This window comes from Melozone crissalis, unplaced genomic scaffold (genome assembly GCF_028551555.1).
Source record: "Melozone crissalis strain CALT ecotype California unplaced genomic scaffold, PUWL_Pcris_2 ptg000004l_1, whole genome shotgun sequence".
NCBI classification, from domain to species: domain Eukaryota; kingdom Metazoa; phylum Chordata; class Aves; order Passeriformes; family Passerellidae; genus Melozone; species Melozone crissalis.
The window spans coordinates 20,282,859-20,552,958 of NW_026535782.1; the positions used below are offsets into that span (position 1 = coordinate 20,282,859).

Here is a 270,100-nt window from a genome sequence, read left to right on the forward strand (position 1 = left end):
AAATGATGCCCCTAGAGTGAAAGTAAATCCAACTGGCCATCATGTTTTAATCTCTGGCTGCTCTTTGTACATGAGAAGTGGAAACTTTAGATCAAACTGTCAAGATAAATACATGTCAGCAGGACTATGATCGACAGTAGATGTGATCTGTTGTGACTATAAGCAAGGAGAAAAATGGTCATCCCAGTGTTCTCATGAGTTTTGGCAGCAAAAATACCCACAACATTCCTTACTGTGCTCACATGTAAATGAGCTGATAAAAAATTGGGATCATGTTCAATACCTGAAGGATGATTCTTCATTTGGGTTTGGAGAACTTTGTGCTATTTTGTATTTGGCAGCACTGGCTTTGTCCCTCCAGATAAATCTGAAGCCAGCTGGCAAGTAATAGGTTTGCACATGTTTAAATTGGAGAGAGGCAGGGCAGGAGACAGCTCCTGTCACCTGGACCCAGCCAGCCTTTTGACCTGTTTTGTCTTGCCCTAAGGTGCTCAACTAAAATAAAGAAGTTTAAGAGGTACTGTGGTTTCCCTGCCAGCTGAAAAAAACCCATGGCATCATGTCAGAAATCTAAGCCACTGCTTAGATTTAATTCTGCCTGGCTTTCTGTCACATTTTGGATATAAGCGCTGAGGAGGAAACATACCTTGTCCATGCTGTACAAATATGGATTTCAGACCAGACCTGAGCTTTCTAACAGGGAAAGTTTAGTCAGTCCAGTTCTGGTGCCAAACTTTTTAAAAATTACCAGGTCTTGCACTACATTGAGGAATGAATTACATTGACCTTTGACAGTAAACTGTACTTGATATTTATCTTCCAAAGGGTGCTGCTACATTTCCCATGTTCCCAAGACTTCAGAAGAGAGATGCTTTGGTTTTGAAACCCAACATCTTACCTGAGAAAGGATAGCAGCCAACTCCTCTGCCCTGCATTTGCAAAGATCTAAAGGGTTTCAAGACTTCACAGGAATAAGGGAAAAATGAAGTTTTCCAAATGGCAGTGTTCAGAATATATTTCAAATAGACATTCTACAATATGTGTACTGTAATGAAAGAGAGTTATGGCATGAAAAGTTTGCCTTCTGGTGCGGCAAGAAGAGGTAGTGAAAATGAAACTACTGGGACAGAGAAAAAGCAAGAACAAAAGTATAATATCTGAGGTTTCTTGGAAAGATTTGACAAACAGCCAGTAGGATAGCTGGCCTGAATAGTGAAAAGAGAAAAACAGACAAATGCAGAGGCAGCAGGAGCCCTTGCTAGTGTGGAGCAGCACAGCCTGCTGGATGCTGCTCCACACTACCTGTTGGTGACAAACAGCATAAAATAGATCAACAGGACATTACTCTCCTTCCTGATTTTTTAAATTATTATTTATTTATAATAAGTAGTAGGGGGAAGTAGTAACCAGCTGGACAATCAAACACACAAGGCCATTGCTTTAATTTCCTTACTTTTTGAAGTAAGCTAAAACTATCTCCTGGAAAGCACCCGCTTTCTGCAGGTATAGGACAAGGCAATCTGAAGAGATACTTTTCCCTGTTCTTAGGAATTTGACTAGTAGTGTTCCAGTAATAGGAGCAAAGTGGGCATTCGCCTAGCTGTTGAGATAAAGAAGATACAAGGGAGCCATACAAACTGTTTGATAGATGAAGAACCTACACAATGCGGTCTCCAAACATGGAATACCAGAATTAATGTTTTTAAAGAGATTATCAAGAATAAAACTGAAGAGAGGGGGAAAAAAAGACAGCTAGTTGCAAGTTTCTGGACAAGTCAGAGGACAGATGAATGTAAAAGAATTCTGGCATGTACAGGAAGAGTTTGATTTCCAATAAGAAGAGGGAAAATTGCCTTTGCTAGGCTATATGATGGCCTGTAGGCACAAATACCACATGAAGAGCACAAGAAAACTGGTTACTCTGCCTATAAGCAAATACTATAGCTTTTATTTTCTAGCAGTATAAACCACATTTTTTTTGTATACTTACATCACATGAACAATTATCCAGCAAGAATTTTTATTTGACTGAGATTGTTTTTCCTTCCTGTCCTTTTCACTACAGGTGCTTGGTTCCAAAGTTTTGCTCGAATAAGGAAACAGCCTGTGCTGTTCTACTACAATTAGGCAATGACCATAAACTTTACCAAAAGGGGAACTCAGATATATTTTTCTAAAATAAGCTGATTATCTTTTTTATAATGAGAGGCAGATGAGTCTTCAGTCACTAGCATTTAAGCAACAATTGGCCACTAGAGGGAAGCTACAATTGTTGGTTAGCAGAAGGCCAAAGCGTCTGAAGTTCACATCCTGTGCTAATGGATAAAAATGTGTGTTTGTGTGTGTGTGTGTGTATCTATAGATATAAAGGCACTATAAAATAGTGGTTAAAAAGAATAAGACACAAGTTCATAATAATTTGCTTGTTTTACATAACACATTAATTCTGGTTTTCTATGCAACAATAACCTTATTCTAATTCAACCATTTGTTATCATGATTTTAAATTGCAGGGACATTTGGGGCAGAAGTGCTGTTTGAGAAATAAACTGGCAAGAACTATGGGACAGAGATGCTTGAGATTTGGCAGATAGCTGTGTCCCAAAGGCTTTTTCGAGGCAGAATCAGAAGCCAGACAAATGTCTTGTTAGGCCATCAGTTCCCAGATATGTGTCTGTAGGTATGTGTGCCTGGAAGCTGAACAATAATAAAGATTTTTTAAATGCTGTTGACCTGGTTGGTGTGTAGCCAACTAGCTCAGCTGTTGCAATTCATGTGAAGCCTACACTACCAGAATGGGTTTGGAAAAGGTGCTGCCTGGGGCTGCTGAACCTGTGCAACTGGAGGGGACAGGTTCCCATGAGAAGTCCAGGAGTGCAGCCCCGCTGGGCAATTTGTAGGACAGCAGTTCAACTCACTGAGGTACCATACTTGATCCGGTTTTGAATTTGCCAGGATTGCCCTTAATCTCTGTGTCAAAGAAGAAAAGCTTAAGGTTTTGATGCAGGGGATGGGAGCATCTCTCTCGTCAGGCAGCAGATTGCTCTCCGGCGGGAGCGAGGCTCGGCATGGCGCCCCTGGCTCTGACAGTCCTTGGGCCGCCCCTGTTTGAGCGTGCCCAGGGCAGTGACCACCGTCAAGTGTTTTGATCAGGATGGGAAACACACGGCACATTTTCAGTGTCGCAGCCCCAGGAGTCCTGCTGCTCTGAAATGAGATAAAGAAATGCTGGATTGATTCACGTTGTCAGGCAGCATCATCTTCAGAGGGACTCTGCCTGCGGGAACCGGCTCAGCCCGTCAGGGCCCATTCGTGTAAGGAGGACAGAAGCTCTGCCCTCTGGGACTGGCATCACATCAGCCTTGTGGTGGCAATGAGGGTGGAAGGGGGAGGCATCTGCAGGGTGTGCAGGCTGTGAATGGTTTTGTATCAGAAGACTTGTTGCACGGATTGAGGCAGCAGAATAAAATAAGAAAGCCTGAGGTATTAAGAAAATAACAGAAGCTTTCAAAACACTACTGTAGAAAAATCATCATATGTCAGCATCATACCAAACAAATAGGTGCATGCTTCTTTAGAGATGGGAATGCAGCCAGAGGTTAATGATTAACAATGAAGAAAATTTAGCAAGTTTTTTCTTTTTGCTGGTGGTGAGAGCAGACATGCTGAAAATGGGAACCCAGGACAGATGTTTTAGATGGAGCAGGCAGTCTCCACCCTGACAAAGCCACTGAAGCTGCTTTCATTTACACCAGCTGAGACTAGTGCTTGTGGCATTTTAGGCAGGTCTTCAGGCAGAGTTTTGAATATAATGAATATTTTTTAGTGAGTAACTGTCTAATAGAGTGTCAAGGTCTCTCCACTAATGACAGCAGCCTCACCCTCCAGGGGGGACATCACAGCCACAGCCAGCTTATGTGTTGGAGATAGTCATCTATCAGAACTGTGATCTGTTTTTCTAAATCAATTTTCTAAATTCAGCTTGCAACTGAAAAACATTCTACTAAAAAAGCAAAACATTAATTATGTACCTAATTTTGGTGAAATTATTACTCATCACTTTTTCACTAACAATTTGTAATAATGAAAATAATGCAACACGCCCATTGCAGAAGCTTAGTCCATTTTTATGGACTTAGTCTATTTTTATGAGGCTTGCTCTCAGGGTGTACATTTTAATTCTACACATAAAAGCTTTGAGAGAATCACTGCAATATCCTTTTTACTTGTAGATAAAACTTTCTATTTTAATGGCTGGCATTTGATGTTCCATGTAAAAAATAGAAGAAACAGGATAAATTTCACTATCACTCATAAGCTTTTCTGCAAGTTTAGTTCTGGCTTTTGTTGTGTGTCAGGCTTTTTTTTTTAAATATGTCTAGTAGAATAGATTTCAAGAGTGATTTGCATCTATTCATCACTGGTTGATGAGGTTTTCAGTAAGATGTTTGGAGAAAGATTGTTGTATACCATAATGTCTATCAAAAATCTGATGTGACAATCAGTGCAACCTAGTCCTGCATTTAGCAAGTCTTTCCCTGTAACTCAGATTTTAATGTCAAAGCAGCTTTACATGTCAGACTTGAATTGGTATAAAAATACACAGATACTGAATTTGAAATGTTCAGCTACCTCAAGGGACAAAATAAAAGCTAATGTATGAAACACATGGATTGCTCTAGTTCAAGACAAATTATAAACCAGTAAATTAAGGGGGGGTTAGGGGATTGATTCCTATTGAAGGTAACATAAAATGAAGCATATAGGAGCAGAAATTATAGCCTTGCTAAAAGTCTTGCCATTAGTTTATGTTCTGGTCTCACATCAAGAGCTACAATTCCTCCACCCCACATGCAGCTTTAAGGAGTCAGGTCTGCTCTGAGGCAGGGCTCTCACCCAGGGCCAAATCCTACCACCATCACAGAGGGGAAGAGTTATGGGGCAGAAAGATCACTTAAGGAAGGCTAATCCTTGGAGAACATTTGATTTTTCCCTCCTTCAAAGTGCTAGGTGAATGTCTCGCACAGTAACCAGGCATGCACTGGAAACAGTTCCTGCAAACAGGGTGGCTGTGGCCACTTGGTTTAACTTTGTCTTAACAAGTGTTTCATTATGTATTTTGAATTTAACTTTTTAAAGAACTGACACATCTGGAGTTATTTATACAAAAAAAAAGGAAAGGAATTTAGAGTAAACCAAGGCTTTGTGCACCTTTAATTCAGTCCAGCAAATACAAATAGACCAGTGTGTTACCATGTAGAAGATCAAAGACACATGAAGATGCCCAGCTGAGTTGACCAAATCAGTTGCCTTTTCCTTACACAGGGCAGAGACTTGCACTGGCGCAGAGATGAACATTTACCAAGGTTAGGAGAGACCAGCCTACCAGTGTCATGAGGTTCCTCGTCATGGGAATGGCCCTGAGCTACTTTTGCACGCTCAAAGAAAGTGTGCAGAAAGCATTATTTCCAAAGAATAAGTTAATGTGTTTCCTTTGCCAGCATGGGAAGAGTCTGCCTGTGTGGTGGTGTTTGCAGGGGTCCCAGGATAAGGGAAGAGATGAGAATCTCGACTCCATGTTTCAGAAGACTGATTTATTATTTTATTATATATATTACATTAAAAGAAAATGATATATTAAAACTATACTAAACGAATAGAAGAATGGATTTCATCAGAAGGGTAGCAAGGAGAGGTATGGAATGATAATAACATCTTGTGACTGACCAGAGTCCCAACACAGCTGGACCCGTGATTGGTTATCAAGTAGAAACAACGCACATGGACCAATCAAAGATGCATCTGTTACATTCCACAGCAGCAGATAATTATTGTTTACATTTTGTTTCTGAGGCCTCTCAGGAGAAAAAATCCTGGCAAAAGGATTTTTCATAAAATATATCTGTGACATGCCTGGTCAGAGAAAAAGGGCAAACCAGTGTACAGGTCTTTCTGAGCCAGTGTGATGTTGGTGCTGTCAGTCAAGCTATCTCCACAGCAAGCATCTACTAACCCTGCTGCGTGGGAAAAACAGAGACAGAGCAGGACTTGGAGCTATGTGCCTGAACCCTTCCTGAATTACTCTGCCTGGAATTACTGATCACAAGTAAACTGTGCTAATGCCCAAACAAGGTATCATGGTTGCTGAGGAAGGACATGCTTTGGTGTGGAGAGCCATGTGTCATTCTCAGGTTCTCATCTTGCTGTAGTGGTTGACTCCCAAGATAAGCTGTGACTTATGTAAAATCAAGTGGCTAGATATTGTGCTTTTCTGTTAATTCACATTGTTATGTGTAATAAGTGTTGATGCAGCAGCTGTGCATAGGACAGACAAACTAAGTACTGAAAATGAACTCCTGAATATACCGTGAATAGACCACCCATTAGTGCTCTTTATTGACCTCATGATAAACAAGATATTTACTCCATGTTACGCTGTTGTGCTCTTACCTTGCGTGCTGGTCAACAGAACACTCAGAACTATTTTGTTGACTTTTGACTTCTTAGTTTTGATAGAGATACTTGAGACCCATGTAAAGGAGCAGGAATTTAGAATCAGCATGGATTTCCTAAGCACATTAATTTTACAATAGATCTTCACCTCCAAAAAACCCTTCAGAAATGAGTACACACACACACACACACGCACACCATTTTACTGTATGAAACAAAAAAAATTTGTCCTCTGTAGGGGGATACAATATAAGAAAATAAAGGTAGTATAGAAAGTAATCATACTCCAGTAAGGAGTTGCAGCTGAGCCAAATATTAGAGATTGGGAACAGGCCTGATGGTAACAGGCCACAGCTGTAGCCAATAAGAAGAGTGCTATAAAAGAGTAGATTGGTTGGTTGAGGAGGATTGGAGCCAGTTGGCCGATGTGAGGAACAGTCAGTGCCTAGAGGAGATGCCTACAAGAAACATCAAGGAGGTATGAAACCCTAGCAATATGGAACCCTTGCAATATAATGACAACAGTCTTCGCTGCATGAAACACTCAGAGAGTAAATCTGGAGACAGCTTGCATCATGCAAAATGAGTATAATTCTGTGATGCTGCAGGTTGGTGGCCATGAATCACAGTGCTGTTCATGAGATCTGCAAGTCTCTCCAGGTTTGACTGCTCCTAAAGCAACAGGTAACAAGCTAAAAATGCTTTCAACTCTTCAAAAACTGAATGTCTTTGGATTTAACCCCGGCTGGCAACTAAGTACCACACAGCTGCTTGCTCCAAATGGTTTAGATAAATATGTTTGTTGAAAGGTTACTGGCCAGATTGAATAGTCCCAGGCATCCTACTTCAGTTTTGGCATGGGTCCATGCACTGCCCTTGCAAGAAAGGTTGTCAACTTCATTAATCTATCCACTAATATTTTTTTCCACCTTCTAACATAATAATAAGCTGAAAACATGCCTCACCTTGAAGTGATGAAATTAAAATATATACTGATTACAATAAATTGTGCATACCTGAGCTGCATGTGGCCAAGTGTTAGGAATGTGATATTATAATTACCAATTGCACCCCTACATTTTCAACAGGTATGCTTAAACCGCATTCAGCATATATACATATTTCTACTGAAATATATACATCTCCAGGTGTTTTCAGTAATAATTTCTTAGAACATTTTTAGAACCAGTGCTGAAGCCTCCCCTTGTTCCTAAGGTTCAGTGTAGCTTTGGAACATGTTAGTTTGCATCATTCTGCATCAAAGCAAACAACTGAAGTTAGGCCCTAATGAAAACATGTTTTTGGAGTTTTGTTGACTCTGCACTGGCCTCAGTGGATTTGTCTCCACTGTTAATAAGAAGCATCCCTGGTCCAGGCTCTGTTCTGGGGCCCCAACCAGCCCCACAGCACTGCTGTCAGCTCATTACCAGGCTGTCTTGAAGGGCTCTGCAAGTGCTCTGTGGGGTCTCAGAGGTACCTGCTCCCAGCTGGCAATGGAGACAGGACTGTGTGAGCTCTGGCTCCCTTCAGTGCTGTCTCAGCATGTTCCATATGCCAAACAGTTAGGATGTACTACAGCCATGCTGCAGGAATAACATGATCCTGCACCCCTATCACAGCTTTAGGCTTGGGGAGGGGGAAGGAGGGTCAGGCTGAGCCTCAGTGGGGGAAGCTCATCCCCTGCAAAGTGGAGTCTACACAGGGTTATCAAGACCAGGTCTGTGTTCCTTGGTCTTGTGGCTACTACCTCATCCTGCACCTTCTTTTTGAGAACACACACATAGCTGCACTTCTCTGGCCCTGAGACAAATGTGCCACCCTGAAAAGGGAGAGAGGGAAGGGATCCTTGAACTTCAAATAACACTCCCTAAAACTACCCAATTGTACTTGGGTAATTCAAATAACACTCCCTAAAATTACCCAATCGTACAAAACTCAATTCTGCATGTGTACTTTTGCAGCAGAGATGTGACCATGCCTACCAGAAATCAAAATCCCACTGAGTTCACTGCACTGTGAAATAAAATCCAAAGTGGCTAGTAGGGAGAATATTCCACTCTTCTGTGAGGTTGAAGACTCTCCCCAACTAATGACAGTATAGAGTAATTGATCTTGTGTGGCTGCTGTATTTTATTGCAGTGCTCAGTTTTTGCTCTTTGATCACAGATGAGGTTTATTACAGGTTTCCAAGGCAGCTTTCTTTTCTCTCTAATATGGCATGATCTATTTCTTAAGATAATAGAATTAAATTAATTAAATTCTATATCTTGCTTGAGACACAAGAAATCATCACTATTCAAGATGTCTATTTAAAATGTTTTTTAAAAAATATTTGAGTTTTAAGGATATGACTAACAACAAAAATGAACAGAACAAAGTGCAGAGGCCAAAAGACATGCATGTATGATGTAGGTGTACCCAGTTGAAGGTACATTTCACATATACACTGATTCAAGCATTAACACCCCAACAGAATTCAGGGGTAAGTGCCAAAGAAGAGAGCATAGGAGGGGTGAGGATGGTGAGGAAATAGGTAAACAACAGACCAGAGAAAAAAAGGCAGAGATAAAAGCAGTGCAAGTGACCAAAACATGACTTTTCTGCCACAGATGTATTTACTTCTGCAGCTTTGAAAGAAATTAATCTCTAGGATCTTCACATTGTTTTTCCATAAATAGGCAAGAATAAATCCACTTAGAAACACTTTATTGCCACTATGACATGAAGGAAGCATTAACCTTGAAACAAAAAGCAAGAGATGAATGGCTGACTACCCAAGCCTAAAAGGAAACTGCCTGCCCATTGCTGCATGCATATTTGTGTGATGCCTTAAAGTGGTTTTTTTAAGGGAAAAGAGTGGCTATTACCCAAGTAATAGCCACTCTTCTACCAAATAGTAGTTAATAAGACATCCATGGAGAATTGAGTTGATTTAAATACTTTATTCTAAAGGGTATTTAGCAATCATGTTCCCACTAAATGGATAATTAAATAATTCACACTCTCCATTTAGAAATGCAGTTCATTGTTAATGACCTAATATCTGGGTGCACAGTTTTTTTTTCTCAGAATCCAGACCCCTTTGGGGCCTTACACTACACTAAAACCTCTGAGCTGAGAAAACACTGCTTTATGTTTTGGATAGTCAAACCACAAGTGATAGACTACAGACATGTATGTTATCATCTTCAAAATTAGTAACTTCCTGTGGGTAATTGCCTTAAGGGCAAATTGAAATTTATGTGGTGAAGTTAATGGAAATAGGATCAGTTTTCACTGTTCATACCATATACTTTTCCAGTGGGTTCAGCTCGCTGTTGTGCTGCCCTGACCACCATGTGTCCTTCTAGTAGTGAAAGAATAGAGTTGTTCCTCAGTCCATGTCAAACTGCTCCCACTGAGTAGGACTGAACAGGTTGGAAACAGGCAGGTTTTTCTTTATGAAAATTAAAAACTGGGACTGTCAGAATTCAGTCAACGTGGAAAAGAGATCTGAATTAAATAAGTCTCTTTTTTCTACTCTCATGTCTGTGATTTTCCTCCATGAGACCAGATCCATTACCAGAAGGAATCTGTTATGGTTGTTATTATTTATGTTACAAAGGCACAGTGAGGCTTTTAGAAATCCCAATATGTTAAGTGATACTAAAAATGTGATTGGGCCCTTTGCATCCAATTTAAGTTGCTTAAAAAAACAACTTAGCTTTTGACTTTAAATTCATCTTTATCCTCTCACAAGACACACTGATATTTCTCTATTTTGTGAATTCTCTTAAATAGCAGCCAACTGTAAGTCTCAGGTCCAAGTCTTAAATCCTTCTGCTAAGAGTAAAAATGCACATTATGTACTGGGAGAGGAAATGGAGACGCAGCAGGACACATGAGACTTGCCCCTATCCACTTACTTCTCTAAGATATTTATTTGGATCAGTTCCTCATAGCAGAAGGAACCACCTTAACTTTTCTCTTCTCCAAGAACTGAAAGGGTGTTGCTTAAGGGACAGATTCTTATAAAAAAATATACTCACCTCCAGCTAAAAGCAGAAGTTGAGGCACACGAATTTATTCAGTAGTACTGCTTAGAGATTCCTGAGCAAGCTGACATAGAATGTATTTGTCCCTCCAGGAACTATGTGAGGGCTGGTGGAGAAGGCGAATGATGGGGGTGGGGGGTGCTTTTGGTGGTCAAGGGAAAGGCTCCTGTTTTCTTCTTCCACCATCCTCAGATCTCTTCTCCTTCCCCAGACCCAGGGGAACCCTGTTGTAGGCATTCTATTCAATGTGAAAGCTGAAAGGTTTTGAATAGAAGTTCATTGCTGCATATTTACTGCCTAATCTCAAGGGAATTTAATTTGCTAGTTTAAAAATGGGAGTGTCCTTTCAGTGTATTTTGAGGATACAGCCAAAGCATTACCTTGGTGAAGGCTGGGTATGATATGGATTTGTCCAGTGACTGCTCATAAGTTCTTGGCCCTAGACCTTACTTTGTACCATCAATAAAGTTTGGGAATCTGAATATTAAACATAAGCAGATGATTTAGCAGTTCAGGTTAGCAAACTAAAATGTTAGTCTGGTAAATTAATGCAGGAAAACAGGAACAACAAATTCTAGGTAATTTACATTTTCAATATGGACAGAAATCATAGAACTTACAGGTTGTAAATCTTTATAGAGTCTTGCTGTAAGTGCAATTAATTATCAATTTGGAATCAGAAAAATATAGGCAAGTTCATTAAAACAGGAGAATAAATGGGGAACTGTGCAAAAACCCCACTTGTCTTTAAATTACAGATTCTTTAGGAAATCAAATCTCTGCCCTTGAAGAAAGATATCTCAGTCTGTTAAATGCTGGCATGGGTGATTTGAATCCATCATGTCAGAAGTATGGTCCTTCTACTGGAAGAACTCCAGAAATGAGATTAGCAGTTGTTCAAGCAGGAAGTAATAAAAGCAATTTAGCCTCCTCTGGGGAAAGGTAACACCACAACAATGTGATTTTCCTGGGATAAAGCATCATGAGGCTGGTGAATGAGTTGATGTCATTGATAAAAGGTAGACTGGAAACTGTGATTACCCCAGTGAAATAAGTTTCACTCTAAGAGAAAGGGCATAAATCATGATATGTACCTGAAAAATAGCCTGACATTATGCCCAAGAAGATAAAATGGCTACAAACACACATGGGTATCATACAAAAATTTTCAAGATTATATTGATGGCAATAATCCATCACCCAGCATTTTAGTTATCATTTGTGAATGTCTAGATACCATCCAAAACCCAAAAAAGGACAAAATAATACTTCCTGAAGTTTCTAGTTTTGCCCACACAGCTGCAGAAAGAAAAGCTGAACCCTGACAGTTTGGAGCCCTTGGAGCCTGATTCTGTTTTGAATTGACATGGCAAAGAGGTGACGTCCCCCAGCCCACTCCTGTGGTGGGTCCACAGCTACCAGTGATGGGATTTCACAGGCTTGAGCTGCAGTGAATGGCTGTAGGAGATGATGTGCAAGTCAGCACCCTAGCCAGCAGCTGGAGAAAATACCTTTTCTCAGCCACTGAGAAAAGGTATTATTTCAAACAAATGCATGGTATCTTTTTTAATTATCATTCCTGAAAGAACACAGAACACAAGAAGAAGCTGAGCCAGTGGGACAGGAAGATACACACAAACTGAGAGTAAAAGCACTGATGGCAATTTGGCAGCCTAAGGAGTACTAGAGGGATGATAATGAATAGGAACTGTTTTTCAGGCACTGAATACAGCTACTGTGATTCAGATTTGGAAGCTGTATAAAGGTCTGTAAAGAGTAGTAAAAAACCATTATTGAGACTCCAGTTCTGAGCAGATCCTATGTAACCCCAGGGGTCAGAGCTTGGTGCTATGATAACACATCTGACTGCTTAACTAGAATGTTTTCATAGCTATGTATAAAATGATTTCTGGGAAGACAGACCTGCAGCTGAACCATTTATCATTGTTTATGGGCTGGCTGGGTACAGACCATGTCTCAGGAGCAAAGATGCTTCCTGTGGCTCTACCTTAAGTGTACATATCAGAGTAGACATCCTTTACTCCATGACTGGCACTCTTTCTCTGCATTAGAAAATAAACACATCTAGACTCTGCAGTGTCAAAGGAGCCCTTAAACACTCTTACTGGTCCAAAATAGTCCCTTTCCAATTTCATGAGCTGTACATTAGCAAGTGCAGAAAATGTATGGGTCTCAAAAAGACTCCCTTTCTACTGTAACAAAGACCACTTTCCTTTTCCAAGAAACAGAGAGATGGACAGAGATTTGACAGAACTACTAATATTTGGAGAGAGAAAAAAATAGGAAGTAGAGGAGTGCAGAAACTATCTGGAGCTGTTACTCTGATCCAGACAAGGGTGAGACAAGATGAGACCCAAGTCTGAACAGAAAGAGGCACAAAAACTCACACAGGATGGGATACCAAGAAAATGTATAATGGTTGACTTGCTGAAAGAAAAGAGAAAATGAGTTGGATGACACAATATTTCTTCTTCCGTAAATGTTGTAAAATCTCTGTGCAGTGAAGTTTCACAAAGCAAGGAAAAATGTGGGCAGAGGGGCTTTTGGAGGCAGTCACAGGCAGCTCACTTGAGAGAAGTGCAGAGGTAAGGATGGAAAGGGGAGCTACATGGAACAGGCTGAGAACTCTCTTTTGGAAAGCAGACATTAGATACCAAAATGGTAAGTAGACCTTGGTATTTAAGTTCCATATATACACGATGAAAATTATTTGTGAGTTTATGTGATAAGAGTGGCAAAATCCCATTTATTTCTGAATTATTCACTTAATAGGAGTTTCTGCATTTTGCCAGTATGAAAATGGCAATGTAAATGGGTGTCTAAACTGAGTAGATATCATGGTCAAGCAGACATAACCTATTGCAGTGAAATGCCATTGAACTTGCCCCATGTAATTAACAAACAATCATCAGCTTGATCAGGCCCTGCAGAGATGTGCTTTCATTAGTCTGAGCTGGCTATTGATAGCTTCCTGCATTTCCATCACCCCCTGGAGCACGAGGCAGCACTTCACATGTGTCTGTATTCAGGACTGGTTGGTCAGACATGGGGAAAGACTGCTCGGGGCCAGCTGGGATAACGATTTTTAACAGCTGAACTACAGGGTCCTAGGCAATTATATAAAGTTAATTCAGTTTGTAAATCCAATTAAAAATAAGTTTTAGCACCATGAAAAGCAAAGCTTTTTACTGTAATTATAGAAATATGCTTAGGCTAATTATTTTTCTTATCAGAATGCAAAACAATGTTTGATGAGTATAGTTCTGTATTATCAGCAGTTTACAAATATCACAGAAATTGGGCAGGTTTGAAAGCTTGGCTCTGGTTAAGTGAGAAATGAAGCAAGTCTAAGCAAGTTCCCACACAGAATCAGTAATTGTGTCAGGCTTTTGATTTAGTGGCATCAGAAGTTACCGAAGGTCTGCAGCCTGCAAGATTCTCACAACTGAAGAAGCAGCTCCTTGTTTGATAAGTTTAGGCTGCCCATGTCCACTGGCTCACAGCCACAAGTTTGAAAGTAAATGAGTGAAGCTTTTGTGGGAGTGCAGGAGAAGCTCCTAGTGACTGTGTGGTTACTGGGTTTTGGCATTCATCTGATATACATGATCATGTATTCTAATGAGCATGTTAATGTTATAAAAATGTGATAAAATAAGCCTTCAGTAGGCCACCTGTGTAATAATGGCTTCTGTTGTTATTGTATGTAATATTGCATATCTTTCAGGTTATAAACTTGGCAGCAAAAAAAACCTCCTAAAACATTTAAAATGATATAATTCGAAATTGCAATGAAACATCCCATTACCCAAATTTTACAGGTATAAATACAAATTTATCATCCAAATCCATAGACAATCTTGGCAATCTCAATTTACATATCTTTTTCTTCAAGTGTAAGTATAAGGATTTCAAAAAGAGGGATGCTCCTGAAATAGGATATATTTTATTTTCAGGTAGCATGAGCAATATACACTGACACTGACTTGCCTTTCTTGAGGACCTCTCCACCTAGATAGAAAAGATATAATAAATGAAGTACAGTTTTGAACTTTTCAGTGTTGTGACTACAAGATAAATACATTTAAAATAAGATCCAGGTACTCTCTCTGGCATTTAATTCCCCATCTTTATTCATCTGGGGAGATTTATGGCTCTTTCTTTCTGCCTTTCTCAACATGGCCACAGTTGCTATACTCAAGATACCAATCAGGTGGAAGACCCAGGTAGCCTTGGCTCCTCATCTTTACTGACTTTTTTCTTCTTCTACATGTCTTTTTATTATTGGCCTTTTCCACAATCACCAAACATTTTTTATAACAACCCATTATCCTCCAAGTGTTCTCAATGTATCTTCACAGTCCTTACTAACCTTCACAGCCTCATCCCAGTACTTAACCTACAGGATTCAAACAGCTTCTATCCAAGCAAATAGAGAAAATGTTTGACAATACAGAAAAAGTGCTGCCAAGCACTTGGTAGCTGAAAACCTGCAAGGACTCACAGGAGGGTTTGAGGAATGTGACACCTCTTGGGATGATCATTACATAGGTTGTGTGCTAATTCTGAAAACTGAAGTAGTCAAGCCTGTGGGGTGTTTTTTATGCAGCTGTCTAAAGTGGAATTTGAGGTCAGCAGAGAGGCTTACTTTTCTCTTGAGTGTTTTCGGAGCTCATTGTTCCCTCCTGTGCCCAGGAGCCATTTGGGAGTTTTGCCTCTGGGACTCCTGGAAGGACAGAGATGGGAAGACTCTAGCATCCGCATGTGGGCTGCCTTCAGCTTTGTAAGATTTGCTGAAAATGTTGGTGGAATCTCAACCCTTCCAGATCTGGCCAATTTCAGCCCTACTCTTCTTTCAGTGTGCTGCAGTAAGTATCAGATGATGAGAAACTCTCCACAGCCTGTCTCCCCCGGCAGCAAGGCTGCCAGCTTCAGACAAATCTTGGCTGTCTCCCAGAGCAGGGCAGTGAGCCCAGACACTCTGAATGACCCTCTTCTGCCATATAGACACAGGACACGCACTCCTTTTGAAGGAAACTGCTGTGAGGTGAGTTGTTCAGCTGTCCTTGCATTTAGTATGCTAAAATAATCTCCTTGTGTTTTAAGGAGGATGTGTTATGAAGACAGTAGATTTGTTCAAAATAGGTTCAAAGAAGCCAGGAATTTTGGGAACTCAAGGAAAGCAGGGCTGCATATCTCTCTCATCTAAGAAGAAAGTTGATGAGGAAGAAATGAGTTGATAAAAACCCCAAAACTCACAGTTATTTCACTTTTCTACCTATTCACTCATAAAAACACTTTGCAGCTCCTTGACAAGCATTGTGTTAATGAGAACAAGGTGACTATGAGGCATAAGGGGTGCTCAAATAGTTCTGAAATATCTCCTTCCAAATTGTGGACAATACCCCTCTTACTCCATTAATTTAAATCACACTGAATTCTCAGTAGAGGTAACTGAGAGAGGGATAAATGTATCCAAAAAAATAATCTGCTTGGTTTGCATTTTCTAACCCTCTTTCCTCTAAATGGAATGTATATCAATATATGTTTGAAATATCAAACATACAGCCATCTATGGCTTTTACTTTGGCTGACAGAGGGGGAAGTGCCAATTTTTTAAAATCCTGGTGTAGAGCCTCACTCATGTTTGGATGGTACTTTGTGGGCATCCAATACTGTCAGTTCTGACTCTGGATCCTGGCATCTAAGGACTGTAGCTCTGCTTGCCCCTGTGTCCTCCTCTGACTTTACTAAGTGTAAGGCTTGGGCTAGGTCAGCCTGCTGAGATGAGGGAATACCTAGTTTTATGTGTCACTGACATTTATGGGTTACTGGGATGGCAAAGAAGCTCATTTATGTAATACAGCCTGCACATTGCTATGTGCCCCAAGGGGAGATATTTGCTGCAAAGCACTGCCAAAAATACATGCTTAAAAAATTAGTGGCTTTGGGGGATAAAAATTGAACTTGAGCAGCTATAAGGATGATTAGCTCCTTAAATCTCTTCTGTGAATCCTATTAAATTCAACTTCTACTGCCTGAAGAGCTTCTGTCCTCTTCCCCTGCCAGCTCCCTAGATAAAGGGAATATGTAATGCTGGACAAAATATTATTCTAACAGAAGGCTTCCCTCAGAATTAAAAATGAAGAAACACTCATCAATTCTCAAATTACATGGGATTTAGCTCTATGTAGAGACACCATTTCTGACCAGTTTTGCATTCTCTTTACTCACCTGCAGAATTGTTCATGAATACTTGAAATCTATTAATCTCCTAAACAACCTCAGAAGCAACCAAGGAAAATATTTAGAACCACTGCATTTCCAGAGAGTGCTTTGTTGTTGTGTCTTTGTGTAGAAACAACAAAAAATAGTCTAAAATTATTTCCTGTTTTGGGCTTTAAGACATTGCAATACTATACAATGGTGCAGATGGTGAGAAAAGGGGTCTGTTGCTGAGAATATCTGCTCCCTTTCACAAAAGTTTAAATTCACTGCGACCCCATCATCTCTTCTATGTCTAACTGAGCTATCTAGAACCTGGACAGAACCTGGAATCTGGACTGCCTCCAAGATGCTCCCATGCACACTCAGGTTGTCCTTGTATGCAACCTGAAATCTAAGATGCAGTTTCTCCCCATGTTGTACAACCCTGAACACACAGTATGTATCAACCCTCTGACTTCCCGCTGGCACATCTGGAGGCTTTCCACATTCATTTTGAAAAAAAACAATAGTCACTCAAGTGCTTAAGGCACAGATTTTAAGAGGCACAGAAATCCTTAGTGGTGCACATAAATAGCTGTGTGGAGTTCAGGCTGCATAAAAGATGATAAAAAGCTGGGACACGAAGCTGGTGAAAAGCACCTGGATAAAGATCTTGTGGAGATGAAAAATGAATCCTGGAAAAAAAATGGCAATCACATGAGAGAAAAGAAATTTCTAGTTTTAATGTGGGACAGACATTTTGAAAAAGTTTGTTTGAATAGTTATGAGTTGTATTGTTAATCTCTGGTATTTATTGGGAGCATTTCTCACAAATACAGCCCTGCAAAAACATGCAGTTTGTCTAGTTGGTCCCTTCATGAGCATGTAGCCCAAATTCATTAGAATTTTAATCTTAACTGTGACCATTTTTTCCCCTGTCTTGAATCCAGTGTACTTCCCCAAGCCCTGTAGTGGCACTGTGTGAACCCCAGGAACACAGGCTGCTTGAGTGCCAGCCAAATCCTCATTAACCCGCTGACTATTCCAATCACATACTGACCAACATGTCCGAAAGGGTCAAGGAAAATAAAGGTCAGGAGAGGGTGGTGATGTCTGCTGGTGATGTAAACCTGAGTCCACACAGTGGTGCTGCAATGTCATCGCTGCACCTGATTCAAAAATACACCAACAGGTATGTGGAATCTTGGAGAATCTACAGTGTATTCTTGGGAGTTAAGGGAACATTTTTTTAATATGAGGAGAGAGTCTGGGTTTGCCTCATGATATGTGTATGGATAATCCATTTCTTATGGAATTGGTCTCTTGCATTGTAAGACTGAAATAATCACCAAATGCCAGATGTGACCAAAAATGTAATCACCCTGGTTTTGACCCCATTTTTAATCTTGTGTTAGCTTTTTGTTTCATACACACACTTACAACCGAGCCCAAACAATAAGGATGTTTTATGCCATCATGACAGAATGAGTACATATTGTGCCTCCAAATCTCATAATTCCAATAAGGGATCTGATGAATAAATAAAAGTTAATGTAAGCTCTGTATTAAAAGGTTGCCTCCTTTTAAGTCTCTTTCTCTGACTTATTATCTCAATTATATCCTATATTGCTACTGCAAAGCAAAGGCTCAATTATATTCATTAGTTTATAGTCCATCTGATGTAATATTTAAAAGAGATCCAAATCTCGTTTGTATTTTGTCAGGTCATCACTTTTATTTCCATGTCTAAAGCTTGGTGAAGTTTTGAAATAGCTTGACACAGCTTCCCTATCAGAAAAGGCTGCTGGAGGATGGTGTATGTGGATAAAACCAACACTGAATTCCTCGGGTTTGATTTTGCACAGATGCTGGTACAAAACACAAGAGTTCAAGTAATCTATCTGAAGGCAATTCTTTCCAACTCCAAGCACCCCAGAGAGTCAATGAGTTCTTAATTTTACCATAAGACAGATGGCTTGTCAATTTCCTTTACTATGTCTCATACCAAATACAGAATATCTGCTCTCATTATGACTGAAGAACTCTCAGATGTGAGCATTGTGTTTGTAATTAACTACAGCCTGTCTTTATTCTAAACTCATTTTTCCACTAGTAAAGCAACATGTTCTTCAGCAGCTTATAACTACAGCTTATTATTACAGTTACGTAAGTTGGTAACGTTTGCAGGGGCAAACAGAGCACTTCAACTGTACATGTGCCATCCCTCCTGAGTTCAGCCTGAAGGATGGCCTATGGCCCTTGTGTCTGAAACAAACCAGTAAAAATGCTTAAAATATTTAAACTAAAATATTGTTGCCTATATTTTTTCACATTGCATTTTCAAGAGTGTTTTGACTTATCCATAGTACCAGAATGTTCACAGCATCTCTGTAGAGAAAGGATAAATACATATTCATGCATTTTATCTTAAATGTCAAAACAGGAAATTGTTTCAAAATCTCATTATTGAAGTGGGAAAGACAAACACTAAAAAGTTACAAAGTGCTAAAATGAAACTTTTCTGCTCAAGCTTAATTTGTTTTTTTGACATATGGATTATAGTAATTTTTAACAAAATAGGCATAGACTATTTTCTCCACCAAGATGTTGTCTCAGTGAGCATATGCGAAGTAGTATGCACATTAGCACTGTGAATATACCCTGGAAATGGCTCGGCATTATTTAACAGGAAACGTTACTCACAGTTCTTCAACCAATTTTGTCCACCTGATGCTGTTTCCCCTGCCCAGGCACTCCTTGTCTCTCCAGCAGCTCTAACTGATAACTCTCCAATGCTCCCCTGTGACCTGTCTGGTCCAGTAACACCTTGGTAAGGACATCAAACCTAGCAGGGACTGGGTCAGGCTGCTTCTAGCACAATACCAGGACCCCAAAGTGAGAAAAAGGGTGTCCTAAAGTTGGGCAAAAAAAACAGTTTCAAGGAAAGTTTGGCTTGCTACAGGTAATTCTGGGCTAACACAGATTTCCTCTTTGTTCCTCATGCAACTCAAGCTTGCTGCAGAACAGGGAGTATGAAGCATGTTTGTATGTGAGGATGACACATAAGAGCTCTGAGATCAAAGCTGTACCAGTAAATTAAACAGTCTTGGGGTACTGACACCCACCTGTCTGCACTCTTAAGTGATGGTGCCAGTGACAGTTTTGATCTGGACCAATGAGCACTCTGAGAAACAGTTCACTGGCACCATTTGGAAACTAGCACAGCCAGAGACCTTTCCCAGCAGGCAGCAGCAATGAGGCCCCCCTGCTGTACAGAGAGAGATTATAATGATGCCATGGGCAATGTCAGGCCAGCTGGTCTCTGTACCAGACATGGCACATTTAGTTTTTTTGCCTGAATGTATTTTGACTCAGTCGTGCTTATTGTGCCCTGACACATTACACCTTTAACCTGTAAAACAGTGGCAGTCTTTACTCCCTTGAGCAGTCATTTGCCTGAATTTGACCAAAATTACAGAAGTAACAGCACAAAAACTACATCCCCATCTAATGACAAGACCATTTCCAAAGGATAAAGTTCTAGGGTTCCCTGAAGAGAAACATCAGCATTTTAGAAATCTGTTAAAGACTATATTTGGGCATGGAAAATGACAAGTAAAACATCCTAGTTTGTCAATGATAAAGGCAAGCTGAACAAAATGTTCTAATGCAAATATAAGGTGACATTGAAACTAGTTACTCCAATAATGACACCTGTAGGAAACTCTTTAACAATAGGAACAGTGAAGCTGTAGAGATTACACTTACTTTTCTTAGTTCCACCAGCACAGCAGCAGAGAGCTCATCAGCCTCAGGTGTGTTGAACCTGTGATGTGTGTGAGCAGCCCCTCTGTTCTCTCCAGTGCACTGCTGGCTAGTAATTATATCTGGGATACATTAAAGCTTTAATTTTCAGCAAATTTGCCTTCGTTTTGGTCAGGCAGAAAACACTGTATTCCTTCTCCAGAATCTCTCTAAAAGGTCAGCTCACCAAGGGGGGCTTTAGAAAGCTGCAGGAATAGCATGTGGTCTGCCACATAAGGTGCACACAGCTGGTGTTCAGCAGCTGTGAGCTGAAAACCAGTATAGAGCTCCAAAGAGACTGCTGCCAGGCTGCAAGCTTGTTTTGTATTTGGATTTTGTGTTTGAATTTTTTTTTTATCTTATTTTGCTACCTCACAGTGACTTTCTGGTCTTGATTTTTTGCTTTCTGTATATATGGCTTTGAAATTCTTGTTTCCTATGGGATCATTACTGGTAATTTCCTCTTTCATGCTTTACTGATATCAGGTTTGTACACAGAAGGAGCCTTTCTGGCATGTGGCTGCAGCATTTTGTGGAGATGCCTGGATCTGTTGGAAAGTATCACCTAACAGCATGACAGTGTCACTGCTGATGCCTGAAACGTGTCCTCATGTCCTTAATGCAGCTGAACTTAACTGGACACAGCTGATTTTCAGATTCTGTTTGAAAAACAGAAACTGAATGGACAAAAACCACATGATCTCCCACTACACAATGACCCTGGATCTGTGGGTGCTTTTGGGCCCATTACAGGGTGTGTCTGTGCTCTCCACTGGCACTGCAGACTAAGGCCAGATCAGAAGCAGCCTGGCCACAGCCCAAGTGTTCATCTGCATCTGCTTCCATGGCAGTCCTTGCTTACCCACACAGGAACAATCTGCATCTTGTGTCAACCTTAGCCAAACACTGAGGGAATAAGCAGAGACTTTTGCACTCTATTCTGATTTGCACTCAGTCTGTTCTCTGATCTTTTGTTTGTTTTATATTCCTACTGCGTTACAGAATGTCTCACAGCTATTTGGGTCTCTTGCTTGGAGCACCTGCTTCTTTTGAGGAGACAATTTAAATCATAGTAAGGGGATATATTGTTGTTCTCAGTGTTAACTCCAGAGAGCAATAACCCTGTGGCATTCTGGGATCTGTTCATTTACCCACCTGTGCATTTGGCTTTTTGTGTCTATATTGTTTATTTATAATGCAATTTCAGTGACTGCAGTCTGGAACATGTCAGTTATCTGGAGGTCACTGGAAAATAAGTAAATATGCACATTAAACATTGATGAATCGTTTTCCTACTGTATTTTAAATGCTAAGCTGGAAATTAGGATCTTGATCCAGGAAATGTCACCATTTTATTAACCTAATCAGAAATGGGAAGCCTTTGTGTGTAAGGGCTTTTTCAATCCTTGCGGGAGACAGTGACAAGAAAGTCAATAAATTTCTCTAACAATGTCTGAATTTCAGCACTTAGCAGTTATGGGGAACACAACAGCTTTATCTGTGATACATTTTAGCAAAGCCAAAGTCAGTGTATTTCTTTTTAAAAATATGCTGAGATTTAGGAAATGCAGGCATGTGCTGGCTGAGTAGTTAAAATGCAATTTGGTGTGCAATTTTAAAATGCACACCAAATTTACAAATACTCCACACTTCAAAAAACATTAATACTTTTTTACAAGGTATAGTATCTTTACGTTTTCCCCCCTTTAGCAAAATTATGGGATTTTGCCTTGGAAAATCCATGGAAACTTGCTGGGGAGTCAAAATTTCATGGTAAAGAACAGGAAAGTATTGTAGCTGTTACAAAAGTGGAATTAACTAGTATCTCTTTCTACACATAGTCTTCTTTCATCTCAACATGAGTTTGAAGTAGCTATCTAAAAATGTGTTTATAATGAAGCTCCAGGGACTGCTTCATAACACCCTCTTGTGCAGAGAAAGGTTCTTCAACCTCCTATTTCAGGACTCTAATGCATCTGGGTAATATACATTGAACTCTCAGAAATCTTCCAGAGATCCCTAATTATCCCATTAACTGAACTTATTCTGTGTTATATACAAACTATTTATTTCCTGTCAGATTGATGGGGGTTTTCAAAATGGCAAAAAGAAATACAGTCTGATGCTGTGTATATATATTCAGGGTCTGTGTGCAGGGCAAATTTCTAGAGGGTGATCTTTGCTCATCGTGATTGGCTTCTGTATTCTGGATCCTCAAGCAATAAAAAAACAATTAAAAAATGTATGCACTTGAGGAAACATTGTCTCTAGTAGCCCCAGAGCTGAGAGTTTTCTTCTATTTTTCTCCTTCCTGCAAGTGACTGACTGAGAATGATTCCAGCACTGTGCAAGGTAATATTCAGAATGGAACCTGGTAACAACTGGCTCCTGCTAAGTGGGTACATATACTGCAACCATTAGCATGGCATCTGACTGTCTTGCAACCCAAGAACAGAACATTGTAATAAAGAGAGAGAATTATACTGGGAGAAAATGCTGAAGAGGGAGAAGAGGAGAAGAAGAAGGATGAGTTGGAATAGCCAGGAATCATAGAACCAGTCACAATCTTCAAGGGAAGTTCTGGTAAAACCCTGTATATCTGGTGAAGTTTCAGTGCTATATTGTTTAATTTAACATAGTTGTTGAGTCCAGAGCAAAAGAGAACTGGGGGATCTAGGAAGAAATTTGATATTGTAGAGGAAGCTGGGGTTAAGTACTCAACACCGAGGGTAAAGAGTGCATTCTGTTCTTTTCTCAACTAAAAATAGTGTTTTACAGAAAATCCTAACATAGAAAAGGGAGACATTTTCAAGAAAAAAATCTTAGGCTAGAAGTGACATGCTCCTTCCTTTTAGATTATTTTTTAATGATTGAAAATACAATAATCTGATCATGAATATGTAACACTATACATAGCATGAACCTTACCTCCACACTTCATCTGGAGTGCCCAAGGGAAGGGATATTATGCTTTTCAATCTACACAGTCATTCTAATTCAAAATAAACACCAGTGCACAGCAGTTTCAATCAACAGACTCTTAAGCTGAAAGATATCTGCCCTGATTTTACATATTAATTCTCTGTTTTTAACATCACTTACATGATACTTCCTTCTTACAGGTCAGTCATTTCATCTTCATAATTTCTACCTCTTATCTGCAGCTGATTGTAAGAGTTAACTGAGAGATGGAGTGAGGTCTCCCTTTTCCTTCAAACAGCTGCTTGTCATCACAGTTGTTTATCTAATTCTGCTAGGTCAATACTGTTGTACTCTGAATAGAGACACACCAGATACATTTCTTCTTAGAGAATAAGGATATTAACCACGGAGAATTCTCCATCTGAGCTATACATCAAGTCTCCCTCTAGTCAATGGAGAATAATAAGCATTTCTGTTCATCTCACCCTGAGACCGACAGCTACACTAAGTTCAATGAATTACATCCTAAAATTGCCTGGTTTCTCTGTTCACCATGAACGGAGGTCAGCATGAGTTGTGTGGTTGTAGGCATTTGTACAGTAGACACAGGAAGGTAGGAGTGATTAATCCAGGCACTGCCTTGGTATTTCCAGCAGATTTCTCTGTTTTGAAATTGACATATTATGGTACAGCTGAGCAGGTTCCAGGCAGAGCAATAAATGAAGTAGCCACTGTGTTGCACTATCTTCTTATAGAAACTAGCAGGTGTTTCCATCATCATTCAGTTAATGCAAAGTAATACGGGCAAAATACACTTTTACAGCTTCAGAACACAATATTGCTATGGCATGGATAACCTAAAATTGGCACTGAAAATACCCAGGAATTGGTTTTGCTATTGCCTGTGGCTTTTGAGACACAAAAAACAGTCTAGTTGAGATTTAGAGATCAATAAGACAATCACAAGGCTGAAGTAGCTTTAAAGAGATCACCTGCTACAGACAATCTCCTGAGGCCAGGTCATCTTTAGTGAGATTATTTTTGTCTTTACAAAGCTCCTAAGTTGGAGACTTCAAACCACTGGTATTTAAGCTGATGCTTCCTAGTTGTAATTTATAGCCATCTCTTCTTGTTTTCTCTGCTAGGGCTTGAACAACAGGTGAACCTCTTCCACCTTTTCTGTAACAGACTGCTGTTCCCTGTTCTCTAAGCTAAACAATCCCATTTTGTCTGATTTTCTCATACAACACAGTGACTCTTCTCAGCATGTCTCAGCTCTGTCCAACTGCTCCACATGATTTGTTGTCATGTCCAAAAATAAACATGGCACTGGTATAGAACCTTGCCAGACCTGTGGTGGGTGGAAGGACTGGCTCACAAATTTTGCATGTTGCTGTTTCGAAGTCCCAGTACAATGTGTGATTTTTCTTGCAGCACTATGACAGTGTTTGCCTGTGCTTCGGAATCATCTCAAATAACCCATGGATCCTCTCCTACAGTACGCTGGCTTTCCTCAGTTGGATTCTCCACATGTGCACTCTACTTTGAAGCAACTCGTCCTCTATCAGGCTGACTCACTGCTGTCTTTGAATTTAGTAAGTGTGATGGATCTTTGCATGCATTGCTCCCCTGTCCCCCTTCTCCATCTCTGATGGCCAGTGTGGTTTGTCCAAAGATGCAAACACCGGGTGGGTACTGCAGGAGGAGCCATCTAAGTGCTTGCACAATTAATGTGCCCCAGCGATGGGGAGATGAAGAGTTTGCCATTTACTTTGGAGCTCATCAGCCTGCCTATGGGTATAAAATGCTGCTGGAAACTGGGCCACTTGGGTAAACTGGTCTCCTAAGGTTACAAGCAGCTTCTGTGTGGACTGCTATCTCTACACACAGCCCAGCAGGGACTCCTGTGGGGTGTGTTCAGCCCAAAGACAGGAAACACTCCCTGTTGTATGCACCAATGAAAAGCACCAAGATCCAGTCAAACAGGGACACAAAATCCTGAAGTAGCTACATAGATGCTATGTGGCTTTTAAATTATGAATTCTAAAAGACTTTGAACCTGTATGTTTCTAGCTTAACCAGCTTATATTATAACCATTTAGAAATAAACTGTTGAGCAAATCTGAGACTAAGTGGACTGAACCGCACCTGGAATTTTAGAAAGCAAGTGGGTCTCACTGAAATGCTTCACTCAATAGGAGGGACCACAACCTCAGTGCACTATAATCCATGTAATAGATGATAGAATTGTTATTTAAGTACTGCACTGGCAATATTTAGATATTGTATTAGCAAAAAATCTAATCACAATCATCCACATAATCACTGTGTCCTATTTCCTGTGTCTGGCCAAGAGCCTTCTTTCTCTCCACTGTTCTGCCACTGTAAGCCATGTAGTATTCTCAACTGCTCCTGTCAACAATGCAAGTACACCATGCCAAGGCAGGCCCTTGTCACATCTCTCAGACACCTTCCCATTTTGACTCCGAGTTACTGCTAATTACCCTGAGTATTCTTTTCCAACTACTTTTGCAGGCAGGCAACAGTATTTTTATCTAAATCATCCTCCCCAGTTTTCTCAGTATCTCTTATGAGGAAACTTAAAAAACTCTCAGTATTTAACATCAGCTGCCTTTTATCTTTCCTCAGTAGAGGTTAGGCTTCTATATGAGGAGGTTAGACCAGTCGGTTACAACTTGGTCTTGACATATCTGCAGAGCAGCAGACAGGCAGATTAACAAAAGGACCTAAGTGACATCTAACAGTAATTTCAGATCTCTAAGACTTGTATCATACAAACTTATAACTTCTAATAACTTAAATTCCCTGGATGTTATATTTTCTTGTAGGAAGTGTATATTTTCCCAAATACAGTCTGCACCTCAGTAAGAGTTAGCTCCTAAATCCCAGCAGGATTAAGAGTGTCCAACTGAAGCTTTGTAGAAAATAAGTGAAGATTTAATGGGAGAGAAATTAAGAAGAAGAAATTATGTCATTTATCCAGGATAGAGACCTTCAAGTTCCGGTTGCTGTTCAGAACAGTTTCTACATGTTCCATTAGAATGTCACTGGATGGAAAAAAACCCCAAACCAGATGGATAATAGGCTGAATTTAAATTTTTCTTTCTAAAGCACCCTTTGAACAGAGGAATTGTGTGCATTGCAGTGTAACGATGCAGTTTGTTGTGATTAGTCACACAAATGTTAGAGAGGCATTAATTGTCAACTGTAATTGTTGGGGGTTTTTGTCCCCTGAAATATTGTATCTGCTAAGCACAAATTGCACCAAAGCACCAATGAATTCATTGGAGACTATTATTACCTCTCCCTTCATTTCTCTACTTTTGTGTCCTTTTAGCAGAAAAATACCTTGCTTGAAAAAACATTAGTGAAAAAATTATAATCTTTTGAAGTGGAAGTTTCTGGTCGAGTTTAAAGATTAGCCTTTTATTAGAAAATCTCAACTACTGAGCAGCCAATTTGCACCAGTCCCATGAGAATTCTTTACATTAAGTTTTGTCATTTTTAGTTGAAAAGATTAAAGACTTTTTTGGACCTCAAAAAGAGAAGATTTTTATTGGATGAAAATTAGGACATAGTCCTTTTTATTATTTTCTTCCAGATGAAAATTGTTCTAAATCCATTTGTGCACAGGAACATGCATGCATGCCTGTATCTATCCCAATATCATCTCTCTCTATCTCTATCATCTATCTGTATCTTTACCTACATGAACCTGCAGTCAAGATAAGGCGACCAAACAGATTTCAGATATGAATGGAGATTTCAGGGTTGGAGTCTTTTCATTAGCACTAGCAGGTATGTGACAGATTTCTATGTCCCTCATGCTGTAGCTGTAGGGCTACAGCATGCTTTTCAGCCTCTACATTGTCACATAAAAGCTCAGGACACTAGGAAAGAAAAGCTGAAGTACAACTTTTGAACCTGATAAAGAAGAGGTTACGCTACCTAAGACAGGATATCAGGAAAACAAAAATACAAAACGTAATATTTAAGCAGGGCTGTTCTGCTAAATAAGAATTAAAACTAAGTGAAGATGATGGTAGTCTTTGGTGATGTATTTTGATGCTGTTCCAGTACATCATTTTGATTCACCTTATGTCCTGTACTAGTGATCATCAAGCAAATATGTCAGCAAGCAGTAAACTTGGCTGTGTCATTACCACCGAGCTGATATTTTGGTTGTTTTGTTTCAGACATTTGAATGGCAAGATCTTCTCAGAGTAGTTTTGCAAGCAATGCAGCATTCTAGCCTTGACAGACATGCCCATGCCCATATTCCCCAGCTGAAGACAATGGAAGTAACAAAGAAGCCACCCACTACTAACCTTGGTGGCAACCAACAGCAGAGATAATAGTGGACATACAATTTTTAGCACTAATCTTTCTCCCATTTCCTCCACAGGCAGGGCTGTATTGGCTTCTGTAACTTGTCCTGTCAGGCGGATTTCAGATAAGATTTAGGAAAAGGAGGTTAAATGCCACATTGCTAATAAGCAATGACTAGCAGGCTAGTGCAAATACACATGTCCTAGAAGTCCAAGGCATCTGCCACACCTTAGGAGAAGGCATCTGGTATTAATGCTAAGTATATAATACACAAGTACCTTCTGTGACTGAGAGTCCTCCATTAGAAATACTCCTTCTGCTCCTTCTAAAAGAACTTCTTAAAATATCATCAAAGAATTGTTTAATGCTGTTCAGAAAACTGGAGCATGCTGTAGCCTCTACAGATATGCTGAATCCTACTGCACAGAAATTATTTTTCTTTGAAGTAAATGAATTCTTTCTTTTTGTATGGCTGATGAATATTTTATTTTAAAAAGCAAATAAAAAGTGACATAGAAATATGCATTATATATTACCCACACAAAATGATGTTGAAAGAACACAAAAATTCAGAGTCCAAAGTACAGATTATGTTTGCATTGTTACTGAGGTTTGAATGAAGTGACTTTCTTTGAAATAGGTGTATTTTCTTTTGAAAGCCTTACACTGCAGCATGATTTCAATAGCAGAAAGTGCTTAAAAGAACTTATCAAGACAGGAGAACTAAGCTCCATATCTTTCACAGTGTATGTGTTACTGCACAAGCCACTTCAGACATTTTTATTTTCCCAACAGTAGATGCGCTCTTTATTCTCCATTCAACCAGCTTGAAGTGCCAGTCTCAGCCCTGACTTTAGGTAATCTTATCTACCTTCTCCCTCGCCTATAAAGAATATGGAGAATGTTTAGCATTTCTGATAAAAAAGGGCATCTAATTGCTGAGATATTTGCAATTTATTTAGTAATTTCCGCATGTCATTTTGTATCTTATATGCATATACTGAAACGAAGATACTAAAATCTTGTCATACCTGTATTTTTGGAAGAAAGGTTTTGAAGACAGGAACCTTGGAGAACATCAGGAAATGCACTCATGGCTGCAATGAAAAAAGAAGAGGAATTTTTACTTAGCACCACTTAGCTGTAAATTATGCCTGAATCAGTTGATTGTTTCAGACATAAAGAAATATTATGGAGATGCTGTATCACATATATTCACTTTTTATGGTGAATGAGACAGGGATTCTTAAAGGAAAACCCACGAAGCCCTTGTAAAACTCTAATGCATAAGATTAGAGTAAGAAAAATTATTAGGGTGAGAAAACAAAGGTAACACAGTCTCTCTTAATGACTTGAAACAGCAGTAAGTACTAGTACTCTTTTCCCAAAATGTTTATGCAGATTTTCACATATACTTAAAGAAAACTGAAATATTTTCCCTATATATGACACTGTCAGTAAACTGCAGAATTTTGTGTTCATGAGATGATGGTCTGTCACCTGGGCTAAATGAGTTACTGTGGGCATCAACAGTAATCAACAGAATCAACATCACATGAGAGAAATGGCTGATACAGGGCCACACAAGCCACTTCCTAAAAATGTTTGGCTTGGTTTTGTCCTTTGTTTTGCAGTGAGAGCCCTGTCTGCGCCACTGGCTATATGCATCCATGGAATATGGACTGGACTGGTGAGAGATTGTACTTTTGACTCAGGAGAGAATCTGGGCAATTTCTGCTTCTCTGAAGTTGCACTTGAGTTGCCTGTGCTGTGGTATCCTAGTAATAGCTCATAGAGAAAAGAATTTAAAGCAAAAGTTAAATATTTTCATTTGTGGGTAGGTTCACAGGAAAATTGAGATCTGCCTGCTGAGAGGAAAACCTAATTTTATATTCACCCAACCCATGACACGATGTGACTGCCTCTTAAACAACCTCTAGTACAACTTATAGCAACCTAATGACCAAAGTTGGACTGGTATCCAGAGCATATGGCACCAGTCAGTGATCAACAGATTGTAAATATATTATCATGTCATCCTCTTAATTTCTCTCCTGCTCCAGTTCTTTGTCAGATATTAATATTTTTGTTTTTACAAAAAAACCTGTCTGAGCTCTAAGCTACTTTTTTTTTGCCAGACCTCAAGTTCTTAATCCCTTCTGAAGAGGGATATAGGGACAATATTCCCATTGCAAGAATGGTTGAAAAAGTTGTTTCTCATTACAAGTATCTAATTTTATCCTTTAGCATCCTCAAAAATTTCTGAATCATTTTCCAGAAACATTTGATTCATAAAAGAGATCAAGCATAGGAAATAACAGCCTCTATGATTAAACTTCAAGCTATTGAGAATAAACTCATATGATACAGAATTTAATTTTAACCTTGAGTCTTGCCGTATGTTCTATTTTAAGCTCTATAATTAAAATTACCTTCCTGATGTGTTTCATTCAATGTGGAAAAGCTTGGAATTCAACAAGAATACTGTTCAGCTCGGTTAAGTCTGACTCTAAAACTTCCTTTCATCTGAAAATATTTAATATCATGGGAAATATTTTGCAACATTTGGGAGCAATGAAAAGGAACTTGCATGTGTCAATTTCATGGATGATAGGCTTGGATATAGCCAGAGTTCAAATTATCTCTGCAAATATACATGTGGAATTCAAATAACCATGGATTTTAAAATGGATTGTTAGCATTGTTAGCCTTCCTTCAGCAGCATAAGCTGCAGCACAATTCTTCAAAGGGATAGTCTTAATCTATTTTTATGCATTACCCTCAACCAGGTAAGACTCTATAGACAAAGAGTTGAAGGACAAATTATTCTTTTTTTGTAAAATTTGCAGTTGGAACATGATATTAATTCTTTGCTTTTAGCAGTATCCCAAGGCAGCACTGAGTATGGAGTAACATATGGTCATTTCTGTGTGTTTACAAGAAAAGGCATTTTTCAAATAAACAGCCATTAGCAAAAGAATAGGGGCTTCTAATCTCATTAATCCTCTAAAAGATTGCTGGTACGGGGTAGGGGTATATAAAGCTTATGCTGGCCTCTGTCTCCATTTTATTACAATAACAGAAAGCTGTTGTCCCTGTTTCATACTCCCTTCCCCCCCTGCCTCCCATGGTGGATCCTAAGAGTATTGTAAAAATTATGAAGTGAGGTCAGTGGTTGCTGTCCCTCCATAAGTGCTGCAGGCTGAAGCTATGTCTGTTTCATCCTTATGTTTGGATCCCAAAAGTCCTTTGGGATCCAAACAAAAGGATGAAATAGACATAGCTAGGGAGCAAATCCCTGACAGGAATCAAGCACCCAGGGATGTAGGTATGCATATGAACTAAAATACACATAGATTGTAAGCAGCTGATGATTACAAATGCACAGGATGCTGAAAGCACTCTGTTTCTGCCTTTAGCATGAATTCTGTTGTGCTCTACTGACTCCCTGACTCTAGCGAAGGGTGTTTGAATCAAGCAAAGGGGGAGACAGAGACGTTCTGTGCAGTGCAGAGACACCCACTGGTATACTTAAGTAAAAAAATACCCTGCATCAAAATGTGTGAGACAGCCATCTTAACTTCTGGCAAGGAAATCATAAACTGAGATCACTGAATATTAGGGAGGAACATCCTTCAGAGAGCACTGTAAGTGTTCAATGCACAGTGGCAGAGTATACAGCAGAGGGGACACGCTGTACATCAGAGGGGACACACCACAGCCCTTCTGCACAACTCATCCTAGAGCTGACTTTGTGTTTTACAGCTCCTAGCAGCAAATGCAGCCTGAGGCAATGAACAATGCCATTCAGAGCAGTTGTAAGGCTGCTCTAAATCCTAGCAAGGGCTGAAATTGTTATAGTCCTCACCATAAGAAAGCAGTTAAGGTGTCTAAAAACTGACGTTCATGTGAGGTCTGTGCCAGAGATGCAAAGCTCACTAATACTTCAAATGCCTTCTGTTTAGTGACTACATACTGTGCCAATATGCATAATCTAACCTGTTTACCTTAATATGCTGTTCAATCTTTATTTCTCATTTTTTTCCGTGCATTTGCAGCCACCCAATTTTCTAGCATGTAATTTCTGCCCTTGCTGCTTTGAGAGCACACCAACAGTGACAGCTCTTCTCCTCTTCTGAATGTTTGTGTACACATACAATGGTCAGTATTGGATTAAGACACAGGAATTAAAGACCCAAGTCTAAACCTCCAACTCTGGAGTGACTAAATGAAAATATATTGGTTGAGGTTTTTTATGAACCATCTTTTTTATTCTTGAACAAGCTTCTGATCCATATGGTCGTGAGAGTACGAGCTCACTGAACTTGACATAACCGTATTTGGTGCAATCAGCAAACAGTGAAGCCACAAAGTCAGTGCTGTCTTGTGCTTTAGAGTTCAAATCCTTTCAGACATGTGAGAACTACCCAAGATGACAGCTGTGAGTGAAGTAGTCCTCCCCTCCTTACTTCAAGTGTCAGGGGAAAAAAGGAACTGCAGGAACCTGATTTTTCATAAGGGGAAATGTTGCTTTGTTGTTACTCCCACCATAAGGATTGATCATAAACAAGGAGTCTCAGGGCCTTGGACTAGCTGAAGTTTTTCACTCTCTGCTCATTACTGTCATGCAGGTGGTGCAACCTAGTCAAGTGTTATTTCTGCTGTGCCTGCTAGTAACTGTGTCTTATCTGTCACTCTCTGTAAATATAAAGTGTCATGGTTGCAGCCCCTGCTGCCATCAAAAATTGCATTTCATATACAGGGTGAACTCGTATCCCAAAATTTCTTAGGTTCCATGTTCCGTCCCTCATGACTCCTTCCTGCAGCAGTTGTCACAAATTTGGCAGCTCATGAATTTTCAGTGGATCAGGTCTCCACTTTTCTGGACCTGTTTGCTTTCTACAAAGGGGTATGCAGCAAGCCCCATATTTGTCTTTTCTTTTTCCTCTGGGAGTTTTGATTTCTGCAACTTATAATGTGGAAAATACCATAGTACCATAGGACTTGGGCTCAAGGTACAATGCTTTGATGCTTTAAAAATAGCTAATCTTTGTGGTAATGAAAAATAATTAAGTAATATGGTCCTACATAAAAGACGCAAAGTTCAGAAAAAAAAATTGAGGCTGAAGACAAATCGTGTCATTTCAAAATCATTCTCCTAGTTTGTGAGGAGGGTATGGATTGAAAGTTTGAACCTGGCCGTGCCGAGCACATCCCTCGGGGGTCCCGAGCATCACGACTCTTCCCCAGCTGCATCCTTGCGGTCTGTCCCGCCTCCCGCCTCTTGTTGGATGCGGTCCGTGGATGCCGGCGCGGCTGAGAGCCACGCTCGGGGTAGGGGCAGCAGCTTAACCGGGGCTTCGCCCGCCCTTTGGGCATGTGCAGGGCACAGGCCTGTGCCCGTGTGGCTGTGCCCGTATCCATCTGTGCCCGTGGCTGTGTGTCTATCACTACGTGTGAGCGTGTCTCTGTGAGAGCAGCAGCCGGTGCCGTACACGCTCCCTGCAGAGCGCGGGGAGCTGTTCCACTGCAGGCATGTGTCAGGGCCGGCGGGACGGGCGCGGACGGAGGGATGCTGAGCCCCCTTCGCCCCCGGCTCTGCTCACCTCCGCCCCTCCCGCTCTGCAGAGGCCCCTTTCCTCCCGCCCACCGCAGCCAGGGCTGCCGGCCGGTGCGCGCCTCCGCCCGCGGCACTCCTCACGCCGCTCTCAGCACACCGCTTCCAGCGCGGCTCTCCTGCCGCGCCGGGGGCACCGGGCACCGCGCCCCCGCTCCCGCTCGCTCCCCGCTCCGCCTCACGGCCCCGCTCCCGCGCGCTCCCGCTCGCTCGCGCGCGCACGAGTGACATCACCCCCGTCCAATCAGCCGCCACCCCTCCCCGCGCCCGCTCGGCCCCGCTCGGCCCCGGCGGCCCCGCGCGCGGCCGGGGCGGGGGCGCGCGGGCGGCTGTCAGCCCTGCCGAGCGGGTAGGGACGCGCCGAGCCGAGCCGAGCCGAGCCAGGCGCGCCGGCCGGGCAGCGCCGTCCGAGACGTGCCCGGTGCGCAGCGGAGGTGCGGGCGGCGCGGGGTGACAGCCCGGCCGTGCGGCGGCACTGCGCAGGTAGGGCAGGGCTCACACCGCAGCGGGCGCCCCCCGCCCGCGCAGCGCAGCGGGGTCCCGCGTTCGAGCGGCGCTGGCAGAGCGGCCCTGGGGAGCGGGCACCGCCCCGGCTGGGTCCCCTCAGCGGCGGCGAGTCACAACTTTGCCGGTGCGGCCGGGGGAAGGCGGGGAGCTGGGGCAGGTGCGGGGCGGCGGGGCAGCCCAGAGCCCCGCCACGGCCCAGGGTGGAACCCCTCCTTGGCGGCGGCCGGGGGCGGCGGCCCTTTCCCGGAGCGGGGAGCCGAGCGGGCAGGGGGAAGCCGCCCCCTCCCAGGGAGCCTGCCCGCTGGGCACGGGATTACTCGGCACCCCGGGCTGCCGAAAGTGGGCCGCCTGCCCCGGGTAATCCCCCGGCGAGGGCTGTCCTCGCCGGTCGGGGGCTCGGGGGGGGGGGGGGTGCCGGCTGCCGAGGGACCGGGATGCTGCCGCAGGGGACGCCTCGTGCGCGGTTCCTCCCCGTTTCCCACGGCGCACGGATGGATTTTGGCAGCGTGTGTAAAAACGCGTCCGTACCGTGGTCCTGCAGCGCATCATTTCAGCACCACGGTCTGTGTGCCGGAGCAGCCGCAGCCTTGCGCCGTACGCTGCATTTTGGGTGTGCTTAGTGGTAACGGGCGAAAAAGGGTGTTGGTTTTTGGTTTGGCTTTTTTTTTTTTTTCAGTGCACCTTCTTGCAGTAAAAATGATAGCGTTTTCTCTTTCTCTTTCTCTGTTTTCTCCTTGTAAAATGTTAATAATGCCTTTTTTCATTGCCGCGTGTCCGTAAATGTCAGTAATTGGGGGCGGCTGTAGTAACCTGCCGGTGAGGGCAGAAATGCCATTGCTGAGCTCCGCCAAAGGCACCTGGCAGGGCTGAGCCTGCACCTCGGTGAGCGGCTCTTCAGGAATTGCAGCTGCTCTGTGAAGCGCTGTTTAATTCTGCTTATGAAATCTACGGGAGATTATCTATGCAGTTAATCAACTATGCTCCATTTAGTAATGAAAGTAAAGTGTGACCTCGTAGCCGCGAATGTTTTCGAGTGTTACATTCTAGCATGGTCATAGTTATGTAACAATATTATAATAGAATTGTATTAAAACACATTAAAAAGGGTTTGTTAACGTTTTGAAAAATAAGCCATTATGTAATTACTAGGCTGTACGACTTAGGGAAAAATACGCCTTTAAAATGCAGCCACCTGTGCAGAGGTGGCTGTATCTAAGAAGGAATTAACAATATGTTACTTAGTTTCACGCTTTTGTATAGAATTGTAAACCACTAAAAATTATCAGCACAGGCCTTGAAATTACATAAGACAGGGGAAAGCTTTCTGAAATAACTTGAAGTTATAAAAATTCTCAGTTTTTTTTCATCTACCATTAGTAACTTCTAAATGTCCTTGTAGTGCAAATACTGTACACATCTCTGTGAAAATATGATCTTTGGTCCATGTTCTTCTATAAATGATAATGCACCAAAATTTCTTTAATAAGAACTCGCCCTAACATTTATGAAAACTTTTGGTAGTATGAATCTTTTGTTTGGTCGTTTGCATTCAAATATATGTTATATGTTATCAGATGCTTAGGTTTTGTCTTTAGCAATAGTTGACATTATAAAAAAAATAGATCTTTTCTATCTCTAAATTTTGGAAAAATTAAAATAACCTAAACAAAACACTTCTGTCCTGGTACATATTTGTATTATCCACAATGCTGTTCTAAACTAGTAAGAGATTTCCAGTTTCACTTTTAAGTGGTGCTAAGATATAATGCAACCTCAGCACAGCTTCATGGTAATGCAAGAACCTACTTGATTTTATGGAATTTTAAATTGAGTGTCTGTCTTAAACACCTTTTGTAGAGAAATCTCACATTATTAAGGTATGGAATCAAGAGGTTTTAAGTGCTTTTTTGAGCATGTACTTCTGGTACAGTCTTAATTACATGATCACATACTATTTTTTTTTCCACAGGAATCCTGTCTTTCACTGCATGGGATAGATTGAGATCACTTGAGAGAATTCAGTATTTTTCATTGATCATTGTGTGAGCCCATGATTTATTTATTCAGTGTTACTCAGCTCTGCTTTGAAGACAGAACTGATAACATCTGTGTGAGCTTTGCTAAAGTGCTTATCAGTGTGTGATCAGAATGCCCTACAAAGCACTAGTAGTTTATCAAACACTACCTAAGGTGAGACAACACTTCTACAGATGGTGAAGAAAGGCACAAAGAGCATTAGGTGAAAAGTATTCGCTCAGTTTTGGTGTCCAGTCTGGAATTTCTACAGTTCTTGTAAATATGTTTGCTCAAGTTATACTTGCTACTGCTTTTTGTAACAGTCCTGGCTGCTCCACATCTGTGAGTGTGTCTGCAGAGTGAATGGGGAAAAAGAGGAATTTACTGTCAATTACAAACTATGGAAGTTTTAGGTTAAATGGTTTGCTGTATGAGAGGAAGAGGAATGAAGGAAACTACAATAGAGAGAGTGTTAGCCATTAAAGTCTTTGTGGCATATGACAGAGCCCCTGTCCCTTTTTCTTTCTGCAAGCTCAGTTCTTCAGCAGATAAAACGAGTCCTACCTGCCTTCAGTTCTGTATCATCTTCAGTGGCAAGGTAACTGAATAAGAAGCACATGTCTACTTAAGTTTATTGTAAAAAACCAAAAACACTCAAGGGAAGTTAATTATGGTTGCATAGGCAGCAGTTTGTCATTTTACACCTTCTGAGTGCTTTATTTAGTAACCTTAATATTGTTCTTTTGTGTTGTTTGTGAAGTAAAATATGCATACATGTCTCATAAATGTCCTTAAAACCTAGAAAATTAAATTGTAGGGAATTAAAAACAAACAAACAATCAAAGAAGCCAACAAACAACAAACCAAGAAAATGCAGAAAAAATTCAATTCTCCAAGTAAATTTCTTATTGTTTTACTGTATTGGACCTACAGTGGTTACAAAGACAACAGGAAAATTTATTTCTTTGCAAAAAGCTCCTGAACTTTTACCACCATGAGTGATACTATAGGAGTGCAGTCCCTTTCATGTAGAGCAGTGGTAAAACAGAATGGTGTCACTTGTAGTGCATTTGCTTGGGTAGTGGAAAAGTGGTGCAAGACTGAAGTCCTTTGTACTGTAGGCTTTAGAATGTGTTGAGGTGCATGAGGGCTCTTTTGCACGACTTCTGCAAGCATGGTCCTTTTCACTTCATCATTTATATGTATCCTAATGACAGCACCTTTATTGTCCTGTAGCTGGTCTCAGTGTTTTAGGTATTCCTGGTCTTGACCATTCCAAGTTTTGTTTTTGTATCTCACCCAGTCCTGGCTCCTTGCTTTTTTCCTGTCAGCTTTTCTTCAGTTTACTTTCCTTTATTCCTTGGAGCCTCTTCATCCTGATTTGCTATGTCAGCCCAGTCTAGTCTCCTTTCTGCAGTCTCCAGTCACTTTTTCTGTGCTTTTAGCAGACATTTGTCTCAATTTTTATTCTTCTTCAGAGACCGTAAGGTGGCTTTTGCTCTTCTCCACCGAAACAACACAGTACTTTCTTCTTGGAAGTTGGTTGGTCTTTGTTACATTTTCAGAGATAAATGAAAGAACGTAGAATAACTCAAAGCCTGTCTATGATGATGGCTTCAAGCCATAATCAAAAACATTTTTTGAAGAAGACTTACTGAGGTTTTCCTTTTTAAAAATTGAAATCTTAAATTTTTTGATGTGAAATGTAAGTATATGTATTATATGCATTGGCAGAAAGCAAGGACCCACAGGACACTTGGACAAAGTTGTAAGTAGTAGTGAACTATAGAAATGCCAAGCAACCTCAATAGTCCTATTTATGCAGAGAAATCAGCCATTCTGACTGTAGCATTTCCTGTATTCTTGCTTAACTCAGCTAAGTTTTGCAGGGTTCTGTGCTGGCACATAAAATAACGGATGATTTGGGTTTTGTTTGTATTCATACTAATTTCTTTCATTTTATCTCAAGGATTTGCTACAACCTCTTGAGACAAATACTTTCAAAAAGATGATGTAAGCATCTCACTGAATTGAGATCTGGATAAAACTATTGGAGTTACCACTGCTCCATGGTAGTTTTGTTTACATAAGGTAGTCTTTTGGATGTGGTAAAGTAGTATTTGCAATAACTTAGTGGCTTTTGTGCCTGAAATAAGGGATGTGGTTGAGCTATGGTTAGCACTACAGACAGAATAATTAAAGTGATAGAGTATTTTAAAATGAAGAAATATAAATAAACATATTTGACAAGTTCTTTGCCTTTATTTGCCTAATGTTTTTTATAATTGATATATAGTGGACAGATGATATGTTGGTGCCATGCAAATGAGTTAGCTTGGAGCACAGAGATCAGGATTTAGTCATGAGATGTGATCTTTTTTATAGCTTTATTGGAAACATCATGTTTTACTATAGACAATTCAATTTTCTCCAGTTCAGCAGGAGTTGAGTAGAAGCATTACTATTAGTTATTCCTAGTCAAGCCAATACACAGAGTTGTTAGACATGGACTTGAATTTACTGCTGCATTAGATTTGCATGAAATTGGTTTTCTTTTCCATAAAATATGAGTAATACACTTCAGCTTACTAGCTGCTAAATTTAATTTGTTTGTAAAAATCAAAGAGAGATGTTTATATGTTCAGTCGAGCATTGGAACAGGTTACTCAGAGAAGTTGTGCACTTTCTCTTCTTGAAAGATTTCAAGACTAAAAAATAAAGCCCCCAGTAACCTGACCAAATGTCTTAGCTTTCAGCAGGAGATTGGGCTGCAAACCTCCTGACATCCCTAACAATATGAATTATCCTTTGACATCCCTTTTTCTGACTTGTCTTACAGCATGAAATATCCTATGAGGTTATTCTGTAATTCTCAGGGAGTGAGGGGAGAAAGTCAATATACAGTCTCAGTTAACACGTTGTAACAAGTTGTAGTTCTTCATCTTTAAGTTCATGGGAAAAAATATTTTGGTCTATTAATACAACTGTTCATTATAAAATTTATATTTTTTATACAAAATCTCATACTCAAAAAATGAATGTAAATATTTAAAACGAACACTGCTGCTGCTAAGTGGAACAGGCTGTTCATGTTGTCTCAATGTTGTTCCTAGTTGTGGTGTTAATCGTTTAATTGTTCTGGGAAGGATCGGTGCTTACTCAATGAGGAGATAACGAGGTGCCTTGTCTTAACCAGAGGGATGGGACAACAAAACAGTGACGGGCTTTAACACATCAGCTTCAGTGAGATGGGAAGTTTTGTGTTTTCCACCATCAGGACAGAAATCCATGTAATTTGAAGGTTTTGTGTACTGTAAAAACATTGATTTTTTTTTTTTTTTTTTAGGCCCTGCTTATAATTCAGTTAATGTGTGGTGCAGTGGTGAATATGTAACTTTTTGAGAACTGTCTTGATTTTATGAATACCACAAATTAACCTTTCACATATAGTTTTGTTTTTCACTATGTCTTTTCTTGAGGTTTTCATGTTTAGGATTCATCAGAGCTTAGGAGAAATAAGCCAGCTTTTTATTTCTTCAGTGAGAAAAGAGAAGCAGTCATATACCTCAGATATTTTTTCATGAAGACTTCCTTCTAGATATCTGTTTTTCCAGCTAGAATGCTTTCTTTGAAACTTGGAATAATGCTGACTTTATTTTGATAAAGACAATCAGTTGTCCTGCCGACTACTCACTGATAAGATCTTAAATAAAGTTAAAAAGACATTATGTGTGTCTGAGTTGTAGAGCAAGACTGTATTTTTCTTTACCAAGTATTATAAGCAAACTTGTAAAAGTGCCTAGAAGGATAACATAGCAGTTGATAAGGCCTCCTTTTTCTAGAAGTGTGAGCTCCCTGCTGTTACTAGTAGTACTTTAGAGAAAGCATTGGATTTTTCCACTATGATCATTTTTGAGCAAAGCAAAGAGAAAATAATTAAGATAAATGAGAAAGAGCTGCTAGAAATAACACTTTTTTTTTGTTTTCTGAATGTCTTTTTCTGAAGATTAAGGTCATCTCTCCTTTGTTTATTGCCAGAAACCCAGCTCCCCTTTCATCAGCAGTCTACAGTTTACTTCTTTTATAGAAATGAACTTTGGAATATTGAACAGTTTCCACTTCAGATTTTCATTATAAAGGAGCTCCCAGGGAGGCCAGCTGCTGTTGAAATAGATCTTGGGAAGCCAGGCATTCTGTTATGCTCCTTTTTATGCCTTCTTGTTGTCACTTCCTGAACTCTCTTTACTCTGTACTTTTATTATATCTTGTCCTTCTGACTTTTCCTAACCCTCAAATTTTTCAAAAAATTTTAACGTGTTTTGAAGAAGTATTCAGTTCTGCCACTTAGACTAGGTGTAACCATGAGATCCCTGAAAAATGCATAGACAGGCCATTCCAATGGCAGAATTAGTCTGCAACTTGACTGTAATAGGTTGTTTTTGAACTAAAGGTAAAAGTTCAAGACTTACTGCACTTAAAAGTTATATATGATTTTTGTTTTGATTGCTTTAATTTCTTTCTTGACATGAGTACTCTGCAAGTTTTGTAAAGCAAGCAAATAAAACCCAAACAAAACCATTGAAAGATAATTATTGGAATGGTGCCAATGCTGACTTCCATTCCAAACATCTGGGGTGATACTTACACTTTGTTGTTTAAACATTTCCTGTTTCAGTTTTGCATTAGGCCTTGTTAGATGGATTCTTTGGCTCCCTTGGTTGTGGGTTCTTTATTTAGTTGGGGTCTCTTTTTGGTCAGTGTAGGAATAAAGGTTTCTTGTCAGAGTTTTAAGGGAATGCTGTATGAGATCTTAATTCCTTTACCTCATCATAGTAGTTCATTGCCTATTTCATTTCTTGGTGTTGATCTGCCCCATTCAAAAGAAGAGTTTTGCAAACTTTATTAATGCATTAACTGAAAAATGCATGTATGAGGTAAGTCCTATAACAACCAATTTACCTGATAATTCTTGTCTTTTTATAAAGAGGTTATATGTGTAAGTATATAGGCATTTACATATTTCATTTTAAGTAGCTGGTATTTATAAAATAAGAGTCTGGAAAGCACTGGCAAAACCTAATTAAAATTACTAAAAAAATTCTTAATGGAAAAAATACTTGACTGTCTTATTTGACACATTGACCTCATCCAGTCACTATTACTTTAACCTATATTCATATAGTCAAATATATCTGTATCTGTATACAAGATTTTTTCCCCCATGTACTCCTATTTATTTGAAGATAGTGAACTGAAGAAGAAAGTTAAATACTTTAACATTAATATTTTATTAAATACTCCCAAAAAGAGAAGTAGATAATTTCAAGTAGGATGATTTTGAAGAACTGAGTTTAGAAGTTACTAATTCCATTATTAAAATGTCAGTGTAAAAACTACTTTTACTTAATTCCATTGTATTATTGAAATGAACAAGTACATTTACTTGGTAGAGGATGCTTTTTATTCTTCTGGGGATCTTCCTTCTATCAATATGTGCAAAAAATGAGTCATTACTTAAGGAATTTCTTGGACTGAAGTATTTCTCCCTGTTTCTTCTCGGAAATTTCGCATTGACTATGGAACAGGACCAAGAACAATATAAATTCTCCCTCTGGGATAGTAGAGCAGATATGTGGTTTTAAAATTTTGAACAGCTTTTTGTTTTTAAAGTGATGGTGATCTGTGTTTTATTAGCTAAGAATACTTGAGATAACTAAAGGGGTTTGAATGAAAAAGACATGATTGCAATTTTATTACCAGCAATTTTTGGTTCATTTATTATTAGGCTAGGTGATTCCAAAATATGATTTTGGGGCATAAAGGAAAGTGGTATATGTGAGAAATGGGGTTAATTTGTGCTTAACTTTTAGGTTAAGCACAGAAAAAGACAAATTTGATTAAACCAAGTATTTTGTTGATGTGAAAATGGGAGTTTACTTATCTGCTGCACAGAATGGCAGAGATTGCTACAGAAACCTAAAGGCATAAAGAAAGTTTTGTATTTAAACAGCCTCAGGTTTGTAATAAAGCACAGCTGTTGCCACTTCCGCTCACATTCTTTTATAGAAATACATTCTGTGGGTTCTCTACAGACCAGCTGACCCAGTCTTAAATGTGGCTGAACCATAAAACCTGTTTTGTCTCATTTCTATGAGATCTTATTTGAAGTGTTCAAAAGATAAAAAGGCTTTTTTTTTTTTTTTTTTTTTCCAGAAGGTTTAAGTCCAGTCAAATGTGATGTTTGTATCTGAAGTTACAGCATCTTCATATAATCCAGACTTTGCCTATGCATATACTGGAAGGAAGCACAGAGTAGCTGCATAGGATTTAATTTTTTTATAAACTAGGACAACTCTGAAAGAAATATACTTCAGTGCATTACCATATTCTTATGTATTACCTCAGTTTTATTTACATTCATGTAGCAGGCTTTTGTGACCTACTAAATATTTTTAGCTGATCTTATCCTTGGCAGTGTTGTTAACATAGTATTTAAACTGACAGTGATTAGATAAAGCCTGCAAATAGTCACTAAGGTTTTCCATGTGTGTGTTGTGTGTTTTTTGTTTTTAAAAAGCATCAACAAACCCCCAAAACCCAACAAATATCAAGCACTCTGGTATGGCACTTGTACCACATGAGAAGAAAGGAGAGTGTGGGAGGGATGTATGTGGTTTTTTGGCCACTGTCAAAAAATTTCTAGAATATCACATAAACCAATGAATACAGGTCAGAATTTACTGTTCTGTCATTATTTAATACTACCAAAGCACCTACATATTTTATCTAACAGATTTAATCAGTTTTCAGATATTCTTTCCAGATCAGCTTGAAAGAAAACTGGATTAATATAAGGACAGTGAAGCATACAGAGCACCTTGCAATGCAATTTCTTTTCCAGCAGTTTAGTACCTGTCTCTAGACAGACGTTGTTAAGGTTAGCAGGCTTATATGTAGAACAGTTTTCATACTTGTGGCTGTCTAAACTAAAGCACTCCAAACATTTAGGATATTCTTGGCCTATTTTTCAAGGACTGTCATGTTTACTGAGATATTAAACTTTTTTTTTATAAGTACTAAGTGCCTTTCTAAAAGGGTAAAGCATTTATTGTGTGGGTACTGGCTAGATACTGTGTTATTTAATGTGGTGTGCAAGCAGCCAAGGGGCAGTTATTTGGCATTTGTCTTGGATCCATTGTAATCTAAGATAATAAAATAATTTAAAAGGAAATATGGTTATATGTTTAGCTACTAAATTAAATTTTTGAAATTTTGGTGTGCCAGCAAGGAAATTTCAGTTCTGCTTCATAAAACATAGGCAATCATTCCAAAGAGGCCAGGACCTAATTCTTGCCTGTTCTGGGAGAATCTATTGTTAAATATACATTTTCAGTATTTTTTTGCTTGTCAGTTATCTTCCTCATCTGAAAGCTTTGTCAGAACACAAAATTCAGAGTTAAAAATAGGTGAATTTAAATGAGAGGACTTTTTGTTAACATTATTCTGTTAACCTTTATCATCCAGATCATCCAAGTTTGGGATTGGACTGAGCTCTCTGTTGAAGATGTTTACCATAGTATAGAATATCAATATTTAGGTGCTGAGAGTAACTTCACAGAACATGTGAAGTCTGTGCTGCCTCTAAACAATCCTTCAGGATGTAGCTAAGAACTTATGTAAAAAGTGTATTTATTTTTATTTTTTAATCTGCAGGGTAATTTTATTGTTTCTAACTTCATTATTCCTGTTCTATGGGATCTTTACCTGGCAGTTTTTTAGTACATATAAAATAATGCCAGTGTGGGCATTAGGATGACATTTGAAAACTTACTCTTCCTGAAAAATAGCAAAATTTTTTGTTGCTGGATTTATGAATTTCATACATTGTTTGTACCCATGCTTGTCTCCAAATTCGTAGCTCATTAAAACTTGAAAACCAGGCTTTCATCCTGGATTGTTCTTTCAACTTCCCTGGAAGTTCTCTTGATGGGCTGAGAACTTCAGTAGACGTAACTCACATCTCAGGATCGGGAGTGATGAGAAGCTGGGTCAGAGGAGGCAGTAGCTAACAAGGGCAAACACACATTTCTTAATTTGCCTAGCTGTTCTGTTTTCAGTCTGAAGTTGTTTGCATGAGTTTAAATTCACAACAACAATTTAAAACAAATAGTCTGATTTTGCTCTGCTCTAGATTAGGACTGCTTATAAATTTGCTGACCATGTTTTCTCAGTACAGTGAGATATAAAAGCAGAAATATTTGTTGCAGACTTTTAGAAATACTCTCTTACCTTTTACAGACATTTGCAAGTGGTGTTTTGGTTAGATTTTTTTAACATGATTTAATTTGATTTTGTTAATTCTGACTGCAGAAGTGTATGAAAACATTACTGAGTCTCTTTTCTCTCTGTTGGTCTAGTGACAGTTGGCAGGTGCTGGCTCCTAGTGAGAGCTGTGAGTTGCACAGCTTGGTAATTGGCATTGAATTTGAGTAAGGAAATTGCTTCCTTCTCTTATGCTACAATACAGGCTTTCTAAGACAAGTTCTTTCTCTTTTCCTTTTCCTGAGAAAATCAGCCATTATTAAATTTTCTCAAAGAAAAAGGGCTTATATGTGGGCAGCATGAGGAAGAAGTACTTGCTCTCTGAATGACTTGTGTCACTAAGAGCCGGCAGCTCAGTCTCACCTATATCTCTGAAAACCAGTCTAAGAATGTTTGGAAATTGAAGAGGGTGCTGATTGGGAAAAACTTCAGGGGTACTTGTGTGAAATTAGTGGCAAAAGATATTGCTGTACAAGGAAGAAAACTGTTTGTCAGTCCGCAGTTATAGAAAAAACGTCTCCTTTCCCTTTCATTAAAAATCAGATTTCTATACTGTGCATCTGAGAATATAATTCTTTACTCCTTCATTTTTCTTTTCTTTAATTTTTTTGTTAGTTTGGATTTTTTTTCTTTTTGTGTTGTTTTATTTTTTAATGGAGCAACAGTGAGTTGTTTTGTGGGATATTACTGTTGAGAGATACTTAAAAGTGTATTTTGCTTTGAACAGCTATTGGAGATTGTGTCAGCATGTATAGGTACAAATCACAGTTTACTTAAAGCCAGAATTAGAGAATTCAGAGAAATTTGTCCTCCTGAGGAGCTAGTGGAGTCTCTTCATGCATCAAACAGGACATCTGAGCTGATCATGTCTTGGAGTTTGTAGTACCTTTTCGTCATAGTGAAAGTGTGCAAAACCCATTTATTTGAGTTCATTTCCAGAGACAAGTTGTATAAAGAACAGAATTACATGTTGACAAAATACTTTGTTCTGCAGGTGTTGTATTGCGTGTCAGGGTATACAGGAGATTAAGTCCTGATGTCATTTAGAGCATCCAGACATGCTTGTAAATTCTGTTTAAACATGCTTGTAAATTCTTTTTTCCCTGATAAGGGAGTGAATAAGAGAGAGAGATTCCAGTGAAAATGTATTAGAACAACTTTTGTCAATTAAGGTTTTACTGTGACTAGAGTAAGGCTATTATTAAAAGCAGATAGTTGCATGGTATATTGCTTGTCTTGTGCCACTGTTCCCACACCTGCAGGTGCACACTGTCACAGACGCCTGTCACACACAGACACTGTCACACGCACCCTGTGGCACACACAGACCCTGTCACACACACACACTCTGTCACAGTCACACACACACCCTGTCACACACACACACACACACACACACACGCTGCCACACACACACACACACACCCTGTCACACACACACACACACCCTGTCACACGCACTGTCACTCCCAGTGACCCGTGTGCAGCCCAGCCCGGCCGTTGGCTCCCAGGGAGCCTCTCTGGTGTGGCAGTGGCCCTGGGCAGGTGTCACAGGGTCCCTGAGCTCCCCCAGCAGCAGCGGCAGTCCCGGTGTCCCTGCGGGCGCGCAGCTGCCACGGGCACCTGGGATGGGGACGGAGCTGCACAGCCCTGGCTGGCACTGACCCGGCCTGGGGGCCTCACACACCTGCCACAGGCTCTGGGGCACCTTTCATGTCATGAGAAGGCAACAGGACAATAAATCTCTATCGCCTCTTGGTGTTTGCTAGACACCTTCTCAGCACACATGGTTCTCTTGCTAGTTTGCTCTTTTCTACTGACTTCATGTAGCGAAATTCCCAGCAGCGGGATTTTTATGACAACACAACCCTTGTAAAGCTGCTACTGAATTGAAAAACTGCAATGGGATGTCACTCACCCGTGAAATACTTTTCTCAATTTTCTTTCAATCTTCTTGCTATATTTGGAATTGAACTGTAATCAGTTTGAATTTTGAATTTTCATTTTGTATACTAATTTACTTCTGTGGAGGTTTTGTTATTTATTCCACTGCAACCAAGTTCAATTCCATTTTCCAGTTGTTATGAAAATACTAACAAAAAAGTGTCACATCAAATGCATTTCATGACGATTTTATCTAACCTTTTAATGCAATTCCAACACAAATATATTTATTATAACTGAGTGAACTATTTCTGCAGAAGCAGACATCTTTATTTTAAGATTGTTCTAACTATACTGATCATGTAAGTTTCAGTATTTAGATTCAGTGTTTTTTGTTAGCCCAGCATACACTCTGCATTTGTAATGAGGGCAATATGCCACATTCAAGCCATAAGGAAAAAGGAATGGCCCCCTTCTGATCTGTATGGACCACATCTCTATTTTAAGCAGAGTCTGAGAGACTGCATCAAGCATCCTTAATATTCTCCAGCTCGAATTTCAAATCGAATTTTTTGCATGTATTGGGAGGAGATATTGAGCTAGTTGCATTTGTCATTATATAAGATATATATATAATATTTGTCATTATATATATTTGTCATTATATATATTATATAATTTGTCATTATGTCCCTGCTTTTTGGTGTTCCTGGATACTTAGTATTTAATATATCCTTAGATATATGCTGAATCATAGTGGGATGTTTTAATTTAATTTCTAGATTTTTAATTACCTGAATATTTTATTTGGATCTGAAATGTCCCTTTGAGCATATTGGCTGCAGAGTGTTCACTTGATGGTTTCACTATATGGGGTTGTCAGTTTAAAATGATGAATAGCTCAGTAAATCTGGAGTCATTCCATACTTCGTAACTTTACAGTGAAGTGGGAATCCCATTAATTCATACAAAAATCTAGCTTAGTGATTCTTTTGGAATCACTAGAATGTATTTTTAAATGGCATATTAATATCTCTGAATCTAGCATTAATTTTTTTAAGAACCTGCAAGTAAATTAGACAACTAGATTTAATGAAAATTAAATAAAGCTGTATTCTCTCAGGGATATAATATTTGTGTCTTATTTTGTGGTTTTTTGGTTTTTTTTTTTGTTTTTTTTTGGTTTTTTTTCTGAGTGATTATGTTAATGTAACTAAATAATTTGAATTTGTCACCACTCTTAATATGCACATGTTATAAATACGTATTTGAAAACTTTGGGAAGAACACCCTGACCCCGCAACTACTGTCTGAACAGTGCAAATCTCAATGGTCCTTTAATAGCAAGTTCCCTTAAACTATATGCCAGTGTCATTTATCTCCTTTCAGCTGCCTCTGTAGCTGAGTTTAGCTCACAGACATGCAGAGTCTCAGCACATAATCCCCTAAAGACAGTGCTTGTATTTGTTATCTTTCTAGGCACAGTGTTTTATCTCCTGTGAACCCATTTGATACGGGTTTCTGGTCCTTGTATGAGTGATATACCAAGTAATGCCCTTGTAGATGTTGGCATGGAGAATTGTGAGCATGCTGTTTTTGTTGATGTCCTGCATTTTAGACCAATTTTTTCCCTTTTTCTCCCCAGTACTTAAAGCTATGAAAAGGTGTAAACACAGCAAAAAGTAGAGCAAAGTTTGAATAATTATCATAGATGCAAAGGAGGACGAAATATACTGAATTTCATTGCCTGATGATAGGAAGATCTATTTCAGTGTAATTAATAGGTAATGCTGCAGGGGATTTTTGTTTTGTTTTGGGGTGGGATTTTTTGCATAGTGGTAGGTTTAGAATGCTTATTATGTTTAATTTGGAGCAAGTTTTATGTTCCTTTTGGGGATTTTGATAGCTGTTCAGACAGCTATCAAAAATACTCTCTGTTGATGTATTCAGACAGATGGTTGTCCCGTACAGTATGTGCAAGGATGTTCTTTTCTCAGGGACTGAACTTCAGCTTTGACTGTTAAGAATTTGGGATTATGTTCATTTTCCCTCTCGGATTCAGATGCTCACATAGTCCCTGGAGAGAAGTCTTCTGGTTATCGCTAGAGGCAGTAGATGAAATCTGTAAAATGGAAGAAGTAGGTCATGGTTTATCTTCTGGTTTTGGGTTTATCACCAAGTGGAGCCATAGAATATTCAATGCATATTGAAACCTCAGGGCATCATTTTTTTGATACTGATACTGTCATGAGGAGGAGTTTGACAGGTCACTGATTAAGTATTTGCATGATTGGATTTCATGGGAAAAGAGAAGATGGTGTTTCAACTTGAATTTCTAGTCAAATAGAAGTGAGGATTGCCTTTGACTTTTCTCCTACTATGTAGATGTGAAACTGATTTCAGTTTATTTGTCTGTGAAGAATTTGCTTTTTATTAAAGATCACCTTTTTAATGAGTTGGTAAATTCTAGGAAAAATACATTAGAAATCACTTAAGAAAGCTGTCACTTTTTACAAATTATTACAGCTTAAGAGACCTCATTTAGAGATCTCTTACAGGAGAGAAAAACCATCCTCAGACTGCTGAAATGATCCCCTCGTAGAGATTTTTTGTTTATTTGTTGATACAAATAAATGTGAGTGAGCCATCTGAACAACCAGCAGTCTAGAAGTCCTGAGGCACAAAGCATGAGTCAAAGCAGATGCATTGTAGAATTAATAAAATATTTTATTTAAATTTTACGTTCCTTTTAAGTATTTGTGTGGAAGATGTGGAAATGTTTTCAAACTTTTTTTTTATAAATGCGAAGGTAATAGGTTTATTATTTCAGCTCCCTAGAAATATATTTCTGTTCTACTGAGAAACTAAATTCTGTTTACAGACTGTGTTTGTGACTTCCTGTAGAATTTAGTAAGAAGTATTATAAAATTGTCTAGAAAAACATTAATAAAAACTAGTTGACCAAAAAAAAATTATAATGAGTTATTCCCATCTTTGTCATAGTGACAGTTTAATGTTTGTTTTTAATTTAGGAAGACAAAAGTGTAAGGAAAAGATGATCAGAGTAGTGTTTTAGAAATATGCTTTCACATACTAAAATTTTTAGGTATATAAAAGGTAGTAGTTATATGTTTGCTCATTTTAAATAAATTTGAATATATATTATTAATGACTCCAAAATTTAAGCCATTCCAGGTATTATAATTTAGAACTTTTAAGTATTTTGATTTGGTGTTCACTTGCTAATGCAGATAACAGTCATACATAAATAGATGTATTTTCAACAGATTATATTTTCATTGAACAGTGAGAGAATTTACTAATATGCACTGGATTTACATGGCCAGGTTTTAGCAGTGGGGGGCCACAGGGGTGGTTCCTGCGAGAAGCTACCAGAAGCTTTCTCTGTGTCTACAGAGCCAGTGCCAAGTGGCTCCAAAACAGACCTGCCAGTGGCCATGACCAAGCCCATCAACGTCTCTTCATTACCCATCTCTGATTTGACTGGTAATAAATTAAGCTGATTCCCCTAAGCTGAGCCTGTTTTTCCTGTGATAGTAACTAGTGAATGATTGCTCCCTTACGTTTTTCCATGAGCCTTACATTCTATTTTCTCACCTCTGTCCAGCTGAGGAGGGGACAGGGTCAACCCACCACATAAACTAACTTCAACCAGCTAATTTTCTGTCTAAACATCCAAAGTGATCTTAGAATTAAAAGACAATAATGTAAGGTAAGCTTGTTTGAGTTGAAAAAAAAAAAGTGTTTGGTTCTTGTGGGAGATTTTTTGGTTTTGTTTTGGAGATTTGTTTGGTTTTGTTTCATTGGGGTTTATTGTGATTTTTTTTGTTGTGGTGTTTGTTTGTTTTTAAAAAGACTTCTGCATACTTCTTATCCTGTATTCCAGCAGACATAGCAAGCACACACAGATAACTCCTGTATTCGATACCATAAGACAGTGGGTTCAGTATTCTTGTTGTTGGTTTTCTTCATTTACATTATTTGGATATTTGTATCTGAGTTACCACTTTATACTTGTTATGAAAGTATTATTTTGTCATGCTTTTAAGCCGGAAGTTATTTTAGTTACTAGAATTCACATATTGCAGTATTAGTGTACTGGTTACAGCAGACAAATGGACAGAAATTTAGTATTTTTATCAGACATAAATGGCAAGAGTTAAAAATGCACGTGCTTCCTGATAAAACTCTGAGTATGTCAGTATGATAGCATGCTTTGCTTTGAAGTGACCTGCTGTTTTGAATAGTTGGGGAAAATGATCCCTTAATATCATTTGCTTTTTTAAAAATAAAAATTGGATTATGGGGTAAAATCTCATGTTACTGACATTTTCATTTCCTCTTTGGTCTAAGAGTATTTATGATTTGTACTTATATGATTTCTGTTTCATAATGTAAGCTGTTGATCTGCCTCAAAAAATGGAAGAGTGCAGACTCTGCAGTGGTTTGTTAAATGCTGTTCTGCCACAGACAACTGTCACACTTGGCTTTAAAATATAACCCTGTTTTCTGGCCTTTCTTGTAGTGTATTTGATGAATCAGTTTTTCCATGTTTTCTTCAGGAAGCTTTTAACCTGAGAATCAGCCTGTCTTTTTTTGATCTGCTCTAAGGCACCAGTAAATAGCTTGGACCTGCCTCTTGCCCTGTTGGTAATTCAGGCTATGGGAGGCTAAGAGAAAGCTTTCAAGAGATGAGATGAAATCTGAGAGGTGTTTCAGGAGAGGGCACTCCAGGGGCTTTGTTCTTGAGGAAGATGCCTGTGGGATCTACATTTTGCTGTAGGAGAGCATAGGGCATATTCCTGGGAAGCTGCTTTAATCTAACATTAAATGAAAGTTTTCCATCTTCAAAGTACAGTTCTTTAATATTTATGGAAGTCTCAACTCCTTCAAATGCACCATAAAGCATGTCCTTATAAAATTGGTTGTGTTTTGGTTTTATTAAATATCTTATGTGAGCATAGCATGCTGTTTGTTTCATTCCTGAGTTGTGGTATGTAAACTTTATGCCTTGGCTCCTTCCAGCCGTTCCCTCTGTATGCAGGCTGGCTGGCTGGACTGCAGGGAAGAGGCACCCAAGCAGGGTGGCCAGGCTGCCAGAGAAACACCAACTACATCTGGAGGAGGGGCTGGACTCTGCTCCTATGTGCTGCCAAGTGTTTGTTACATGGAATTGCTTCTCTTCTTTCAAATTTGTTTCCCTTTCATTATGATGGTCTCGTTCAGGTGAAATGAATCTTAACTTGCATGCACCTATTTCCAGTTATGGGGTTTTGAGAGGAAATTGAGTGAAAGGGGGTGCAAAGTTAGATAGTCAGGCCATGTGGATTTGCCTGACTTTTCCCCTCTGGTCTCAGTGGGCTCAGCCTCTCTCAAGGTTAGAGCATACACATCCTTGAATTTTCTGTGCTGTGAGCAACAGATAACCAACACTCTTCCAATGGCAGCTTTCCAGTAGTACCATGGAAGAAAAAGTCCTTCAGGGTGAAAACTCTTCTCTAATGGTTGCCATGGAAACAGAGAACTGCAAGATTATATGGATTAATATCTCAGCTACGTGTAAATGTTCTGCAACCTTCTCTGCCTTATCATTTAGGAGAAACATTACTTCTCTAAGCATTAGTGCTTTAAGCTCCATCATTGCTTAGATTTGGGCCAACCTTTAATGCAGAAAAATAGCTATCTATTTAAATAAATGGTTTGATGTTAGTCCTGCTGGCTGTTCATGAATTTAGTAGACAGCATTGTGTTTCTGTTGTTGTTGCATAAGGTGCATTTTGTAGTTTAATTTAATACAATCAATGCTTCAAATACTGCACTAATATTCAGGGGATATTTCTACTTTTCCCCCTGTCATTGCCCCTGTGACATTCCTGGTAAAAAACATTCCTCAAGAATATTCCAGAGGATCTGTAAAGCAGGAGTTACAGACAAATTGATCATAATTGCCTCTGTGTGCTGCTTGTTGTTACTGGAGGCAAATTATTCCAGTGCATTCTGGTCAGGTAGATGAGTCACCCTGCCATGTTGGAATGTCAAATTCTTCTATCCAAGAGAGAATTAATTTTTGTTTTTAAATGTCATGTTAAACTTGACTTAATGACTACTGGTTTATCTTTAATAAAAGTAGCAACAATTTCAATTTTTAATTACACCAAATTTAATTTTTTTTAAATGCCGTATAACTTCATGACCACTAGCAGCATAGTTACTGATCTTTTAAATGTCTTCATTTCTGTGAAAGCACTAACATGAATGTAACCTTCTAAAGGTAATTTTAGTCTGATCAATTTCTGTGTGGAACAAGATTCTAACATTATATTTTTATTTCATTCTGATGGAGGAATTTTCACTTTGCTCAATAGCAGTGTAAAGGTACTCTTATCCTGAAAGAAAAAAATTCATAAAAAGATCACCTCTATTCTTAATTTTCCTATATAAATTTTGCTTTATAATTGGATTTATTTATTTATGTGCTGTCTGGATTTACACTGAAGATTGCAGCGTTTCCATTGGCTATGCCGGCTCTTGGCCTGCGCACACCTCTCCAACAAGATCCTAGTGAGTGAGTCTTTGTGGTTTGGTGCATAATTTGGGTTAAAATTGAAAGAAATTACTTCAAGAATCATATCAATTTATTAGTTTATTTTGCTTTGCTAGTAACTGAAAACATATCTGAAGTCCTCTTATACTTATTAGTTCTAATATTCTTCCTGGTTTTGGGTTTTACTGTGGAAAGACCAAAAGGACTGTCTGTTGTGTTTGAAGTGACATATTTTAATTAGAAATTTATTCTCTTGTAACGATGTGACTGTGGATGGAAGTTAATGTTTACAGAGGAGGTAGTCTGGGCCAGACAACAAGCTCCTTTTTATTTTGAGAACAATACATATAGCAGTGGAGTGTACACAGAGCACAGTGACTTCAGTGTGGGGTCCAGATGTGTTGATATGTCTCTAGATATCTCTATACATGTGGAGATGAACTAGAGATATATATTTCTTAATTGACAACATTCATTATTTGTAATGACACTGTAGTCAGTAATTAAGTGTTAGCTGCTTTTTCATATGAGCTAAGAATTCATGTTGCCACTGGTATTTGTGTGTTCATGTATGCATGTTGTATAAAAATTGCATGCTTATTGTTTCCAGATGCTGTCTAGCTTTAAGGCAATCTCAGCACTGTCAGCCAGAGCATCTCCATTTTCAAGTGTGGTGACTCTACTGAGGCAAGGTGGATGCCAAACAAAGTCAGCGTCAATATGCTGAGACCACACTGAGATACTTTTCAAAATTTTAATGGGCTTTATAGGTAAAGAACATCTTAAATTCTGTGTGGTTAGACTTGCTGCAAATCTGAAATTGTGTGTGCAGCTCCTCTAATGAACACAAAAAGGTGAGCCTTTGAATATTACCAATGAGAGTAGACAAAAGTCTGAGACCAAAGAAAAATATGAGTTTTTAAATGGAAGAAAAAATTAAGTTTCACAAATTGCATCTAGACATTTAGACTCAAGGTGCTATCAATGCTCAGTTAGAATCACAAACTGTTAACTGCAGGATTTTTGGAATACTGGTTCTGCCTAATGTGTAAATGTGTAGAAGTAATATTCAGTCTTCATACCTCTTGCTGGAAATTATCTTAGGAACACTTGATTTGTAACTGTACAATGTTAGTCAAGAGGGCTATGTTTAGCTGCTTTTCCTGCTAACTTGTTGGAAGGGTTTCTTGCTGAGACATGCAGAAACAATCCTGAGCATAGTTCAGGAGTTAATATGGTCCCAAACCATTTCCCAGGAGAGTTTGTGTCTGCTTGGCTCTATTGTATAAGGTGGCAATAGTGTGGAAATGGCAGTGGAACTCTATGTCAGGTAATATGGTTTAGAGCATCTTTAATTTCTAGACTAGACACAGCTGTATAATACAGATTAACTTGAAGACCATACAAAATTTTTAAAAATTCCAAGTATTGCATGCATTGACCAGATATTTAGCAGAAGTGACATGTTTATGAAGGTCTTTAAAATCTGATTTTGTAGCTATTTTTTTTTCCCATCCCTCAGAACAGTATGTTTAATTTTCTCTTCTTTCAGTCTGAAAAACTTCTATTGGTAACTAGACTCTATATTATTCTACAGAAGACTTTTCTCTGGGTTTGTTGCCTTATAAATGTGTATGTAATATAATGGGCCATCTGTGATTGCTTCAAGTTAATGCCTGAGACAGAGAAATATTTTCTCTATTTCCAGACAAAATGCCTGAGCCTGGTACTGTGGATTCATCTGTGCCAACAACCTGCTAATCACATTTTTCTTTGGTATTTTGTTCTGAAGCTGTAGAAAGTTGTAGTGACTCACTATGGATTGACAGATGACACTAGCAGTTAATCTTTCCCAAGGTAGATCTTCCTGTGAATAGGATAATTTGTTTTCTGATTCAAGAGGAAGAAGTGGTTTTGAGAAAGAAAGTTTCTGAGTTGTACTTGTGCTTCTGACCTAATCACCACTTTAATTACTCAGTGACACTGCTGAAGTGATTTAGAGGCTCATGGCGAATAATAGAAAGCATGTGACAAACTCAAATCCATATCACACAAACAGTCATGTCAACAACTTGAGCTGAGTAGTAGAGTTCCAGCACCAGGAGAACTGCAGTGCATACAAGGAATCACTTCAAGAGTAGTCCTTCATGAAAAGAAGATGTGATAGTTGATTTAAGAGATGCTATCCAAGGATGAACAGGGTAGCACAGTGGTTCTAACTACGCTGATCATGTCCCTTTCAGTATGTAGATTCAGTGTGTTTCTTGGCCAAGCATACACTCTGCATTTGTAATGAGGGCAAAATGGCACATCCCCAGCTATGATGAAAGAGGAATGGCCACCTTCTGATCTGCACAGACCACATCTCTATTTTCAGCACAGTCTGAGAGATTGCATCAAGCATCCTTAATATTCTCCAGTTCCACTGAACACATGCTGGTCATAAGATTTGTTTGTGGATAAAAGAGGGTTGCTCTTAGTAGTTCAATTCCACTTCAACTTCTTGTTCTTCCCTCCATGCCCCCACTGCCCCCTTCCCTCAATTTTCTAATTCAATAATTCAGTTAGTTATTTCAAGGTCTGTTATTTATTCTGCTTACTATGTATGGCTCCTAGAGAACTACAGGTGATGATCCTTTTGATTTAGGAAGTTGTCATCCTTGTTTTGGGAAAAAAATTCAATAAAAACTCACTCCCATGGAAACTCAGGACAATACAGTGCATAACAACAGGTGCGTTTTCTACTGTCAGAAACATTACTGTTAGCACTCATAAACCTGCATGACCTAAGTTTAAATTCACTTAATTGGGTTAATTGCTAAGGAGACAGTCTAGGAGAATGGGGCTCAACAATAGCTGCAAAATATGCCTGTGCTTCTGAAAAAATTCTTGAGCAATTAACTAGCAATTTCTTCCATGTTACCACACTGATGTAGCTGTCAACAAGTTAGTATGCTGCAATTATGATTTTGCCCAGATAATGTAAATAGTTTTATAAATGGTACCATAAAATTAAAACATTAGTTTGTTATGAAAGAATGTCTTTTAGCCAAAGCAGATTGGCACTGGTTTTGCCATGAACTAACACTTCTGTTTTGTCTTAATCTCCAGCATAGTAACTGCAGTAACTGGGACAGAGCCACACAGAGGTCTTGGTGGCATACTCTCATATTAAGGAGGAGACAAGCACTGTTAAGTCGTCAGAATTTTGCCTAAGAAAAATTATGGGGAAGCTACAAATTAACATTTTTGGATAACAAGGTTCCAGGCTTTGTTGTTAGTTCATGCAATCCTCACCCACTAACAGACACCTCTCCATTGTGTATCTGTGGAGTGATTTTATTCTTTTTTCCTGTTCAGTTCAGGGTGAATAATTCCCATATCCCATTAAACTGTTCACCTGTGTTGTGAATTGTACAAATTAGATGTTCATTTGAAAGCAGTGTCAGCATACAACCACCATAAAGTAGGTCACACTAACTTTTACACTTTTTTAAGGTAAAATTATATTTTAAGGCAATGACCTTGAAGCATATGTTTGAGCAAAAACTACTCAGAAAGGCCTAATGTAACTGGTACTAAAGAAAAAAAAATGTATTTTAGTCTTGGGGAAATTGTTTCAGAATGTAACATTTATTTTAAGTGAATGCACTATCATTTAAAACAGGTAAAAGACTAGGTGTGCTCATGGAGAATCCCTCAAGGTCCTTAAAATAAGCCATTTGCTAACAACAGATGAAGAATTAAAAATGATGGGAAATGCAAAGAGGATAAAAACCAACACAGGCAGCAATGATGGATGTTCTTAGTGTATTAGTTCCTGTTAATTTCATCACCAATTGTACTAGATACCCTGCTTTATTGGTGAAGTCTCAATATTTGATTATTTTGTGAACTGGTTGATGTTTATTGTGCCTTCTGAATTAGGAAGAGGTGTCATAAAAAACCTTAGCCTTGCTATGCATTTAATTTGTGTACCATTTATTGGTGTTCCTGCAGAGCTAAATGTCATAGTAAAGTGGAACATTACATTACCTAATTAAGTATTTCAGAGGGATATGTGCTAAAAATGAAACTTATAAGTGCCAGTAGTTTGCTTTTCTTAGTAGTTCTAAATGTGTAGAATATAGAAGACAACTTCAAGCCTGTACTTGAATAGGATTTATTTTAGTAGTGTTACTTACAGTCTGCATCATCAGGGGCACTCTTTCAGTTATTTCTTTCAGAACTGGATCAAGCCCAATAATGACTGAACCACTTACAATCTCCCAACACTTTAATTGTCAATTATCCCATTCTTTATGTGGCCTTCAGTCTCTACTGGCAGGGGAGTAGTGGTTAATCCTTCCAGAGACAGGATTTTCCAGTGTGTTGCATGCAGCAGTCATGGCACAGCATGGCTCTCAGAGGACTCTGTGACATTTGTTTGCCAGCAGTAATAAAACTGTCCATTGTAGTTTTGCTGACAATCAGCAGCGTGATTATGGATTTATCTGGTACTGTAGAAATGTGTGGCACATTGACAGCTGCAAAAATGATTTAATTTTGGTTCCATACAAGTATGCGGCTAAGTGCTTAGTAATAAAGCAACATTTATAAAGTAAATATTACAATGACTTAATCCACACACAAAAGTGTAATTCATGTTTCTTGGAAATGAATGATGAGGCAGGAATTCTATCACATGAGAAAAAACATTAAAAAATTATAAGATACAGGTACATGAGTATGACTAATGCTTTTCTTGATTGAATACAATTTGAAGTTTGCTAATCCTGTGAAAATGTGGTTGTTTCCTTCAACAAAATAAAGTTTCATTAATTGCATTTAATACTCCATAAATCCATTAAATGAAAGAGCCTTAGGATTTCCTTAACAGAGAGGAAATACAATGTGTTGTGTTGAAATGTTACGATTACTTTAAAAGCAGTAATCCTAAAGTTGTTGTGAAAGTAAGTAATTGAATCAGCACAGTTAACACAAAAACTGTGTGTACATGTACAGAAGTATGTTCATGTGAACATGTAAAATCATGGATTAGAAAAAGGAGACCTTTTAGCTCCACAGAATCACAGAATATTCTGAGTTGGAAGGGAACCACAAGGATCATTGAGTCCAGCTCTCTCTACAAGTGTCTGTGAAAGCCTATATTGTGAAAACATATGAGAAGTCTCCAAATTAATTTGTTAATCATAATTAATAAAATGCTAATTTTATTAAGAAATTATGTTAGTGCTTTGTTTAGTTCTTGCACATACATTCCAAAGCAAAATGAATTTTTTTATTACTGTGAAAGAGCTGAAGGCATACAGCTCATACAAAAATACTTTGTGGTCTAGCAAAAACACCTTCCATTGACTGACTTAAGATCAATTTATTTGGTTTATAAAGAGGACTTGATCAAAGATTGTGAGTACCTGCACTAGGAAGAGAAAGCTAGTGTTAGAGAGCCCTTTATTTGAAAAAATGCAGCAGGGCTGTAAAGCTCGAATTTGAAAATGCAAGAAACGCCAGTAAAGTACAGTAAATTTTTTTTTTTTTTTAAGAGAAGGGTTATTTACTCTTATATTAACCTTAACCAAGATGGACTATTTAATAAAATCTGTGTGTTAGTGTTTTCAAAAGTCAGGAGACCTTGATGCAAGAATTACTGTTGGTGGTGGGCGGTATGCATTATACATGTATATACTAAACTCTTACTATGGCCATTTTGGTCATAGAGACTTTTTCTAGTGCATGTCCTAGTGGTCCTGTCATTGCTTAGTTTTGCTGTTATAGAAAGCTAAAAGTATTTTTTGTGGCTTAGTATCTTTAAGTTTTAACTACATTGTGTATCAGCAAGAATCCCTCTCTCTGGCATATATGGCTTTTCATAATATATTATGGGAGCTTATTGGCAAAGAAAATTACAGTAGTAGTATGTTGCTTTGTAGCTGAGATATACAGGCAAAAGAACTAAACTTGGATTTTTGGTAATGTTAGTCCAAACAGAAAACCAGTTTTGGAAAAACTAATTTCTCAAAAGCATAAAGTGTATGTAAAACATTTCATGTAATCAATGTAATTAATTTAATCTATACTATATGAAAACAAACCTAATACCTAACAGCCTAGGTTTTTTTTAAGTGAAGTAGTTTCAAATTCATGATAATGTTGTCTTACTTTACAACATTTTCATTGTTTATTTGTCATAAAGTGATGTGATCAGTTTCTTTCCGTATAAGATTGCTGTGAAGTGTAATAAATATTGGCAAAATCTCTAAGATCCTTAGATGATAGACACTACGGAAGTATAGAGATGAAGAGTGAGATAGAGGTACAGCTCAAAAGTTGCATGGAGAGAGATTTTATATCCAAGATTGTTCAGGAAACCACTTCATTAAAACAATTTCTCAATTTTCTTTCTATTGGAAATTTTCCAGTAGTTAAACAGTGACAGAGTATGCAACATCCTCAGCATAGTACCATTTGTGTGACACAGCAAATACCAGAATAAAAGTAGATTCTTTCAGAGTAGCCAGACAAAGCCTCTAACCCATATTATTTAGTGTTTTTCTTGGTGTGATGTTACAATTAACAATGAATTGTAGCAGTTCATGAGAAGTTTTCAAAATAGAATCAGGTGAATTAATGAATTTCACCCAAGTTCTTGGAAGAACATTAGAGTGCTTTAGACTTCAACCACCTAATTCAGTAATCTAATAAGCAGGAAAAGCCTTTATACTGAAAAATTACTAAGCTACATGAATTCCAATCACGTTACTCTTATTTGCAGTTATGAATTTACTTGACTGATTAAAAATGCCTTCTCCAGTGTTCATTTATCTCCTGTTTTCCATGCCTATTAAATATTTTCATATGCTTGATTGCTTGAGAGTTTCAGTCAAGTACCTTCAGATCTGTATTCCCTTTCCTTTTAGACATACCCTTGTTCATTAAATTTGATCTCTTCAGAATGATATTCCAGAAACAGGTTGGAAACAAATTATGTTAACTCCCTGGAAATGTTGTGAAGTATTTTTACCCCATCTAACTGGGGAAATGAGAAAAGATTACTCCCATAGTTATACACAGATTCCTTTCCATAATTAGTTCCCTCAGATAATTTTATTTTCCTCTTAAAGGCAAAAGAGTTGTGTCAGCTGAGTCTCAAATGCAAAGAATTTTCTTTTAGGTAGAAGCTGAGAAAATCTGGACAGTGTCCGCAGCATGGAGCCATTGCTGCTGTCTTTCTGTTGCTTGTGGCAGCCCCGCTCCTCTGCAGCTCTGTCTTCAGGTCTTGGGAAGTGTGGGGAAGTCTGGGATGTTTTCGTGATCCCTCAGAATGCTTCCTTAAATAATTTGCTGATGCTTATCTAACCCAGTTGAGGCATCTGAAAGGTAGATATTTATGTCTGAGTTAATCACTCAGGAGTAGACATATTCTTCACTTCTCTGAACATGATGTGAATGTTAGTGCTTCTGACCCATGTATTTAAAAAAAAAAAAAAGGAAGACTAGGTCAGAGAAATTAAAGTCTTTTTTTCACCATTTTATTTCGAAATAATCTCTCTGAAACTGCCCAATCTGGAGATGCCTAATAACAACATGTGCATTACCTGAGTTTAGCCAGGTTTGCCATCAAAGTGGGCTGGGTGATCCTCTTCCCTTCTCACTCACCATGGAAGGGAGAGGGACTATGCCAGAGTGTGATTTAGCATAAGAAACTGAGTAGGAAACACCCTTTCTCTGGAAGAGGGATTCTGAAGGAAATAAATTGGTGATAGAAGGTGATAAATGTGCTTAAAGAGTCTGGTGCATTACTTAAATAATCCAGCTTATTCAGACAGTTTATCAGACTGAAAGTATGCAGAAAGTCCTGTGGAGTGACAGTTCTGCAATGCTAAGTGAGGCCTGAAGCAGGAATGCCTGGAAAGCTGAAAACATTCTTTTGCTAATGTTTGAGTGCATCTGTACATATCTGAAAGACCATAACTGTGCCTGTCTTGAAGGAACTTGTAGATGGATTTGGTTGTGCTCTTAATTCTGGAATTGGAATGTAGTAGATTTTCACTCAAAAAAGAATTGCTCCATTTTTTTCCCATCTCACTAAAAAAACCCCAACCAACCAACCAAGTTATTTTTTAAAAATACCTGCTGCAGTAAAATGAAATTTACAATTTCATTGAAAAGTAAGTATACAAAAATGAGCTAGAAAAAGAAATATGTTTAATACACTCTGAACATTCAGGAACAATTCAATATGAATGTTCATCGAATGAAGAACAGATATTAATATTGTGGCTATTTGGAAAAATGTTTCTGAAATGGTGTGCTGAAAGTAAACACAAATAGACTAGACATTTGTGCATACCAATCTTGTATACCAGATATGTTTCAGCATTAAAATTTTGATGTAGGCTGTCTTTTGGTTTTCCCCAGTCAAAATTATGTGAATTCTTTTGAAAATAGTAACATTTAATTCCTAGGGCACAAACAGGATGTGAAATGTTCTGCAGGTCCAAGTATTAGATGCACTCTTTATGTTTAATATTTAAAACTGTTTCTATTCTGAAAAATGAATCTGAGGCTAATTTTATAACAATGAGGCATAAAAACCAAAGATCATATCCTCAAATGTCTTCAGTTTTTATTTGACACAAAACAATATGTTGGCAGAAATATTTTTAGAAATTGCTGAGAGCATAAGGGACAGAAAAAGATCTCAGAAGAGATTATATTTCCCACTCCTTTTTGTTTTATTATTAATGTTGGTCCTCTTTTAGGTAACTTACTTATTTGATAAGCACTCTAGCATACATGTCAATCTGTGTAGCCTGATACTACTTTTTGATCAACTCTTGAGACTTTTAGTCCAGATCAGCAGGTAGATGTGGCAAACCTGGGTTCACCTTTCATCACATACAAGAATGATCTTAGCAGGTCAAGAGAGCCCTTTCTGTAGAGGGTGGTGTAACTATCTCATGTTCCACACTCTGAAGGCTGGAGGAGGACAACTTCATTTGGATTGGATGGATCATTCACACTGCCTCTGGATGTGTGAAGAACTGCTTTCACCAGACCACTGAAGTACTCTGACTTCTGAAATAAAGAGCTGACTACAAATGATTATGCTTGCTTTGTAGGTGAGCATTGGAAATTAGTGAAGCAGCAGAGTGACTTATTATTTTGATACTGTGATGTCATAAATCAGCTTCTGCTGCTATTTTAATTTCAAATTTTAAACCAATTTTCCAAATAAAAGCCAGTTTTTAAATTTTCTTCCTGAAATACTTAACCTCATAATGGTCTAAGTGTGCAGCCACAGTTTTCCTATATAGATATTATTATAAAAGTCAAGTAAATATATAATTCTAGTTTAAACCTTTCAAAGCAAGTTCATTATCATTCTGTGAATTCAGAAAAATGAAGCAGCTTGAACTTTATTTTTTTTCAATATGAAGTCCTTAAATGAGAAACTCTAGTCTTTGAAGCCTGTCTTCAGATAAATCGCGTGAAGTTTCCTACTTGCACATGCCTTTATGTCAGTTCTCCACATTGAATCTCGATAATTGCTTCAGAATGAGAACAAAGATCCCACTATGTTCATGTTAGTCACATGTCTGTAAATGATGAGCTGCTGGTGCCAGTGCTGGCTCTGTTCCATGTGCAGAGGCCGTGTCACTGTGCAGTGCGGCCTGCCCTGGGTGTGCTCCGGTGGTTCGGAGCAGCGCGGAGCCAAGGGCGGCTCCTGCCCACACAGCACAGCCAACCTCGCTGCCTGTGGCCTGCTGCGCAGGCAGCTCTGCAGGAAAATGCAGCTTTTGGTCTTTAAGCTCGAGTGTGCTAAATGTTTGATTTTTAGCCTGCTTTGCATGGTGTTTCCAATCGCCTTGCTGTGCTATTTCAGGACTATTCACCAAGTCAGTTTGGGAGATCCGGGCGTTGGGAGTCTGGAGTGTTCTTCCACCACAGTCGGCAGCTTCACTGCTGTCCATCTCTTCTCACTGCCTTTCCTTCTCTGCTTTTTTGATTGAAGATTTCACTTAATGCAAAAGGACATATGACTAGTGGTGTTAGCAGTAAGAACTACTTCCACTCTACCAATCTTTGCTGGCTGGCTTTCTTTTACATTGTGTGGTTATTGAGGTTTAAAACGTGATTTGACTAAGAAAGATGATTGGAATTTTTTCTGTGTGACCTGGTAAAACATTTCCTTACTGCTTTTCTGTGTGTATAAAAGGCTGCTGTACTTGTACTGAAGTTACCATTTTGGATGTACTCTTTTTTTTTTTTTTAAATTTCAAGTATAATGTGATCAGAGATCTCCTGTGTGATAAAATCTTTTAGTAATATTTACATAGGACAAAACTTTTCATGTGAGAGGTCGAAACTATTTATTTATGGAATGCTTTGAAATTGTACTGAGAATGCAGTAATGTAAGTACGTAAACATGCTTACATATTACAAAAAATACTCTCTGCATGAAAATACTGCTTTATTAGAAATACTTTGTCAGCAAATTAACTGGCATTTTAGAGGAAAAAATTAGGAAGAAATAGCTACGAAGCACTGAGTCTTTTCAGAGCTCTGCAGTCTGCTTTTTATCTGGATGTTTTTATGTGATTTTATTAGCATGTAAATTCTAGTCTTACAACACTGATGATTCCGAGTTTCAGGACAATGAAGACCCAGTTTTAAAATAAACTTAGTTAATTCACAGAATTTAAAGTTCTTTGAAATTTTAATTGAATTTTGATTGATATAGAGTAGTGTTTTACTATGAAAAGAGAAAAATTAAAATATTATTTTTGTGGAAGCATTTTCTATTTTTTTTCCTTACTGTGCTTTTTTTGAGTTTTCCTCTTGAAATCTGAAATAAAATAAGTTAGATAGCAATGGTTGAGGGTTTATTTGGCTAAGAAAGTAAATATTGTGGGCTATCTGTTAAAACTGTTCAAGAGTAGCAGTTAAAAATAATCTGCAATGCTGTAAAAAGTTTCTTATAACAGAGTAATACATTTTTCCTCATCAGCAGTTTCTTGTGTAGAATAAATAAAAGGCTCCCATTTTACCAAGATAGGTGTCAGTTACTTCAGAGTAAATATTATGTACAAATGTACAGAATAAAGACTTAAAAACCTGTTAGCATTTCTGTTTACTAACAGAAGCTAAAACACTGTGCTAACAATTAGAGCATCTGGTTTTGCTCTTTTTGTTCATGAGCTGCTGTGATCTACTTTTGGTCATATAATAAAAATTAATGGTAGAATAATGTTCTCTCTGATATGTGTTGTCTTTGCTCAAAGAATTTATTAGGTAACATCAATTCAATTTGTGCTCTGAAGGGATAATGTCATTACTTTATGTTCAGTAAGGCTGTTGGGTTTCATATAGAACTAATTACTGTCTAAAACCAGCCTAGTATAATTTAAAAATATGGCGTCACCAAGTATGAAGTCATAATAAATTGAAAAAAAAATTTAAAAAAAATTAACCCTGGTTATATTTAGCATGTGCCTCAGGGATTGGTAAGGGATATGAAAAGGATGCAGACTTTCCCAGACTGTATTCACTGTCTTTTTGAGTGGCATGCACAGTATGCACATTATTGGAAAAAAAAATTTCATATTTATCTTATCTCTTCTGAAAGTAAGTGCTAAAACTTACCATTTAACTAATTAAACTTTCAGCTGGTGTTAGGGAAACATACTCCATTGCTATTTTTAAAGTATGACAGTTGCTGCAGAGATTGCGTACTCAATCACATTGAAACATCCTTGTAATTAATCAATTGCTATGAAAATTAGTCAATATTTTTTAATATATAATCAATTGAATTAATTTTAAATATTACTAAATGAAGCAAACAAATTACTATTTTTTTTAGTGGTACAAGGGCTTGGTACAATGATGTTTCTCCCCAGCAAATAGATTATGTACAACCAAATTTGTTACTACATATTTGCCCACTCACATGGTGGCATGAAAATTAGCCTAGTCTGTGAATTTAAGGAAAACATTAAGGGGAACTTCAGAATGAAATTGAGAAAATTAAATTCACTAATGGGAATAAAAGGTAGCATCTTCTCTGTGGGATGATCAACCCTGCATGTGTGGTTGCTTGCTAAGACAGGAGATGCGGGCATGCTGAGCCTGCTGCCTGGGCATTCCTGGTTATCCCTTGGCACGCTGGAGTAGGGTGAATATAGTCTTTAACTGTTGATGCAGAAAGCATCAGGAAATCCTTTTGTGGATTTGAATAGATAAACTCAGGCACTAACAATGGAATGTGGCATGGGGTTTATGGGGCAGGGCTGATACATGACTTTTTTGGTCACTTAAGTTAAGGTCCTTAGTTGTGTTTCTGTGTGAATGAAACTGAGAGTTGAAGAGGAAACTACACTCATGGGAAGAGGGGGAGTTGTTGTCTTTGGTCTCTCACCTGTGAAGCTTTTGAATCAAATAGAGATTAAAAAGGCAGATTTACAGTAAGTGAGAAGCTGGAGGTTTGTGCCAGTGGCAAACATACATGCTTGTTTCACTGAGCTTTCTCATCAGGCTGAGGAAACCACCCTGTGTTTTACTGCTTCCTGTCGCTTGCTTAAGGGTCAGGATACTGAGACTAGAGTATCTTTTTTGGGATCTTCCTTGAAGAAAGCAGTTCCTTGAAGAAATTGTCTTGCTGCCCAGTGTATTACGTAGAATACCATTCCCCCACTGGTACTTGTTCTGTCAGCACTCAGTATTTTAAAATGTGAATTAGGTGTAACTGATGCCATTACGCTTGCTAAGCAGCTGAAGCTAGATCTGCAAAGCTGCCTCGACAGCTGTTCTGCAATATTGACTCCATTGCTGGGTTTGTAATTCTTTCTATTTTCCTGCTTCTTTAAGTGTTTATTGTGCAGATCCAGCAAAGTGTTCATCATCTGTTCCCTCATTTTACTCCATGGAGTGTGTGGATTTTGGATGACGCTGTGTTTCCCAAATTTTAAATACTAACAATGGAGTCTGCCCGAACTGTTTAGAGGGAGTCAGCTACATCTACCACCTACAGCTGGCATCTCGTTTTGGCAATGGCCATTGCTGGAGATGAGCTTGTTTGCAGAGTTTAGAGTACTCTTGTTCTGACTGTGTCTTCCTGTGCCTGTATTTCCAGGTGGTCCTGCTGGACCCTGTGTGCTGTGCCAGGGCCACTTTCCCCTGCTGGTGCTCTGGTCTGCTATGAGTTTACAAGGTAGCGCCAGAATGTTCTTGCTTTGTGTGTAGTCCTCTGTCTTATTGGGACTAGGTGTACTCAGTTTTGGCTGGAAATGGTCCAGGGATTTGTCACAAAAACTTCTTTATCTGAGACAGGTTGATAGCTGAATACTATCTCCCCCAGCTGAAGAGCTGCTCTGTGGGGTCTGGCTGCCTACACCTGAGCTACATTTCTCCTCTCTGTATGTTTGGATTGGTTTTTATTTTCCAGGTCATGCACCATCTACCAGCTGGTGTCCTGAGTACGGTGCTTTTAAAACTGGCTAACTGTTTCTCCCAAAATAAAGAGATGTAGGTTTTTTACTGCCTTGAAGAAATTGCAGTTGTACAGCTCCTTCACAGCATTGCTTGACCCGCTGCCAGCTTCCCCTGCCACCTCTCCTTTCTCCACTCCCTACGAAGTGTCAGCACTGGGGTGCTGGTAGAAGCCCTGTCTCAGGGCAGGAATAGGAATTGCACTTCCAGCTGTTTAACACATACGTGGGATGTTGCCAGTTCCTGTTCATTGTGAGTAATCTTACTGTTGCCACCTTTCCTATCTGCTGGGCTACTTTTAGTCCTGTGCCAGCTATTGTTTTGACCACTAGTTATGTTGCTAACACTAGTTGTGTTGCTATTCACAAGCACTTCAGATTTTGTAATTTCCTTGGCTTATAATGAAATATTTAAAATCATATCTTTATTTCTGAAACTAGAGAGACAACCTTGCAGAATTTTGTTATACCTGTTGTAGCTGATAGACTGTGACTGTATAAGGCTATATATCCACCAGAACAATTTCTTCAGTGACCTAAACTCCTTTCCATTCTGCAGTGTCATTTTAGTCTATTCACCTGCTTAAAACTCCAAGATCTAGCTTCCCATATCTGATAGTGCTGATTCCTGTATCTGATATTGATGCTTTTTAAAACTGTCAAGGTTGTTTTCTAGAACTGTAAAGCCGAGATAAGTGAAATCGTGATAAAGAGTGTAATTATTTATAGATCACTGATCACAATCAAATAAATAATGGGATTTGGTTGACTTTAATTTTGGCATGAAATATTATTTCATAATATTAATTAGCTAAAATAAACATCAGAAAACTTAATTATTAGAAATCACGAAGAAGCAGAATTTTCTACTTATCAGTGGAAACTACTACTCCATGAATTCTCTGCTTGTGCAGGCAGAAAGAATCTCTGCTCCAAAAACACTGAGAAAATAATGGCATTCTTTGTACTGTGGAAAGCAATTTTCTTTATTCTTCTATAAATCTGCTCTGCCATCAATAGAGAAGGTCTGGCATCCTCCTTGGTTTAAGCTGGATCTTCTTGTCCTCTGGCTTATATTGGTGTTAGTACTTGGAAGCCCTCACAATGATCTGGATCATTGAAACTGTTGCAGTTAAAAAGAAAAATGGTTTAGAAAAAGTCCATGGTGCTGATGGCAACCAGTGACTCATCTAGACATTTAAGCAAATCTCAGTCATCTTTAAAAGCTTAACACACTGTTATGAATTGAGTCAAGAACAGGGTACTTACTGCATCCTTATCTGCAAATCCAGGTAATAAATGGGTTAATTCTAATGTTACTTTATTTCTTGAAATTTTGATTTGCTTTAAGAAATAGGCAAAAGAACAGATTTAAGTGAGAGCTCTGCCTAATAATGGGCTTGGTGCCCAAAGCCTAATCCCCACTTTAATAGGAGGTTTCTAATACAGTGGATATCTTCTCTGACTGATAATTCCCCAGGTTCCTACACTGATTTTGTTCCATCTTCAAACATTGCTATTCTTTGCAGCCAATACATATCTAACACATGAATCACAGCCTGCCTCTCTCCACTCTTTACATAATGAGCCTACACGGCATGGTGGCTTTTGTAACTTGGACCTCTCTGTGCTGCAATGAGATGGGATGAATCTTGATTTAAGTACTGCTTTACCTAAATCCTCTGAAGAGGCCAGTGTCCTGCATGTGTTCAAAGAAAGAAGACCTGACTTTCAGCCCAATGCAGCTGAGGTTTTTCTGCCTCAGATTAATTCCTTACATGCTAAGCTAAACTATGGGAATGTGCTTGTGGGGTGACTCTCAGTTTTGAAGACATGTAACTGTGTCAAAAATAGTCCTGTGAAAAGAATGTGTGAGGTTCTCCTCTGTCTTCTCCAATGATGAGTGTCTGCATTTCTTGTCTGGGAATATGCAGTGCTGAAACATGGCAGCACAAGTGAATTTCCATTCTCTCATGCACAGTTATCCAAATGTCCATTAGAGAGAAAAGCTATTGCTTTTGCCTCACCTCTGCTTGCCTCTGCTTCTTAAAACTAGGTCCAAGTCATTTTGGTCTCTTTCTGTACCCCTTTGTAAATTTTTTTGCTGCCTTAGGCAGAGAAAATATTTTCTCAGGAGCACAGGGACAGTATTACTCTCCTGTTATGTGTTTGAAGGTGCTAGTTCACAGCAGAGTCAAAGTTGTTTTGAATAAGAAGAGAAACAGGTGAGTTTTACAGTCATTGAAAGTGTCAGAGAGGAAGGAACCTCCTCATGACAGTGTTGCTGTAGTGTTCCCTTGTATAAAATAAATGGGTAAGAAAGATTACTGCCCATTTTACCATCTCTTAAGACAAAAGCAATTATCAACTTCTGATCTTAAAGAGATGAGAAAGTAAATGGGGAGGAAACAGTGTGGGATGGGTCTCTGTAGACTGATGTCTTTTGATAGTAATTTCTGAAAGATGTAGACTGCTGGAAGGAAAGGGATTGTTTACATGACCCATGTTCCAGTCTGTTGTGTGAATGAATTTGGATGACATTTTAAGATCTTATTCAAGGGAGGAAATCTCATTCTGATCACATGAAAACTCGAAATGACATTTTCCTCAAGGTGCTTTTGTCTTACTTTACTTTTAGGTGAAAACAGGTCTCTGCACTCCACTGCATCTGCCCTTTCTGTTACTGTAAAATTGGCCAAGCCAGAGAGTTTCAGCCAAATGCAGCTCATGGGATGGTTCAAATGTGTCTCCATGGCTAAGCCCAAAACTGCTGAGTGGGGTGGGGGGAGAAAGCCAGCAGGGCTCCAGCAGCAATGTTCCACATCATCCTAGAAATCCTAGAAACATGTTAAACACCCATCTTGATGCTTGCAAAATGTAAATCTTCTACCTAGAAAACAGTTTTCACCTACCTATTGTGCAGTGTGTCTTGTAGCTTTCTGTTTTTCATGTGCAGAAAGGTTTACTGACTCTCTGTTGATGCTTTGACAGTTGCCCATGAATAATGTAAAAAGAGCATTTAGTAAATATCAAAGCCCTTGGTTCAATACCTCTTCAGACCATTTAGGCAAGACAGAGCGCTAATATAAAGCTGATGTAAAGTTATGAAGATAACAAATGGCAGCAGAAAGGTAGTGCTTTTACCTTTTTCCTGCTTATAACTGTAATGGAAGAAAACATAATAGGAAGCTACAAATCATACAACTAAACATGATGATTAAAAATTGCCACTTTTGAAGCTAATGCACAGTAAACTGGTGGAATCAAGTGACACAAATATCACTGAGGGAAAAAATAATGACGGATAAATAATGACAAGTAATGCTGCCTTGACATTTATGATCATCAGGCCAAAAACAGGGAAGATGGATTTGTTGAAGAACTCTGCCATCAGTTAGCTAGTAATAATCTTGGATTGGAAAGTAGTTCCTGGGAATCAGGAAGCAGCTGTTCACTTGAGAGGTTTTAAAGGCTTTATCAAATGGTTATTGTGATACAGAATGTGAACTTGGACCACAGTCCATTCACTTATGGTTGTTGTTTGTAGAATGACAGAGCATCAGAACAGTTTGGAGAAACACCTTCTAGAAATGTAGGAGCAGACCGGTACCATGTGACATGGCAGGATGCCTCAAGGTAGGGAATCTGTCCTGGAAAACCACAAGAGAAGCATTATGTTCTCTCCCTGTCAGAGAAGCATTTTGGGGGACAATTAGCAGCTGTTGCTGGATGAGTTGTTTCAATATTTTTCTCATCCCTATAGCAGCTCCAAGAGCTGTGTGCCCTGAGAAAAGGATGCAAAGTACAACTGAGCCATGGAGTTAACCACCTGGCTATTAGAGGGGTTGACAGACTCCTAAACAGTATTAGACACCTTATTTCTGAGACTTTAAGAAGAACTGTGTATTTTCTGGGGTTTTGTTTAATGCATTTAAAAAGAATGTGAACTCTGCAAGTTTTCCAAGTTCTTTGCTATAGGTAGTAAGACTTCATTAATTTTTTTTGAACTGCTGTATCTACACAATATATATTATTTTCAGTTCTGCCCTTGCAGTATGTCTTATGCGAGGCTGGTAACCTGTGGTTTTTTCTTGTCAGATATTTAAATTACTTTAGCAATTTTAGATATTAAAAACTTGTGCCTTCTAATGGAATTGTCACAGTAGTGTCCTGGTTTAAGATTCAGGTCTCAGTAGGGCTAGGGAATTACTGTAAGTTTAAAATTCATTAAGACTACTGCTCAGGAAAAAAAAATTTAGTACTAATGAGTTAAGTGCATTCATGGTAGTATAAGCTACTTACTGTACATCACTCTGGTTTTCTGCCGGTAGAAATTTAGAAATCTCAGGTAATTTCTCCACTTTTACATTTTGTCACCTTAAGGTTTTTATTACTTCTTAGTATTTTGATTAATTTTCTGACTTTGATTCATTCATGCATCTTTGATAGACTGGGGCTGAGCCTCATTTTTTTCATTTGAGTTGTCTTCATGCTTTTGTATGTTTGATACTTAAATTCTATAAAACTCCACCTGGTTGACAAGGACAGTAAGTTCACAACTTCAGTATATGTAGTTTTTGCAAAACTGTAGCTTAAATCTCTTTTCCAGGTTTTTTAAGCATTTGCTAGATCTCAGTAACAGGTAAGTTTTTTAAAAAAAAGCATCAGATTCCTATTGCTTATTTTTTGTATCTTTTGCCTTATATAGATAAATTACGCTGATTTAATAATTAAAAAATCTACAGTAAAAACCCTGCCAGTGAAAGTCACTGAATAAGCACTGAATAAAGTCACTTCGTTCACTACTAATAGTAAACATTAAGGGTAAGACTGGTTGCTTTTTTTAGTTCACCTTTTTGTTAAAACATATAAAGGTTATTTTCATTTCTAGCATTTGCTGGCTGGTCACTGTGTTCCATGTCAGAGGGAGCCTTGAATAATCTCTTTGAAGGCAGTATTGAGGCAGAGAATTAGCATTCTCTCCAGCCAGACTCCACTGCACACAGGTTGGTTTCTCATTTGTCATGGCAGTGTTTTCATTAGGTCAGCTTAAAAACTGCCCTTCTCTCCTTCAGAATGCAAAATGAGCAGGGAATACAGCAAAATGAAATTACAGAAATAAGCGTTAGATAATGTATGTCAATTAACCATGAAAGCATTGACATTTAATCTTACACAAATTCTAATAATTTGCTTGAGCATACAAAAAGCACAAACCCGCAGATGTCTTGCGCTGGAGTTAGAATTTCCCTTCTTTTTTTGAACTGTAGAAAACAAGGTTGAGTTCTCTATCTGAGAGAGACTCTCAGTGAGACTGAGCAGCAAAATAGATGAGGAAGTGATTTTTCACCTCTCTTGACTCTCTCCATCCCTCCAAAGTTGCTACTGACACTCAGATTTGGAAACAGGGTCACATTTGGAAACAGGGAGGATTGACAGAAACTTGATAGGATCACACAGAAAACTAAATAATAAAGCTGCAGTAATTCCTGGCACAACAGTAGTTGAAACTTTCATTGCAAAAAACTGGCTTGACCCTTATATTTTCTATAAAACAGGAATGGTACAACTCTGTGGGGTTTTTTTGTAACAAAAAACCCCCAGTAAAATATGGAAAATGTTTCAAAAATGTGTCCCTCCTCTAATATCCTTATTTAGTCAATCTACACTTAAAGAGTTCATTTAAAATTGCTGTTTCATTAATTTTGTTAATAGTATTTTGGTTTGAAAAGAAATACTGTGCATGCAGGAAAAAAGTACACAGAAACAAGAATAATAAGAATAACAGATAACTAAGGAAGATGAGATAAAATAAGAAATTAGCAGTACGTTCTAATTCACATAGGAAGAATTCTCTTAAATTTAATTTGTCTTATTAGAAAACTGGTCCTTCCAATACTACCTGAGTTATTATTTTAAATAAAGCAATTACTTGCTAGAAATTTAGTAAAGTAATATTTTCCAATTTTTGTCAGAAAAAAATTCATCTTAATATAGCCTATGCCTTGGACCTGTTGAAACAAAACAAGATCTCTACCACATGCTGGATTTTAATAGTATAAGTACTTCAGACTTGTAAATTACATAAATAGAGCAGGCATTTGTCAGCCTTGAAAATAACTCTTACATTCAGCTGGTGGATAGGAAGATGTTTATTTTGGGTTGTACAAGTCCCATAATGGAGAAGAAATTACTGTTTTGCTGTCCTATTTTTATATTGCTGATCAATTCTCTTTGCACAGGAAAGATACAGTTCTGATTCAGATTTATGATAGGATTTGATCAGTCTCTTCAAGACCAAAGAGAAAATTCTCCTACTTTACTATTTAATTCCTGGGAGTCAGTTGCATGGTTTACTATTCTTGCCCTTTATTTAGTCACAGATTTTGGTTTGGTATCAAAACCAAACAGCTGCCCCAGAAGTGTGAGAGTCATTGTTTGAGACTGGAAATACACCTGGCTGCAAAACTCTTGGCCATTGCTGCCAGCTACATCTGCCCCAGCTGTTATAGCAGCACTGGGAATGGGGGCCTGGAGCTGCCTGGGGAAAATTCAAACCCTGCCTTCTTCCCTGCCTCATAAGAGAAACAGCATTGGCAGAAATAGTCCACTTTCATTGAGAAAAAGCTGCCTCAGGGAGCTGTAGAGTGTGCTGGTGTGGTGCTGCTCTGGAGTAAAACTCAAGCATGCTCTGCTCTCATTGGCAAGGCTCTGTGTGTGCCTAAGTATTTGCTTGCCTTATTTCTGCTCTCTGGGGAAGTAATCTGCCCCCTGTGTACAAAAGTGTGAGGAATTCCCAATTTTATAATAATAAAATATGTCTGATGCTATATTTTAAATACAGTGCTCCTAAGACACCAGAGGCTTTGCATTTAAGAACAGTATATTTTAAAGTCTGCTGGCTTCCCCAGGTCATTTCTCTCTCAGGCAAGAAATGCCAGCCCTGGCTGTGGGGGAAGCAGCCTCCATCAGCAGTTGGTTTTGACACTCTGTTATCTACAGCCTGGTAATCCCTGAATCCCTGCACTGGTTGCAAGTGAGTTGTCACCAAAGAAATGATTGCACCCTCAGTTACAAGGGAAAACCTTCTGAATGAAAGGCTCTGGAAAAACAGAAATTTCTGGTCACTGTACCTTTTCATCAGAAATTACTAATTACACCTCCCTGAGGTCTCCAGTGGATAGGTTATTGTGAAGAACTGTTGCACTGTATTAATACTGAAGAGTATCCCTTTTTCCCCCAAGCCAAGTCATTGAGCTTTAACCTCAAAGTAGGTTTTCTTTTTTATTTAACTTAACAGGTGTTGTCAAAGAGTATGTTTGGCTGCAAGTCATGTTCCAGACTCTGGCATTTGTGACTGCTAAGACCAGTAAACAATCAAATACTCCAGCCAAGTAGGGAAGATTGAAACAGGACTGAAAAAAAGGTGTGAGATATGAATTCCCAAGGAGCTTAAGGAATGCTTCACTTGTTTTTCTTCTGGTAGCCAATAACCAAATACTTCTTTTAAAGCCCTATATAAAAAAAAAAATCTTCTTCTGTTTGTTATGTAGACTATGGAAATATCATGTGAATGCTGTGTGAAATTCAAACACTACAGGACTACATTCACAAGATTCATACAGCTGTTTGGGTTGCTATGTATAATTTGACTAATTTTTCTTCTAATTTCTTATATTTCTCTTTTAATTTTTGTTTCATATGTTAAAGTCTTGTGAGATAGCTTGGTGTCATTTGTATTTGCAGTCTGCATAGTACAATTTTTTCTTGCCTATTTTGAATCTTTGTGTGTGTTTGTGTTAGCCATATTTAAGGACCCAACATCTAGTTGCTTTCAAAGGAAGAGGACAATTTACAGAAATGCACAACAACATGTTTGTGTGCCCTTTTTTTGGTTGCTCGTGCTTCCAACATATTCTCCAGTACACTCAGGAAGAGTGAAGCACCCAATATAGGCCAAAGTTTCTGTATGGAAAATGTTGCCTGTCTTACAGTGAAATTGCAGTGGATTTAATTTTTATGTATGCATTCATTTGTGGTGACAACAAGAAACTGAGCATTATTTTCATCATATAATTTTGAAGTATTTTATATCAATGGAGGAAAAATAAATCTTGTTCACATTTTCATTTCTGTAGGCTCCTTGCGGTTGTGCAGTAATAGAACTGTCATACAACTGCCAGAACCCAGAAATTCTGCCTATTGGTGTGTATAATGGATATTTTGTCAGAGCTAATTTGAACAATGTTGTCAACAGCATGCTATAAAAAAGCTTGTGGTAGCTGAAGCACAGGATAACTGTAGGAGGGCTGGAGTAGCACTTGCTGCTCTAAAGATCAATCAGAAATAGTTCAGAAACCAAAGAAATTGACCCCACTTTGATGTGAAAAGGGAGTGGAGAAAGAAGGACTGTAATCCCTCACGTGTGATTCAGCATCCCCGTGTCTATGTTTAGCATAATTTGGGACTTGGCACCCTGTATATTTCTCTCTCTGTTGCATAACTGGCTGGCTGCCAATGTCACAAAAGTCAGTGTAATCCTCCCACTGAGGAGGCACCTGCAGAGGGTCTGGGGCAGAGGGTCCTGTACAGCCCCTGCTGCACCTCCTGGTGCCAGCAACCCTTCTTCCTCTCCACGTGCTAGAAGGGATTCAGAAATGTGATAACTGCCCAGAGGCCTTATAAGCCATTCCTGCCATGTCCTAAGTTCATTTGTATTAGTTCATTTACTGCATAGTCAAGTTTTTATTGAATTATTGAGCTTCTATGCGAATAAAAGTCTGTGTGTGAAGGGAGATGCTGTGCTGTCAACATCTGCTGAAAGCTGGGATTCGTGATGTATGCCAGAGTCCTGGGAGTTCTTCAACTGGGGATGCTTTGGAAAAGCAGCTGTTGAACAAAAAACAAAATGAAACTTCAGCATTTGTCAACTCTTGTCTGTCAGAATTCAGAGATAGATAGTGCATTATTATTTAGAACATCAAGAGTTCCTTTTAGCAATTAATATTGTTCTGTGCTGACTGTATTCTTGTTACTATATATTCTCTGCATTCATAGGGCTTTTTTGCAAGGTAGTGTGTGGCCTAAAATAGGAAGCTTTTCTTCAGCAATCTGCAAACTGATGAAGCGGTCAAAGAAGATGTAGAGCAATCATTTTTGTAGAAAATACATCTTCAGTCTCTAGTGACAAGTAAGCATCTGTTTTTTTCTTTACATTAAAAGACATTACAAGGTGATAGGAGACATTACTGCTCCCTTAATAAAAATGCTGTTGAAAAGTACTGGTGAGCAACCTCCTAGGATCTGCTTTCTCCGCTTGGCCAGGGATGCTACACCAACCAGTTTATTTCAAAGGCCTGCACAACACAAAACATACAGCCAAACATACCACTAATTGATATGAAAGTGTGGATTTGTAGAGTAGAAGTTACTGTTACAGGCAGTTTTTACTGATTTTATATTGGCATTTTTTCTGCTTAACTTCAGAAAGAAATAGCTTCTCATTTCTGGAGAATATTTAGGGAAAGGTGCAGGGCTAGTAACTGAGAAAAATATAATAGTTTCCTGTTCTTCTGTTGGAAAATACAGTAATATATTTTTGTTGCCCATAGTGGAAATTGTTTCTTGCAAAGCAAATAGCATAAGTAAAACAAAAAAAAACATGGAAAGGGATGGTTTTCCAATAGGTTTTCAGGGTGAACAATGGAAATAAATACTGAAATATTTATAACCAAGACTTATCTGCCTTACCTTCTGATTCTCTTTTCACTGAGGAAAAGTAGGTTTTCTTTTTTATTTAACTCAAATTCTGAGGGTTTCAATTAAAATTCTTTGATCAGAAACAGTTCTATATGTATATATTTAAACAGTGGGAGGAGCTAAAATGCAGACTGTTGGGCATCTCTTGGATGGCCAAGAAATCCAATTAAAAGGTATGAGAAATAATTTAGCATGTATTGGGGAAGTCTGTAAGAGCAGTTTTTATAAATTCCTATAGGAGACTTTATATAAAATTTTATGAAGGTTCAAATTGGCAGCTAAACTAGTTAAATACTCTGCACTTAGAGCATCCAAAAAGACACTGCTGTAAAGCTTTTTATTATTCCTTAGTGTTAATGGATGCTTTCAGATGTTTGGTTGGATCTGTCAAAAGTGCAGTACAGTTCAGCTCCCATCTACAGTTACAATCCCAAGAGAGATTTTCAAGACAGTCCTTGGTATAAGCAGTGACATGAAGGAGTTTAAAGAATTTTTTGAGAGTAAAGCAACTTTATAAGAATCTTCAGATATTTTTCTTTATCAATTCCAAATCACTCATGACAAGCATAAGAAATTCTCTTTTGGGATAGAACGAGTTCTGGATCAAGAAGCCAAAAGTGATGGCTTTAGTCAATAGTTGAATTGAACTATTCAAAAGCAGCTCTGTTTTACAGTTTTAGGCAGTTGACTACCTGGAATATCTTCTACTAGAGCTCACCTATTACCAAACCAAAGCTAAAATATCTATGTTTCGAGTATCGGTTTCCTACCCAGGTAACAGGTTACTTAGTAGACTTTTTTATCTGAAAGTAAAACCATAATTTTGAAATATCTTGGGTTTTGAAAGATGAAATTTAAGGATGCTGAAGTTGCTGGGCCAGTGACAACAGGATTCTAACTGTAAGAGAGTGAGAGTTCATAAAATGTTGATACTTTTCTTGGATGACATTGCATATACAGAACTGAGCTCCAGATTTTGTGATATGTCAGTTAAACTGAATTTTAGTCCCTTGCCATATTTTTTGCTGGTTCCCAGCTGTCCTAAAACCTTATTTATTCAAATAGATTTAACTGTGGAAAAAAATCTAATAAAATGCATCTCAGTTTGATTATGCCATACTTTTAGCAATTAATCTGTCACTGTGTCTATCTAAATTGTGGCAAGATTTTTCTCCTATTTGTTTTCTGCTAGACATAGCTTTCTCAGCAGTTATTTATGTGAATTTTAGAAATGTAGTTTACTGGCTACAGGACACCATGGCCTACCAAACAATTTTCTGGTCAGGACTCTCTTGAAACCATACTGGATAAACATACAGGACTTTGGCAGTTATTTCCCTCCCTCATTCTGCAAGCTATGAAAAAGAAAAAGCACAGCAGAAATCAGATTTAAGAAAAATATGGTCCACTTAGTTTGATTCCTTATGACTTCCTTAATAAAAGTTTAAAAAGCAATAAAAGAATAAGAGATTGGACCACTCAGGCAAACAAGCTTTTTTCAGGGGTTTTAAATCAAAAATATATAATTATGCGAGGTAGACTAGGAAAGAAAACTAAAAGCATTTCTTAAATAACTAGTCATAAAAATAAGTAAAGACTATTAACTGTCTGTACAGATCTTGCAGTGTTTTTCCTGTAGCAGGAACTTCCTTAATATTTTGTAAATCATTTTGATCTTCCAGAAATTCCCATCCACATAAAGTCCTCCTTATCTTCATTTGTGGCTTATCTTTCACTATCCTTCCTCCATTCTCCTCCTAGTGCATGTATAACATACAGGAAAAATCCCCTTGAAAAAGCTTTCATTTACTAACTCAAAAAGCTTTCATTTACTGACTCATTTACTGATCTCAAAATCCCTTCTCCACCTGGAAACCATTTCAAAATCTGTGCCTTTTTTTTCCCATCATGTCAGTTATTTTTGAGAATTACTATGTAAACATGTGAAACTAATTTCTAGCCCAGTAATGAGAGAACTGAAATAGAATGGAGGAAACAGTTCCCATAGCAATAAAAAATGCTATCTTGGAAAAAGATTTCTTCCAGCATATCAGTTGCGTAAAGCAGTCCCAGTGTGAATAATATTTCATAACACATTGAAGAAATCCACTTAGTTTTTTTGGGGAAAAAAGCATGTTTCAAAGTCCATTATTTGCCAGAACACAGGACATTTATAATGTTCTTTTCTAATGCTGTTTTTGGCTTTTAGCCTTCTAACTGGTGTAGTATAGCCATATTTCCTAAGCCATCCAGTCAGACCAGGCCAGGGCTTATGGGAGGTATGGAAGCTCACCAGGTATGGTTCATCCAGTTGGGAGGCACAGCTTAGCATTGACACAAACAGAATGTAAGTTTGATAGGGGTGTAAACAGAGATAAGTTTGTCTTTTGGTAGTCTTTAAAGGCATATTATAACTTCCTTTGAAGTTGTTTTGTTTTATATAAACCTTTGATTTTGAATCTTAGCCAATGGATATTGTAAATATCCATCTAATATACAATATCCATCTATATGCATCTAATGTATGTGTGCTCCTGGAAGAAAAAAAGCAAACAATAAATCAAATCTTGATTTTGCACATCATATAATCCATCATCTTTGGTTTTTACAAACATATGCTCCCTGCTTTTAAGGGACCACGTTGGGGAGGGCAAGGTTCAAAGCACCATGCTTGAGAGAGAACGATGTGTCTTCCTAAGCAGTGCACATCTGTTCTTGAAGTACTTTGGTAATATGCAACCATGAATGACCTTCTCTAAGTTTGTATTTTAAAGGGAAACCTCGGACAATGTAGAAACTGTTAGGATCATACATTTATTATAGGGTGTTGTATCCAGTTTGATCAGTGGAAATTTTAACAATGATTTCAGTCAGAGCAGAATTTGGCTATTATTTTATGAAGTTGTATCAAAGCCCAGACAGAAGTGATTTATTTATTAGCAAAGGCTTTCTAGAAATAACTATAAAAGAGAGAACCTTGTAACATAAACGCAGCATCACATAATGAAACCAACATTTTTTTCCCTAATTCTTACTCTTTGTGAGATACAAGCTCTAGAAGACTTTTCAAGACTTGTTAGAGCCATAAAATATCTGTAGTAGAGGCTGGAGTACGGGCAAAGGATTTAGTTTTCTCTTTGTCAAGAAGAATCAGTAAGATTTGATCTCCTAAGAGGTAGGAGGGAGTTGGTGCAATGAGAGGAATTGCCTTAATGTCTCTTCTGCAGAAGAGGAGATGCATTTACTCAGTCTGATATTCTCCTGAGGTGGAGGTGAAGGATAGTCTGGGAGAGCTCCTTGGCAGATGATGCAGAAGCCATTCAGTCCATGGTGACAGTGAATAGCATGGCTCCAAGGATGGGCCAAAACAGCAAACGTGTCGTCTATTAAATGGGGGCCACAGTCCACTGCTGACTTGTCTGTTTCCCCTCCATTCTTCTGACATAAGGGTAAGGTTTGTTTGGGAAGTGTGTCCTTTTTTTATTAGCAATTAATACTCAGTAGTGATTTATTGCTTGTTCCTTGTATTTTTTAATTCCCTTATCCTTACAAAGAGAAGAAGGGATGGAAAGCAAAGCAAAGGTAAATATTATTTTCTTAACCTGGTAAAGATCAGGGAGTTCTCTGTGGTTCAGAGAGGTTTTCTTCCCTTGAGTGGGCGTTCATGGTACTGTGAGCAAAGTAACGGCTGTCAATGGCTGTCAACAAAACAGATGAGACAGAGGACAAAACCAGACTGGTAATTAACTGTGGTTAATTGGTATCATTCATGAACTTGTTTCTGAAAGCAGTCACAGAATATGTCCCTTGTGAGGAATGAGAGCAAACTAGAAGCTAAATATTCTTTCATTGTAATTATTTTTAAGAATTTTCTTAATGTTTCATAATACATTGACTAGAAAATATCCGCTTATTATCAGAAGTAGTAGACATTTTATGTGTACACACAAAAAAAGGTTACTGCACTACTCTGTCTTCATTCCTGCCCACGTGTCATTTGCCTGGCTTGGTTTCCTCTCACTATTAAATCTGAGGGGACTGAACACTGCATGTTGAAATGGCTCAGGTTATGTTGGATCCATTTCATGACTCACTGGCAGCTGCAGCAAGGGAGTTTTAGCAGTCCATGTGTGGATAGAAGGAAATATCTCACCTCCTGTCATGTACTGGCAGAGCACACAGCAGCCACACAGTGTGGCCCAATTTGCAAGCACAGGAGAAGCATGACTGTTGGAGATGTGTTTACTCTTCAAACAGCTGATCTGCATCTTCTAGATCAGGTGAAAAAACCCCACAGGCTGGGTGGAAGCATCCTAGAGGCTGAGCTGTGTTGTTCTACTGTGTGATATGATAGAGATAACAGCCCCAGTCTCTCTGAACTCTGTGATCTGACCTAATATACATAATGTTAATCAAGAAAGTTTTCATAGTACTTTCCTAACAGTCTTAATCTCATTTTTCGTTACGTGGGCCCATTTATATCCCTAAGAACTTATCTTAGTTCTCTTCCCTGTCGGTGATGTCATCCAAAATCCTAAAATTCAGTGCATTATTTATCTTTGCCAGTGAAGAAATGTTTTCTATGAATTGTAGAAATGGAAAACAGATGATCAGCACAGTTATTCTCCCAGGTTAATTGTCCTATATTTAAGGTAATAGCTTATGTTGTCATCCTTCTCACTCTCCTCCAGTTTGGGGAAATTGTAACTGTGGCTGAAAGCTCTGCAGAAAAAAGATAATGGGTGTTCCATCCACTTTTCCTTTCCACCTATACTCACTCAAAAATTGTCTTCCTTTGAAGTAGTCAGGTGTAGAAGTGTAGAGTTCTGTTTAGTTTGTACTGGGGCAAAGCTGAGTCTTTTCAGCAGAAACTTATGCAAGACCTTACATTTTTATGATGAAGCTAATTGTAAGTCCAAATCTCTATACCATTACAGTAAGATACATGCTTGGATGCTTTTACTGTATTGGTTCAGGAGGGAGATGACTCCCTGGTAGTGCAATACATTCTCTAATGGGTTCAAGAAGTCCTGTGAGGCTTTGATCTGTCTGCATGCCTAATAGGTAGGTTTCTAACTTTCAGCTTTTAAGCCCAGCAGGCTGGCTTAATAGAAAAATTAGTAGATAGACTTTTAGGCATGCACGTGGTAAACAGCATTAGCATTTTCTGTGTCTAGAATGCCAATTCTGCCAAACCATGAAATTATACCTACTGATTTTACTGAGGGGAAACTGGGCACCAAGATAAAATCATTAAATTATTCAACATGGAATATGAGCTGGCCTTTCAGAAATTGGGCAGTAAGGAAAAAAAAAGATATATTTACTACTGATGACATTTTTAGACTTAAAGGAAACATTTTTAAAGTTTATTTTTAACAAAACATTTATCAAAAAATGCCTCTATGGAAAGCTAGTTTGATCAGGGAGCACATGATAGAAGAGAAATTATTTAAATTTTAATTCAGATTGAATCCAATCCAAGTGATCAGTATCTCACTAGAAGGAATATCTGACATTTAGAGATGGTAACTCATGTGACAGGGATTGATAATACAGTTCATTTTTCAGTGAAGTAATTTTACATGAAGTAATACTTTCATTAATTCATTAATTTCAGAGAAGTTACAAACAGGGAAAAATTTTTGCTTGTTAGCCCTAGAAAAGCTGGTTTTCTCTGGCTTATATATATATAAATGTGAGGTTTACATCAGTGGAATGGCAGAAAAGCCCATGACATGCTAAAGGTTTCATCAATATTTAGTTTTCCAGAGAAACATTTAATGAAAAACAAGGGTCTGCATATTCTTTAGCCAGTTTTTAAGGAAATGAGACATAGATACTGTGTACTGAGTCCTGTGCACTCACAGGTGTTTTCTGGTAACTTTTGTACCTGTTGTGCTGTTTCTAATTCAAGCTTGAGAACGAATGCAATTTCCCAAAATAACTGCAGCTGACCCCAGTAAGCAGGAGTGTTAGCTCACAGTTACCTGTTGTGCTCAAGCACACACACCTGCAGAACTGGCTGCACCTCGCTGAGTTTTTCAGTGAGATATATGGCAGCTTGTGGGGACACCTGGAGGGCGATTTACAGAGTGTGGACATCAGTAGTAGGTGCCATGGGACAGTGGGTATTTCTGAAGGGCAAGGGAAGGAGCTGGAATTCTTACTGAAGCAGGGCACACAGGAGAAGCTGCAGGATTCACGTATCTAAGGCTTCTTCAGTCATCCGCTCATGCAGCAACTTACATTGCTCTATGAGTATTTAAATAAATGCAAAGAAAATTTGCTAAGTATTTTCTGGTTTAGTATGCATAGGTGAATTGTTAAGCAAGATGGAAGTACAAGCCAGATATAAAAGGAGTTTTGCTTGCTAGTACAGCTAGATGTATATATTCTTGTGTCTTGTAGACAGGTACCTTAATGAAAATATCTTAACAGTATTTCACAAATAAAAATGTAGTGCTTTTAATGTATCATGCTTGTAGCAGCTCTGTTCAGTGCCATGTGCAAAAAATAAAAAACTAATACTCAAATACTTTATTTCCTTTTTTCAGGTTATTTTATTGCATACCATTCAAGCACTGGTATGTTTATTCCTGAGGCTTGATACTTGTGGTAGTAGTATTTTGAAAATCACATCTGATTTTGTCAGAGAAACATAATAGTACCTTAAGGACTGCAGAATTATTAGTGCTTTTGTTTTCTAATTGGAGTTCTTAGACTAAGTTACTTAGTATCCTGCTACCTGACAGAAATTTTAAGGCAATCATTCTCCAAATCCTACAAAAATGTTTTGCTTTTTCCCAAGGAGCTGATACAATGTCCTTTCTCTTTTCATAAGTAGAGCTAAATCCAGATCTGTTTTTAGTTCTTGGGCATGCATTCACCAGCTGGAAAGCCTGTAATGAGAATTGGATCATTTGTTTAATGGGTGTTCTGCATGATAGAAACAAGGGCAGATGCAGCTTCTTGCTCTTCCCAGTAAATCCAGGCCTGTGGAACATACTTTGAAGTGGTGACAGTTTTATGTTCTTTGGAGTAGAAATTAATTACTCTTTATAAACCAGATGAATTAGGGTTTAGAAGGTAATGCAGACTACCTCTGTAAGCCCAGAAGTAAGGAATCAGAAAACTTAAATGATGTAGAACATGTAATTTTCTGCAATATTTCATTCTGTTGATTCCAGTGGTAATTAAATATGAACCTTTTGGCAGTTCCTGGAACATTTTTATCAAATTTTACAGTGATGGATTGAAGGTCTCCATGTCCAGAGGTGAACAGGGTTGTTAGCATAATTCAGCCTGAATTGGTTGAATGATCTTTGCTAACATTATTCTTGAGGGTAAAAGATCATTTTCCTTTCGTGTACTAGGAGAAATATGTTACAGGTCTTTGACAACCCTAAATTTGGAGGCCCTTGATAAATTGTTTGAGCTTGGTTCACTCTGGCAAACCTTCTTAATTTGATGTTTTTGGTTTCAGTAAATGCTTTTATTGCAGCTCTTTTTTCAAAGTGTCCCATTATCTTTCAGAGCAAATACAGTAGTGAAATAATATATGAAAATGAGGGAGTCAGAAAATATGTGATTTTTTCCACTTCCTAATACGTTTTGTGTGAAATAGGAAGGCACTTTTCAAATCTAGCCTTAACTGGACTGGTAATTACTCTGGTCAATGGTGAAAAACATCTTTAGTATTAAATACTGGATATACCACCCTAAACTGAAATTCTCTTTGAAATACCTAATTCTTTATAGATGTACACTTATAATGACCTAGTGCACAGAGTGATCTCACTTGTGTGGCTCTATGTGAATGAAACTTGTTCACAGGAGGGATTCTGAGTCATTTGTTCTTGTGACCAAACCCAGAGAAGAGCTATATTGTGGGTTAACCCCTGCAGGCCACTAAGCACCAGCAGCCTGGTGGGGTGGGGGGTAGAATCAGAAGAGTAAAAGTGAAAAAACTAGTGAGCTGAGATCAAAGCAATTAATAGGTAAAGCAGAAGCTGTGCATGAAAGCAAAGCAACACAAGGGATTCATTCACCACTTCCCAGGGGCAGGCAGGTGTTCAGCCATCCCCAGGAAAGCCGAGCTCCATCACAGGTAATGGTGACTGGAGCAGACAAACACCATCCCTCCAAACATTCTCCTCTCCCTTCTCCTTCCCCAGCTCTATGTGCTGAGCACAGCCCCACATGGTCTGGGGCATCCCTGTGTCAGCTGGGCTCAGCTCTCCGGGCTGTGTCCCCTCAGAGCTCCTTGGGCACCCCCAGCCTCCTGACTGGTGGGGTGAGAGCTGGAAAAGGCCTTGACTCTGGGTGAGCTCTGCTCAGCTACAGCTGAAACACCCCTGTGTTATCAGCACTGTTTTTGTCACAAATCCTAAACACAGCTCCACACCAGCTACTGTGAAAATTAACTATCCCAGTCATAATCAGCACATGCTAGAAACAGGGACACCTCACAAAATCTTATGCATTTAATGCTCAAAGTATAATGTACAAGCAAAATCTATGGCTGTCCAAACATGCTCACTGGATCACTGAAATCCAATAACTAATAATCTAGTTTTGTCCTTCAATGAATTGGCAATTTAAAGGTACATGAATGTCACCAAAGTCAGAGCTTAAAAATACCACTTAACAATAAATAGCACAAAGTGAACTTCTTTGTGCTGAGTGTAGAATAAAATTTACTAATTCATGCAACATATTTGTTACCATTTAAATATTCTCATATTTTTACAAAAAATTATTTAATTGCCCAACTGTCAATAAATGGTATGTACGTAGTGAGGGTAGCAATGAAATAGAGGATTTTCTTGGTTTTCTGGTGTTTCTTCAGCCTTAAAATAGTAAAGAAATGAGGAGGCTTGCAGTTTAGAGTGATTCTAACTTGTTCCCAGCAAAGGCATTTGGAATACTACATCTTACACCCAGAGGGTGTTACAAAGAGACTTTTAAAGTTTTCTAGTGCTTTAGTATGTGGTAGGATGGTAACTTACATAACTCAGGTTTATGTTATCACATGGTTTCTGGAACAATACGAACAAAACAAGCTTGAAGATTGTCTAGAACAAAGGGTAGTTTAATCAAAAAGAAGAAACTTAATGTCTTTGTCAAAAAGCAAGTACCTTTGGTTTTTGGTTTGTTTATACCTCATTTTTTATTTATAGCAACAGAAATTCATACTAACACTTAGCTTGTCACAGGCAGATCTTTTTTGCTTTGCCAGAAGCCATTCCAGTCTTGCATGAAGAATGGCTTATGAAGGAGGTTTTGAATAGAATTTCATATTCTCCAATGGGTAACATCATTGCCTTAAAGTGATTAGTTAGAGATTTCTTAATATATGGAGCGGGGTCTCTTGCTGTATTGTTTGGAATACACAATATACTCTTCAAATGCAAATAGTTATATTATTTCAATAATACTTTAATATGTTGGAAATCCTCTTAGCAATACTACAGCTAAATTACTGGTAGAATGATAACATAAAATGAATGATTTGCTTTTCAAAGTAGAGGCAGCATTGGTGTGCTGTTTCTATAGGCTCAGTTTCTGAAGAAAGATTAAATAAGATCCTGGTCCTGCATGATTACTTACATGAATAAAGTTTCTGATATGTAAATTTTTTCAGGATAAGAGCCTTTGTAATTTCCCAGGCAGGAGCTGCATCTGTCTCTTTGCTTTGTGATACACCTCCAGTATGAACCGACTTATAATACTCAATTTTAATTCCTTGCAAAAGCAGTGACTTAAGCTTCAGCCCTAAGTTAAAATGAGAATAAACAGGGACCAAACATTGCAGAGGCTCTTAGCACACTGGCAGTTGTTCTGTTTTGCACTGTTGAGTTGACTTGTTTATAGCCTGGGTTTGCAATGAGCTCATATGTAGAAGGGCGAGATCTTGGATGTCCACTGCTCACCAACCTATTAGGTCTGTTTGCAGACCTAAATAGCTAATGGAACAGCCTGCAGCCAGTAGAAGATGATGAGATGTTGCTGTGATTAATTTTAAAAATTAATTGTTTAAAAATTGTTTAATCTCATTCTAACTTGATGGTGGCAGCTGGAAGTGTGGGTTTTGATGCCTTTGGCAGCAACTTTGCTGAAGGCAGGCAGGGCTCTGGTGCTCAGCCTGGGACTGCACCTCTGTTATAGAGACAGAGAAATGATGAGTGATGTGAGGAACTGTGGTTTATCTTTAGCTATAGTCCTAACTTTCTAATCAAAATACAGCTGTTATTTCAGTCCAGCTCCTTACAGTTATTGATACAGTTAATACACAGACTTTAGTGTATGTTCCATTCTCTGGTGCACATTCACCCTTTCAGCATCCTTTGAGCCTGCAGCCTGGTGGTGTCAATACTTCTCAAGAATAATTGGAGGGCAGATGAGTGAGGTTACAATGAATCAGCAGCACATTGGTGCAAAGACGAGTGGTATGCTAATCCTGGGAGTCCCTTACTGCCTTCTCATAAATCCACTAAGAGACATTTTTACTTGTTCTCTAGCAAGGTTGATTACTTGCACTTTGTAGGCACACAGTTTGTGGTAGTTGGGAGTAGGGCTGTGGCTGACCCTCAATCCCCAATGGGCTACAGCTGTGAAAAGCAGGTGGGCAGCATTGAAGGTAATGAGACATGGAGTGCCGACCAATCAGGAACTGACCAATCAGCACTGACCAATCAGTGCCGACCAATCAGGAACTGACCAATCAGCACTGACCAATCAGTGCTGACCAATCAGGAAGGGGACCAGAGGGCACACAGGTGCAATGCATTGGCAGTCAGGGGTATAAAAGGTTGGGCTGATGCACAAGATGGGTATATGCCCATCTGATGGGGTAAGATGTTGCTCTGCTGGGCAGATGCCTGAAGCCTGATGAGGTATGGTGTGACTCTGTAGGGGAGAATGCTTAAAGCCTTCTGAAATTGTGTGGTGATGCTCTGTATTGTGGCCCTCTGAGCTCTGGCATGGGCTGTGGCATTTGCTGTGATAGTACTTTTGTAATTGATTCATGGTTCCCCAACATAATCTTTCTTCCTTTCTTCTCTTTACTACTGTTAAAACTGATTTTACCTGACTCACTCCTGTATACTGGGACTTGTATTTTCCTGTGTCAGTGCTGCACTACACTCTGGGGTTTTTTCTAGGGTTGTAGATAATTCTGTGATTCCCTTCCCCCCCATTTCCATTTAATAGCTCATGAAGGAGCTTTCTCAATATTTGGCTTCTGATGATTGGAATTTTTTTTCTGCTAGTGCATACCTTCCTGTTTTTCTGCTCTAAGCCTGGCCTTCAGCATGTGAGATGCGTTAATGTCTGAGCTTAGAAGACTGATATGACTTCCATGCAATAGTGTCAGAAAGAGCTAAGCTGTGTAAGTTTTCTTCACAGTTTTCAAGCTTTTTTTTTGGTATAGGAAAGGCCATATGTGTGGGATGAAGAAAAAAGACACTTAAAGTGGTTAGGTGGAACTGCAGAGGAGGGCTTTATAGAAGGATGGGAAATTACTGCCAACAGTTTGACTAAAGCTACTAGAGAAATGTCTGAAGTCCTTACTGTCCTGAGTCAGAACTGAAATTTTAATGTAATTTATACCTTTAGCACTGCTTTGTCGAATGACTTGTACCAGGATCCTTTTTTTTAGTGTAACAAACTAGCATATTGAGTTTTCAATTGAACCTTAATATCTCTAGGAAGGCAACAGCTTTGTGTGTCTTTCAAACTTGGAATATCTAAGCTCCTGACATGCACAAAAAACAATGCATGTTTTTTATTAATGCAGGATTGTGTATACTGTATTCCCAGCCAGAAGCCATTCCTAAGTAGGTCATGGAGATACAAGTATCTTTCTTATGTAAACCAAGTAATCATCTTTTAGCTTGGTCAAGTTCTTACTTTCCCTGTTTCTTGTCCATGGGTGATCTTCTGCATGACGTACTCCTCCTACAGTGTCATCCACAATGTATTTGTATATGGGACAAGTAGTACAAAAGGGCTTTTCTCTGAGTGGAGGTTAATTTATAATGGCCTTTTTTTACCACTGCTGTGCACAGCCAGTGCCTGGTGCTGAACTGATGGGCTCCTCTGATTAGCAAAGTCTGAAAGTGGTGTTTTCAAGGTCTCCTTATGATTGCTTTGGCATTACTGAGTTCAGCAGTAAACTTTATCCATCACAGCTCTCTTGCTTCACAATGTGATTAAGGCTGGAGAAGTGAAGATGTTCTAAAATTCTGGCTGTTTTTCTATAAATTTTCATGCATGGAGATTCATGCAAATCACTTCATTATCTTTTACAGCCCACTGTGAATGGGAAAAGTGGGGTAAAACTGAAGAAAAAAGTACCCTGCCTGTCTTCATTATGTTATGAGCTAAAATTATCAAATCCTATTTTCATGATGCCTGTTGCAGTATTGTGAATTCTTGTAAAATGAACACCATTGCTTTCCCAGGTAACTCAGTGACTCGATTCAGGTACCTGTAGATAGAAATACTTTGAGTTCAGTGCTGTTCCTCAGATATGAAAGAGAAATATAGTTTGATGGCTTCCAGAGTTGCCTGTGAAAGATGCTTATTTAGTCACTAGGAGTGAGTTTTGCTGGAGCATCTCCTTCCCTTGGTGTGTGGGCAGGGGAGCTGCTGACCTGGCCTAAATTTGCTGGTGATTTCTTTAACTTTTTCTTTTTTCTTCTTACATTGTACAGCAGTCATAAGCTTTAGGTGAAATGAATAAATGTAAATCTTGTAACAAGTACAAGGTTTGGTGTACAATAAAGGGATGATAGAAAATAACATGGAGAGAGTTACAGAAAGACTATTGTTTAGTAGTGCTAGGGAGCTTCACTGAACATGATAGTAAATAGTTCTCATGCCTTTGCTTTAGAAAAATGTGATTAGTTTAGAGAACTCTAATAAGAAATTGGCATTCTTAAAATGCTGCCATTTCAGAAAACCATTCAGAACCTTGATGCTGGATTTTTTCGTTATTTTCCAACCCAGCTAATCAATTTTGTAGCAAGTATGTAAACATTTCTATTTAGAGCTGAAAGAATGACAGAATATATTACATTATTCTGAGAGTGTACTCAATGACTTGTTACTTCAAGAACTTCATGCTCAAGATAAATGTCTTTCTTGAAAGCCAGTTTTATGGGTTACTAAGATTTCTGACCATGCAAACACGTACTCAGCAAGGAAGTGAATAGGGAATGAAACTTAGGTATGGCAAAGTGAGTCTTTTTCTGTCTGGGTCTGTAAGAGTAGTTAAAATTACATATTCTCAGTAGTAGTTTACAAGGAGGTAGAAAGTTTTATAGATGGGAAATACCATGATATTCTGTCCATGTCAGCAGCAGAAGGATTAGGCACATGTACAGTAACTGACCTATAAACAGGGAGAAGGGATGAGCCTGAAAGTACAGTCATCGTTTCTCTCAGCGCAGTGAAAAGTAGTACAGTAAGTCAGAGTACAAGAGAAACACAGTAACAAGCACACCTTGACTAAGCTACCTATGGAGCAATACAACTTTGGAGCCTGAGTCCCTGGATTTTTACAGCACTTGTAGAAGTAGCAATAGGACTTTATGTATCTAAAATAATTCCATATCTCACATACTTAAATCATTGAGCTTTTGGCCATGAACACAAATTAAAAATTCTGTTTATATAATATGAATGAACTACAGTTACAAAGGAAATAGAGAGGTGGGAGTGAGCTGCAAATCTTTTCCTTTTATGTAGCAAACTTCTGAAGTGAGTTCTCTGTATTATGCAGTGGTTGGAGCTGCTGTAGATCTTTGAAGCATTTGAAAGTTGCAACTCGTGCCACTGTAATGTAGTTCCTACCTTGATCCACTGATCAAGATGTTCTGTGGATGTAACTCCCAAACTCCTAAGGGAGGCAATTGAGATTTGGAGGTACTTTGGCAGCATCTGTAACTGTGAATCAGAAAAGAGTTGGGACAAAGAAGTCACACCCAAAGTTGTGTACTTTTTTTTCTGGAAGGGCATGCCAAAATTTGATGGATGGAGACAATATAAGGAGGGGTCAGAAGAGATACCACAGAGGGAAGAATTGTGTTAGAGAAAGCAGGAGTTTTGTGATAGTATGCGTCTGAGCAGGCATCTCAGTGTAATTTACTTCAGGAGAGAGCTCTAGGATCAAGTGGTTCTGATGTTAAAAATGTTTGTGCTCAAGCGTTAATAATTTGAAAAAGTAGTGAAATCTTCACCAAGCCAGCTTCTAAAGGAAGCCTGTAATAGCTTATTGTGAAGTTACCAGGAAAAATAAAACCACATGGGTTTACTCTGCTTTTAATTTTAGTAGAATGTTATGGGTTTGTCCTATTTTTATACAAAAAAGTGACTTACTGGAAACACACATATTTATGAATGCTGGAAACATCTGTTAAAAGCTGATTGTATGACAGTGTTCTGAAAATATGCGTAACAAATTCTGACACTTGATAACTGAAAAGCTGAGGATTGAGCAAACCAAGTGAACCTTCTTTTTATTCATTTCTAGATACTAGCTCTGGATCTGCAGTGAAACAGTCTACCTTAGTAGAGGTTGGTGAGTTTTATTTTTTCAGCTCTTACATACAATTTTAAAGTAATCTTTCTGAGAGGCAGAACCTCAGTGCCTTTGACATATTGACAAGCTGTTGTGTTCAATGTTTCTGTAGCAATAGACCCAAGTGATCTGTGTAATAGAAACAAATGACAGTAATTTTTCATATTGTGATTTGGGGGTTCATTTTGTGAAATTCCTCCTTGCATTTCTGTTTCATATACTGCTTTAGTTAATTGTAACTTAATAAACAAATCAGTAGATCAGACTTAAGTTTTTAGTCATCCTAAGCTAACCTGTCTGGCAAACAGCCCAAAAATCCCCAGTTTTACTGTTTAATTCATTCTTCTAGAGTCAAATATTTGTCTGGTTCTTTCATCCATTTCCAAAGTACTAAGACATGACTTGTTGTATATGTGACAGTATGTGGATTATATCCTGGTTCATTAATATATTTATATATTGTATGACATGAGTGTTCAATGCTAATGAGACTGCATACATTTTAGGAATTATTTTGTTCTTTGGACCTTGATTTATGGTATAATTTCTGGAGAGAGCAAACTCATCTGTTAAGCTATTTTTATTTATGTTCTATAAAACTGGTTTCTTCACTAACAAAGATGAAAGTGCAGCTTATTAATAGTTATTTGTGATTGCAGTTGTCTGATCAGAGTTCTGGAAGTTTGGCAATGCATTTCTGTTTGGATTGAGTATGATATCATGGCTCACTGTATTAGTTCCTGTCCTTACACAGCTGTGCTTAGGCTCTTAGTGTGATTCACCTTTAAGTGAAGCTTCTTATCAGCCAGATCTGCTGGAGCCATTAGCATTTCTCAAACTTGCAGCACATGCACACTGCTGCAAGGAGATGTTTGTAGGGTTTCTACCCTCTGTGCTTGCAAGGGCATAATTTTTTGCTGTAGGACAGGTATTTGAGATAGATCTTTCTTTCCTGAAACCTGTTCCCTATCTGAGATCAGATTCGTGAAATTGTTTACACACTGCTTTTCTCTTTGAGAACGAGTTTATGTACCCTAATTGCATTGCTCCTTACACTCAATTTTCCAAGTATATGTTATACTTTCCTTACCAATAAGGTCATAACTGGGTATGGCATGTGCTGTTGCTGTCTTTAATAAAAGAACTGCTTTCTTTTATTGTATAAATGAGTTAATGATCCCAGAAGCAGCTGGATATACCTGATGCTTTTTGTCTTCATTCAAAATGGCCACAATATCCTGCTGTTTCTAATTTATTCATGCCATCAGTAAAGATGAATAGTTCTTTTATTGTTTGCCTGGGAAAATGAAGAACAAAGATCCTTACAGAGGTGTGGAAGGTGTTAGTGCAAGAGTGTGCACTTCCCTGTAGTGGCAGACAGCATTGCTGATCTCTGCTGGGAGAGGGCACCTCCCTGCAAGCTCATCAGGTGGTGCTGGGGATCTGTGCAGCTGCACTGAGAGGCAGGTCAGGTGTAATGTAATTCAGTGCTTTTCCCCAGGGAAGGAAGCAGCTGGGAGTAAGTCACTGGTGTCCTGCACAGCTCTCTCCTGAGCTCCTGGAGTGCAGAGAGGGAGCAGGTCACATGGTGAGCATACAGCTCTGATCACCATCTTTAGATAGTGCCTGTCATGTGAAATGACAGAGGCTGGAGGTAGGGCAGTGCAGCTGGAATGCAACACTGCAGCCTCCCTGTTACTCTCTGACCTTATGGGATTAGCCAGTGTTTGCAGGATCTGCCAGTCATTCATGTTTTGTTCAGGTCTGGGAGAGATGCTGAGCTGCCATAGAGGAGCACTCTCTGGCAGAGCTCAGCACTAGGGCCAAGGCTGCAGGCAAGTGGCACAAAGTGCCTGTTGTGTCCCTCTCTTGGTGTCTGACTCAGAAACATGGTTCTGTGATAAGACCAAGCACGATGGCTCTCATGTATTTGAAGAGAAGGTTGAGAGGCAAGTATATCATTCTTCAGGTATTCAGCAGAAGTAATGCTGGTGTGTTAATTATTGCATAAACTGTAGCATCTCATCTAGAAGTCTCTTTGAGGTATGCTGTGAGCTAATTAAATATCCAAGCATTCAAAACTAGTGCTTTTCATATATAGATGTATTTCTGTGCAGCAACGGAGTCTCTTCCTCACTGCAATGCCTCTAAGCATGAAAAATTCTGTCTGGTTATAACTGTTACTTCAGACTAAATACTTCTCAACAGTCTTGCAGAATTCCTTTTGGATATTTTTTAATGACAAGAAACAGGTCCAATAAGCCTTTACCTGGAAAGGCCTTCATAGGATAGATTCTGCTTATTATGCATTACTTTCTAGAACTATATATCTGCCTTTTATATTGGAGGCATTATTTTGAAATTACTCAAGTGTTTTAAGATGCTTTTGGTAAAGGCCTAAGCAAAGTATAAAGGGCAATCTGTTTTCCACATAGTAGATTGTTGTTCAGCAGTTTGTGCCAGCCAGTACAGAGTGCAATCATTCCTCTCAAGAGAGATGAATTACTCAACTGCCTCAGCTTCTGCTGCTCCACATTCTTATCCTTGGACTGTTGGAGTGGTCTGCTCCTCTTGTGGAGCAGACTGGCAGAAATGTAAATGTCTACCATTGTCTCCTTGATAAAGGATCTTCACCTGTGAGCTGTTTTGGGTATGTACCAGTTTTCACAACAATGCAGTTAATTGTGCTTTTGAGATTTTTTTTTTTTTGTGTTTGAAAGAAAACCAACAGATTTTTTTTTTTCCAATAGCACTGTGTACAGCAGTATTTTACAAAACTGCTGCAAATTTGCAGAAATTGAGTTATTGAGTGGTAACTGATACATTGCAACAGGCCAGGTAATTTATCTTGCCATTTTCTGTTGAGAAAATTTTGTTTAAGATTATAATTTACTCAGGTGTTTGACAGAGTAGGGACTGTGAAAAGATTAATTATGTCCAGCTAAGATTGCCTGAATCAACTATATTTGTGTCTTTGACTAATTTTCTTGTGAAATAGGTAGGACCATGTGCCTTCGTTTAATTTTTTAAAAGTTTGTATTTACTACATGAATACTTCAGTATAGTTACTGCTGCAGTTTCTCAACATGCCTGAGTATTTTCCAACCTTGCTTGGGGTTAAAATGTGACTGGTATGTTACTGAAAGGCCCCTCCAGAGTGTGGTTCCCCCTGGCAGCAAAATCCTTTGACTTTGGCAGGACAGTATGGAAGCACACATGTAGCCGTGAGTCCAATCATTATCAAACCAGCAGCAAATGCTGAGTGTCAGGCATGGATACTTATACCTGGGGGTGTCCAGAGAAGTCTTTGCGAGAGTGGACCACAAAAGCCAGTGGCCTTGGAGGAAACACAGTAACTGATGTAACAGAGGTGATGTATGCCAGTTCCCTAAATAACCCACAAGCCCTTCATTTGCAAAAGAAAATTAAACTATATTTTGCCCAGAGGAAGCACTGTTTGCATAAACAACATAATTTATTGTAGATTAGGAGCAGAGCACTTGCAGCTGTTCAAAACATTTCTTTTGTTAATGTGTCAACACTGCACTCCTTAGGCAGAGCCTGTAGAAGGAAGATTATCCAGATATTTGTCTAACCAACCTCTGGAATTGATGCTGGTGTCAAACACCAACTCCTATTCTTGAGGAAGGAAGCATCTGTGTTAGGCACTTAGCTCACGGGTGTGGTGAAATCTATTTGAATCAAGGCAAGACATTAATGCAGTTTTGTGTGTTGTCAGTTTTCCCAAATAAATAAAAAGTAGTTCATGTGGATAGAAATTGAGTGTGTCAAATGGCCTTGCAGACTTTGACATCTTTGCTATACTTCACTTTCCATCAAGAACAGTGTGTGTTTTCATTGTAAAGAGACTAAGTCTGCAAAATAGTGCGTACTTGACCTTCCAATAATTATGCAATATAGTTGTTACTTGTAGATTTTAAGACCCAAAAAACAATTACTAGATAGCTGCAGACCACAGAACCTTTTCTTGATATGGACATTAATTTGAAAGACATGGGTTTTATTTTTTTAAAGATGTCTCAGTAAGGTATTAAATTTGTTGATAGTTGCATTATTAAAAATGTTTATTCACTAAAAAGCAAATCAAGGGATCACAGATGAATGTTTACGCTAAGGACTTTTTAAACAATAGGCTGTATAAATCCCACTCAAAACCACTGCAGATAGTATGAAATCTGTTGCTGTCTGCTGGTATTTGTGGAGTATACAATTTCATCTTATCTTTGTTTTGAATAACCCAATAGGTTAAAGTTCTTTAGGTCCTGTCGAAGGCAAGTTTGACAACTGTGACAAAATAGAAACTTTAAATTTGATCTTAAATATTCTTTTAAGGTGCTGATTCAAGGACTAAATGCAGAATACTAGTAATGACTTCACTAACATCCTGTACTGTCCTAATTATGCCAAATACAAAAGCAGAAATTACATGTTCATTCTAAGAATATTTATGTATTAGTGTATAATTCTCCCATTTATCACTTCAAGGATGACTGAAACTGCACACTAGAAGTGCGCCTTCAGCTGATTTCCTGGTCCTTGCTGAGTTTGCTTGAGAGCCTTTTGGGATATAGCTCTCCATTTTAAAGATAAGATTTCATGCTTATTCTTCAAAATTAATACCATTATAAAATTGAGAAATAGCAGAAGCCTAGTACTTTGTAACTGAGAACTGGACAACAATCTGATCCAAACATGAATTATAAATGACTGAGTAGTGCATACCTGATTTTGCACATGAGGTATAGCAAACTGCTGAGTTACATGTGCTCTGCTAATCCTGCATCATGGCAATTTAAACAGCAGTGCTGCTAACAGCTCATTATGTCTTTTTAATGTCTTTTGCATGCACCTACATGTCTATATGTGCATAAATGCATACACACAAACAAGAGGTTTAAATGGAATTGCTCTGGATGACACCTGTTTTAGTCACTCCCATGGATGCAGTAGGATGGGATATTTGATTGCTCGCACTGAATAAGCTTCAGAGAATCTCAATAATCTTCTTTGAAGTATTTGTTTAATAGAGAGTGTGTCTTGGCTTCTGATGTTAATACTAGTGTATCCTTGCTTTGAAAGTGTCTCCAAAACTTATGAGCATTGAAAGTGTCAGAACAACATCAAGATTTAAGCAATCACTTCTGCAAATTAGATTATTACTCACTGTGAAACTGCTGAAGTAACATAGAAAAAATCTCATATTACTGGAAATAATGGTGTGAAGAGTTCAGCTTTTGGGTGTGTATCACATGTGGAGAGGAGAGAGACCATCTGCTGTCTATTCAGTGCTGCTCTGGTGAGGAGAGCTGTGTGGGGAGCTGATGGGAAAGCAGTGAGTCTGTTTTGGCAGCAGCCAGGTGGGCTGTTCTCCCAGGAGATAAGCTGTGGGACAGATAATGGATCAGAAAAGTGGCTTCCACAGCTGGAGGTGATACTGGTGTTAGATGGATTGGCTGATGTTCTTGATAGACTTGAGTCTGCATCACTGCAGAGTGCTTCTGGAGAGGTGGTCACGTTTTTCATCTGAGTAGTGGCAAAGGAAATCTGCTTTGCCAAAAAAAATATTGCTAGAGGTGATCTTCTATGCAGAAACAAGAGGGGTGGTGGCCTACAGAGACTTGTTTTTTACTAGGGGTAACTTCATTTAGAAAATTGAGTTTGTTTCTAGAACTCTGTTAAAAATAGGCATTTGAAGTATGAAATTGTACGAGGAGGGGTATGTATACTGCTGAGGTATGCAAACTGATCTAGATGGCCCAAATGCTTCCCATCTCTAGTTTTCTGATGAGGTCTCTTTGTTTCCTTCTCCTCCTTTCCATTTTACCCCATTTTTCTTAGCTCAGTTTTCTCTTTCTGTCACTGTTTCAATCCTTCTGGAATAATTGCTTCCAGTGAAATCCAGTTCTCAACTATTTGACATTAGGAAAAAGAATTTTAGGCCACTAAACTCCCATCAGCTATTATTCCCTTCCCTTAGGCTTGCCTAAAGAAGGCAAAGACTGTCAGTATGGCCTCTTTACCCCCATGTATTCCTTACAGATCTTACAGATTCCTACCAGCCTGTTCATAACCATAACAAAAAATTACCTAATACAGTAATCTTAGAAGCAGTGAGTAATTTTCTTCCATAAAAAATCACAGGTGTGGAGCACTGAGGGTGACAAACTCACCAGCTACCATCTCTCTACCAGGTCTGCACAGGGAAAAGCAAAAATGGCCTGCACATTGCTTTATGGCCACAGACTTGATTGCATCTTGAAAATGTTCCTTCTTCTGCTTCACAACAGAGTTTGAAGATGAAAATATTCTTCAAAATTAAAATGTTCTTCTATATCCACAACATACATTGGAGCTAATAAAGGATTTAAATTAAACAGTAATAGAAACCAAGAACAATGGTCCATGTTTCATTTCATGGTGGATAAAGAAAATCAGCCTTATTTCTATTTCATTTATATTTTGAAGTTCAAACTCAGGTGAGAGCTGTGACTTATGATTGAAGTCTCCCTCTTGCTGCTGAGCCCTGTTCACTGTTGTGGCTGCATGCATATCTTAGGTATGTTCCAGTTTTGTCTGTGTGTGTGTTTTTGTGCCTGCAACATGACTCTACAAAATTCCCATTATTGGTTTTTGCAGTGAAATTCAGTTGAGCAATACTGAACCAACTGGTCACATTCTTGTGTGGAGAAGTCCAGGAAGAGTGAAATTTATGGGATGGATATTTCAGGCCTATTGTTTAGGAAGCTTAAGTATTAAATTAGGTGCTTCAGCAGACCATGTGAGTTATTGGAGTACATTCCTGAGCTGCATTAACTTGCTATCAGTTACTTGGCTCCTGATAACCAATTCTTAGAGAAGTTGTCTTGAAGGTAATATTTAAGGTGGGAGATGCAACCTGTGTGTTTCTGATCTCTCTTCCCCTTGTTTGATAGCAAATGAATAACAATACTTTTCAAAGTGAGTGATGTTTGTGCAGGCTGGGAATATGTCTGTGTGAATTTGGTGTTGGTTCTGTGAGCAACATCTTTATCACGATCTCGGTTTTGACAGGAGGCTTTCATTTAGCTTTTTATAGTCATTTCATAAGAGGCATTTGCATGTAATAGCCAAACTGCATCTGGGAAATTGTGACAGGAGCAATCAGACTGTGGATGTTTTTAAAGGTCAAACAAGCAGCTGATTGCTGGCAACATGGCTCAGCCTTGCAGGGTAGGGCTGGGAAGAGGAACCTGGAAATTCCTCATGAGAAGTGCAGAAACCAGGAGGTGTCAGAGGGTTTTTCAGAGGCTTTCCCTGAATGAAAACCACCTGAAGCACCCAAGGAGCATTATTATTTATCCAAAGTGCTCAAACCAACCTGGATTAGTTGTTTCTCAGGGGTGTAACTAAGAAAGGAATGAACAGTCATGTAGGTTGTAGGAAGGAAATACTTAAGCTCTGCGTCTTAATAAGGAGCAAAATTTCAGAGACTTGAGGTTCTGGTGAAAGTCAGTCCACCCTTGGGGAAGGCATGGAAAAGACAGCAGTAGGGTGGGCAAGACATGAATCCTATTTGACCTTTACTTTCAATACAGAGTAAAACTAAAGCATCTTTATATTAATCATAAATTTTAAGCAAGAAGTAGAAGCTGTGACGACTCATAAGTGAGTAGCTAACAGAACAGCTCTTGGAGCTGGCTCATGAATGGCTCCAGCTCCTTGCTCTGCCTGGTTCAGGCACAGCCCTGGGGCTGTGCTTCCAACCACTGTCACTTTGTGTTCCAGCTGCTCAGCCTTGGAGGTGTGCAAGGATCAGAGTATCTCATCACTCAGATTGGTTTCTATTTTGATGAGAACCTACAGCTGGAAAAAAATATCATGAATACAATTAAATACTTTTGGGGACTCACTTCACACAAGGACACATCATATATATATAAATTATGGGGTGCCGGGTACATATAAAATTCAAAATAAACATTTTAGGATATACTTTCAGTGTATATTTAACTCCATTATGACAGTCTTATGTTACATAACTCAAATTTAATAAGCTGATGAAATTTTCATAGAGCTTGTGCTGCCAGCACTGCTAATGTAATGGAACTTTAATTTGGCATAACATTTTACTGTTTCTTAAGGAAATGAGGTTTGTGCAACTGCTTTTTGCCTGTCAGTTCTCTACATGAAATTCTGACCTTCTGTACTAGCTCCCATTAAAATGAGTGAGGTTTTCTGCAAGCCTTGAAGAGCATTAGGTTCTTACAAGTTTCATGGTGTCCATGGTTGAGTAAAGAGGAAAAAACCCAAATCAGTGCCCTCCTGAGTGGAAAGCTGTTACATATTTCCCTTGGCAGCATCAACATGTGCACACTCTGGGCTAAGCATAGCAGGCGGTGTCTCCTGCCCAGAGGAGATGTCAGGAAGTACATGTGCTGGGAAAGAAACTGAAATTATTTTAAGAAGCATGAGAGAAAGTAGGACTTCAGTTTGTAGAAAGGCTTGTTTCGTTATATCTGTTGACCACAGAACAAATGATTACATTTTTTTTCATGTTTTAGATTTCAAGTACATAATTACTGAATTCACCAACCATGCAGTTTTAGACATAAGATGCCTCAGAGATGAGAACAAGTGGAAAATTGAGTCTATGTACATTTATGCTTAATGCAGCTAAAGCTATTTTGCTTTATATTTTATCTTTAACCAAACCATTTTTTGGTTTTGTTCTCTGGCAACAGTCTGAGATACAGCTCAGCTGTCTGATGTACAGCTTCAGAAATACTTTTGTTGGGTCTTTCAACAGATTAACATTAGTTTTCATTAAATGTCTCTCCAGAAGAAAGACTATTAAAAAAAATAGACTTCTGTATGGAGTCACAATTAATTTAAATACTTTGCCACTGGTGATATTTTGAGAGCTAGTAATGTATGTTCTTATTTTTGCTAGTATCAATATTTCTTCTTTTACTGTACTGTGACTCAAAAGGATTTGAGTCTTATGAATAATTTCTAAAAATAAAGCATAACATTAGTTCAGAAGTTTTGCTTTTATAAAAGCTACAGTGGCCTTTGTCATCAAGCCAGAATGAAGAGAAGAAAATCAAATAATGATAATGCACCTTATCCAGTCTGAGTGAAGAAAAAACCTTTGAATGCTGTAAAGTTTGTTAAATTTGACATCTGACTGACAGTCAGAGATGTAGATTCCCAGAGTGGAGAGATGTGACTGCCACTGACCTGCCCTTGTCCTCCCTGAGTCACCAGTGTGCCAGATAGCTCATCAGAAAGCCTGTGGAAAGACAAGGGACACAGAAAAACTGATATTGCACCTAGAGGAGATCTGTTTTAATAAAAATGAAATACTTTGAATAAAATGTGCAGAAATAGTGCAAAGAGGACCTAGGATCAAAACTGAAGGTAAATGATCTGTCAGCATAAAGGCATAAAAGCATCTGGAAGAGGTTAGAAAATACCTTCAAAAATATGAATAGGTAGAAATTTTAGAAAAATGCTTTGATGCACAGGTGAATGATTTTGCAAAGTAATTGCTTAGGACAGTTCATTTTGTGGATGAAAAACTTCCATTGAAGGTATAATTGGAGAACTACAATTAGATCAACAGAAGTTGATCATCTGTATATGATTATACAGGTAATATAATAGTTCCACCTATTTTTTGACGTAATATTAATAAGGAAGTGACATAGTAATCCAATTATTTTAAAATTATTTTTAAATTAATAAAAGGAACCATATTGCAAAATTATGCGTTGATGTTATCATGACGGTTTATTATCTCAAAACAAGTTAACAAAATTCCAAAGGACAGCCAAAGTTTATTGATAGTTCTGATAGAGGGTAAGAGAAATAAATTTCTTTGTGTTCAAAGGCATAAGGTTAGAAAAGGTTAAGGACAAAGGTGTTCATTGAAGAAATGCAAGCACTTCTTTATTTAGGCTCCTAGTTGCTGTTTTAAGATGTTGGAGTACATTAAGCTAAGCTTTGGATACCTGCAGCATTTATGTATGCTGCAGGTATCAAAAAGTTAGCTTAATCAGTATGGCCTGAAATCCTGATCTTGGGGACATATGGACACTTCAGCAGTCCTCACCTGTCAGACTTTGAATTTAGAGGATCTCCTTAAATACAACATGGATTCTTTCCAGCCTTGATATGTTAGGAAACTGATGCACCTTGAGAGAAGGGGAGAGAAGAAAAGGCAGTAAAGTGGAGTTACCTTCTCAAATTAGGACATAGCTGGAGTATGGCATACAATGTCAACAGAGTCATAAAACAGGGAATATAGTTTGTTTTGTATGAGCCAGCCTAAGCAATGCCATGGCATATTCAAGATGTTTAATATGTTTGTGCCATCAGTGCAGGTGTGGGAAGGACTGTTAGGTAAACTCGTAGGGCAACAACCGCATCAGGTACTGGGCTCTACCTGTCCTGCGTCACCTGCTGCTGCTTCCAGATAGCTGAGTACATGGCATACAGATAAACTTCATAGCCTAGGCTGTCACCCTGTTTTTCTTTGTGAAGTTTTCTTTATGTCAAGTCTGGGAGCTGTATAGAAGTGCATATAATCAGTGAAATGTCCTTCACTGGTGGTATGGGGATTTTTTGCCTTTCCTCCATTTGGTTTCTGAAGCCTCTAGGATTAACCTTCAGCCTGAATGAGTCAGGCAATCCACTTATGTTCCACTAGCAGTGCACTGTATTTTCAGCAACTCAAATGTAATTTGTTTTAGTACAGTTAATGATATATGTAATCATATTTTCTGGTACTGAGTTATGTTTAATAGAGTTGAAACATCATGCAACATATAAACCTTAAAATGGCCTTTTTACGTCTTCTCCTAGTTTCCTGCCTCCCCAGGATGATGTCCTTTTGTTCTGGCTGTTTTTTATGCTCTGGGTAGGCAGAGGGAGGTGGTATGACTTGAAATTAAAAGTTCCAAGTATGTAATGTTTGAAACTCATCAACATTACTTTAGGAGCATCAATAATCTAAGCATAAAGGTAGGTATGAGGGCAAATTGAAGATGTATGTTACATACATGGGAAATAGATGGGAGATAGGTGTCTCCGAATGCTGGACACTGGGATAGAACCTAGGTCTCTAGCTACTCAGGGAGAAGAGAGGCAGGAACCAGCACTTAAAATTTGGTAGGTTACATTATAAAATTGTCTGGAGCGTGGACAGAGCATAGAGCCAAGAGGTGTAGGTAGGGGTTTTACTATCTGATACTGCTGATGAATTCACTGGACTCTATACGTAAAGTTAAATGTTTAAGCATATAACCAGAGAATACAACTGGTCTGAAATAAGAGTAAAAGGGAAAAATTAAAGGAGAGCATGATCAAATGTTGTAGAATAAAAAGGCAGCAAGTTCATGTTGTTTTCAAAAACTCCTGACAATTTATTTGGATTCTTCAAAATTCATTCTGCTGCAGCTAAATGCAGATAAAATTTTATTACAGAAATTCAGAGATACTCTTCCTTGACCACTACTCTTTTCCTGGTTGGTGGGGGAAAAAAAAGTAAGGTCTGTGTTTCCAAAAAGCCTTGTCTAAATATAAGACTGAACACTATGACTGGTGATGTTTTGTAAATGTTTAGTGTACTGAAGAAAGACTTTGGTGAAAAAGAATGCATTTCCATAGGGGACTAGGAAGAGGTGCACTGCCTCCTCTGGACTCCTTCTGACAGGTCCTTGTTGTGTTGGGGACCCAGAGGTGGACACAGGGCTCCAGGTGGGGTCTTAGCAGAGCAGAGGGGTGGAATCACCTCACGTGGCCTGCTCTCATGCCTGTTTTGGATGCAGTCCAGGATATGCTTCACTTTCTGGGCTGCAGGTACACATTGCTGGGTTATATTGAGCTTTTTGTTCAAAAACATTCCTAGATCATTCTCCCCATGGCTAGTCTTGATCTAGTCTCCAGAAAGATTGCAGAGGTTTGGCCATTTGTTCGTAACTACTGTGATCAGCTCTTATCCAGTCCAAATGTCACCAAGATGTTAAATAAAACAACACACAAATAAAATGTGTTCCAGTGTTTCTTCCTTTTCTTCCATAAATTGCAACTGAATACCCAGTTACCTACCCCAACTCTTTGTTTCTGAAGGAGTTTTTGCAACTACCCATTGGAGAATGTGAATAAAGGAAAAGACAACACATTTCAAAATCAGATGTGGAAGATCTTGTTCAGGGTTTGGCTTCAGGTCAGACACATAAATCTTAAGTACCAGATATAGATCTTGTGATCATCTGGCTCTTTGCTGTATGTTTGTTTTGAGTCCTTGGCTCCATAACAGTTTTCTTCTAAATTAGCTTCTATAAAAGTTCTTCATTTTACTTGGTAGTCTCCCAGCAGAAAGCAGCTCCTTGGGGAATGTATGATAATGGTGTAATATTGAGGCAAAGTTCTGGCAGGATTTCATGGACTACTTTTATAATGTTTCTACTTGACTTTCCCATTATAGGCTTACAAAGCCAAGATTATCTTAAGCATGTCAGTCCTGTTTAAATCCAGTTGGTTATTTTTATTATGAAAATTAACATTTTTTAAGTGCTTTGCTGGACTGGGGCCCAGATGATTGTTACATTTTCCAAATTAAAGCTTCCTTGATGATCATAATAAGGGAATTATAGCAATAATTATTAATGAATAGTATTACTGTGTAAATTCCCCTGTGAATCTAACTGCATATAGGAATTAGAGCATTGGCTCCAATAGTTTATTAATGTGCCTTAGCAGTCTTACTGCAATTTATTTACTTTCTTGCTTACTGATAACTATTTCTAATTCTGATAAAAATAAATCCTTTGTGATTTGGAGGTAGGCTGTTTGGATCACATGGGTAGATAATAAATCTTCAAAATTCTCCCTGTTGAGGAAAGCAAAAAAGTCCAAACAGTCTGAGTTGACCTTTAAAAGGTAAAAATATTTCTTTTCACATCTAGGAAGAAAAGCACCAGAGAAGTTAGGAACCTCCAAATGTATCTTGGATCTAAGTCATTGTGTCAGTGAAAAGGAGAATTTGAGAATGAAAATGACTTTACATAGGCTGGGTCATTTTGACAAGCTGTTCCTACTTTTGAGTGAGCATTTCTACAGCTCATAGAGGTGAACATAGAAATGGTAGCACTAACACACTTGATCTTTCCTGCTGGTTTATTCATTATTGATTCTTGACTCTCCATTGTGATAAACATGCAGGGAAGAGTCTTTACTGCATTGCTGTCAGTGGCAGTCTAGAATGCTGAAGCAGTTCAGGGTGGGTCTCATTTTGCTGGCATGGAGCAGTATTTAGGAGTCTTCTTTAACTTTCATTTCAATAAGCCTAGGATAATTGCAAGGAAACTTCTGGATGTCAGCAGCCAGGAGAACGCACATATTTCCTTCATCCAGTAGGATGATGGGGAGCTGCTTCTCCTAGCAGCAGCAACTTCTGATAAAGGTCAAGGTTTGGGTGCCAAAGTTATGATCACAAGTCCTACACCTCAGCTTGCTGTGCCATCAGTGCTCCCAGTCTGGGGCATGATTGATGTCCAAGACAAGCTTAATGCTGTGGTGGAAGGAAAGCTGGAAAGGGTGTAGAGAATGTGGCTGTCTGGAGTCGCTTGTGAAGTAAATGTCATGTGTTGTAGTACCACACAGAGACAGAAGTGGGAGAAATTGAGAACCACAAAAGCTGAGTTGCAACTAGGTTTTGGTTGGGCTTTTGTTTGTTGGGTGTGTGCTGTGTTGTTTTAGAGTTTTTTTTTCCTTAAAAATGGTCAGAGTCTGAATCTTTAAAGGAAAACCCAGAAAAGTGAGCTGGTTTGGTAAGAAGGGCAAAGGCTGTCGCAGGGCAGTGGTACAACTACTTGTACTGCCCTATGTCTAGATGTGTTTTTGAGGAATTATTTTATGATGAACACTGTAGGTATTTTCCAGACGCATTGCAGAACTACAGAGAGAGTTGTACAAGACACATTTTCTTTAGTTTATCTCAGATGGCTTTGTTGTCTGTTCTTAGTGTCATGACAACTAAAGTCTTGTATGTTTCCTTTTAAAGCAACAGGGGTTTTCATTGGTATCTCAGCTTGTTTTTATGAAGATAGCAGATAAACATAACTACTTTTGTGAGAAGCATAACTAAATACTATGAAGCAAACATTTCCCAGACTACAACAACCCTGCAGTCCTGCTAAAGTTAATAGAAACTGCCAGTAGCTCTATAGCAAAATTGGAGCCTGTAGGCTAGAAAACAATTCTTCAAACCCTAGCCACAGTTTTAAGCTTGTATGGTCGTTTAAATTTGTCACTAATTTGTGCTCTGTGTTTTGTACAGTGCAGCAGCAGTTTTGTTTTATATTAGGAAATAAGAGGAAGATACTGGTAAGAGGCATCTATCAGATTCAGTGCTTCTACTACAAAAGATTACTAGCTTTTTAAGATGTGATAACATATCAGTAGTCTGGAAATACACTGGTAAGATCAAAATTGAATTCGTTAGAGGATTCCTGTCCTTCATTGTCCGGTTATCTTAGAATATTAATCTGATAGGAACAAAACCTTTTATGTGCTTTATGGCAGAAAATGAACTGAAAACAAGAGGAAGCGATGGAATATGGCCAATATCACTTTTAAGTTCAAGACTAACTTAATTTGCTCTTTAGAAGTCAATGAATAGATTTATATTTAATTTTCTAATGGGTAAATTCTGTTACTTACTTTTAAAGTTGTATGCCTGCAGTTGTTTTATTTTAGACCATCATCATGCTTGAAAGAAATGAATAATTTCTGTGAGAAATTGGGTGCAACTTCAGTATAATGAAACTTCTCAGAACAGGTGGGCTGTATCAGTGACATTTAACTAAATCTTAAGTGCCAGATGGTATATTTGCAATTTATTTCAGGATTTGGCCATAGATTCATTGTTTGTCAGTACCCATATACTGCTGTTATAAATAAAAGCTTTATATACAGAATGGAGTCCACCACTTTCTGTAAATCCTAAAAAATGCAGCCCTCAAACACACAATTAGGCTAACACAAAAGGATAGTACCTTTTGAACTTCTTCAGAAGTTAGTTTTCATGTGGGGTAGCTAGAAGACTTGCATATTTGTACTTTTTCTTGATGTTGCTACTTTCCTACGTGGACAGTTACAGTGGGATACACAGTACGTGTCCATTAAGCTGCAGTTTCCTTTCCTTTGAAACATGCTGTGCATTTTTCTTTTGAAAATACAGTCTCTGTATGCCTGTTAATATCTCAAGCAAAAAATAACTAAAAAATTAACAGGCAGCTTATATCAACTCAGAGGCCCAAATAGTTACATTGACATTATTCATCTCACTAGTCAGATGGAGAAGTGTAAGATGGACAACTACAAAAAGGCAGTAATTTAACTGTTTTGGTGGATTTTTTGTTTGGGGGGGTGGGGGGATAGGAAAGGAGGTTGACTGTTTCTTAACTTCTGCATCCCATAAGGCACAGTATTTAGTTTTATATGGTGATTTGACTCCTATGGAACATTTCCTGTATTTGTCAAGGAGCTGCTGTTAGTTTTTGCAGACTTTAGTAATTGAAAGAACACTTGGAAAGTTTTCTTTAATTTATCTTCATAGGACCGTCCATGCTTCAATGCAGACATGTGTCTGCAAACAGTGGGAGAATGTTGCAGTCCTTCAGCCATCCCATCATTTGCCATGTAAATGAAAATGTTTGGTCTTGGAACTATATCAGTAAAAAACACTGGCCAATGACTAGAAATACTTACTTTGCATTAAATTGCTTACTTTTTGTTTTATCTGTGAAATGTTTAGCTTAATTTGTCTGTATTAAAAGAAGTGGTGAACATTTAAATGTGTACAAAAGATGTGTTTCTGATACTGTGTCATCACTCTTCATTTTGATTTTTGCTGTTAAAATCAGAAACTGCAATGCTACAGTCATTGGACCAAAAATATTTTTCTTTCAGAAACAGACCACACCCATTCAAAAGTATCCTTTATTTGTTTTTTACATACTTATTGTTTGCTCATTCAAAACCAATATTCCCACAGTATATCTCATGGTAGCATTTCACTTTGGGACTAGAAATCGAGCTCATACTTCCTCAAAACAATTCCCAACTTTGCTTTAGTACCATTCCTTTAGCTTCTTCTAAAACAAGCAAAAGAGATTGCATACCCTGTGTTGTGGTTGCAACCCCTTATGTTTTGTAGTTCATATCATATGTTGTGCTTCTCACAAAGTGCTGTCTGTTATTCCTTTGTCTGTTCAGACAAAGTTTTAGACATTAGTCTCTTCATTCAGACATCAGCATCACCCCATGGAAATAGCCTATTCTGTATGTGCTGGTGAAAACTCCTTTTTGTTGGAAAAAAATAAAAATCACATAAGACCCCAAAAAGTTTATGCAGCATGGGGAGAAGGAAGTAAAAAGTTACATAAACCAGTTGCACTGATACAGGTTAGAAAATAAGGCTTAAAGGAAAGAAAGCTTCTCATTCCCATTTTTTATAGAATTTGTAGTTGTGGTCTGGCTTAATTTTGTGTTTTCCCCCAAAGGTGAAAAATTACATATTTAATTGATTTTCCACTAAATTCTCACTGATAGAGTTTTCTGCTTCTGCTAATTGCTAGGCTCTTCCCCCTGCAATCTGTGATGCATATTTAGAACTCCTCATTTCATTTCATGTTGTCTCTTCATTTGCAGTTAGCAATTCCTCACAGTGCATTTCTAAGGTGGAAAATTAAAAACATGATTGTTCCTGGATTTGAGAATGCATATTATTGCAGGGGAAATTCCTTCCTAGGAGAATCCAAATGTCTGATTCAGTTTTTATTTGGAGGAACACAGTTGTTCCCAAGCAGAAAAGAACCTTTTTTCTCTATTTGTATTTTTATGTTTATTTTCTCTGGTCAGACAGAGCAAACACTGTGTGTTGTGTGATGGAAGTGTTGATTCAGAGAACTGTGAACAAATATAGATGAGAAATTCAAAAGCCATGCTCTGGCAGAGAGGAGAAGGGGCTGGTGGTAAACAGCAGAGAATGATTGTCACTGAAAATACAGGCTGTTGGTAGCTGAGAAGTGGGAAGCTTTCTGCCTATTTTGTGTCACTTTTTGCTTCTTTACTGGCAAGCTACTGATCTAGATTGACCTGCATTTGAAAACACTTGGTGGTACTGACTGAGAAGTATGTTTGACATGAGGATAAAAATTTAATACTGGCCTCCCACTTCAGTTTTCCTGTGATTTTTATACACCCAAATGCTATCTCATGTTGCTTATTAGGAAGCACAGGGACATTTTTGTCATTCAAAAGTGTAGTATGACATGCAAAATTAGTAAAGAATTAAATAAAATTAAGGTGAGCAAATAATGTATTTCTTCTAGTGGCTCATTGTGGGAAAAGACATGCTCATTTCCTCCATCATTGCAAAGGCAACGACAGCAGCCCACTCTGAAAAGCTATAATATGCTTTCTCTGAGTTTGGCTTTCTGAGTTTGCAGACTGAGTAGAAAACAGATAAAAATCTAAATGTGCAGATTACAAAGTGAGCAGGAGAATATGCCTTCTGACTATCATGTACTTTGTCACTAGTATTAATCTGCAGAGAGACTATAAGTTGGTATTTCTGTGGTTTGGCATCTGAAACGCTTTTTCAGGGCATCAGAGTCCTGTGGCCACAAGATCTCTGAATTGGGAACATGCTGTTCCCCAGATTTCTGGAGTTGGCAGGGTGTGTTCAGCAGAGCACTCTGCTGCAGCACGCAGAGGCAGAGTGGGACAGTGGGCACTGTCATGATTTCAGTCTGGCCCTTCTGACACGTGCTGTGCTCTGGGGAGGACCTCAGGCCTGCCCTGTTGCAATGGTCTTGTCCAGTGATCCGGATCTGTGGCTGCCCTGGCTCCCATCAGCCCAGCCCCAAACTGCTTGTTCAGGGGCTGTGGACTTGTGCCCCTAAAGCAAGGGCTGCCTGTGGCCCCTGGCTACCCAGGTCCCTGCCCTCACCCTGTGGCCCCCTCCCACCCAACTCCAGCAAGATGTTTGGATGCAGCAGTTTGTCTCTTGTTTGTATGGTAAAAGGCTTGTCATTAAAGCATTTCAGTCAGCTGGAAACATTTATTGGCTTGAGCTTCATGCTTAAAAAGAGCTGGCAGCCCTGAACTTGTTGCTATGCTCTGCACAGGCTGTGGCCCTGAATTTCTGCTCACATGGATACTTGGATTTTTCTACTCTTTGGCAAAACATGTAATTCAGTTGATTCCTGTGGTGTACCCTGAATTTTTGTAGGTCTTTGGATGATGATATGGGAAGGAGTCTGGCTTTAATAGCAGGCAGCCCAACACTGAATTGCTGTTGGGTGAAGCATAGGCTTGCTTTGTCTATCCTGTGATGTAAATTGGTACTGTGATGACCAATAAAGAAAATAGAGGGAGTTCTTAACTAATGATGGCTAGAACAATCAATCCAGAGGTGAGGAAAGTCATAGAGGAAGCATGCATAGTAGAGTGCAAAACCAGCAGTATCAAAGATGCAGGAAAAAAACATATCAAGCAGACTGTTTGCTAAGCTCAAAACATATGAAGAGGTTCAATTGCTCTAAGGGCTGTCCAGCTGGCCTGAGGACAAGGATGTGGCCAAAAAACCATGTGAAGAGAAGACGTGAAGAAGAGAATTTTCCCATCAGTATTACAGATAGTCTGTGGAAGCATATGCTGCAGCAAGTCGTGCTGCACTTGGTGCTAGCTTTGGATCAGCAGTGATTTGAAGTAGATCGCTTTGTAAACCACTTGGAGGGAAGTTTTCTGTGTTATCTTGGATACAGCCTTTGTTGCTGTTTGAGTGCAAAGGCCTAGGAGAACATGAAAGTAGTACTCTCTACAGCTCTATATCTGTAACTGGCTCTTGGGACATTTGGAGTGGCATTTTTCTCAGTATATATGGAATCTCTTTTACACTTGAAATATGGCTGATACATATAGTAGTCTGTTGTACCAATGACTATGGTTACTATATTTTCTTTTATTCTTCTTTTGTTTTATAATATAACTGTAAATAAATAGTATGATTTTTTTAAAGCCTGTGCTATATTACAGAATACAGTATAATATAAGTAGTAGGGAGAATCATATTGGCATGCAATTTATATAATTGTATTAAATGTCATGATTGTTTTTGAATAATGTTTAAAGAAGGAATTTTCATATAATTAGTATCTTTGACATCTTGGAACACTGGCTTAAACAGTAAAGCAGAACAAGCAGCTGTTTTGTTGTGGTACATGTTTAGGTATTGGTAGCAATGTGGTCCACAGAAGATCAAAGTCACATTTTCAGCTTAAATGACTGATCTGGCAGTCTTGATTTTGTTCAGCCTTATATGACTTCTCTGTAGGAATTGAGAGCCAGCTCAAATTCTATGTCTGACTCCATAGGTTCTGTGAGATAGTTCTGGTTAAATTCCTATTGTTCTGTGCCCTCTGGTACTTTCCATTACTGTAGTGCTGAAAAGTCAGTGTCATCAAACAGAGATCACTTTAAACAAACAAAAGAAGTCTGTCCCTCTCCCAGTGAGAATTACTCATAGTAGTTATGAGTGGAAATATAACATAAAAGGCAAAGACAGATGGGGAATTGCAAAGAAACAGTGAAAGAAAATCATCCATTGAGGATAGTGATCTCAGCTTTCCAGAGGAGCCAACGTGCTGTCAATTTAATTTGCAATTATCATAGCAAACAAGATTTAAGAAAGGGTTTGAAGGAGGGCAATGCAGTAACTTTGCAGGTGTTGCAGAGTTCTTCCAAAGTGTGAAGTGTAATAGGAGGAAGCACAGAAGTGGTTCACTGAGAATTTAACAAGGACATAATGAAAAATAACTTGCAGACTAATTGTAAGTTGGCTGTTCAGTACCAAGTGAGAATAATAATGAGAATAGTCCATGGAACCAGTATGAACTTGCTTTTATTTGACATACCAAAGAAAGAAGTGGAGGCAAGGAGAGAAGTCACATGCTCAGAGTAGCAGTGCTCTGATAAGGTGCTGTCTTTGTCCAGGCTAGAGGAAAATATTTTGTATTAATTTGTTTCTAAAATTATGATAAACTGGACAAGGGTATTAAGTGTATATTAAAAGATTTTATATGAGCAATATTATGCAGAAAGATTTTGCAAGTGAACTTAATGATCTAAGGATGATTTGGGTTAGAGATAACATTCAGACTGACACAGTGATTCAGAAAGAATCTGGCAGAATAAGTTTGTGGGGGTGAGTAATGAAAACCTTAATTTATCTATGAGGAACCTAAGCTGGTACCTGAATTTACAATATCAGAAATACTGTCTGAGATACCAATTTGAAAAGAATGAGGTAGTACTGAAGTAGAGGTACAGCATCTAAAGAGGAGATAGTAGTTGATAGTGTGTCTATCAATGAGATTGTACTAGAGTAAAGTTTTAGGAAGAAAGAACACAAAAAAATTCTCCAGAAAGCATAGAAGAAACCATGAAGTTGTTCCTTTGAATGACATCCAGAGCAACAGTTAGAGACATCAGGATAAGACTGTGCTAAGGTAGCCAAAACATCAGAAATAAAAACTGCTAAACATGAAAAATTATTGTCATGTCAGGAAGATTGAAAATGAACCCACTTCCTGAGGCCTGGATAACTGCAAGTTATAGAGATTTAAAGAGTTTAATTTGCACATTTTTAGTGCAAAAAGTAAAAACCATCAAGAAAGGAAGAACATCAGGACTTAGAAATGCTAGGTAAATGGTTGGACTAAACGATCTCAAGGATCTTCCCAACCTAAACATGTGTATGATTCTATAAATCAAGGCTGAGGTTAGACTATAGTGAGAGAATAACAAATAAAAAATAGAGGCGCATAAACCAGCAAAATTTGCAAAAACTAATTACAGAAATAAAATGAAGAGTTGTAAGATGTTTATAAGAAATGGCAGCATTTAATGGTTTTGTGGTCTCAGAATATACTCTGCTAAAAATGGGATCCTGTGATTGAGAGTACCTGACAGTCTACTGCATAGTATATCTTAAAAACTTACATGCCATGAGTACTTTCCCATTCCAGATTGAAGAGAATTCTGGAGTTTCTACTTTGAAAGGGTAATTTTCCAGGAGGGCTGGGAGGCTGTGTATTGTACTGGAACTGGTTTTCATGATGAAGGATAAATCTTTGTGTTTTTTCTTGTGGGTTTCTGACATCTATCTAGGCATAGTAAAAATGAGAATGTCTTATTTACATGAGAAATGTGGAATAGGAAGAGTAAAGCAAGGAGAGCAGGGCATTTTCATTATCTCCTTTTCATCAGCAGCAAATCAGGGAATGCTAAAGTTACAATTAAATACACAGAGAAGGCAATCAGCATGGATTGTCATGTTGTCACAGCTTTTGTCAGCATGGATTGTCAGATATTTTTGGGATGCCTGTCTAACACAGTGAAATAGCCAGGCAGTACTTCAGTGTAATGATACCTATAACACTCCTATTTGTGTTTGCTGATGCCAGTAACTTCAAGAAAACACTAGTTTGTCCAGTTTCTAGCTCTTACTCTTCTAAATTGTAAAACCCTTCTTATATTTGTTATTTTCCAAAGAAAGTGTACCAGTTTCTATTTTTATTGTTGATTCTTCTTATGAAATTCCCTCATAGATGTAAGACTATTCTTCAGAGCTTCTCTTGAGGAACCCACCATATTACATACAAATTCTAAAATATCAGGCAAGTATTGCTGACATCTTAACAATTTTTTCCACATAAATAGTTATTTAACTGATGTATTATAGTACCAATGACAATCACATGGAGATGTTTTCCATTTCAAACTTCTGAATTCAATGACTAATTTAACTTTCTCTCATAAAAAAGGCAAACAGTTAGTTTCTTTTTGAATCAATGATCAAAATTCATATTCTGGACAGAACTGTCCAATATGGCACTTGTGTTGTGGTATTTACATATGAAATCAGGTTTAAGCAATTTTTCATTTTCTTTAATGAATCCCAAACATAGCTTGAATAGGGAGGGTGATAATGTTCCCAAAATTACCATGTCTCTTTCCCTATGTCCAGGAAATATTCTTGTTAAATCAAATGAAGGGGAGATACAGTGACAGAATGAAATGTGTAAATTGAGTTGTCTACATGTTAGTACCTCCATGTGATTGACATGCTCTCAGTGTGATCCTACTGGGCAGAAATCTAACTGACAGAGTCCACAAACATAAGAATGATTCAACTTGCCCTTAAACAGACCACAAGAACTGAACTGGTTCTGACAGATTTCTGACAGAGAATGGGCATCTTACTCTTGCGTTGGCATGTGTTGCCATCTGTCCAAATTTAGATGTCTATCTGGAGAACATTCCCAACAGAGTAAGAAGTGGAAGATGTCCACTGGAATGGTAAGTGCAGGATGAACTTGTCTGCACTGCCTACATGAGCATTCTTTTCCCAGTAAACTTCCCACTTAGGACTGATTAGAATAAGACTGGAGTGAACTCATGGGGATTGCATGACCTGGGGCATGAATCTCATCTTTGTGAGGTTTATTCCCATTCTAAAGAAACCTTCTAATCTGATTAATTGAGTCAGGTGCTCAACATCACCTGGTGATACGACTTTTAACTTCTAGCTTAATGCTTGTCAGAGATTATTGTGACCCAGCACTCAGTATTGTAATGGGTGAAGAATTTGACAAACTAAACATCTCATTTTGATGTATCCCAAAGTAGTGATTAACTGCTGTTATATTATAGCTTTGGTAGCTATAATATAGTAGTTGAGAAAGGATGTACCAGATGGACATATGGGGATTTCTTGGAGATACATTTGCCAACCTACTGAAATGTATGGGCATGCCTCAGCATAAGGGAAAGCAGTAGATGCTGGATGTGCTGAAAGGTGATTGCTTTGGTGAGAGACAAACAAAGGAAAACTTCTTCCTGAATTTCTGCTGAAAAAGCCTCTATTCATTCAAGTTTCCAGACTGTATGCCAAATCCTGCTTGCTCCAGACAGTTTTCCATTAACTTCCTTGGTAGGACTCTGAATGTGTACAATTGCAGGAGAGTTGATACTTTAGCCCAGATTCAGGTTTTCATCAATATGTGTCTCTGTGCTGCAGTTCCATCAAGATTTTTTGTTTTGCCAGGAATAATTATTATTATCTTACTAACTTCTTGCATATATTTTAACCAACCTCAGTAAGAGTTCTTTATCTTAGTGATGATGATGATGTATTTTAGTGATTAAGGACCAGAGTCAAACTGCCAAGGGTAAGGAATAATTCCATGGCTTTCAGGAAGCTACAGGTCTGTGTGGTTCATGCACCAGTGTTCACAGACAGTGCAGTTTGGCAACACAAGGGTAATCAAAGATCCTTGTTATGTTATTTTTAAATACTACTTTGGAGTCTCACCTCAGTCATGACTTTGTTTTCCTTTTGTCCATATTTTTCTTATGAAACAGTGGCAGTTGTGGGTTTTGTGTGTATAGGAGGAGAAGCACGTGGCAGTCAGAGATGGGGACTGTCCAGAGGCTGCTGAAGACAGAGGCTGAAATAGGGTTGATATACTGTCAATGAAGCTTGTTTAAATGACAGGGGCGCAGGAAAAAGGAGTATGCTGAAAAGGCTGGAAGATGGTCAGATCTATGGAAAGAAGTAGAAACTCTGGAACATACTTTAATTGATCTGGCAGATACAAATTATGTGCTTTGTGCTAGACAAAAATGATGTATCTCTGTGGGTCTATAGTGCATATATTATTTTCTATCTACAGATAGAAAATAATATATGCACTCTCATAGGAGGATTCAAGTGAGAATGGACTTGTTTTCTGGTAAAAACATGGTTCAGGTGTGTATGGGGCAAAGAATATGTCACAGGGTAGAAAGCTTTTACATCTACTCTGTGCTTTCAGAGGTTCACTGTGCTTTGAACATGGGGTTAGGAAAACATACTTGCTTCTCATGCTGCACAGTCACAGGAGTCTGCAGAGAATACAGACTTCAAATAAAAGGCTCAGGTAACACAGCATTTTTGGAGGTCAAAGAAATGCAGAGTCTAGATTAAACACTCTGCAATGTGTAAATGCCATGTATGTTGGAGTTACATTTGAGTGCTGCAGGGGGAAGCCTGTGTCTGCATCCTGTTTTGGATGGAATATTGTTTGTTGCAGCACAGCAATTGCCCAGCCCCAATTGTTTTAGCGATGAGCTGATCGATACCCCATTACTGGATGTAACAGTTGCTGCAGGAAGTGCACAGAAAATTTTAATGCATGAATTATGCATGCTGTCCTCATTCTTTAGTCTCAGAGCATAGTGACAGAGATTGTAAAGATGACTCGGGTAGTTTCTTGCATAAAGTGACTGCAGTGAAATGCTTCATATTTTCATGCACACAAGCAGCATTGAGTGGGACGGCCTATTTAAGAAGATATAAATCCCTGAGCTTACAGCACAGAATGCTTGATTTGAAAGCATTGCAGCCATGCACAGAGCCAGTTTTCGTGCTGTCTAAACCTGCTTTCTGCTGAAGGTTGGCTGAGGGATGCTAACGGCTGTGCTCTGCTCTGAGGTCACAGTTTGAAGTGTTTTTTGGTTGGTTTTTGTTTTGTTTTTTTTTTCCCTGTAATTTGCTTTCTGCCGCAGGAGAGGATCTGTGAAGTTTATTGGTTTAATCATCCTTGTATTTTTTCAAAGATGCAAACTTGGAATAGTTACTATGAACAAAAGGACAAGAAGGAATTCACCATCTAAGGTAAAAAAGGGATATTTTTTATTTGTGGATTTGAGTGCGGTAGAGGGAATATGCTGAGAAAGGATTATGATGATGCAGTGTGGTTACATTGACTCAGATACCTGGGCTGGAATGCAGAGTCAGGGTTTTCAGGTGGATATAACTGCAGAGATCCTACTAGTCTGATTATTTTTAAATGGTTGTTTAAATGTTGCTGAGACTAAATACTGTGTTTGAATCCTGCAGTTTGTTCAAGAGTGTACATTTCTGATCAATTGTTGTCTGCTATAGATGACTGTGTTGTGGGGAGGGGCAGGACAGTCACTGAGGTGATCAATATAATAACATGATTTATTTCATCAGAGGTCCTAACTGAATAATGACAGTGAAATTTCATTGACCTTTTTTCTTCTTTGTGTGCATTTTCTGTAATATTTGCAAAAATGTGTGCCAGGAAAATTCATTCCAGAATCTACTGCTTGTCTGTCCTGTAAATAATGAGGATCATAATAATGTTACATTTTGGATAAAAATCTGTGCTTTCACTCAATGAACAGACAAGCCTGTCCTTACTGTCCTTCAGAAAACTATGTACTTTTAGAAATTTTACATATATAAGTACAGCTATTTCTAATTATGGAACTTGCTGGAAATAAAAAAAAATTAAAAGCAGTCTACCTTTCTTTAATTTGACAGTTTTGGATATATTCAAGAAAATTGTCTAATTCATATAGAAGTACAATAAAGAATACCACCTTTCAAAAGAAAAGTTAAATTACATGTTTTAATTTAAATTGTTTACCACAGTAAATGCTGAAAAATTCTGGGTCATATTTTTTGCACTTGTAGGTTTTCATATTTTGGAAAAAGGAGTACAAATGCTTGTGTTCAGACCTACCCATACTTTCAAAGAGATGTATTGTCAGAGAGTACTGAGAAACAGCTAGTTTAATAAACGTGAAAGCTGTTTCCTATGTGATCTCAAAGCCCAAGGTATTGCCAGTAAGCATTACAGGCATTCACAACAGTATGCTACCCTTCCTTGGTAAATGCCTTTTTATTTTGAGTTTACATTGTAATTTTACATTTACATCTAATAACGCATGACGGGCCAGTTTTGGATCCCTGACTCCTTATGCCCCATTTCCACAGAAACACATATGGAGCCGTGTCTCAGTGAACAGTGTGTGTTTGCTTTTTAATTACCAAATAATCAGCTGGAAGCACGCTGTACCAGAGATCAGGCATTGTTAGTATCGCCTGACTGAAACCGAGCGGTCGTGGGGCCGAAGCGGCGGTTTTGAACCATGGGAACGCGTTCCTTGTGCGGGGGCTGCTCACGCCTGGGGCTGCCATTGGCCACCGTCCGTGCCGTACCGGGGGAGCGGGCAGGCCCGGCAGGGCGGTGCGGGCAGGGCCCGGCCGGGCTAGGGGAGCTCCTGGGCAGGGCGGTGCCGGCAGGGCCCGGCCGGGCTAGGGGAGCTCCTGGGCAGGGCCGTGCGGGCAGGGCCCGGCCGGGCTAGGGGAGCTCCCGGGCAGGGCGGTGCGGGCAGGGCCCGGCCGGGCTAGGGGAGCTCCTGGGCAGGGCCGTGCGGGCAGGGCCCGGCCGGGCTAGGGGAGCTCCCGGGCAGGGCCGTGCGGGCAGGGCCCGGCCGTGCCGGGGGAGCTCCTGGGCAGGGCGGTGCGGGCAGGGCCCGGCCGTGCCGGGGGAGCTCCCGGGCGGGGCCCGGCCGTGCGGGGCCCCGGAGCTCAGGGCGGCCTGCGGGATGCTGAGTCACGGCGGCGCTGGGAGGGGCTCGCCAGCCTCCGGAGCAGCCGCGGCTGCGAGATCCAGCCTAGGGAAGGGGAACACACCTAGAGGGGGGTTAAAAATCCTGCCAGGCCAAGGCTGGGTCTGGCGTGTGCTGAATGCCGGCACATTGCTGGGCGTGCGAGCGCTGGGCCGGGAACGCGGCGGGGATGGCAGCGACAGCAGGGAGGAGCTCTCGCTGTGGCACTAACAAGGGAGATGTGTATGATAGCTGCTGCTCGCAAAGATGCTCGTCAGTGTTCATTTGCCATGGAGGATTTACTCTATTTTCCGTGCTTCTGCTATGAAATATTACCTGAAATGCGTAATTTGAAGATTAAGGAGGCTTTCAACTGTGAAAACAGATGTAAAAATGAGAATAACTAACAGCAGAAAAAAAAACTTACTAAATTCATTTCATTCAGTTAATTAGGCAATACCTACCTTCAGTTTTCATGGAAACTTAAGTAAATTAATGGAAATGTATTTCTGTGAGAGAGAATTTCACCTGTGTGCACTCAAGGGTTGCACATTGAAATACTGAATTCAGAACATATGTGTTTTACTGAATATGGCTCAGCTGTTGCAGTGCCTTGCTACTATATGGAGATGTATCAGTGAATGAACATTGCTTGCATTCTTTGACTGTCATAAATAAAAAGCATCACAGCCATAATCACAGTGACATGGATCTTATAACAACAATATTGTTTTTTAAATTTTTTTCACATTGAAGTTAAGGTACCTGAATTACCACTTTTTCACCTTGAAGATGAGGTACCTAAATTACCTGTTTAATGAGGAAACAGATATGTTAATTAAAGGTAAAAAATTGGAAATAAGAATATTCTCTAAAGAATAATGGTTGGGTTTCCAGTGCATTTGAGAAAGATATCCAGGGCCATTGAAATTGCCTAGGGACCATGATTGTTGGTCACTTTGAGATTTTCAGAGGCGCATACATAAATATTTTAGTCACTACAGAGCAAACAGCCTGAATAAAAAGGGAGGAAAGCAAAGGCAGCCCAGTGACTGTTTGCTGTTTATACAGGTAATTTGAGGAAGAACAGATTGGTGGTGGTGGTGTTTCTTGTCCACAATCTCCTCAGATAACTGGCTAATTATATAATTTAAAATAACAATAAGTAATCCATGATGCTATACATAGAAAAGGGTCAAGAAGGGACAATCTTGCAAGTATCTTATTAGTAAGGAATGTTGTTAGGAAAAAAAAAGGCAGCCTAATGTGGATAGAAGTGTCCATTCATAATGTGTTGGAATACTGTTTTTCTTGTTCTCATTATAAAGTCAGTGATTCAGTTATAGTACTTAATTTTCTCAAATTGCAACTTTGCAAATTTTAACTGACTTAGACTTAATTCTGGAAAATTGTCTTTTGGTAAATACATTTACAATCGGAGAATTGATGCATGCTACCAAATCTTATTGATTTTGTTCTTGCTCTGGGCTGTAAAGCAGATCCATTCAGTTCAGTTAGTAACTGAAGGGGTGACTAGTAGAAAAATCAGGAGCTTTAAGAGCTGATGCCTAAGCATCATGTGAACTTGAATGAACACAGATCAGTTCTCCCTCCCTGTTGCAGTAAAGTAGCATTATCATACTTTCTGAGTTATGGCTTTGTGATAGGTAAAAGGAAAGCTTTTTTCTTCTGCTCAATACTGGTTTTCATTTGTTACTTTAAAGGAGATGAGAAATTAATGCATGCTAATAAGAGGAATTAAAAACAGGAATTAATGCATATTAAGTTATCATGCAGTTGGTATTATTACAAAAGTGGCAAAATACTAGATTAGCTGTAAAGAAATATTTCAGCATGTATCTTTGCAAGCAGGAGCATGCTTCTAAATTATTCATAACACATTGAAAAATGTTTTTCTCCTGTAATTCACTGTATTATATACTGCTATTGGTCATGTATTTATTTTTACATTTCATCTCATGGTTGAGAAGCAATCACTGAGAAGATGAGATTTCTTTGAATCATTAGATAGGTCTTCAGACACTTAACAATTAGTAATTGCATAAAATAATTTAGAGCACATAACATATGGATACATTACCAGTGCAGCAGAAAAATATCTGTATGTAATACTTGCTTGTTCAAGAGGTCTGTTCCCTAAGAACTAATTTTTCAGCAGTAACTGAGAATAGGCAAATTTTCCTCCTGTTAATATTTTCCTGTAGATAAAATTAGAGGGCAGACAGAGTTGAGTTAAACTTCACTCAGTGGTAGCACCAAAAACTCATTTGACTTAGCTGAGCAGAAAGAGAACCAAAGCTTCTCTGTCTCATTTGCTGCAGACATTGTTCACAGTACAGTAATATTTCAGAATATTGGAAAATGAGGTCTTTAGTCTCTTAGGAGGAAGTGGTAAGAGAAACCTGTGTCATAGGATTTGTACTGGTAGCATTTTTACTAAAAAAAAAAGCTGGCACACTAAAGATTACTTTATAAAAATAATTACTCAGCTGCCTGTTCGGCTGGAGGCTATAAATTCATTGTTTTAATGTAGGTCAGTGAAATTACTTAGAATTTTTCAGCTGAAATTCTTGAGGTACACTGTATTTTTTATTTAAAAAATAGGTTTAGTGTCTGAAAATTTGGTCTGGTATGGCTTCAGTAAAGCGCAAAGAACTGGTGGAATGTATAGCAGAAAATAAGATAGTTGTAGGCAGTAAAATCTGTTCCTCAAGGTTTGAGGTTGGAAGCAGGTATACTACAAAACATAATGGCACCAAAATTTGCAGACCTTTGAGCACAGGGAGTTCAAACACAGGCCATTCTTCTGCGTGTCAGAATATAACCACAGTGTTTGTTCTTGTGCAGTCCAGTAGCCAATCTCCCATCCTGAGTCCTTCTTCAAAGGCATGGGAGCAATGATCTTATTCATTAGATATGAGGCTGTTCCCACTGCACCCTGTTACAGGATGAAATAGATTACCCTTGGGCTGTTTGTTTGCTTCTGTGTGGAGAAACCTAGCAGACTGTAAAAGTGTTATTGCTGCTCTTGACATTAGATAAATACCACCAGTTTGACATTTTTGTGTCACAAGACTTTATACTTATTGTTACTGACCAGAAAATAGTGTTAGAAATTGAATACAAAATTTCATTGAATTAATTGATGAAAATGAAAAACTCTTATTAACTATATTAATTCTATAGTTCTGGTAATGATGTTCACTTTGATATCCCAGCAAACACTTCAGGAAAGTTTAGGCTGTATAGAAAACACTGACATCTGAAAAAAATTGAGTCTTTTAACTCGTTAGACAGGCAAAATAATGACCTTGCGTGTTAAACACCATCATCAAAAAGTGCTTAGAAATTTCAGGACCTTGTATCCAGCCTTTGACAAATTCTAGTTTACATTTTCCCCTGCAGGGAAGGTGAAACTGTGTTATGGACCAAAATACGTAGCCAGTCATGGTAGGGCTGGAACCAGACTCTTCCTAAATTTGCTCTTGATTTAAGTTTCTAGGTCTGGAAGACTTGGGCGCCTTCGAAAATGCTGTTAGTGGGGGATGAGTGGGATAGCTGCAGAGAATCATTGCAGAGTGGTCACAAATTTGCCTAGTCTTTGTCTTCCTCCTGGGGCAGAGCATGCTGTTCCCTTGTGCTCTTTGATGAAAATATTTCAGGGACATCCTTAGGGAGAAGTCTCAGCCGGGAAACAGCCAAGGGCTGTGAGCTGGAAACTGGCAGACAGCTTTCTCTTGCCAAATAGGACAGAAGTATCAGAAGGATTTCTGCTTTGTTTTACTTTTTTTTTAAATTTCTTTTAGAAAACCTGTTTCTTAGAGTAACTTTAATTGAGTCCTTTCTGCTATGGTCACATATATTTAATGGGAATGAAACCTACCAGTAGAAGGTTCCATTGCTACTGCTTCTGCAGTCTTGCAGTGTGATGCAGAAGGGAGAGGTTTAAGAATGGAAAGGGGGAAGCCATGCAAGGAAAAGCAAGAACTCCAGATTCCCTCATATCTTACCAGGGTGGTCTGTTTGGAGTGATTGGAAGATCACTCTAAGGTTGACCTAGGGTTTGAGGCTCTCATAATGAGCAGTTTTGTAATGTGAATACAGTGATGCCTGTTTAGCCACAGCTTTGCCAGCTTCTTGTAATGATTTAGTACAGGGTGTTCTCCAATCTCAATGATTCCATGAATCTAATATAACAAATGAGCAGTACATGAATTACTGATAATGATAGCATTGGTTGGTATTGATCGGGTATTTTGTTATGCAGAATTGCATTTGTGCAAATCTTGATTTGTCCAGGCAACGCAATCATCTCCTCTATGATTATTACATCTTGTGTGAATCAGATGCTTCAAAACAAAGCTCAATATTAATAGAAGTAATAGCATAAAAATGTTAGCTCCTCTACTTCCCTGCACTGGGATTCCTGGGGCTTAATATCAGCTGACAGTGGCAGCCTCAACACAACATGGTGCTGATTTCTACCACAGCTCAGGTTTCAGACAACCACATTGTCCATGGGGAGTGTAAGCCAAGCCTAGGAGCTGCACCTGAACTTCCTATCCATTACAAGTAGATCAGCATCTTCACATTGGCTACTACTGCCAACACTGATCTTCTGATGAGTACCTTCTGATCTCTTGCCTGCAGCAACATCATCCAGGACTTATCCAGGTTTTATTTTTCATGGAAAGGAAGAAAATTCGGGATGTTAACCTGCACAAATAAGAGCTTTTTTTTTTTTTTATCTTAACACAGAAGGAAATCCCAAACTGGCTTTTTAAGGCATTACTATATTTGTGAGGGTAATGTAGCATTGTATTGATCATGGCTGCATTTATAGAATTAATTCTGCGCTTTGTTTCATTACTGCTTTTATACTCCACTTGAAACAGTGGAAACTACTGGAAAATAGTTTTATAGTTCTACTACTATTCCAGAAAAAAATAATAGTTTTGCTATTTACAGGGTTCATGTGCTTTGTCTTTACCAGAACTGAACATTGCAGTGGAAATAGGAGTGTTCCACCATTTACCTTTTGGAACTTGTGACCTGATTTTTCCTTGTTTTTTCCCCCTGATTTGGAGCATCCCAGGGTTTGAAATGTGTATCTGGGAATGGAAAAGGGGGCATTTGTGCTGCTGGAGTTAGAGAAATGATTGTTAGTTACTAGTCTCCTTAGAAGCTAAAGAATAAGGAGCGCTTGATGCTTCCCAGCACCCTGTGTGTGCATGGATCCCTTTAATCTGCTGAGACAGCCTGCTGTAGGCATTGAAACATGCTCAGCAGAGCCAAGGTGCCAGGATAAAAACCAGTACATCAGTTCCTGCTGAGTTTCTCTCCTTCTTCCTTCCTCCTTCTCTTTCAACTCCTCATCCTAGAGCTAGCCTCTATTTCTGCTCTGCCTCCTCTGCTCCCCTGTTCCAGGGGTCTTGTAGTGAGAACACCTCAGACCCCAAAGCACCCCAAGCAGCAGTGCTGGGGCCAGGGCACATCATCCTCCCTTTTGATCCTTAAGCATAAGCTCTTCATCCTCTTACTAAACAGCTTCAACACACGGGGAAAGTGTGTTACCCCTCCTCTCTTCCTCTCCCCCTAGCCTGCATAGCTGCTCTGAAATCTACAGGCAGCTTTCCCATCGGAAAAGTCAGACTTTGCTAATTAAAAATGTGACACCAGTGATGTATGATACTCTCCTGTGTATTTGCTCTTCATGGTTTTAGTAGTAAGAAGCATGAAAAAATCCAGAAAGAGAAATTTATCATTTTGTCTATTTTTAGCATCCCAAGGGCTCCACATGTGCTGTATGAAATTGTAGTTTATTGATTAATTCACTAAATAGGCAAGAAGAATTCTCATCCTGATGGCAGTGCACAAGCAGTTGCAACCCACAACACAGCTTCAGAATTGAGACAAGCTGCCATGTATGGTGCTGTGGAGGTTCTGGGCAGTAGAGCTGTCCTTATGCAGGTGATCACAGGCACTGGGGTGCAGCCAAATCCTCAGGACCTTCTGGGTTGTGCCATGAGCCAAAACTACAGGCCAAAAGCAGGAGGTTACTATTCCTGATACTGGTGACAGTTTCTTTAGAGGATGTGCACCTTCTGTCACTTACTGGTACATGTACAGAGCAGGGTCATCTTTGTGATTTTGAGGTTAGCATTTTTGGGGTATTTGGTTTGTTTTTTAGAATGACTTGTTTGCTGTAATCTTATGGAGTAAGTAATGAAAAATCCTTTTAGACATTGTATGTTTTATAAAATAAAGGCATGTTCACACATGGAACCAGTCCAAATTGAAATAGACACTTTTGGGTGTGAAAGTACTCCTTACATATACTTGCAGAAGCTTTAGTGAAGCTGTATCTAGGATCACATAGTAAGAAGAAACACCCTTCCCCCAAAATCTCCTTTGAATCTTAATTTGGGGTACATTTAAAAATAAAACAGACTACCTTAATTTTCACCTAGAATCTAGTCACTAATGAGGTAACACTTTAAAGAAGGAGATGCCAAACAGTTGAGTACATCTGGCATAAAATATAGACCCTCTTACCTTTTATTTCTGTTAGAAAGATCTGCCTGGGCTACAGCAACCAGAAGTCCATTGGTAGCCTGGTAACAATCCAGACCATGAAGATTTTTTTAAATGGGCTTTTGTTGAGAAAAAAAAAGAGAACCAGAACCATTGTTTTCCAGTCTGGTAAACAGCCTTTGCCAATCACTTCATCCAAGTAAGCATTTAGGAGTATTCAGAAAACTGGTAGTGTTGGTTATTTTGCTTCCATTGTTGCTACAGAGCATCTTGACCTGTCTGAGACACCCAGCACTGGCTTATCACACAGGATGTTTTGGGTGAAAGTGGGTACAGTTCAGATTTTTTGGGGAGCATAATGCAAGACCGTGAGGAGGGCTGTACTGGACCAGACCTAATCCAACATCCTAGCTTGAACAGTCACTAACAACAAACACTTCCTTTGCTTTATCTTCCAGCCTTCAGCTACTCAGTGAATCCCTGATCCAGAGCCATCTGGAGGGTGTTCAGTAGTCTCTGATTAACCTGTCCACCAGGAATTTTTTTAATCTCTTTTTGAACTGGTTTTTCTCTTCAAATGCTCAGAAAAGCATTCTCATGACACTTCTCTCTGCGCTTGTAATTTGTTCTTGTTTTCAGTCCAAGGGGAGTTTAGAAAATTCTGTCAAAACTACCTCAAACAGGGAAAGTATGAAGATGAAAGATTTTAAAACCAGAAATATGTGCTTTCTCAGAGAAACTTCATTCTCTTAAGTACTGCAGTGTGTCTTGGATGCTATAATGTGCTTCCTCCTTGTTCCCCACAGTGGAGATGAGTGTTGTGCCTTAGTACTTTTCAAGGTGACTCTTTAGGAGTTTTTCTCTTTCATTGTATCTCTGCTCTGCCTGCAGAAATTTCACAGGTGACTTTATTTTCCTAGTTCTGGCATGCATCTTACCATGAATTATAAAATTCCTTATATTGTCAACTATTTTTAATGGAGACTGGAGAAGAAGAAAAAGATAAGCAAATGTGTGCTGCTCATTTCATGTTTTTCTCTCTTAGCCTGAAAGAAGTATGAATAACTGAGCCCTATATAAATGTTATTATTTTGCAATAATAATTTGTTTATGAAATTCTGTTAAAAAGTGAAATTTATGATTAGACTTAGAAAAAAAATCTCCAGACATCTCTCTTCAGGGGTGAAAGGAAACATTTAATGCTAGTTTCCTAGTTTCCATTTGTGTTGGCCTTCTATGCTTAGCCTGATTTTTGCGCACGTCCAAAACCTTTCACTTATACTACGTGAAATTTCAGCCACAACTTCTGATGAAAGAGGCACTTCAAGTGATTGACAGCAGTGGTTCTCAGATTAAATGAGCAAATGGCAAAATGAGACTGGTCAGTAGAGATTGCCAGTTGTGGAATGAGACCCATGACCTGCCCAGTGGTCTGATGCTGTGAATTGAGTCATTAGATGTAGGTGCCATGGAGCTGTGCAGTGCAATCCTTCCTCGTCCCTGAGGGAGGATTTGTCATGGAGAGTAAATACAAGGACTGGACTCTGCTCTTCATTGTAATGAAGGACAAATCAAAAATGCTAAGCTCTTGTTTTATTCAAGTTTATCCAGTTTAATGTGAGAACAGCAGTGCTTCATTCTTCCCATGTTTATTAAACTTCTTTATTTGGAATAGAATACTTGGGAAACGATAGTTTTTGTGGAATGCAGAACAGTACCTTTTGGAGCCTTCATTGGGAGTCTTATGCCTGTACTGTAGCACAGATGATAGCTGTGTCTTTGATTTTAATTGCTTTGTCCAGCACTGGAAGAGCTCTTTCTGTGAATATTCTGTACATCTTTGTCAGTATTTTTCTGTGTGGAGATCAGCTGGCACTGGTTACATATAACCCACTCACTGTACCTAATTATTCAGAGACATTTCTGCAGTAATTTCTGTGCTGGAACACACCAGATGGAGTATATAAGACAAAGGCTTAGGTGTGTCTGTCATGAAAGCCAAAATAACAATAAATAAATAAGTAAAATTTTCATTTATTCATAATAATTTATAAATAATGACTAGGTAAAATATAGGGGGAAGAAGTGATGTCTTTGGGGCAGCAAACTGAGGTGAGGGATTTCTAAGATGAATTGCAAGTTTGAAAGTGATGGTTAAATTTCAGCGTGTGGTCAGTTCACAGATTTGATTCAATTCCTGTCCTCTCCTTAATGAATGCTGAATAGTTGGATTTAAAAAAACTTATACTTAGTCACTTAATTTTTTTCAGCCACCGGACAAACACTCAGTTTTGCAGGTTGCAAGGTCAGGTAGATGTGCTGTGGGGCCCCACCCCCAGGTGCCTACTGGCAGGCAGCCGTGGCCCGTGGTGTCTCTGTCACTGACATGAGGGACTCTGGGAGTGCCACCAGGGTCTGGAATAGCCAGAAGACCTGAAAGATAACAAGGTCAATGCCCTCTTATCAAACTATGTGACATGCTTGTGTATGACTTTTGAGTGAATAAAACCAAAATTCATCTTCAAGTTGATCTGACATCAAAAATGTAAATAGAAATTCTCAGTAGCTGAGGTTGAGAGTGGTGTGGTGTAGAGTCACAGCTATTTTTAAAAGTGAATATCTTAAAAGCAAACTTTGTAAGAAAGTGTTAAGCAACTTGCTTCATCTAAAGCCTTCCCTGTATTCCAGTAAGATTTTCTTATTGATTCAAACGTATTATAAAAGGTAAAAGCACCTAAAAATATAAACAGATTAATGTTTTTTCTTTGACAGTTCAGAAACAGCTCAAATTAGATAACAATTGGTAATTTTACAATTATTCATATTCTGATAGCCTGGAATAAATTAAAATCTTAAGAGTGGCTTTAAGGTTTTTCCTGCTAATTTCTCTAGATAATATTTATATCTACAGCATTCTTGCAATGTAGGTCAGTCTGCTTAAAATGCGCTCAGTTGATTTTTATAAGTTATTTATGATGAGGCTGAGAACTTAATAGTGAACATATTTAAGGCTTTATACCATGAGAATCACAATTTTTGCTCTTTTAATTTCTTTTAATGTATAGTTAATAGGACTTGGGCTGATTTCATATTCAGCAAGTAATGCTCTGCAAGTAATGCTCTTCTTTCTCTCCCAGAAAGAGTGCAGGATGTGATTTGTGCACTATGCTTAGACATTGCCTTCTCCAGCACTTCATTTTAAAATGATGTTTAGATTGTAAATTATCTGGATATAATTTTAAAAAAGTGAAGATACTGAAATGAAAATTAAGTATTTTTTTTGTCTAAGGGGACCAGCAGTAAAACCACTGAAAAACTTTTGTTGTCTTGTCCAAGAAATGGTTAACTGCAAATATTGTTATTTTTTTAGGCCAAAATTTGCTACTAATTGAAGAAGAATAGCTGTAAATCAATTAATTAACAATTCCTACTCATGAGCCATCACTTAACTACTTTGCTGTGGCTTACTATATCATCTAGATAAATTTTCTAATGTTATGTTAGGTTGTCCTGCATACTTGATGTAATTAAGATAAATTACTTCTTTAGATGTTTCACCAGATTGACTGTGTCCATACACTTACATTGCACAACTATATTGAGAAAGCAACTCAAAATATTCAGCTGAAAGTAAAGATGTTTATACTAGTCTATTTTTTTAATTAACAGTTAATCTTAATTATTCTAAATTCTGTAGGCATTTTTTTCTGAGATGTTATTTCTCTCTGTTTGCCCCTTATTAACACATGCCAGAAGTGTGTCCTATGGCTGCCTGTGGACTCTGCAGCCAGGATGTAGAAAAAAGAGGAAAGACTTAAAGCATAAGTCCGTGTCAATCCGTAGCTCTGAAATGTAGGAGAGCATTTCTGCACCCATTTGGTTGCTTCCTGGAGTGATCCTCACACACCACAGTTCTCTACAAAAGGATGCAGAGGTGAAGCTTGCAGGTTTGCCTGAGTCCTCTCATGCCCCATCTGTCAGTTTTACTGCAGGAAGGCACAAGGTTCTTATGGTTCATCTTTGATTGTGATCATTTGAAGGATGGTGGTATTACTTTTCACTATGACATGAATAATTTCCTTCGGCTTCTCAAACCTTTGATGCATGATCAGCTCATCTTAAAGTGAACACCTCCATGTACTCAGTGGAATAGGAGGTGAGGATGGAGCTTGACACAGTAATCTGGAAAACTACAGGTGCCTAAGCAAGAGCTTATGGTAATCAAAATCCAGAAACATAAAATGCTACAGTACTCAAATTGTTCCCCGTTTACTTCTGATTTAATTTTTTGAACATGGTGTTTTCTAGTGCTGTATTAATAATAATTCTTTTTTTAAATGCAGGACTGTAGAATGACGAAAGCATTCTGTTCTTTAACTTCTTTCAAAAACTTCTCAATTTTTAAGAACAGTTGTTCGCTCCTTCTTTGGAAGGTTGTTCCAGAATCCCCTTCCTTTGGTGGGTATAGATTTCATTCTATGAAAAGCCAAATAATTTTTCTAAAACTAATCCCAGGATTAAATACTTTTCTGGAGAGTTATCTGTGAAGTCTGATTTCTGGACACCATCCCTGTTTTGATGTGTTTGTGCACATTAAGTTACCTCGTGTCATATGCCCAGGAGTGGAAATTTTGCTGCTTCTCTTCTGCTTTTTTACCACCACTATACCTTAAATCAGAAACATGGAAAGAAAATGTGCTTAGGCATGAAACCAAGTGTTTCCTTCTGCCTGTCTCTCAGATGCAGCATCACTGCCCTCAGGCTTTGCTGTACTGAGATGCAGTACCACACAGTTCCAGTGTGCTCCTACAGATGATTGATTTTAGTGCACTTTAGTGCAGCACAGCAAGTTTTGTGATTAAGACTTAAAGTTCTCTTATTGTCCTTCTGTTTCAACTGTTCTGTAGGTGCAGGAGAGCCTACAACAGACTTTTTTAGGGACAGAATATTTCTAAGGATTTCAGTTAAGAGAAGTTGTCTGTTTCTCCAGTCCAGAAGTAATTCTGCTGAAGTCCTTAACATTATATCATTATGAAACTAGCACCTCTTCTTGCCCCCTTGCATTTCATTCTTACAGCTCTCTGGCTTTGTGTAGTCATTCATTCTAAAGCACAAGCAGGGACAAGTCTGGCTTTTGTTCATTGCTCTTTTAGTATGAGGTTGATCAGAGGGCATCTGGTGTTACGCATGTATTATCCATAATAGTCAGAGATCAACAAAATGTCTTCAAGACAGTGGTGTGAACTGGAATATTTTTCAGGTTTAATCTGAGTAGAAATCATTAAGCCACCTCATGGAACACAGATTGTCCAGGTTTTTTGATCCAGGTTCACTGGTGATGTCAGGCATATACCAATGAAGAGGTTGGTATGTGTGAACCTACCTGATGTTATCAGGGCTCTGAAAGCTCTTCAAGCACATTTAGTGATGAGCAGGCAAAAATCCTCACTGGTGGAGCCTGCTCTGTGGTATTTTGTTTTGTCATAGTTCTGGAGTCCAGAGCAGATGGTACCAGAAAGTGCCCTCTGTCCTCTGAGCCAGAAAGGAATTAAAGCCCTGTGGGTTAAAAATTCCTCTAGAGGCTGATCTCTAAGACAGTCTTAAAGTAGCTTCTGTCTCATTCACTCAGAACTGAGCAAGTTAGGCCATCTTGTTTGCACTGAAATGGCACAGTCCTGGCTTTTTTTTTTTTTTTTTTTACCCCATTTCAATTTGCTGGCACTTTTTCAAACTTTTGAAGATTTCTGTTCAACGTGAATACAATGGTATTCTTTCCTGGTGTCCAGCTTATTCACACACTACTGTAGTTCAGTCATTAAACTCAAGAAAGTCATCCTTTGATTGGCCTGTTTGTTCACTGAGGCTAACCAGTTTCTTATAAAATTTCATATATTACTGCTCATCCTTTTTCAGTATATAAATCAGTTTCAGATTTATATAGAGTTGAACCAGGTGTAGTGGCCTCCTTAGGTGGAGAGGCATAAAATGAGAGTGGGTCAGGAAACCAGGCAGCAGGAAACCTCTTGACTGTTTTTCTGTCAAATTTCTGAATCTGCTCTTCATCTAAGTCCCTTGGCACTGAGATGAGTAATCAAGAAGGTTTCTTGGGCTATCAGGACTGCTGGTGTAGCCAAACGCAGCAGTAATGCACTGTGCCATGGCTGCAGTGGAGAATATCATATTGAAGCCTGTAGAAGGCTAACAAAAAATAAATTTAATTCCTTTTCAGCTTTGAGCTACTTGTTATGAACATTTACTTAGAATAAAAAGCTAAGGAGGAGAAGGTGGTCCAACTTGATTTTTTGAAACAGAAAGAAATTGCTGGACTAGAGAACTTGAAGGAGTTGTAATGAACATTAGGAAGTAAGTCATAGTATACAGATGAATCTTAGTCTGGATTTCAGTTTGAAATAATACCTCTGGAAAAAAAAAAGAAAATTAATTTCAGTACTTCAGTGGCATGCAATTATCTCTAAATAATTTCTTTTTTTTTGTTAGTTCTAGCAACCATAAATTGCAGTGGTCAGAAGGGCTTTTTCATGGTAACTTTTATGCCTTATTAAACATTAATAGAAATACTCATTTATGGCATTGAATCAAACTAGGATACTTATCAGATTTAAATAATAAATGGGTGATGAATCAGATCAGAGAATAGGTGTCAGTCTTTTTTATTTTACATCATCTAGATCTGTTGTACTTCAGCGTGTATGTATATGCAAGTTCTCACAAATATGTGTAACACATGCTTGAGTCTTTTAAAGACTTTGCCTTCATTTTCTGTCTTACTTCTAAATGAAATATTTTCTGATTTTAATGAAATGTGCTCAGAGTGATTAGACTTTTTTAAAAGTATCTCCAAGAGTTACACAATTATCATCAGGTGTAAGAACACAATTATTAGGGGGTGAATTATTTTGTTACACAAACTGGAGCAGTTTGCAGAAGTGTTTTTAACCTCATCAGCTACATTCAGAGGTCATATTAAAAGAAAAACCTCTTTATTTTAAACCATGGTTAATTTTTTTTTTTAAGGACCTCTAAGAGGATTTCTGTAGGAAGCCATAGTGTAGAACAAGGTAACAGATTAATCTAGCATTGAAAGTGCTGCTTAAAAAAAATCTCCCTGGACTTACAGGTAAATATTGTGATAAGTCAAGCCCAGGTTGCCTTCCCTACTCAAGTAGATTCATAATTAAAACAGGCACATGTGCAGAGAGGGTCGCAAGCAGAGTATGAAAAAAGAAATGGGTAGGACAAGAGCAGAGAGAAATTTAATTGAAAACAAATGAAAACATTAGAGTACAGCTGCCAGATACTCCATGCAGGAGAAGGATGAGGACAAAAAAGAGCTTCAGGCATTTGGAATCTCCTCCAACCCATCTGTTTTCTATGAATACTAGTCAGTGCTTAGACATTCAGTATTGAGGCCATTCCTACACCATACACCACAACCAGGCACAGCAGAATACCACTGGAAGCTGGCAGTGCAGCAATGCCAGACCCTGGGAGTATTCTGAGCACTTCAGGCTTTTGCAGGTCTGCCATACTTTAGACTAAATCAGCTCCCTAGGCTAGAGTCCTGCTGGGGCTGCTTCCCCAGACTGCAGTCTTAAATGACTGTCTGCAAATGGGTGTTTGGATGAGGGTCTCATCCAAACACCTCTCTGATCTCAAGTTATAAAATGTATCAGTATATTTTTCCCAAAATTGCATCCTGGATGCGTTAGAAATTGCTGTAAGAGTTATCTATACAGATGCTTGATATTAAAACTTCGTAGAATTAAAAAAAGTTACAGAACTTAACTAAGCTGTCAAATTGCCCCTTCACAATTGACCTAGGGAACCCAGTTGATGTGATCTTTTTGGATTTCAGTAAAGCTTTTGATACTGTCTCTCACAGGATCCTTCTGGAGAAAATGTCCAGCACCCAGCTGGATAAACACATCATGGGGTAGGTGAGAAACTCTCTCATAGTTTGAATGCAAAGGGTTACAGTGGATGGGGTGACATCAGGCTGGTGACTGGTCATCAGTGTAATTCTTCAGGGCTCCATTTTAGGGCCAGTGCTCTTCAAAACCTTCATAAATAACGGATGTGCAAAAGTACATTAAATAGGTTTGCTGGTGACACTAAATTGTGGGGGCCTGTTGATTCCCTCAGAGGCAGGCAGAGAGACCCTACAGAGAGACCTTGACAAATTAGAGGGCTATACATTCAGCTGTGGTATGAAGTTTAACAAAGACAGGTGCCAGATTCTGCCCCGGGGATGAGGCAAGCCTGGTTGCACAGACTGGGGAAGGAGATGCTGAGGAGCAACGCCACAGAAAGGGACCTAGGGAGTTGGTCAGGGGAAAGTTGAATTTGAGTCAGCAGTGCCCTGGCAGCCAGGAGGGCCAACCCTGTCCTGGGGTGCATCAGGCCCAGCATTGGCAGCCAGGCAAGGGAGGGGATTGCCCTGCTGTGCTCTGCGCTGGGGTGGCCTCACCTTGAATACTTAGTGTAGTTTTGGGGGCCACAATATAAGAAAAATATTAAGTGATTAAAAAGCATCCAGGGGAATGCTACAAAGATGTTCAAGGGCCTTGAGGGGAAGCCCTGTGAGGAGTGACTGTGGTCATTTGGTCTGTTAAGCCTGGAGAAGAGAAGACTGAGGGGAGACCTCATTGCAGTTACAAATTCCTCCTGAGGGGAAGACACTGATCTCTGCTCTGTGGTGATGAGTGACAGGACTCTATGGAATGGCCTGAAACTGTGTCAGGGGAGGCTTAGGTTAAATATTAGAAAAAGATTCTTTACCCAGAGGATAGTTGAGCACTGGAATAGGCTCCCCAGGGAAGTGGTCCCAGCACCGATCCCTGACAGAGTGCAAGAAGCGTTTGGAAAGTGCTCTCAGGCACATGTTGTGACTCTTAGGGATGGTCCTGTGCTGGACCACAAGTTGGATTTTTAGGGGATCCTTTCAAATCAAGTTATTCTATTATTCTATTTTAAAATAATAAGTTAAAGATTCCTTTTTTGTTACACATCTAATAATATTGCTAAAAGTGCATAGTAAAGTATGAGAGCAGTAAAATTAGAAAATTGATATATTGGAAGTGTTAAATATCAAATGGAAGCCTTCCAATAATGGGTGGATTGAAGATAAATGTCAGTGGATTTGCTTTGTCACGTTTGGACCTTTAGAGGTTGGAGAACTGCCCTGAGATGGTATTCATATCATTTGCCGCTTCAAAAAGCAAGAAACTTTTCTGAGCCTTAAAAGTCAGCTTCTGAAATCCTTAAGTAAACATGATTAAGCTTTCAAAAATGCTGACAAGCTGATTCCTTTCAACTGCAAATGGATATGTAAATTCATGACGTTCAAATGCAAGTAAATTTTTGTTTAAAATACCTTATTTGAATTTTTAACCTACCTTTAAGTACCCCGGTTTACTAAAGCAGGAACTGCAAGTTGTACCTGATACTGGATCACAAATGAGCTCTCCTGTTAGGACAGTGCAGGCACTCCCACTTTGCTAGTGCCCAGTCACAGAATCAGGTGGGCTGAAAAAGACCTGTGATCATCCAGTGTAACCTATGACCAAAAAACACCATGTCAACTTGACCATGGCACCGAGTACCGCATCCAGTCTTTCCTTAAATAACCTGCAGGAATGGTGATTCCACCTCCTTCTTGCACAGTCCATTCTAATATCTAATCACCCTTTCTAAGAAAGAAATTCTTTCTAATGTTCAACCTAAACCTGCCCTGGCACAGTTTAAGACTAAACCCTCTTCTACAGCTGGTTGTTTGGGGCAAGAGCCCAACCTCCATCTATCCTCAGCCTCCTTTCAAGTAATTGCAGAGGGCAATAAAGTCACCCCTGGCCTCCTGTTCTCCAGGCTAAACATCCTCAGCTGTTCCAAACTCCAGACGCAAGCTCCAGACCCTTAACCAACTCCATTTCTCTTCTCTGGACACACTCCAGCCCTTCAATGCCTTTCCTGTAGTGAAAAGGGCCTGGAGCTGGATGCAGGATTCGAGGTGTGGCCTCACCAGTGCTGCATACAGGGGACAATCACTCCCCTGGTCCTACTGGTCACACTGTTGCAAGCCAGGGTGCCATTGGCCTTCTTGGCCACCTGAGCACACTGGATCATCTTTAGGTGCTGTCAGCCAGCACCTCTGGGCCCTTTTTTCTTGGCAACTTTCCAGCCACTCTGCCCGCAGCCTGTGGCGCTGCCTGAGGTTGTTGTGACCCAAGGGCAGGACCTGGAACTTGGTCTTTTTCAACCTCATGCCACTGGTCTCAGCCCATCAATCTAGCCTGTCCAGGTCCCTTTGCAGGGCCTTCCTATCCTCCAGCAAATCAATGCACTCACCCAACTTCTGTCCACAAAATTGCCAATGGTACATTCAATCCCCTCACCCAGATCATCAAAAAAGATTATCCATGTTTCCATAGACTAATTTTCTAATTAGCTTCTTAAACAACCCTTATCGACACAAATATTTTTGCCTCTGGTCTTTTTTCAAAGTGCAAGTAAATTTGTGATTATGTGATAATTAGTGGACTGAAAACTCTTTTTTTTTCTTTTTTTTTTACAAAAGTCTGAGTGATAAAATGACTGACTTCAGGTGGTATGATAGATGTTGGGGTTGTGTGGGCTTTTAGCTGAAGCAATTACTTTCAATGTCCTGAAAATCTATTTGATTTAGTTACTGGCTTTGAAATTACCTGATTGACCAGTGTTGTTTTTTCCCCCCTCTTCCCAAAACCATGATACGTGTCTTAGAAAATGGTTTTCCATAGATGACTAATTTTTTTTTGAAAATTGTTTTTCATGTAGGACTAATTTTTTTGTCAGTGAGTGCTAAAGGTCTGTCCTTCATCCTTGTGTGGACTGTCATATAAACTTCATGCATCCAAAGAGTAATTGCAGTTGCTTTACAGTACATGGCCCTATTTGAGACACCATATGCAACCATCCTTATTCTGTGGTAATGTCTGGAGTTCTGTAGTGAAACTGTGACCCTGTTGTTTCCATCTTCATTCTCCCTTTACCAGGGAGGTTGTATGATCACAGGACAGAGTTCTTGAGAGGGGACAGTGTCCCACACAGCCAGCCTTTGGTCACAATGCTAGAACTTTAGGCTCATGGTAAATACACAAGTGTGGATTGAGTTCTGTTTATTTTGTCATTTTAGTACGGAGTGAACAGGGAAGACTACAAAAATACTGTCTTGAAAGGAAATTGTCTGGGTTAGGTACTCCTTTGAGTTTGCAGGGAAGAGACAAGTATTCCAGTGCAATTGTGGCTAAACTAAGAGGCCTGGTTATCCTGGCTTTTCTTGACACTGACATTTGAGTGTTCTACTGCGTATAAAGAGGTTTCATAGCATATTTATATATATATAATAGCACCTAACTTCTGTGCAGTACTTGAGCAAAGTCATTCATCTGTCTTATGCAGCAGTTTGACATGACCAGAAAAGTAAAGTCAAAGAAGCCACATCTGAAAAAGCTAATATTTTGTAATAGAAAAATGAAAGGAAATAAAAAAACCCTACTGCCTATTTCTTTTGGATGCAAAAGGACATGTATATAAGATTTAATGCTTTGTATATAGAGTACATACTATCAAAACTGTGTGGAAACATGAATTATGTAAGATTCTAAAATAGTCTTTCCATCTAGCCTAGTATTTTCTCTCTAGGACATTGGAATAACATATAAAGAAGGAAGAGTATAAAAAAAAAAGGAAATTTTTTCATAATGTACTCCTACAATATTCTGTCTATTCCCAGAAGTTTGTTACTTTGGGAATTCCCAAATCACAGCTGCCATCTTTGGGCTAAATTTTGTTTTAGAAATTTCTGTATTGCTTGATTGTGTAAATGCTTTTGAAGTAATTAAAAGAAACTTGACATCTTTACATAATCAGTAGTGAGATCCAGAGTACACATGCCTACTGTGGAGTGGGCTTTGATGGCAATCGCCAGATTATCCTTTTTTCCTGTAAAGGCATGGGCCATACACAAACTGAATTTCTTCTGAGGAAACTGATGTGCAACTTGTGCTTCACATGCATCTTTATTTTAAATGAATACTCTCTGTGGAACACATTGCATGAGTAATCTGTTCCTCCAGAGACTCTGCAAGCAGGATAGATGCAGTTTGGGAATTTGAATTTATTACCTAATGTATGCAACTAAAAAGCTATGAAATACCACTCTCAAAAAGAAGCTTCATGTGTCCTGATATTCCACAGTGGGCATGAGCCATGTGGGGCAATAATGATTTATTATCTTCAGTGTTCCTGAATTGCCATCTTCCAAGTCCTGCTTTTTACTCTTGGGGTTTTAAACCTTAGGGGTTTAAACCTTAAAACCCTAAAAGTTCTAAACTGTTGTTTTTCTTATGTACTGCTGTATTTTACCTTCTTAACAAGAACACTTTTTCTGTAGGTTTCTTACCTCATTAACTGTAGGTCACATAGTGTTTTACACTTTCCTGTCACTCTTAATGAATAAACTGCAGCAGTGGCTGCACAGCTGGGCTGTGCTGAGCTCAGTCTGGTGCCACAGAGAGCTGAGGGTACACGGCCATTGTTCAGTTGTGCCACCACACTCGAGCTGGGCAGGAGGGGAACACCTGAAGTGCAGGGGGTGTGGGGTGAGGTGCCTGGTGCTGGCTCCTTCTCACTGCTCCTGGGGTCAGTGCAGTCAGTGCCCTTCCACCTGCAGTGTTTTGGAGTGGAGGAGAATCAAAATCCCAGAACCTAAGCTGGGGATGTCAGCATCTCTAGGATGGCATCATGACATTTTCTGGTGAGGTTTCTGTTTCTCTCCTAGTGACACTTAACCAGCTTTGAGGTATTTTCACTGTTAATGAGTTGATTACCTTGTTGGCTCCCTCAAAGAACTTTAGCAGAAATGGGAGCGATTATTTTTAATCTTCCCTGGTATATCACACTTAACAAATACTAGAATTTGTATGCAGTTTTGAGTTACCATTCCATTGAAGATTTAATTTTTGAAAGAATCATTTCTGCTTTCTCTCATACATAAATACCTTCATTTCTTTGCTGTTTCTCCACAAAAACCAATGCCATTACATACTGTTTTCAATTCCTAATAATTAACTTATTCTTACTAAACTTGCATCATTAACCATTGCAAAAGAGTATAACATATATAAGGAATATAAAAATGCTGTGGTTTTTTAGTCTGTGCACAAAGAATTATTACACAGGAATACCTTGTAGTAAGGAAATTTCGGTTGCGTCTTTGCTACTAAACATATGGTGTAAAATAATATATTTTACTGCATTTTTATTAACTACAGTGGTAAATTTCTTAGACATAATACATATATATGAAATATAGCCTATCAAGACAATTAGGATGCTTAACCATGAGTCTCAAGTTATTTATTCTGAGCCCACAAGCAATGCAGTAGATTTTGAGATGCTTTTACAAAGCGACAGTATTTTGTGGCCTAAGTTTATGAAACACTGTTAAAAAAAAAAAGAAAATATGTTTTAAATTATTAATTGTAACATTTTGTAATTAAAAGCATAAAACTTAAGTGGAAGGCAATAAAAACTAATTATTATCATTTATTTTACTTCCCCTACTTCCTTCTGGGGACATCAGAGCAGCTGTAATTACTGTATGCAAGCATTTATGCTTGCCAGGGAAGAGCTAAATACATGTAATTGATAGCAACAGTTCAGTTTCTCAAGTGAGGAGAATGAGTGTTTGTGCTTACATCCAGTAAGTTCAGCCAGCTTTCTCTTTGCAGTTTGCAGCAAGTGACCTTGCCATGGTTGCAAGGGAAGATAGCTGTTTTCTCATGGGCTGGAGGGGGTAGAGAGCAGATAAATCCAAAAGAAGGTGAAGCTTACGGAAATTGAAATGACTGTTTTCTAAATGAGAAGGCAGAAGCTAATGCCTCTCTGCAGTCTGAATAATATCTCTGTATCTGTGCATGCTGAATTTCGCTTAAATTGTAGCCTGTTGTCCATCTGAAAGATGGACACTTAAAAGAATGTGAACTAGATGTAGACAGAGGATGCCTGCATGTAGTATGGCACGTTCTCTCCAGTTCCTTGGAATAGGAGGCACTAATATGCATTCTCCTTAAAATGTTTTTTCTAGGTTGCAGATCAGCAAGAATGTTCATACTGGTTTAGCTTTACTGATTTGAGAAAGAAAATTCAAATTCTATTCCTCAAGAGGAACAGAAATTTTGTTCTTGTCAAAATAGTTGTTCAGAGTTAGCCACATAGGCGCCTGTGATAAGAGCATTTGGTAGATTGTATCAAATGCTTGGGTGACTGTGCAGGTGTAGGAGTTTGAGTGGTTCTTGTCAGAGCAGTGCTTTGTTTGCAGGTTGTGCACATAGTCGCTAATTCTTGCATTTGCTGCCCCAGCGTGAGCTGGTTCCAGTGGCAGCATGCGTTTGTGTGAGGAGACACTTCTCCTATTCAGGAGCTTAGCAAAAATGAGGAGTTGCATGAGTTGTAGAAGCAAATGAAAAATACATGAGATAGGATGATTTTTTCATGTGGATTACTATTCTTAAATGATTATTCTCTATGGTTTCTCCTGGAAGGCTGTATGTGACATCTGTGGACACATGACAGTGCGAGGATTCTTTCTCCATCAAAGCAAGTTCACTCCAAGTGTTTGCAGAGCTCATTTAAAGCTGCCCATTAGAGTTAGCATACTTAACACCCCCTTTCTGCTCAAAATGGTGTAACTGCATGACATAGTTAAGTTGAACTCAAAATTATTGTTTGCAGCTTGTAGTAAGCTTGGAAGGCTGCTGCTACTGCTAAGAGCCAGAGAAGAGTCAGAAAGTCTGAAGGCTTTTTAGTTTTTTCTTCTCATATGAGATACCATTGGTTGTGAAACTACAGTTACCTTTATTTAGAGCTCATCATAGCTAAAACTGGACTAGTAGTGCTGCTGAGAACTGGATTGATATATTTGGGGACTTGTGCTAAAATGTGGGGGAAGTTGAGTGGAAATGGCTAGTTTAGACCTTGGTTTTTTGTATGTGCTGTTACTTTTTCTAATGTTCATCATTTGCTAATGCCAGAATGTAATTTCATCTGCTATTTTACCATTTTGCCTTCAGTAACTTGGTATTGTGATCTCCTGGAATTCTTCACAGATAGCTTAGATCTTACTGCCTTGAAGGGTGTTGTATCTTCAGCACTCTTTATCATCTCAGTGTTGTACTGCACAGCAAAATATCTCCTCCTTTTGTCACACTTACGGATGTGCTGCACAGCAAAATATCTCCTTCTGGCACCCTTGTTCCATTGTCAAAACCACCCCATTATATCTACGCTTTTTTCCCATCTTTTCTGCTTACTAATCTATGAAAAGATATTCTTAAAGGAAACTATTTTCCAGGGAAGTGCCCTGTTAGCTGTGAGTAGAGGGTGCATGTAGGTCTCCAGTATTCTTTGCTTTGTGAGTTTCCGGGTTTGCTTCCTTCACAGAGCCAGTCAGCAGAGGAGGATGCTTTAATACAACACCTATATAATTAGTCTGCTTTTTCCCTTCTTTCTAGATTTGCTAGTGGACTATAGTAATTAATCAGAAGAGCAAAAATACCACTTTCATTATAGCTATATCATTTCAGGTGAAAGGAAGCTTATATTGTGGCTGAATTCCAAAGAAAGATAATAGTAGATGCATAAAGTCTGGTGGTTTCCAGCTTTAGCTGTTGAGATCCCTCTATTGCAAAAATCTGCTGTTTCGATTTGTGATAAGCCTGTAACACATTTTACCTGGCTAGTAAAATTCATGGTGTGGTAGAACATCAAGGTGCTAGCAGACAATAAGGAAATTTTCAATTCTATGTTGAGTAGACAGAAGAGTAAGTACAATAGATTGTATTCCAGAAGGCCTGCTATACCTGCATTAAAGGAAAACAAAACATGATGTTAGGGTTAGGACAATTGCAGCACTATAAAATTATATTTTAGCTATGAAATTGTATTTTCTTTGTTCACTTCTTCAAGTATTTATTGAGGCTTACCAAGTAATTTCAGCTTCTGGAGTAAATTGGAGAAATTGTAAAAGTGAAAAGCAACTGAAAGAAAAGTGTTAACATGACAGTGTTTTGAACTCCCACTACTGCCACTTCCAAGGTCTGCAGCCTGATAAATGCGTGTTCAGCAGCTTGTTGTGGAAGCACCAGTGACATCTGATGGTGGCATCCAGTCAGACAGCTCCCAGTCTGCTGACTTGTACCCAAAGATCTTTAATACTCAGCTGTTTGAAGGTGGCAGTTTAGGATTGCTTTACATCCTGACCTTATTCATCTTATCTTTGTTTTATGCTTTTCATTTTGATAGAACAGTATTTCTTTTACTGCTGCATTGACAGTGAGATTCAATGACTGTCTCCAGCTGGCATTGCTTTTTTTGTTGCACTGCATGATATCCTAATTGTCATAGAACTGTGGAATCTGCATGAGATTATGAACTGTATACTTAAGCAAAAGAGTCTAGAATCACTAACATTGCATAGCTGACTTCCTGCAGTGCCTATGAGGGTTGAATTCATGTTTATTTGTACTGTCGGCAATAGAATCTGAAACCATATATCCTTCTACTTTATATAAGAGAAATTGTAAATCTCAGCTGGCTACAAAATATTATTCCTATATTAAATTTCTCTTCAGGTTTTTAACAGGTTATGCTCAATTTGGTCTCTTGATAGTCAGCATTAGCTTGAGACAAATGCAGTTAGGATGTTAATTGTCACACTTACTAGATGAAAATTTTATGGCAGTAACAACTGTGGCATTCAGCTGCCCTCTAGATGTATTATATCAATTAGAAGGAGTGACTAGTTTTTAAATGTATACGTTTTCAAAAATAATTTCAGCAGTTTGTGAGGTTGCTCTTTCCTGCTGGAGATGTGAATGAGAGCAGTTAAGGTTGTATTCTTTTCTCAGTAACTTAGTGTTGTTGGGTCTTTGTATATCAGCAACTGGGATTATTGGATTGTAGTAGGGCTTTGCATATAAAAAAAACCTGAAAGCCTCTCCAACAGAAATTATGGTGCTTTATTTGTATTTTCCCCCAAGTCACAGTCTGAAGAGGCCAGTTCTGCCAAGTGATAAATGATGTATTTATTTCCATTTTTTAGCTTCATTGTTTTGTTGAATGCTGTATTCTTTTCTGAGAGGGACCATAACTGAGACTGTGTGGAGACACATGCTGTGTATCACAGAAGATAAAACTGGAAACCAGACCCTGTCACTAAATCAGAAATGGTTTCAAAGCCATGCTCTTTATAAGCACTTGGTCTGACTCCTTGCAAATTTCCTCCTAAAAGGCATAGAAGATACAGATCTTGTCATTTTTTAATATGTCAAAATGTTAGGAGCCAGGGACCAGGCTCGTCTCGCTTAACTTTATCCATCCAGGTGAGTTGCACAAGCTAAGTGTGTAGTCTGCTTTGCCACTCATAGGAGGGGGCAAGTGAAAGAAGACAATCAAGGAAGCGCCCACTATGACACTCAGATCTTTGGTAGGCTGAGCTGGTTTTGCAGTCAGAGGATCTCTTTCTTCAACTATAGACAGTGTCTTGAATGACTCTGCTCTTAAGTTTGTAATAACAGGGCTTCAGGATGTGCTTCAGAGTATTAGCCTTTGCTTCTAGATTACACAACTGTAAACAATATGCATTTGAAAAATCACCCATTAAAATGTGATTTCCCAAACATTAACTCAATTAGTTTGTTGTTTGTTTTTTGGGTTTTTTTTTAAAGAAGCATGTTTAAAATCATTGGCTGTTTTTAATTAAATTTCCAAACCATGAATGCTTTTCTTAAATAGATATTTTAACATAGTGCTGCTTTTCTTTACTGAGTCCATATGGCGTGCAAATAGCTGCTATAAACTATAGGATATTATAGCTTCTGTAGCAACTCTTGGGGCATGTGCTGATTGTTCATAACACAATTATAGTGATAACCAATGTCCTGTACATTTTCTAAGGAAGCAAAATAGGCATTCCCTTTTTATTCCTGTTAATTCCCTGGGTAAGAGAACTTTAGGTCTAAACTCCACAAATTAGGACCATGTAGCAATGTAGGTAAGTTTCTAAATTATTTATCAAGCTGTTAGTGTTGCTATCTCTGTCAGTGCTGTTAGAATAAATCTTCTTAGCACTAACAATTTATTGGAAATATCTGTTAACAAAAAGAATCAAAGCAAAATATTACCTAAATGTCATTAAAAGTGTCACTTTTAACAACTCTCAAGTCCACTCATATTCCCAATTCCAACATGGCAGAAAAGGACACTCCAGCACTAATCCTAGGGAAAAATGGTCAGGGAGCAAGTTTTTAAAATGTGTTTGTCTTCAAATATACTAATTTATGTTTATTACCTAATTATATTAGATATATGACTGCATTACCAACCAGAGTACCAAAATACTTTTGTTTAAATGTCATTTAGTTTGTATTTCTATCTCAATTTCATGAAATAGTATATTTCATTATATATGAAAGATATGCAACATAAAATGTATTAAATTGGGGAAAAAAAACCATAACAAAGTAAGTTTTGTTAGGAAATCCTAGCGGGTTTTCATGTCCTTAAAGCATTCCAGATCTGAACAGGTTGGTGTATCGCAAGCAGTAGTACTGTAATATCTAACTGAGAAAGTACAACCATTCTCCACTCCAAGGACAAAAATCTTCTACATATTCACTGAAGAATTTTCTGTCAGTCTTCAGTCTCATATTTTTCTGGTCATTTCAACAAAGTTTCTGAACTTGAGCACATTTCCTGGAGGCAGCTTCTCTGCAGTGCAAAGGCAAGCTGGCTTAGCTTTATTAGCAGTAAATGGATTTGTCTTGCTGGTATCAGGATAATACTGTTGTCTACAAACAGAAGAGTAGCAGAAGAAAGATGCTGGGTTTCTAGGCACATGATGGAGATTAAGCATTTATTCATTCTTTATGAAAATTGGTAGATTTTTTCTTCCTCAAAAAAAGATGTATTTTTTTTTTTAATTTGCATATAAATTTTAATTCTAATGAAGAATTAAAACACCAGGCTTACCAGCCAAGATAACCTCTTTAAAATTGTCTTGCCCTTTAATCTCTTAGGTCAGTTGAATGTATTCCTTACCAGTATAATTTGTTATAGCATTTACTATGTATTTTCATTAATTGATGAAAATCTCACATTATGGCCAGGTACCTGTTAGAATTAAACCAGTCAATTACTTTAGAGTGACAAAGGATTTAACTCTGATAGATGCTGAATATCTCTAACTACTACTGAGACTCACTGGAATGAAATGTCAACTTATGAGCATGCCTGGAATTTGCCATTTGGTGAAAATAAGGAGTTTAGCACCTCTCTGGTGGCTTAATCAGTATCAAGAAAAATTGCGCTCTGTATTGCATTATAAAAAATCAGTCTGTCTTCAGTGGTAGTGCACATCCTTCCAGAGCCTTAGGTTTGCAGTTCGTCCCTTTACCTTTTAAGCTTCTTCAGCAAGTAAAAGGGGTTTAATAGAGAGCTTATGGCTCTTAAATTATGTTCTGTGCTCTACAGTTTGTTCTTGTAGTGTATGTTGCTTTTCTTTCACACAGACCCTTAAGGAAATTTCTGGTTTTTAATGGTGAATTATTGAAATACCTATTGCTAGTCTTCAATCCCATTTCTCTCAAACATTTTCAAATGTCTCTCCATAAAAGAGGTATTTGTCCAACAGTTACACTCTACTGAAATTACTGTTTGTACCAAAATTATTACAGGAACACATGAAGATACTATTGAATACTGCTGAGAAATTACAGCAATGCAGTTACTGAAAATGAAAGTAATCAAAGAAGTGGACTCCATGCTCCACTTCTGGAACTGTTCATCCTTCAGCTTAAATGAACAATGCTCTATTCAAATCAGCCATGACTCAGTCTCCAAATTCAGTCTAAATGATTATGCGTAAGGATTGCTGTAAGGTGCCAATTTTGAGTAACTGTGCCAATGATAATAAAATGCAATAAACATCCAAATGTGAATAGCTGTAAGATAATAAAGCTGAGGCAGTGAAGGATTGGAGGTACTTTCAGCTAGTTACATAGTGAAATTTGATACCATTTACAGTAAAACCTTAGTCTATACGATGTAAATGGAAAAGAGTGCCATCCCAGGAATCTCCATTGTAATTATGTGATGTTGCTGGCTACAGCAGATGAGATGCTTTGCCGATTGTCTCCTCTTCTTCAGAAGACAGTAGAAGGGGATTATGGTGGAATTGCCATCAGTGTTTACTGTTTTTAACCCACTCAGGGCTTCTGTTTTTAGTACTGTCTAGAACATTTCATAATTTTCCCCTTCCCTTTCCACAAGCATATTTAAAAGCAAAATCTGGTTGTGGAAAGCCTTGCTGAGGTGATCTGCAGGCCCACCAAACCGCAGTAGATGGGCATGGGCAGACTTTTGCTATCACTAAACAACTCAGTGTGCTGAAAGATGCGTGATTATATTGTCCTTAAGATCCAGCAAAAACACTGTGACCATCATGTCTGACGTACTTCCACGGCAAAGAAGTGAACTGCAGAAGTACTGCAAGTATTTCCACCATGGCAGGAAGCAGGTTGTACCCCAGCAGATGTTACAAGGCGTTTTCTGTCCCCTCTTGGAGATGGGCAGCCTCCTGGATTTTCTTCTTATAGAAAATGTCCTTTCATGACATGACCCTTCATTGGCTCTGAATTGCTGCAGTCAGTTCCTGGCAGAACAGTGAGAACTGTCTCCTGGAAGTTAAGTATTTGAGGAGGGAACAGACAGTCAGGGCTTGGCAGCTGTGGCAGGGTAAGTCTGGTTACTTCACCCTGAGCTTGTAGGCTATGAAATATTTCTTCTCTCTGATTGCCAGAGATCAGAACAAAACACATTGTAGGATCTAGCTTTCATCACTAGTATCTCCTTATTTAGTTTGGGTTTGTTTTGGCATTTGTCATGCAGATGATCCTTCTGAACTGAATATTCATTTATAGCTGCAAAAACTATAGTTTAGTTTTGAGAAACAATTTGTGGGTTTGTGTGAGTCTTTCCTTGCACTGACAAGAGATATATTTGTTCTAAGGCAATTTTTCTTTGGGGACTTACATGACCATGTACACATTGTGAAGTAGATAAGAGTTGAGATTTAATCCCATGATGGAATTTTATTTTAAATTGTGGAGATGGACCTTTTTATTGTGCTTTTTTAAAAGAAGTTCCTTTTCTGTGACATTTAAAAAGGGAGCATGCATGGTGAATCCTTCATTACAGGCTGAACAGCAAGGAGAATTTAGAGGCTCAGAGGGAACTAAAAGGCCTGGTACCAGTTATCTATACAAAAATAGCTTACTTTTTTATTGTCTTACCACTAAATAAAAGTTTGTGTTAAAGTGGTTACTTTCCTTGAATAGCATGTCCTCAGGCCTGATTTGGTGTCAAAGGAGAATGATGGTGGTAGTGATACATAGGATGATAATACAAAGATATCACTGAGATACAGAACTGTGACTACTGAGTTTTTAGGTATTCCTGGAAAGATAGGAACTGTAGCAGGATTTTTAATGTGATACAACACTTGAAAGAAAAATACAGTATGTGTGAAGATTCTTGTTCTGCCTAAGCCATATAGAAAACTTCAGCTTTTGAAACAAGAAGAAGCAGAATCATTGAGTGAATCTGCACCTGAATGAATGTCTCTGTGGTCTGTGGATACATTTTTTTTCTTGAACTAAGTACTGCAACTGTTTATAAGCAGTTTAAAATTATTAAGTACAAGTATTTTTCTAATTCCTCAGTGTAGGGAAACTGTAAGATTAGGTGGTAGATCAGTGTGTGCGGAATAATGACATTTAAGTTCTGACAGAACATCAGCTAAAAGAGGATAGACTTTTCTCATGACTGTTGGTTTTCCTTTTTTTAAACTTGTAAAAAAAGAATAATTCTGTGTATTACAATGAGTAAAGGCAGAATGCCTTTAACACTCTCATGGTCAAATAAAATGATGGAATTTTTACAAGCAAGATCGGCATTAAGCAAGCAAAGCACAAATAATTTTTGTTTATCTTTTACTCTCCATTTGTGTTTTCCTTTTTTATTTTATATGTACTTTTACAGTCAGTTCAACAGCAGTTAAGTCATCAAATGTCTTGCCTGCTAGCAGTAGACAGCATCAGTTAATGGATATCTGAAAAATTAACTTTTAAGTAAGTACCTTTGTGATAAAAATCATCTTCACGTATTAAAGATTGGTAGTTCAAAACAGGCTAGTAAAGATGAAAGTGTTGCAGAAAACTAGAAAATAAAGTGTCCAAATTGGCTTTGTTTTGCTGTAACATTCTGAAACTGGGACAAACAAACTTGGCATTGGAGCATTTGGAAGTAAGCAGTCTCCAGCTGCTTTCATGACATAGGAAACTTGCCACACGATTACAAAAGCATGCATAATGCTTCAGTGATCATCCTGGAGTTCTTCTCTGGCTCTACAAATGGGACTTGAAGTTTGGCTGGTAATGAACATTAATAATCCTTTGGATGCTTACAGAGAGCATGGGAAAGTTTTAAACTCTTAATTTCATTTTATTTCCTGCAGGCATGAGTATGGAAGAGTATGAAGTGTCTCATTGATATGAAAGCTAGCCAGTTATCTTCATCTTAACCTAAATTTAGTGAGCTGTTTAAGCTGTTGGATACAAGAAATTCAAAATGTTTTTTCTGTGACCTCATAATGTCTGATGCAAATTGTTTCATTCTATAAAAATTACCTATTCTGTGTCTCTTTCCCATTGTGTACAAGCTCAGCTCTTTGTGTGCTTTCAGAAGCAGATGATGCAATTTCTCAGGGCCCGGAAGAGCAGGCTGCTCGGCAGGGGATGGCACTGCATGAGCCAAGGCAGGGCAGTGTCCTCACTGACACCAGTGCCATTTGTGCTGGCCACGCACATCACCTTGTTACAGTCCCCATTTACAGGCCCAGCCTGCTGCAGCAGCCTTCCCCACTCACCTTTCACACATAGAGAGACATGCAAATTGCAGATCCTTCATTTTCTTATGACTGAAGCCATGCTCAGGTACCTGTACTTGTATGTAGACATGCACCTCACTATTTGTAACTGAATAAGAAGAGCAGAGGAGGTCCAGTCATGGAAATCAGGAATCAGGCAAGAGTCTGGGTTGCCAGTCTGAATTGTCAGTCCAGACTCTTGGGTGAGGGCGGAGGTGTCTGCAGCATTTCTCTGGCAAGAGCCCAAGTGCAGCAAAGCCCCCAGCCGAGGGGTCAGCACGTGCATGAGGGGAGGCCTCAGGGAGGCTACTCACAGCCCATTCTGGGTTAGGGACCTATGCAGTGTGTTCAAATAGGTGTGCAAAATACAGAAATACAGTTCAAGAGCAGCAGAAGTTACTTCTGTCAAGGGCATTCCCAGAATCTGTGGTAAGCATTTTTTTTAGCATGGCATGGAACCAGACCGGCTCTGTCTGTTGGAGCAATTCACCCTACTCTTCTTAATGGCAACTTAGCAAAGTGAGTTTGCACAGTGTTGGCACAGTGTTGAATCTTCAAGCCCCCAGTCAACATTTTATAAATGTAAGCATTATCAGTCAAATGAGTTTTACGATTAAGAGATCATATAATTATAGTTTATTTTATATTAATACAATCTTTTTTACCGTTGATATGCATTGATAAAACAGAATCTTGTATCATATCTGAAAGCGTGAATTTGAACAACTTTGCAGTTTGTATGAAATATTCTGTGTAGATTCCAGTTGTAAAAACAATAGGTATTTGTCTTCTTTCCATGTAACTTGCAGCCAAATGCTAAGAACATAATGCTTTTAAGACCATTTTCAATTTGTTTATTATTTCCTTTTATTTAGAAACTTTGTTACTGCTTAGTATACTTGTTTACTACCTAGATACTTAGTACTGTTCAGTACTAGCTCTTCTTTTTCAATTCTCATACTAATTCCTGCACAGCAGTTCTCGAGGCAGACAGGAGCACACCTAGGGACATGGTTATTTCCCCGATTTTGTGATAATGAGTGAGTGGCAGCCCTGTGTTTCTGTGCTAAAGAATAAGAATACTGATAAACCCTTGTCTTTTTACCTGAAATTATGTTTTAGGTGAAGATTCTGAAAAGTGTTTTCAGATCTGATAGAGAGTAATTTTTTTTTTTCTACTAAAACATTTTGAAAAAAGCCAGTCAGTTTCTTTGTAGTGGAAAGCAGGATACCAGACATGCCAGGAGCTGAAGACATTTAAAGTTCCCTGAGAACCTGCTTCTGTGTAATCTGGGTAATAAAAGCCTGCTAGAAGCTGCCTGTGTATGAAGGCACAGATCTGCTGTTATTTACTGTTGGCTGCAAAGGCAGGGAGCTCATGGGATGCCAGGGGGCGAAGGCCAGGACCCTGAGCAGCTGATGAGTGCATTGTCTGAGCTTCCTATCATCCAACCCTTGTGCAGCCAGGCCTCCAGTGGCACCACTCATTTCCTTTCCCAAAGGACTCATATTTTATACCCATTCAAACATGAAGGTAAGAGCTGGAAGCAAATTGGTGATTATCAATTATTCATTATTCATATGATTATTCATTTTTACATATAAATTAAATCAAATCAAACACTTTACACTATGAATTATGAAACCAGTGGCACCATATGTACTGGCATGCTTTCTGCAAACTCTGAAGGAAAGAAACATATAGGTATCATGTTAGGACTGTCACTCATTAAACAGTCTCTAAATTGGTTTGCTCTAACATGTGGTAAAATTGCATCTGTGAGAAAGATCTTTGTCATCTATGCTGGGTGTCATTGTTTACCCATCTGAGGTACTGGGGGACAATTTAGGCGCAAGCTGTAGAGCAGGAGCTGTCACATGCTGAACCTCACCATCAGGGCCATGCACCACCCAGCTACATACTACAATTCTACTAAACCCACTTGTATGGGATAACAGGAAACAACTCTCTAGTTTGGCACAAGGCAATGTAAAGCAAATCTTGGGAAACCTTTGCAGGAAATGAACTGTATCTAATCCAGTTTGATATAGTAGGCAGCATATTATTAATCACCATGTTTATCCCTTATTTCTTTGCACCCTTGTCCGTGAGGCCAGTACCCTTTCCTCCCCTGGGCAAGCTGTGGAGTGTACTGCAATTGGAGGGATGAGAAAGCCTTCCCTCTGTCTGCTCCCCTTCTTCCACCCATGCTGTCTCTCAAGTTCGTACCAGTACTTACTGCTAAATAAGATGCAGCACTCTATTAAACCCCAAAACACTGAAATAATGAACTGTATAAACTTGCCAGGGGCAAAGTATGTTTTGTTAAGATACCAGAAAAGATCCACAGGGGCCTGGTCTTTCCATTTACACCTGTCTAATAAAAAAGAAAGCAAGGGAAACAGCACAACTGCTAGGAGGCTATCCTAATTTTATTTTGAGACTGCTCGTATTTTCAGCATTGAATCCACTTTTCCTTTTTGACCAGTTCTGTTGGTTTTTTTCTGTCATCTTCTGTCATGTTTCTTCTTCTTTGCTTTTCTTTTTGAGTGATTCTGGTCAGTTGAAATGATAATTGGCTTCCTGACAGCCAACTCAAGGATTTGCAATTTATTTTTGTCTGTCACCTGTTGAAAAAGGACAGGAGATTCCTTCTCTGTCAAGAGAGGAGTCCATTAGTGACACGGAAGCAGCAGCTGCATCACGGCAGGGATGCACAATAGTTATATACATCACTTACTCTTTATCTGCTATGAGACATTTGGACAGATTGTTGTCTCTAATTATCTTCCTAGGAAAAAAGGAGTCCGTACAGTGCTTAAAATCATCTGCTTTCGATTTTAACTCTTGAAATGACATTTCTTTTCCTGCAAAACCTTCTAGAGAAATGATAAATAAAACCAGAAAATTTTACAGTTTAAACATACTTCTAGTGCTTCACTGTTTCTATTTTTGTGTTGTAGAACCTTATCCAGAGGGTGTAGTAGCACAGTGGTGAATCAGGTGGCTTCTCAGCACACTTTCAAAATCTGTGATTCACTTGGACTCACTTGTCTGAGAATTCAGATTATAGTCCAAAGCCGTAATGGTCTTATTCATGCAGAAAAAGCAGCAGCCAATGTATTCATCATTTCTTCCCTGATTCTCCACATATTGTATTGAAGCTAGAAACATTGCAAATATAAGTGGTTGTGTTGTATTTCAGTTTTCATTGAAAGAAGGGAGCACTAATAAAAAGTGTAAGATTCATAAGTGGATTACAGCCAAGCAATCTGAAGAATGCTGTGGTCACTTTTTAAGACTCCTTTATTCTGTTCTTTTATGCATCATCACACTGAGCTTTGGCAGGATGCTCCCTATGGAGACAGGTTATATTCAATCTGCAGCCTTCTTTATCTTTGCCAAGGGCTGGTGGTGATGGGGTTTCAAACATCCTTTCCAGTGATGGAATTTCATACACCCCTTTTTCTTTGCTTTTACTCCTTTCTGAAAAAACAACTTTCTGTCTGGGTAACATGGTAACATTAACAGTGCATGCAGTGCAGTGTGTTGAACTAATTGCCAATTAAATGATAGGGAAGGTCAGGATCTAGCGGAGAATCATTGTGCACAGTTCATTAACTGCATTTCACAGAACCGAAAGCATGCCACACGATTTTTAAAAACAGGCTTAAGGAATGAACAGTTTCTTCCTTAATGTTGTATAGCTGCAATGCAGAACAGAATGGAAAGATAGGCAGACAAGCAGTTCCCAGCATTTTCAGTTCCTCCCCATCCCTGAGGTTCATATCTGTAAAATTCAGACATTTCTGTGGATTAGTTTATCATCTCCATGAAGTGAATGGCTTTAAAAAGACATGGGGAGTCTTAGAGATAATCAGTATCTTAGTGGTATGTGTAAATATTCTTCTCTGACATTCAACTACAGTAAAATAGGAAATATATAGTAAGATTGAGGAAAGCACTGCAGAGACCATTCAGGCAGATTTTAAAATAATTAATAAATATTAGTGGCTTCATAGAAGAATCATGAGAATAATGGCAGTATTTGAAAGCATACCTTATTGTAAGGGGTGAATACCATAGAGAACTCGCAAGGACTCAACTAATACCTACAAGCAATGGTAAAGTACTATAGGAGGAAGCTTTTGGTTAGTAAATAAAGGTACAAAAAGGCTGGTTCTTGATGCCACTGATTCCTGGCACTAGACAGAGGCAGACAAGAAATGGAATGGATGTACGTGTGTTTATATGAATGGGCTTGAAATTAGGCAAAAATGGCCAAAACAAGTTTATATTTAATATGATCACACTGCACTTACAGGATGGCCAGGGTATCAGACCCAGCCAGCGTGAGTTTAGGAATGGTAGGTCGTGTTTGACCAACCTGATCTTCTTTTATGACCAGGTGACCTGCCTGATGGATGCAGGAAAGGCTGTGTGTGTTGTGTACCTGGATTTCAGCAAGGCCTTTGACACTTTCTCCCTCAGCATACTCCTGGAAAAGCTGGAGCCCATGGCTTGGACAGGAGCTCTCTGTGCTGGGTTAGGAGCTGGCTGGATGGCCGGGCCCAGACAGGGGTGGTGAATGGTGCTGCATCCAGCTGGTGGCCTGTCACCAGTGGTGTCCCTCAGAGGTCTGTGCTGGGGCCAGTTCTGTTCAATACCTTTATTGATGACATGGATGAGGGGATTGAGTCTTTCATTAGTAAATTTGCAGACGGCACTAAGCTGGGATTGTGTATTGATCTGTTGAAAGGTAGGATGGCTCTGCAGAGAGACCTGGAATGGTTGGATGGATGGGCAGAGTCCAGTAAGATGCAGTTTAATAAGGCCAAGTGCTGAGTCCTGCATTTTGGCCACAGTAACCCTCTGCAATGCTCCAGGCTGGAGACGGTGTGGCTGGACAGTGGCCAGGCAGAAAGGGACCTGGGGGTGCTGGTGACAGCTGACCGGACATGAGCCAGCAGTGTGCCCTGGTGGCCAAGAGGGCCAGTGGCATCCTGGCCTGTGTCAGGAACAGTGTGGCCAGCAGGAGCAGGGAGGTCATCCTCCCCTGTACTGGCACTGGTGAGGCCACACCGTGAGTGCTGTGTCCAGTTCTGGCCCCTCAGTTTGGGAAGGACGTTGAGAGCTTGAGCGCGTCCAGAGGAGGCAACGAGGCTGGAGAGGGGCTGGGAACACAAACCCTGTGAGGAGCAACTGAGGGAGCTGGGGGTGTTTAGCCTGGAGAAAAGGACACTCAGGGGTGACCTTATCACTCTACAACTCCCTGAAAGGTGGCTGGGGTCAGCTAGGGGTTGGTCTCCTTCTCCAAGCAGCAACTGACAGAACCAGAGGACACAGACTCAAGCTGCGCCAAGGGAAATATGGGTTGGATATTAGGAAAAAGTTTTTTATGCATAAAGTAATAAAGTTTAGAGTGATAAAGTTCTGTAATGGTCTGCCCTGAGAGGTGATGGAGACACCATCCCTGAATGTGTTTAAAAACAGACTGGATGTGGCACTTAGTGCCATGGTTTAGTTCAGGTGTTAGGGCATGGGTTAGATTTGGTGATCTTGAAGGTCTCTTCCAGCTTAGTGATTCTGTGATTCTGTGATTCTGTGAAAAAACAAAAAATGAGACATAAGAAGTGAATTATGTTTGGGGAAAGAGTGGGAGTGTAGATGTTAGAGTGAGTAGCATCTCATCTTGAGGAATGTGATTTGAAGTGTCAGTGTTAAATTAGTTGGTGAGAATGAGTAACATTCTTAGGGAAAAAGAAAAGGGGCGGGGAAGGAGAGAGCACCCAAAAATATTTGAAAAATGTCTATAAAATATCTATTTTTTTAATAGATATAGAAGTCAGTCTTGAAAATATTTGCCTGTAGCGTTTGAAGTATCAAGTTTAAATTTTTTCAATACTCATTGACATAAATTTAAAATGTACTATGAAGCTTGTTTTAAGAGAAGAGCAGTGAGATCTGTACATGGAGGTCTGTTTCTTTATCTTGCTGCTGATGAAATGATGAGTGTGCTGGTATTAAGGATTTTTTTCTTGCAGGTATTTTATTTCTATGGAAATGGAACACCTTTCACCATAATTCATAACCCAATATCATCTCCAGACCTTTTGTAATTGATGTAGCTATTATCAAGAAGTTTTTCTTTTACAATAATTCCTTTCTATATTTTTGATCTCTTGATCACAGCTTGTTTGTAGCTTCCACAGCTGTTTGTAGTATCAGGAAAGTAGTAGGTTGGAGTATTTTTTAGTAGTTTGGAGCAATAAAAGTTGCTGTTCACGAAAAAATAATCTACTTTGAACTTCACTGGAGCATGGCACATTGTTTTCTGGAATCGCAGTGTCCTTTGCAGAAAACACTAAAAGGAGTTTCTATAAAATGGTGTTAAGAACAGGGAACAAGGCTTGTCAGTCTGAAAGGATCCCACTCTAGGGAAACACCATGCCAGAACATCATCACCTGCCTTCTGTCTGCAGCTGGAGGTCTTGAAAGGCAGTGAGAGCTCCAGGGCAGGTCAGCTGCGTCAGTGCCTCTGCTTTATGCCTTGCAAAAAAATGTTCAATAGGTATTGAAGACTTCAGAACTGGGAATGTCACTGTATGCCTTGCTAAAATTTTACCATACATCCCATCTAAATAATTCCAGAATCAGATTCCAGATTTTTGGTTTTATTATGTCTTTAGAAGATAGCAGTACCTTTTTGTCTCCTGTATTTTCAAGCCATACTGATGTCCTGTAACCAGGATATTCACCCGTCACCTCCTTGATATGCCAAACAGGTTGAACAAGCAAAGTTCTTGTCATAAGGCATTTTCTCTACTCCTTTTGTGTATATGTGTATATTTTACATCTCTCCGTGCTCTTTTTTGTCTCTTTAAATAAATATCACTCAGCATCACAATTATTCATAGTGTTCACATATAAGTCATGCTAGTTCCAAGAAAATTTGCTTATTTCTAACACGCAAATTCACATGATAATTGTACTTGTTAGTCATTTAATCCCCAAGGGTCATACAGTTCCTTTAGCCACAGCATTGTCCTGGAAACCCCAGTCAAATAGCTTGTCCACTGAATCCCTTAGAGGTTTTTCAGAGTTGCTGCTGTCCAGAGAGCACCCATTCTGGTTTATAACTTCCATAATTTATTCCTTTTTGCTGTGAATGCCTTGGTTTCCTAAGCATGGAAGAACACTGTGGCTGCTTTGTACTTACTGTTAATTGTGGCTTTCTTAAAAAACAGACTATTTTTCGTTTGCAGTTATACTAGGAGTGAATTTACAGTTAATTCAAAAGGACAGGTATTACCCAGCTGAACAGGTCAAAAACCTTCTCTTGTAATTTCTTTTTCCATGTCCTTCCTTTGGCACTGTTACATGGGAAAGGTCCAAGACTCGAGGGTTTTGCTTGTATCTTGCGGTTGTGTGCCTTCCTGGCAGCACGAACAACAATACAGTTGTGAAAGGGAAGACATCAGAAAGGAAATTTCCTGTGTCAAAGTGACCCTGAAACATGGCCTCAAAGAGATGGACTTTAGTCGCTTGAATTCAAGGAAACTTTTACAATGCCTGCTGTAAAAGCTATTCCCAAGGGCTGTCAGACTTCTTCCACCTGAGTGTTATTGTAATATCTAACCTGTGTCTGTTTGGAATGAGGAAAAGAAGGGGATTTTACACCACATAAGAAATGAAAACTTAAATATGCAAAATCAATAACAAAAAGTTGGTGATTGGAACACAAAAAATAACTGTTTAGAACCATCTTCAAGGTACATATTCAATTTTGAATACAAATTTATTCAAAATTTCTTCAAAATATTTACAGATTTTAGTCAAATTCATTAACTTGTTTCACAGCAGCAGATGATTACTTTCAGATAACCGTCCTCAGAATTTATTTTAATTTATGATTTTGCATTTTATTTTAGCTAAATGTTTTCAATAAAATTTATGAGACACTGGATGAGTCACTTTTGTTGGTTTTCCCAGCTTTTACAGAGAGAGAGAACTGAGAGGCATTTTAAAAGATTTTATTCCATCATCAGTCTCGATGAATACTGAGGCACAAGAGATGTAAAACTCAATGTCATTCCATCAGAAGGAACCTATTTCCTGCTTACAATACCTTATAAATGTTTTTCAGCCTGTTAGCTTTTGCCACACAGTGCTGCTATTCCTTCTAACACCAATCACCTATATTTTTTCTCCATGTGGTCCTGTTGCAATGCATCTTTCACAGTTCTAATTCTCTAAAATATCTGGTCTTTTTGTAAGGCTCTATTTTGAAATTTGTTGAAACTTGCTTCTAGCTCAATCTCTCTCTCAACAATGTCATCTCTATTCCACGGCCTTCCTAAGTCAGCACACCTTATCTCAGGGTTTGCATATAGATGTACAAGACTATGTGAGATTTCTGTCAGGTTTTGAGGATTCTTTACAAATCCATTTCTTGCATAATTTATTTTAAAACATAATGGAGTCCAAGAGCTCTTGATACCGGTCACTTAGCACTATCATCTGACCATTTCTCTCTGTATTTGATTTAAATGCATTTGATGTTCATTGTAGATTCACACTCTTTACAAGATAAGTCCAAATTGCCAACCAAAACCATAAAAAAAAATACTAATGATGTGTTAGAAGAAATGATCTTTAGATATGCCACGAAGCATATAATAGTGGTATTAACAGAAGCACTTAATGAAAATATCTGACACATTATATGTTATAGGCACTGCACTATAATATTTTGTGAATAGTAAACTTGTCCACTGGTGACTGTTTTCTTCAAACTGTTTACTGGAAAACAAATATCAAGACAGAGGAAGGTTGATGATAAGCAAAGGAATTAAATTCTCCTTACTTTGTTTCTTTCTCCTCACATACAATTTACTGAATATAGCAAGGTGTCTTAAATAATCTCCTCAACTGTAATCTCAGGTATCAAATATGAGAGCAGAGATGAAGAGAATTTCTCTTTCTGTCTGTATCAAAAAAATCTGGTTTTGACCATGTTATAATAGTCATAGACAAAGAGGAGTTTGCCCATGTATACCAGGAAAAATCTGGCTTTTATTCAGTTCTCATGTACAAGAAAAGGGTATATTAATGTACATTATTTCTCAAGTCTTTGCTACGTGCTCTGTTAGGGGATCTCGTGCCTCCTGGAGTGAAGTTTGCTTCATGTCTTCCAAAGCTCATCTTTTCATGATAATCTGATAACACTTCATTCCCATAGAACCTTAACCTTGGTCCTGGGGATCCTAAACCATCACATTATTTCCTTTGTTCTATTGTGCTTCTGCCTAAATCCTTCAGTGCCAGTGTGCCATACTGACAAAGGACTGGATGCTCCTGTCATTGTCATGTTTCTGCTGAAGAGTCCAAAGAATGATCTGCAAGAGTTTGAACTTGAAATCATGTGTTGGATCACAAATACTGAAATCTTAGCTCTTCAAAATTGCCCTTGCACTTCTGTGTTTGCTTTGAAGGGAAAGACAGATTACAGCATTAAAATAAATTACCAAAGCAAATAGTAATGTAAGAAGGCATATCTAAGATAATACTGACTTATTGTTAACTTTCAATGTCTTATAAAAGGGTTTTTCTGTTATACCATCAGCACAGAAGCTATCTGTGCTGTCACCTAGAGCTACTCTGTATCTACTCTCTTATAAGAAGAGAAAGGTAATATATAAAACTGTGATGCAAAATGCCTGGTTAGTTTAATTGTGTGTATTGAATATTTCATAGTCATTTTCTCTACTAGAAGATTTTTTCTTATTCTTGTTACTGTTGTGGAAATTGGTAATTTTTTTTTTTACAAAAAAAAATTATACCAAAAGAAGGCAAATACCCCCAAAGAATGTTACAGAATAAACCTTGACATTTAAAAGGTGATCTATTGTAATATTTTGAGAAAGGGAAATACTAAATGGCTACATTTGTGTTACTATAATGATTCATTTGACAGATGCATTAGCAGACCACAGAATGTGATATACAGAAGTTCTGGATTTCTAAAAATAGCATCATCCTTCACATAGCCTTTTAAAATATTCTTACACATGCTAAACTGTGTTCTCATATGTCCATCAGTATGAAAGCACAGAGATTCCAAAGAAGGTAATGATGCTATTTAATTTCTGGTATTGGTTACTGTGAGTAATACTTTGTTCTGTTGTCATTTCAGCTGTACAGCTGGAGGTAATTTTATCAAATTTTTTTTACAAATAAATTGAACATGAAAAGTACTTTACATGCCTCTCCATTTAAATTAGATCAATTAAGAAAAGTTGAGCACTTTGGGGAAAAGGTCAAGGAAGAAGGACAAAGGCAGGCATGATAGAAAGTGTGTGTGAAAGTTAATGGATTAAAGCATAATTTGTAGATCCACTAGCATATCACCAGAGATATTAGAATATATGCTGATTACTTTGCTTTTGCTGGGTAGAACAGTGTCTGCAGGTGATTGTATGCTCTTCTTTTTCTTAGGTAATGGGTTTCTTGCCCTTCAATTGTGGTACCAGACAATGAAAAATCAGAACATTAGTATTGTATGAGTACTTAGCAGTTTGAATGGTCAGCCTTGCTTGTTGAACAGTTTTGGTCATATATAACCCCCAGATAAACCTCAATAATTGGAAAAATTTAATGATGATGATGATAATAATAATAATAATTCTTTTATCCAGAAGTTGGAAATCAGGAATTAGGAAGTATTGTTCTTTGGCCAAAGATGAAAACATTAGGTCGTAATAGGGAAAATTAATAAAATTACCGTGCCTGTTCACTGTGTAAGTTTTAAGCAAAGACATGGTGTGTTTGAACTCTGTTCAGTGCTGAAAAACAGGAGTAGTGAGCACAGAACCCTAGCACTACTACATACTTTCTCATACTTTCAAGTCAGAGTTATTATTCAAAAATGGTACGATTCCTAATTTGAAAGGATTATCTTTTTCAGGTATCATTTACTTCAGTTTTCATCATACCTGTTTTGTGAGAAGCTCCTAAACAGGGAAAGGCCCCGTGTTGGAGGCCACGTCGGGGCCATGTCAGAAATGCAGCAAATACAGATTAGCTGTGCAGCACCTGTAGGCAGTTGTTTAACTCTGTCTGTGGGGACTCAGTTCCTTTGCCTGGAAAAACATGGAGTTGCTGCAAGATGTGACAGCACCACTCAGACCTCTGACACATTCTGTTGTCTCCTGCTGCTGCCACCACAGGGACCTGGACTCTGGTCCCATCCCAGTGGTGTGCCCCTGTGTGTCTGTCCACACACGTGCGCACAGAATGGGGACCCATCACCCAGAAGAGTCACAACCAGACCCTTTTGTCCCTTTGCCTGCCCATTTTCCTGTCTCTTCTCTTCCTTGATCCACCTTGTGGATCTAAGTGCAATCATGAGATCAAGATTCTGAGTAGCTTTGGGAAAATATGATTTTTTATGTCAGGTGTAGTGGTTTTGGCACAGGGATTTCCAAAGGCTGTTCTGATGCTGTATGTCCACATGTCCCTCCTTGTTGACTAAGTGTTAGGAGAGATTTCTGTACATGCTGTGTGCCTCTGAGGCTCTACTGGCATTGACAGGTAACTCATGTATTAAAAGTATCAACTGATAATTAAGAGCCAAGAAACTAAGCTTTCAAAATAATTAGATTTATTCTTTTATTTTCTCCCCAAAAACCGGGAGACTACAGAAACAATGCTTTAGTTGTTGGTCATGAGACCAATGGAATGAAATCATTCCTTGTCTGCTAAAATATCCAGAGCAGAGCTAAGCCTACTTCATGATTATGTATCCCTGAAAAGTATTCTCTAAAACACTGAGGATCTTTGAAATGGTGATGGTGGGTCAAACCTATAAAAAGCACCAATGGATCTCACCAACATCTGTTCTGAATTGTGTAAGCTTAAAACCAAAAGGCACAAATAATGTTTTGTTCCAAAATCCACCAGCAAGTTCTAGTAAACATTGAGTTGATTTTCCTTTTTTCTCCTTTTTGCAGCTGCTAGTCTGATCCAAACTGTTTATTCATAGGATGAAAGAGACATTTTTAAGTATTCTCAACAGTTCCAAGTGTTTGATGTAAATTTTAAAAATGCTACTCTGATTTCAAGAGAGTTGCTAGGAAACATGCATTTTGAAGATGAAATCTCCCACTGAGCTTGTCCTTGGCTGTATAATAAGTAATATGTTATAGGGTGTCCTGAGTTGCAGATTATATGGATAAACTGTTAAATTTTTATGTATATAAATACATCTGCTGTGAACTTATTGAATATACATGATTCATTCCAGTATCTCTATTTACTGATGAATAACAAGGTATTACTAAGTTCAAGAAAATGTGAAAATCAAATGAAAATGCCAAGAGCATGATAAAGATTTTTATGCAGTCTTCATTTCATTTTTCTGAAACATAAAATGATTTTTTTTCTTAGAAATGGATCTCTTTAAGATTTAATTTCCCTATAATGTTCTGATTAGTATTTTTTTCTTCTATAAACTTTAAAAAAAATTAAAGCTCAAAATAAAGAACATAAATTGTACACTTAATTTTTCTTAAGAAGTTAATGTGTTTCGTCCCTTAAAATGTATTGACCAAAGTAACCTAAAAATCTCTATTCTCATGAAGGAATACCCAGTTTTAGTAATGGATATTTATTTGTATTAGTAGCTAATGTTTTTTTCATGCTGATTTTAGATACTTGAGTTTGTTTGGTTACCTTGGAGTAAAATTTAAACTGCTTAGTCTTTAAGACACAAGTGGAAGTTTGTGTAAGTGTACATATGGGAACAGAGTAGTACGCTGTTCTGCAGGATGCTCAGGACTTGGAAGGAGGTTTATTGATTTTTGTTGCTGAAATATTTTACCAGGCAGTCTTTAGGCAGCAAGCTTTCAGAAAAGTGAGTAATGCCTGTGAGTTATGATAGTAGTAAGTGATCCTTTTCTTTTTTATTACCTTAGAAGAAAGAGCAACAAGTTGCTGATAGAGCAAATAGTGTGGACAGGAACTGTCTGTCTGACCCTGTGTTGCTGATGTGATAATTAAAGACAGTGTGTAAGTACCACTAAGGAAGACTTCATAATCTGAAAGTATTTCAAACTATGTTTTTGCACCTGCTAAAGAAAAGTAACTAAACTGTATTAATGATTAATAGTAAAGATGAGTTGCTGAGCTTACCACAAATCAGAAGCTGCTTAATGTTCCTGAAAACGTATGTTTGTAATAGGATTACTAGATGACCTCTTGTTACAGAGGTGTTGGTTAGCTGAGCTGTGACCACTCTAAGGCCCTTGTAGGGAAGAAAATTAATGTTGATTCATAATGAATCAGTGGATGCAAGTAAGAAAAAAGAGACATATTATTAGTTGTGTGAATATGAGGACAAAATAACAAAAAAACAAAACAGAGAGAAACAGTGAAAATGGGGATGATGCAGCCTGTGTTGCTGCATTCTTCCTCAAGTGCAGGCACCTGCATTTACCTTCCTTGAATTTCAGATAACTCTTCTCTATCTCTGCAACCTGCCGAGGCCCTTCTGAAGGGCTCACAGCACGCTGGGGTATCAGCCCTCCTGTCAGGTTTGTATTGTTGTGAACTTACTGAGGATGCATTTTCATCCAAGTCAGCGATGAATACATTAAACCATACTGCGCACAGTATTAGTGACAGGACTCCAGCTAAACCCTCTGCTACTTATGATACTATGGGATCTGCTGTTCAGCCAGTTCTCAGTCCTGCTCACTGTCCACTGATCAAGCCTGCATTTCTGGAGTTTTCCCTTGAGGATGGTGCAAGACAGTGTTCAAAACCTTGCTGAAGTTGAGCTAGAAAACACCCGCTGCTCTGTCCTCATTTTTCCACGTAGTTGTTTTGTTGTAGAAGGTAATGAGGTTGTAGATGGTAATGAGGTGATGTTGTAGAAGGTAATGAGGTTGGTCAAGCATGATTTTCCTTTGAGGAATGTTCCTTGCCTACTCCTGATTGCTTTTTTGTCATCTCTGTGGGTAGAGATGGCCTCCAGAATGAGGTACTACATCAGCTTTCTGAGGATTGAGGTGAGGCTGACTTTTTTGAAGACCAGAGTGGCCTTTGCTTTCTTCCAGTACTCAGGGACCTTTTCTGATCACCACAGCCTTTCAAAGATATATCCAAGCAGCCTTGTCAAGATGACCATCAGCATTTTTTGAGCATCCTCATGTAACCAGTGTTCTCACTCCGTTTAGCAATGGACCCACATTATATCCTTTGTTTTCCTTTTGTTTTTGGTTCAGTTGAAGAATCCCTTCTTGTCTTCCTTGTCATCTTTGTCCAGATTAAATTCCAGATGGTATTAAATTCCAGATCACCTCCAAGATACTGGTTTTTTTCTATTTCCAAGTCAAAATTTATTAAGCAAAATCCCAGAGCTGGTTATCCAGTAGTGATAGAATCACTTGCTAATTTAGCCTCTTAAAATATATTAATAAACTTATTCTGGGTTTGTTTTAATTTTTTTTTTTTAATTATTGATTACTTGGCACCGGTAAGCAGTTAAAAAGCATGGAGTTATTGGAGGGGAAGAATTAGCCTGCATGTTGCGCCAACTTTGTGCTTTTTTGTTATGTCATTGCATATTGTCCTTGAAATTGTAAATTCTGTTCCAGAAGAGTATCTTACTTATGGGCTATCAAATTGATGTGCTTTTAGCTGGATTTCATTCATGTGAAAGGGAGAGTGTAGCTATATTCTTTATATAGGATGAAGTGGAAAATATTAGAAGCACGACTGTTGATGATGGACTGTTGGGCCAGTGGGCAGTATTGTGAGTGGTGGATTTGAGATTCTGTTTTCACTTGAACAAATCTGTCAAAACCAAAGATTATAATTATAGAAATCATAAGGAAAGGAAGTATTTCTACAAGTCTTTATTGAAGGGAACTAAAGTCACTTCTGGACTCCTAAGTGAGAGCCAGCTAACACACAAAATCTCTTGCAGATGCAGCAGTGCTGCAAGAAGGCTGGTTTGGAACTTTGCTTACAGCAATCCCTGACCACTGGAACGAGACAAATCTGTGCAGTGGCAAAGAACTTGACTGTCATCACTTTTCCAGTAATAGAGAAAGCTATAAATGCTAGTGGCTAAAGCATTGGCTTCAGAAGTAAATTGGATTATGCGTGGGTGATGGTTGAGAAGCCAGACTTGTGAAGAAGATTCAGTCCCCTTTTTAATGGCACATTTTTACCCAGATTGTCAGAACTTGTTCATTGATCACAAAATTAATTTGCAAGGGTCAAAATAGCCGAAAAGGACAAAAAATGATAAAATAAATAATATGCAATGTACATATTTTTTTAAAATTAAACCATTTTGTGGTATTTCTACATACTGAGCAACTAACAAGATTTGTGAGGAGTTACTTATCATAGAAGAAAATGTCAACTCTGTTAAGAAAATAAAGACGAGGAGCAATTACATGCTTACAAAAATCACTGAAAGAGTCTGAAGTAAAAACAAATACAAAACACTGATTAGGCTGAAGTATTGTGTGACTCCTAAAAGACTTTGATTATAACTTGCCACTGTGTTAATTTGCGAGTGAATTATTGCAATTATATATATTCATTTTTTGAAAAAGGGTAGAGAGCCACATATTTCTTCTAGATTGTTGTATCTATTTACATTCTAATCTGGACAGAATCTCTACCAATTCTGAAACTTGAATGTCTGTAATTATCATAATATACCAGGAAATGAGGATCATAACAAGCATCTTGATTTACCTCTTCTAGCTATGTGTACCATGCCAGAGTTCCTAAACACTTTCTTCTGCCCCCTCTCTTCTCCTTCAGCACTTGGGGTTCCTGTCTGGAGCCTGGAGTGGATGTCAGGGGCTGACAATCATGCTGCCCCCACACTGAAAGCCTTGGCAAGCAAGGATCAGGAAAGCTCTTCCATGGTAAATGTTGACATTTACTGACAGAGGCAACTGGCAATTCTCATACACCTTTATCTACCTATATCTCCTTCACTTTCCCTCTCTGCCTTCTTTTCTACTAGCCCTTTTGGGTTGGTTTATTGCTTCCATCTTCCCACAGATCCTGAATGTCCCACATGGCATTCATTCCCTCTGTAGTGTTGAGATCTTTGTCTCTTCTTCACCCCTTCAGCATCCCCTACTGTTGCTCTGCTGTCCCTTGTCTATCCCTATCCCTTCTTGATTTCAAATCTGGTAGATTAGGTACTTTGTTTGAGCTACCTTTGATCTTGAAAATCTTATTCAACTGACTTCAACTACCTACTGTTTGTAAATTCTTTTTGTGTCTACCCTGTAAATGCTTTATTTCCTTGCAAATCAATTATGTCATCTGCATGTTTGGATTTAGCAGGGAAGTGATGGAAAACACTGTCTGCTTTAATAGCTATAAAATAGGTGTCTTTTTTTCTTAAATAAATGCCTAAATGCACTGAAGATCTCAAGAAAGTCACACATGGCAGAAAATGTAGATATTTTCCTAAAGTGCATCCTGTGAGATTTAAGAATCCTTACAATTGGATACTGTAGACAGACATATTTACCCTTCTGTCCTGGGAACACCTCTTATCCTAATGAAGCATCACGAGACACTGCAGGCCTCCAGAAGCACTCTGGCAGGTCCCTGCATTCAAAATTCAATGTGCTTCTCATTCAGCAGCCAATGCCCCAGTTTTTTCTACCTCCTTTGGGGATTGCACTCCAGACAGCTCACCAGAACTTGTTTTTTTGAATCTAGCACAGGTGCTGTAGTGGTGACTGGGACTGGTTCTTCTGGGAAACTGAACAGTGAAAAGAGACCTAAGTGTGTTAATGAGCATTAGTTAGTAATTAAACATGGCATGGTTGCATTTAAATGCCTGCTTATTTTAATACATATTTTTAAAGTGTCTTGTTTTCTGAAATTGTGATGGTTTGTTTGGAAGAAGATAGATAGTGTACTGTGCAGACTGAAGGATGTATGTCTAGATGTGTAGACACTCTTTTTCAGAGGAGAAAAGTGACTCAGCTGTTCATTTGTTCAGGAATGATTTTTAATTAGGCAGCAATACCCCTCTCACTCTGCAGAGAATAAAGGTTGGGAGCTGTAGAGCAGGAGTAGATTGTGCTGCCTGAGCAGTGCAGCCCACAGTGCTGCCTCTGGCACCAGTGCTGCTCCCTCAGCTACACAGGGAGGGCTCCTTGGGCAGCTGGGTGGTGGCACTGCGCAGCTCTGCCACCTGCCACACACACAGCAGTAACCTGCCTGCTGTCTCATCTCATAGCAGCCAGGTCTGCCAAAATTCAGCAGAGCGATGTGAAACAGCTTCTCACCCACAAGCTGAGATGATTCAGGAGGGATGGCTGTGCTATATATACAGAACCCACTCAGCCGAAACAAGTGCGAGTAGGGAAAGGATTTAAATCCTGGCAGGGTGGATATTTTTGTCTCTGAATAAAATGAAGTATTTATAGCGTTTACTGACACAATTCTTATTTACTGCAATTGAAGCCATTGTGAAACCTTTTTTTTTTTTTTCTGAGCCAGCAAAAACAGATTTTTGGGGAACTAGAGGACATTGTATCTTTCCAAAATCAAACCTAAATTCTGCTGAAGAGAGGGAGGAGGGATCTTCCCTCTCTGACTATAATGCCAGAGAACACAGTGCTCTTAACAGTCTCCTCTATCAATACACTTGAACACAGTTATTATCATCATGAGCTGCTGTGTAATTACCATTGTTCCCTAAAGAGTTCCTGTTTCTTTGCTATTTAATTATGTGCATTATTTCAGCATAACTATGCACTTTACTCATGTCATTTGGAAACAAATGTTTCAGGCAAGCAGTGTCATACCACAAGGATGTCATAGTCTGGGCGTGGCAGCTGGAAAAGCATACAAAGTCATTTCTTGATCAAACCTACCACTGCCTTCTGGATGAATCACACACAGTAGTTCATTCGTTGGTCAAGGTAGATGCCTGAAATGGTTGTGGATGTCCTTTGTGTGACAGAGTCTGAAGAAACTTTAGTGCCAACAGAAGTGGGAAGGTAAAGATGTTTAGTAAATCTTTCTCCTTGGATCCAGCTATAGTAAGCATATGTGTTTGTTGCCAATCTAAGAGCCTTTTTCTAGGGAATATTTCTAAACAAATCTCAGTTCTGGGGAATCACTGTTAAACTCTTGTCTGTCTTTTGCTGAGCACAGTTGTCATGTAACAGCCATAACTTAGGGTCATACAGCTTTTAACTTTTTATTAAGGATTTACTCTGCTTAAAAAAGGGGAAAATGTGACATGCAACAATTCCTGTACTTTCTGAGCCAGATGATTTTCTTGTGATATTTATTGTTGTTTTCCTGCATTATGAGTTTATCAAAACACTCTTGAAACTCTGTTCTAAGGCAAGGTCATTGTTTGAAGCATATTCAGATGAACATCTTAGTGTTAGTCTGGGAAAGAGGGGAGAAGTAAAAGGCCCCAGAGGCCAAGACACATTCCTAGCCACCTCAGGGGGAGATGTGAGACACATACACTGCAGCAGGCATGTTTGGCAACAGCTCAGATGAGAGGTTCTCTGTAATAAGGGCAGGATTTATCCTGACCATACTTAGGGAGTCAAGTGTATTTGTGCTTTGTAATTTAAAATTGCCCCTTTCTTGGTGTTGGAGATGGGAAATGGCACAGTTTCAAAACAAGATCTAAAATTTCTGGATTTTGGAAATGAACAATTAAGTAAAAATTTTGATGTGGAAAAGACAAGTGTCATGGTAAAAGGTGGATGTCACTGTCAGAGTCATCAATTCCTGGCATGGGAGGCTGGAAAGCAGGACTGTTGAGAAACACCTTGCTAAAAATGACAATGCAACATTAGAATCATAGAATCATTTATGTTGGAAAAGACCTCTTGACTCCAGCTGCTAACCTAGACCTGCTCAAGGCTACCTCTAAGTAATGTCCCTCATCTACAAGTATTCATTTTTAGCATGCACCATGTCCTGGGATGCTAATTACTGAAGGGTGTTTAAGTATGTATAAGCATATTTTATCATAAAACAGTAACAAAATGGATATACTGAGGGGACTGGATGATATCAGCATGTGCCTGAGGTACAATATTCTGCCAGTGATAAGCTGGAAGCCTTGCTTTGTGTGAAGTTCTTAATGAGTGCTAGAGCAGAACCAATCAACAAGCAAGAACACGGTGTGATGGATATAAAGGATGTGTTTATATATTCATGAGAAGAAATCCATCAAAAAAAACCTGGAGAATTGCACACTGCAAACATGATGACACATTTCTCTAAAGAAATAGATAATAGTCCCCAGCAAGAAAAAAATGGCAACATATTCTGATTTGAAGTAGTAACAAATCTTGCAAAAGTGTGTGAAAAATAATTTATAAAATCTTAGACTATTCAAAAGAAGCTGCATGCTTTTTTAGCTTGGTTTTAGTATATATACAGGCAGAGTTTCTCCTGTACATATACTAACCTTTGAAAGCAACATAGCAATAATGATTATATTCAGTATTTAAAAGGAAACTTATGAAAAATATAGCCACTTTTGTGAAGGACCATTAATTGTATATTAGAAGTTTAAAATGGTGATATACTAGACAAAATGAATCTGAAAGATATGCATGGACTTTAGTTTCAGTGTAGTCTTTTTTTACAGATTTTGAAGGCAAGAATTGCAATGTAGTATTTACTGAGATGGAGGATAGAATACAGAAGTGTAAAAAAGGATGCTCAGTTTTAACATTTACTGTATTATACCATCACCAGAACATCTGACTACTCTGAAACAGAGTGCTCTCTGAATAATAGATATAATTAATTTGATCCAGAAATTTTGATGATGCATTTATTATTCAAAAGATTCTCTCCCATACTAACTCTTAAGTGTTCAGTTTAGTTGCATCATCTGCCATGCCAAATGTGACATGAGATAAAGCCTTATGTCAGAGTTACTGACTCTCTCCTCTTTCTCTGTAACAGACTTTTTTACTTCTCTGAATGATGGTATTGAAGTGCACAGTTCCTTCTGAGATGATGGCTGAACAGAAGATAACCATTTGGTTTTTCATCTATCATCTTGTTACACCCTGTTTTGTCTACTCCCTGGCAGTAGGTAAGACGATCTCCTGTGTTAATTCCTTAAAGTAACTGTTGTTAGTTTTATGTGTTTCAAGGATAATTAGAATGTTTTTATGGATTTAATTTATTAGTGCTGATACAACAAATTAATAAATGTGAACAATGAAACTGGCAGGAAGCATATTTATTAGAATGGCTGCCATAATAAAAATTATGAAAAAAGACAGATCTCGACTTTAAATTTGGCATTGTCTAATTTGATTTACAGAATGAAATCTTTCTCTAGATTATAAAAAGTATATCAATTGTCTATTGTGCACAGAAGATCCACATATTTAGAATAATGAAAACCAAAATTCTGTATTATTGACACCATCTAAAATTCATAATTTTTTAGAAGCCCAGTGTAGTGGTAGTTTTTCATAATACAGTGGGGTAATTCTGCATATTCTGACTCCAATTTTTTATTAATTTTTTTTTCATAAATAGAGATGGGGCCATAAATAAAACATTCTGGAGTCATATTTCTAGCATCTGCATTTAGAGAAATATTTGCAATTGAAATTTTAGTTCCATTTTAAGAGATAGAGGGAGGTCTGTGAAAAGGCAAAATTCCAACTGTTCCAAACAACTTTGAGATTTCTAAAGCTTGTTTCAGATTTCCTTGCCAATTTAAATGAATGATGGGTTTTAGTTGCTGGGATGAATTTTTCTGTTAGCATAAACACAGCATGTACAAAACATCCACCAATATTTGAAAAGTGCAAACATTGGGTACTAATGTTTTGGCTAATTTCAAGGTAGGCTTTAGATCCTTCCCTACTTTGAGGGTCACTGACTTGCTTAATCTGGGATATCATTTCAGGCATTGCCTTAATTTCACTTCCATGAGACCATATTCCTTATTACTGAGTCAAAAAATATGATTTATAGTGTGATGTAAGCTTATTGCCTTTAAGAAATCAGTCCAGAGCTTACGGGAATGATTTCTGGTATATCAGGAACATCACTTTACTCTGTGGTTTTGAATAGTGTTCTTTAGTCCACATCTGAGTTTGATGGAGGATTTACTGATGCCTGATAAAAATCAGTACCTTCACAATATATTTGATGTGTGTTTCAAGAGATTTTTTCTTTGTAAAGATATGAGGCTTGCTATAGCACCAAAATTAAAACTTTAAACTCACCACTTTAATTCAATGCTGGGCTTTTCCTGAAAGAATAAAATCATAATAAAGAAAGACTGTGAAGTGCTGTCACGTGTGTAATGTTACACACGTGATTTTGTTCTGGACCTGTTGACATCAAACAAAACAATCAGCTACAGTAGCCAAACAAGTGCTGGACACTGGTTGATAAAATGGGTGAGTCAATCAAGGAGAGCAAATGTTCAGGTGATTTCTTGACAGGCAGGATCGAATTATTGATGCTATTATGTATTCTGCACATCACATTTTGTGTCCATTAGCCAAAAAAACCTTGGCACCAGAATGTAGCTGCTGGCAAGTTCCTGAGAATGGCATTGGAAGGTCATGAGCTGTGAGGGTAACACCTAAGTGACATAGGAAGAACAGAGTGGGCTGTCATGACACCGTGTGCAGCATGAGTACACACTGGCACTGTCATTGCAAGGCTCGTTTGATCTCTCACTGGGCTGTTGTTCTTGGCATGCTTAGATTGCCACAAACAAGGTGGGAGCCATTGGTGTGAAGGATTGTGAATCCAGGGCAGGTTCTAATAATGCTGTTACAGTTCAAACACATTTCCTAGCTTATCTCCTGGTATGGAATAAAATACTTACTTTCATTTTTCATCAAAAGCCAAAGTTAAGATCTGTGACCATCTCTAAAGGTATGGCACTGCCCTTCAGTGTTGAAGATTCCTATTTTTATATAATCAGAGGGTGTTTGTTCCTGCCAGTGTATTGCAATGTAAGGCTCTCTGCTCCAGGACCTGCTCTACTTCGCATAAATCATTAAATCAAAAATTTCACATAAATCATTAAATAACCTTTTGAGTGAAGAGAAAGTCTGCTTCTCTCATCTAGGGTTTATGGTACCCATCTAGGTTATATGAATCTGATGTTGCAGTCTTTGCTCAGCCCCAGCACTTGAATCTTGCTGGAGGGTTTCTTATTTCAAATGGGTTTGAGAGCTGCTGGCAGTCAGGCTTAATTGTCTTGAATGTATGTCTTGGCAATGAAAATGCCATTGTATCCAGAAAATGTGTATCTGCAGTATGCAATATGTATCTGCAACCAAGATGAAATATAACAGGTTGCTTGGAAGTGTTCTCAGTGTGGTTAAAAATTGAAAGATACTGAAGAGAAAGAAGTGAGTAGAGTGATCAGGTTCTGGGAGGTGGTTCTTTCACACAGGATGTTATCAAGGGGAATGCTGGCAATGTCAACAGTAATGGAAGATGTGTAAACTGGGGACATTTCTGAGTAAAGATCATGAGTTCTCATTAAAATAGGAAGACAGACCAAGTTCCAGAGTGAAGAGGCAAGGTAACTGGAAACAGATATTGAAAGCAGAGTATTTAAGAAGTTGTTTTAGCACCTTTTAGCAAAACACACTTTCTTTGGAAGTATATTTGTCTCCTCCTGCATTCTGTGGTGCTGGATCTGCAGTTCTAGGTGGTTCTGCTCTGTAAATTGCCTTTGGCAAGCTCATCTGTTACTCTGTAGTCTAGGTTTTTGCAATCCATGCTTCCTAAACAGACCTACTATTATATTAACTGCTCTGGACCCAGGAAAGTGATAGCTTGTAGATGCAATGTTTTGAGAAGTCTCACCCTATGGGTGTCACCAGGTTCAAAAATATTGGCCAAAAATCCTGAAAGTATTCAGGATTCATGTATTTGACTGAGCATTGAGAGCCTTCAGACTTTAACAGCTAGAAGTATTTAGGAAACAGAGAGCTAGCAACCTGAAGCTGCAGTGACTTGAGATGTTTCTAATTGGGCCTGAAGAGAGGACAGGGATTCTGAGACTCTAAAAGCTGAGTAGTTGTATTTGTTTTAAAATTGTTCTTTCTCTCACTGCAGGAAATTCTAAAAAAATTCTCAAAGTGAAATACATACATTTTTAGAATTTTAGAGTTTGCTTTGGAGTAAACGCCTTGACTTTTTAGCCAGTTCGTGTTTTGTGGTAATTAGAGGCAGAAACTGAGAACTGTTGCATTGACTAACCATTTCTCATTGGTGGCAAAGATGTACTTGCTTAACTGAAAGGAAGCAAAGATTTTATGAATCAGAGGTCTAGGCATCAAAGGTAAAGGCAGAGATCATCTTCTGCAATGAGACAGGAGCAGTATTTCTTTTCCAGGTTAATTAGTGCTTGAAATGTAGTCTTGCAGATATAAACTGGTGAAAAAGCCATAAATAATTCGGCCTCCACTTACTGATAGAACAGACAGTTGTTACAAGAGTTGCTTTTCAGAGTGCACTTTGAGTAGTGCAAGGCAAATGAGAGCAACAAACTACTCCTCAGGGAACATGTCAGTGATTGTCAGCCCACTGCCAAAAAAGTTATTTCATGCCTATTACTGATAATATTTGACTCTTCTCCACTTCCCCCTGACATTTCTCCAACGCACTTCCAAGTTGCCTTTGACTCTCCTTTAGATAAATATCCTGTTGCTAAGTCTGAATTTCAAACTTTTCTGTTATCCACTACTTCCCAGGTAAATCAGTGAACTCCAATGAGTCTTCAGTTGGGATACTAATCTATCACCAAAAGATTCAGCTGTTCTTAAGCTGTTCTTCAGCTGCAGCTTGTTCTATTCTTCCAAAAGACTAACCAAAAACTGCAAAGACCCTGTATTTATTGTGCTTCATGAATAGTAGATTACATTTGGCTATAAAAGGAATCAATATTGAAAAATATCCCTCTGATAATATGTTTCTCATGAAATGTTCTACTTTTTACCTTGGGATTTGACAGTGCAGAGCCAGACAGTATCTGAGTTTGGGTCAGATCATGCCTTAAAAGGCAGCTTGTCACTCTGGTAAACTATCCTGAAATGTGCAAAATGAGGCAATAGTCCAGGAGTAAAAATGTCTAAACTGTTCTGCTTTTTAGGCAACCAAAGTTCCAAAAATCATTAGGAACTGAAACTTCAGAGAAGGCTGGTAAAATAAGAAAGCCAGTAAGAAGCAGAGCCTCTCAGTGCAACACAGTTGTTTTGATGAGTACCTGGGGATGCTTTTAGACAGCATGCTGAATTTCAGAGTGTGTTGTTGATATATGCACCAGGAAGGCTTGTGTGGGGAGATTGTGGAGAATAACAACTGCGCTTTAGCTTCATCCCTAATTTGCTGGTCACTGGCTTTCCCATGGGATCAACATGTTAGGCTCTTCAGTTACTTCTTAACTAACACTTCAATTTTTGAGGAATAACCACCTAAAAGTTTAAATATTGAATACACAAATGGGAATATGTTTAAAATATGATACTTAGTATTGGCTGACATTCCTCTTGGCAGTATGAGAAGACAAGAAAACTGTACTCCATTAGGCACAAGTGGAGAAGCTTGCTCTGCCAGCGGCTGAAGGTTTTCATACTTGAAACTTGTAAAGGAGAAACTGTAACATTAACTATGGTGCTCTTCAATGTCCTCACTGGAACATAGGAAATAGAAGTTATTCTCCCGCTCCTTTCAGTCCAGAAAAATAGAGGCAGCTTTCCTAAAGACAGTCTTCATCTTTCATATAAAATGAAGTGGAAGTGCTGGAGTAGTTACCATTTCTGTTTGAGTGCTGACTGGCTCTTGGAGATTGATTTGCCTTTAGCATCTTGATGGCTTACACTTACCTTCTCTTCTTCATCATGAGGACACAGTACGTTATGAATCTTTTCAATATGAACACATTACTGCTTCAGCACAACTGCTTCAGCCAAGTACAACTTCTCCCACATGATTTAGAGAAGTAAAGAAACAATCAAGCCCCCAAACCTTAAATTATTAATGTTTGGACATTTTCCAGAACAGTAGGTTCAAAAAGGCATTTCTGAACTGGAGGCTAGAATCTACATTATTTAAAGCTTTTTATCACAACATACAAAATTATTCACATTTTCTAAAGAGAGATAATAATTTTCTTCCAAAAAAAGAAGTGGATGAATATACTTAATGCCTATTTACCTTGTCTCTCTTGTCCCTGCTTGGATCTTAGAAGACCATTACATGCTACTGCTGAGTGTCTGACATTCATAAATAAATAAATAATCATAATGTGTTTGGTGATCACAATTCTCAGAAATGTGGAAGTGCCATTTTGTGTTCCTGCATGCCTGGTAGAGATATTTGGCTCATTCACAGACCATCTTGTTTTTGAGCATGAGCTTCTCAGACACAGGTGGGTCCTCATTTCTCTGACATACTGAAAACAGAATATCTGCTTCTAAATATCAAATGGTTTCTGGTCTTGCAAGGCTAATGCAGAGCCTGACAACTTAGTTAAACTGATAATGAATGACTCCAGGGCTCTTACGTGCAGCACCCTTTTGCACTCAAGGTTAATCCAGCCATGCACCACATCAACAGATCTTTGTCCCTCTCTCATGTTAATATATGTAACTGGATACAACACTTGCAGGTAGATCAATACTCACACCCAACAACTGTCTCAGGCAGTCAATTTTGGTAATGTTGAGTACCAGGGAAATAGATAGGTGTACAGGAAACAGAAAGAGAAGGAGAAGACTCATTAGAAAATGTCACTTGGAAAATGAATTATATGACCACCTTCCAGAGGGAAAGATTCTTATACAGGATCCGTAGTCTCATCAGTTGAGGAAAGATTTTCTTGACCTTTTCACAGACTTCCTAATACATTTTAGCAATATTGAAAGGTCTGGGTCTTGTTTTCAGAATTCACTGAAGAATGCCTCTAATAGTCAGGTGATTGCTTCTGCTCCAATTTAAAATACAAATCACAAGAAATTTACCCAAAACATAGGGCACTGTTTGAGAGGTCAGATAGTCCATCCTCTTGTCTAAAGCAGGATCCAAACATAGGAAATGCTCTTCATCACATCCTCAGTTTGCCTAATACATCCATTTTCTTCTTCTTTCTCTACTTTTCCTTTTCATGTAGGCATAACTTCAGTGAGCTGATGCTTTTCCTTGTACTCTTAGTCTTCCCTTTGTCACTCTCCAAACTTTGTTCCACAGCCATGGTACTTCACTTAAAGTGTGAACATTTCTTGCAGATCTTTTCACAGCCCCTTTCTCTTCTCTTTTCTCCCATGTGCTGGTTCTTATCACTGGTCCACGTGCGGTCTTGTGGCTGAGAATAAAAGGTTTATTGTTTGCCGTACCTGAAATTCAGTGTGCACATCTTATTCTGCACAGGCAGGCACCTGAAACCAGATTCATAATAGATTGCAGCATAAGTGTCTTTATAAAGCACATTTGATAGGTGTGAGAAGCAGCTTTCACTCAGTATAATTAATAGTGCTGACAGCATTAAAAATGCATGCCATGAAATGCCTAAGTGCTCTGTATCATTGTTTGAGTCCTAAGGTGAAGAGTCAGCTGCATATGATATGGCAATTTGCTGCTGGAGACTGTTGTTATTCTGTACTCATATTTAAGAACTGCACAGAACATGCCATCAGGTTTCTGGCTTAGTCATTCCAGTCTCTGAGCAAGTATGTGAATCTTGCCTTTTCAGTCTGAAATTAGTTCTTCTTTTGGTCTAGCAATATGTAGATTTTTATACTGTGTTGTGCTTTAAAATATGAAAGAAAGCAGACCATTGCTCAAAAGCTCTGCCTTTCTAGCTGCTCTTCTTTGCTTCTTTGAAAGAATTCTCATTACATGAATTAGTTTTTAAAATTTGTCTGACTATATATCTCACAGTGTAACAGTGTCTTATGTACCTGTTCCTGTCCTCAAGGCAAATGGTGACTTTTTTACCATTTACCATCGATTTGAAGTCGAAAGGGAAGTTGCTTTTAATCTGCAAACAGCCTTCTTCTAGTACTGTAATCCAGTGTCCATCTATGAATAGGGAATTTAAAAACAATAAAAAAGATATCTGCAGAAAGACTATTTTATTTTTGCACTAGTATAATTCACATTCCTTACGTATGTAGAGAGACTCTTTCTTCTTTTACAGGATTCCTTAAAAAAACAAACTGTCTAATTTAGTCTAAAATGTTTTAGGACCAAACACAGGACTTTTAAGGGCATGAGTACCAAGTCATCATTTGATTTAAGAAAATTCATCTTTTAAACTGCCAGTTTATTTACTGATCTGAGAAGATTTTTTAAATTACTAGACATGTAGCAAATTTTTACAGACAGCACAGATACTACTGCAAAATGATAGGATTTTTCCATCCTTAACCATTTCTTTGGAAAATCATTTCCATCCTTAAACATTGCTTTAGATTTAAATTATTCAGCCATCTCTGAGGATCTTTTTAATTAAAGTTGTGTTTGTTTTGTTTGTTTCCCTTGTATTACAAGATTCTTGCAGTCATTCTACAAGTCTCTGACATCTCTAGGATTTGAAGCAAGGCTCTGAACTTGAATGGAGAGTGAACCTGTTAGCAATCATGTATTCATTTGTTCTCCCATGAATTTGCTTACAAGTGTCCAGGTTGTTTCAGTCTCAGTAGAGACCTGTGAGAATTAGACAACTGTGTTGTCTCAAAATTTTATCTATATGAAGCATCCACTGCCTCCTCACAGTGTCATTCTTTACCTAGAATGCATATTTGACATTTTCACAGAAAAAAAACCATTTACATCCTGGATTTACTGAGAATAATTTTCCCAGAGCATTCCACCTTTGCTCTTAGTCTTGCTTCTTAGACCCCAAAGAACAACCTTGTATGCTTGAAGGAGATAAAGGAGAAGGGAGTGCAGCAGGGGTGGGCAGACCCTACCAACTTTACAACAGCATCCACAAATGAAGGATAACGATTAAAAAATACGGGTTGTGTTGAAACCTGTTTTATGTTTATTTACCTTTAAGTGCTTGGCAGTCCAAACTGAAATTATTTTCAGTGTAGGACCTTTTTGAAATTGTATATTGGAGTGTAGAAGCTAATACATACCTCAGCTTCAAAGGAAGGACAATGTGATCTGGAAACAATGTAGTTTTTGGTTTTGACACCCAACATAAGGGCTTTTTAGTCTGATGTAGTAAAGATTGTTCCTAAATACATAAAATCATTGGAGATGTTTGGGCTGTAAGATCAGAAATAACTATGGGTAGTTGTTTTGGATGTGAACCTTTTTGATCAGAATTTGTTGGTCTCTGTGAAGTAAGTTGGTCTCACTGTACTCCTAAGGGACTTGCCTTCACTTCCTAATTATCTCCACTTCTGGCCTAAACATGACAAATAATTATTTTCATCAGAGAAGGCACACAAGGTAGTATTAGAGGAACAAAGTGTGAGTTACTTTGGTTCTCAGAAGGCATGAATCAGTGAAGCACAGACAGCACTTTTGTTAACTGTACTACTCCAGTTTTGCTGAAGCACTTAGAATTTAACTTTGAGTGACTCACTATTTTGCCTTCACATTTTGATTCTTGAATGTGTGATGCAAATTTTGTCTTCAGTTTGACTGCTAGTTAAAAAGTGATTAATTTGAAACTCTATTCTGTTTCCAGAGGAAGGAAACAAAGGTTATGGACCCGTTTTTGAGGAGCAACCCATTGATACCATCTATCCAGAAGAATCTTCAGATGGACAAGTTTCAATGAACTGCAGAGCTCGAGCAGTTCCTTTTCCTACTTACAGGTAATACCTACTGTTTTGATTTACAAATCTTGCATATTTTATTCAGCAGCTATTTCAGATTGTTTTATGAAATGATTGTGTTAAAAGTTTGGAGAAAAGTGTTCAAGGCAGGAAAAAATGTGCTGATACACAATTTTTGAGTGAGACTCAACCTTGATTCAATTTGCCAAAATGTCTAATCAGTATTAAAAACAGTATATTGCATTAAATATTTTCAGATTCTGAAAGAAATACTGCTCCATATGTGAATTAAAAAAAAAAGTGACCTTTAAAAAAATTGAGAGATTATCTTTCCAGCTTAGGCTGAGGTTAGTATAGATTTGCGTCTTTGTTCTTTTTGATTCTGAATGGCTTTTTTATTATATTTTGCTTTGAAAGGAGAAGTACTGATTGTTGGACATGGATATTCTACATCCCATGTTGGTTTTGCATCCTCTGTGTTACAGGGCAGTGGTCAAAAATGTGTCATCTATGCTACTGAAGACATAAAAAGCTTCATTCTGAAAAAACATTTCAGTTAGTTTTAATACAGATTCTCACAGGACTTCTTTCACAGTAATTATATTATTGTAGAAAGCAATGGTTTGTTGTACATTAATATGAGTTTGTCAGCCATTATCTGCTCATAGTGTGAAGAGAAATGTACTTAAGGTTATGAGTATTAAGACTGTGACTAAATTACAACCTGATCATAGGGAGAAAACTGCTATAATTGTACTAAAGACAGACACAATATCTTGCCAGCAAAAGAGATCCATTTCAGTAAATTACCCTATGATCTGCCCCAATACTCATTTATGTGTGTTCCCAGACTGGTTTCTAGAACAGAAAAAAACCAATCAAGTCTACTGGCTATTATTTTAAATCTGTTACAGTGTTGTGGTCAACTATGGTCTTCCTTCATCAAAACAGCTTATTTCATCTTCATTGCCACTTTAAAAAATCTGCTAACAGGTTGTCTACCTGTACAGAAGCACCGTACAGAATATGACATTTTGTTGCACTTACTTCCTCTTGCCATGCTTGGAAAGTGTAGAGAGATTACATATGCTATGATTTTATACCTTTTGCTGTACTTACCCATCCCTTCCAGTTGGTCCAGAGACTCCCCCAGTTCTGTCTGCAAGACTGTAAACACACCATCTAAAGAAGAATGTGAAAAATTTATTTAGAACCTGTAATCATCTATAGATGATGATAGGTTCTAAATAAATTTTTACATTCTTCTTTATCTATTGTGGGCTCAGCAAAATCTGAACTAGCAAAAACACTCAAAGAATTGCCTTGCACCTCCAGAACTTCTGTGTCTAGGAGCAGATCTGACAATTCGCCCTGATAGGTGATGAGTTGATAATTCCAGTACAGAATAAGGCCACTTTTCTTATTTCCTGACACGTTAGTTTTAGTACACCTCAATATGTTATCTTCATCTCATCCCTCTAGCAGTTAATGAGTCAAAATTCTTCTATCTCAGAGGTAAATAGGTCCTTCCCACCATTTTCATTGGAGGATGTTCTGTCCTCAGCACATTTATACCTAGATATTTCTGAATAGAGGATGTATTCATTTTTTCTAACACTGACATATAGTATGTCTAACAGGACTGAAGTGATACCTCTAGAACTCTATAAGATCGAAATGCTATTTGTTTCATCTTTAAAATTCTTCTATTTCATTTGATAATTTTTGTTGTTTTGGGGTTTGTTTAGGTTTTTGTTTTCTGTTTTGTTTATTTCTATGACAATAGCAAGTTCCACTTCCAAATGAGTACTCTGCATATTTTGGTATATGTTCAATAGTGAATGAACAGGTGGTGTGTGTATTATCATTGTCAAACACTAATGCCTAACCTTACCTTATGAAAAAAGAAAATACTTATGCAGAAATATGGCTATGATCTTTAAATGTAATTAAGCTGCATCTGTGCTATTTGCACATGGAGCCAGGCAGTTCCTTTCTAAGGTAACAGGCTCCCTCTTGTGGACACAGTAACAGGCACAAATATCAGTCATGAGCGCTGGTACCCACGCCGTCTTTTTTAACATTTCTTAAAATAAGTAAAAATCGGTCAGAACTGGGCCGCCAGTTTCTCCCTTAATCCCTGAAGTGAAAGTTGCAGTAATTCAGTGAATTGGCTGTGGGGTTTTACCATAACTAAGGGAAGAGTGTGCAGCAATTTAAGTAGGTCTTTTATGAAGGATGCCACAGCTTTTGCGCTGACTTTACTGGCACATTATGTTTTATGAAGCATTTTCATTATCTGCAGCAGGTTTAAAAAAACTCTCATTGCCCCATACTTTAAAAGTGCAGGAGGAGTATATTTTTATCTAGTCTGAACTTAGATATTTATTTGAGATATGTTTAAAATCTGTGTGTTTGGTGAATGGCTAGCTCATTCACAGCCAGCTCAAGCATCTCTTACTGCTTGGGCAGCAACCATGTTTTTACAAAGTATGTCCCATGTCTAAGAAGGAAGAACTGACGCTGTTATGTTTAAAAGACCTCTGGAGTTCAAATCTGTGCATCTTGCTGAAGGAAAACCTAAAACTTGTGTAGAAGTATATTAATAACTTCCTGCATAGTTTGTCAGAATTTATGAGTTATTGTTCACATCATTTTTCTTACCAGGTTGCTTTTTGGGGCCAATCTTCCATCTTGTTTTTCTTTTTTAATAGGTGGAAACTCAACAACTGGGATATTGACTTAACAAAGGAGCGGTACAGCATGGTGGGAGGCAGACTCGTTATCAATAATCCAGAGAAATCAAGGGATGCTGGAAAATATGTCTGTGTAGTGTCAAATGTCTTTGGAACTGTCAGAAGTAGTGAAGCCACTCTGCGTTTTGGATGTAAGTGTTGTTTATGTCAGAATATAGAAAAATTATGGTTAGCCCAATGTTTTACACTGCGGTGTATTCTGCTGACGTGTACTGTATCTGTACTACTCTGTAAAAGCAGCATCTTAAGTGCCTTAGTCTGCAGAGATCGACACAAAATAAATTTGTAAGCATTTTATATTCTTTACATTCAGCTGACATGACATAGCAGCCTTCCCAGTGAGTAATTGTTAAATTATGAAGTGAAGAAGCTCATGGAGCCAGATCTGGAGATAATAATGTCCAGACTCTCTTAAAATCATGGTAGGACCTTAGGGATCACAGAAGAAAGACTTGAGTGAGGGCATATGGTGATGAGGTGCAGGGCAATCACAGCTGCAGGGGGAAGGCACAGCACTTGCTAGTAAATTATGCCCTGACTCCTAGGCTACAGTGGAAAAACCCTGCTGGGGGAAATTTCTGGCAACTTATGACAGTGATGAGCTAGTCTTGAGAGGATATGTACATGTACAGACCTGCATATGACCAAATACTTGAATTAAAAAAAATTGATGTACTAAATGAAGAATAATGCAAAATTGTATAGACTTAAGACAGTGTTTGGGATTTCTGTTTAATTTTGACTTAAGTCGCCTTTTCCCCATATATATTTTATCATCAGAAGGTACAAAAAGGAATCCCAAAAGAAAGGAATCCACTCTAACTGTGATCCATTCACAAAGCTGTAGGTGCCCTGACACTAAGGGTTTGATGCTCCTCTTGTTTTTAACTGGCCTCCATAAGTAGAATTCATTCCTTGCTGTAGAAGATCAGACATTTAGTGAAAAGTTCTGCTCTCTGATAATACTTGTGAGGCTGTGGGACTACAGATATTAGAGAAAGTCAGAAGCTATAATGAGCTGATTAGGATCATATCATCGTTGATATAGTTTTAGTCTGTATTTAGCCAGGGTGTCTTCTAGAACAAAAAATTGAAGGCCAGGTTGTGACTTTTTTTTTTAATGGAGGAAACATCAACATTTCATTTATGGGATATTTATTTGTACCTAAAGCAGGCTTCAGTCGTGTCAGTCCTGAATAATCAATAGGATAAAAAAAATAAACCAAGAAACCTAATAGATTTTAAAAAAATAGAACCAAAACAGTCTGAGGTATGCCTTCTGCCTGCCAGCTCACTGGCTTCATGTTGATAGTGTACTGAGAAATTATGTAGAACAGAACCCTAATATACAGTGTTTCAATATGTAAACTAAAATAGGGTAAAGAGGCAAGGAATAGTGAAAAGATCACTGGAAACTGGTAAATATCTTTTAAAAAAGTGTCTGCTTTCATTGTTCTTTATACTGTTGTATTTCTTCCTTTCTCCTATTTAATGATCACCTATAAAAACATCTCTTTCTACAATCAATGTTTCTAAAGAACTGAATAGAGCTGCTAAAATTAGGAGAGAAAATGTCTGATCTTTAGTGTAAGTTTTTTTCTTTTGCTTATGCATAAACTGATTGAAAAATGTCAACAATCATTTAGAAAAGTTCAAAAGTCTTGACCAGCTGTAATTTTGTTGTGTTGTTAAATTTACTGAAACCGTGGAGCAGAACCCACATTCTCTCATATACTTCATCAATTAGTCCATCTGAAAATACTTTACATAATTTTTAGATCCAGTGCCTTAACACTTATTATAATTTTTTAAGCCTAACTACTCTTAGAGATAAAGTCTGCATCACTTTTTTCTTTTCCCTGGTATTTAAAATTATGATGACAAAAATAGCAAAAAATGCATCGGTAATGAAAAAAAACTGGCGTTAGGGGTCAACAAGTTTCTATCTGCTGTGCATTGGTGTATTTCTATACTAATGGCTACAGGACAGAAAGAGATGATAATAATAAAAAGTTACTGTAGTTAAAATCCCTATTCTCCTCCCCTGCTTTTTTAAAAACTAGATCTGGATCCCTTTCCACCTGAGGAACGTTACGAGGTTAAAGTGCGAGAAGGTGTTGGGGCAGTGCTTCTTTGTGAACCCCCTAATCACTACCCAGGTAATTCAGCTCAAAGTGCTTCATTTTCAATGTCTGAAGAGTAAAAGATTAATTATTTTTTTTTCAAGTTTCCTTTATATTCACTTAAACAGTAACTTTTGTGCAGCTTGAGAATCCCCATTTAGGTTAGGTTGCTGTTTTGAATGTGTGTTGTTGACCATATGTTGACTGTTCATTGCACCTAGTAAAGTCACCTCAAGTGCTATGGTTATGGGCTTCTCTCAAAATCGTGGAAGAACTGAAGCACCCCAGAGGGTCAGAGATGAGGTTATTTATTCTCTGGAAGGGACTTTTTCCTCATCATTAACTACTGAAGAGCTCTGCATGGATTATAACCATAATCTTAAGCATCTGGAGTTCCATCATGAGGGATCAAATTGGCTGTTAGCATCTCTTTTACCTTGTAAAATGGAATAATGATTTAGTTTTCATGCTCAGTTTAAGCACTCTAAGGAACTGAAGAATGAAGACATATTACTAGATAAAATATTCTAAGGTCTTGTCTAAATCACAAAACTGCTGAGCAGTTCCCAGCTTCTCAGTTGCATGAGGTCAAGACCCAGCTGCCTCTCTCATCCCATCCCAGTCAGTTCCTGTGGGATGGTTGTGCCCAGGGCAAGGTGTGCACACTGTAGCCAGGTCCCCAGTAACCTGCAGTGACAGCAGCAGTGTCCCAGTGTTCAGTGTAGGCAGGAGTGAGCTGGCTGCTGAGACATGCATAAATCTGTCTGCATAGCTGCCTCTCTGAAGAAAAGATCTATAACCTAGAAATTAGACTCAAGTGTCTTATAAACAGACAGTATTCTGTGGTTTACATAGTTGATAGTGTTGGGTTTTAATACTGACTGAAGTATCTTCCTCCAGATGACCTCAGTTATCGCTGGCTTCTAAATGAGTTCCCAGTGTTCATTGCTTTGGACAAACGACGATTTGTGTCACAGACGAATGGCAATCTCTACATTGCAAATGTGGAAGCATCAGATAAGGGCAATTATTCATGTTTTGTGTCCAGCCCTTCCATAACAAAGAGTGTATTCAGTAAATTTATTCCACTTATTCCACAATCTGATCGTAAGTATTTATTGGAAATACTATGCACAGCATTTTAACTGTTTGTATTGTAATTTTGCTAATTTATAGCTACTTTCATTTCTGTAAGGAGAATTATATGGCAAGTTATAATGGCTACTGCACAATGTTACTCGGTGTTTCCGATGCAGAGGTACAAATCATTCCCATTCACAGTGAAAACTTTGTGAAAAAAATCTCCATTGATTAATTCACACATTTCCTTTCAGATCATTGAGAACAGAATTCTTATCCCCACAATCTCCATTTCTTTTATGTGATAAGGCCCTGATCCCAAAATCTTCAGTATCTTTTCTAGTCTTGGCATTGGTTCAAAGGAGTATGACTGAAAAGTAGAAACTTCATGTAAATGTTGATGAACAGCTTCAGGATTTACTTCGTTTCCCCCAGAAAATCCCCCGTGAAAGAGGAAAATCCTTTTACCCTGATGAAATTTCCCATCCAACAGTGTCCTGGGAGCTTTGTGTCTCTCAGTCAATCTCCTAAGGCACCTCTGTGGCTTTGTGTTACTGGATTATTTTCTGGCATTTTTTCAGGGGAACTGCATGTTTTCTAAATAGGAACCAAATTTGCTTTTGCCACTTCAGACTGTCAGTCACTAGGTTCTCATAAACTGATCATCAATTTTTCAGTGACTCTTTAATCTGTACAATTTTCCATATTACTGATTGAATTAATGTAATTTCACATTAGTAATCTTTGACCAAATATTCCAGTATTCACACTGCCTTCTTCATTTAGAACTGATGGGAGTTCCCTGTAGGAACAAGAGGGTTCCTACAGGGATTGCTAGTAGGGAGATTTGACATCCCTTTGCAGTCATTAAACTGTAGATGTGCTTGCTCTAGCTCCTTCATACCCTTACTGAGATAAAACTGAGCCTAAATTAAAAATATTTCAAAATACTCTATCCAGTATAAAACATGTGAAAAAACAGACTCAGGTTTTTGTCTACCCACACATAAAGTACATCATCATGCTTTAAAAGGAATTAGAAATTTTGTTAAAAATGTTTGGATTAGTCATCCAGAGAAAGATAACTAGTTGCTGAGTAAAACACTTATGCTTTACTAGTAAAAGTTCAGTGCTTAGTCAGACTTTATGAATTGACAGGATGTTGTAGTTTAAAGAAGAATTTTGTCTGGCATTTTAAGAAAAGTTTTATTGAACTGTGTAAATTTTAGTAGCTCTATAACTTTCTGACATGCCTTTTCTTAGAATCTTTTTTTTCATATTAGGAGCAAAAGTGTATCCAGCTGATATCAAGGTGAAGTTCAAGGACATGAACGCTCTCTTGGGACAAAACGTGACACTGGAGTGTTTTGCTCTTGGAAAGTAAGTATGTTTTAGTTATTGTACAGCATGAATTGCTTTCATATTTCGGGGAATGAAAATACATATTTCATGATCAAATGCTCTTTTTGTAGTCTGCAGTTTAACTGCCAGTTCTTGAACACACTCATTTGTCCTTTCCTGTACCTTTTCAAGTCCGGTTCCTGAGCTCAGATGGAGTAAATACCTTGAACCCTTGCCAGCCTCTGCTGAGATAAGCATGTCTGGTGCAGTACTTAAGATCTTCAATATTCAGTATGAAGATGAAGGGCTTTATGAGTGTGAAGCTGAAAACTATAAAGGAAAAGATAAACACCAAGCAAGAGTTTATGTACAAGGTAGGAAGAACAATTTTATTATTGATGATCTGTGTTGCCTTTACTTAGGTTAGAAATGTCTGTGTTTTCACAGTTGATGTCTGTGTTGGTTCCTCATACACTGCTGTTCAAGTTGATAGAGTAGAATCAAAATTCTTGCATCAAATGGCAGGCATGATATTTATGTATTAATTGTCTGGTTGGATAGCTGGTATATTACACTTTGGTATATACATATGACAGTTCTGTGTTACCTGTTATGCATAATGTAAATTAAATAAATTTATAGTACTTGAAGTGAAAGGACTTCTGGAAGAAAAAGAGACCATGAGGTTTGTTAGGATTTCTTGTTTTCTTATTTTGTTTGTGTTTTCTGTCTTAGCACTCGGTCTTATTAGCTATGCACTGTTCTTTATTCCTTCATCCTCTCTCACTTCCCTTTTTGCATTTGGTTAAATTAGATAACTGAAAATTGTATCTTACTGCTCATAGTGAAATCATCCCAAGTAACTTGGCTTCTTGTCTGAGGTTTATGCCATGAAACCATGATATTAAAAGGTCACACATAGTATCTGAAGCACCCTCAGAAGATTTATGTCTCTTTCACTGGCTGTGCAGAAGATCTGAGTTAAGATCCTTGGTTGAGTGCTGGAACTACAGAAGATCAAACTCAGAATTAGTGTGACAAGGTTATTACTGCTTATAATAAGTAAAGCTAGTAAACTGGTTTGTTTGCTTAGCAAAAGCAAATATGCTGGACTGTTTCAATATTAATTTCTTACATATGGTGTTTGCACCAAGAGAATAATTTCTTGGAGATCCTTTCAGTACGTTTTGCACAATTTCATGTCATTTAACTATCATTTTCATGGTGCTACTGAGTAATTTTCACACAGAATAATCTACAGATCAATATAAGTAGTGATATCTTGTCTTCTGTTTTTCAGGAACCATTATTTCAATTCTATATTTTCTTCTCATAAAAAATAGTTCGAGGCTTTTCTGAATCTATGTAGTAAGACAAAAACTTCTTTTTTCTGCTGGTGCGTTGCTGAGTTATCATCATTACTTTGACTTTCCTGTTTAAGTATCATGGAAAAGCAGTGGAATTAATACAACATAATGCTACTTAAATATGTGTGTGCTATATTTACAATGCATCACGTATTTTATTCTGCAGCTGCTCCTGAGTGGGTAGAACATATCAATGACACAGAAAGGGATATAGGCAGTGACCTGTACTGGCCTTGTGTAGCTACGGGCAAGCCTATTCCAACAATTAGGTGGCTGAAGAATGGTGCCTCGGTGAGTGTATTGCTGTAGGTAACACAGACTTGAGTGGTTAGCTCATGGAAACAGTGTTTTGAAGCATGCATTATTAAAAGGTTAAAGGAAAATTAATTATAATGATCTAAATATTTCCTGATGCCACTTGCATGAGGCATTAAAATCTATTTTTAAAAGTTTCATCTCAATCTTCTCTTATTTCTTCAGGCTGTTTAGTATTCAGCTTTGACTTATCAACTTAACTTTTGACCACATGTTTAGGAGGTAGATACCCCTTTTTCTCTAGGCCTTTTTAAGCAAATGCTCTTCACTCTGGATAAAAAATGTCATCTTTTCTTCAAAATTAATCCTTTTTACCATATTAAAGATGAATGTGTCTTTAAAAATATAAGACAAAAGTCAGTGGAGATGTGAAAATAGATTATTTTTTAAAGTATCAGTGGTCCTTATCCTGTATTTTTTCACATTTTTTCTAGACAAAGAGTGTTGCAAATGTTTAGGTGATGTTTAAAAGAAGTTTAAAGAAGTACTGTTTGATAATTTAATTCTATTGGATATTTGGTTTAAACAAAGTAAATTTTTTCTCCTAGTATCCTGGAATCATAGAATGATTTGTGTTGGAAGGTGCTTTAAAGATTGTTAGTTCCAGCCCCCTAGCAGCGGACAGGGGCACCTTTCACTAGCCCTGGTTGCTTAGAACTCCATCAGCCTGCCCTTCAGCAATTCCAGGGATGGAAGATCCACAACTTCTCCAGGAAAAACCTGATCAGGCATTCCAATAGTGTATTCAAAGCCTAGTGCTTACACTACATGAAGAGCCGTTAAAAAACCAAGAGAATATGAGGGCACAGTGGAGCTCTGCATCTGCTGAGCTGTGACTCAGCAAACAAACAAAACAGACAATGAGGCAGCTTGGTTTTTGACTGTGTATCTTAAGAAGAATGTATGATGTTGGAGGCAGAGCAGGGATATCACCATCTGCTATATGGAGGTGGCTTAAACCAGGAAAAACAATGCTTCTTTTCTAGCTTTGGTAGTTATTGCAAACAAATATTTTAACAAGTGAGTTACTTGCTGGTCCCCACTGAACTTGGCTTTCACTAACAAAATCTGCATACTGGATTGCAGAACACAGTGTGCAAGTCTCCAGTAGTACACCAGAAGATTATGCTGTGTGTTACTATGATGATAAGATGATTTCCAAATGAAAGACAGCAGAAATGTTAATTGCCTTGCAAATATAATTTGTTTCTAAATCAGATAACTTGTAATTAGACCTTTCATTTAGAGCACAACAAAGATTCCTTGTATAAAATCTTGTATAAAATCTGATTAAAACATTTTCACATAAAACAGTCAGAAAATATGCTTCCCTTAATCTGTTCTCTTTTCAACTAAGTACTATTCTCTTAATCTTCCACTGCCCCATGCAATCCAAAGAATTTAGATACAAGAGTTAAAGCTTTCAGCTTAATTTTATCAAGAAAACAGAACACATTAACATGATCTTTCAAAAAGTGCCTGACATCTACATTTACAAAATACCCCACCTTAACTAGCTTACTTTGATTTACTGGTTTTTGCTTTTTTACATTAAAACCAAAATAGTTTGTACTATCTCTCAGAGGAATCTTCTGAAAAATTCCTACCTCACTGGGACTTGCTTTGACTTTTTCCTGTTATAAAATTATGTAACAAGAGAAAGCACTGATGAGTGAGCATGGCATAACAAAATTTATTTGCATAAAATTAATTTAATTCCTTGCTTCTTATTTCTGAATCAGTAGTGTGCATTGATATGATAACAGGGGACTGGAGAGTAAATTTCTCTACTGATACTCAACTAGAACTTTCCCAGAAACTTAGATATTGAATTGCAATGACTCTTTCTTTAGAAAAAGGTGAACCCAATGTTACTGAGAAAGGAAAAAAAAAATAATTTGGATGGATGTGGATTCTTCAGCTTATGTGGTTTATGTTAATGTCTTAATATCTTGTTATTTTATTGATTCTGTGTTTTAGTTCCGGAAAGGTGAACTAAGAATACAAAGTCTGACCTTTGACGATGCCGGCATGTACCAGTGTATAGCAGAAAACATGTATGGAATTATTTATGCAAATGCTGAACTGAAGATTGTGGGTCAGTGGATTATTTCTCTATTTACTATTTCAGGCTTGAGTAAGATAGCAGTTATATTTGCAAGTACTGTTTGGTAACAGATTCCTGTGAGGATGAAGCTAAGAACTCTCACTCAATCTAGGTGAGATGGGGTTTATTTGAACTCTCTAGCTGGTTTTTGACAACAACTTGAGGAATAAATTTGCCAACCTGTGGGGCATGTTTTCTGTTTGTATTTATGATGCTTGTTGCCTAATGTTCCCCCTCAGAGGAACTGATAGTGCTGATGTTATATGAAGCACATAGAGTTGCAGCCTAAGTTTTTAAGCTTGCAAAACTGGTTGAGAAGCCTTTTCATTTTTGCTCACATATGATCACTCCTCTGTGATGCAAAGTCTGCTTTTTAAGAAACCATGTTTCCACTTACTTGGCTTTTGAAGCTCTTCATTTTTGTTGTCCCCTTTGATTTTGCGTTCTGCAACCCCTTACGCTGAAGTCACAATGTCTGGTTTTGCCCACAGATAGCTGTGCCATTTGATGGCTGCATGTAGTTACGAGTCCACTGTGTTTTCCTGAGGAGCATCCTGTTGAAAATTCGACACTCAGATCCAAAGTTCTCAGCCTTTAAACAATTTCTGATGTTTTTACTGATTTCATTAGAGCAGACACACTGACTGTTTGACAAATTTTTCTAAATTTCCCTGTGGTAGTTGCTGTTTTTTCCATCTCACACTTGCCTTCAGACTTTCCCAAGAACTAAACTATTCTTGGTTTTCCCAACCCATGCACAACAATGCTTGAATCTACACTGTTATTCTATTACTATGTACTCACTACCAGCTTGGTTTACACAAAACGAGCACTTTTTAAATGTGCGTTTTCAAAATTCATTGTTGGTAATGTGCAGATATTGGTCAGAGTTTTGCTCTGTACTTCTGTAATTAAACAATAGCCTTATTTCCTCAGGCTGTGCACACACTTGCTGGCATAATTAACTTGCTGATATGCCAAGGCACAAAATAATGAAAAGCTTTATTTTCTTTCATTTGGTTTCAAAAAAAGGAAAAATGAGTAAGCAAAGATCTGACCTCAGAGACATAAGTGTGGTGCTTATGACAGTCACATCTCAATACTCTTGTACATCTGAGAATGTACCTACAGCCAGCTGGCCAAACAGAAAACCACAAAGAATAAGAAGGGTGCAGTTTTAGTTTGTAGAGAGGGTTAAAACCACTGAAAAGTAAACCCAGATATTCTTTGGAATTATGATTGAGTGAGCAACTTGTTAAAGAAATTTATCTCCAGGAATCTGAATTTTATTAGGGCTGATCAAAAGGCCTTTTGAAAGGGAGGAACTTTCAGTGGACTTTGATCTTGTTAGATTAAACTCAGATGAAAGTTCAGAAATCAGTAGAAAGAAACCTCTAGGGTACCACAGCACTAAACTACGTAATGATTTTTCATGTCTCTTGTAGATCAGCACATACTTCAAGTACATCTCTGTATCATTAGTACTTTTCTCACTAGTCTGCATAATGAACACTTGTAAACAATTCAATAGTTCTGTCTTTTATTGTATGTTGGAAACAAATTCTGTTTTGCAGTAAAATCACTAACAGCAGTATTTGTGTTAATTTTTGCTTTCAGCTTCACCTCCTACTTTTGAATTTAACCCTATGAAGAAGAAAATCCTAGCAGCTAAAGGGGGGCGTGTAATCATTGAATGCAAGCCTAAAGCTGCTCCTAAGCCAAAATTCTCCTGGAGCAAAGGAACAGAATTGCTTGTAAATGGGAGCCGGTTAGTACTGACTGTCAGTGAACACTTTGAGCCTTAAAAGTGTAAACCTTATGTATCTGTCTGTCTATCCCATAGGATGGTTCTCCCATTTTGCAGACTTCAGGGACAGGAGAATGTATAACTTCAGGAAAATAATATGCCAAAATGTTGCTGGCCGTATAGATTCAAGGAATTAGCAGGGTATCCATCTTTATCCAGTCTGATTTAAGAATTGAGTTGTACCGTAGAACTCTAAGAAAAATACTTGAATGAGTACAAGTGAATAGAAGTACATTCTCTTGCTCCAGCAATCTGAGTCTGGATCTAATGTCTCAGTCTAATCTACAGTCTCTTTAAATATTTTTTAGTGCAGTAGTGTTTATAAATCCAGTAGTTAGATGTGAGCTTGCAAATGTTTTTGTGGTTTCTTCTTTCATTTACCACAGTTCCTACAGGAAGCATTGCTTTCTAACAGGAAGCATTGCTTTCTAATATAGAATTTAATTTCTCTTGCACTTTCCATAGCATACGTATCTGGGATGATGGGAGCCTGGAAATTATCAATGTCACAAAGCTGGATGAAGGTCGCTACACCTGTTTTGCAGAAAATAACCGAGGAAAAGCCAATAGCACTGGTGTTCTAGAAATGACAGGTAAGCCTCAGAATTGCAATAGTTTGTTTTGGCAGAATCCCTTAGTTCAAAATGACTAATTTTTGTTCCAGCATTGTGCTACTTTTTCTAGTTTAATTGCTCATTAACACTGAATTGATGCTTTTAAAGCATATTGCTCAGTTGAAACTGGGTATGTTTGCATCACCCTGAAAACTGCATCTCAGTTTTCAGGGTTGATATTTCCATAAGAGATTAGTAAACAAGATCCATTAAGTTGACATATTTTAATGCATTTCCCTTTATTTGGTAGCTTAGCACTTATGCTAAGGTGTGATTCTGGGGCCATGAGTCAGAGAAATGGGTCTCCTGATGTCCTTCCTTAGTGTTGTGAGGTTTTTTTTGGGTGTTTTTTTTTTTTGGTTTTTTTTTTTGTAGGGGGTTTGGCTTGGCTTGGTTTAGTTTGGTTGTTTGTTTATTAGTTTGTTTCGGTGGTGGTTTTGTTGTTGTCGTGATGGTGGTATAAGCATGTTTGAGAGAGCGTTGCTGTTAAAGAAATATGCATGCAATTTGTGAGATGAGGGCATATATATATGATTGCACTTCTAAATTACCTTCTTTTATCAGTATTTTTATTTACTGATTGAGTAATGATAGCCTTAATTGTGTATTTTAAATCTGATGTCAAATAACTAAATAACTGTAGACTACAGACAGGAAGGACAGGAACAGCATTCTGTAAGACCCATGTCTGTGAAGTACAACTGGTAGTGGAAGTGTCTTTTGTTAAATAGGTTTTTAATCTCTGTTCCAGAAATCATGCTGGATTGACATGACAGCTCAATGCTGATGTGCTTTCTTCCTTTTCTTGTATTGTTTTCTCTTCTTTTTCACATGTAGCTATTTACACAATTTGTTATGCATCTATTATATTGTTTCTCAATAGATAAATTAAGATCACAATCCCTGCAAGGCTGTAATGAAAATCTGACTTGGCCCAACCAAGTAGAACTTTTCATTCATTATAGAGACAAGTTTTAAAACATAGGAAATATTATAATTGAAACAAGTCACGTAGGACTCATCATGTGTCTTCTTTCTACTTGAGACAGAGTCAATGAATAAAAATAGTTGTAATGTGATTCAGAGATTCAAAGAGCTAAACAGAAGCCAGCTATTTTAGTTATGAAATGCTTTCTTTATTGTCTTCAGTTTGGTCCTTTGAAATGTAGTTGTGTGAATAACGTGAACTAGACTTTGAGGGAGTGGTTTAATGTATGATCAAATAGTTCTGAAGCTGAGCTTATATTTTAATAAATATTTATTTATTGGAATTCTCCATGTTTGCCATTAACTTCACAGAAGCTACAAGAATTACTTTAGCTCCGTTGAATGTCGATGTCACCGTTGGAGAGAATGCTACCATGCAATGCATTGCATCCCATGATCCCACATTAGACCTGACATTTATCTGGTCTCTAAATGGCTTTGTAATAGATTTTGAGAAAGAACACGAACATTATGAGCGGAATGTTATGGTAAGATACTATAGAACCTTATTTAATACATGAAAGCCTAGTTTTCTTTGTTGTGAATAGTTGTCTTTTCTGTGTCGGTTCGGGTCCAGTAGGCCAAGAACATCAAATAGAATTACAATTCAGATACCTTACAGACACATAGACACTTGTAGGCAGATACCTGAAATCAGATATCTAAATTGATGTAAGCATTTTGGTACCTCAAATTATTACTGAAAATAGCTGGTAAGGTAGATAGCCTGATTGTAAACAGGGTGCAAATTACCTCAAAAAAGTTTGCATATGCATTAATTTTTACTTACCCATGTTTTTATCATCAGTATTTCTGGAATTTGGCACGAAACTGGGCCAGATGGTGGGTAGGAGTCAAACAGTTTGTAAACACTGAGGAGGAGCAGTTTATGAGAAGGCTAAACAAGTTAATACAAAGACACTAATTTTGGCATGTAGAACAATCATAGTTCCTTCGTATTTGCATGTATAGTTATGTTTTTAGAGTCTTCTATCAGGTTTATTTAAAATTAATATCTCTATTAGAAATCCTTTCTTGTTAAGTCTAATCACCTGCTGATTTGCCTAATATTCAGCAATCTTCAAGTGGCTGCCTGCTTGTGTAAATATTCTGCTAGTTTGGATTTAAAATATTAAAAAATTCTCACATTTAGATACCTTTTTATTTTTTTGTGCTCCCAAGAGAAACAGCATTCAATGAGGATATGGAGAGAAATGGTTGCTAATGGTAGTTGTGGTGTCTGGGAACACCAGGGACCACATTTAGTTTCAGCTCTGTGTTCAAAATGATGTACCAGTGCCCCCTGAAGAGTCCTTCTCCTAGGCTGGCAATATTATCTGATTTTCCACGGACCAAGAAATTCCTTTTTTTGCTTTCAGTATCTGTTTATCTCTATGTGAAAATATGTTTAAAGTGTAACTATTTTAGTCTGATTTGGAACAAAACAGCCCTTTGAGGGGTCAAGAGTTGCCTCAACCTTCTCATTTGCTGAGTTGTAAGATGTAGTTAAGAAGCCACATTGCTCCCTTTCAGTGAGAGAACATGTCTTGCCCAGGAAGCCAGTAGGAGTATGGTAAGATCAGCTGATAAACATTCAAACCCAAAGACATACCCTCCTTTCTGCAGTAAATCTCCTGACAGGCAATGTCCACACTCAGTAGCAGGGTGGTAAGTAGTTTGCAGTGTATGTTGTGTTGCCTCAGGAATGAGTAAGTATGTAGTTATTCTCCAGTACACTGGCATCTTTCAAAACATTTCCTGCAAATGGCTATTAAGTCACACTTGTGATAGGTCTGTATTTACACTCCTGTAGAGTACTTGATGCATAGGAATACCTTGGAAAAGCTTGAATTGCCTCCTAATTGTATTAGTTTGTCCTTAGATAAAGACTGGAATGAGTCTCAGTGTCAGACAAGAACTTAAAGAGTAAAGCCCCAGTAAACCTACTCTTTGTAAAAGATCAAATAAAATTAGTCGGTGTCAGATTTTATTTAGTTGATTGCTTTAAGCTACCTGACAGTTGTCACACAAAGAAATTTGTCCCATAGAACAGAAAAGCAGGTTGAAAGTGTTAATGAATTGGTTATTTTGGTGTGGAAGGAAGGTAAAAATGGCTTTATCTGTAGTGCAAGAGAAAGCACTCCATCTATGGGTCATGTGTTGAACATGTTGAGCAAAAACTTTTATATCGCTGATATGATACACACTTTTGGGGTTTCCTCTAAATAATGAAAATAGAAGTAAACTGGTGTTTTTTTTTTTCTTTTAAGGGAAATTAATTCTGAATTTTAGTCCTGCTTTTAAGGCACTTTCTAGCAAAGCACTTCAAGTTGACAAATGTGGGACCAAATAAGGCCTTCAGAAAATGTGTAATCTCTTAGAAGATTGACAATTTAGTTTCCAGCTACCTCTTTCGTCTTCCAGATGGCCAGTGGTCCTGGACTCCTGATCTCAAATTCTGATTATCTCCTCAGTATTTTATGTCCTTTATTGAAGTGCTTCATTTTGGAACCAAATAACCCTAACTTTTCTAGACTACCTTGGTCTCTACAAACTTTCTGTGGTCTGCAGAGGGAGGGAACGAGGTTCTTCTCTTCATGTGAGTGTTGAATCTTGTGCTGGAATGTTTCCTTTTTCAGTAGAGGTAGAGATGGATACTCCACAGGATTCAAAAGAAGATCAAGAACTCTTAATTCATTTAGACCTTTAAGTAGTTTGTCAATTAATTTATTATCAGTTAATGAATTTGTTACAAATTAATTTACTTCAGGATACCCTGAAGGATATCCTTCCTCCTGAAGGATATTTCTTGGTTTCTTTTGCATTTGATCTGTCAAAACTGGTAGAAATTCTTTTAGCAGAGGCATCTTCTAGTTTTGCATTCCTAAGCCTTAATTCTGGGCTTTCAAATGCAAAGCAAGTGCAAATAGTCTTTGTTACTCTTCCACAGTTATCTTGGTCTTTATCTGGGACAGAGGAGACAGTAGGATTGCATTTGAAGTCTGCTTTTGTAGGTATTAGGTGGTTCAGTGCTTAAGTAATAACAAATGCAGAATTTTTAACAAATTCAGCAAATCTAATGCAATGGTTTATGTAGGATATAATTAAGACAAAAATGTAGTTTCTGTATTTCTCTTTTCTTCATTTGTTATTGTATTGTAGCATTAAGGGTTTTTCTCCTTCCTGGCAAGCGAAGGGATTTTCTCTTTTCTCCTGCCAGTTTCCCTCTCCCTGGCAATTCTGGGCTGAAGTCACTGGGGGGCAGGTTTGCTCAGACTCTCCTGGATGTAAAGAGTGAGCTGGTTTACACTTGACAGCAGCAGCCCGAGCTGCTGAGCTTGAAACGTGCTCACCAGCACTTCACAAACGCAAGAGAAAAAGATACTGCACTGTGAATATTAAGGTTACTGGGTATATGAAGCATGTGCATAGTTTCCTGTTGATGAAGGATCCTTATCTGTCCCTCTGATACTATCACTATTAATTTATGTGACTATGCAGATCAAGTTGCTGAAACTTGATAGAGCCAGAGTAATTTCAGTTCTCAAAATAATACTATTGTTATTGTCATATAGACATAATGAAATGCTAATTAAATTCGGGTAAACACCTGCATAATTCTTCTTTCTTTAAATGCAAGCTTTGGTATCTCTATCATTGCTGAAGGCAAAGCTAATTTGCATTACATTAATACTAAAACTAATTTCTCAAAAGGACATTTTTCAGTTCTGTTTTCATTTCCTGTGACAGCAGTATGTAAAGGGGGAAAAAAAGAAAAAAAAAAAAATTGGTTAGCTTCCAAAGAGTCAAATGGAGTCTTCAAAATCTTACTATTTAATAGATTACTTTTAACTTTATATCTGGTTGTTCCTCTAATTATTTGATTGAGGAACTAAACATTAACACATCTTTTCAAGTCCCAAAAAGATACAGCTCTTCAAGTAATCTGGAAAACACTAATGTTTGTTTGTTATTTATAGATCTGGTTTTTGTCATATATTTTTAAAGACTGAAAAGATTACTTTTAAGATGTTTATATTTAAAAATACATAAAGTATCCAAAAAGGAATATTCCTTTAAGTTCGTTACAAAAAAAAGAGTAATTTTTTATACTTTTGAGTCCCACTAGTCTATTCATATGGATAGTCAGGAAAAGGAATTCCATAATTTAACTGGTTCAAGTCAGAAACTTGTACGTAGGCTTAAGAAGAGTTCAAGTTTAGGCTGTAGTTGTCTTAGTGACATAATGACACAAATGCATTTTAAACAGCTTCCCATATCATTAGTATTTCTGTTTGCTATATTATTTATTAGTTGTCTTAATTGATGTCAGTGAACCTGAAACCCTGATAGTTTTATCACCATTTTATCTTTAATAAGTTAAATTGAATTGCTGTACAAGTGTTCAGGAAGTTGACCTTCTTGCAAAAAGCTTTCTTCTTTAAGTATTCAAAAAAGAGTAAGTGGTGATGGAAAGATACAGTAAAGCCAGGGGATGAATTTTGTCATAGAGACAACTGACTTGCTACCTCCTTATGTTTTCTCATATAAAGGGGCATTTCTCAAGCTGAGGCTGACACACCTCAGTGTCATGAGTGCTACAGAGCAGGAAGCAAAACCTGCTGAGTCCACACTGACTCTGAAGTGTGAATTCTCAGTTTGCAGTGTTCTTTCCAGTGTTCGTAGGTGCAGGGACATGGCACAAAGGCAGACAAATACATTCAGCATAGAACTTGCAGGATCCACAGCTCAGGCTCTATTCAGCTTTGAAGTAGCTTCTGAATCCAAGGTGTCTGTGCATAACCACCTCTGTCCCTGCAGCTATCTTGTGCTTAACCTGCTGTAGTGTGGACTTCTCTGAATACTGAAAAGTTTGCGTTTTCCTTATGCAAATATTATTCCTCTTACTTTATCTCTCTTTGAAGTACAGAAAGCTTTACAGTGTTCTAGAATGACACTCATAATATTCTGGATATACACTACCAGACAGGTACTTTTCACACTTAAATGAGTGCAACACAAAAGGAAGACCCTGTTCCTTTATTTAATTTTTAAAGGTAATTAGTCCAGATACCAAAATTCCCACTGCAGATTTCTGAAAGTGGTGAGATGAATTCTAGATTGGAGACAGTGTTTGCCAAAAACACTTTGCTTGTTTCTTCTCCAAAACTGATGAGTTTATAAACAACAAAGAACAAGTTGAACTATAAAAGTGGTATTAGAAGAGTAGAGATTTACAGCTGCCTGTTTTTTGTACATTTTTTTTAATTGCAGTTTGTTGGCTGACATGGATAGACAAAGTTATTCTACTGCATGCTCCTGCTTCAATGGATTGCTACGGAGACAGTTAGTTTTATTGTAAAAATCTGTATTCCAACCCAAATTATTCTATGATTCCACTGTTACCTGCAGCAGAAAATATACAAGGATTTTAATTTCCAGTTTTCTTCATTTCTTTCCCTGGTAATCCTCCTTGCGGAGTGTTAAGCCTTGCTCCAGGTGTAGACCAGAAAATTAATAGAAAGTTCAAAAGAACTGAAGAATTGTAGTAAAATAGATAGAATTAGAGAAGCATAGAACAGTTTAGGATGGAAAAGATCTTTAAGAAAACTAAGTCTAACTGTTAACCCAGCACTACGAAGTCCACCTCTAAACCGTGTCTCTAAGTGCCACATCTACATGTCTAAATGCCTCCAGGGTTGATAATCAACCACTTCCCAGGCTGTCCTGTTCCAATGCCTGACAGCCTTTTCCATGGAGAAATTTTTCCCTTGTTATTTGGGAGAAGAGACCAACCCCACCTCACTACTTCAGGTAAAGAGTGATAAGGTCCCACCTCAGCCTCTGCTCCAGGCTGAACACCCTCAGTTCCTTCAGCTGCTCCTCGTCACACCTGTGCTCCAGCACCTTCACCAGCCTCACTGCCCTTCTCTGGACCTGCTCCAGCACCCTGATGTCTTTCTTGCTGTGAGGGACCCAAAACTGAACACAGTACTTGAAGTGGCTCCTCCCCAGTGCCAAGTGCAGAGTGACAATCATTGCCCTTGTCCTGCTGGTCACACTTTGTCAGATACAGGCCAGGATGCCATTGACCTTCTTGGCCACCTGAGCACACACTGGCTCATGTTCAGCTGCTGTCAACCAGCACCTCCAGGTCCTTTTCCACCAGGCCACTTTGCTGCCACTCTTCCCACATCCTGTAGCACTGCCTGGGGTTGTTGTGACCCAAGTGTAGGACCTGCACCTGGCATTAACCTCATACAATTGGTCTTGACTCATTGATCCAGCCTGTCCAGATCCCTCTGCAGAGCCTTGCTGCCCTCCACCAGATCAATACCACTGCCTAACTTGGTATCATCTGCAAACTCACTGAGCATGCTCTTGATCCCCTCATTCAAATTGTCAGTAAAGATATTAAACAGGACTGGCCTCAGTACTGAGCCTGGAGTACCCCACTGATGCCAGGTGCCAGCTGGATGTAACTCCACTCACCACCACTCTCTGGGTCCGGCCATCCAGACTGTTTTCTTTCCCCGCAACAATCCACCCATCCAAGCCATAGGAAACCAATTTCTCCAGGATAATGCTGTGGCAAATGGTGCCAAAGGCTTTCCTAAAGTCCATCTGAAAACATCCACAGCCTTTCCCTCACCTAATGAAGAGGTCACCTGATTGTGGAAATCAAAATAGGAAAGCTCAGTTATGCAGTGATTAGGAAGAAGAGGTTATTTATGGGCTAGAACAAAGCCAGAATTGTAGTGAGCTCATTTAGTACAGTTTTTGAACATATTAGGGTGGCAGGTGATTGTTGATGAAGCATGACCAACCAAAGCAACTGCTTACTGGTTTTATATGGAAGAGAATTCCAGGACTCTCAAGGTACTGTCTCAATGCACTGCTTTCAGTGCCTTGATGCATTAGGGCGGTGCTTTAGATGTGAGTGAGCTGAAAGTGACTCTTAAGTATTACTCCCAAAGCTACCCAATTTTGGGTAGGTTTGGAGGAGTATTTAGAGGCAATGGCCTAATAATAACAACCTAGTGAGCATGGAATGTGATGGATGGAGTCAGTGGTTAGGAGCAAGGAGGGGAAGGAAAGCAGAAGATATAATGCTGAGGGTGAAGCCAACAAGCAGTTTGCTCTGGCAGAAGCCTTTGAGGAAACTTGTTCTACTTACAGCACAAAGAATTGTAATTAGTTTAGAAGATCTGCCAACCTCTCTGCTAGAATTAAAAAATACTCTGCAAAAGCAGTTGACTGTGCGTGTGAGACTTATGAGGCTACCAAAATTCATGTACCATCTGTAGTTAGATAGCAGAAGCTAAGAAAGCCAGCTGTGAACACTACTAAGAGAAATGTAGTTTGCAGTGTATTGTGAATTTTTGTCATCAACCATAAAGCTGTGAGCCATGAGCATAAGTGAGCAAGTACCTAGGCTTTTTCTGGTGTTGTAAGTGATAACAAGCCCCATTACCAAAGGGATGCTGGTACAAAGCACAATGTCCTCAGGAATTTTCAGCGGTATGCTGAATGGAGAATAATAATACATTTATTGGAAATATTTCCCGGTCCGCATCTCAAGTGTAGAATTAACATTGTATGTCCTTTACATATAAATATAGCTCACTGAAGGAAAAGATTCTTTAGTGGGAATGACTGTCATCATTATCCTGCTGAGTTTTTTTATTTATCTATAACTATGGCTTATACAGCAAAACAAGGTCTCAGGTGAATAGGATTAAGACAGTGATGTTGCACTGGGGATGTTGTCCCTATGTCTCTGATGTCAATAGCAAGAAAACATCTATAGTCACATTTACATTAACTTACCTCAACAGCTGTTGGATTATCTGTTCTGGTTTTAGCAACCACTCAACTAATTCTTTACTGGCAGGATCAAACCAATTCATGTGAGCTCATTTAGAGTTAATAATTCTAGGTACAGGTAGTAGAAAAAGGTATTTAACATTATTTCTAGCTTTGGACAAACTGATCTCATCACCAAGAATCCCATCTCTTCTGGATTACTTCTTATTGATTCTCTTACCATTTTACATCTACTGTGTATTAAACAATGCTGAAGCTCAGATGTCTAATTTTAGAACCTGAATTTAAAAAAACACTCTGCTTACCAGGTTCTCCAATTTCTGCCAAGTTAACTTTCTTATTTCTTGGGCTTGGAAGTCTTATATTAACAGAAGTTCCTTTATTGTCTCTGAAGGCCCAATAAAAGTGGATAAGACACTGTTTTCAGTCAAAACATTAGATTCCTGTAAATGGTATTTAATTGTACAGGGGCACATTCTGATGGCTTTTGGCAGTTTAGTGCCCTGGCAAAGGTGATGGTCAAAAAAACCCAGTGACTCTCAGAAATAGGTCATAAAATGCTATTTTTGACATCACTATTAAATCATAAATATAGGGCTTATATGATGCAAGTATTTGCTTGAAACTTGGTAAATACTGAGTGGTGAACCACACCTTGGAATATCCCTGAGTATTGCTATCACTATTTCCAGTCTGTGATTCAGTCTTCTCTGAGTTAAGGAAGGCATTTTTAAGCATAGCCAAGCTGAGGTTTTGGTATGAAAACATACAGTACATTCATATCTAATTTGTGGACAGAATTCGCTGATGCCTGTGCTCTTAATTTGCTTGGTAAGCTCTTCTCTTACCACCAAGAACTTCGGCTTCTTCTGAGGCATGGAAAGCTTCATTACCAACTGCATGAAGGCTTGCTCTAGAGAGCTTCTGAAGCAACAAGATACAACACCGTATCTATGATTTTTTGATGATTTTTAAAATTATGTTACATTTTTCAATCTGTTTTTCATCATTTAGGTTTTAAGACCAAGTTTCCATAAGGGAAATTATTGTTTGGGCAAGTATATGGGCACATCATTATTAAATACAATAAATTATTTTAATTAAAGTGCTAACATAGAAATAAGTACTAGCCCCAGTAAGAATTTGCAACCATTTGCTATTGAAGTAATAATATGATTATGAGAATTTTCATAATCTGTTTCTAAACCTTATTGCTTTGCCCAGCATTTGCTTACGTTTATTTGCAGATAAAAATGCAAGTAATTATTAGAGAATCACTGTGGTTCTTTCTAGGATGACATTTAGTGTTAATGAACCAATACACAGCAGCAGTCAAATAGGGAACTGTTTGTCTTTTTTATTAAAACCAAAACCAATAAGAGCAGAATTAAAAAAAAACAAAAACAAAAAAACACAAACAAACAAAAAGAAAACCTCCCAACACACCCCAAAAAACCAACAACCAAATGAAAAGCAGGAACTGAAAAATCAAAGAGTTTGATTTTTTACAGCTTCTTTGTTGTAATTTTTAGAGGACAGAGAATCAGGTAGCTGCATTCTTTTTTCCCGTAGAGCTGCTGACACTCTGAGTGATTTTTCTCCCTGGAAGCTGTTGCCAGAATTGCTTAGCCCACTGTAGGGCTCACAAGTCAGGTGTTCAGCCAGACAGTGTTCACTTATGCAGTAACTCCAGCAGATTTTCAAAGGATGCTCTTTGCCACAGCATCTTACTGGAGTTCTCATGAATAAACTGAGGAGGCATGAGCTCAGAAATGACACTGTCCCACACTCTCCTCATCTCTGTAGGATGCATGCACTTCGAAAAATCAAGTTAAAAGCCATATTAGCCTTGAGTGAAAAGTGTGAATATATATATATCCACATGGAAATAGCTTAATAATAGCTAAGAGAGAAATTGTATCAGGAATACTGGATTGTTCACTGATCCAGCAGATCTGTTTGATCCTTGCTAGCAGCACTTGTGTAACTCAAAGAGAGAAGGCACAGTGTAACCTGCCTTGCTTGCTGACCCTGTAAGGCAATCAGCTGAAGTATTGCTAGCTACAGTCAAGCACTCTCTTTCATGTGTGCTTGATTCTTCTTTCATCCAATTATTTATTTACCACAGTAATTTCTTAAATATGTGAATTCTTATGTTGGACCTAAAAAAATTGATGCTAACATTTCAGTTTGTGCTGAAATTTTATGCCAGCAGAAATTGAAGCTGGCAACCAAAATCCTCACTGGAGTCTGGAAAGGAAAAGGGTAGTGTTATCTGTGTATTTTAATCTCCCCTAAATATAGAGTATAAGCTCTCATTCTAGTTTCAGAGCATTTGGAAAAGATTTAACTTGCTTTCTCCCCCCATCCTTTTCAATCAGGAAAAATAAATTGGATGGTATTAGCTTTATTTCATTTCTTCTGAGTGTCTAAATGCAGACACACAGGCCATACTATTCGAGATTGTCTCAAAGGTCTTTTTTGTTACCCAGCATCTCTGATGATGAAAGCACTAGTTCTTACACCTAAATATTTTTGCAGCTTCTTTTTCATATATACCATTTTGCATCTGAATTGTTTTTACTCCTGCATGTAAAGATCTGTGGATTGCAGAGAGCTATCTCAATGTTTGGGGTTTTGTTTTTTTTTTTGCAGGGAGGGTGTTTCAGTTATATTTTTGAACAATTTTCAGTGAATTAGGAAATCTGAATGTTGCCCCTGTTGATATAGTGTGGTATAAATTCATGTATTAATATTTTGGTTGAACTTCTACTCCCATGAAAGTTCAGATATATTTTGGTGAGAACATTTGGGTTTTTAGAGAAATCTCTTTAAGACTAGCACATGTATAACCCATTGATTTAGCCTAGTAATCTTTTTCTGGAATAAAAGGCAGGATGGATAAGCAAAATATTTCAAGTGAGTTATTTTTAACGCTTAAAGTCTTCACATAAAACGTGTTTTTCATTAAAAAATAGCTGTGGTGCACAAAGTGTCTGTTCCACTCGTTATTTACAGGTGCACATCTGGTGACTCAGAAGTGTCATAGGATAAAAATACTATATTCTGTTTGCCTCTCTGCACAGCCAAAGGTAGCCAGTGGCCCACATAGCCATCTGAAAACATGGCTGAGTATTTCCCAATAGTCTGGCATTGGTGAAGAGTGTTAAGGAAGGATTAGGGCCTGGGATGATCAGTGTATGAGCCTTGTTAAAAGGTAAATTTCTTCCCTGGCATCCTGCTATTTGCCAAGGAGCAGTGAGAATTGAGCCAGGGAAGAGCACCTCCAGCATGACAGGGGCCTCAGCAGCAAGGGAGGGCAGAGGAGTACAGAGCAACTCTTGGTGCACCTTTGTTTAGGCTACGCTTGTAGCCTCTCTGAGCTAAAATCTCAGGTACTGCTATAGGATTAAAAAGGAAGAGCCAAACAGCATCCTGCTCTGTTAACGGGACTCCATGACATTCTATCCTGCCAATGTGTTTTAAAAAAAAGCAAGTAATGGTGCAGAAAAATCATATAACTGTGGTTTTTGAACATATTCTTGACTAAGTTTAGTTTTCAGATATGGGCTTCAAAAAGTAAGAGGGAAATATTGGTTTGTTAATAATCATTTGCTGAAGAATCTAGTTTTTTCATGTCCAGTAAAGAGCTGCAGCTCCTCAGGAAACACAGGACACTTTCAACAGCTGTCCTATAAATCAGATCTATGTTTGAGGGTGATCCATCCTCTAAGTAAGCACTTACTCTTTAGAAATAGCAAACCCTGTAAGTCTCTTGGGAGGAATATGTAGACAGGTATCACATAGCTGCCCAGGGATGTTTACCAGTTTCTCTAAGTGTTGTTTTTGTGACAGATTAAATCCAATGGTGAGCTGCTGATTAAAAACGTCCAGCTGCGGCATGCAGGGAGGTACACGTGCACAGCTCAGACAATTGTGGACAACTCCTCCGCTTCAGCTGACCTTGTGGTAAGAGGTAAGCTTCTCCAGGTAATACAGAAATGTGGCTGGCTTTCACCTAGACAAAACACGAAGATAAGGGTGTTTCTTATTGTTTAGGATATGTGATTTCTCATCAATGGATGGCAGAAATTAAAAGGAGAAGTCCATAAACAGGCAAAGTCATAAAAGTCTACTCAGGGTGCTGATTTGGTTGCAGACATTTGGAGGTCTAACTAAGCATGTGTTCTCCTGAAAAGAAGTAAAGATTTTTTGATTATGGGTGTTTTCCTTATGTGAAAGCAATATTTAGATAGTTTAATTTGGTGTTCAATATTAAATCATTATTAAAAATAGATTTCAAGGATCATTTCAATGTATCTCCTGGATACATTTCTAAGTCACTTCTCAAAGCTGTATGGATTAAATTATTGTGTAGAATACTAGGCCTACATTAAAAGGATTCTGAGTTTTCAAATTACAGAAACCAAGACATCTGAGGTTAAGTTTATCTCTCAGTTTTTCTCTGAGTCATGTCTGTTAAGCGTTACTGCATTCCCAAAATGCTGTTCTTGCTCATACAGTATGCACCCTACAAGACCTGTTACAATGTGAAGTTTTAATAGCATGAGTTAATGTCCTTTGGGCATTTTGCTTTCTTTTCTGCCTGTGGGCATAACACATTCTGAAGTGCTAATGCTCTGTTTTGCTGACAATTCAGAACTGATGTAACTTGTACATTCAGTTGCCTTGCTGCTGTGTTTTGCCCCACATTCAAGTCACATCACAGAGCTGTGTAGCAGCTGAAGTATAGCTAGTGTCATGGTTCTGAGCTTCTGTTATCTCAGGCTGTTGTGCACTTGAATATTTCTGCATTTAATTTTTGGCTGGGTATTAAGAGCCCATGAAATGTCATCAGTTTTGGATAAAATGTCAAAGCAAATATGGTAAGTGATAAACTACAGAATAGATCTGCAAAGTAAAAGAGTAGGATGTGTTCATAAGCCAAAGTATTATGTAAGCAATTCCTTTTAAAAATTAAAAGGCAAAGTGCTTTATCAAGTTTCTGATTCCCCTTCCAACTCATAATTAGAGTTTCTCAGAGACTATTTTGTAGAAGAAATTAGCGTTCATTTTGTTCTCAAAATTCAGATTCTAATGCAATGAACACAGTTCTGCTTACAGCTGCCATTTTTGTGAGTGTAAGACTCAGCATCTTACCAGGCCAAGAGTAAATATCTTACAAAATATGACAAATGTGGGATTGTAGTTTCACTGCATTGGTAAGGAAGAGGCAGCAGCAGAGAATGAAAAGAGCTATGTTCCAGAGCATCTCATCAGTGGGGCAGTAAAGGATAGGCCACTGTCACTGCAGGCACATGAAGATGTTTTGTCTGGTCACAAAACAATTTAACAGTTCATATGGGTTGTTCTATGTGATCTTGTTTAAATTGCTGGTGATGTTAGCCCACTGAAGACTATGCAGCCACTCTGTGCACCTACAGACCTCAGTGGCCGTGTGTTGGCCTCACTAGGGCAGTGTTACAGGTGTGCCTGCTTCCAGCTCTGGAATGTGGAATGCCTCCTGGATGTGCTTCAGGCCTGTGCTGTGGGTAGCTCCCTCTTGGTTGGACTGCTTGGAGGTTTGTCACCTGGATGCACCCAGTTCACTGACCCTGGTACCACCTTATCAGCACCTGGCTCTGCCCACTATATTTGGACCCAGTGGAACTGTGCCCCATTGCTAAAGCAACTACCAGCCTTGGGGTTAGTTTGGGTCCAGTATCAGCTTTCCTATGGAGCCTTTTCCTTTTCCCATGGCCCTTGGTGTTTCCTGAGACATGCCATTTTCAGAAGCTGATGGGGAGGGGAGAAGCTGTGAGAGGTATCTTTTGAAGAAGGTAGGAAGGTTGTTGGGACTGATGAACCTTTCCCCATAGCTTCCAGCCTGAGGGCTTCTGAAGTGAACAGTCTTGCAGGAGAATGCGTCTATCATCAAACCTTACGTGTGTGTGTCCTTAGAGCTGGGGTAGGAAATATGCATGTTGTCAGGATGGAGAGTTGACCAACAACCCTCATCTTAAAAATCAGTTCTTAACAACAATTTCTACTTCCTGCATCCCTTGTGAAGAGTAAGAAGCTGTTTCCACGTTCAGTGAGATATTTAGCCCTTACCTTGAAAGGAGATCCAAGGAATGAAATTGGTTGCTTGAAGGATATATTAATTGAAACCAAGGAACAGTCACATATGCTAGTACATGCTCTTGTTTCAGTTAGTTTCATTTGGGTCCTTTGACTCAGCTGTATGGAGAAAATAACGAGCTCAAGAGGAGCTGAAAATACATTTGGCACACTGTGTGTTTAGATCTGATGTAGAAATCTCCTTCCATTCTTTTTTGTTTTGTTTTGATTCTCTGTGGTTTCTCTGTTAATAGTGCAGAGAAATGAGAAATATATTATGGTACTCTTGGGGTTTTTAATATTCTCTAGGACATGTTCAATCAGGTTGTTGGATAATTATCTGAATCATTGGCATTTTATTATCTCTGAATGTTGAAGCAGAAAATACATTTCAGTAGTCCTAATGCATTGTATCTGTTTTTACACAACAGTTAATATGCATCAGATAACTGTGTATCATATAAAACAGAAGCACAATAACAAAACCAGAATTTTGTAGGAGCTTGGAACCTGATGAGGGGTTTACCACACTGGGGTAATATGAAGACCAAGAAAAATGGGAAGAGATCTATAGAAATCTCTTTTACAGTATGATTTTTGTCCAAAATAAGTGACAGGGTTTTCCACTTAATTTGCAGCCAGGGCCTAAATGGCACAAGCAGAAGTGTTGGTTAAAGGTAGGCCCCCAATAAGGTCAACATTAGGTGGAATTTGAGAAGGAAATTTTTTTGAGTTTCTTCTTGAGTTCAGTTTTATTTGGTAAAAAGAGCAGCAACATTTTCAAAGTATCATCTTTTCACTTAAAATTATCTCAATATTGATGAGGCAAGAATCATGGAAGTTTTATCTTGTAGTAATGAAATGCAAGAGCACCTGTCCTCTGAATCATTCCCTAGAGTATTAAATGCTGATGATCTTTAATACTTTCAGCACATTTAATTTGTTAATTGTACTGTTTTTTTCTTTTTCCAGGTCCTCCAGGCCCCCCTGGAGGTATAAGAATAGAAGAAATCAGAGACACTTCTGTAGCACTTACCTGGAGCCGTGGAACAGACAATCATAGTCCTATTTCTAAATACACTATCCAGTCAAAAACCTTTCTATCTGAAGAGTGGAAAGATGCCAAAACAGGTAAGAGTAATGCCAGAAGAAATAAAGATAGTAAGTTTAAAGTATGATTGTTAGAGGGTTTGACTAATCGGAAAGGAATCACAGTAGAAGAAACTAGGGATGCTCTTGATGTCTGCTGCAGGTTTACTTTCCTGTCAGTGTCTTGTCAACAGCATTTGCTGGGAAATTCTGTTCCCAGCATTTTGAAGGCCTGAACTGAATATGAAGAAATACAGAAAAGAGCCAGCCAGAGTTGCTGCTTGTTTTTTTGGCTTTTTCCTTGTTGCCTGAAACATTCAACGTCAAGTGCTGGAATCATAAAAATGTATTTATAGGTTATTTGGGTTGAAAAGTGGATGTCATTGTTTTTGTATTTTTTATGGAGAAAGCTGGGTAAAATTGTCTGCTTTTTCCTGGGAGCAGACTAGGTTTCAATTGCATTAAAACTGACACCTCTAGAGAAAACATAGCTAAGATTATCCTTCTAACCACTGGATGTCATCATTGTGCCACAAAATTGCAGTTAAAGAGGAACCTACCTGAGCACAGGACATCCTAACATATTTTTTTTTGCAGGATTTAACCTAAAAGCATAAATTTGTATGTATTTTAAGCTACTGGTATCTCTGAATGCCTTATGTGACAATTCTGTGTTGTCACAAGCTATACAGAATTTTCCTATCAATGTGTTTCACTATCCTATCCTTATAAATTACAACTTAAAAGCTTTCCTGTGGAATTAAGATATTACATACTCAGCGTTTCTAAATACTAATAATAATAATAGTTTCAGTGATTGTCTTCCATTTAAGTTTTCACTTGAAACTACAGACATGTAAGAAACAGACTGACATATTGAACTGAAAATCCATTACATTTTTTAGAGTAAAAAGTTAGATATAGTAAGGCCTTCTGCCTCAGATCAAATTTTTCTTTCAGACTATGTAGTATATGAAGTTCACTTGGATATGATTGCTTCCATCAGCCAGCACTGATATTTTTTATGTCAAAGAGGTTGGAAAATTAACCCAGAAGGTTCCCCAGCCCCTTCTTATCTCTTATATCATGTTTAATGGCTTCTTTAGAATAGATTTCTTTGAACGTTAAAAAAAATGTAGAAATTAGAGCTGTTCAAATAACTGATTATTTGGTTCAGTAAAAATGCATGCAGGAGGTAGGATCCTTTTAGACTTAGCTCTGCTTTTCTCAGGATAAGTTAATTTTATTTCTTATTCATTCTGTACTTTTCAATTAAAGAAAATAAGGAAATGTGAAGAATTTCAGGTGGCAACTGATACTGTTTTGTTTGTGCTGTGCATTATTGTAACTGGAAATGGAGGTATAGGAGTTAACATAAGTGTTGGTTTCAGATCTTCATTCTGTCTGACTCAGAGTAGACTTGAAACCACTCTTCTCACTTCTCGGGAAGATTCCCTACTTGCAATTTTATAGGCATGATGGGATGAAATTCTCCGCACCTCTGAAGTTCTCTGCTTCTCAGAATTACTGAGATAGTCTTTGAGACATGCAGTCAGACTTTGAATCTTACCCTGAAGAATGCTGAGTGGGTGGGACAGAGGAATCCAGATTGTTGAATTCCTTTTTAAAGACACAAACACAAAAGATATACATTATTAAGTTCTGAAAAGTTGACAGTAACTATTCTGGTGTTTCAAAGTCATTACTTTTTCATTTGAACCACACTTAGGAATTTTGTTAAATAGATGATTCCCTCAAAATAGGTAAAATCATCATAGTAACCATCACTGGCATCACTGCAAGCTTTTACCTAATTGTTGAGCTGCTCCCATTTTGATTCAGTGTTAACTTTCAGACTAATGAAGCATGATGAACAGCCAAATTGATCTGTCACCAAATGTTTAGGCTATCAGTTAATGCTGCTAATTTTCAATGTGTGAAACAAGAAAATATACTTTGGCATTGCCTTTTGGAAATACTGTTATTATTACTACTAATGTTATTCTCCCAGCCAAATCATTCATCTCAGGTTTCATAATACTGAGTGTATTTTTTGAAAGAAGTGTATTCTACTTCACAGCATGGAAATATGTATGAATGGATTATGTAATAAGTTGTTTGCATTTATGTTGCTCTTTCCAGTTAAGAGGATTCAGATTCTCATTGTGCCAAGTGTTAATAATGGATCTGGGAATCTGAGGGAAAGTAAAATTAAATTAAGAGATAAGATACCCCAGGAAGGACATGGAAATTATGTTAAATTTGTATCACTACTTGGATGACGTGAAAGGTTTGCAATAGCTTTACTGACTAAACAGTAAAATAATTTGAGTAAGGATGAGGGAGGATGGTGGTCAGGTAGAAAGAAAAATTGAAAGTCTGTTCCTTTCTCCTTCAAGACCTCCCTTTGGAATGAAATGTAATGATCATTAGGAAGAGGGAAGTGATGTCAACACCTAGTACTTACACTGTTGTTGCCTGTGTTTTTTGCAGGCATTGCATTTATATTTTAATTCCAAATCAGCTGCCTTTCCAGTGCAGAATATCTCAGTTCTCATCCTCCTCTGAACACAACACTCTAATTTGACAAACAACTCTTGTTTGTATAGAAATGAAAATCCTCTGTCTTTCCATAGTCACAGACAGCTACAGAAACAACCCCTATTGTCTGTGAATTGCAGACAGTCATGTGTTACTCATTTTACTTAAGATAAAGAAGCTTATCCTTAAGACAATTACAAGTCTTTTCACAGGAATTGCAGGAACATTTACATTTCTTGGTCAGAGCCAGATAGCAAGTTATAACATGCTCGCTAATTAGGTGCACCAAAATAGGCCTACATTTTATAAACCTCTCTTCATCAATTGATTGAACTATACATGTCAAGCCCTTGTCTGTCCATATAATGAATTTTTATTTTACTGTTTCTGCAATTACGAATTTCTCAATGCATATGTCTGTAGATAAAATGAAATTCTACAGCTGCAACATGTAATTAGTAAGGAAATCTCATAACTACATGTACTAGTTCACACCCAGTTAAAACTTACATGTCAATAAGGATTTATCCAAGATAGTGTCATAGTTTCCACATTCCCAGGCACTGATATGAGTACTCTTTAAAATGTTAATTCCTAATCTACAATGTCAAGTTTGCTTTAGCTTTCTCTGTGTGGTTGCAGAATAGTGCAAGTTTTGTCACAATCAACCACAGTGTTGCTGACCTAAGTGAGAAAATGCTGTTTTCTAAAGCATTTAATCTCTTTTTTAGACCCATCAGATATTGAAGGAAATATGGAATCTGCTACAGTGATCGATTTAATTCCATGGATGGAATATGAATTCCGGATAATAGCCACCAACACTCTGGGGACAGGAGAGCCCAGCATGCCTTCGCCAAGGATTAGAACTGAAGGCGCTCGTACGTAAACAGAAAATGTCAGGGTTTTTTTAAATGTGTTTCTTAATTTTTACACTTTTTTTCACCAATTTTGTAATCCTAGGTTTTACTCTAAAAAAAGCAGTTTATAAGATCCAATGTGCAGAGAATATATTTTCAGCCACCCACTACTACAGATTGTAGCGAGCAAGTACCAAACTATGAAGATGTGAATGCATCAAAGCAGACAGAAAAGAAACATCAAGATATGGCAAATTTGTCTTCATTACTGAAACAGAATCATACTGCATCTTTCAGGGATCCCCCACTGTATCTGTCAGCCAGGCAGTGTGTGTACGGGTGCGTGCACATGTTTGGGAGTGTGGTTCAGGACTTAGGAAAAAACATGCATGTATTTAACAAGGAAAATGTCCATTTGCCATTTGGTTTGTATTCTAAGTAAAGAATACATCACAGGATATATGTTCTACTGAATAATGCCAGTTTTTTGTGATTGCAGGTTTGGTCTGGTGTCTTCTTACGTCACGTCATGTATGTGACATTATACAACACAACGTACTCTCTTACCAGTCTGGTTGCTCAGTGATAATAGCTCAGAGCATATTTAAGGATATTCTTCAGGCTCAGGCACATCCTTTTTATAATGAATTCTCCAAAATGAGGACTTAGATGTTACTATTCCAGATAATACATTTGACTGTACAGAGGAGATAACAGTAGTTTCCTAGGGGGTAATGTATCACTGCACAAAGACCGTGTCCAACAAACCTGTATTCCACAGAGTAGCACCCACTCACAGTCTAGATTTCTCTACAATTGTTTCCCATAGCTTGAGTTTCGAAACTAAAAATGAAAAACCAGAGTGTGGAAAGCAACTTTTACAATTCCACCTGCTGGGTCATAACTTTGATTAGATTGCATTTTCAAAATAAAATGTATTTGCATTGTAAATTTCAAAACATTCATTAAAGACAAACTTGGTCCATTAAAATTTTGTTGCTTGGGGAGAAAGAAGATAAATTGGTTAAATTATTTTGGATAAGGAAGGAAAAGCCATGGAACTTTAATACTAAAGTCAAAGATAATCACTGCCTAGAAAATTGACTACTAGCACATGTTTTTTGACTCAAGAGCTGCATTTGAAGGCCCAAGAATCTACAGGAGAAGTCTGGTGCACGATAGGCATTTTAAAAATGTTAGCAAAGACACAGATAAGGAGAGAAATAATGGACTAGGGGTAGTGGGGAATGGGGAATAGGGGTGGTGTCCTGCAGTTTGCAGTGCGCTACGTTCATGGCATTTTTTGTAGCCTCCCCAGAAATGGCATACTTTCCAATTTTGTAGCAGGATGTACCTCTTTTGCAAGAAGTGGTCTATTTAGTCTGTTCTCTGATTCCCTGGGCGTAGCACCCTGCCCTGGCAGACTGTGTGACAGTTTTTGGCAAACCATGCAAAATGGTAGTATAGTCTTCTTAGGCATCAGTCAGCACTCATTGTCGTGACAAAATAGGGTATAAATAATTTACAGTTTACAGATTAACTTCTGCACCCAAGTGTGTTTTCTACCAGGAGCTGATGTTTGTTTTAAGCAACAGTAGGATTTGGGTTGTACAGTCAATGTCAAAGGTACTACAGAAGCAGTATGCACAACTCTGTGCATTTTAATATAATTCTAAAAGAGGTAAATAACAAACAAAAATCCATTTCTACATATTGTAGTTATTGTTAACATTTTCTGTGTTAAACAGCAACAGTGCTGTGTCTTTGTTGTACTATGTGGGTGACAAATAATGTCTGTTACACTTAAAAGTTGTCAGCATCTTTTTCAGTTTGGAAATCTCTCTTCTGGTAGATAACTAATTTCAATAACTTATTAACATGCTAAGACTGTGGGCAATGTTTTTTATTTTAATGAAGCAGCTTGTTTCATCAATAACATTTCACAGTGATTTCTTGAAATTCAATGAATCAAGGGCTGGTTTTATGTATTTTAGCTTTGGGGTGCACTAGAGTAATTGTCTAAGTTAGTTATCTGGTCTTAACAGAGAGAGAAACCTGGGTTTAATGGTTGGGAGAATGAAGAAGATACTTTTGAAAATAATGACTTGTTAGACTTTAAACAGTCAGGGTTTTTTCTGTTCTTTGGCAGCCTGTCTTTCTATCTTCCTGGACTACTTAAGCATTCTAGCAACCCTCTGCTTCTAACATTGCTCTAAAGCTATATATTTATAATAGATAGTGTGACTACAAGGTCAAGTGACAAACTCCAGCTTTCTCTCAAATTGTCATATGTATGTTTAGTCTTGATCTCCACTAATTTATTTTCAGAAAGGGCAGGAATAAATAATGCAAACCATGCACTGAATGCTGATTTCAATTTCAAATTTATTTTTACATACTTTTATCCTGTCTGAAAACATTAGTTCTGCTCTGCTTTGTGTTCCTCTTCAGTTGACCCTCAGAGAAGGCCTCAGCAAATCTCTTACTTACATAGTGCTTGAGCACCATGACTTATGGCTTTCACTGAGTAGTAGAGAAAATGCCCAATCCCATCTGAATCTTTTTACATAAAGAACACATTAATTTAGGTAGGGCATATAGCTCATACATACATATCTGAGGCATAATTATTGCCCTGTAGATAAGCTATAACATCCTAAGTTTTCAGTGGTACATTATGTGTCCATATTGAGTTACGGCAGATGAATACACAAACACCACAGAGGATAGCAACAGAATCATTGCACTTAGTGCAAAGAATCTGAGAGAAATGACAATATAGGAATGATTTATAATAGAGTCTTTGAAAGTATCCCACTTTACCACCCAGCTGTGCACCAATGATAGATCAACAGATCATATTTCGTTACACAGAATATCGGTGTAAGATGCAATTAGTAAATTATAAATTGCTATGCCAGTTTTGCTTAGGTACATCTACCCATCCTGAACAGGACTATCAAGAAGACATGTGCTACTAATCTAGAATACAGTTAGGCTGCCAGTGCTTCAAAGATAGACCTATGGATTTAACCTTACACACAGGAAGTAAATCCATTGAAGTAGGTGTAACTGATCACAGTGTATTGAGGTAATGACACATGCAAGTCCACGGTGCTTGAGCCCCTGGCATACCAACATCTGAGAAAGCACGAGAAAAATACACAGTGTGCTTCTCTTAAAACTTATAAGAAATTTTCCATTCCTGATTATTCAATTAAATATTTGCAGATAATACAGGGAGAAGGAAGAATGATTGCTAGCTATGGTTACAGCTGGCACATTTCCTGAAGCAGTAGCTATATGTTAGTCTTGGCAGATTGCACACCATCATTACTTTAATTGTGTGTGCCACGTGTGCTCATTGGCCTTGCAGCTGTCTGCTGCATTCTTTGTAGTAATTGTTCTTGTCTCTTCTGTTTCACTAGCTCCTAATGTGGCTCCTTCTGATGTTGGAGGAGGGGGTGGAAGCAATCGAGAGCTGACAATAACATGGATGGTAAGTATTGCGCATGCAAGATGGCATGAAACCTGTACTGTCTTATATCTGATCTTGCTCCTCCTCAAACCTGTGAATGGTTGGTCTCTGGGTCTTGTGAGAGCAGGATTTGTATATAATATATGGTTTTTCAGACTTTTCTCATGAAAAAATACATGAAAAGGAATTAGGAAGAGAGTACCTTAGGGGTTTATGTGTTGGACGTTTCTAAAATATCATCTAAAACATTCTAAAACAAAGAGTTTGTAACACATACTGACTGTGATAATGCATCATTAAAAGCAGACTTCATTCTGCTATTGAAGCAATGGTTTTGAAAACTTACCTATACTGTGGACATACCTAAAGCGGTAAGGGAAAATCAAGTCGCAGCACAAGTGAGGATAAGGATTTATAAACAAGGTTGCATAGGTAAAAGCAGCATGAAAGAGAGAACTGAAATCTACTGCAGGATATTTGGGGAAGCTAGGGAGAAAAAATAAAAAAATGATTGTTGGATTCATGTCAGAGCCTATCAGTATCCAGGAAAAACAGAAATACAGCAGCATTACCTCTGGCAAAGAAGGATGGTTGCGTTATGCTTGAGAAAATTACCAAGTTTGTTTTCTTTTGACCTCTCTGTTCACTGTTGTAAGGCTATGAGATACATGTGGCACATTATGCCATTTGTGTCTTCTGGGGAATAGTTGTTTCATAGGTAGCAGCTGAATTGCCTCTAGGAAGAGTGCTTTTTCTTGGGGGAAGTAATGTAAAGATGTCATAAGTCCAATTGCATGTATGTTGTATAGGGACTCTCCTTATGAATATGCAGTTTTTCATCCATAAGCATATTTCCTTCTTTTTGTACTTCGGATTGATCACATACCCGTGAAAGTTCTCAAGTATGACAGAAATAGCCAGCCATGTCTTTGAGCTATCAGATTTGTGCTTTCCTGGCTGAGTTTTTTGGGGGATTTTGGGGGTTTTTTTTTGTTTCTTAACTGAGTGCAAAATATTTATTCAGTATTCCTAAGTGTTTTAACAGTGAAGAAAAGATTTTTAAGTGTCTGAAAAAAGAGGTCCACAGTTCTGTTACAATATATTGGAAAGGTTGGAATTTCCCCTAATAATAGGTTAGGAAGTAAATTGGCTTAATTCTGGTCTCTTTATTTTTGAAGAGCAAAAGAACACATGCAATGGGCAGGTGCAGAAGACCTAGATTATTTTACTTAATAAGATTTTCTTCTAAAAACTTTAACAAACTACAGAGCTGCTCCTGGCATTGTATATGAAGACTGGTACTCATGGCATTTCCAATACAGTGATAACTTGACCGTGACCAAACTAAACAAAGAAAATATAATCAGGAGAAAGAATAGTGACTAATGCAAGACCAGAAGTACAAGACCAGTTTAGTATTTCCTGTAGACCCAGGCAGATTTTTATTCTCGTTATTTCTCTTGCCTAATGTTATGCTTTTCACATCTGTTCTGGGTAGCTCCTTTAGAGAGATAAATTAAGCATGGCTTCAAGTATTTATTTCCCAAGAATCTTCTATCCTATGTCTAGCAAGAGTTTTTAAATAGAGACTTTAGGTTCACAGAGTCTTACAGACAACAATATGTCTATCTGTAAGGCTAAGATAAAAATACATATTGATTCCCCCAAATGTGCTGGCATTTGCATATGCTACTCTAAATAAGTTACTAAATAAGTTACATATGCTACTCTTAATTAAGAAGAGAACAAAATGTATGGCAGGTTCACATGTTGCTGCCAACCCCTTTTCAGCTTCTTCTATGATTCATAAGCCCAGGTTGAATGAGACAGCCAGAGATGCAATCAAAGCTCTTCTAAGCCTTTTTTTGAAAGAGGAACTGAGAAGGAGAGCTAGGAGTGGCATGCCCATTCTTCCTCATTTTTCCCCATTTGTGTTTCCTTCTCCCCTTTTCTTTTATAAACTTTTCAGTGAATTCTACAAACTGTTCAGCTACTTATTATGTGCAGCCATTGGAGAGAAAGCTGCTTTCAAATTTCAAATTCTTCTGAAAGAGTATAATTTTATGTGCCATTCCTGGCTTTCTAAAGTTTGCTCTGGCTGAAAATCATTCTGAGGCTAGGGCCTCATCCAGTCTGCTTACTTTGGCATATGAGATCGAATTCTGCTTTATTTTAAGCAGCTAGTTACGGAGATAGATTCAGAAGATCAGCTACATGGAAGTTTCAGAAAACCTTGCTCAGAGTCTCTCCATACATGTTGGCCAAAGTGCTGCAGTAGTGGGCAAACACCTAAAGAGAATAATTACTTTTTGTGTCACTGTTGCAAGACCTTTGCCTCAAGATAATCTATTTCACCTCTGTGAGGTTTCCATTAGGGAAACAGGTGATGCAGAAAGCTTATTTTCAAAGGATGCTTCTGATCAACCTCCTGATGCACAGATGAATGATGTGATTTTGGCTGGTTGGATGCAGTGTCTAATAGTTGTGGTAAAAGCTCTATGGACTGAGAAGGGATCACTGAAAGTAGAATGTTATAAAAGAAGAAAAATCCATATGGCAGATTGTCTTCCTTAATTTTGTATTTTCCAGTATTCCTAGGTATAGGAAATCAGCTGTAGTTTTAGGAAATACTTTGGATAGGTACCTTTAATGCCTGTACTGAAAGTGGAAGTCATTTCATTAAAGGATTTTCCAGTTAGAAGCTAGGTAGTCCAAATCAGCATCTGGATCCTCTCCACCGTCAGTGAAAAGTGGTAGGATGAGTCATTCTTTGAATGTGTCCATCTTTCTTTGTCAGCTGTGACAGTTGCCTAGGTGACAAATTTTCAGCAAATTAATATAATTTGGGCCAGCCACATAGATTTTCTCTTCACTGTGATTTTTTGCAGGAATATGCAAAAGAATCCACACGTACATGGACTCCTATACTGGTATAATATGTCTGTGTTACATATCTACTGTGCCTCATTCCTTAGGTTCTTTTTTTGCTAGCTGCAGCTGTTTTATTACACAATTATTCTTGGTTTCTTTCTGTGGGAGATAACATGATGTGTGTTGCACTGAGTTCAGATGAGGAAAAAGTTATTAAAATGTTTTCCTGGTAAATGCACTAATACTGGAGATCTAACAGGGCCTATTTTAAAGGGGGTGGAAGCAAGCCATTGAAGGAAACAGGATGAAATGGAGGTTTGGTTCAGTGTTTTTACAATATACATATCAATGCTTTCTGCATTATTTATATTTAATTCTAGACCTAGCTGTTTAGCAAAAATTAACATTTTATTTTTTTGTCTCTACAGCCTTTGTCAAGAGAATACCACTATGGCAATAACTTTGGTTATATAGTGGCCTTCAAGCCATTCGGTGAGAAAGAATGGAGAAGAGTTACAGTTACTAATCCTGAAATTGGCCGATATGTCCACAAGGATGAATCAATGCCACCTTCAACTCAGTATCAAGTAAAAGTGAAAGCTTTTAACAACAAAGGGGACGGGCCATTCAGCCTCACTGCTGTCATTTATTCAGCACAAGATGGTGAGTAAATGTTCCAAATGAGTTTTACACTGTGGGTCCAGATCAGCACTACCAACGTCAGTAGAACCTGGTCCTTGACACTGATTACTGTAGCAGGATACATCTTCAGCAGGGAGGTTGTGCATTGCCTGCACAAAACTCTTGTTCTGAACAGCCAGCTTCCCCTTTTTGCTTTCTGTGTGTTGCAGAGCACTTGGCTGTACTTGCTGGCAATGAGCAATACACAGCAGAATGCAATATTCTTCAAACAGCTTGTTAAAATATTTAAGAATATAGAAAAAAAAAATTCTTCTCTTCACTTAGTGGTTGCCTAAAGCATTTAGATCTTTATTCAGCAATGTCTCTGTGATCCTAATACATGTATTTGACATATCTTCTTCTTAACAGACCACACTAAAGCCTAGTATATTAGTAGATCAGTATCAGAATTTAGCCCAAAATTGTGAAGGAATGATAGTTCAGTTGTATCTAGTTACATTTCCATCATGTTTAGAGTCTCGTATAAATTATCCCTGTTACATACTTTATTCTGGTTTGCATGTTGGAGCTATCAAGTCAGTAATTTAATAGAAACCTTTTTCACATTCCATTAAAATATTTTTTCTTAATTCTTACTGTAATTGTTTCACATGCTGTGATCTTTAGGATTGAAGTTTGAATGACATTTCCAAACTTAGAAGAAGAGAGAAAGTACTGGAAGAAAGTTTACTTAAAATCAGAAGAAATATATACAACATCTTTAATTGCATTATCATCACTCAAGCCTGTTCTAAAAACATGCAGTTTATAAATTTCTGCCAGAAACCCAAAGAACTGCTAGTATTTTTCTTTCTGTAGAGCAAAATCTCCACACAGTCAACAGATGTGGACCAAAGAGCCAAGAGGAGGGAAATGATAACAGGGCCACATTCTCACACTTCCCGTTCTGTTCTGTACTCTGTGTACTTCATGGAAGATTTATGTCCATGGTTCCCATTAGCACTGATGGGAACTTCACTCACAAATCGGCCACACACAGAGAAAGGACAGAAGAGTCCTCAATACAAACTGGCTGATGGGGATAATGCTAATCTTTTTTCTCAGGAAAGCACACCTTAGCAAATCATCTTCAGCAGCTGCTGCAACAACACAGAGGGGTTTTTTTGCAATTGTATAAGTGTTAGTAAATAGCTGTGGTGTAATGAAAGCAATATCAGTCAAATTACACTTAAGTATCCATCCCTGCTCAGAGACTTTATCGACAACTGACTGATAAGCTCCCACATGTTTATGTTAGGATTATCCATACCATGTCAGGAGTGGCAAGTGTGTTTGTATGGTCTTCAAGTTCAGGGAAATGTTAGAGCCTAGTAGCTCAAAAAGACAGAGGAAAAGCAAATGTGCAGTAGTGCCAGCTTCTAGATAAAGGGGTCACTTGAGTGGCTGCTGATGTTCTAACACAGACTTTAGCAAAGTCCAGATACCTGATAAAAATGTTTGTGGTTAAATGATGCCATATGCAGACTGCAAAAGAAATAGAAGCTCAGTAAACCTACTCCTTTGCTTTCAAGCACAAGAGCACAAACCTTACCAGTAGTGCTCACAGCTCCTGTGTGGAGCTGTGACCCTGACTACTGCCTATATCCAATCCAGGAACTTCAGAGCAGGTTAGAGGGAATTTTTCCAAGGGGCACAATGGAAGTTACTCTAAAAAGCATTGAGGAGACAGTTGTCTCCTGGCATCAAGACATGAACAAAATCACTTCCATACCTTGTAGCATGCTTACTGGCTGCCAGCCTGAAATTTCTATAGTTTTGCTTAGAGGATACCTGTGTGATGACCAATATATTTTCAGTGGAGAGAATATAATGTGACGACCACATGATTTCTCTTTTTATAGGTAGAAATAGTGAATTAGAAGGCTGGAGGAAAGCAGCTGATGCCATCTTTCTGGCTCAGAAGAAGCTGCAAAATATTTATAGAACATAAATGACAAATAGGGATGTAAATTATCTGCAGCTCATAGACAAGCATGAGCAGATCAAATATTGTTAGAGTATTGTATCAGCAAAAGCCCTGGCAGCTGAAACTTTTCAGTATGAAATTTTTTGGAAAGTTCTGTAATGGATACAGTAGAGAAGAGTCTGACAGTGATTTGGGAGTAGATCAGATGATCACAACTATTCCACCTATACTTCTGTACCTTTGAATCAGCAAGTGATATTATTACTGTTAAACAACAAAATTTCTCAAAGGTATTAGGGAAATCTTAAAGCAATATGGTAATGCAATATTCCATACAGATGTGTATAAATATCCATATATACATAAATATAGTGACAGCTTTTCCTCTAAGTTGTGTATTCTACAACAGATCTATGTTTCTCTAGTTGTGACTCTGGGCATTGTTATTCCCTTCCAGTGGCTAGGGAATTTCTGTGTTCCCACAGAACAAGCCAAGTTCCATGTCTGACAACTGCTAGTCATATCTGCCATTGCTAGTAGTGAGTAATGATTGCTAGTAATGAGTGCACAGGTCTCTTGCTTATCTAAATTCCTGTCATTGTGAAAACAATTTTGCAATAATGTATAATTTTTTAATTAGACATTTGCATTATTAACAGCCATTGAAAGACAATTACAAATGGTAACTTTGCATATAAGATTATTTTGTTACCTAGGATACTTTTCATGAGAGATGTTAGTGATTTTTTTCTTAACAGTGTCTGTTTTGATGCATAGTTGACTGGATGCCCAGTTGGAAGATTAGGTATATGAAAGCTTTCCTCAGCTGGGGCTGCCATGCCTGTCTGTTGCAACTTGTTTCAAGAGGTTCGCGACAGAGAACTGTTGTTAAGTTGGAAACCTTTATCTTTTACAGACATTGCTAAGTTTATGCCTTTCTTTATTCCTTACCTCATTTAAAATTCAAGCAGCAGTGAAATTAAACTAAGCCCTGGATAAAGGTCTATCACATTATGATAGACTGTACTCTATGTTGTCTGCTGTTCAGAACTAAGAATGCAAACAAAATCAACTTTATGATGGATGCCTTACTGAAGGGTGCTTTGGATTATTTCACAGCTCTGTTCAAGTTTGTATGTGCCACTGGACAGCTGTGTATCTAATATCTGCTCTCACAAAAAAGTATGTTTTATTAGGACTCAGCAACATACATGAGTATTTGTGTGTAACCAACTAGAAAAATCTCATGTATATAATATGTGAGCTGCTGCTCCATTTAGTAAAAGATCACTAGATGCTTCAAAGGCTTTATCAAAGGCTGTTATCAGTTTACACAAATTTCAGCATGAAATCTCTTGAAGCGTAAAAATACATAGTCTGAGCCAAGTAACAGGATCATCACTTTGTTTTTACAGAGTCATTTTCCTCACAGATCATCACTGGACTTGAATTTTACTCAAGAAAAAACAGATTAAACACTAACACTTAGCTCAGTGATGTCAGGAAAATTATATAAAATACTGAAAATAGTATAAAATACTGAAGTGAGAAGAATCCCTGTAAACAAGTATAACAATACCACAGGATCAGATTGAATGTTTAACATATGTTTCATCTTCCAGCTCCGACTGAAATACCTACAGATGTGAGTGTAAAGGTTTTGTCATCTTCTGAGATGTCTGTTTCTTGGCACCATGTTACTGATAAATCTGTGGAGGGATATCAGGTGAGTTTAGTAGCGACACTGTCAGTCCATTTATTAATTTATTGTCAATAGTTATAGCCAACAATAGTTCCTACTCTGGCATGCCATCTCTTACAGTTTACTTCTCTTTAGTTAGCATGTTCCGTGCAGATTTTGCATCTCGAGGAACAGATTATTTTTGATGTTATGTACTTCATAACTAAAATAGATTAAGAAATGTATATTGGCACTTTTCAACTAACAAAAGGCACCATTATTTCCTGAAAGAACATTGTCTCTTTCATGTAATTGAATGCTTACCTATAACTTCTTAAAACATATTGAAATTAAATTTTGGGTGTAATTTCCAACACATATGCAAAATTGTAACTAACTCTGGCCCACTTAAATTACCAGCAGTTATTAATATATTTCACCCACAAACCCTACAGTAAGATTTTGACAAATGTCAAAATCCAGTATAACAGAGACACTGCTATTATGCAAGACAGTGATGTTTTCTTGATGTTTTCTATGCTCTGCATGAAAAAGAGCTTCAGGGTAGGTTCCATCTGGTCCATCTCAATGATGGAAAGAAAGTGAAAACTGTTCTTGTCTTTCTGCAGAGATGACAACAACCACAGGCTGGGTCTAATGAGAAATGGCCATGTGGTATTCTAGCAGGGAATTCTTATCATCCATGCACAGTAGATGCTGGCAAGCTCTGCAGTCTGCTTACTTTGGCTGCAACCCAAAATGGGGGTTTGGGTCTTTAGTTTGTTAGTGACTTCCTTGGGATTTAAGTTTTCAAGTACTTGAAGATATCCTCTATGTTCCAAAATAAGGACATGCAAATGAGTAGCAATCTCATGGAATGTATTTTTTAATTAAAATCTATTCATTAATAATTAATACTTGGTTGTTTTTATTTCCTGATTTCTGTTTCTGTCTCCATGAGATTTATGTAAAACTTTTTGTGGTACTGTAACAAGAATAGTGTCCCATGTAAAGGTCGATTTTATACAGTACAGACATAAAGTCTTAAAATTACAAACAGAAGGCACTGGGGTTTGAAATTGAGACACTAATATCAGTGGTAACTCCTAATTTACTCAGACAGCCCAATGGCTTGGTGTCCCATGGGGATTTTACAGTTAGAATAGGATGGACAGAGCTGGGATCTGTGAGCTGAGCCTGGACAGCCCTGCAGCAGCACTGCACTCCCAGGCTGGACAGTCTGCCCAGACACTTCCATGCAGAACACACGCTGGGCAGGCATGCACCAGGGGACTTCAGGAGTGTAGGGAGTGGCAACTGGTGGGGAGTGGCAGCTGCTCTCTCTGGTGATGGGACAGTAATAAATGATGCTGATTGAGGCTGGGATTACAGTTGTGATACATCATGAAGATGGATGTTCAGAGCTGTAGTAGAGAATAGAGTAGTAGAGCAGGAGGAGGAAAGATAAATGTGCAAAGTACATGGTAGGAGAATATGCCCATAGGCAACACATGTTTGGCCTTTTTTTTTTAATTTTACCTTATTTGACATAAGACATCTGAGTTGTGTCAGGGGACATCAGGGGAAGAAGAGAGGAGAGAGGATTTAGCAGGAAAGACGAGGATGAATGGAACAGTCAATAGAAAAAAAAAAAAGAAAGAAATGTGGGGGGTCTTTGAGCTGAAAAGAGAATAACTATTAGAAAGGTGGGATACCCTGGGAATGGACTGTTTGCTACATGGACTATGGATGTCTGAGTTGTGGCCTTCTTTTGATAGCTGTAATGTAACTTCATCCACCTATTCCTGGATAAATACACTTTCACAAATCCAGCATGAGCTAACTGGCTTGTATGTGTACAGTGAGGAACTACATTAGAATATAAATTTCTTCCTTTTTCCCCCCCTCTTTTTCTAAGGCAATCTTCTGATTATCAGGACTATGTAAAAGATCCCATCTGGCTAGACAATAAATAGACTGATAGTCCCAAATTACTGCCCCACAATTCTCAATAAGGTATTAATTCTGAGATATTTTTCCCCAAACAATCACCAGTCTTACTCTAGCAGAAAGGAAGGCAGCAAAAGGAAAGTCCATGCTTCTTCACTGAGAATAAAAAGAAAGACTTGTGTTCCTGAAAATCAAAACCCCCATGAGTCCTGAAGGAGCCATAGGACAGGGCAAAAATAGAGAGGGTTTTTCTGGAAGGTTAAGGCTGCAGATAGCATTTTTGAAGTTGCAATAAAAGTTGTGGTGAAAGGAGTATTCAAAGTGCATTATAAAATTCTAATGACTATCTCTGGAAGGCTCTGTGTCTATTTGCATTGATAAATAGTTACCTTTAAATTACTGCTCCAGTGTAACAGAAGTTAATAGAAACCATCATTCACCAGAGCACCTTCTCAGTTTCCTTTTGGTCTTTATTATTTCTAGAAAATTGCATAATTGACTTTTTTTGAATGCTAGAGTTTAAGAGGTGGGAGTGCCCTGAGCAAAGAACCTGAGGTATTTCACCTGTGACACAATGCTTCTCACGCCAGGAGGAGTCAGGTTTTCCTGACACTAATGCATTCTGTCAGGATGACTGCCCCCATGGTGATGAGTGTGAGCTGATAGATTATTCCATTACAGAGGAGTATCCTCAGTTCACACTTAAAGAAGAGATAAAGTATGAAAACTATCTCCATCCATATAGAGAACTTAAGATTGATGAGTTCTGACAATAGACTGCTGATAGCCACATCTCTGCAGGGCATGCAGCACAGTGACACTATTCTTATTTTGCATTGTTTCTATGCACTAGATGTAGGTTTATTTTACTAAACAAATTTATCACTACTCACCACCCTTGTCTCTTCTAGACTGAATATGCTATTAGCATTCTTTCTCAATATGAGTAAAGTGTATTTTTGTGTCAGTCATGCATAGAACCTTCAAGAATACGAAAGCTTTTGTTTCATGATACTTACAGAAACAGTTTCAGTATATTAAACTTTAATAGAGAAGAAGACCATGAAAGACAGGTTTTTCCCTGATTTTAGCATAGAGGGATGCATGATGGCTAAGGCATTCCTTCGCACAAATCACAATTGGCTTATTTCCCACAAAAATTCTAGAGCTTGGTTGAAATCTCTTTCTGTGTTCTCTGGGAACTCATTGCCTGTGGATTACCTTAACGAAGTAAATGCAGAGCACCAGGAATAAGAAGGCTGTCTGGGGCTGCTATATAAGCTCTTTAAAAAAAGAGAGTCGAGCTATTCAGTAGATTGGGGAAATGTGATCCCTTGAAGCAATGTGGCATTTAATTCCAGAGGCAAGAATGAAATTTCCAAATTATTTCAAGAAAGTTTGGAATTATTTAAAAATAAAGTGAGAAATGTAGGAATGGTATAAAGAAGAGAGTAGTTTTCTTAGCTTCAGGGAAGTAGCATTTTTTTTTCTTTTCCAGGAGTTGTTAAATGGTCCAAATATATAAATATGGCTGTATATTAGAGAAGAACTTTCTGTGTTCATGACATATAGCTCACACAGTATAGGAGTAAAGTTCACAACATTACAGCCAATGTATTTGGGATTTAAATTTTATTTAATTTTTTAAATTATATTACTTCTGTCTGAAATGTAGTATGTTCTCAATTATGAAATTTGCATTTTCATTCATTTTTCTCGCTTATCTTGTTTCATGCTCCATGTTACTCTTGTATTACACCATTAGCCTCCCTGTACTGTAAATGAACATTAAGACTGTTAGAAGCTTTGCGAGGCAGAGGAATAAAAAGGCTTCCAGAATATGCCACATGATTAATAAAAGCTTCATATAAAGTGTGTTTTCTATCTTTAGGTAAAGCTGTTACTTAATTGGCGTGATAGATCATACTAAAAAATGTTAATTATTTTTCAGTGGCCAGCTAAAATCAACAACAAAGCTACTATTGGTCCTGTCATGGTTAATAAACTTTTGGCCACCCAGAACTTTACATTCTTTTGCTGCAGGCTAGGAACTTGTTTGAACTTAGAGATAGACATGACGTTCTCTAGCTCCTGATGTACACGCCCTCTCTCACCTGAGTCAGCCACTTACTGTTAACACCTTATGGTGTACAGCTGGTTACATTCAACAAGACCTGCTTATCTACAATAATATGTTAATTGTATTCATATAAAAGAAACTCTGACTTGAAGATCACTATCAGACCTTCAGCTGAAATGGCTATCACACTTTCACATCCATGCCAGTTTGAAACCATTCATCTGGTGGAGGTTGCCGCTCTACTGCTGAGGCCTGCAGAATGGACTGAGTGCAGAGTCCTCATTTTAGGGTAAGGGCTGTTTACTTGGGAAAATAGCCACCTTTACAAGTGTGAATTTTATGAGTGTGATTGTCTAAATTAAGGAAAACTGATGTTTAGGATGCTGATGGATGATACTTGCTAAACAAAATGCAGGACATACATTTATAGAACTGAAGATTATCTTTTTGTGCTGGCTGGAAATCAGGTGTGCAAGCTGAACTTAAAAAGCTAATCCAATTTGGTCTGCAGATACAGCGTGATTCTTCCTTGCAGCAGGAAAGAGTGACAAAGGCCACTAAGTTGTCATATTTGTAATAATCAGAGTGAGTAACCTGTAACACTGGTGGGAAGGACTGTGGCAAAAAACACTGACAAGAGACAAGCTCCAAGAAGTATTTAGTTGACAGTAATCTCTGGGTAGTGATACTGTTCTCGTGTACAAAGACATTTGAAGTAGGTATAGAGAAATCCACTGCTAAATCCCCTGGATCTCTCATTATTCAACCACAGCAAGTGTTCTAAGATAAAAGAAAGCAATATTTTTATTAAATATTGTAATTTAAATGTAAATAGGAGAAAATAAAGCCTCACTAAACAAGGACTGTACCCACAACTTGTAAAGAACTTTTGATATTAACACTTTGAAAGACCATCAGTTCTTCTAACCTATTCCTTAAATAAAGTTTTCATGGACAACTAATGTCAGAAAAACAGAAGGTTAAAGCAGTGGCTATTTAAAAAAAAAGATGACAGGATACCAATAATGTCTTACAAAGTAAGATTTTTCCTAGAGCCTGAATTTACCAACAGTATTAACTTCTTCCTCAAATATTTTAAATGCCCTCATACACAACATACACAAAATTCATTATGAAGTCAGACAGAAGCTGAGCAGAAATGCTGAGGGTGAAAACACTCAGAACAAAATGCAATGGGCACGGCTTTCTGCTCTTTCAGGTTTATGCAGTAATTTAGTCTTATGCAAATAGTTATAAACCAGACAAAAGCCAGAGACTGACAGTTTTTCACTCTCATTTGCATCTCACAAGGCCATGCAGAATAGGACCCTGTGTATGTGAGGGACTGTGTCGGAATGGCATCATTTCATAGGAATTACAATGTTTTCACCTGGTACTTTGGAATGCATAATGAATTAAAGTAGGATGGAACAAGTTCTTGGGGGAAAAAAAAAAAACCCTAATGGAATTTCTGTGTACTCTTAATTGGCTTTGTTGTTTAAGGTGTTACAAGCTTACAGTAGTGTTTTTTGCATACTGTAAGCATTCTGATGTACTACTTCATCTACTTTGACAAATGTTATATGGTGCTATGAAACCTAATCAAGTTTAGCTGCAAACCTCTAGAAAATGGTTACATACACCTATCCAGACCTACAATGCAGCTAACATGACTGAATACTTTGCTTTCCATAGATAAAGTACAAAAGGCCTAAATTTGTAAGATATTCAAAACAAAACACACTCAGAGATTAGTCTCTGCTAGTGTAAGAAAATAATACTAAAGTTCGGAGTAGAATGCAAAAGCAAAAGAGCAAGAAGAAAAAATTCTTGTTCTTTGAAGGCATTATCCATCTCCCAGGCTTCTAGTGACTTTGCTGGGAACAAGTTAAACCACTGTGAGAAAAGCTTACATAATAAATTCTACACTTATTTCTGCTTCTTTATGCCTATACACAACTTGGTTAAAGTCACAGCCTGTAGAAGGAATTCTATGCTATTGCTGTTAGATTTCTTTAGCTGGCTTATATCTGAATATACAATATAGAAATACATCAGTTTTTATAGAATTTCTTTATGATTAAATATGTTAAATTTAATCCTCCAATTGGCATGCTTACAGATTCGTTACTGGGCTGCTCATGATAAAGAAGCAGCTGCACAGCGGGTACAGGTGAGCAATCAAGAGTATTCAACCAAACTGGAAAACCTGAAGCCTAACACTCGCTACCACGTGGACGTGTCTGCCTTCAACAGTGCAGGCTATGGACCTCCCAGCAGCACCATTGATGTTGTCACAAGGAAAGCACGTAAGTAAATGGAGCATTAGGTCAAGTACAATCATGTCCATCATGTTTTCAAACACGGCTTCTCATTCATATACCAAATGTTCTCGCCTCATGTGGCATTGCTGCTTAGTCTGAAAATTTCTGGTGAAATTTTCCTTCCTCTCTTTTGTTGCCCTATATACTGGGGATATCTTACAAAAGGCAGTAAAGAGGCTAATATTATAGGCTCAAAGGAGGGTTGCCTGAAAGCTCAGATCAGGTTGCTCAGGGTTTTTTCCAGCAGGATCTTGAAAACCTACAGATTAGAGACTGCACAACCTCTGAGAAACCTATTCCAGTCCCTGCCTTATTCTGAGCATCTAGTCTGAGACTCTTGATCAATATTGTGCATTTTTGTTACTCATCCTCCTGCCATGCCATCCAAGAGCCTGGATCCTTCTTGATAAACCCCCTGCCACTGAGTGGACAGGGCACTCTTAGGTCCCCTCCAAAACTGTCTCACCTCCAGGGTGAACAAGTGCAGCTCTTTCACCCTTCTTTCACAAATCAAGTGTCCCAGATCCCCACCAGGTTGGTATTGCTCTGTTGTACTCACTCCAGATCACTAGTGTCTTTCAAGTATTGAGGATCCTAAAGCAGGACACAATATTCTAAATGATCAGCAGTTGAGACCAGCTATTACTTAAGCATCTATACACTGCCTTTCTGTTTTGTCAATGATGATTAAAATGTGACCAGCTGCCATTTTCATCAGCAGCAGAGCAGCAGATTCAGGCAGCCTTGAGAAGTGGGTGATCTAAATCTCACCCTAGAACTGACATACCATAACAGGTTTTTGACTATTGCCCCTGACTCAATGAGGATACCGAGCTCTACCATTGACTGAACAATGTAAGAAAAGCATCTTGTGTATTTAAAACACAATTATCTGGGCTAAAAATGCATACAACTAATTTGAGGATCTTTGTCAGTAAAGAGTGTATTGTGCAACTTGCACCTGCAGGGTTCATTAATAAGAGTCCATTTTATAACCTTACAGTGTAAGTTATGATTAATGGTTTCTGCAGTGGCATACTGTTATTTCTGCTGATCTGAGTTAAATGATGTACAAATGTCTGTAAATAGTTGATTGAATATTTGATCTCAATGAATAAATATGACTTATGTCACATTTCTGGGAGGTTCTGAAGGTAATTGCATGCCAGCAAACACTGGTGGTCAGCAACAGTGAAGGCCTCTTCCATTGCGGCAACACAGAAAATCAGACCCACGATGCAGCCACTGCACAAAGCCATCCAAAATTGCCTGGCTGGAGCCATAGCAGTTCATTCCAGGAAGGACACTATCCCTTGCTTATATATATATGGCAGCCTAATTTCCATTTTCACACTTTTACATTTTGATGTGTCTTAATAAAAATATCATTGGACATTTATGGAATCTCATTTATGTGTACGTTATTCATATGTTCCTTTTCAGCTCCGAGCCAACGCCCGAGGATTATCAGTTCTGTAAGATCTGGTTCAAGGTACATCATCACCTGGGATCATGTGAAGGCAATGTCAAACGAGTCTGCCGTCGAAGGATACAAAGTATAATATCTGAAAATATTTATAATCTTTATGTGTGCTTTGTGTAGTGCATTTATAGACAGTGTTGAATCTTTGTATGTAATCAGGCTTACACACACTTGAATGCTGAGGAGGAAGGCATCATGCTCAGCAATCGCAGCCATCCAGTAGGCCGAGGGCAAAGCCTATGTCAGTACAATGAGAAAATATTAGGGGACTGAAATTCATTTAGGTGGTAAATCTTATTATGGGAAAGTTCATAGCAGTGACTGCAGCAACCTCATTTCCCATGATCACATTTATTGCCTGTTGGTTTAAAATAATGCATAGAAAAGTTATACACTTTATAGTTTTTCCTTTTATCAGTATCCATTGTTCCAGTTTTCCTTTCCCATCTCCATACAGGGGTTACAGTTCCTGAAACATGAGTTTTTAAAGTCTGAGAAGGAAGACAAAGGGGAGGGACCTCTACCATCAGTAGATGCAGTTACTCTGTAACCACAGCAAGTTTATATACTGACTATAGGACATATAGAAAACTTCCACTGTTAATTCCTGTTAATTGTTGCTATGTGCTTGGCAGTAAGAAAATTGCTATCATATTTACAAATCATTTACAAATTTGATTGAGGAGTTGCACTCCTTCCTGGGAATTGCTACTCATGTTTCACAGAGATTATTTCAGAAAGAAATGAGATCTTTTCTAACGGTCCCACAAGACAAGTATCATCCCATTTACAATAGTTTAGAATCGTTGAGAGTTAATAATAAAAATGCTAATTGTCTCATTTATAAATTTTATGTCAGAAAACCCAGCTGAGTTCTTATATTTTTATTTGATGGTCTCTGCCACCCTGCCTTGATATTCTTCATCACTTAATTACTTTTTTTGAGTGTAAGTGCTTAACTTATTTTTCAAAAGGTGTCATAATTTTGGAACAGAAAGTGTGAAGACATCCTGTCTAAATTCTCCTTGTGTAAATATGGAAAACAGTTGTGTTAGCCCCTAAGTTTTTATATATGTGTGTATATATATATGTGTGTGTATGTGTATGTCTGTATAGATAGTGTTTCATATAAATAAAAACCCAATACTTTTTCATTGACACACTTTACATACAGAAATGTATCTTCATGGAAATGTAACATTTCAATAACTGTATTTACCATGACTTTCCTAGGTACTTTATAGGCCAGATGGACAGCATGAAGGCAAGTTGTTTTCCACTGGGAAGCACACGATAGAGGTCCCAGTCCCCAGCGATGGTGAATATGTTGTTGAGGTGCGAGCACACAGTGAAGGAGGAGATGGAGAAGTAGCCCAAATAAAAATTTCAGGTGAGCAGATAATTTCCCTTTTTCTTTGCCACGCTCCTTGGAAATTTTGGACTGAATGTTTTCCTCTTGTATGCTATTGAGAGATGGGCACACCCAAAATTGGAAAGGTAGCCCTTCGGGACTGATTGCACTGAGGACAAGAATGTGTCTTAAAACATTTTTGAAGACTCATAGCACACACACAGGGCACTTCTGTAGCAGTCCAGCTCAATCCTGGAAGCACTGCCAATCTTCAAAATACCAGAGTGCTTTTACTGGTGCCCCCGGTTAGGCTGCCACTTCTAGTAATGTCTCACAAGCATAACTACATGGTGCAGACCTCAGGATCTAAGTGTCAGCTTGCAATAACCCCATAGGCCTAGCACCTTTTAGCTCTATCTCATTCCTCTGACAACTGCTGCTAAAAGGAAAATAATAGAGAAAAGGAGTGGTCCACAGTGATCCACAGTAGACTTGCTGGGGAAGTTCCACTTCTCAGTGAAAAGGGGATCTGTGGGACAAACATGATAAATAGGGAGTGAGAAACTCCACATGCTCTAATTCAGAGTGGTCTGGATGATTGGTAAAGAAGAGAATGGACCGTGGCTTAGGATAATTCAAACTGGGCTCAGTGTTGACTATGAGTACAAGTTCAGACATGGTCTGCACGTCTCCTTCCTGTTAGTGTTTTATCTTAAGTACTTTCTTGGCGCTGTTTGGTATGAAAGAGAACATATGAATAGACATCAAGGAATTGGATAGTGTCTTTGCAAGGTTATAATTCCATCACTTACATTGTATTCTTGTCTTTTTAATTTAAAAAATTAACCCAGGGAATAGAAAGGATTAAATGTCAACAATATTCTTGTCACAGAAGCAATGCAATCATTATTGTGGCTTTCTAAAAAGAGCAATGCTGATGCTGTATTATCTGTACTGTGAGGGAAGCTGCCTGTGCCTAAAGGAGTGGACCTCTCATCTGCAGGTTTTCAATAATATATACATCTTATATAATCTGGTGTGAGCTCATGAGTATCACCATTTTTGTTTATATTAAGTTTTTATTTTGTGTGTACTTTATTAGGAGCACCTGCACAGTTGCCTTTTTTTGCCTAATTTTTTATGTGTGTTTTTCTGGCTTTGGTGTCTAAACATTGTTTCCTTTTATAGCTGTTAGATTAAAGAGTCTTTTTGTGTCTAATACATTGTTCCTATTAAGAAATGTATCTATACTAGCCAAGTGATTAATCAAATGTTTAAAACACTGTGTGCCTTGAATTTCTCCTCAATTATAGTCATCAGGTCTTAAATAATTTCATCAACTCTTTTCTTCACCTCTTCACCTTCTGATACTTCCTTTAAGACTGTAGATACTATATATGCACTGTGTTCATCTCAGCTGTCTGCAGAGATATTCTTGCCTCCCCACACTTAACTACTTCTAGCATTATTCATGAAAGGCTTTCATTAGCTATTTATTACCTTTCATGGGGCTATGAAATTATGTTAATCTTGTTTGTCCAATACAATCTCTAAATCATTCCTGGAATATGTACTTTCCAGGATACAGTATCTCATCATTTGCACAGTACCACCAGAGTGTCCTGTCTCTTTTTAACTTTGTGTTTAATTTTTCCTGTGGCTATGAAAAAGCACAGTTGGTTTGAATGGTTCAAGTCCCTGTGCTGTCTGAATTTTTATATCAATCTGTTGCTGTCTCTATTTTCCATTTTGGTTCCATAGGTGCTTACTTCTGCTGCTTTTGATGTAAATATATGGATTGCATTCAGTCTACAGCTGTTCAGTGTGGAATTGCACTAGAAATTCAGTGCCCATTCTTCAGTAATTGTGGTTTGAAATCTGCTGGTGACTGAATTCTTAATCCATTTAGCATACATGTTAATGTGTGTACCATGTTCTATGAGACTATTTTGGGATAATAAGTCAACCACTTAAAAAAATCTGAAATGTATTGTTGTATTATCATACACTGGGACAATCACTTTTAACTTATTTTATAAGCTGCAAAAATGTTTAGGCAACTGTTATCTTCAGGACATGTCCTGAGCATCTTTGTGTCAAACATGTGTTATAACCTGCCATTGGTGTGGTGCCAAGGCCTTTAGGTCACAGCTGGCAGATTACTTCCCAAAGCATCGTGTCAGTGCAATGTCAAGCCCAAGCTGATCAGCCTTGCCAAGACTGTGACCTGTCCCAAGTATGCCTGTACAGAATTAGCACCACTGGGAGAGTTAGCAACCTCCTAATCCTGATTTTCAGAGTATTGCATTGAACTGTCTTCCCTACGGCAGGCAAGTTCTAATCTGTAAATTCTACCATACACCAGCTAGACAGACAGGGACTGTGCCTCTGGTGACCTAGACAGAGACAGCATTCCCTGAAATCAATTTAGGAAAGTTTGAAAAAGACAAAAGGCAAGGTAGTCTCTTTGGAACACATAGTATACAGCCAATCAGGAAAGAATTTCAGGTTATTTCCAGGCTACTTTTCCAAAAAGCAGAACAAAGTATAGTTTTAATGCCTACACATGGCAAATTATGTCTGCTAATTTTTATTCTTAAGGAAATCTTCCAGTAATGCATTAGGGTTTAGAATAATTATCCCAAAAGAATGATAGAGTAGTTGATTTTTTTTAATTACAGTTTTTCTCAGAGAATTGCAAAGAAGAGAAGATATAATTTGATAGGAATGCATGTTTTGGTGCTTGACTGACCAAAATGGATGTTACATATTTACATGGAGATATAAACAATAGCTAAAGCAAAACATTAGGCATCTTTCCAAACTCAGAGAGGAGTATTGCCTTACGTGACCTTTAAGCATCTGATTCCAGTGTTTGCAAACCTACCTAATTTCGTGCAGAAGTGAATGGGGAGAATTAAGCAGCTAGGGCAGAGGTCCCAAATAGCCTATATGACCAGGAATGGCAGGATCTTAAACAAGGAGTGTCTACAACACCAGTGTGTCATCCAAGTGGGTGTTTCCCTGCTGTTCACTGGGTATCAAATCCAAAGTAATCTACATAATATGACTGAGTTAGATGTCTAAGCTCCCATTATAATCAGTTGTCATCTAGGGTGTAATTCAGAATGTTAAACAAAGCCTGTAGCATTTGAGATGCCCCAGTTTACCGGGGACATCCTGGGGAATCTCAAATGCTGCGTCCAGGGACACAATTCTGACAAGCATGACATGAAGTACAGGGAACCTGAGGCCTTCTGGATAGGCAGGTTGTCTTAGTTTGGGACAAATTTGGAAGGGAACTTCCAAAAGGATGATTCCTTAAAGGGCAAAATTCAGCAGTCCTTCCCTCCACCTGTTCAGGCGATAAACTTCCTTCAAGAAAAGTGGAAAAAACTGTTTATTTAACAAGCCAGGTATTTATAAGCATAAAAAATGAATAATATTAAATAATAAAACCTTTTGCTGTTTTGAAGAGAGGGCAAATTCAGAAAGCCCTTCTGTAGTTCAGAGAGTGTGCTCTGTGGGTGTTTCTGGCTCACTGAGTGTATCTCAGTCCCTCTGGTGATGGAATGCAGCGTCCTGGGCCCCCAGTGTGCCACAAGTGGGAGCTCACAGTGGTTTTTTCTGGGTTTTCAGGCCAGAGCAGGTTTGAACAGTTCCAGAAAAAGAAAAAGCTAGAGTCTGGGGAACTTCTCTGCCTCAGCTAGCTAAAAACTAACTAAAAGAAAGGAGAGCTCTCTCCCACTCCTTGTCCGTGCTGCAGACAATGTGTGCTGAGAGAGACCTGCAGCTCTTGTCTCTGGTTTTGAATACAGCCCTGAAAAAATTCCACTGCTTTTCCTTCTCTCAGATCTATTTCTAAAGGCACAAAACTTTTTTTCTGGGCTAAACTGATGAATGGGAATGTAATTCAGCATCTTAAAGTCATCCCAGGACACAGGTGGAGGCCAGACAGGACACAAGCACACATATTTTATCCTATATTTTAGGTTCAGGAGCACTAACTGGCCCTGAGGTCCTAACATAGGGACTAAAATTGTAGCATGTTTTAACTAACATAATTACATTTGAAATTCAAATGGGAAGGAAACTAGAAGTAGATTTTATTTCTATGTCAATTCCTTGTTCAAGGAAAAAACCTCCTTTTTGTTTTCCTTGTTCTCTTCCATCTCACAGAAAACCCAGTCACCTGCAGAACGGGGAGGCAAATACCCTTCTGCAGCCACTTTGCTCTCATGTAACCAGTCAGCTTCCAACAGTTGAGAGTGATACAAATGAAGTTTACCAAAGTAAAGTAAAGTATCTAGTATCTAAAGCTATCTCACATGCCTTTCTTTTTAGTGAACATCTTGAAATAAAAGTTCTTATATAATAATTCTCTGTATATGTGCATTTGAACATACACATATATATGTTCAAATGCACATAGATGTATATATGTAACATACAGCTATAATCAGTGTAAAATACAGCCATGATCTTCTATATTTTATTGGCCAGTGCCTGTTGTAGAGCAAGAAGCTTTATTTTTTAAGCCCATTATAGTAAATTAATGAGGTACACAACTTAAAGTTCATTGAGTTACCACAACCAGATGAAGGTTGGAATGACTTGTTTAACCAATGGAGTCTTTTTCAAGAGTTAATAATAGGCTTATCTGTTTCCTTTGAAATAATGCCTGAGAAATTTCTTTGTCTCTTGCATGATTTTTGGACTGCAGTGTTTTGTCATATTACTAATATTAGTGTAATCAAAACAATCTTGCAATCAGTAGGAACTAAAACCATATGGTGCTTAGTTCTTTTTTCACTTCACTTGTGCAACTGCACTGTCCCCAGTGCAGTTGCTTTATGCCAGAGTAAGGAAAAATAGAATGAAGCTCTCAAGTTTTAAATATTCATCCAGGGTGGGAAAGAGGGGAAGGTTACTCTTCTTATTTGGATAAATATTGGGGAAGAAAGGGAAGTACCATACACCTTCAGCTTCACATGTGAAATCAGGTTAATGTCTCAGTTTTAATAGTGGCATGGAGAAAGAATAATTTAGGTATTGTATATGCTCATAGCAAGAGAACAAAATTACAGTTTCTCTGTGTTCAGTGCACACACACATATATATAAATACACATATGAATTACATTTGCCAAAGGCATAGTTTAGGATCCTGAAATAGCATTTACTTTGAAGTACAGCTCTTTCAAAGGAAAATCCATAGATTTTGCCCGTACTAATTTACACAATCCTTTTAATTATTTATCTTTTAATTTTTTCAATTACTATTTGAAAGGGGACAAATGTATGTTGCACACATAAGTATCAAGTAAGTCAGGTGATCATTCACTTCTCATGTGGTATAATCACAATCTTTTGATTGTGATTTGAAAATGCCCATCTCTTGCAAATGTTGTTGTAGCAATAAGAGGAGGAGAACACAGGTAAAAATCATAGTACTGAAGAGAACAGACTCTGCCTAGTTGGGCAGGACAGTCCTTTGTTCCTCGCCTTGGAACTTCTTATGTACAAGAATACAGCAAAAAGCTTCTACTGAACTAAAAATACATTTCTGAAAGAGCTCGCCTCTAAAAGAAGAGTAACTTTCAAAATGCATTTGCTGTTGTCTCATGACTGAAAAATTGAGTAGAAAATACTGAGAATGCCCTCTACCCTGGTACATATATATGCTTAAATCAACAAACTTTGTTCTCTGATGTTTTCTTGATTTTTCTTCATCATCACATTTAATTTCATCAAAATTCTAATTTATTGGTATTGCCTCCTTCCAAGCCTTCGTTTGATTGAATAGGGTGAACAGTTTCATGCATTGTGACATACTCAGTGATAGTAAAGTATGGATCCTTACATGTAGGTCAGTAATCTAACAAGAAAGAAGATGATGATGTGCTTAATGTGTATTTATCCTGCTAATGTTCTGTTAATGTCCTGTCCAAGGATAGAACTTGCTTTATTTAAGAAAACTGGTAAATATATCTTTGCAACAGTGCCTAAACCTTGTAAGGAGCCACTATAATGAGGTGAATTGCTAACTATTCTGGAGCCAGTGAGCACATCTCAGAGGAAGATTTATTATTGCTTTTTCTCTGTAGAACAGCAACATGCAAACAGATGTTTCCTCATACTTGCACATCATTCAACTTTACTCAGCAAACTTTTTGTCTTGTTTTTCTTCATTAGAAGCATTCAAAATATTTGTGTCTTTACAACTGCATTATCCTGGTCTGATAATACAGAATAAGCAGAATATATTTTCTGTGGATATTCTTAAACACAGAACCTGGGGTTTTTCCCCTATGGCTTCATTCATTAAGAACCTCTACTCTGATATTTAAGAACAAAAACAAAACATTAATGTGCCTCATAAATCACTAAAAAATAAGATAAATAAACCTTTGTACTTTCACAGTTTGTCATACTGTGCTTTTTTTTAGGCCTGCTGGAATCTCTGCTGCTCAGTTTGTGCATTACCTTCTCAGTATGGTTTTTCTTCATTTAACATTCTCTGGAGAGCTGTCCAGTGAGCCTGTTCCTCAGGACCTTCAGCACCAGCTGCAAGCACTTCTGTGCTGAGTGTTCAGCAGCAGTAAGCTGGGTCCTGCACTGCCCATCTACCATCCTGGTATAGACAAGCCCTCTCTGGGGTGAAAGAATATCCAGTTCTCAGGCTCCTTTGGCCCATCTCCAAGACTGACAGCCAGGCACAGTTTGGCTGGGTTGTTTTCTCATATAGATGCTTCTTAACAGGGAGGTGGACCATCGCCGCAGCACAAACCTCTGAACAATAGCAGTTCTTATTTCTGTTTGCCAGAGTGAGTCATGTTAAGTTTTTAAGCCATAGATTAATATTTTATGTCTTAAAATATTTGTTTAAGAAATACCCTTGTGACTTTAACAGACATAAATGCCACACTGCTAGAAGTTGGCCATCTGGACTTTGTAGTCTGGCAGGTAAACAAACGGACCAGGCTCTTTGACATCTCTCAGATTATTGCTGTTCATATGAGCATTAACATTTCCAAAGGTGTCTCTTTGTTTTGTCACATTTCAAAGACTCCATTAATTTTGTTTTCACATGCTTAAATATTTATTTTGACCTTTTGCCTCCTGGTATAATAACCTCCTGGCTTGTCGGACTGGCCAAATCAAAATACACTGATGTGTCCTGAATGGCCTTGTTTCTTGTATAAACATGCTACCTAAACATGCAGCTCTGGCAGAACAAAGGAGTGAGTCCTCCACCCTACTGCAACAAGTCTCTTTGTCCATTGCAAGTTATTCATCCAGGTAGGGCTGTGCTGAGATATGCCAGCTGGTTTCCAGCCTCCATACCCTGTGGAATTCAGGATTGTTCCCCCACTGCATGCAGTGCTGGAGTCAGACCGAGTCAGACCCATACTGTGTTGTTTTCTGTTCGATGCGCAGGTGCCGCTGTTGGAGTGCCAACTCTGCTCCTGGTCCTAGTGGTGCCTGCCCTGGGTGTCCTTGCCTGCTCGGGATTCTGAATGTAGCTGGATTCACCTTGTCCTCCACATTTCACAAAGGATTCCCTTTGATGATGAGGACCACGATTCTTTTTGATTCCTGTGTCACCATCCTAAGCCAAATAAATTACACTTTAAAAAGAATTACCCTACCGATTTCCTATGAACTTTAAGAGGACTGAGGCATCCAGGAACTCCTTCATGAAGTAAATCAACTTTTGAACGGCTAAGAATTTTTAACTTGTTCCAATATGCCTTATAAAACACTTATGCTGATCTGTGACAGTTGCATGATTCGGTCCAATGGGGCAAGTTACAGTGTTAAAACCCAATAACATAGGCTGTACAGTGAAAGTAAAATCACCATACGTAGGTGCTTTAACTTGAATAACAAATTGTGAAATATAATCGAGATTGAAATGTTGATTGTATGTGATAAATGTAAGAGTACTATGTCTGTCTGTACTATCCTATATGTTTTGTGTACTGCATATTTTTGAATAGCCCCGCCATCATTTATTGGGATTACTGGTTTTAGAGAGACAGTCAAAGCAAAAACATTTAATTATGTAGAGCTATATTTCTTGAGGTTATTGGATAGAATTTGAAGGAATTGAAATAAAAGTCAGTGATAAGGATTTTTTGTTTTAAATATGTTCACCCAAGCATGGATAGCATGCTCAGCTTAAAGGAATTTACCTGTGCTTCACTGACTCGAGATTTATTATATTCTTTTCTGAAAAGAATTCTGTTGAAAAATTCTGTTATGGTAATTGTTGCTGGTTTTGGGAGTCAAATGTCAGCTTTCAGGGAAGCAGCGTAATGTATTGGTTTTGATTTAGTCTTATTCCTATTGTTATTATTAAGGTAGCAATATAACACTTAGGAGTTTGGAGATGAAGTCCATGATAAGAACAGCCAAGTGGACCATGAAATGGTAGGAAACGTCTGTTATTTTTTAAAGTGAAAAGATTTAAAATATAAAAAAATAAAAGATATACAATAAATGGCAAAAGCAGAGTAGCACAGTAAAAAAATTATTATATTTACATTTTTATGCTGCAGACACCAGGTGTTACCTTCCTGTATTGAAGGCATACATTTGGGGGAACTATATGCTTTTTCAAGAACTTGATATTATTCTAATGTTCATAGTGTTGTAAATAAGAGTTTTAAAGTTCTGAGACCATTTCTCTATTTGACAGAGTACTGGATGATCCAACTGTGTGTTAGTACGTGAAAGTCAGATCCCAACTGTTAGTCAAAGCTACGTGTTTACTATGGCCTTTTCAAAATGGGAATCTATTAGAGATAGAGAATGTTTTTGTTCTGACTGTGTCTAGAGTGTTTCAGTGCTGGGTTTCTTTGTTGGTTTGTTTGGGGTTTTTTAAGTTGTTCAAGAAATGCACATTCCTTTCATTTTCCATGGTATGCTGGGAATTAGTTTGGGTGTGAATGATGAAGAAACACAGTGGTGTTGAATCAGCTGGCTCAAGTAATAGTGCAATGTCTGATGCTTCAAGAATTATAAGCTTTGAATCATATTTTATTAGCACAACCTTGCTAGCTACTTAGAAATAGATTTTATCTTTTTAGAACTGATACTGTAGAGGTCCGTAATAATATTTACATGAAGCAAGAATAGGTCTATTAATAATTTACACCCTTTCCTTTTATTTGTATAATTTTGTACTATATATTTACATGTAAAAGTGTAGAGTCTTCATTAATAAATATCAATAATACGGTTTTAGTTTAATTTTAACTATTTGTTACAAGAAGAAAATTTTTTAAATAGGCAAAAGTGATACTCCCCTATAGAGGAATGTCAAAGTGTCAAACACTACTGAGTTTCATAAATTGTATAATTATTTGAAAGAGAAATGAGCTGTCTTCATATGTAAGAGACTTATATGCTGTAAGCCTTCTGTACAAAAAAATGTGTTTTATTGTGCTTCATTTGGTTTTGTTCTTTTGCAGTATGACTCATTTTTATATAATATACAAGCACAAGTACATCTTTTGCCAAATGCATGATTGCCTTTTACTTTTCTAATACATGATGTAAGAAGCAAAACTGTTTCATTTTGCATGGAAATGACCTGGGACGGAAAGCCACTTCTCTTTTTTTAAATCAGCAACATGGATGAGGTAGGTGTCATATACTGATCAGATAGTTGGAGAATTTTCTGTTTCACATAATTGTGTAAATTTGACTGAGACCTTCAGCTTCAAATTGTTGTCAAGAAAAACTAACTAATGTATCATCTGCTTTAAAATGCAAGGTTCTTAATTAAAGTTTATATAGATAGACATATTTGTTGTTTCCTTATATTTCAGGAAAATTGATATTGCTATTATTTGATACTGATGAATATTGAACTGGTTTTTTAGTTACTTTTTATCTTTTCTTTTCAAATGAGTAGAACAGGACTGTGCTTTGTCCTTTTTATGAATGAAAAGTAAATGACAATTAAATAAATGTATTAATGTTACTCAAAGTATTATAACTGTCTTTTGAATTGGAGCTTTCTAATTTCATAACAGCAATGTGGTCATTTGTGATAGTAAAGGTGTGGATAGAATGAAGTCCTGTGTATCCCTGCCCTGCCTTCCTGTGGCTATTGCTGGAGTTTAAGGGCTTTTCTGCATTATTTGCTTTGATTATAGGTGATACAGATAGAAAGACTTTCCTAAAATTGGTAAGAGAGAGCATCCTGAGAGCTTTTCAGCATTTTTGGAAACAGGAGATAACTGAGGAGAGTATTTTTTCAGGTAACATTTTCTATTCCAGTAGATATATGTCATGATTTTACCCCAGCCAGCAACTATGCCCCACAGAGCTATTCACTCACTGTCTGATCATGAGTGGAGACAAAATCAGAAGAGTAAAAATGAGAAAGCTCATGGATTGAGATAAAGACAGTTTAACAGGAAAAGCAAAAGCAAAACACAGATGCAAACAGAACAAAGGATTCATTCACCACTTTCTATGGGCAGGCAGGTGTTCAGCCATCCCCAGGAAAACAGGGATACAGCATGGGTAATGATGACTGGGGAGACAAATGCCATCACTGTGAAAGTTCCCCACTCCCTTCCTCTTCCCCCAGCTCTATATGCTGAGCGTGGTGACCTATGGTCTGGGATTTCCCTTTGGTTATTTTGGGGTCAGCTGTCCTGGCTGTCCCTTCCCAACTCCTTCTGCACCCTTCTCCATTTCTTCCAGATATGATCTACTTGTCTTTTTAACTTTTCTACAACTAATTCCTTTTGCTTTGCCATTTAAAAATTCTTCTTGTTTCCAAAAACAGAGAAAGGAGAGAATGCACACAAGTCCTCATCAACGGAAAATAAAAAATGGTGTTCACATCTCAAAGAGAAGTGGCACTGTCTTTTCTTTTCTTGCCAGGCTTACCCGTGCGTCTTTTACCTCCATGCCAATTAACCAAGTCTAAAGAACATGATGAAAAGACACTTGGGAAGTGCCTCCTCCACTTTAGTTGGCCTTAACTCTCATTTATTTTCTTGATTAATGAATGACATGGGAAGTTATGCCAGTTTTTATTCTCTAAAACTCTTTAAAAGCTCATGATTTAGGTGGTATCTTCAACAGGCAACCCCTGGTGAGCACTCATGATTGGATTATTCTGGTCTATATTTAAATAATCTAAGCGTGTCTTTAACACCTGATGCTTTTGGTCTTTTACTGTGTTGTCACATCCACTGTCTGCTTCACAAAAAGGTAATGACATCATTTCTTTCTCTCAAAGCAGGCAGCATTCATGAGAGTTTGTAGTATCATCTGCTGGCAAAAAGAGAAATCCAGAGAATATAAAGATACTGACTGGGCATTGTCCCCTCCTCGTGGCTGTCATGGGTCACCTCTGTCCTTCAGCTGATGCTTGCAGAAAGAGAAGTGTTTCCATTGCACCGAGATAGTCCAGCTCCAGCCAAATTTAGATCCATTTTGTGGCATGCAGATCCAAGTGGGCACATGCCATAGGGGTGAATGGCAGCAGTGGTCATTGCCTGACTTTGGGCTGGTCTTAAATCCTTCAGGAAATACCCAGGGGGTGTGGCCCAGGGCCCTGGAGAGCACACAGGCAAGAGCTGTTGTCCTCAGAGCACAAAGCCTCAGTCCAGACATGGAAGCAGCGCCCTGGCCTCAGAAACGATATATCCAGCACAAGCCACTGAATTCTCCTCAATGGGAGGAGAGAAGCAAATATCTTCCAGCATAAAGGTCCATATGATGTGAACAGGGAGGATTTCAATATCCACTGAGCCCTGAAGTCAAAGCCTTTGGGAGTTGACAACAACTTGGACCTATGTGCCAATAACTGTGCTCGCTGCACATTGACGTTTATTTCTGATTCTCACAGGGAGAAACATATTAAAAATACCAAATTCCCAGAGACACTAAATTCAGGGAATTCATCCCATCCAGACAGCTCTCAATGAATGGCTGCCCTGCAGTTGCCTGCAGCATGGTAGCACTCATGGGACATGTTAGGTGAATTGGACTGGTGGAATCAAATGGTGTTTCCAAGCTGCTCAAATCTTGTACTACGCACACATTCATGAGGCACTGTTCATGGCCAGTGCTCCTCCCAGGACTGGTTTTCAGATGGCACAGCCCTGAGCCACGCCAGAGCCCCTGGCAACCACTGAGCAGTGCAGGAGTCTGTGCCCCAGGGCTGGCACTACCAGCTGCAGGTTGGGTATGTTAGTTTTCAGTTTGAAATCTTCAGGGTTACTGTAGGTTCCACAAAAGCTTAGTCCTTACTATTAATTTATCTCTATCTGCAATTTAGAAGGGAGTGGAGACATGCACAGGGCTTTAGGGAAAGACTCTCTGGTGAGGCTTTTGCAGACCCACCTTTTGTGCTTCAACATTAAACTGCTATTCTTTGTCTTGTGAGTCTATGATAAGCCAATAATATTCATGAAGTCATATGTTGTATTCTCTGCCCAGAAGGTTTTTAGCTATAGATCGTGGGAAATAAGCATCTGTCAGATCTCTGTGACAGGACTGAAGCAGTTACTTATGGATCCTTATTTAATTGTACGCTGACAGAATAATGCATGTCAGACTCCCTGTGGATCTACCTGCAGCTCAGAGAGCTGCTGAAAATCAGCCAGTTCTCCACTGTGCTCCCCTCACAGAGCAAAAGAGCACCCAAGTACTACTGCAGGCCTCTGACGTGTGTGCCGAAGCCAAGGTGATGTCTCCTCTGGCATCAAATCACAAGACTCTTCAGCCAGCTTCAGTTTTATCCCTGATTTATCCCTAGTAAAAAGCTCGTGATGGAATGATACAAAAGGGTCTTCTGCAAGTAGCACACTGGGATGTAAAGCATGCGCTGGGATTGTAACATAATCTGACAAAAATTAATACCTCAAGCAAAAAAAAAGCCCAAAACAATAGAGGAGCTCTGCATTTTTTTGTGGCAGCTTTTATACAGACAGGTTCAACTTTGTGCTCCAAGAGCCAAGGAAGTGCACACAGAATGACTTCATTGGGTTCTGCTCAGCAAAGGTTTCTGTCATCAACCTACAGCACTACTTTGTATGATGCTGCAGAGGTGATGACTTGGACAGCAGTACAGGAGAAGAGGGTAAAACAGTTCTATGTAAGTAAGGAAGGAATCAATAATTCAAACACTCAAGACTGAGCCAAATGTGCTAATGCAAATGATCTAGAAAATAGCAGTAATTTTCAATGTTAGTAACTGTGTGTTGGCATACAACAAAAGAACCTGTTCCTTTGAGGGTTATGGATTCCAGGAGGCAGGAAAACGGGATTTTTTAAATATAGAAACAGCGTAATCACTGGCTTGGTCTTTTTCTAATCAGTACTGAAGAAACTAAAAGCCTTCACTCTGTCAGAAGCACAGGGCACAGGGGGCATTAACTTAGTTAATACAGTTTATTTCCCTACTTGGCATCTTCCAGGATGTCCTTGCTCCAATTTGATAACCTGGTGGCTTCTGGCCAGTGCTCTCCCAGCACTCAGCCTTTCAGCAAAGATAAACAAAAATGGATATTTCCATGATCAAAGTACTTAGCCTTTCTTTCTTGCTTTTTTTCTTGCTTTCTTTCTTTCCTCTCCCCCTGCTTTTCTTCATTCGCTTTCCCCTGTTGCTTTCTTCTCTTCCTTCTCTCAAAAGAAAAACTGAATAGGAACTTGAACACTGATAATAAAAAGCCATCACTAGGGAATATCATGGTTAGTTAAGCTCTAAAACAAGGAAAAATCCCTTAATGACTATCCAGGTGTCCAAAAGATTTTGCAAGCACTCAGTTTCATGGACATTTCTGGTACAACAAAGAGGTAGGTGAAACCACCATGACTTTTAAAAAACTCCATCAAGCCCTGTGCAGGCTTCTTCCCAAAGCTCTACATCAGATTTGGAGGATCAAGGATATATTCCAGTGATTTAAAAAGACTTGACATCAGTGTCAGACATCTTAAAGAACTTAAAGCCACGTGCTCTGAAAACTAAACTAAAACACGTGTTATGCATTACCCAATGAGCAACCTGCAATTTCTAATCTAGTTTCATAATGAGCATGATAGATATTTGGATGCCAGCATTTATTCTAACATACAACATGGCAGAATGGGGGGAATATGCCTAAGTTTGGCTTTGTGTTGAATGACAAGGTGTTTTAATCACTAAATAATTTATGTGCTATTAGACAACTTATTCCACCCCAACTCAGGTACCTCCATGACTTCCCCTATGTCCTGCAATACCCAATGCCCTAGGGGAGCCAGCCAGGCAGGCTGCAGGGAGCCATTTAGCCTGGGACAGGCTGATCACCCTCGCCTCTGCTTGTGGCAAGCAGAGCTCACCTCACTGAGCTCATTGCTGAAGCTAGGTGGGAACACCTGGGAGGCTGGCTTCCTCCTAAGGCTATAAAGGAGACTGAGGGAGACTCTGTGCCCCAGGAGAGGCTGCCAGCATATGTTTTGGGTTATTTTTTGCTTCAGGATCTTGAAATGCTGGAAAATTTAGACTATCAGTGAAATACTTGAACCTTATTATACCAAAAGTAAAATCCTGTGGGATGTCTGCTCAAGAGAAAATTGCTTTGTACCATCCTAGCACAGAGGAACCTCAGGACAGCTGAAAGGAAGGAGTTACTACTACTGTGGAGTACACCAGTGGAGAAGGAACAGACTGAGAAGTAAAAAGATTCTTTCCAATGATAGCATTAGAAAAGCAAAGTCTTGTTGACAGTATTAGCTTCTCAGAAATTAATGAACTGTGAGAATAATTGCATATAAACTATGATAATGTTGATGTTATGCCAAAAACTGTGATGTCTATTGAGAATTATTACAAAATCAAACTCCAGGGAAGTCAGCTCAGTTTCTGACCTTTAAAAATGCAAGTAGACATGGGATGAAAAAATCTCACGAGAAAGAACATTTGTAAAAATACAATGGGAGATCTTGCATCTAAGTAGATACTTTTCTAAATGATATATATATTTATGATCATTATTTTAAGCTTTTCCCTTTTCATGTTTATTTGTAGAAAGTGGTGGTGTCTTTTCTGATTTCCATATTCCTGATTTAACTAAATAATAGTTTTGCACTGGCCTAGTGTTCTCTGATGACTTCTTAGGATAAATATGAAAAAATGAATTACATCTTGCAGCTCTTCATGCCATGAGTAGATACTGACAGGACCTGTAAGTTAATTGTGAATCCAAACCACTGAAAGAACTGTGTAAAGGGGTTAAATAGTAGCTATACCAAATATAAAATCGCCTTGCTTTTCTCTGGTAGAACTGCAAGCAAAATCTAGATAAATCAAATGTACGCTTCATTAAGGACATGTAAAAAAGCATTATGTGGTTTTTTGACAATACCCATTTAAAATATCTTTGATTATTTTTTACTTCCTTTGGCTCATACCAGGAAGCCTCTGTTATTTTCCCTTTGCAAAGTGTGTGCTCAACCAGAAGTAAAAAGTAACTCATAAAAAAAGGAAAATAAGTAAAATATGTAGAAAAAAAACATGTTAAAAAATCCTTCAGTTATGGATGCTAATTTTTCTGTCCATTAAGCATCAAAATGTAATTTTCTGTAATGGACATATTAAAATTAACTCTCATTATAAGCTGATGACTGCCAGATGTTAATAAACTATTTCTAAGTGCTTATCATTAGGTATAATAAGGACTAAGCTCACAAAGTGTTCCGTGCTTATGTGCCTGTAAAACACAGCACAGAGAGAAATGGCTATATTCTCTTTAAACAATAAAACATGATCATAGAATGGCTTGGGTTGGAAGTGACCTTAAAGATCATCTAGTTCCAACCCCCCTTCATGAGCAGAGACACTTTCCACTAGACCAGGTGGCTGAGGGCCATAAGAAAACAGTTGATTTCTACCAGATAATAAGAGGGCAAAGCTTCACTTTGGCCCAAGGCCATGTAAGAACTGTCATGGGAGCCTTTCCACCGCATTTTGTAACTAGTGTTTCACCTATAGGTAAGCTAATTTGTTGGCTAAGCCTCCATCCACTATTTATTTAGTCAATGCCTGTGTGCTGGATCAACTGTCAAAAAAACCAACCTTTATAATGATAGAGCTGAAGGGGAAAACTGTTAAGTAGCACATTGTTTTTCTCTATTCATTGCATTATCAATTAAAAAAAACCTTCCCAGGAGGACAACACAGACCTAATCCTGCCTGAAGCCATTTGTGGCAGTTGCTGATAATAATGCCAGCAGACTGGGACTGAGATTGCTTGTGGAGGATGCATACAGCAGAGGTATGAAATAATTGCTTTCCTCTCTAAAATATTTATTTTCTAAATGTTGTGCTATTTTTATGAATCTCTTCCTTGTTTTTGTTTTTGTTTGTCATTGTAATGTCCCAATCTTTGCACCACAAGCCCTTTCTGGGTAACTTTAAAAGTCACAAAGGAGTTCCTAAATTTTCATTTTTGCCATGCTGCACTCCTGGACAACACAGAGGCACAGGAGAAACCTTGAATCTAACTTCTCTCCTGTAATGTGTATCAGGGGAGTTCATTTGCCAAACCCTGGCCTATTTAACTTTGCAATGAACTCAGTAAAGCTGGCTTTCATTCCAGATTGATTGAATCTACCCAAGAGCCAGGGAAGTTGTGATCCCAGCTGACATCTCTCAGAGCCTCACCTATGAGGCTGGGGAAGCCTTTGTCCTCCTGGCCACAGCTGAGATTTGTTGTGGGATTCCTCTGTACATCCCTGGAGACAGTTCTGTAGGAAGGGAGAAGCTGCAACAGGGAATAAAGCATGACTGAAGCATCAAGTTGCCAGAGAATGGGGTTTGTTTGGCATTTGTCCAGGGAATGACAGGCAAAGGTTTCCTGGGAAAGATCATCATCCCCCTTCTGGGAACTCTTCCTTGTAAGCAGCAGCAGCAAGCAGGCTCATTCCATTGTGCTGTGCCAGTAAATGAGACAAAAAGAGAGGTCTGTGTTTTCAGCAGAAGGAGAAATAACCACTAGGGCCTGCTTTTTCCTCCACTGAAGCTGCTACCCCACAACACATGCACTAGAGACAGCTCTGCACATCCATCTGCACATCAGGGATTAGCTTTCATCAGCTTGAAATCTCCTTACCTTGGTAGCTCAGTGCCTTTCAGTTGTGCTCAGAGATCTTTGATTTTCTTATGTATGGTTAATGAAATTTAGCAGCTACACATTCTTATGGAAACCATTAAAGCACATGTGGAAATTCTAATTTTCTATATAATTTTGATTGGTTTGCAAAATCTCAAAAGAGCTAAAACAGTAAGTGAGCATTTAGCTGGAATAATTTCTTAAACCAACTAAATTAATTTCAGTGCTGCATTTTCTGTTTACTCCTTTCTCTGTGTAAAATTTCTCTCCTTGTTCTTTTTTTTTTGGATCAAGCACAACTGGCTGAGCTTAGAAGGTATGCTAAAGACCTGAACAACATGACTGACTTGTTTAAATCCAGTCCTCAAAGTCTAAAAACATCATTCTTCTTCTTGGGGCTGCTCAGGTTTCCAGGTCCTTCTGGAAAGATGGGCAGGGGCCTCTGAGCAACAGCTCTGGCCAGTGTATACCAAGATGCCTCACACAATAGCTGGAAATGGGAGGAATGCAGGATTTTTCCTGTCACTGCGTTGTTCAATGTCCCCCCAGTCTGTCACAAGGGCAAATAAATTTGGTGGATTCTTTTTTTTTTAATTGCTCTGAGTTTCAGATCACAGCTCCAACTCCCCAGGGGACTCAGCAGGGTGCTGACCATTGCTATTGTTGTGAGGACTTGCAGTAGTGATGAGCAACAGCTTTCGCCCTTGGAAAGTCAGCAGCACTAGGAGAAAGAGAAAGGGAGGGCAATGGATGCTCACAGCAGAGAGGAGACAGTGAGTCAGGAGACACAGCTTTCAGGCACTGCTGGGCTGCTGTGGGCAGGCTGACACTGCCCAGACATGGCTGCTCCCCTTCTGGGAGGCACGAGTGTGCATTGCCCTGGCCTAAGCTAAAACCTCCGTCTTTCTGCTCTGTCCTTCCTAAAATGTCCCCTAAACTGAGATTACCTGCTACCTAACTGAATGTACAGGGGCCCAGACGTGGGATGGATGGGAAATAGCCTTCCCAGCTGAGAAAGGACTTCTAGAAGCCAAAGTCCTTGCAAAAAGACAGTGCTTTCCCCATCCAAAATTGCTTGCTTCTCTCCAGCTAGGCAGGCACATCCTCTGCACCTCCATGCGGGGCCCCGTGAGCTGAAAGCCAGCTTTTCCAGCAGTGACACAGTGGGGACCCAGGAATCTGAAATTGACTAAGGCCTCAAAGTGGCTCATTAATTTGTAGGATGATGTCAGCAAACCCTGTTTATGCCTACTGAGAGAAATCAGACACCTACCAACTAAAGGAACAGCTAAGCAATGCTTTTTTGAAGATAGCAGTGGCGCCTAACTGGTGGGATCAGGCACCTACATACCTTTGAGGTACTTGGCCAAGGAGATTAAGTGACTTGCCCACGGTCACACAGGAAATCTATGGCAGAGCCAAGAACTGATCCAACTTTCAAATTACTTAACCACAAGATTATCATTCTTCCATGTATTAAATTATTAATTCTGATGCTTGTCAGGAAGCCTGAGGCATAGGACGGGTGCTTATTAATTGGAGCCAGACACATAAACATGCACATTGATTTATGTATTCATATATTTAAAACTGGATGAAAGAACTATCTGGTATCTCATTTAGGATCTCTCTTTAGTTGCTCACCTCCTGGTTTACATAGAGTTGAGGATGCACTGGAGAACAACCAGTTTCCTCCCATATACGGAGCACTTGCTTATGGGCCTATACACGCTGTAGGATTCATTGGAAGTCGGGGAGTTTGTCTTTACTGTGTATCATCCATGTATCATCCCAGTCTGTCTTTCAGATTTAGACATTGCTGTCACACATTCCTGGCCAGGGCTTGTTTCTCCATTAAGCCAATGTGGCAACAGTCTATTTTCTCTAGTCTGGGTTTAGTTCAAGTGCTTGTAGTACCTGCAGTTCTTTCACTATTTTTTATTCCCTTAAGAAACTAAAATAGAAAATATCCAGGGAAGATGGAAAACAGTAACACTGACAAGGTTTATGCACTCAACTGGGATGCCTGCGTGGAGAAATAAGTCTCCCTCTCCTCCTTCAGAGCCAGGGGATGAGGGTAACACCTCTGGGGGTGACTCAGAGAGGAGCCTTGGATATACGCTCTGACTTGCCTGCTGGGGGAGACGCTCTGTCTGCACCGACTATCAAGGGAGGCCAGGGAGGCAAGGCTGGCAAATGCAGGCATTTAGGCATTCAAATATATATGCTTTTAATACATTCCTCACACCCTGCACACCTCCTACTTATGCTTGAGGTACAGTGCTGAGCACTGTGGAAATACTGGATTTCCATGAGATGTTGTACTCTGAGCTGATACGCAGATAGAGGGGGATAAGCCAGCAAGATTAAACTTACCTGTAATTATGTTCTTGTGAACAGCTAGAGGTACATTCCTGTTCTGGTCTCAAAAAAGGGGACAGTCAAGGCCTTGGTAGCATCTAACCAGAGCCTCCCCCATCAACTCCCAGCAAGAGAGCAGAACACCAGCCACATGCTGGGCAGGGAAGGGTGGTGGCAGTGGGAGCATTCCTGATGTGGAAGGTATTAAGGAAAGCAAAGCTCAGGTGTGTGAGACCAGAGCTGAACTTATATCTTACACTACAGGGACTGTAAACTTCTGCCAGCAGCAGTTCACTGTGTCACAGTCCACTCCACAGCACATCCTAACAAGCAACCAGGAGTTGTATGTGGTCTTGAGGTAACATCAGACACTGATCTTAAAATATCCAGAGGCAACACATTTTGGGGTTAAGTTATATTTTCATCAGATTATAGTAATCAGATAAGTAGGTTTGGTAAACCAGGTTGGTGACTTTTAACTTGTGCAACTTGGTAACGAGCTACATACCTGGGTATTTGTCATTAGTGTTTTACAATGGTATGGGAGCACTTCACCATGTGTAATGGATTTCAACCTGCAACAGTTCAGTAATGCAAGGAATTAGAATTATTATTCCTCATAGATAAGGGCCTGAAAGACTTCAAAGCATGGGAATTACTTCTAAAAGGTGGAGATTGTATTTTGTTTTCCCTTACACAGAAGGATAAGAAAAAGTACCTCTAATATACACATTGCATAGAATATCTCTTCCTTGTGCAGCTGGCCAACAAAACACAACAGGCTCATGCTTCAGCATCTGAACTATTTGAATAACACTGTGTGGCAAACACAAACATGATATGCAGAAGGACTGAGTAATCTATAGATACAGTGACAAGTAGCAACAAATAGTGACTGAGGAAAATGAATTTAATCAGCTTTCACATTCAAAGCTGTGTAATCTTGCCTTTTTTGTGTCTGTCTCTCTTACTGGAGTTTGTATTAAATACAGCCACAATCAGACAATAATTCTCTTGGTCTCAGTGGTATTTGCTGGGTACTTGATCCTTCTGAAATTTAAGCTACTTACACAGCATCCTAGCTTTTGGTTTCTCTTCTAGACATTCTTCTCTTTCACCTATCTGTAATGTTACTGGTGGGTATTTTCAGATATCAGGTCTGCATATACATACTAAATCTTGATTTTGGGTGTCTGTTCAGACACTTTTGGGTACTAGCTAACTACTCTACAACCATCACTTCTGCAGAAGTTTCTAAGGGAGATCTTTGGAAAAGTGAGAAAGGAAAGGGCTCAAATTTGGGAACTTTTTCAAAGGCAAGCAGCACAGCTGTTAAAGAAGAACCTGGAGATTAGTTTTGGGGAAAAAAATGTTCCTAAGAGCCAGGATGGAGAGAAGCACTATGTTGTGGCACTGGTCTAGGATTTAGCAATAAAACTGAGACAGGAAGTTAAAGTAGTGGAAAAGCAGAAAATGGCTGTCAGAAAAGGGCATGGTCAAAGCTTTCTTTTTTGGAGAAATTTTAACATTTTTCAGAACCTTGAAAGTCCAAATACACCTCCCTTCTAATTGATAATGACATAATTTTATTCTGGAAAATCCTAGTCTTTAACCAATTCATCCAATTTATCGACCAGTGTGGTGTGTAAGGAGTCTGTGGCTCAGCCAAGCAATTTTGCCCAGGCCCATAGGCACTGATGCAGACAAACCTGGCACTCCCAATCCCCTCAGGCTGGTCAGATGTAACCCAGGTTTGGACTGAGAGCTCTCATCACAGCTGCCTCTAAGTATGAGCACAGTGCCAGGCTAACACAGCCCTGTAGCACTTGCCTGTGCTTTCCTGTCAGGTCACTGTGGACAGCAGAGGTCACACTTGCCTGCCCACTGGGTGGCCAAACCTTTCATGTCCTGGTGCTGTGATGGTTCCTCTCAGAAGAGTCATTCCCAATGCTCAATGACTTCAGACTCGTTTCTAAATAGTCTTCTCATTTTCTGATCTACTTGCAAAATCCTTTGGGTTTTCTATGTGCATGTGTGTTTTTTTCTTTCCTTTCTCAATTTCTTGTGCTTTTCCCTATGACTACCAGAGTCTCTGTGTTTATCCTTACTTGGCAGCTGCCCAAAATGCTGCTGTCAAAACAAATCTGTAGAATAAGTGGTGAGTTTTTTAAAGGAAAGTAAACAGACAATAAATTGTTATGGGTTTTGCCCACAGAATCCATGCATCTTTGATTGTTAGTACTTGTTTTATTTTATTTAATTTGTTGTTGGAAATGTCTTGGTTTAGTTTTTGCCATGTAACTGTTGGGAGCCACACAGAACGAGTATGACAATGTAAGAGGCAGTTTTGGGTTACTTCAGGCAAAACTTCAGGGCTGCTGAGAAAGTCCTAAAGGCAGCAAACAGGTCAAGGCAGGTTGATCTCTGCTTTTGGCTTCATTATGTGTGCCCACAAAAGTGTCACAGCAGATTCAGGCGTGTGGATCCACTAAGAAATCTTGTGGTTTCTTCCTCATGGATTTCTGTAAAGGTGGGACAATCCACTCTTGCTAGGACCTTAGTGTTACTGACAGAGAGAGCAAGCTGTCTACCCAAAGAGTGACAGAGAGAGGAAGGAAATGCTGAACCCCTGCTGGTGGTGGCCACTACAAAAGGAAGATTGCAGAAGGCAGGGAGGGAAGCAGAGGACACTGGAGGGACTCCAGCCACAATCTTCTCTGTAATGCAGAGGAGTCATTTGTTCAGCTGCAGCTGTCACTGGTTCATTCAGATGAAGACAAGTGTATAATCTCCTTCTGGGATCGTTCAGCTGTAGAAGGTGCTGTAAAGGCTGTGCACTGTGGCACAGTAGCCTGACTAAACCTTTGCAATGGACTTGTGCCACAGGCTGTCCACACTCAGTCATACACTCATTGCATCTACAGCTGTAAGTTATGCGGTCACTGAGGCTGCAGAAGTGGCTGAAGGCCATTCACAATGTGCCCCTGGTTTCAAAAAACGATTCATTAATCACAGTTATCCAGCCCAGGCTGGACTTTGATGCCATGACAGCCCCTACCAGGCCCTTGCTGAGTCCCTTCCACACCAGCACAGTAATCCACCCACCAGCTGTGGCCAGCAGCCTTCATGTGCTCCCTGCAGCATATATTTGCTTGGCTAATTGAAAATTATTTTTTCATGAGAATCAAATGAGAAGCAGATCTGTGGGAAACTGCTCTCTTCCATCTTAATAATGCTGCTGGTAGTGCTCAGATAATTGATCACTATGGAGTATGGGACAGCATGTGTCTTTCCTCAGAAACACTTAAGGTGGGACAGGGAATATTTGCCCACAGAAAACACTTGATTAGGAAACTATGGTAAGAATCTTGCTCTCCTTTAGCTGCAGCCATACCCTTCTAGGAAAAGAGCCAAATTCTTAAATTTCTGTTGACAGGCTGAGGAAATTCAGATGTGTAACTGAGTGCTTTGGGTAATATAATGAAATACAAGAGAAGTGGGGAAAAGACCACTTCAGAACATGCATGAAGGTCAAATTTTTGCCGCCTCTTATTCTGCTATGTGTTTCCTGTTTCTGACTGGGTGCATACCTTTGGAACATGAAAAAAAGCAGACATTTGAGAGGCTTGCTCTCACTGCTGTGCTATAGGTCTTTCTTCTCCACCTGACATGAAATAATGGTGTGTTAGAAATATGTTTGTTTCCAACCAGTTGTTGACATAAAACTGGATTATTTTTCTTTTGCTGGTGCCTAAGGGCAAGACAGACATTGCAACACATGAAGCAGGCAGCTACAACAGGCAGAAAGATATATCTGGCAGGAAAATCTAGACCACCTAAGTAAGACACAGATTTCCTACTCATGGAAAGATTTCTGCCTTAAAATCTTGATCCAGAAAGCTTTACACGTCAAGCAGGGATCAGAGAGAGCAACCATCAGGATATGATAGACATAGATGCACACCTGAATTTCTGCCACTGTTTTGCTCTGAAATTGTGCAGTACCTACTTCAGGGCTGTGTTCTGTTCCTCTGTCCATGGAATGTGGAGGCCTTCAGGTTCATGACAGGCTTAATGATCTCCTATGGGGGCAGAAGTGCTGAGGTTGCTGGTGGTATCAGCTTCTTCCTCAGACAGGATCTGATCTGCAACCTCTCTTAGAAAGAGTATCTGGATAATTTCTGTCTCCTAAGGGATTCTATGCCTCTTTTTAACCACCAGGCAGCAAAATATCCTCAAGAGGAGGCACAGGGAAGGATTGAGATCCCATGCTCCTGCTGACAGGAACATAAGGCTCATGGACCAGGAAAATAGCAAGTGATAGGGAGCCTGATCCCAAAGGCAGGGTCCCAGGGTGAGCTGGGCGTGACACTGATGTGCCTTAGTCACCCCCCAGCCAAGGGGCAGGCAGTGGGACTCCTCTCAGAGGAATCTCCTTGCGTCCCCAGGGAGGGGGCAGGCACCCAGATGGCTCCTCTGTACAGGAGCTGCACGCAAAGGAACTGCAAGAGCAGCAAGAGCTCACCTCTCCTGGGCTCAGCTCAAAATGGTAATTACACAGAGGAAAGAGCCACTCTTCATCTATGGCCAGTGCCAAGCCTATATCCCACTACAACAAGGAGCTCCCAAGGAGAGACCTGGTGCTCTCCTCCACACCCAGCCAAGCCCAGATTATTGAGAAATTTTCCATGTAGCTGCAGAGCACTTGCAGAGCTGCACAATCCCTCCTGAGACATGGATTCACCCAGACTGGGTCCGATAGGCCAGACCAGCACAGAGGTGAGTCTGATAAATGGGGGTGGGGGGTGGGGTGTCATAATGTCTGTTTGTCCCTCAGGAAAACCAAAGCTATCTCAGGATGACCTCTGAAACATTTCTGGTCTCTGCTTGCAGATGGGCTGGCAGAAATATTTTTGGGAAGGGTGATGATGCTTATGTGGAATTTGTTGTGCACCATCCTACCATGCTGCTGTTCTCCTTGCTGAGGCAGAAGGGAGAAGCAAGTGCACAGTGCTACACCTGGGCAGCAGAAGAAACATTTTTCAGAATATCATCTGCTGCAGGGCCAGCATGGGTGCTTTTGGATGTGGATGAGGAGGTGGAGGCTGGAGATTGGTGGTGCTTCCTGAACCTTCTTGGTATGCCTGAGCAGAGTGCTGGCCATCAGGGTGCCCTGTGCATCCCCAATGCTGTCACAGGCCACTGCACCACTTCACTGGTGCTGTTTTCTGAATACAAGTTTCAGCATTTATGCTGCAAAATATATCAGAACTATGCTTTCCCCTTCCAGCCCTTTTCTGTCTCAATTCAGATCTCTCTCTCAGGTGGTTGGTGTGCACATCTAATGCCCTAAACAGGAAGGGAGACCAATTAAGTGACAACCTGCACAGGAAGATGTCAAACAGGGCACAGGACTTTTAAAGAGATCTGCCTCTTCTTGTAGTGCATCAAAAGGTTAAAATAAAAAAATTGACAATAGTGGATGTGAGGAAGAGTTTGAACATTAACAACAGTCTAACACCTTCCCTTCTTGGGGTCCAACATCTGTAAGTAGAAATACTCAGAAATAATCACTAGTTTAAATAATCTGCACCCACGTGTCACATTCAGGCTCAGATTTGGCTCTTGATATCCTTTGAACTTAAGGGTCACTAATTTTCCCTTTAGAAAATTCTGTAAGACTTCTACCACAAATTATATCAAGTTCCATACAGACTAAAGCACATAAGTTCATATATTCCCTTCAGGAGCACCATTGCCTTACTCTTGCTTTCCTGGGTTGGTAGGGTTGGACCCACAGGCATTACAGCAATGCAGTTTATTCAGGTAAATGGAGACCTTCAGACTTATTTATGAGGACCATCCATCTTACAAGGCTTTAAAATATTTTCAGCACTAGGTTTAGTTTCCAATTGGTCATATGAAAAAAATGCGGTATTCCCTAGTTTTTCTGAGCCATTTCTCATTTTCTTTGTTGTGGTTTCAGGATCTGTGTATAATATGACATTTTTACTGTGATTTATGGCTTTAGGTGAACAATATGCTGTATGTGGTGTTAATTGCAGTGGATGGAATCCAGAGGCATTAAAATGCTCATCTTCCTTCTGTGCTAATGAGCTTTGATTTCTAACCTGTCAGCAGGGATTATGTATTAGAGCATCATATTCATGATTCTCCACAGCAGCTCCAGTGTCAACACTGTCATCCAAGCACCCTCCATTCCCTCCTCCCCAGACTAGTTTTGACAAAAGGGAAAAATTGATTTCTGCTGAAACTTGGCTTAGACAGTGTCTGAATTGTAGTAAGGGTAAAATGGAAATAAATACAGGAGCTCAGGAAAGGGTTCCAAGAGAACAACTGGTCAGTTTGGGGAAAAATGCACTTTTTAATGGTACTCCATTCCAGAGAATAAGATATTAAGTATTTTCTTTGAAGTGGATGGGATAATTCTGTCTATAGATTTGAGCAGGTGGTAAGAAATACAGATGTCTTAACAGCTAATAATAGAACTGAAGGAGTTTCCTTCTCTGGATTTATAGTAGTCAAACAATCTCCCTACTTGAGCTTCCCATTTCTCAAACAGGGCTGAATGCTTCTTACTTGTCTCTGGTAAGAATAAGTTAATATATTATTATCAATGGAAGAGACATACTAGCCTGGATTTCCTTCTCAGTTAGTTTAAAAAAAAGAAAAAAAATAGCTTTGACTTTCTCTGATCAATTTTGGCATTACCTCACAGAAGTCTATCTGATATTTCATAGTATTTCTATCAAACATTTCCATCAAACTTGAAAAAAAAAATATATATATTCTCTGAAAAGAAACTGAAAACCTAAACTAGTATGTCAATGTGCTAAGACTTCAAAAATTAAATGGTAGGACACGATGTGTCTTACCATTTAAAGAAAGAAAATGTAATAAATGTAAATTCATCTGTCAAACGTTTCTGATGACATGCACTTGATATCATCAGATGCTATATGTTCTGCTGCACATGTAACTGGAAAAACAGGACTAAGAAAAATATTAATGATCAAGGCAGCTGCACCAGTGTTTCATCTGGTTCCTTATAGCATAGCTGATATAAAACTTTAGGACTGTTTTCTTATTTTTTTTTAATTATCTGGTTAGTCCAGTAAGTCTTTCCCATTTTTTGAAAGCCTGAATATTTGTGTTTCCTACATTTTCATTTTTTTAATTCTCCAGCTACAATGTTGTACTGACATAGGTTTTTTTATTTAATTGCCATGTTTGTTTTGAATTAAAACTAACCTGTCTGCACTTAATAATGCAAACAAATTAAATATTCTCAGCAAGATTCTCACTGTGCCAGCTGAGCGTCCTCAGAAGATTTTTTTTAACTGCTTTATATGTTGCTTTTAATTACATTCCTTTCCCAAGCGATTATATCCCCATATAAGCCCCATTCCTGCAAGCTATCCTGGCACAGAAACAGAGAGTTAGAGACAGAAGAGTACTGGTAAGGACTGCTGGGGAAAAAAGGCCTTTTGGTCAAAGCTGAGGGCTGCCAGGAGCACTGTAAGCCTTGCAAATGCCTCTCTCTGGTAAAAAAGCCAAAGGGCAAGTCAAGCAGTTTTGGAAGCACAAGGAAGCAGCAGGCTCTAGTTACCCACCTAGAGAACCTCCAGGAGCACCAGGAGGAGATACAAAGTACAGGAAGAGTCTTCCTTTTGGGAAAGTGTGCCTGATGCTGGGCCCCCTGAATTTCTTTTTTGTTTTTTTTTTTGAATCACAGGGTGATAGCTCAAGTCTTGCTTGAGGAGAGAGCTGTGAAGGTGGCACGGTGACCCCAGGGGACACTTTGCAGAGAGGAACTGTGGTGCCCAGGAAGAGCCAGCACACATCGCTGGCTGTGAGACTGTGACTTGAAAGAAAGCAAGGCTGGCAGAGTCACCCAGATTTTTCCTTAGAGGGAATAAAACTGCTGTAACCAGGTCCCACTCCATGCCAGGACTAAGTGTTGTGAGTATTTGAGGACCTATTTCAGCAGAAAGAAATAGCTCAGGAGTTCTGGCCCCAAGTGTGCCTTTTTTTAATGGCACCACAATGCAGGCCTTGATCTCTGTGATTTAGAAACACCAGCTGGCTCTAGTGGTTTGATGCACAAAAAACCTTCCAGGTTACAAGGCTCAGGAGAGACACAGCTGACATATAGCTGACAAAACTGTAGCTGACAGCTGGCAAAACTGATTAATTACCAGCTAACACAGAGGATGAACTTCTGCTATCCTACTGGCTGGAGCCAAGAAACAAGAGATGGACAGCTCCCAAACTTTAGAGCTAGGTGGGACTATCCCAAGTTACTCACCATCTACAGACACACAAACCAAGTCAATCCAGCCTGTTTGCTGCAGTAGTCTTCATTTCTCAAGCGCAAACTGAAGACTGAAATTCCCTTGCTAACAAAATTGTATCTTCATATTAGAAACTGTCTTAATTTTAGCTACTCCTTGCTGTTGTATTTTCTAAAATGAAAATGTTTTTTGTTATTTGTTTGGTGTATAGGAAGCATGGCAGGTCCAAGCATGATGATACTTAAAACAAGGTTTATGCTTTCAGATCTTTTCCCTAGCAATCAGAACTGAGCAGCAATATGTGATGGAAGGTTGTTCAACTTTTAATGCAAGTTGCAATTCTGACATGACTGCATGATTCTGGGAGGCCAGGCAAAGGCAGTTGACTATTGAGTTATTACTTTTTAAGACAATATACTATTTAAAAGCATTCTCATTCATTCCTGTCCTCCAGTTGGAATTTCTACTTATTCAGCAAGACCTTAGTAACTGAAAGAGTTAATTTCAATTCTGCACAAATGCAGGGTGAAATCAGGATGAGCCTTGCATTAGGAAAGCTTGATTAGCTCCCTCCTACTGATGACCCTTAAGTCCTTAACGTAGTTATTGATTTCCAAAATACAATCACCCTTCTGTAACCGTGACCTACATTCTTATGTCAAGGTTAATGGCATTATGTCAACCATATGCAAGTGTATGTGGTTCAAAGGAACACAGCTTATCAAGCAATCCAGATTGCTCCCAAGTATCACCTCTTTATTTAAAGCTAGCAGTCATAATTGATTTTTTGTAATATTTTTAAAGCAAAGCTTCCTCATAAGCACTAATGATCTTGTCTGAAAGTGGATATGAGAGAACACAAGGAAGAAAATTATGCAAATTTTAATTCTGTCTTTCTTAAATTCCTCCTTTGACTTTTAGCAGATGAAAAATAGTTTTTACCAGGTGAGATGGTGTTGCCTTTATGGAAATAATTCTTGGAGGGTCTCCTTGGCATAATTTGTCCACCTCTTAATCAAGTTTTCAACGAGTAGAGCCAGTGTTGTGATGATGGCTGTCTCAGGTTTAGTGTCTAGAAGGTAAAAAAGAAAAAAAATGAGCTGGGTTTTCTCATACTGCAGTGGTTTTCTCCCCACTCAATGGTTCAGTGAAGAGACAGACGCTTTTGATTTCTTCAAGAGCTCAGTTCCTCTGCTAGAGAAAAGATTAGCAAAAGTGCAGAGCTGCTGCACAGCATTAGAAATTATTTTCTACTAGTTGTTTACCATGAGAAAGAAAAGCTGTAACACATGAATGTAAATGTGGGTCCTCTGTGCAATCCAGCTCTGAAAGCTGAGGCAGCTGCACCTCTTTCTTTATCAAAAGGTACAGGAGAGTTCAGGTCCCCATTCTGGGATGGCATGTGAGGGCCAAGGCAATGTTTCTAATAAAAGCTTTTTCTGGAGGAGTGAACACCAATAACAGAAGTAAAATAGACTTGTCCTTATCACAACTGTTTTGACAGAAATGACGTAAAGTCTGTTTTTTCCATAGTGTCACTGTAATATGAACACAAGAATACATTGTTATTTCTTTATTACAGTACACTAATGCATCTTTAAAACAAGAATTTTATGAGTTGACATGGATGAAGGGCATAGCTATTTATGTATCTATACCATGCAATAGTTGAATATATGTACCTACAAAAAAAGCATGTTTTCTATCTGGCTTCCACATTCCTTTTACCCCATTGCTATTAGTTGTATGTGCTGTCTGCAGCAATAAGAGGAGAAAAACAGCTGAGTTGTTGCACCCAGCAGGTTTGTGATGCTGTGAACTCAAAAATGGAGATAACAGAAGTGTACTGGAGCAGAATCCTGAAAAAATAAGCCCATGACAAACAATTCAAAGGCTATGTTTAGTTTCTGTGCTGAATCATGTATTTACCACACATTAATGCATAAAGAGTCAAAACAGGGAAAAGCAGGTCCCCCTGCACCCACTTGTATATGAATTATTTTTTGTGCTGAATATAGATGTCCTTTAGCCACATAAAAAATTGGGATGGGAGGTCTTATGTTTATAGCCTTTGGACTGTGCAGCAGTCAAGACTTTTAATTTTCTTCATTTGACTACAATTCCCAGACATAAAAAGTTTCCCCTTGTAAATAATTCAGCTCCTCTTCCTGTGACTACAATAGAAGCCTGCTTTTATACCTACCAACACTTATGTGTATAGCACAGTATGCAAAAGAATGCCCAAATTAAAAGATTCATTAAAATTTTTTGCTATGAGAAACTTATAATGCTGTGGGCACATCTTCTTTGTTGCAAATGTCCTTCCATAACTTTATTTTGAAGACACTTTTTGTCTGACACAAGTCATCCATAAAGCTACAAAACAGACACTCACTGGCACTCAGCTTCTGCTTGTCTGGTGTTATCCAGAGTGAAAACACAACCCAGGGGGGACTCCAGGACAGCCACTTGGCAGTGCAGTGCAGGGAGTCACATATTGCTTTGTGGAAGGGCTGGCTTGCCCCAGGGAGCCCCAGGAGTGCACTCTGGGGTGGGTGGGTGCTCACAGCCCCCCTGGCAGTGCCCTGTCCTCTGTCCTCTCTTGGGGACTGAGGGTGCAAATGTGCAGCTCAGAGCAGTTCCAGTTTCTGAATACAAGTGGCGGAAGATAGACAGGAGCACTTTCCAGGAGTCTGTTGGAGAGCCACGGGAGCTGATGGGACAGTTCAAGTATTGAGTATGTCGTTTTGCTACAAATAAACTTCTCACTTTTTTTAGAGTAAAAGAAGGCAACTCCTATATCAACTTCTCCTGCCTTCTCCTTTTGGAAGGAGCCAGTCCTGAAAGACATAAAACTCCTCCAGCAGGCAGAAGCGCTGCAGGGGTGCTGTGAGTGAGAAAGCTCTGTGGGATGGGGATGTAGCAGCAGCAAGTTTCAGAGTAGTGCCAGTGGCACTGGTATTGCAGGGCTGGTTAGCAGGTGAGGAAGAGCAGCTTTGGTGGTGGCAAATGGCTGAGTTTAACTAAGGCCATGAAGAACAGGAAGAAGAAGCCATGGAGAGCATATTTAGAGACAGAGCTGATTGTGTGGGCCTTGTATCTAGAAACAGAGATGTGAATGCTTTAGCCAAATGTAGTAACAGACCTCATGTATTTCATATCCTTTGAGAAAGAGATTCTAAATCTCTAAGAATAGGCACTGAGCTGTGAGTGATACATAAACATATCTAATTGCTGCCTCACTGAGCTGAAAGAAGCATTTCAGGGCTACTGCCAACACAGGTTGGAACAACAGTGTTTCACCTAGTGACACTTTTTCAGATTTTTCAAATTGATTGTTAAATTATTATTCTTTCCCAAATAAAAACTTTAAAAAAAGAGGGACCTATTTACTTAAATCTTGCTTTCTAAACCTAATTTTTTTCTACCCAAGAAATATCACTTATTCTTCATCCCTAATTTGGCTTGGTTTTCTACATTCAAGCAACATGAGAAAGAATGTCAGTGTTTCTGAAATAAGGTTCTCTAGAAAAATGAGCCTGGCACATTTGCTGTCTGACACTGCCTGGCATACATTCAGCTGCAAGGATACAAAAGGTTTTATCCTAGTGCTAGTAAAGTAGATCTCAATCCTTTGTCTCACTGAGCAGACACTGGGATTTGTCTTCATGAAGTTATTGGGAAAATATGGGGAACACATTTTAACAGATCTCTGACAAGACCTCTAATCCTGATGTTAATTGAATGTTTTTTCCAGGATATATTTTCAATGTTGCTTTTTTCTGCTTGTCCAATTTGTATACTCCCGAGAACAGGGAGATGACAGGAATTAATGCCTGTTTGCATTAACGCAAACTTTATTCTCACTTAATTAACTATGATTAATGTCAGGAGGCAAAGGAGCAGCATCAAGCTATTTTCAACAGCTCTGTCTGTACTGATGAGTTCAGGAAACAAAAAAAACCCCCAACCATCAAGTAGTGCCATTGCAGTGTTAGTTACAAAAAAACCCAGACAAAAGATGAATTGTTTTAAAGGCAAGGTTTGTTCTTCAGCCTCAAACAATATCCTGGTAAGCTGAGAGTGACTATAAAACTTTGAAACCTCAGTTAAGAAGCATGAATCAAAAATACAAGCATTACCCTGAAACTAAAAACAAAGGAAAAAATATAACCCAGAATTTCTTAGTAATCATGAATCTGTGTAAACTGTATTTGAGTAATACATTCTCAGTGATTTCAGAGAAACAAGAGCTCAGTTTTTTATTGGCACTATTCCTTAATAATCTCACAAACTTAATATACAATTCTTATCCAGTGCCAAAAATAAATCACAGGTAGACTAGGACACCAGCTAGGTCTCACAAAGGAGAGCAAACAGCTGTGGGCTAGTGGGAAAGGCAGCAGATATGGCAGGCCTGGCATTTGAACGATTTATTAGAAACATCCAAGCTCTCTAAGAGCTCTTTTTCACATCATTGCAACGGTTTAAAAAGAAAGATGCTAAAATCAAGATGGATATTGTAACTTTCCTGAGCTCTTCATTGGAAACCTGGGACTTGCAAGAGCAGGGTGAGCTCCTGGAGGCTGCCTGTGCCAGGTGATGATCTAATCTGAAGAACTAAAGTAAATGGAGTGATTTGAAAATAGACAGAAAACTGATGAATTATTTTCTCCAGTGGATGTGACAATATTTCTAAAGGTTCAGGGCAAACTACATCTGTTCTTCTTTTGCTAGTAGACGGGAGTGTTCCTTTTCTTGTTGTTCTTATGGTCTGGGGCCTCCATGAGAGCTCTCTTATTCCCTTATTCCTCACCTACAGGGACGAGGGAGGAATTAAGATTTTGTAAACTGCAAGCCTTTGAATGGAAGCAGCACAAGGCAGCAGCTGGGTGGGAGTTCTACTTTTCCCTGTTTCCCACAGGAGTTTGTTTTTGTATGTGTTCCTGTCTCCCTTCTGTGGCAGGGAGAAGACCTTAGCTCATGGCTCCTCACCAGCAAAGGAGGAATAGAGAAAAAATGACACAAAATGTAGCAGCCACAGATGAAAAAGGAGAGGAATAAAGAACTGGAAAGAAGAACTGGGCATGTTGAAGACTGGAACAGGGATGGTCAGGGACTGGTACAGGGAAAGGCAAAACAATTAGAAGAAAAGAAGCAAACACTAAAATCCTTGAGAAAATGGAAGAGGAATGGGAAAAATTTGAATGAGTAAAGGAAAGCAGAAATTTGTAGGCATGATTTCCTGGATCTGTGTTTCTAGACTGTATTTAAGCTAGTAGGTTGTGGGAGCTTTTTGACACTGAAAATGTTTGCTCTTGGTTTTTTGTTGCTTGTTTTCTTCTTTTTTTACCTTGTCTTTTTAAAACTGTCTAGATGGCCTTGCAATGCACTGAGAACTGGCTATTCAAAAACAATTTTTTGTTTATGGAGAAGACATTTTTACAAGCACATTATAGGGTGATACTTTCATTCTAACATGGAATGGGGAGCAAAAGAAGAGACAAACTAATCAGGAAGGCTGATCTTTTCCAGCCAGTAAAACTTGCAGTTTGTGCTCTGCTTTTGTCCTCATTTGCCCTAATTCTTTCACATACAATAAGAAATTATTTTGCTGAAGAATCCATGCCATAACATTAATCTTGCTATGAATAAATCCTTCGAAGAATTTTCTTGTTTACTCAAGGAGTGTGAGTTCTAGTTTTAGAAAAGCTTGCCCTGGCCTATTCATTTCAAATGGAGTTTTATGCAAGGAAAGAAAACCTTTTTCCTTGCAGTTGAAGTGATAGGAAATGGCTGAAGGAATAAAATTGTCATGGGTGACCACTCACTGATGTCACTCAGGCATTCAGCAGAGCAATCATTTTAGGGAGAAACAATTGGCAAGTAGCATCATGTTTTAACTGGACTAGGGCCCTGCCACTTGTAATCTCTTGGTATGGTCTTTGGTTAGGAGGTCTCTGCCCTTGGTGGGTTTCAGTGGAGTCCAGCAGGCTCCTTACGTAGGCTTTCAGAGCATTCCAGTCTTACCCACATAATGATAGTGTGCTTTGTCTTCTGGCCAGCCTGGGGAGAGTAGCTGGTATGAGTCATGTGGATTAGAACTTGATATTTCATAATAACATTGGTGGGTTCCAAACAAATTTCTCTCTTTCCCTCTTCCTCCCTATCCCTTTGAATACTCTGTCAACCAGTTTTTCTTTTCCTGAAGATAAAGCAGTCTGTCATCCCTCTCAGTCCCCAGTATGGGTGTGGAAACCATTGCACAACATTGTAGTGGAGAGAAAAGGTCTCATCTAAGTGTGTGATGTGACTTTGTGCAACTCTTAAATGCAACAGAAAGAAATTGTATTGCTTACTCAGCATTTATTTAACTATTTGGAAAATTATATCCTTGGTGAAATGATTTCTAATTTAATGATCTTATAAAATTTTAAACCCTCATTCTAAATAATTTTGCTGCTGTATATATGTCCTTTCTTCCTCTATTAAAAAAAATTAAATAAAATATTGTGCATGCAAGAGTCTGAAATAACAAAATAGGACATTCAAATTTTATCTTTGGCAAACAAATACAAATATTAACACTAGTAATTTTAATCTACTGAGCAAATCTTTGTCCCCAAGGCTTTCAAAGCCTCATTTTTCTTTCAAAGTAAAGCAAACTCTGTTCTCAAGAAATGAGACAGTCAGACATATGTCACAGAAGCCAGGCTAGGTTTAATTCAGGACTAACAGAAATTGTCAAAACCAACATGTAGTGCTAGCATTACACATTTTAATGTGTCTGCATCTAAGCCCACTCAAAACATGATATATCAAATGGGACAAAACCACTAAGATTTCCATCTTCTATAAATATTTCAATATGTGGACCAGACTGACAAAGGTGCAACACTTCCTCTGGCATCCTGGGGTATTTATTTTCATCTATTTCATGGCAGAACCTGATGTAAGGCTTCCCAAGACAGTTATTGGGAAGAACAGGAACAACATTTGTGGGCAGGTGTTGAGTGGACCACTGGCTGAAAGCACAGATACCTAAACAAGAAAGATGAAACTACATATCAGTAACTGGGCAAAGCAATCTTTTGATCCAGAATACCTTTTTTGCCTTTTTTTTTTTTTTTTTATTCTATGGCAATGAAATTCAGATATTTTTTGGTTTTTTGGGCCTGCTTATCTCAAAGTGCCTGCAACTTCATCCAAAACCTAACCCAGAGTATTCCTGGGCTACAATAGATGTGGATAAGGCCCAACATGTTTTCTTCCCAGTTACAGGTTCTATAATATAAACAATGCTTTGAGTAACATTTGTTAATTATTAATGCAATTAGTCTCTAGATGCTTGTGTAGATGTGTTGTATTTACAAATATAATTTCTGTCACGGGTACTTCTGTAAAGTTTGTTTCACACATGCTGTGTTTCAGTTTGCAGTTATGTCTGGGTGCCTATTCAAGCCTGGATTAGGCTAGTTTAATGTCACACAAAAAACAAAAACCACAAAATGTGGTTTGCCCCTCAGTTAAAACATCTTAAGGTGTAATGCAAAGAAAATTATGGCAGTTTGGCCATTCTAACTTGATAATATTTTACTGTGTTCCCATTGTCATTGTTCTGCTCCAAGCTTATGAAAACATCTTCCTTGTGAATCACAAATGAAGTACTGTTTTTAGAGACATCATTGCAGATGCCTGAGGAATAAAGATTGTAGAAAAAATTTCATTTTTGCATAATAATAATGATCTATGCTAGCCATTCATGTTTGTTTCTAAAGACACTAATTTTTCACATTCTTTTTCAGAAAAAGTTCCTCACAGGCAGTAAATTGATGAGCACAACTTTGTTCCAAGAAATCATGACTCCATAACATGAAACGTTCTTGAGAAGCCATGAATTATTATTACAAAAGTCTTTCTTTGTCAATCATGTGCAAATAGAGCATATTGGCTTTTCACCATTTATAAATGGCCAGATCCTCAAAGAGACTAAATTGCCTTAAAATTAGGGCCTCTGCTGCAGAATCCAAAATCCTGTAGTGCCTGTGTTACTCCTATGGTGCATGGGGAAGATCAGACTCCCCACAAAGGACTTTGAGATAACCAGTAGAGCACACAAGAATGTGATGCAATTACACACACAGCTTTGTTCTGCATTACCAGGGGAAGAAGTGTGCTGGCCAAAGCACCCTGACAGCAGAGCTGTTTGGGATCCTGAAGGACAACCCCCATTGGGCATCTGCTAAGAGTAAAGTAATTTGTCTGCAGATGTGTTCTGGAAAAAATATAACAATCAGTTGTGGAACAAAAAGTGAACAAAACTTCCATGGGCCAGTACAACACAGCATTAGAAGAGCTGTCACATTTTCCTACCTAGGCCTCTGCTGTCCTTGCAGGACAGTCAGTCTCTCCATTAGAAGGAAGAGGGAAGGCTTCTGGAGTGAGAAAAACTGTATCTAGCACATAAGCTGTTTCTGCTCAGGAATCAATCAATCAGCAAGAAAATACCTAATACATAGATATAAGAATTTCTGTGCATTGAAATGTATCTTAAATCTGGCATTTATGCTGCCATTAGCACAACCTGGTTGGCCTTTGCAGCCATTAACACTCTGTGCCAGGGAGGCATCATGCATTATTATTCTTCCTCCCTTTCTTGGTACTACTTTAGAGTGATGAGAAAATAAAAGGCTCATCCAAATTTCTCCTACAAACTCGCAGTCGTATGGCTGGGCTTCTTAAAGAGTGCCCTCACTCCCATTTGTTGGTTGCCCTAAGACCCAGACAGAGTCTGTTTTTCTACTGAAGCTGAAGACAAGGTCAGACTAATCTCATCCTTACTGGAACAAAAAAGAGGGATTCAGTATATCTTGTGTTGCTGAAATCATTCACTTGAATAATTGCATTTTTTTCAAACAATCTTGGGAAAAGCTAAAAATCCAAGGCACCTGAAGAACTCTAGTACCTACAGGGTATGAAGGGGCTTGGCATGGCAGCTTTGCAGTTGTGTTTATAAACTCACACTAAATGTCTGTGTGCTGCTTTCTGGTGCATTGTCATCTCAGCAGGAGCCTTTCACAATTCCATCTGGAACGAGGGAAACCTTTCACTGGAGACCCAGTCCCACATCAGTGGAAGAAGCAGCTCTTACTCATGTTCATGAGGAGATAAAGTGTTTGTATGTTTGTGTTTCATGGGGCTTTAGTTGTGCTGGTGGTATAATGGGGAGCTGGCCAGGTGGTCCCATGAAAGGAGGAAGAAGTTATAAATTCCTGGGGATTTCTGATTAGTGAAATCCAACTCAAATACAAAGCAAGGGCCAAATGCCAGGCATAGTACATGCACTGTTCCTGGCAGGGCTTATCCTAGATGTATAACCCAGATATTGAAGATTTTTTTAAATTCCAATTTCTGGGGTTTTTTCCAGCTCAAATTCCACTTGAATGGAAATCAGTCAAGTGGCTTCAATGTGAGCGAATGCAAACTCTAGTCCTTTGGACTGTATGATTCTGTTTATTTCTGCTTCATTGTCTACTCTGCAAAGCTCCTCAATACTTCTTTGTTTCTGCTTCTGATTGTGCTTTTATCAAATTTGCCTACCATATAAAAATGTGGCTTTTGTCTGGACCTCATCCAAAGGCCACTGAAATCAGCAGGTTCACAAAAGTTTCGGAGCCAGCTGTCACTGACGCTGCTTCCATCCATGTTCTTTTCATGTATCATGTTTTGCTTTTATAGTGCTCTTCTCTTTCACCAGTACTAAAACAAAACCTCCATCACAGTGCAGTCTATTTAATATTCATATTTTGATTTTCCTTTTAATAAGTAACAGGTTTTCACAGCATTCCTTACCCTCCTGGGATGGTATGCCAATCCAGTGGGTCTAATGATAAATTGCCAAGCACAAAAGGAACTTAACTTCTCAATGTCACTGACAAATGTTTTTCTGCTTAAATAAATATTACTGTGAAATGATTTACTAAATCTGTACTAAAATAGATGAGAAATTTTTTTCTGATAGCAATAAAAATGTAGTCAATCCATTCTCTTGGATGTAGGGAAACAGCATTCAGAGTGAATATATGTTTGGTTCATCCTCATTGTTAGACTTCATTGTTTTGAAACAGAATTGTAAAAACTTTGATTTAACTTCATTAAATAAGTAAAGGGAATTCTCCCATGCAAAATTTTTTTCCCCTTGCCTTTAATCTTTGCATCTAAACCTAAGAACTGCTCAATGTCTCATTTGAGGTTGCTGTTGAAGTTCCCTATTCCTCATTGCACTCTTCAGCTCCCACCTGTTACAAGCCATCATTCAAAACATCCTGCACTTAATATATTAAACAAGTGGATTCTACTTCCTTCTGCTCCATTCAAAGGGAAGGTGCCAAGCAAACCCATCTCCTGAACAGCCCTTCAGGGCTCTCCACATTTCCAGTATTTCACAAGAGCTTCAAATTTTACGGGATACAATGGGACAAAGACAATAGCCCATATGTCACAAGAGCAGGCAGATACCCGGGGGGATGCCAGTACCACAGTGCACTGGCACTGGCTGCTGGGAGCAACATCAGTGCCAGCAACAGCTGTGTCCATCACAGCTCATCCAAAACAGCCTCATTGTGCCCAGAGATCTGAGACCTCCCCATGCTGAACCTGGGTTTGCCTGTAGATCCTTGGGCTCCCACTGAAGTCCTCCCATTTGAAGCAACAACCAGTTAAAGCTGTGGAATTTTAAAAACACTTCTATCTTTTTTTTATGTACACAAGTCTACAAACCCCCAAACATTTTCATCTGCTTACTAGCCTTTAATTATACTAACTGCCAATAGGTTCTATTACTTGTCCAAAAAAATGCTGTCTGTTGTGTAATTTTTTAACTGTGATTTATGAAGCATATTTGTGTAACATTAGGTCATGTTTGTCAGAGTTTAACTTCTTATTTGGCAACTACACCATTAATTAGCAATATTGCTGATAACCTCCATTTTATATAACCAGCAAGCTCTTTTTCTGTATGAGCTGGCAGTGGAAAACAAGAAAAGGATTTTTGCATGGTGCCACAAGTCTGGGTAAGAATGACCAGAGAAATACACACAATATTCTATGGGATTACTGTCAAACATTCCTTATTTTTTGACAGGCATTATTTTCTTATATGTTCTTATTGTGATTTCCTTTCTTTTCAGCATTGCAGTACACTCTTTTTCATCTCTTTTTTGAATGCTCTCTGAGTTTGCATTGAGGTCAGTAGCATATTCCTGAGGTTGCACATTTCCTGTTGCAATACCCCACTTTTAGCTTCTCACAACTCTTCCAAACTTTTGGATGCAATTTTCCATCTAACTTATTTTATTTTTCCAGAGCATATTTCTGAATATTTGGGAAAGCTAGAACTGTAGTGCCAGTGTTTTGGGGATAAAGAATATACTTATACCTGTCTCAGAACTTAACATCTTCTTTTACTTTAAATGTAGTTTCTTTTAAGATTTAGTGCTATGATATAAAGTTTCACAAAAGGATAAACCTTATACTATAAGCTTGTATTTTACTGTCACTACGAAAATTCAATTTTGGTCAAGAGACAGCCCTTTGAAATACCACATTTCTCTGGAGAAGTTCAAAACATCTCTGTAGAAAGTGGTTGTGATTCGCCAGTGAAAGCCTCCAGAGATGTGACCTGTCCCTGCCAGAGCTTCCAGAGCACATCCAAGGACCTTGCAGCCCTAAGCAGGCAGATGCTGTTCAGCTTGACGTTAGTCACTCTGCACTGCATTTACAAACCTGGAACATGGGAAAAACATTAAGTCCATGTCTCAGAGGGCTTTGTGAAGCCAGGTTACAAATTACAATGAAGCACACACATGCTGCAATCAAAGGCACTATAAAGAGTTCTTGAGGATGTGAATAACCCTACTTTCACAACACAGCTTCGTGGAGAAGAAAGACAGCTTGGCCTGTTGCTGTGTTTTAACTCCAGACAGTTTGCTCACCTTCACACTCCCTCAGTGAAATCAGGAGGACTGGAAAAATAAAGCCTGTGGGATTAGATAAAAGGAGTTTAATAATTGAAATAAAATATAATAATGATGATAATAATAATATTGAAAGGCAAGAGAACAAAAAGAGAGAGAGAAATAAACCCAAGAGAAACACATGATGTGCAATCCAGTTACTCACCACTCAATGAACAATGCTCAGCCTCTCCCAAAGCAGTGAGCAGTGCTTCCTAGACAGATCCCCCCAGTTTATGTACTTGGCATGATGTTCTATGGCATGGCCATACCCCTTTGTCTAGATCAGATCAGCTGTCCTGGCCATGCCCTTTCCCAGTTTCTTGTGCAGTTCCTCCCTGTCAGGGCATGGGAAACTGGAAACTCCTTAATTCAGGGTAAGCAGTACTTCATAATAACTAAAACATCACTGTGTTATCAACATTATTCTCATAATGAATCAAAAAAACACAGCACTGTACCAGCTATTAGAAAGAAAATTAACTCTATCCCAGATGAAACCTGGACAGCCTTGCACTGAACAATGGAAGGAAAATAACACTGTGTTGTTACTCATTCATTGAGAACAGTCAGGGTTCTGCACTAAGAAAGAACCCATGGAATGGAAAAAACAACATGAGCACGAGATGAAAGATGGCATCCTAGGACATGTACACTGCCTTGCTGTTTCAAAGTTCCTGGTTATCATTCATTTTCTAACTCCTGAATTCTCAGTAATGGTCTTAACCTAGTCTCTGTTACCTACCTCACAGCTAATAGGTGAAGGGAATGTCTTTGTAGATAAAGTGCTTACCTGGGACCTGGGAAGAGTAATCTCCTTTTTTAGATTCCACCATATGTTTTTAGGTGTTTAGAGTAGAAACCAAATCTATAAAATAAGTATAATTTATAAAAATATGTAAATTTATACTTATAAATGGGAAGTTGATTTGCCTGTTGTCTATCACATCTATTTGATGTTAATTTCAAAACCTTTTGGAGAGTTCTTGACTCTTATTCAGTATTTCTCAGTCTCAGCAGAGGCCTCTAGCTGTTGTTTTAATAGTAACTTCATAAGCTCTGTTCAAAGCTCATTGAAACTTAAGAAAGCTTTTCCAGAGAATACAGGGGTGTTCATGATGTCTGTGGGAGCAAACCTCCAGCACTGCAAAAGCTCTTCTCAAAAAACATAGGACAAGAAATTGATCTCTTTATCCCAAGATGTAGTTAAGAGGTTCAAAGTAAATTAGATGTGCAGTCATCAGTGGATTAGTTACATGTACTAAGAGGCAAAATACACTAAGGACATTTGCAAGGGACTGCCAGGTTTGGCTGCAGGCACCTGGGAACCTGCACTCTCTGGTGTGAGAGACAGACAATGAACCAAGTGGGACATGGCAGGGTGTGCAAGTGGCACTAGATGCCTGTATTCAGGAAGTTTGGTTTGTTCTGTGCTTCTAAGATAGCATTTATTATGGATCTTTCTGTGCATTCCTGATGCACTAATGTTGAGTCTGCTGTGGCTTTTTGATGTAATAGGAAGCAAACTCTTAAAACTTTGTCCCAGAATGTAACTTTGTATTGGTGCACAAGGTTTTGCTAGTGAAAAACCATTGCAGTCTCAGAGATAATATAGTTGCATTTATATTGTAGACCTAAACCAAAAAAAGATTCTCCTCATTTTCAGCCCCCCAGTTTATCAATTCTAGCTGTGAGAATTAGAGCAAAAAGCAGAAAGAGAGGAGTGTGAACAAGGCAATAATAGTTATGCAGAGATTTATTTAGAGTCTGACTTTAAGCAAAATTCCCCAGTAGCTTCAGCTTGAGCTCAGAAATCAGCCTTCTGACAGATACACGAGAAAGATTTTCTTGCAGCCCAGTGGTACTTAGGAGAATGCTTTGCTCCCAAAAGCAAGGGTATTAAATCACTGAGGCAGGAGAAGGAGATGTGTTTTGATTAGGCACACAGCCTTCCTCTGGCAGCTTTGAAGACCTCCAGTCTAGGAGATGTCAACCCAACAAGCAGATTTGTGT

General features: G+C 38.5%; 1 protein-coding gene across 1 annotated transcript; it reads left to right on the top strand.

Moving 5' to 3' along the window:
• Positions 1 to 33,800: 33,800 nt before the first annotated feature.
• On the top strand, positions 33,801 to 238,262 carry CNTN1 (contactin 1). The gene is made up of 24 exons (XM_054271979.1): positions 33,801 to 33,888; positions 90,492 to 90,535; positions 166,685 to 166,817; positions 175,419 to 175,548; positions 178,224 to 178,396; positions 180,329 to 180,424; positions 181,289 to 181,495; positions 182,752 to 182,848; positions 183,002 to 183,183; positions 184,343 to 184,467; positions 186,472 to 186,589; positions 188,216 to 188,366; positions 188,871 to 188,998; positions 190,319 to 190,494; positions 201,689 to 201,809; positions 204,926 to 205,084; positions 208,315 to 208,464; positions 211,872 to 211,942; positions 215,221 to 215,455; positions 219,023 to 219,126; positions 225,234 to 225,420; positions 226,879 to 226,991; positions 228,152 to 228,308; positions 235,709 to 238,262. The coding sequence occupies exons 3-24, from the start codon at positions 166,703 to 166,705 to the stop codon at positions 235,786 to 235,788; spliced, it is 3,075 nt and encodes a 1,024-aa protein (XP_054127954.1). The 5' UTR covers positions 33,801 to 33,888; positions 90,492 to 90,535; positions 166,685 to 166,702; the 3' UTR covers positions 235,789 to 238,262.
• Positions 238,263 to 270,100: the final 31,838 nt, after the last annotated feature.

Coding starts and splice junctions, on each gene's coding strand:
- CNTN1 (XM_054271979.1), top strand. CDS start 166,703: ATGATGGTATTGAAGTGCACAGTTCCTTCTGAGATGATGGCTGAACAG. Junction 188,999..190,318: donor TGGTGTTCTAGAAATGACAG/GTAAGCCTCAGA, acceptor TTAACTTCACAG/AAGCTACAAGAATTACTTTA. Junction 228,309..235,708: donor AGCCCAAATAAAAATTTCAG/GTGAGCAGATAA, acceptor TTCGATGCGCAG/GTGCCGCTGTTGGAGTGCCA.